The sequence below is a fragment of the Mugil cephalus genome, chromosome 11, assembly GCF_022458985.1.
Source record: "Mugil cephalus isolate CIBA_MC_2020 chromosome 11, CIBA_Mcephalus_1.1, whole genome shotgun sequence".
Classification (NCBI taxonomy): Eukaryota; Metazoa; Chordata; class Actinopteri; order Mugiliformes; family Mugilidae; genus Mugil; species Mugil cephalus.
In genome coordinates this window covers 4,141,845-4,406,367 of record NC_061780.1, presented here as the reverse complement: position 1 = coordinate 4,406,367, position 264,523 = coordinate 4,141,845, and the positions used below count along the sequence as shown (strand labels likewise).

The 264,523-nt window shown below is 41.3% G+C and overlaps 2 protein-coding genes across 4 annotated transcripts; both read right to left on the bottom strand.

The window, feature by feature from the left end:
• Window positions 1-52,474: 52,474 nt before the first annotated feature.
• Window positions 52,475-223,479, bottom strand: LOC125016770 (mannosyl-oligosaccharide 1,2-alpha-mannosidase IA). Of its 2 annotated transcripts, none has more exons than XM_047599453.1 (12): window positions 221,858-223,479; window positions 148,834-148,930; window positions 123,661-123,776; window positions 106,952-107,032; window positions 70,207-70,301; window positions 65,166-65,292; window positions 64,891-64,984; window positions 63,317-63,432; window positions 60,539-60,758; window positions 57,163-57,335; window positions 55,270-55,385; window positions 52,475-53,982 (listed from the first exon to the last, which is right to left on the bottom strand). In XM_047599453.1, exons 1-12 carry the CDS (start codon window positions 222,413-222,415, stop codon window positions 53,841-53,843), a joined length of 1,935 nt encoding a protein of 644 aa, XP_047455409.1. In that variant the 5' UTR covers window positions 222,416-223,479; the 3' UTR covers window positions 52,475-53,840. The 2 variants fall into 2 exon arrangements, with proteins under 2 accessions (XP_047455409.1, XP_047455410.1); XM_047599454.1 differs by having other exon boundaries at window positions 65,166-65,289; window positions 221,858-223,477.
• A 7,879-nt stretch (window positions 223,480-231,358) lies between these two features.
• On the bottom strand, window positions 231,359-262,460 carry slc9a1a (solute carrier family 9 member A1a). Of its 2 annotated transcripts, XM_047598427.1 has the most exons (13): window positions 261,390-262,460; window positions 250,039-250,499; window positions 248,724-248,974; window positions 246,201-246,418; window positions 245,075-245,277; window positions 241,876-241,965; window positions 239,503-239,573; window positions 238,867-239,043; window positions 238,078-238,204; window positions 237,601-237,702; window positions 236,825-236,906; window positions 236,490-236,546; window positions 231,359-236,044 (listed from the first exon to the last, which is right to left on the bottom strand). In XM_047598427.1, exons 1-13 carry the CDS (start codon window positions 261,643-261,645, stop codon window positions 235,749-235,751), a joined length of 2,391 nt encoding a protein of 796 aa, XP_047454383.1. In that variant the 5' UTR covers window positions 261,646-262,460; the 3' UTR covers window positions 231,359-235,748. The 2 variants fall into 2 exon arrangements, with proteins under 2 accessions (XP_047454383.1, XP_047454384.1); XM_047598428.1 differs by lacking the exon at window positions 236,490-236,546.
• Window positions 262,461-264,523: the final 2,063 nt, after the last annotated feature.

The window sequence follows — 264,523 nt, the reverse complement described above, 5'->3', positions numbered from 1 at the left end:
AAATAAAGTGCTAAAGATAGACAGGAAACAGACTAGCTGGCAGGTAAGCAGATCACTTCTCAGGACACTGTCTGGGAATTAAAATGAAGGTGATAATCACTAATTTGCTTCTGTTAAAATCACACAGGAGACTACATAGTCACCTTCATCCTAAACAATTCCTTAGCTTAATTGAACATACTACAGCATTTGCACCTCATGGGGGAGATTTGACAGGAACTTTACAATTTAATTACCCACAACAGGACAGTAAAGAGGTTATTATCACGAGACATGTATATGCTAAGTATCTCAGAAAATAAATTGACTCTCCAGGACAACATGCTCACTAAAGGACACATATTAGTGTTGTGAGATGTGGCCTTTTCATAAATTAATGAAGGTATTTTTTATTTTAAATGTAAAACTCATCTACAATGTCACTGGGGGTGAAGACCTTTAGTCTGATCAGTAATGTGTTTGGTGTGGTGGATGCCTGGCCTTATGCCACGACATTATCCTACGCCATCAATTAACATCAGATCATTATGGTGTTAGCAGGAGGTGGAGGTATTTGTGAGGGCGCTGAGTCAAAGAGGGAGCAACATTAATACATGGAAGAGAAAGGAAAGCACAGTATGCTTTCAGAAGATTCTTAATCCAACGCATGATTGAGTTTTTGAGCCAAATTATCATATAACATTTGCATAATGAACTGAAACTGCACCAGCATCACCAGAAGTAATGAATGACAAAAATCCGATAGACTAACACTGGCTCTGCAAATAAAGGATGATACCAGTTATACTGATGCCATGGAAAGAATAGTTTTTGGTCTGGTTAACAGTTTAAAACAATGTGTTCAAAACTATTTGACTTATTTTTATTCTTCTAAGGACAATTTAGAGTTAACGTAGTAGGAGTCCTATGACACCAGTTAGCTTGTGCACATATAATAAGAGTGGTGTTTAACATGTTAGTCACGGGGTTTAATAATGACATGATTTCATGGCAGACGTTGTGACATTCCTCCTTTGCTCTTACTTGATTGTCCAGCCAGATGCTGCATGCAGTGGAACCTGTTTGGGTGGTATCGTTAAGGTGTCAATTTTGTGAGTCAATGGGCAGAGTGATTAACAAAGCCAGATAATCTCACCGGTACAAAAATATGTTATTTAACCAGTCTCACAGCAGAAGTCAGAGCAAAGAGAGGTGAGGTCCATGTCATTTGAGTATGCCAAATAAAATGACCTGACATAACCTCATGTTGTGGTTGGCTTCTACAGGACAGCTCATGATAAGCGAAGGAGCTCTCTGCCCAGTGACATGATAAGCAGTCCTCGAGAGGAATACCTCTCATCCATCCAATCATACGATGGCACTTTGCCTGGTCTCGAATGAACTTTGGTTAAGCATGTGATGGAGAGCAGGAACAGAGTAACTCACTAGTGACGCCTGGTGGACAGGTAAGGCCTCATGCAAGCACGATTGATCATTTCTCTCTGGGTGGAGCAAATACATTCTTTCTGCACATGTTTGCCCCACATGGGTAAATCTAGAGAAGGGCCTGATGTTTCCAGCTCAGCTGAAAACATCAGTCCCACTTGGTTGTCTTTTCTATTACATTAATTCAGTGTTATCAGTGAAGATGGTGAAACAAACTCCTTCTTCATCTGTTGCTGTCAGGGTCAGTGCCTCGCAGTGGGCAGAACCGCTTTGCTAAGGCTAGTATGTATATTCTGCTTGAGGCATTTAAATCATAGATTCATTCTTAACCATAGATTAAATCATAAATTTTCCTGTAACCTGCTTGTCGTCTAGAGGGTCATAGATTTTGTTAAGTCATTTAATAGTGAATATATTGAAGAATGCTGGGATTAGCCTTCCCAGGCAGGAGGTCTAGAGGAAGACCAAAGAGGAGGTTTGAGGGATGTGATGAAGGAGGACATGAAGGTAGAAGGTGTGAGAGAAGAGGATACAGAGGATAGGGCGAGATGGAAGCAGATGATTTGCTGTGGTGACCCCTGAAGGGAACAGTTGAAAGGGGAAAAAAGTAACAAGTTAAAGTGGAATCTCTAATCAGGATGATTTCCATAATGTTGGAGAAATACTGATCACGTAAATGTGGACAGAGCAGGGAGGGTAAGATGGTGTAGCAGTATCCATGACAAGCTAACTTATCTTATAATGAAACACATTAATGAAATTGAATGATCCATGTTGTAGTCCACAGCTTTTCCATCTTAAACCACACTGAAGCATCAGTCATTGTCTTTATCTTGTCTGAGTGCCACTGGGTCTCATGTATGCTATCTGTGACCCACAACAAAACATTATTCATTTGTTTACGTACACGGCCACCACAAGTTTGACATGAAATAGAGATTTTGATCGAAAATGCTCAAATGACTGTAAGAAATTAGATTCCGTTTTAGATGATGCCGTTGAGTCACTCATCTTCTCTGTCCCCGTTTGAAGAGCGAGTAATGCGATCTCAGAGTTTTCTCTGTGGCTCGGCTAAATGTAAATGTGCTGCAGATCCATGCCTCACTTCATGTATGTTCTGGCACTGGATATATTATTGATTATTAGAGCACAGACATCCAATCTTCAGCAGTCCCAGGTGTGAAACTTTAATGGCAGCTTTGTCATTTTTAGCTCAGCATTAGTGAAAGCTGTGGATGTGAAGCAGCCACCCTGGGAAGGTGAGTCTGATGCATGCTAGAGACAGAGTTCACCGCAGGCCCCATCCGTCATTCTGGGTTGACGGCCGCCATCCATCTTTCTTCCCAGGGAAGCTAGTATATTGGACGTGGATAAAAGACAAAATACATCACAACCGAATAATGCGTAAATGAACGCGAGTCCCCGTTGGGCTTTTCTGAGGATTCACAAATCAAAATATGACAATTCAAAGGCACAAACTTCCCCTAGCTCCTAGCCTGTATAATATTTTACTGATCTGCTCTCTGCCCTGGGAATTGAATTATAAAGGAATCAAAAAATGTGTCCTCCAAAACCAATCAGGTGTCCTCCAAGTCACAAGTCTATTTGTCCGTATTACTGCATTTTCAGAAAGGGCAGCTGATTCATGTGGTTGGCCTTTTCGCTTTCTCAAAAGTCAAAAGTTGTCTATTGTTGTGTCCACACATAGCTATTTGTCTGGATTTGCAGTAAACAGAGACCTGTCTCTAAAAACATCTGGGAGGGGTATAAATAATAATATGACCCACTTTTTATAGACACTGGCCCTTGTGATTTCTCCTGAGCAGATATAGAAAACTTGGAACTATGGCAGCTCTTTGATATGCAAGGACGGATGATTTATTTAATATAATTCTTGTTCAGAAAGAAAGGCCTTTTGTAATCCTTCTGTATTCTGCAGTTAAGAAAAAAACATGTTAATCATGTTTTGCTGGCAGCAAAGAAGAAAGTAGTCAAAGGACAAAGTGAGTCCTCTAAAGTGAATGTTCAAAGTCTGGTATAAATCTGATTTCACGACTTAAGAATTAGATCTGCAAGACAAGGTGAAACCCTCATCAGGTGAAAATAACTATATCAGTGGTTTATTCAAACTACTGTTTTTTTCTGACTTCTGTGTATATTAAAGTACACAGTAAAAGGAAACGCGTAGGGATAAAAGCAAAATCCAAACGCAACAGTCAAAGCAGTTTCAACAAATTCATTATGATGTAGGTTAAAGTTTGTTTAAACGAACTTAAGTTGAAAACAGATACACAGCAGGAAAAGTGGAGATGAATGATGAATGAGAAGACCTCTTGGGATTCATATGTCAAACAAACATAAGCTATGTTTGCATCATGTTTTGCCACGTTGCCGTCAATCATGCGAGCTCTGACTGTAACTGCACCAGATGTTTATTGCAGTGCGCTCTACTCACATGGATTTTTTCCCCCCTGTGATTCAATCAACGTTTATTTTAAATGTTGATTGATTGATCTGAAAAAAGAAAAGAAAAAAATCTAACCTGCTTATTTACTGTGAATCAGTGTGAATTAAAGCATCTGTGGCAACATAACGTCATCTAAAATAAGTTTAGCCTTGAGTAAACCTTTGACAAACCTTTGATCGTTTTTTTTTTTTTATTGTTATTTATTTATTTATTTACTTTTTTACCAAGTCAGTACCGTGGAAGGTCAATTGCCTGTTACATCGTCCCCTGTTTCCATTTTCCTGCTCCAAGGCAGGCCCACCACTGTGACCAAAAATTGTACAAATTGTACAAGGCTGAGGCTGAGTCGTGCTACACTGTGTTTTTCCACAATGTCAGCTTCATGGTTGTGGGTAGTTTGTTAGATTTCCAGCTGTTAAGTCGACTCTTTCAGGTTTTCGCGTCAGGTAGATGCGGTTTGTTTCCTCCCAACAGCCATGTGCGTCCTCATTTCGACGTTTTGTTTTTTTTTTCTCGAAGAGAGCTTCCACGTTCTTATTCACACAGGGCATCGTATCCTCAATTTAGGTGCGCGCACTAAGCCGTTCAGCACCGGGATTATTTTGCACGGGTGTGACATTTTGTGTGTGGCTATACTCCCGTGGGTTTCTTTCACATTTAGAAAGCTGCTTACCCATTCTGACAGCATGGGCAGCTTTAAGCCAAAGCACATAACGCCACCCTTCAAAATCAGTCAACGCTGAAATGAAATTAAACAAAAGATACAGAGGAGCACAAAAGGTTCCAACTGGCTGGTGAGAGACGGTGGTTAAATGAAACTATTCCCTCTTTGAACCAGTGAAAAATTGACTCTCTTTTAAAGTCGGATTACGAAAGATAGACTGAATGAAGCGCACAGTCATCGAATATTAATGAAGAGTGGTGGAACTTAGGGGCAAACACGACAACAAGGGAAACAGCAGTTGGTGACACACAAAGACAGAAAATGGCTCAACACACAGAAGAAACTAATACATTTAATAAAATGATGGCACAGGGGCATTTTCAAAATAAATCAGCAGAAACAGTTCTGAATAAAATCAGCAACTTTTCAACGCTGGCAACATTCCTCGTGTGCTGAATGTTGGATCGGCTAATCATCCTGTGTTTTTGATGTCTTAATCATAATGAGGGGGTCAGATGATTTTACAGCTACATACCTTAATTCAAGGTGCTATTGAAAGGTGCTACATGATGAAAGTTCAGAGCATCCTGGACTGTGAGAGCCACCCCCTTCACCCCAACCTGACAGGACAGGAAAGCAGCCAACTGTCACTGAGCTGTAGGACGGAGCGCTTCAGGAGGTCCTTCATCCCCACAGCCACCACAACACACAACGCTAACTGTTAGCAGGCTAAAGGTTAATGGCTTGTGTGATTGCACTGTCTGTTGCGCATCTGCATCTGCATAAGAGACACTTTATAGAAACTTCATTTAACACTGAGACACTTTGGATGTAAATTTGGACTGAGACACTTTAAAATGTACATATATGTCATGTCTGTGATTGTAGATCGGACTGTATATTTTCAGAATATTTCTTGTAACTTACTACCTCACTCTTACACTATTTTAAGATTTTTTTATTTTTACCTTCTTCTATTTTTTCTCCTTGACTTGTACTCTTATGTCTATGTCTGGTCACATTTATGTCCTCTGTTAGTTTTGAGCCTCTTGGACAAAACAATGTCCCTGCAGGGATCAATAAAGTGATCTTGAATCTTGAATGTTGAACAGCTAATACCATTAAACTCCTTCTGCAGGTTAAAAATCAAGCTTGCCCCAACCATAAATGGGAACTAAGAAGGTACGAAAAAGATGTTTTCAAGTGCTGCTGGTGTTTCATTATCAATATTTTTTAAGTCTCTAAACCCCATTTTATTTTCATTGTGTGCATCAAATTAGAATCAGGAAAAGTGCCTTGTCGACAGTTTTAGATTGAGGTGATGTTTATTACCCACCTCTTTGTAAATAGAGTGTCCTATATATTTCATGAAATGCATTTATTAATTAGATAAATTAATACACGTTAAATAAAATATTGTAAAATCAGGCACAAATATGCTCAAATAAGAACTACACAAAGACAATAATTTGTTCAAAATTGCTGGTAAGTGATTTTATAATATGAGTTGGTGGTGGTTACTCAATACTTAACCAAAGTGGTTAAGTATTAACACAGTTCAAATATCAGAGTTACTATGCCAGAGCTGATGTAATCTACTGCATAATAATGGGCGTGCAGTACAGTCACACCCAGTGCATGTATTCAACATCATGAACAACAGGTGAACACCACTGACAGGCTGACGCCCTGCTGCAGCAAGAACCTACAGGTCGAATGTGAATGTGAAAAACATGCAGAACTTAATCCGCAAATTTTATTTGTGATTAGGACGTTTCCCAAGAATCCTCATGATGATGCCTTGGTCATAAAAAATAGAAATATTGAATGTAACATCTGTGTTGTTGCAGTTACCGATGCTCCCTATTTGCTGCCATAGGATATAAAATATCATTGTGACCTAATTCAGTTCACTAAGTCAGTTCACAGTAAAAGGCATCGTCTTTAAAACTGTTTACTCCATTAAATCTACATCATCATCAGTAAGTTGTTGAGACAAATGATCATATCAAACTCTTTCTTTTGTTGCAGTTTTTTTTGTTAAAAAATGCTCAACATTGGTATTTGAATAATATCTTTTTTAGGAAAAAGAGCACCTTCGTTGAGAAATGACAGATCATTATTCCCACTAAAATGTTACTAATAGCAGTTGCAGCTCATTATTGAGTAACTGCCTCACACAAAGGTCGCCGTCCTTCTGTGGTAATTCTGGTAATGTTTTACAAAATGGCACAAGGTCTCACTCAGTGCCAAGTAAATTTACTTAGACCATTTTTTATAAATGCTCAAACATAAACGCCGTACCCATGTTCGCTTTGCTTAAATTACGCGCTTACTTTTTTTCCCCCCACCACAGATCGATACAATCTATCTTATTTTAATGCTTCTTGGCTTAGTTTAGTTATTATTATAAAAAGGGACATTCTGATGAACGGTTTCCAGAACAGTAACTCAATAGTAACTCAGTAACTCAAAAGTTAAGTTTACATTTTTATTTTAAATTAAATCATTTTTCACACGAATCTGTGCATTCATTCCAATAATTGGGATTGAAGTATTGATGGAGCACTATGTGATGTTTGAGTCATTGTTTGGATCCTCTCTCCAGGTGTTCTTCTTTTTAATTAGATTTTTTTTTCTCTGCTTTGCACACACCACCCATATAATCTCACCCACAAACTGACACGCAAACTCCTCTGTTTTTCGAATTTAGTCCCCGTTGGCTTCTTGCCTTCTTTCCCTTTTCTCACCCCTGCTCTGTTTTGTCCTTCCAGAGGTTTTGATTAATTCATGGAAAGGAGCTAGAGAGAGGCTCAGGGTCACCAGAAGTTGAAGAGAAGAATATGCAAATCCATGACCTCTGGTGATGATCAGTGGCTGCTCTGACTTGACCCAATCTGTAAATAAGTTCCTTTAGGATTTAATTTTTTATGTGTGTTAAATTTTGGTGGGAAAAATATATGAAGGAATTAAACTGCACATGCAATTGCCCGCGAGGAGTGTGAACTCAAGCGTTTAGGTGCGCTGTCTCAAAGTGGCCATTATGGGAGCTTGTCTTCTGTAGGTCATTCCGTGACCCAGCTTTATTCATGTTTAATGTTTAAAAATAGCAATATAAATGTGCATTACAATAAAAAAAAAGCATGCTTTCATTTAGAAATTAAAAAGCATTTTTACAAGATAATCCGCCTTTTATTATCATTTATTGAAATGAGTTCACTAACCCGAGGCAAATTTCAAAAACCTGCTTCAAAATAAATAAAGATATGAGAGAGAAAAATCTCTAGCAAAAACAAAAAGACAAAATCCCTCCTGAGTGTTACACTTCTTAATCCCCTCTGTTTCTTAATCTTGGATAATCACACTCTTATCACAAAGAGGAAAGCAGTGCAAGGCAAGGTGGCCGTAAACATTTAATCAGTCTTTGCCTCGCTGTTTGACTTCTCAGAATATTGTGAGGCCTTCAGGCTCACAGAGACGTAATACATTTACATAAATTAATTTCTTGATTATAAATTTAGTCTCCAACTGTGGTCTCATTAACTGGAAATCAACATTTTAGGCAGCTTATGCAGCTTTGTATCTATACAAAAGTGACGTTTACATGCCACTCTGTGCCCTGTTTCAGTGGAGCTCTCTCAGTTACATTGTGCAAAATGAATAGTGTCCTGGAGTGTGGTACGTATGGTAGTGTGAATGTGACAATGGTGTGGTTGGGGTGGATGGTGGCCATACAAAGCAAAAGACATAGCAGACCTGTGTTCATATTCCAGGTCCCATGTGGGTACATGCAGGAAAAGATGGTAATTTCAATTTTTATTGCTTGCATTTTTTTTGTTGTGCTTGTATTAAAGTAAACCACAATCCTCAACAACCTCAAGCAAATGCCACACGCTCCTTCGGCATAACCTAACAATGGGAAGTTGGTGGACAAAGCCGAATGAACTCAAACTTGCTTGAATGAAATCTGGGATCCACATCACATAACCCCGCGTCACATCACATAATGTACATGTCATAGCCTTGGTTGCTAAGTGTATCTTCAGAAACTTTTGTTGCATATCACCTCCGTCCGCGTGCGCCACGTCTTAAGTAGTGATTATGAGCTACTAAAAGAGTCTTGCAAGCCAAGGACGATGTGTTTTTGTTAAAGAAAGTTTCACTAAATGTTTTTAGAGATATAAATGAATCCACATATGAAGTGACCAAGGGGGAACTAAGTGAGCTCTGGGGAAATAAATGAGACTTTAGAAGATTTACAGCGTCTGTCTCCATTTGCCCCCCGTGTTCTGATTAAAAGATTCTAAGTAAAGCCCGGTTCCATTAACCTTCTGGATAAAGGAAAGGGCAGAAATTTTCAAGCTGACATTTGATTTACGAACTAAGTTTAAATTTTAGCACCAGTTTACTGTCAAGGTTTTCTGTTTTAAGCATAGATTAAATGACTTCACAAATGCTTTTAGGAAAGGATGTGAATATTCATTTCTTCAGGGTCTTTGACCTTTGTACAAATAGATCTTATAAGTGATTTTTCACTAAGGATATAAAGATTTCTCTCTTAATTATAAGTGTTTCAGTATACAGTAGCTTTGTCAGATAAATTTCAACTTCTTTTATCATTGAGGTCATACAAAAGGACTTGCTCAAGGTCTGCTGCTTTTCACACAGCCATTCCCACCACATTTTTGTTCTTAAATATTTATCTTGTCTCAGAAGCTGCCAACGACGTATGTTCTCATTTCTGAATGTCACTGTAATCTTTGTCATATCTTTCCTTTAAAACCAGAAACCAGAGTTTCAGGCAGATAAAGCATGATGGACTGACTGTCACATACATATTTCCATTAACTTTAACACTCTTCAGATAAAGGCGTTTATTTCCCACAAACAAAACATCTTTCCATCAGATTGTAGGACAGCGCTTTGTAAAGGTAAAGCTACATGGACACACAAAACCTGCATCAAAGATCTACCAGTGATTGTAGTATTGCCTTATGTCTCCTGGTTCTGGGCTGCACTGATGCACTTGAACACACCACAAGGACATTCCTCTGTCCGATAAGTTGGTCTTATGTTTATTGTCGAGAAAATCTTTGTGTATTTGAATGTTTGAATGAGGGGAATTTGTGAAACTAGAAAAGCCTTCTGCGCCCTTTATACTTTGCCGTGTTGTTGAATTTTGTCTCTTCCATTTCTCCATTTTTAGAGTTACACTGGCACATGGCCGACCGTCGCCCCTTAGGCAGATAACTTGTTCTCTTAAATTGAACCAACTGCAGTTTTAATCCAACCTTACCCAAAGTCTCTGGTGTGTAGGTATGTACCTTGCACGCCTATGGCAAGCCATTTTAACATTTAAAAGCCAGACTGGATATGTGTTGTAGATATCTGTAATTCAGTTTTGCCTGGTCAAAAAGAGCATTTCAGATACCCACAACTACATTCCTCCTAGGACAAATGACGTCAGTTTTGCCATTCACGTGTATGGGGTTCGTCAATACAAATATCTACAATTGAGATTGCAGATATCCGCTATGTGAATTGCAGATATCTGTAACTGAATTATAACTATTAGTTTGAGATATCTACAATTTGATTCTGACTAGTCATAATTTCAATTCAACATATTTTTAATTCACCTCAGTTAAAGATATAGTCAAACTTTGCTTTTTAAATGTTGCCATATGCGCTCACCATCCACCCCCGCCTCCTCTTGGTTGTTACTGGTCATTTTAGGTCATAAATGTGGTGTTTTGTGCTTATATGTGAACATAATCCAGCCAAAGATCCTGGTGCAACCAGACATTTTTGGAAAACAGTTTAATAACCATATAATAACCATGGGTTGCCATATGCAGTTTGTTTCTTTTTAGAATAAATCACAACATTATCCTGACATGAATGCATTCAAAGGCACAGCACAAGAAAATCAAATGTTATTTATTATATTTATATTAACACATCAAGAAGCACAAACGCTGGTCTAACATCCACACGTTTAATACAGATTTAGATGCAGCAGGCAAAAAGCCTCCAGCAGAACATTCAACGTGGAAAAATAAATGAAACATACGATTACAATCAGCTTTTCATTAAGATCTGTCTGAATAAGGGTTGCTATAAAACTGCAAACTGCATTCTGATTAATGTCCCTGCATGACCCACAAAAACCTGACAATCCAAAACCTGTGAATGACAAAAGCAAGTCAATGGCAGAACTTGCCAGACTTTTTCTTTTTAAAGAAAGATTCTTATTACTATTTAATGGTTGAGAAACTACCAGGCTACGGTTCCACTGGAGCTCTGTCTCTTCTACCTGGAAAGAAAATTCTGGTATCAGTTTGCTGTGGCTGCTTTGGAGAGAAGGACAGGCTGAGTTTGTCTGATGAGAAATGCTCTGGAGGAAGCCAGAAAGGGAAAAAAAAAAGAGAGAGAGAGAAAGGGGTGGTACTAAATGGAAATGAAAGTGTTGGACTGTCGTTTGTGACCTTTTGCAAATAGATTTTTGTAAGCTCAGTACTTTTTTTTCTGGAGAAATGAAAGTAATGACCGTGGCATTTTGATTACGTTGTTTTTTTTTTTATTTGTGGAGATTGAGTATGCTCATATACACGCCTGTAAATGGACACCGAGACACACAATCACACACGCTCTAACAATACATGCTAGTGTGTGGGGGCCAATTTTCAAAGGAAAGGTCAGGGCTGACAATGATTTGAAACCCTTTTGCCATCTGCCAACTGTGAGAAATAAATGACATTACCGGGGGGATGCAGAAATAAAGGAAGCAGGGAATTTACGCAACAGGTGATGAATATGAACCAAAATCTACAGTCTTCAAATGTGTTCTTCCTGTCAATTGTGCGGCCATGTCAGTCATAATTTCTCATACTTATTTATGGTGACCTTCAGTAGAGGAAGTAAGTGGCCAACAGAGAGTGATAATTTTAGGAAAATGAGGGGAAATGACAGAGGCAAGGGAAGGCAGAGTGGATGCATGTGGTAGTGAGACTGCAAAGCAGAATGGAAAAGAGGCAGTGCACTTGAGAGGCTGGGGAATCTAGCTGACAAGAGATAGACAGCTGTTGGCTAAAGGCAGCACCGAGGCCGCAGGGAGATGCAAATAGACCTGACACCACACAGGAGACAGCTGCCAATCCATCCAACGCGTCCTCCAGCCGCCGTCGACATGACAGACGTTCCATAATTACCACTCGCTGCATTTACTGGAGCTTTTATAAATTAATCCATAAGGCTCCACGATATCGTTGGCAGGCGGTGCCCGCAGGTATTCACTTGTCACTTTTTTGCCAGGTCTCATTGACGGTGCCACGTACGGGATGAAGCAGTATGGATTAAGAGATGCACACGTTTGACACCTAAAAAGTAGCCCAGATAGATGTCAGTGTGCCACATGGGTCTTAAGCCCAGCTGCCGTAATTAATGCAGTAAATTGAACACTTTAATAATTCTGGCTCTTGCTTGACAAGGATATAGCTGGCAGTTAAGGGAGTTCATTTCCCAGCATCCTATAAGCTGCACCAGAGAAGCTTTCCAAGCATCTGCCAATCACTCTGAGGCTGGAACCAACAAGATTGGCGTCTTGTTTCATCTGCGTTCCAGTTCTTCCTTCTCTGGGTGTCTGTTCACCTGTGGAAGTGATGTATGTTTTACTCAGATGGATAAATCTGCACAATTAATCAAATGTTTCATACTTAAAATGGAAAGAAAATGACAGGCATGACAGAAATACAAATGTTACTGCTGCTCAGGACCACCAAATAGAAAGATTTGACTTGAGTGAGTGAGTGAATTTGACTTTGGAAACTACCTGAGGATTCACTTTAGAAACTATTATTATCTCATCACAAGGTAAGCTTTCCATCCTATCACATATGTGTAAAAATATGACAATAACAGTTACTAAATGGAACAAGTGGGGAAGTGGTGGTAATTGTGGTGGTAAAGAGATTTGGAAGATGGAAGCAGGCAACTCTGGTCAATGATGTCAATACAGAGGCCACCTCAACAAGATACACTGTTTGTCACAAGGACCTTTACATCTTAGTATTTGGTTGACATGTTTATCATACAGTGTGTCAGACAAGCGGAGCTGTGTTGATGTGCTGTCTGAGACTTTTAGTGCTCTTCCCTCTGTGACACAGATATCAAAGGCAGTGTTGGAGCTAGGACCCCCGACTGTTACATATCTGAGAGGCACTGAGTCATCCTGACACGGTCAAATGTACCATTTGTTTCACTTTTCCGGGTAGATAAGGCGCTGAAACATCCAAATTTTTCAACTTGAGGAAAATTCAGATGACAGCATTTGCTTCAGTTGCTGTGTGAGCATGTCCGTGTGTGTTTCCATGCCAGATTTAACGTGAAAGAACAGGGAATGTGACGAGCTCCGACTGCTTACGAATCCCTTCCATCTGTAGGTTGGATTCCCATTCTCTTCCTTGTATGCCATGCTCCAGTTTTGCCAAATGCATCATCAGGATCGGGGTGAATAATTCACTTGAGGGGCGGTTTGGTGTGCGTCCCAGTTAGCATTTGCTTTGCTGACACCTGCTGGTGCATCCATAATAAAAGCAATTAGACACGTGGTCCTCTAAGGAGACTCTGGCACTCTTTCATCCCCGAAGACATTGGCTGTGTATTCGCTGCGGCTTTTTGCGCCTCTCATGGAGCTTCAAGACCGTAACTTCCCGCTGACAGATTCCCCCATGCTCTGCTGCCTTTTGTTGTTATCTGATTAACTGGAGCGGGAGACCAACCAGGATTCATTTCACTGCTGTCTCTCCTAATTTCATTCCAGGCTGTTTCCCAAACAATGCCCAGAATCTTAAGCTTTCCCCCCGTACCTTTTGCCACTAACAACAACCAGAAGCAGGAATTTGTAGAAGCTAGAGTACCAGTGCGTACAATTTATTATCCGTGTCAGACTTCCAAGTAAATTTTGATTTAATGTTGTGGTCAGTTGTGCAAAACAAGAAATGTGAAATGTTGACTTGTTGATGAATGCGGTTGCAATTCTCTTTGAAGAACAGCTGAAGAGCACATGTTGTGTTGGGATACACTGTTTTCGTGTGATTCAGCTTCAGTAATATGATCCACAGGGTGGAAGGGTGGTAATGACACTGAAAAGGATTTAAAACGTAATGTGTGACGTTATGTCAGACCGTCAGTGCTGCAAGGACACATTACTGAGTGGACTCAATGTTACGGCACATCGCCTTTGGTGTGTAATAAAAAAAACATGCTGTAGCTTGTTGCTGTGACCTGTCTGTAACCTTCTGCACGCATGGTTTATGTGTGGACTTTAGATAACCCCGGTGATGTGGGGACGTTTCGCATTTGCACCTGTTAGAGCTGTTTTCTGATTGCTTTGACGACGTCTTGTCTAAGGGCAGAGAGTTGACACAAAAGCATGTGTGCTATTTAATATGAAAGAAAGCTTATTCCATTCAGATTTTGTCACATTTTGACACTGACTGCATTGCGCTCGGTGTGACAATTCGACTTTCTCTGTGATGAATAAAACTCACAAAGACATTTTGGTCCATTGGGTCTGATCTGTAAAAATCTGTCTTTCAGATTTTTTTGTCAGTGATGTAAAATATTCAGTTACCCTGGTGAGCTAACCGGTTCCAACAGAGTCCTATGTGAAACATTTTTAAATTGTTCAGAATCACTTTCGCTTCTTTAATTTATAGAATAACTTTGGTGAAATACAGTGACGTTGTAAGTAGCCTCTTAATGACAAAACTGGCATTTCAGATATCTAAATAACACAAAGTTGATTTCTCAGACAGTCCTGATAAGATCATCTTCCAGAGCGCTGCCTCTCTGAAAGGGTTAAACCAGTGTGACCGAGCTAATAAAAAACTGTCAGAATCTGTCAAGTGCCTCTGAACTACTGAAATCAAATGGATGATAAGAGCAGCGAAATACAGTTTAGTCCCTGCAGGCCGATACACATGGTTTATCTTCTCTGCATAATTGGTCCAGAAACAATTCCCATCTGACACCAGACAAACCCCCATGCCTGGAAATGAGTATTTGCGGGTTCTAGGAGTAAGTCACAAAAGGCCTTTGAAGAGTCTCTAATGATGTGGGCCAACAGGGAGGCCTGTGGGGTGGAGCCACAAGGCTTTAGAGAGATATCTAAATTATTATTAATACATTTCTGGATTAAACCGTGGATTCTGTGAGTGTTTGTGTCAACGAGCCCTCGTCCATCTCCTGATGTGTTCCGATTTATTAACCTCCGGTCTTATTTGCATGAACTTGTCGAGACAGATGGCCGACTGCCTGAAAGAGAAACAACAGTATAAGATGACAGAAAGACGAAAACAATCATCATCAACTAAACAGCGGCGCGCCTTGTGTTCCTATGTTGATCCATCCATGGGAGTCAGATGAAGGGGAACACACGTCGACTGCACTTGATGGTTCAATCAGTGCAAGTTAATTACAGTCTCAGCTGGGGAGAGGCACAGACACAGAAGATCACTTTGGTGCATTTCGTGGGGCACAGTTGTAGGGTTTCCTGTCGGGCTCGCTAGGTGACTGGAGAGAAGGAGGTGAATGAGGCTGTGCGGCAGTGACAGCGTGCGAGAAGGCAGCAGGGAGAGCTCCTCATTAGCTATTTGCGAGTGTGGGGCATAACTGGCAAGCTTCACAAGGCGAAAAAACAGAATCAAAGGCACATAAAATGGGTAACATCAATAAACAAGGCCTTTGTGTGACCAATGAAGAAGTAATTAAATTGTGTTGACAAAGTCTGCTCGGTCAAAGGGACGGCTGAGGAGCCAGCAAAGTGACTTTTATGTTTTTGCACGGTGTCAGTTAAGAGGAGCACAGAAAAAGAAAAAGCTTAATTAGTTCCTCCTCCTCGGCTGTGCCATTGTGCTGCTCATTTTTTAGCTCTTTGATTCTCCTCTCCTGTTTGTGCTCTAGGCTTCCTTGTGGCTCAAGTAAGTAGAAACCTTCTCATGAGAGCAAATAAAAGCTTTAAATAACAAGAAAAAGTGTGAGATCAACTGCGTGAAAATAATGTCTGGAACCATAACACAGCAGGTACCAGTCAGACTCCTACTGGGCTGTTTAAAAAAAAAATTACCAGCAAGTTAACATTAAGGTTTTCAAATGTGAGCTGCTTTTAATTGGCTGCTCTGCTACACTACACATCAGAGTATGTGGTGTTTCTCCCTTCACTGACGACAAGCCCCAGTGTGATGTTTTGGATGGGACTCAGAACGTCTGGCGTTAATATCAGTTTTATGATATTGGATAAAACCAGTGTTGGCCTCAATTAAGGCAACAGCATATAGAAATTAATAGGAGAGCACCAGATGGTCTCAGGGTTTGATTAAGAGCCAGTCAGAGCTCCCCTCTGCCTGTGATTTGATGGGTATTTTGTTAAGCTGTACTGGCACCAGTGTTTTGTATGGTTTATTTTCTAAGCATAGAGATAAGATAATGTGCCTCAAAATGTGTTAGCAAATGCATAGAATACTATAAGGTCATGTCAGCGCTGTGTACGCCAATGACAAGTTAGCTACGACGATATGTGCTCATACACGGCAAATTCGACTCATCTCCTGTCACCTGGGGTCAAAGTTTATTATCATTTTTCTGCAGCAACTTGCGATTGAGTAATTTGAATCAGTTATTTTGCCAGGAAGAAAAATGATTACTATTGAATCTGATCAAGATCAAGAATGTCATATCTGGCCTGACCTGGTACACACCTGGTTCAACAAATACCAGTAGATTAAGGGCCTTTCTTTTTTGAGACCATTTAAAAAAACGGATGTTTTGCAAAGTTTCCTCTGAAAACTAGATAGATAGATAGATATTTTAATATATATGTATATAAATTTACAAGTTTGTACTTTTCAAAACTCAAGTTTCAAGGCTTTACAACTTTTTCGGTGCAGAATTTTTAAGGCCTTCATTTACTAGGTTTCAAACCTTGAATTGATAAAAACCTGTTGGAGAAATTTATCATCAAAAAATATTTTGATATATTTTGATTTTGAAGCCTTCACAAGTTTCGACCTTGCAAAACTCTTTGTGGAATCAGAACTTTTTTTTTTTTTTTGCAAGTTCTCAACCTGTGGCTCCGGAGGTGAATGTGGCTTTCGCAAAAGCCTCCCTTAGTTACCGTTGCTATAACGTCAGCCAAAATAAAACTTCAGTTTTTTGTTTAAGCATCTTGGAGGTCGAACTGACAGATGTTGCCCAGAGAACAGAAGACTGTTCTTGCTCAGAATCACAAATGGAACGAAAATGAAAAGCTCCCTAAACTGGATGAAAGATGCGTTCGAAACAGTGGAACGTTATCCCCGACGTTTATGTGAACATGAAGAAGTATGCGCTTGGAGTCCTGTGCGTCTTTGGAACCACATTAAAAACATTTATTTTGTATATATTTATATTTTTTCATTGTTCGGTGTTTATTGTTCAGGTCGACAGCTGACTGTACGCTCCAGTAAAAGGATGACGGCACACAGAAGAGGACAGCATTTCTGGTTTGCTGCGGGTGGGTAACTGAAATTTGCCTTTTTTTTCCATAAATACAAGGACTCTAATAGACATTGAGTATTTTATTAGAAAGTAGCATAAAGGTTTATGTATACAATCACGTGATCATTGGCTACTATTTGAGACCAAATTAGTTAATCAATTAATCAATTAAGCATGGAGTCCTTGCAGTTAAACTACACTCTAATGTTGCTAAAGGTATTTATGATCTGCTGAATATAACACGTACGAAAAGGTCATCAAGGCCTGCCATTAAATAAGAAGCAACCAAAAGACTATTAGGGGCTTCCTTTGCTCTATTATGTTTTTCTATAACTAAATGCACACTGCTTCAAATCCCAGTTGGCTCTCGCCTCTCAAGCCTGAAGCACTGCATCAGAGTGTTTTTGCCGGAGCCACTCAGGCCTTCTGGGAGAGCTCTGTCGCTTTAAAGTCCTCGATCACAGGGAGGATTTCAGCACCATCAATGCCCCCTGTATCAGCAGGTGCCGTGGCTGGTGCTACTGTGTCAAGACGACGCCACTCAAAGAACTTCAGGGCAAAACATGAGCAACACGCAGTATTGATTTTTTTAGCCTCATGCTGCGGTGAGAAAAGTGTTTCAACCAGTCTTGGAGCTATAAACTGGCTTCACCTTCTCCCACTGCTTGGAGTCTTATCAGACGTCCTTGTGTGGAAACAGGAATGTTGAGAACTTTGAGCAATTATGCAGCGTTGAGAATGAGACCAGACAATTTCTATGGGTTAATGAAAAGTCAACTGGTGTGACTTGCTAATTATAAATTTTTAACTAAGATAATGCAAAGCTATTAAATCTGCTACTCAGTCATGTATGAGCTTTTCCTACAGCATTTCTGAGGCAATTATGGTTATAGCTAATAATTTACAGCACGCCAACACACACAGACAAGATCCCAGATATTGCATCCAAGACTCCACCAATATGCGTGTTATGTTACGTGGGGCCTCGCTTGAACTCGCTGTATGGGACATGTATCTGTGCTCCCATGAAGCCTCTGACTCACGCTGGAGTTTGACTAACTGGGGGGACTGAGAGCGAGCTCTGCAATTGGTTGGCATCAACTGGGCCGTTCTGGGCTCATTAAATCCCCAGATGGTGAGGGCACAGGAGCAGCAGAGTGAATAGACTTATTACCCAGCAGGGTGAGCCATGGAACCAAATGGTGTCCTGGTCTGGCTCCGGACCACCAAACCACATCGAACCGACTCTAGCTGTGAGCTCATCTGCTAAATATTTCATTTCTCTGGATAAGCTGCTACGAACCTACGCAACGTTTATTTGTTTGGTTGTGTGAAATACAATGAAAAACAGGTTTGGGGCTGGGAATAGTTTTGCACTTTCAGAATAGATGCAACCAAAAAAAAAAAAAAATGCAGAACACCACTTAACAAAACAACTATATCCTCAGGAGCGGGTTCAGAGGAGAATGGGAATTAAGAGCTCAAGTGTTGTTTTGCTGCACAACAGAACTGAAATTAAACTAAAAATTTGTATTTTCTGATTATTATTCTGTAGCTCTAATTGAGCTCTGGAGACAAAATGAAGCAAGTTTATAAAAGGTTCAGGAGTCAGAGAGCCTCTCACACTTGCTATGATCACAGCCACCACTGAATGACAATGTAAGCACCAAAATGACATTATTCTTACAAAGTTATTTAGTTCTAATCCAGTGATATATACAATCAGTGTACAACTGTAAACTCATCCGCAATACTTTGATTATGATAGTTAAACCATGGTACGGCCTGATCATGTTCCATATGTCCCTCTTGTGTTGCCATAGTACTGTTGACAGGGGCTGCTTTAACCAGTGACATGTATACGTAGATGCTGCATTGAGCCCTGAATAAAAAGTGTACCAACCGGTTCTCATGGCATTACCTTTCACAGGTAAAAATGAAAAGGAGTTTAATGGGTGGAACTGTTGGTGGCTGTAGTTGATTTTGTTTAAATATGCCAATTTGTGATTTTATGCGTTGTTGTTTGGGCGGTTGTGCAAATCTAGCGGCTGTTAACGGCAGCTGTCACTTGTTACTAATATGTATGTATATTATCCGGGTAACTGTGTATGTAAATGTGGTGTTTGTATGCATGAGATACGTGCAGTTACCATAGCGATACCTCATTCAATGATGATAACCAGACATTTATTTCTAGGACAATCTTCATGATTTATGCGATCGATAAATGAAAGAAAAGTGAAATGCATCAACAGAATGATGCACCGCCAGTTCCAATCGACCATATCCACATCTTTTGACAAAATAATGCATAAAAAAATACTAAATACTGTAAACTGATTGAAACTGTAAATTAATTAAAAGTATATAAATTAAAGTAAATGATTTCATAAATATTCACCCCTTTCTGCTCAGTATTTAGTCTATAGATGAAGTCTATAGTCTAAAGTCTGTATAGTCTGTAGTCTGTGTGGATATGTTTCAGTCAGGCTGGCATATCTGGATACTGCAAAGTGTGGTGTTTGCATGTGTTTTAGGGGGCTGGAATAACGCTCCTTCAGCCAGACAGTTCCAGGCCATCTTCTGCCATCTGATGGTGCGGTGCAGGGTGTCTCCAAGCACATCAGGAAATGTGGGAGCATGAGACCGTGTCTCTGTCTGCTTTTGAGATGTCCTCTTGTCCAGCAGCAGTACAAACTTAAATATACTATAATGTTCATCAATGCCACCCGTGTAGATACGTATAGATATGGGTCATTCCTACTATTCAGTGCCATTTGAGTCCCCATGGCATACTACAGCATAGGGTATTTTGGGTAAAAATATTTATTTCTAAAAGCTCGGCTCATGTGGTTAACTGTTCTCTACCGTCTAATACAATGATATGTATGCAGGACTAGTTGAAATAAAAATAATTTAGTTTAATGATAATTAAAAAAATAATAATAATTAAATAAAATCTAAATAATGTCATTGCTATTTGTTTCCCAAATATATTAGTGTGTGTGTGTGTGTGTGTGTGTGTGAATGGGTGAATAAGGGCATTAATGTAAAACACTTTGTAGAAAGGCGCTTTATGAAGTTCAGTCTATTGCCTTTTATTAGTTTATGGGGCAGATTTGCCAACATGTGTCAGACTTTAGCAGAAAAAAAGAAGGTGCTGAAGTGGGAACATTTTGGTCCTGGTTGTTTCGGTGGCACTGGTTTAATACGACACATCACAGAAGACTTGACAAAACCCGGCAGCCAGATTTTAGTTTGTCAGAAGCAGGGCACAGTGACAGGACTTTGTTACCTCAGTGAAAGCCTCTCATCCACAGATATTCATCTAAAAGATCAAACTTATTAGCAAAATAGTCAAAAGTAGCTGCTGTCTTATTTTGTAGATTCATTTTGAGTGAACACATGGGGACATTGGAAAAAAACAACAACAAACATTGGAAATTGTGTGCCCCCTTATTTCTTGTGGATATTTCATGATAATAGCCAACTCAGGTACTTTTAATGTGAAGTATTTGCATTTGCAAATTTTCTGTTTGCAACAGTCTCTGAACCCGTGGGCTATCATCAGCCGAGAAATGTGTTTATAGATGATATTTTTTCTCACTGTCGCCACTGACACCCAGTTCACAAACTAGCTGCTGTGCTATATATATATATATATATATATAAATACACACAACAGTGTAACAGTAATGGAGCACATTAGTTCTCATTAGTGGGCCATACGTGCAGTTACCATAGCGATACCTTATTTAGTGATAATAACCAGACATTTATTTATAGGACAATCTTCAAGATTTATGCGATCGATAAATGAAAGAAAAGTGAAATGCATCAACAGAAAGATGCACTGCCAGTTCCAATCGACCATATCCATATCTCTTTTGACAAAAAAATGCATAAAAAATACTAAATACTGTAAACTGATTTTGCAATTTTTCTTATACAAAATAATGTAAATGAATTAATAGGATATAAATTAAAGTAAATGATTTCATAAATATTCACCCTTTCTGCTCAGTATTTATTCTATAGATGAACCTGTAGTCTGTGTGGATATGTTTCAGTCAGGCTGGCATATCTGGATACTGCAATTTTTCTGCATTTTTCAATTTCAAACAGCTCAAACTCTGTCAGGATCGGGTGTGAACAGCTCTTTTCAAGTCCAACCACAAATTCTTCATTTGATTGAGATCTGGATCTTTGTCCATAACATACACCTTGTAGTCTCTGAACTATTTCTATGTTGCTTTTGCTGCTGGGGTCATTGTCTTGCTTGAAAATAACTCTTCTCCCATGTTGTAGTTCTGCTGCCGAGAAGCATCCTCAGAGCATGATGGTGCCACCTCCATGCTTCACAGTGGAGATGGTGTGTTCACCAAACATAATGTCTAGTCTGATGGCCAAAAAACTAATGTTTTGTCTCATCAGACCAAAGAAAACCTTCTTCCTGTTGATCTCGGAGTCTTTCCTTTTGGAATATTCTAGGCAACATTTCATATGAGCTTTTTTAAACAGTGTCTTTCTCTTTGACACTCTCCCATACAGCTTCGACTGGCAAAAACCCGAGCAACAGTTGTTATATGTAAAGTCTCTCCCATTTGAGGCACTGAAGATTTTCCTCCCTCACCATTTTTCGTCTTGCCTGGCCACACAATTTACGAGGACAGCCAGCTCTAGGCAGATTTAAACAAGTGCTATGCTCCTTCCATTTCATGATGATGGATTTAACTAAGTACTATAGATGCAAAATACCTGTACAAATAATTTATAGGAACTTACAAATTGATTAGAGATTGTGAACCACTGGCACTTCTAGTACATTTCAGTTGTAATAAGTGTTCCTTGAATATGGACTAAGACGCTGTCTCAGCACTTTATTTATTATAGATAATATGATACCCATGTCTTAACTTCATGGTGAGCCTCGCCATATTGGCCTCATATGTTGCACAGACGTCCTCAACTTTAAAGTGCAAAATTCTAAATGGTCGTTGCAGAGATAGAAAAGCTTACATGGCACGTGTTGTGTCAACAGTGTGAGAGAATTCACAAACAGATGTAGAGACCAAACCGACAGCTTATTACAGAGGACTGTTCCAACAGTACAGATGGCCCTGGCAGGGACAAAATATCATCCAGAAACCCTGCTGTTTCTCACAGCCTAGTTCACCACCCACTTAACACCACCCTCACACGGAACAAATAATAGAAGTTGTTCTCAATCAGCGTCGAAGTGACTGCATGCACAACAGCCTGATTTTAGATTTGTGATAAAAACATTGTCAAGTCAGTCACCCATCCCTGACATTTGTCTCCATCGCTCAGATGGTACAATCAGCATATTAAAGCTCCACCAAAGAGTTTTGCATGTTTGGTTCAGAGCAGAAGCTCGTTAGCAAGGTCCTGTTTATTTAAATGTATCTAGCTCATCACAGTTCAAAGAAAACCATACTTCTTTTTAAAGCAGAACATGAAGGTGCCTGAAAAGCAGCAGCAGCATCTATTCTGTACAGGAGAGACTCATAAAGCAAGGAGAAAAAAAGTTTGGCTTCCTTATTATCTGTGGCAAGCAGACAGCTGTGGGAAACTGAGAGGTTTATGAGTAATAGGATGACGGAGAGAGCTGTGGACCGTAGGTTTTGTGATTAGTTATATTTGCCAGACTTTAGATGTGTCAGTGGGCCCAATTTTTATAACATCTCACTATAAACCCATTCCTCATGGGCTCTGCATACGTTTTTAATGGACTCGGATACCTGATGGAAATTTGTTTCTTTCAGACAATCTTAATCAATCACATGAAAATACAGTTAGTTCTCATATCCATATCCATGAGTCCTCTAGGAGGCAGATAAAAGCCTGATTGAAAAAAATCTTCCTGCTCATTTATCCAAAATCCTAAACGACATTATAGTTATTGTTGCAGTGGAGTCAACTGAATCTAACTAGCTATGACTAAAATTATTGATTATTTGACTGATTACATCTCAGTGGAGTTGGAAATCTGAAATGAATCCAAACTTTCACTGGGAGTTAACACAACAGGGAGAACATTTCTTTTCTTGGCAGGAGGCACAAGACAGAGCTTCCACACAATTACAGCTGACACCCATTTAAGAGTAGAAAACACATGCACGCATGAACATGATATGAACACATCATACACACAAACTCCAAATACTATCTACTGCATGTAATCATAGAAACATCTTCATTAATCATGCCTTGGATCTCATTTCACTTTTATACAGTTGCAACTGCATCTGCATAGTAACTGTAGTGATAACATCATGAGTCATATTCCTAAACGTTACTGCACATACCGACAGTCTAAAAGCTTTAGCAAAGATGCACCCCCTTCTTAAAATAACTATATTCTTGTCCCTGTCATCTCTTTGTGTTGCTGGTCACCTCTGGTAAAATCACCCACATCCTCATTCAGACAGGTCCTGTGATTCCACCCTTAGGTTAGATATCATATATTTAATATTTGATTTTGACATATGCTGTTATTTTAGGAAGGTGGCAGATGGAAAATGTAGCTTGCTGTTGGTTATTCTTTGCCTCTTCTCTGTATAACTTCATAATTTCAGACAGTAACTACAAAAGAAGAGACAGTTGAAACCTTCAGATGTTGTCTCATGAGGTGACGTTGCTTCTGAATGAGTGAAATTTACTGAAAATGGAAATCAGACTGAAATGAGGTTTAACAAAATCATTTAAAAAAATGGTGGTATCCCAAAGTTAATTTTGTGTTGCACAGCCTTTTTGAGGCATTCACTGCAATCAAGCGATTTCTATAACTCTCAATGAAGCTTCTGCACCTGTCAGATATTTTGGCCCACGCCTTGTGGAGTGTGCTCGGGTTTGAAGTGTACCTTTTCCAGACTGCATGTTTAATCTTTGTCCACAGACGTTCAATAAGACTGAGACAAGGGCTCATAGACGGGCACTTTTGAATAATACAGTTTTATACTCAGCCTGTTCTTGGGTGTTTTTAGCTGCATGTTTTGTGTCATTATCCTGTTGGACGACCCATGACTTATGAATGAAACCCAGCTTTATGACTTTGGGCAGCACAATTCCCTCCATGTTTCACAGTATGTATGGCGGGGGCGGGGCTTCACTTCATTTTTGACATTCCTTTTTTAAACAGTTTGATATTTCTATTTTTCTGCCTCTATGCGTGTGATAAGGTCGAGTTCTTTCAGAGTTGTTATTAAAAACAAACAGACCAGTTGAGGAAACGTCACTCGAACGTCACTGCACATTTACATCAGGGCAGAACATGATGAGACAGAACAGAGCCTGAGTTCATCACCGTTTACATGACTTCTGATCGGTCTGGGAAAAGGAGTATTCTACCCCTGTGAAACCGAATGAATTTTCATTCGGTTTGGGCCTGTTATTGAGGTGTTCGGTTTGGGCTTCTACACTAATCGGAATATATGGCTCCATGTAAACACAGCTACTGTTTATGTTTCTGGAAGGTGTCAGATAAAAACCTGTTAAATCTTGATGTTCTGCTGATATCCCATGTCTGTGTGTGAGCCCTTCCCTGACTGGTATGTGGTATGATTCATCTACATGTATGAAGGAGTCCTAATTTTGATTCTAGTATTATTTTGGTTTTATTTAAATTCAGAAATGCATAAATGACCAAAAAATACCTCTAATTTGATCAGAGAATGCATAGAAAGTTGTTTTGTTTTAGTCTGAAAACACTTACATTTTCTTGAGGCCAAGAGGCTTTTCGACAGTCTGTTATTTTGTTGCCATCAGAAACCCCCTATAAACAAGCTTCTGTTGCGTGAGCTCCTATGGAAGAGTGTGAGCAGCCTTTGAAGCTGCGGATAATGGAAAAAAACTTACCCACGAGCTCTGCAGGAAAGACTGGCAACATTTGCTTTCTCTTCAATTTCTGAGGTGGAAAAAAAACAAAAAGGTGGTTATTTGAAAAACTTTTTTTTCTCCAGAGGCAGACCAGAGGCGTGATTATTTTTCTGTGTGTGTACATGAATGTGCATAGGGATAGTGTGTTCATGTGTGAATCTTTCATGGAAGAATCGGTAGGCCGTTCACGTGAGAGGAGAAACAAACGTCTTGTTTTACCCGATGAAGCCCCTGAATGAATAATGAAGTCACCTTTGACAGGCAGGCTCTGTTCCATTATTCAGAATTATGTCTGATATCATTTAATAACAGTTATAATGAATGCCTCTTCATTGATACATTTAGTAAAATATAGATTGCGACATTCACTTTGCTATCGTTGCGGATCCAGAGTCTGCTTCCCTTTTATTAATATCTCTGTATTGATTTCATCCATATTACTCAGCTCTACTTATTTACGTCCTTCCCCCCCTCACTTGAATCTCTGCCTTGTTGCTCCAAGCAGCTCTCAGAACTGAAATGACCTTAATGATGGGAGACCTCAATTGATTTCCAGGTCACATGAGACCGGAGGTTGCGAGAGAAATGAAATGAGAGAAATGAGATGCAGCTATGATGTATCCCTCTCTGTGGACTGGTGAAAGTCGTTCCGTGAGATGCACTTAATCATGAACTCAGGATGATGCGGCAAAGCAGACTGAGAGAAGATGGGTTCACTAGAAAAATAGAAATGACGGCACTTCATTATGACCTGGAAGGATTTGATCTGATTTTCTTCAGCCATGATAAAGTGCAAGAAGTAAGGCTGGTAAGCTTTATTAGAGCTGCAGCGATTAGTTAACCTAAATGTATGTAATGCAACTTTTTTGATAATCACTTCATAGTTTTTTTTAATTCTTTGAAGTAACTTTACTAAAAAACTCACACTCCAGCCTCTCAAATTGGCATATTTTCTGTTTTCATTTCATGGTGAGTAAACTGAGTTCTGACCTTTTAGACAAATTAGACATTTGAACACGGCACACAGCCAGAGGGCTGTGGAGTGATCTATGAACTGCCCACTTGTGTTCTTCATTTTATGTGTGAAATGTTTCAATACTTCGCTAAATGAAAACAGAGACTTTAATTGGTCATAAAAGATTCAGTTGTTGTAACTCCACTTCAAAGACGAGTACGATTCTAGAGAGTATAGCAAACATAATAATAACATACACAGATGAGCCACATCATTAAAACCGCTGACAGCAGCCATCCCCAGCAGGATGCAGTCTGTCACCGACACACACGACAACGGTTTAGGAGGAACTCCAAAAAAAAAAAAACAAAAAAACAGCACAAGGTGTTGACCAGACAACACAGGACACCCTCAGAAGACCCATGTCCATTCTTTAATGAGTTACAACTTTTTAGGAGACACAAGGAAGACCTACACAATATTAGGAAGGCGGTCATAATGTTAGCATAGTCAAAGTTCAGATTCAGATTTATTTCAAACTAAACAGACAAGTACAAAACAAGGACATTACAACACAAACAAAATATAACCATTTGGTTTGAAATGCAGATGGAAGAAGCAGAGCTTAAAGTGATAATCAAGTCCTGGGTCATGTTCAAACTGATGTCAGGGCTTCACTCAGTCACACTTTTTTTTTTTTTTTTTTTTTTGCCTCTCAAATGCGAGGAATGCATTTCTTTAATCCTGCAGGCTGTCGCTTGTTGAGATGTTGCTGCTGACTGTGTTTGACACTGTGACTACCTGGTGACGTGGGCTGTGTAATGGAAGCTGGCAGCTCATTTGCTGCTTCCAACCACTCGCTGCTAGCTCCTGCACTTCTGTCATAGAACAGATGAAACAGCGTGATTAGCAGAAACCGATGAATGACCCTGACCAAGTATAGAAATACTTGCAGTCACCTTGTTTAATAATGTCAGTGGTGTAGTGACACAGTTGCAAATGTTGTTACTGTCAAATATCCAAAGGTTTGTCATACAAATCCTTAATATTGTCAGTCAAACAACAGATATGTGATGCAAGTAGGGACCCCCTACCTACTATATGTGTTCTCAATTAAACTTGGCCTAGTGCTATTTATAAACAGACATTATTGTCATTTTGCATTCAGTATTAAACTATTCATATAATACACAGGTCCAAATATTAATGTTTTTATTGAAACCATGTGTAACAGTAGGGTTGCCATGCTGGACAATTGTGGGGGAAAATTTAAAAAAGTGTATAAAAAATGTCCAATCAACTAAAGACCCCCTAGAGGTTGTGAACCCCCTGTTGGAGATAGGTGTGTTCTGTAGTTTGTTGAGGGAAACAAAAATCGCAGAAATCTAAGAAAACAACTTCTTAAACAGAAGCCAAAGCAAAGACTAATTATCAATTACCAAACTTCTAAATCCCCAAGCAACAGTGAAAACACAAGTTTTTGGGACCCATGTTTAGAAAACTTACCATAGAAGCATCTTCACCACAAACTTGCTTGAGTTGCTTACATCCCCATTTAAGAACAGCGGGCTTCAAATCTGGTGCTGAGACCTCACCAAGCAGCAGTCTGAGCTTTTACTCTTCTTGTTCTTATGGGCTGTCTTGAAGCCATGAGGCTGTTTTCACAAAGCAAACAAACATTAACCAACACCGGAGCAGATTCATTAATCAGCAGTACATGGTCTTGCAGAGGTATTCCCACTCCATCTGTTCTAACGGGTTACGTCGCTAATTACGCCAGAAGACGAGCTGCTGGATCGTCAGCTGTAAAAAGGCTTTCTTGGTTTTTCACAAACCTATTTACCCAGTATGACGTTATGCATGCACTCGCATGGACTCCAAATTAGTGTACTTGTGCTTGTGTGATAACAAATAGAACCAAACTATTTCCTTTTATTTCCTTTTTGGTCCTAGTTTTAACCACTTTTTTCACATACCACCTTATGAAACGTGTCTCATTTTACATCAATGTGATGAGCCAGCATCATAGACAGAAAGCCTGCACAGCTTGGTGAAAATCATGCACTTACGATCTAACATGGGCGCGTGTGTTTGGAATTAATCCTTATGTCACGACTCCCTTTGTGGGTTTGATTTGCATTCTGTCGTTACACAAATACTGGAACTAGATCTCTATGCACTGTTTGGGAGCTCGGATCAAAATAATACAACACAGTCTCGTTTGTAGCATCTGCAGCTTAAAAGCAGATGAACTCGCAAAATCTGAAAAGCAACTTCCTGCCTTGGGAAATCCAAGGAGCATGTGAATGCAGCATGAATTTAAAAGTAGTGAAACTGCTGTAGTTAAACTTTCTTGGCGCAGGAAGAGGAATGATCGTCTAGGAAGAAAATTTAAATACAGCAATGCATCACTTTGCGTAGCATGTAATTTTGTCTTTAAGCATCCAATTTCTAAACCATTTAAATTCAAAGTAATCTGCTGTTTAGCCAGTAATGATACTAGCACTGGTTTGTTGCAGACTCAGTGAGCGTTTGTCTAATCCAATATCTAATGTTTTATCAACCCTACCTCCACCCGACCTCCTCCTCCTTACACAGACTTTGTGGATCTGTAAATAAGTCAGATAATTACTTGACAGAAACATGGACTTTTACCACTGTTTAAAATGCAAATGCATGCTGCCTTTCTCAGTTTTGTATCATTTCAAATCTAATATTTTTACTGCTGCACAACACATTTTAATTTTATCACCTTGAGCTGTAGGAAGTTGTGCTGGATTTTGTTTTTATTTTATTTAGTTATGTATGCTAGTAATCAGTGAATACCCATCTGAGTAATTTTAATTAAACCATTCCTAGTTTCAGCCCTGATGTTTTTCAGCATGTGAAGTCTCTATGACACAAAGAGGACAGCACATTGATTAAAAGAAGACCCCAACGTATAATTATGGGGGAAAAAACAGGTAGACGATGAAAAGAAAGAGGAGAAACAGGAGATGGAGGCAAAAATCAGAAGGCAGCTTTTATCTCATCATCAGAATCTCTTGATGGAAAAGTTTTGGTGTTGGCAAACTCTCTGGGCTCCTTCTGCTTCATGTATTCATGGGCGTCACACATCCAGACGAGATTGAAGTCTTTGTAACAAGTACCTGATTGCAGATTACCCCTGTGTTGCTCACCTTTTTTTGATTTGACAGTATGGACGTGCATGACAAGTCTTTTAGCAGGCTAAATATTTATATTCAAAAAGCTCTCTTGATTACAAATTGCTACCTACTGTTGTAATTGTAGTTTTGACCTTAAGCCTGTTATTGTTTATGTTGTATTTCTATCACATTTTTCAAAAAAAAAGGCCTCACATGCGTAGATGAAGGAGGAACAAATCAAAGCAAAGGTTGAAACGAACCTTTCCACAAACAAAAATAACAACTGTAGTTGAGCAAAAATATTCAATACTTTCATGAATCTCAAATGTGACGGCTTGTTGCCTTTCCTCGGCTTACGATACAGTAAATATACACTTACTTGCCATTTTATTAGGTACTTGTTCAATTGCTTGTTAACACAAATAACTAATCAGCCAATCACATGGCTGCAATTCAATGCATTTGATCATGTAGAAGTGATCAAGACAACTTGCTGAAGTTCAAACTGAGCATCAGAATGAGGAAAAAAAGGGATTTAAGTGACTCTGAATGTGGTATGGTTGTTGGTGCCAGATGGGCTGGTCTGAGTATTTGAGAAACTACTGATCTACTGGGATTTTCACTCACAACCATCTCTAGGGTTCACAGAGCACGATCCGAAAAAGAGAAAATATCCAGTGAGCAGCAGTTATGTGGATGTTGCCTTTGTTGCCTTGTTGATGTGAGAGGTCAGAGGAGAATGGGCAGACTGGTTGGAGATGACAGAAAGGCAACAAACTCAAATAACCACTGGTTACAACCAAGGAAGCAGAATACCATCTCTGAACGCACAACACGTTAAACTTTGAAGAAGATGGGCTACAGCAGCAGAAGACCACACCAGGTGCCATTCTTGTCAGCTAAGAACAGGAAACTGAGACTACAGTTCACACAGACTCAAAAAAACTGGACAATAGAAGATTGGAAAAATGTTGAGTGGTCTGACGAGTCTCAATTTCTGAAGGCAAAAGGGGGTCTAACCTTCTACTAGCAAGGTGTACTGAATAAAATGGCCAATGAGTGTATATTTAATCAGACTCCAAAATCTGGAGACTCCAAACAACATCACGTGGAGCTCTGGTCTCTGTTGCTCCATACAACAAATACAAACGTTTTTTCACTTCCTGCAATTTATTTTATGCTGGTTGCTGCAGATAAAGCCCTCCTCTGTCGTGAAGGCTTGAACAACAACTCATATTCACCATGGAAATGTTGTCACGCATGACTACGTGCGAAGGAGGATCAGGAAGTCCACCTTCACTGGATGTAGTAATGTTTTTAAATGACACCATTTATCATTCCTTCATCATCAGGACCTGAGGAGATTGAAACATTGATTCCTGTGTTAAGGGTAAACAGAGCTTGGAATCATTCCATCTGAGTTTAGACTCAATCCTTCATCCCTGATTGTTTTTGCAATCTTCGTAAGTTAGAGCTCTGTCATTATTGTGATGAAGAAGTGTTGCTTTCACTTCAGTCCTTCTGCTGAAACAATACTCGGACAGACTGATGAAATACCAAGGTCAGAACTGCCATCAGTCTGGTGAGAAGCCAACAAGTACACACTATCATGAAGAACGTTAACTTTCAACACAACAACCCAATCACACCCTTTTGTCTTCTAGATGATTGAAGTGCCACACTGTTCCTCCACAAGTTCAGGCAGGACTGGCTAGAATGATACGTCCTTATCGACTCGTTTTTGTGTCTGCATTATTCTATTCACACTGATCTCAGACCATGATACCGTTTTTTGACACCCGAGGCTGGATGAGGTGATTGCAAAGTGAGGTGATTGGGGGTGATTACAAATTGACCATGTCCTACACAGTTACACGATTGAGAACATTTACTATAGGTTGACAGTAACCGATTTCTTTCAGTTGCCACATTACACACTACACTGTACATCTGCAACTGTAATTCATGCAAGAATTAGAAAATGGTTATCCACAAAGAAGTTTTAAGAGCTTCTTACTCTGTGTCAAACATGTGGTGCGGGGGCCAAAACCGGCCTGCCACAGAGTCCAATCTGAACTGCAGGATGAGATTGCAAAGTGTGAAAATTATTTTAAAGACGTTAATTACATTTTACTCAAAAGTGATAACTAGTGCTGTTCCCAGTTTGCCCACTTGGGGCTGAACAGTTTTCATAAGGGTTTCGGACAACCCGAACCCAACACTGAGACCTTGAATTTCACAGTGGGTGGCAACAATGTGCCAAAATTGCACTTATTTTTCATAAAATGTTTAAGGATAGTTCATTAAATAATACATAAAATGTTTGTACTCCTTTGCAGTGAAACATTTGGAGTTGTTGTTATTTTTGGGTTATTACTGAGATCAAATTGGGCCGATATGTGGTTGCTTACCTGATGGTAGACTACAAGTCTCTTCAGTGGTTAAATTGCTAATTTGTAATCAGGGAACAGCATTAGAATTTAATTTGTTTATTGAGATGTAATTAAGCGTCTCTCCACCCGGCATGTCGTCAAAAGCAAACCTCACATCTAACATCTTTGACTCCATTAAGCAGCTAACAGCGTCATGAAACCCAAGACACTCTTCTATGGCTCCTACCATGTAAGTGATGAGTCATATTTCCAGGGATTCAAGGAGCCTCAGAGCCTGTTCATCAAGTTCACTGACTTCAAGAAACACTGAAAATAATGATGTACTCAAACCAAAGTCCAGTTCATTTAACTATTGTGGTTCCTCTGTTGTGTAGTCTGTCACCATGTCCTTATGATCATGATATTTTAGTTGGTGATTGAATTGTCTTCGTCAAACTTTTGCACCTTTTTTGAAATACTTGATTTTCATCTGCATTGGCCTTAAGTCAAACAGCAAATGGTGAAAAACATTGTTGACATAGTATCTGTAAAGGTCAATGGCAATGTTTTTTAATAGTTATACAAAATGTTCACAGACAATTCAAACTATGATGATAGACCAGGATTCCTTAAGCTGGCCATGGTACAGTTCAGCATCTGCTGTGATCTATAACCCCGCTCAAACACATTGGACTATACAATTTATGTTCAACGCAACAAGTTGAATTGTGACGATGGAAGCATACGCACACAGAGCAGCATGAGTGCAGGCCAAGAGGAATGATTGGGGAGATGGTTGGACTTAGGTATGATACAAATTTAAGTAAAAAAAAAAAAAAGAAAGAAATGAAAAAGCATGATTCTCTATTTTTACCCATAGACAGCAAATGTGAATAACAGAAGAAAATACAGAACTGTCACAATACTCATCTAGAGCTGACATGGCATTTGTAAAACCATTATTCCTGACAACAGGTCAACATACTGTCCTGAAAACATTTTAATTTTTCATTTTTGTTTTCCGTTTTTTGCACAAACGATACAAAAATTACTAAATTAAACTATATGAAGCATGCTAAAATCTACTAGTTCACCTATTCTGTGGAATCCACAGCTCAACTGAGTGTATGCACTTAAGAAAATGCAAAGTATTGAGGGTCTGGGATCAAACCTCAGACCACTGAAGCTCAGCTAAACTCTTAAGATATATCCAAACTGTGCAGGCAGAGTAGCTGATATGTAAGGTTCTGCTTTAGTCGGTGAACCAAAATCCACTGCAACAATTGCATGTGAGTTCTGTTGAATTTGAATGCAATCGTGTTTCATTCTGGTTCACTTGAGTGTAAAAATCAAGGACCATTGTGAAGAGAAGAGCAAATTAAAATGTGATCACATTTGAAATGTAATTACCTTTCTTAATTATGTTTCCAGACACACTTAAGACTTTCTGAAACTTCAGTCACTTTTAAGTGTTTTGCTCAGTCTGAAGTTCAAATAAGTCAGTATCTCAACTTAAAAACTGATAGCTTTCAGGCTGCCGCTTGCCAGTGCAACCAATACTAAATTAAATACGCCATGAAGATTAGAGAGACACAGCGGGTAGTGAAGCAGAAAACGGGAGGGACATTATGGTCAGCAGTCAAATGGAGCATATAATTGCTTAATTGACTCTACCGAATATTTCTGAGTGTATCCAGATGACGTTAAATTGATGCAGAATGTTGAATAACACAGTGCTAATGCTAAGTGGCAGAGAAGTATGTAGAAATTCAACTTCTCAGCAACGGACTGAATATTTCGAGGATATGTAACCTGACATTGGACATTTTTTGAAATGCTATTAAATTTGCGGGTCTTAATTATTTAGTTATTGTTCTCCGAATGCCACAAAGTCTGGTCAGGGAGGAGCAGTTCAGGGTGGATAGATGGGTTGGCAGAACATTGGACAGTGGACTCAAGATATATTCTGCCCATTTGAGTTGTATTTAGACAGCAGGGACAGAAGAGAATAAATAATTATGCGGCATCCTCTGGAAACCATGAATAATCTGTTTAACTCACTGCAATATACCGATTCTCAAAACACTCATATTCTCTACCTTGATGTCTGATCTGAGCCTAATCTGTTGTGAACATCTCACCTGCTGAAATGAAAGGGCTGTTATGAGCTGTAAAATTTTACTTCGGTGGCTTTGTGGTGGAGTATTCCAATATAGGCCTGCAAGCGCCATTACTCAAAGTCACTGTGCTCCTTTGATTACTCCTGTGTGGCAGATGGGCCTTCTGTAATAAACAGCAGCAATTATTTATGGAAATGACTTCATGGGCAATTAGCAAGACACGAGCATGGCTTGATAGTCATCAAAATAATTATATTTTTGGATTCAGAGCAAACAATAATATTTTTCCCTTTCAAAAGATGAACTTGGAGTGTCATTGCAGGTTACAGCTGGATAATTAGGCTTCCATATTTCAAAAATGATATTGATCTGATTTCTCTATTTTCCATTTCTGGTCTGCAGTTGATCACCCACAGCTCACTAGGCTAATGGGTGGAAAATTCAATAGATAAGACAAGATGATGATCCAGTGACTGACTATATAAAGATAGTCTTCATTCCCTCTTTTCCTCTGTAACACCAGCTCAAAGTCCAGCTGACATATTCTCTGGATATGCAGTCAATATGGAAATTCTCTAGTTGAGGGAAAACATTATGCAGACTGTGCATCCAGCCTTAAAAACTCTATTTAAATGTATGTTTTGCAGCCCAAACCATAAAAATCGTTGAGGAAAACACAATGACTCATAGAGTATCGGCCGACTGTGGTTTAGATTCTGTCTCTGAATCCAACACGACATTATTGTTCCTGTGATACAGTAGATAAGAACTGCGATTTGCACAGCAGTAATATCAGCAGTAGAACATCAGTAACCTTACAGTGATGTAATGTGGCAGGATGGGTCATCACAAGTCAGTGAGGCATGCGGGTATTATAGCAGTATAGATCATCCTCCACCCCTCCCTCCTTTGTCGTTTAATTTCTAAATGTGCTTTAGTTCCAGTGGTCGCAAAGATGATCATTCTTCAGCTTGTTATGGGTAAATCGATGATTAAATCTCTTTATAATATGGGTAGAGTCAAAAGGCTTGTTTGTGAGAAGGAGATTTGTTTTTATGGCCAGCTGGCTGCCAGTGTCTTCGCTAACATGTTTTAAACATGTACTACATGTTTGGAAAGTTTGGAAAAAACACAGGCACAGGAGCATCTACCTGCAGTTTGCTGTCTGCTCTGAGCAGTTGTTAATTATTTATTTTCTGTGAATAAATGTGTTGATCCTCTTTTGAAAATAAAACACTCATCCGTTGTAGACTTCATTTGCAACAGCTGTTCTCTCTGTAGGTTGCAGTGTGCTGTGCAAGCAGACATTACCGCCATTATATACATTTCACTTTGACAGCACTCTCTAGAGATGTGTTATCATGAGAGCAAAGGTGGAAGGAAGCTGATGTTATCCAAGAGCCACACAGTCTGCGTAGGGAGGAGGAGGTCAGGGTGGAGGTAGGGGTTATTATTGCTTTACAGTAAGTTTTACTTCAATCAGTTTTACAACCATCATCTAATTCATTCCAATTCTAAGTGGTTTATGCAAAAACTGAGTCTGCAGCAAACCAGTACTAGTATCATTATTGACCAAGCTGCGATAGAGTGGTCATGCTTCCACTGGAGAAGTTGGAACAAGAGTGGGTTTGGTTTCCTTGCTTGAAAAATTCTGCTCCACTGAGACATCTGATGCAGCTGGTGCAGCATAACACATCTATCACAGTACATGGTCTTTTTTCTCTATACATGAGTTTGTTGGATAGTATAGAGTGTCTCTCTGAGGATCACACCATTTCCCCGTGAAATGGAATCACACCCCAGTCATTTGGTAGCTTTAATTAATAAATGACATTTCACTGCCTAAGCAGACCAGCAGCCAGTCCAAATAGAGCTATTGCTCCACTGATAATACAGTACATCCCTCACCAAGCATATTGTTTACAGCTGGAGTGTAAAAAGGAAGCAATTACAGCAAACAAACATATATAATGCAGCTCTGTCAACATCTTTGCAGTACTGCACATCACAGTTGTTTAAAGATGGGGCGGTGTTTAGCTCACTGAGTTCAGCACTTTCCTGCGTGTCATCTCCCCCTCTTTCTGCCTCCCATTTCCTGTCTGTCTTCTCTGTGCTGTCCATTGAATAATTATTATTGTTTATATACTACTTTATTTGACAGTGTCTTTGTACTGCTCTTACACAAAACCACACAGGAGACGACTTTAAACATTCATTGTACTGTGTGCACAAATACATTAAAGGAGTTCTGATCCTGATATGTGAAACTAATACAGAATCACCATATATCACAGGAAACCCAAGCGCTGTTGGAGGAGGCACGAGATCCCCGTCAGTCTGTATGTGAGGTGATCCATCCTCCATGTTCCCTTTTAATCTATACCTCTATAAACTCAGAGGATGATGTCTCTATCACTGCATCAAGCCAGTCTTTTAAACGGTTTATTTTTTTGTACCATGTCAACTGCTTAGGACTTTATTCCAAAAATGTGAAACTAGAGAACATTCCCACATACAATAGAGTAAAGTTCTCACTTCTGTTTTACATTTCCAACAAAAGTTAATGTTCATCTATGACATTCAGGGAAGTTTTGATATGGTGTGTTAGTGCCTGCGTGTGATCTTATAGTGTATAAACCTCTTTCTTTCTCTGCTTTCTGACAGCATATTCAACCATCTCTCCTGTGTGAGGCCTCATCCTAATTCTCCCTGAACCTAAATGTTTATTTTTCTTTTTGATCAATGCATTCTCATATTCCGAGCCTAAAAAGTAATTTCATGAGTATTTACATAAGTCAAACTTATACATTCTTGTACTCCTATCTATCTTAACAGAATAATAACAATGCGTTGGTTTTATATAGCACTATATGCATTTTACAACTGAATACACACACAGACAATCCACATCTATGACCTCGCTGACCACCACCAAACATCACTCACTCGCCATCAGTCACCAGTGGAGTTTACACTGGGAGCAAAGTGGATTAAGTGTCTTGCCCAAGGACACAATGGACAACTGCTCTACCTCCTGAGCTACTGCCACATTTTATTCCCACACCTGGTAAAAGTATTTATTTATTCTGCCTGTTGACAGTTTTCTGGTGTATGCAGTGGTAAAAAGAAATATTCAAAAGATTTCAGTTGTGGAAGTGCATGCACATTTAAGCAGATATTTCCACTATGTTTTCAGAAAACTTCTCATTCTCATCTTCCATTAGCGCTTGTCCTCCAGAGGGCTGGGTGGGGGGATTGCTGGAGACTATCCCAGTTTTCATCAGGGGAGAGGCATTGTGCACCCTGGACAAGTCTCCAGTCTATCACAGGGCACAGAGAGACAGACAACCGTTCACACTCACACTCACACCTAGTGCCAGTTTAGAATCACCAGTTAACCTACGGAGCATGTCTTTGGACAGTGGGAGGAAGTCGGAGTACCACTCAGACACAGGGAGGACATGCAAACTGCACACAGGAAGGCCCCAGATCCAAACCAGGCATCATTGCCCAGAAAACTCTCTTTCTATATATATATCTACACCTAGTTATAGTAGGTCCGACAATATTCACCTGTGAATTTGCATTTAGTCATCTATTTGTAAACTGGATAGTTTAGCGGATGGATGGAAAGAAAAACTTAAAGAAAACTTAAAGAAAACCAAACCTATACACAAACCTATACAGGAGCACTGCTGCACTGCAGCCACTACCATCACAGCTGTATCTGACTACTAGTTGTAAGAGTCCTTGTGTGACTGACAGTAATAAGTTCTAGCTGTTTTCCTGTGGGGAGCAGGCTAAAATCAGAAACCATCTTTAAAAAGCTATTGTTAAATTTGTTCACTGGTTAAAAAAATGTCTGCCTTATTGGCAGTATTATATCCTAGCTTTCAATTTATTTTTATACAGACAAGGACAAAAGGAACGGAGAATCCTTGAAGGAGCATGGCAACGTGATTAATGTAAATGTATTTCTCTCATCATGTGCAGGCTCAGTGTGTGGGCTGGCACCCGGCCCAGCGCCTCTGTCCCTCACTGTGCACACCCAGTGTGATCCTGGTACTGCCAAGCAGGTCTAACACTTCCTGGAGGAATCTGGGCCTCTTGTGGCGGTGAAGACGCACCAGAGGAACAAAGGCAAACATGATGCTAATGTTAATGTCCAAGAAATCAAGAAATATGTCTGAAAATTTAGAGACAACCTCTCTGGGCTTTCATGAACCAGTGCAGGGTAATTGCTGTTGCAGTTTCCCTAAGTGAGACACTATGATTTTGAACAGTGCCCAGAGGCGAATGTATTTAACTCCCAAATAATACAAGACTATTTAAAGAAAGATAAAATATAGGCAAAGTAGACAAAGAAACAACATTTGGAGGTTTCTGAAATCACATTGCTGTATTTGTTTGTGGTGGAGGGGGGCTGCCCAGTTTTTAGAGCATGACAGAGTTGTTTTGGGAGCTTTAATGTTTATGTTCTGATTTATTGCCCGGGTAGATTCACATTTGAGATGGACTGTGGGTTTTTTATAGCCTTGCTGCAGTCTCTGTGTATATTTTCAAAGTTTAGACTCTCCAGCATTTTAATGAGTTTATACAGTATTTTTCATTCACAGAACAACAGTCAGTGGTTTCCATTGTTTAAATGTGTGCATAAAAAAGCGAGGGAAATATTCGGTCAATTTGCTCGCATTTTGATTGACGGATAATTCCAGACTAACTGAGAACACGGCTGAAAACCTCAATTTTGTCAACAGTGTCACGTAAACCACTACTTGTCTCAGTTTGAATAAAATATCTTGTAAAGATCTTTTGTATTCAAGGTGTCAGATTGAGAGGATCTCTGCCTCTAGGGAATCAAGACACATGATCAAAATGCAGCAAAAATCCTGAACACGAGCTTGTGAAAAACAGACTGGGCCGGCTTCAAAAACAGAACAAGCAAACAAACATCCCTCCGCCTTTAGATCACAGGGATTAACGCTGGAACAATAGATGAACACCTGTGATTGTAATGTAGCACCAGCAAGAATTCCTCCATATGTGCTATATATATAATCATGGTTGCTTTTAAACTTTACAAACTGAAACTTTTTCTGTAGAAATCTGTGTGACAGGAACTAAAGTACCATTAAAGAAGAAACCCTAGATTAACAGTTTGAATGTACACATGTGCGACAGACATTGTGTCTACTGTAGTTTACTGTATAGACAGGTTAGATGTAAAGAAAAAAAAAACCCTTTAAGCACCTTTCCCAATATTCTCTTTGCAATGTGTAAAGACGGCATGTATAAATGTGGCTTTGTATAAATACCAGGGTATGTAGAAGAATGCTGAAGTTAATTTCAATACCTTTTTAAGACTTTTTCAATACCTTCTCAACATTTTTAATGCCTCACTGCAACAAATTGTAACCTCCCAGTAGATGAACAGTTTCTGAAGTCCAGCCCTTCTGGCAACAACAACCAGACCACGTTCAAAGTCACTTAAACCCATTTCTTCCTCATCCTGATGCTCGGCTTGAACTTCAGCAAGTTGTCTTGATCACCTCTACATGAATAAATGCATTGAACTGCAGCCATGTGATTGGTTGATCAGCTACTTGCTATTTATTTGGCGAGTGAGTGTATAGTAGTCCAGTTGTTATGTTACCGGTTAATCTTTGTTTTTTAATAAACAAATAAGTTCACACACTTTTTCAGTGTTTTCAGATTCAACCTCAAATTTTACCTTTAAAATACCTTGAAATTCTTTTAATACTTTTTAAGAGTCTTAATTTCCCCAAAACTGAATTATCAGCTTTTAATACTTTTCAACACAGATACCCTAGACAGTCATCACAGCATTATTAGATTGGAAATACTGCCCCAATGCATCAGCAGCTAACAGAACAGAGCTTATATATACAATAAAAATAAAACAAATAAAAAATTATAATTGGTATTGTATTGATCCCCACAGGGAAATTATGTCCCTGCAGTTTGTCCCATCCATTTAAATATTTAAATATATGTGTATTTTAAAAAAAAAAAAAACAATAGAAATGATAGATAGATAGATACTTGCTGAAATAAAATATATAACAGTAAATACATACAAAAACATATTTACCAATGATGGTGTAGATGTTGAGCTTTAAGACACCAGTACTGTGGGGCCGACTGTAGGTTTGTGGAAAGCTCTGCCTATAACTGCGAAGAACGTTCTGATGGCTCCAGGTTCCTCAAATTGTCTCTTCAGGTGCTTTTTAAACGACGTCACGATGGTGTCTTCAGTTGGTGGATATTCTGAAACCATACGAATCCACAGTGATGATTTGGAGTTGCAACATTGCAATGTTTTACAGGTACCCTTGAAAATGACTTTGTCCTTGTTCTTCAACTTCTTCGTATCCATGTTTAAGACCCCGGTTCTTGACTTCAACACAGATTTTGGTGAACAGCCGCTGGTAGATGGCATGTAGGGAATCTGTAGCAGAGGTCATCTTGGACTTTTTAAGGGCCCGTGAAATGAGCTTCTCACTGCTCACAAATATTTTTTCCTTTACTCTCAGATCCTGTTTGTCCTCAAAGGCAAAGGTGGACACCAAAGCTGTGTCTGGAGGCACAGAGACGTCCACAGGGGTGACCTCTGTAACATCGGGCGTCTGGCTCAGGTCTCACTAACAAACTCTCTGGAACGTTACTTTGAAGAACAAGAAGTTTGAAGTTTATTTCAAATATGAAGACAAAAATATATAATATATAATAAGACAAAACATTTAAGCATAAGATATATAATACATATCTGAATGTGAAGAACAAATACACACATATAACAACACATATACATGTATATACATACATATACACATATACTCATAATATATGCGTGATATAAACATACACCTTCACATACGTGCCGTACTTTACACATACAAAAAACATAGGAAAAAAAAAAAGAAGAAGAGCCATTGTAAATAAAATAAATGCAATATCCAACACCTTGCTCATCCCTGTACTTTTTGAAAATAGTGTCTTTTTCATTTTTAACTGTTTCAGGTTTGGACTTTGCTTTAACTCCGTGTTGAACCTGTTCCATAATCTCAAACCGCTGAACGAAACAAAAACTTTTCCTGTTGTACGTATTAATTGAATGTTGAAGTTAATTTTTCCTCTTAAATTATGACTCCCCTTATGAATACTGAATCATTTCTGTATATTTATTGGTAATAAGTTATTGTCCTTCTGTAATTTTTGTAAATTATCCCCAGAATGGAAAATATTTGTCATCTGCAAAGAATACAAAATGCAATACCTTAGTAATTCTATATATATCATTAATATACAGAATGAAAAACTTTGTCCTACTTGTTGTAGACTCCAGATCTTCTTAACTCCAGGTCTTCTTGGTCTTCTTCAGTGAGTCTTGGTTTGGAAATGACCAGGTTGAGTTTCAGATGGAGGCGATGATGTTCACACATCAGTCTTTTCTTCTCAGAGCACAACATTTTAATGGTGTGATTCACCATTTTCTCAACCAGTGTGAGGAGTGCGGTACTGTACTGTCCATATGGCTTTGGGTGAGTGCTAGCAAAGAGCATGGACTTGACACATGCTGCTGCCGCTACTCTGATCATGATTCTCCTCAAGGAGTCTAAGATCTCACGAGAGACCTCATCTGGGAGAACCAGAACTTGAGGAAAAGCTTGAGGTAGTGCCTCTCCAAACTGGACGACAGGTTCTCCCAGTGGTTAACTCCTCTCCTCCTCTGCCAGTGTTGGTTGGGTAATGGGCATCAAGTCCATCAAGTCCATTTGCAGCTCCTTCAGCATGTACCTAGATAGATACTTTATTCATCCCAAACTGGGAAACTTCACAGTTGCAGCAGCAATGAACAGGCACTCAACACCATACATACTATATAACAAGAAAACATGATAATACTATATAGAAAATATTTACAAGAATTATAAAAATAAGTGAAGTATCTGGTGTTGTCTTCAGGGTTTCCTGTGAGTAAAAAGGCCCACCGCTTGGATTCAATAATCCCAACTACAGTTGGATCACATCAGCTGTAGTTGGAGTCTCCTCTTCCGGTGGACTGTTTGTTTGGTCCATGCCGGTGGATGCCTTCGTTGCCATCACTCAAACATGGATTGCGTTTTGAAAATATCTTTTCAGAACAAGGTTTAGTTATTCTTCTCAGTGTAATGAATACAAACTGAATGTGAAATGAATCTGTGAGCTATTTATACCCCTCCAGAATGCTCAGGTACCATAGGACTGTGACATCATCAGGGACTCACTAATGGAATGTGACATCATCAGTGAGGGCTGGGAGGACTTCACTCCATTCTATCTTGAGATCTAGCTATCTACAGTGCCTATAAAATAAACAAATAAATAAATACTTTACAAGGCTTTGCTGCTAAGAAGCTTCCCCTCAACGTAAGACAACAAGAGAACCAAGTTCTGTGGTCACTGAAAGTGATGACCATGCTATCTTCAGTAAGGTTTGAGACTTCAAACTGCTTCTTGATTTTTGATTATTACTACTACTTTATAACATCCTAGTACCACATAAGCTGACAGTGCGCCTTATATATGGACCAATATTGAGCCACAACAGGTCTCGCAACTACGGTAAGCAGCCGCCGACTTCATTTTCCCCCGTAGAAGAAGAAGCGCGCGGTGCATGCTGGGATATATGACTGCGCGAGTCGTGCCGTGTCATTTCCATTTGTGTGTTTATGTAAAGACGCCAAAATGGCTCCTATTAAGAGACACGCTTACGACGCAGAGTTTAAACTCAAGGCGATCAGTCACGCAGTAGAACACGGGAATGGAGCAGCAGCGAGAGAATTTAACATTAACGAATCAATGGTGCGGAAGTGGAGGAAGCAACAAGATGACCTGCGCCAAGTAAAGAAGACTAAACAGAGTTTCCGAGGGAACAAAGCGAGATGAGTGAACGGAGTTGTCAGAACGCTGGTTTGTAATTTATTAATAAAGTTTGACTGGCCTATCTGACTGTTTTGTCGACATTCTCTTTAGCGCAGCTCCATCTAATGCAGGGGTCGGCAACCCGCGGCTCCGGAGCCGCATGCGGCTCTTTCGTTCATCTGCTGCGGCTCTCTGTGGCGAGCGGTGCGGAGCAAGGACGTTCACTTTTTCACGCTAACTAACTGCCTCAGAATAGCGGCAACTAGTCACTCATCAGTAAACGAGCGAGAGCTACACAATAACTGAATGACACTGAATGCCACACCACGCTCGTGGTTGTAACATCAACCAAAAAAACCCCACTGAACTCCCACAGTGCATTGCAGCTCATTTACTAGTTGCTGTAGAGTATTTAATTCAAATGTATTTTTATTTTAGTGCGTTATATATATATATAATTCTAAATTTGAATTGATGATCATCTTGTAACATTAAAATAAAATGTATTTATTTTTTTGTCGCTCAAAATATACGTCACAACCGCCGACGTGCGACACCCGCCGGCAGGTCCAGCCCGCTGTTTTCGACCTCAGGTAAAACAACCGTGGATTAATCCGTGTTATGTATACATCAATGCAATTTCGTTTTCTCTGTAGCAGTTCTTTCATTTCCTAAATGTAACCCACTATAGGCCTAGCATAGAGGTAAAAACGATATATGCAGTGTTATCTTCATTTTAGATGTCAAAGGGGTCTTTTGGCTCCCAGTGTTTTCTTTTCTGTGGGAAACGGGTCCAAATGGCTCTTTGAGTGTTGAGGGTTGCCGACCCCTGATCTAATGGATGCATAACGTAACCCCAGCCTCTACTGTAGCGTCTATTCTATGCGCCTTATAATGCGGTGCGCCTTATATATGAACAAAGTTTTCAAATAGGCCATTGATTGAAGGTGCGCCTTATAATCCGGTGCGCTTTATATTGCGGAAAATACGGTATTTGTTGATTCCTTGACACACAACAGGTAAGGACGCAATGACCAGCCGAGAATCCGACCCACAGTTGACTGCTCAAACAATGCTGATGCTGTCTGATCATTTTGAAGTTGGAAAGCCGACGGACACTCTCTGATGAGATGTTGTGTGCGTAGATGTCGTTGCCCTTACAACGAGATGCTCATATAACAATTTCATTTTAAGAAGGTTTTGATTTTATTAGGTCAAAAATAAATAATTAAATAAAACAAACAAAAACAAAATTATGTTTTTGGAAAATTTAACTAAAAAATACATTCAAATTTCAAGACCCCAGAAAGTCAGGATAAGACTTTAGGGGTCTTAATTTCCCCAAAATCGAATTATCAACATTTAATACATTTCATGACCCTGCCGATACTCTGAACATGTGTATCTCAATATGTCCCCTTAAAAAATCTTTTTCCTGAAATCTCCCAAATTTCATTTCCCACTTATTCCCTAGTGGCATCAACCCAAGCACATGATGTTTACTGTCAGATGTCTGGAGCTTTGTGCCACTGAGACTTTTTCTGTCACCTCAGTACAATTGAGAAGAATGGCGTTTCATTCGCAGGGCTCAAAGGATCAAGAAATGAAATTGGAAAAACCCAAAAGTGCCAGCTTTTGACAGTTCAATGTGCCTTTCCGAAAACAATAACTCCGATACTCATAATCTCTTCAATACTATTTTTAACCTTCACTGCAATACTAACATATGTGATGATAACCACATCTACCACTGCCTGTCGCTTCTGAAAGGTGTCATGGACGAAAACAATTTGGCTGGAGCTCCCCTACCGCCAGTAAGTATGTTTTTCTCTTTTGCTGTTATTCACCTAGGACCTTGCAACGTTAAATTTATCTTATTGTTTATGAGGACCGACATGGTCAGGTTACCTAAGCTAAGCTAGCTAAAATGAAGCAGTTGCAACATTTACTTTAGAATTTCCCGGTCTGTCTACCACTTTCTGCCGTCAATCATGGCTCCGTCTCCCTCGTCACGTGATAATTCTGTCTGCAAAGGGTCCGTTGTTACTCAAAGCTCTATGTTTATAGATATAGATATAGATATAGATATAGCTAGCACTGCACTGATGATTAGTATAACAACTGAGTTAAGATAAAGCAGCATCTTGGAGAAACATTTCTCTCAGTATTTCACCTACATTACTGGAGAAGTAGGGCTCCTAACAAACCCTTGCATCTTCAAAGCTGTAAATCTCTGCAGAGTGAAGCAAGTGGTGTGTCACAGACACTACACTATGTTGACATATAAATATTTATGATGTAGAGAGCCATAACAATTAGCTTTAGCTTTCATCGGGATTCTGGGCTAAATTACTCCTCTCACAAGGCTCCTCAAAACCTTTGAACATTAAAATACTTAACTGACAAGGAGGATGGCCCACTACAAGGCAATCACTCTTTAGAGACAAAAAATCAGCATGGGTGTATTAAAGGAGAGTAATTCAGCACTGGATCTTAAGTATTATAAAATATTAATGTCACGTCCATCCCACACTTACTTTAATTGATAACAACTTTCAAAACACATCAACACACCGTATAGACACAACATTGACACAACATCTTGTGACAATTCAGTGCTGGAAACCCCAAATTCCAAACCTGCAGATTCACTAGATCCCAAACTGATCAAGTATGTGTGGGATGAACCACACACACGCACATTCACACATCAGGCCCATGTCCATTGTCTGATGAGTCACATCTGTTTTGATAGATATGAGGCGTTGTATAGTCTTATGTCCTGAGGGACAAACAACCTCCTCACCCTTTCCATGGAGCAAGGACGGAGACAGGTGTCGTGATAGGTGTCACGTAGAGGGTGGTGGATATTGTTCGTGATGGACCAGAGTCTGTTTGAGCTCCTTACATCTGCCACCGATGTCAGGGACTCCAGCTCTGCCCCTACCGCGGGGTATTAGGGAGGTGGTCATAATATTATGCCTGATCAGTGTACTTACAAATAATGAGCATACCAATAGCATAGACTGTACCAAAAATCAAAAATCATCCTGTGTTTCCACAAGATTATTTTGTATTTTCTGTTTTTATTTAAACTGGAAGTTTTTTAGGTATGGATTGAGCTACAAACATGACTTTGGAAAAGTACTGCAAATTAAATGTGACGGATTAAGAAAAATGTTTTCTCACAAAATGTTTATTTCTCAGTTTCTCAAGAACAGTTAGCTGAATAGCCACCATCTGCTGTTTGTCTTTACCTTTCCCAGCTGTAAGTCTCTCCCCTGTCTCCTTTGTGCATAGCATGTTATTTATCAAGTCGCTTTCGTCTGCATACTAAAAGGTTTGACTGGCGGAGATGTAAATTTGGATACTCAGTCTTGCTTTGTCGTCATTACATGGGATCAGAAATTAATTTCAGAGGGACAGAAAATTTGTAAGTTTACTGTTGCAACATTAATGTGAGGCTCACCAGTTTACCCACACTAACCACAGCTACTTATAAGGTTGACTTGAATAGTTTGGTGATGACCTAATATTTAGTCTAGCTTCACCTGCAGGCCGTATGGTTTATTTTGTTCAAAACACATTTGTTCATGACCAAAAGTTTCAATACTAATTAGAAAGTCCTAGCATGGTAGCGCACTTCATGACAATGGCTGTCTACTTGTTGTGTGCTTGGACCCAAACGACACCACGGTAACCTCTGTCTCTCATTGATCAGGGGCTTTTGACGGCCTTGTAGGACCATTTTAGTCTCTGAAGAACTTTCAAATGTACTGGCTTTATATAAACACGAAGGACAGCAACAGAAAAATGTGTCTTTTAATAAAAAGCGTGGCCTTCATTAGTGGATCACTGGAACCAAAATGACCCAATGCTCAAAATATCTTATGTATTTTTATGGAACCAATCCATTTTATTTTTTTAATGTTTGTTTTAGGATTTGTTTAGTATTTTGTCTGTGACTGTACCCAAAGAAATTGCACTTGAAAACCTAAGAGTGATTCTTAATGCAATATTTTTTTCCACCACTGTAGTATCACCAGTCAAACAAGACTTAACCAAAATGAAAACATGTATATTTTCCTCCACCTGTCATACGTCTACTACCCACTAACCCATTAAATTTACAGCTCAGCCGAGAGCACTGTGATATGACGTCTCTGGCTCATTTTACCAGAGCATTTGAACAAAGGCAGAACTTACTGAACATATGCAATAATACAAGGAAAACATTAAGTACGCTTAAACTAACTTCTCAGTGCTTGTCTCCACCTGCTCCTGCCACCACGCATCAAGCAGATGATTGGCTTTTTGAGGACAGGGACATGAAATGTGTGAAAAACTGCCATCTGTGACGATGTGACATTTTCAAACAGTTTTTTTGTTTAGGATTTGTAATGAGTGGTTTGCCTTTCCCTGGCAATGTATCTGGCACAGCTTCAGACATGTTTCAGACTACGTCCTAGCCAATGATAGGAGAATTATTTGTTAACAGTAAAATAATCAGTACTGTTTCAGTCATTTTTCAGGCATAAGCTGAACAACAAACAAGCTGAACAACATCACTGTGGTTATGTAATTGTGAACTGGCTATAGTTGGCTTTTTTGTATTAATGAAGGATGAAAAGAATTTCTAGCTGTAGCTCTGCTAAAAAGCATCTTGTTGAACTTCACAATATTCAGAAACCTCTGATGTGACCTTGAAGAAAAAAGGAAGCCTGGTGTAATGAAGTTTACCGTAAACCAGTGCTACAGTATGATTTCCTTATGGAGGTGTTCACGCCGTCTACCTGTCAACTGTCAACCCTCTTATTTCTGACCCCTGAGCTGGATGTGTTATTTTTAGAAGTATTAGCAGCTGATTATGCAGCTGCGTTCCCTTCCGGGCACTAACAAGGTGTTGGGGCAGCAGATGAGGCCGGCCTGGCAGACCTTCAAGTGTTGGCAGTGCAGAGCAGCACAGGGTGTTCTGACGAGCCCAGACTGGAGCTACGTAGTACTCTGTCTGAGAGCTGAGGCATCTGTTCAGTGCACACATGGGTGAATCTATATACAGAAAAACACACTATGCGCACAGTTTCACACAGCCAGTCGCGCCAAAAACACAGACTCACGCAGTCACTTAGTCATTCAACATTTAAAGTATGGTTTGATGGGGAAAAAAAAAAAGATTCATGACTAGAAAGATTAGTATTAGTAATCTAATTAGAATCTATAATTGAATATGAATATTAAATGACAGCACGGCTACACTGAGGAATATAATTTCCATAAATCAGAATCTAGTTAATAATCACATACGTTTTAATAATAGTAAAAGCTGATAATGGCAGTGGACAGGGGTTTCCATATTGCCTGATTTAGTGCTGTTCAATCATCAGTCTTAATGAAATACTTCTTAATGAAATACTACTTCCACAAAAAACGGCATCTAAGAAACAGGGCTATATTACTGTCTCAGACACAGTAATTCACTTTCTGAGTACAAACTTTTCAGTCAAGGTTGTTATGGGAACTTGGACTCTGATAGTATCTCCCCTCGAACAAATCCATCGTCTGTTCAGCTTTTCAGTTTCCACTAACAGATACTCTGCGTGAGTGTTTTTTTTTTTTTTTGAAGCTCATTTCAAGGAATCCTTCTCATTTCTGCAAAACATAAAAAATGCATTTCACGGAGGAATCTTTGAGTGGGGATTATTAATAAATAAATTATAAAAATCAGTGTTCTGTTCATTGTGCAGTAGAAATTCATTTGTATCTCCCTGTCCCTGACACGTGGTAGATAGTTCAATGTAAAGCTCCAAGAGTGCAAAGCGTGAACACTACTGAACTCCTTATGCTTCTGCATCTTTTTTCCCCCAGTGTTGACATAGGGTTTTAACATTAATATTAATGTCATTATTTGTTGGTTTTATTTAATTATATTCGAACATCATGATCTGCCTTGTTTATACTGTAGTACTGGTTAATCCTAATGGTTTATACAGTGAAAGATGAAGAAAGGATTTGTCACATCTCATGCTAAAATTTTATAGAACGATAGATTTCTGTATTACTGTGGACTACTGCGCTGGTATATAACATCTTTGGAAATGATTTTACCCAAAGTTAGCCTGTACACTTTGCAGATGCAAATTAGTTTAGCCATCTTAGCATCAAAATCTATATACCAGCTACTGTACTGCTTACTAATTGATGCTGCACTAATTAGTACAAGAACCGCGATGTAAAAGAATCTTCTTTTTAGCGTTATGTACTGTCTAATTTTTGATACGTGTGAATTCATTTCCTATGAAAAAATATCGTATTCCTTATTGCTCTCCAGCTCTTCATTTGTCTTAGAAAGATGTGCGTTTAATATATATACAGTTATGTGCACAAGTTTTATGCAGGAGTGGGGGGAAAAAATGTAAAAATGCTGTAAACTAAAAATGCTTTCAACAATATAAATATTGCTTTTTTTTTATCAGTTTAGAAAATACAAAGTGAGCAAACAAAAGAAAATCCAAGTCACATAAATATTTGGTGTTACTACCCTTTGCTTTCAAACCAGCATCAATCCTATAGGTACACAAGCACAATGTCAGGGATTTTGTAGGATCATAGATGCAGTGGTCAGCCGAGGAAACTGAGTGCATGAAAACACAGATCAAGCTTATTTGCTTAAAAGACGCTCAGCAGTGACATCAGCTCAGTACTGGCAGAAACCAGTGGGACCCAGGTACACCCATCTACTGTCTGGCCAGAACTGGTCTTCACGGAAGAGTTGCAGCCAAGAATCCATCCCTCTGACATGGAAACAAGGCCAAATATTTGTCTGGAGCAGAAGGCAGTTTGTTGATGGAAGAGCTGGAGATCGCTACAATAATGAGTGTCCGCCGGCAACAGTGAAGCATGGTGGAGGTCACCTGACATTTTGGGGCTGCATTTCTACAAATGGAGCTGGAGATTTGGTCAGGATTAATGGTCCTTAGGCTGATACTTATCCATTATCAATAACATCAGGGAGGCGTATGATTGGCCTCAAATTTATTCTGCAGCATAACAAAGACATACAGCCAAGGTCATCAAGAACTATCTTCAGAGTAAAGAAGAACAAGAAGTCCTGGAAGTGATGGCATGGCCCCCACAGAGCCCTGATCTCAACACACATCACAGTGTGTTTGGGATTACATGAAGAGACCTTAGGATTTGAGGAAGTCTACATCCACAGAAGATCTGTGGTTAGTTCTGTAAGATGTTTGGAACAACCTACCAGCTGAGTTCCTTCAGAAACTGTGTGCAAGTACCTAGAAGTACCGATGGTGTCTTGAAGGCAAATGGTGATTGATTTACATTTCTCTTCTGTTTCTGTTTCATTCTCTGGATTTTGTTCATTGGTGAAAATAAACTATTAACACTTATTATTGTTAGCGTTTTGAGTTTACGCCATTTTTTCACACCTGCCTAAAATGCTTGCACCGTGCTGTGTATACACACTCTCACACAATGAAAGTATGGTACTTCATTAGTCACAGACAGTAAGAAGGCAAGAACCATCCAGCAAATCCTGCCGTATTGATTCCTTCTCCTCCCCCTTTTACCGGCAACACTGAGAGAAAACAACTGTTAAACAAACCATGAAAGTGTGCAGACGAGACCTGAAAGTACCGAAGGAGGGGCTTAAAATAAATTCTAATATGGACGTCTTTATTCAGGAGTAAATAAGAACTTCAATAACCGCAACAATAAAACAAAATGGCAGCAGGGACGAGATGTCCAAGTCACTGCGTTATTTGTGAAGAAGCTCACTGAAAACTTTTCTGTCAGATGGTGACATTTGAGGTGAGACGTGTTTTGTTTTGAAAGCTGCGTGAGATGACATTGTTGTCCCAGAATACATCTAAGGGATTTTGAAGGGAACTCTTTGATAACAAGCAAAGGTGGCGGTAGGTGAGTGGAGGATAGGGGATGAGGAGACTGAACCTGTCACTTCACTGTTTTTGTTACAGAGGAAGACAAAGCTAAAGCCAGCGCCGGGCTTTATTGTTTTTTGCACTCTGGCATTTCATTCTCTGACATCAGACAAGTTGCGTGTCACAGAAAGTCCATGTTTTTAACAAATATTTGTCTTCATCTAATTAAGCCTGTAACTTCAGGCTACACTATCAGATATCTAATAGTTTAAATGTATGTTGCTTGTGGAACAATATTTTTTTGTGAGATGCTGCATAAGAGACAATACGTTGGCACACAGAATAAATAGAATAGAATAGAATAAATAATTGCCACACTTTGTGCATTTAAAAATAAATATGATCATATGTTATGACAACCTTTTCAGCAGGTGAGTCTGTCTTCTCAGGACTATTCTCCTTGTTCTAATTTCAAGATGTGAGAGCAACGCTAAAACATCCTCACTGGTTGACAAGTCTCTGTTGTCTTGTATTGCAACTACACTGCAAATTAATAGAATAACAAAATGCAACAGACTGACTGTGCAAGGTTTTTGTGCACATTGATGGACTTGGTGTGGCAAAAAGCAGTAGAAGCTGTAGAACTGTGTTAGGCTCCAAAGTTTTCAAAGCAATGGGAAAGTAGTAAGAGTGAAATTTTAGTTCAGCGTGCAGCTGTAAATGCAAAGTAAAGTAAATGCAAATACAACAGTAGCCTCTAATTAATGCAAATCATTGTCACCTTTTCCCTGGATGCTATGTAATTAGCATCTACGCAAGGTCAAGTGGAGAGACGATCTTAGCTTGGCTTTCATTGGTTGTTTGGAGAACAAAACATTTTGTGTTTGTTCCCTCTTTTGCCTCAGTTGCCAGACTTGTAAATATAGACTGCAGGTTGAATTGTTTCATATGGTAGCACTGGCAAAAAAAAGTACTCGAACCAGATACCCGTGATATATCAGTTCTTCCCTATAAAAGGAGCTGGAGGACGACTGTGACAGCGGGATAAGCACCTGTCTCCCCACCTATCTTCCCCCTTTCGTTACACACCTCTTCCCTTTGCATTCATATGCACATGTGATAATTGTGCCCTTCATTTTTTGCCTTTATTTTCACTGAGGTGAGGATTGTTTTTGAACTGTAGCTGCAGGCTGTAACTCGCATAACATTTACAACAGTTCTTTATAAGTTACAGTTCTTTATAAGGTGTCGTAAAGATTAATGTCATATGATATATGGCATTCAAGGTAGCATTTTCTAAAATTACCACTGAATGTCAAACATGCTAATAATGCACACTGCTTCTGTTAAAAGCAAATGTAAAATCACTTGCAGCTATCAGCTTTCAGGCTGAAATTAGGATTCAGACGACTGCAGGTGGAATCATTTGAGGGGGAGGATATTTAGTATTGCTTTGTTGGCCTGGCACACAAGTGCTAAACCCCATTAGTCATTTTCTGGTTACGATTGCTGGAACTTTCCACAACCCTGGCACCTGAAACACCTAAACAAATGGAAGCAGTTTTTGTTTTTCACTGCAACCTTGAAAATGAAGCCCCAAGTGCACAGAGCCTGCGGTCGCCATGTTAGGTGAACTTTATCCGCACACACTGAGGTACTCCAAATACTAATACCACCCCAGTTGTGTTGGGGTGGAGCTAAAGCAGCCTGGACGTTGAGACCCGCCCACCTAACTCTCCGCTACCTGTTAGCTAAGGCTACCTCCTGTCACTGCAGTTAGCAAACAGTTCACCTTCTGTACAGTTTTCATGAATAGTGAAATAAACTATTGAAACCAAAATCGTTTTTGTTTTTTTGTTTTGGTTGTTTGTTTTTTTTTTTTTTGTACCAGGCTGTAAACATGTTCCATATTGCTGTAAATTTGGTCTGTTTAACATGGGAATATGGGGATTTTCTCCCTTTTGGAGCCAGCCTCATCTGACCACTCAATGAACTGTAGATTTTTGCTATTGTCAGAGGCTGCTGCATGGTGTGTAAACAGGCCAATAATAAGGACACGACAACAGTTTAAATGTACAAAGTTGCACAGTTTTTTATAAGTATTTGAAAATATTTAACAATGAAAGTTAAATCAAACAGTAAGAATAAGTAATAACAATAATTAATATCTGCAATAACTAGACTTAAAATCAGAACATTTTAGTTTTTTTTTTTTTTTTTTTTACTCAAACACCTGAGGGAAGCAAATCAAAAGAGAACCCAGAAAAAATAACCACTGAAGTTTAGAAAAAAGAAAGAAAAAGAGACAGAAAATAAAAGTCAAGACAAGCTCATACAGGGGTCACTCAGTTCATCTGTATGTACAGCACACTCACTCCACAACTGTGCAGAACAGCAGTGATGAAAAGAACAGCGGTGAAAATGAATGCTCGTCTCTTCAGTCTGACAGCCTTTAACGGTGGTACTGGTAGTCAAATGGATTCACATGTAAAGGCAGGGTGAAGTGTGAAAACTCCAACAGAAATGGGAAAACCAGAGCTGGAGCTGGTTAGCAATCTTTTTCCTTTATGCTTGTATTACTGACACGGGAGTTAAAGTACTCTGTTAATTCAATTTGAGAGGCTGCGAGAACTGAGAAAGCACTGCCCTGTTGAAAAAAATAATCCAAGCACAACCCAACACAACTTTTAAAAAACATGGTCCCTGGATGCATAAGACACAGCCACTTTCTTCTCACCTCCGAACTTTAAAAAATTCATTCAAACTTGTTTCAGTAAGAAACATGACATCAACATTAGTTCGGAGGTGGATTTGAGAGTCACATTTTGTTTCTTTTGTCTGTACATAATATTGAAATCCTTATGGTTATATTTTAACCTTCCATCAAATCTCACCAAAAACACTTTACTTCAAAGAAGGGAAACAGAAATGCAAAGAAACCTTTGGTCAAAGAGTGTACTCACAAAGGAAAATATGCAATGACAAGGTCAAAGGAAATCATTCATCACTCAAGATTAACGAAACAACAAAATCAACGAGCAAAACTCAAGTGGTTTTCTATACGTGTTTCTCTCTTTCTAACAATATGGCCCATAGTTCACCCCTCCTCCCATACATTTGGGTCTGCAAGTTTTACTGGTTTCCTCACAGAGGAAAGAAGGAAAGAAAAAAGGTGCTCTTTTCATGAAAGTCATGTTTGTCTTGATTGTCCACAAAAAAGAAGTGCCAGCAGGAAGTAACCCCCGGCGAAAGGATATACAATCACAGCATAAAACAACAATATCCTTTACTGGAAAGGAATCGAGAGTCCGTAACGCGCTCCTGAAAAGACTCTGAACCTGCACTGAACTGGTGTTTGCAATATTTGTGTGACTCTGTGTGCACATGAGCTGTGCAGATGTGACTGTCTCAGTTGTTGGTCGGCGTTCAGTCCTAGTTGGAGACCTTCTTATCCTGTGTTGCGTCGTCCTGCAGGCAGCTCTTGCGGACGATGGGCAGCGGGTGGGCCTCCGTGTTAAAGACCCAGTCCTCCAGGGGGAGAAGGTCATCATCAGAGAAGAGCAGGTACAGATACCTGAGCAAACAGGAAAAACAGCCATTTCATTCAGTCAGAAATTAGACTCAGAGGAATACATTTGACTTGCTCTGTAAGGCTTTGTTTGCATACACATGAAAGAATACTTCCAATAGGAGACTGATGCTGCTCCTAGACTGGAGACAAATAGGTCGGCTCTGTTTATGGTTTTAAAATTCACCCTCCAGCCTAAAGCTCAGTGGTTATCAACACTGTTTAATTGTTTGTAGTTTATTTCTGAGTCATGCTTTTAGCATTTTTAGTGAGCAGGTTGGCAGAACAGCCAGGACAGCTGATTACCCGTTTCCAGCCTTTATGCAAATGTGTCTTGATATTGGCCTCATACACACGCAACTTGTCGAGAAAGTGAAAAGCTGTGCACGTATTTTCCAAAATGCTGCTCTGTTTCTTCAGGATGAAAGTCAGCTTTTTTTTAATTTGTATGTATATAACCAGATACCTATTCTTCTTCTTTTTTAAAAAAATTTTTTCAAATGTCGACCATGTATAATATTGACATTTGTGCTCGAGTAGATACACAAATCCGTACTGGTTCACTAACAACTGACCGCACTCTATCTTGTTTCTGACAGGCCACGTCAACAAGGACAAAGTCATCCTCCAACCAAGACATTTTCTTCAAGGTGTAATCTTCTAAAGGTAAGGTCGTCCTTTTTCCCCCATCACAGCTGCCATCTTCCATTAGTCATTTCACCTGGACATTTTCGTGGCATTTACCACGTTGGAAAATCCCTGCAACAGCCGTCACGCAACATTGCCTCGTTGCATCACTCTAGAGCATGTGAATTATTCACCAGCGGAGATTTTTAGTCGTGATTAGTCACTTCAAATTTGAAGTAGCACATCACTGAGGGTGCAGTCTCGTGCTAAAACATGCCTGGTTACTGCTGATCTTGACTTCAGAAAAGCACACCTTTATCATCCACTAGGAGCAATACGACAACATGGGAGCCTGAAAGGTTTGCTTTGCTTAATGACCCAGGTAGGGTAAGGGGAGGTTAAATTGAAGCGTGTAGCAGTACACTATCTATTCGCCATCCTTTTGTCTTTACAATGAAAGGAATCATGCTCAAAGAGTGATTGGAGTCACCTAGGTAGCAGAGATACTGTCTGTGTTTCATTCACAGCATGAATGTACTTCATAGACAAAACATAATGGGGAGAGATGAATCTTCAATGCTCACTATTGAACCCTGTATTACTTTCATGTCAGTGATGGTTCATGCATTGTGGAATACCATTTCACAGAGGGGAAATTGGACTTACTTTAGAGTCTCTGAGAGGAAGAAGCTCTGCTGCATGTTATCATGGCTGGCCGTCATGGTGTAAACATCCCGGATGCCAGAGAAGCCAGACTCCACTCTGCAGTGCTGCTCCAGAGCCTGACAGGAGGCAGAGATTGAGAGTTTATGAGTGGACAAAGTAAAGACCACTTTCAGTTTTTCTGTGCAAACTGAATGAATAATACCTCATTTATTCAAACATCATCATGTACTGAGCTCTCGCAGAGTGGCTTTTTAACATCAGCGGCGACAGAGCCAAAAACTTTACAAAGCACACTTTAGAAATCACATAGCATAGGAGAAAGGCACGGTTAGGTATTCTTCAAATACACTTTTGGTGCAGTTCTTTACTTGACAGTGCGCCTGTGTGTGTACACCTGGAGAAAGCAATAATGGGAGCTGTCCAGACAGCTACACAACTGAAGCCCAAGCAATGCTGAATCTGACAAGAGCTAATGGAGAGTGGCTGAGCTAGCCAAGCGGATTAGCTCATTATTACCCCTGCTACAAAGGGCTGCCTTATACGTGCTAATTAACAAAGACCCTGACGTGTTAATGCTTGATGTTCATGAAAAGAAGCGCTGTGCACCTCTGTCAACCTTTGTGCCCGATAATTAAAGGCACGTCAAACTCGTCAGCCTGATCTCTCCACTTCTGTGCGCACTAAATTAATGTTAAATCTATCACGCTGGCCCTCCGCAGTTTACTATCATTAATGTCCTGTCTGTTGCCACATTAATAACGGTCATCCCTGCACAACCTTCACCTCCTTCTATTGGGACTACTTGATCTACAAGCTAATGTATAGTGCCACACAATATCAAGCAAGCTGGTCGAGGGTAATTGAGGGTGTTAAAGGGGCCTGACATAATAGGTAAGTGCGATTTATAAAACGCCACTACTGAGAAGTACAGGGTAGAAAAATTACACTGTAGAATATGTCCCATTTAAACGTAGCTTGAAATTATTTTTATGCTCTGCTGGCCTGAATTAAAGACTTTGTTTTTGTAAAAGTGGAGGCCATAATAGCCACTTTGTGTGCGTGCTGACTTTTTAAGAAATGAACCCAGAGTTGCTAAATGAAGGTAGGCAGGTAACTCATTATTTGAACAGCAAGCCATGCGATATATTGCTGTGGCCTATGTGTTTATTACTGGGGCTGGGGCTGCACGGAGCTCTCAAAGCTCTCAAAGAGAATGTCAAGGAAATTATGAGCATTATCAGTCACAAGACAATGGAGGCCTTTTGTTGTGATTTTTTTTTTTCCTCTAGAAAAAATGTACAGCGCAACCTTTGTCTGACTTCCCGAGTGATTGGGCACATACAGTATGTGTTACCATGTTTATAAAATCAGGGTGTATGAATACATACATGTAGCTTCTAGAAAGATCTTTGTTGGATTAAAAAAAAAAAAGTATGTAAATCTGTGAGCTTTGAGGCGCTGGTTAGTGGATTTTGTGTGACAGAGCTAGACTAGAAGTCTCTCAGTGTGTTAAGTCTTTATGTTAAGCTATGTTAAGTGCCTGCTTCTGTTGCTTCAGATTTAACAGACTTTTAAGAGAGCCCTATTGATCTTCTCCTCTGACTCTATGCCAGAAGGTGAGTTGTGCTATTTTCACAAATACCTCAAAACCCGTGCACATGGAAACCAAGGTGTGTGCACCTACAAAGAGAATCCTGGAACAGAAAGCCATCCTTGGTCTCCTATCACATGCACACTCAGGTTTTTTTATGTGCACGGACTTTAAGACTACATGAAGACAGTTTTTTTCCTAATAGTACCAGTCCGATAAAGTGCTATATAAGGTATAATCAGGGTCATCTTGTTTTCAGTTTTTTTCACTAAGGTAAGTAATAATACTGTGAGTAATAATACCTCAACAGCCTCCCAACCCCACTCTCTGTATTTGGGGTCATGAGTCAGTCTCCACATGTACATGTAGCTCTCAATGACTTCTGGTCGTAGGATGTAATATCTGTCACTCAGTCTGGTCGCTGTGGCTTCAGCTCCGCCGTCAAATCTGAATGCCTCGGGTCCCAGTTTGGTGGCTGACAGAGACAAAAGTAAATAAAGGTTGAAGCGTGAATTGCAGACATAAAAACATATTCAATGGATATGACTTCAGTTTTTAATTTCAAAACTCAAAGAAACTTGGCTTCACCTTTATATGGAGGGCATGCACTTACAGTTAGTTTAGAAAAGGCTTGAGGCACACATTCAACAAAATCTCCACAGCTGCACAGATGGTCTGTGGACTTTCCAATTTCTTTGATTTTTCTCCCTGCTTCCATTATATTTCTACCACAATTCAAGACTAGATGGAAAAGAGATTCTATTCAAGGTGCAGCACAAAGGAATCCGTTCATGCCAAGGTCAGGACAGCAGCATCAGCACAGCAACATCATACATTTATAATCATGCTTAAACGTGGTGATTATGCTCTATTTGCTAAAACTTCTTTTCTCCTTCTGCTTATAATCTGGATTTTTAGTAGCCATTTGGAAAGCAGGGGATGGTTTGAGCTTGCACGTTCTTTGAGGTCACTGAGGGTTTTTGAGAAGCTGCTTTCACTCCCACCCCATAGTAATGATGATGGCAGCAGCCATCCCCAGCAGGATGCAGCCTGATACAGACACACAAAACGGTTTAGGAACAACTAAAAAACATGAAGAACAGCACAAGCCTTTGACCTGGCCTCTAAATTCACTGGATCCCAAACTGATCAAGTATCTGTGGGATGATCCACAGAGGCCCAACTAAAAGCCCCCCACTAACAACATTCTGTTTCCAGACAGGGACCATGTCTATTCTCTGATGGAACATTTTCTGTGTTCTTTTCCTGAAATGAAGCCTTTGATAAAAACAGACTGATTTCAAAGAAAATTCCTTCTATGTTATTTGTCTCTAGTTTTCTACCCCCATTGGACACTGAGTTCTTCTGGTAAGTTGCTAAAATCAGACAATGAGCCTTTGGAATCAGAACCTGCCAGAGGTAATCAGGCAAGCTAGCCCTTAATCTTCTTTTAAATCCCCTCCCAAAAGTCATTGGGCCCTGCTTTAACTGTACAAGTGCAACACGACAGATGTGGTTCTGAGACGTCTATTCTCAACGCACCGTGCAAAACCACCAGACTACCAACAGCTTGCATTGTGCTGCCATTTCAATAAACCTCCCACTTGCTCACGCCTCTCTTCCAGCTGTGCACCATTCACTTGGCACCAAATACTAAAGAGAGAGATGAGAAATCTGAAGTCAGAACAAAAGTGCTGCCTTTTATTATGGTAAGGTTTATTTCATCACTTGAATACCAGAGATTCACAAACACTATTTCAAAGTTAGTTGTATGATTTATTTTGCTCACTATTATACAGCACCGAAATTTCATTTGGATGGAAATCTAAATGACAAACACAGTCTAAGTAAATTTTGGTTTTGACTACATTCTTTTCTTGAATAACTCTCCAAATCAAAGAGGCGTCAGGAGAATCGTTTCTTACATCTCACAGAGGTGTTATTAAGAAAGCAGATGATAAGGACTTGGACACCCTCAGACAGGTTTTTAATTGGCTCTAAGTCTGAAATGACAATTTTTTCAAACTGACTTCTGCCAACTTTTTTGTTCTGACTAAAAAGACTTTTTAGGACTTCATTTGAGACATCTAAGATAGATAGATGGATACTTTATTTACCCAGAGGGACAAACAAAGTCATAATGACAGTGCTTGCCTTAGTGTCAGGAGATAAATATACACAGATCAGCATTATAACATTATGACCACCTTCCTAATATTGTGTAGGTCTCCTTTGTGCCTCCAAAACCATAGTGACTGTGAATGGACATGGGTCTTCAGAAGGTGACCTGCGGTGTCTGAAAACTGAATGTTGTTAGTGGGGGTATTTGGGTCCTATGGGTTGAGGGGAGGGTCCTCTGTGGATCCCACAGATACTTGTTCAGTTGATCAGGATCTAAAGAATTTGGAGGACAGGTCAACACCTGCATTCTTGGAGCATTAGGTGAAGAACCCAGATAGAGCGGCAATGCTGATAATATTTTCTTTTCAAACGAAGAGCTAGCTCCATACAATATTTGTATGTTCTGCTTCTTTCATTTGGAAACATTTGGGGTGGGAAATACGCAAGAATGTCACCTCGACCTCCAGTGTCTGGAACATTCACTAATGGCCAACCATCGGATACAAAGTGATGGCCGTCAAGAAAATCGTTTCATATGTGATATGACAATCAGTCTCTCTTGTTCAGCCAAACTTTAATACGATATTTTCTGTAAAATCAATAACAACATCCTGTTACTGCTGATTCCAATGAGGTTCAGTTTCTCTGCATCAGTCTGTTGATGCCGAGATGGCAGAGATCCCAAGCAGCAGCAGCAGAAGGAGAGTCTTTACCGTATAAGTATCTAAGACACTGCCAGACAGCAGCCACTCTTCGCACATTCAGGAGCAAATCTCACTTCCCTGCAGATAGTTAATCCACAAGCTACTAAGCACCATGCAGTCCCTGTAATGAGTAAAGAGAAATCTGGTGGAAGACTATGAAAGGGAACGCCACATATGCCTTTTGGGTCTGTAGATCAAAAGTATTCAAAGCGTATCAAGGAACCAGTTATGTGATGAGTCACATTAGCCTACTGGTGAAGCGAAGGCGAAGGAACACTTCAGGATGAATCCCTCCAGCCCACCATGGGAGGAGGGGCAAAAAAGATCTTGAAATTAGCAGAAGAGATTACTGTAAGGACTGAGGCAGATGCTGGGAAAGAGATCAAAAAAGGGTCTTTCCAAACATAAGGACGGGCTCTATCTCACTCTGTTTTTTCATGTATATTCTCCTGGGTGCAATTTTGGTTTCTGAGTGCAGCTATGCTCCTTCTCTTGTCTTTGACTTCTATTCTTGATCTCCTTTACCTCCTTCATTCACCTTTTTTGCTCTTCCCACTAAATTACAACAAACTAAATATCCCTATGAAGCACTCTGAAAGGCTCCTTGTCTTGAGCCCAGGGCTGAGAGACATTAGAGAATATCCGCAAAATTTAATTTTTTGCTGCTCCTTTTTATACCAGTGATCTTTCTGTGGAGGTGAAGCCACCAGGGATGCTTCTCTTTGCTAGGCAAAACTGCAAAAGGTATTTTAACCTAGAGTACTGTTCTTTAGCCTTAGTGAGCTTCCTAAGCAGCCTAAGAGCCGTCGCTCAACAGTGTGCGACTCCTGAACTGAACTAATGTGCGGCTCACCTGTGCGAGTGTAACTCTCGTGGCATGTATGTGTGATCTCAGCCGCAAGGTCCAGGTAGTGCTGCCTCTTCTCTGGTGCGCCGTCGTCGGCCCCGATGCCGATCATTCCTCCGGAGAAACAGGCCAGGTGGCCCATCTTGTGGTCGAGGATCCCTCCCCTCCACTCAGCCATGTAGGTGAGGCCACCAGGTGACTTCTGTACCAGGTTAGCTTCGATCGCCTGCAGCAACACACGCACAGTCAGGGATATTTAAACCTGCCCACTGCCAAATAATTCCATGCGAGCAAACACTATTAAGGCAGTGGATCTAAATTTTTGCATTCATGTTTACAGCTTGAAGGGAGCTGATGTAAATCAATGAAGCAGATTACATAAAGGGGCTTAGAGCAAAGAAGAATACCTCCTTCACCGGCAGATTATTAATCTGAGGAAGAAAATGTGCTGCCCTCTGAGTTTAGCGTGAGTTCATCAAAGACAGGCTCCCTGTTATTTGAGGAGGCAGCAGAGGGCCTTCATGATACAGACGAGTAACTCAGATAATTAGGTGTTTTGCTTGCAGTATCTACACTGGTGCTTCGGCAGTACTGTACATTTAGACCAATCAGATAACCCTGTGTGTAAATGTTGAGCAATTAGTAACACTGTGCCCTTCCAGGAGGAGCGTGAAGTTAGAGGTTTAAAAGAATATGGAAAGAGGTGCACACCCGGAGCACTCCATACTTCCTACTATTTGAAGGAATAAAATGTAATGTCACCAATAATCTAGAGGTGGACGGTTTGAAAAAGACGGGAAACTAATCCACAACATACTATTAACAAATTAGCATTCTTGTACTTGAACTGCAGCAGTAAACCAGTGTGCTCCTGTTCAATAATCTGCTGAGTCTCAAACACAAAGAGAAAGAATAGATTAATCAAATATATATAACAAAGACAGTTCCCTGTCAAGACTGTTACCTAGCATTTGATGTCTTCTTCCTCTTTGTGCTAAAGTGCAATTACAAATTTAATCACCACAAAATTTATCTTGAACAAATTAAAATGTGGCGCTTGTTCAGGGTGGTCAAATATCATATCCTGTGTACGTCAGTAATTTTACTAATTTACTGTTCAGAGATTTTGTTTTATTTGATTGTACTGAGTGTACTCAATTGTGCACAATTACTCCTGCAGAACCACTTGAGTTCTTGAAAATTGAAATGACTGTAACAACACAGTGTTTGTGAGGGTTGCATTTTTCATGAGTGCCGCAGGATGTCGATTGTGTACTGATTGAATATGTATGTCGCAGCTTCCGCCCACCATCAGTATGAAAGTAACAGAAAGAGGAGCTCCATCAAAGAAGAGGTGCGACTACAATAGCTTCGATCAGCTTCGGCAGCTTCAGCCCTGATTCATTCAGGCAGAAAAACAATTTTAAGAAGCAAAGATGAATATTCCCATTAGTGGTAAAGGTGCCTCTATATATGAACAATCACCACATACGTAAAGAGAAGATTTCAGCAGCCTAGTAAATAGCTGCCTTCACTACACATTTCTCACAAATACCCCACTTGGATTTCATTATGGGGCGTATTTCAGCTGGGTCACTGTTACTCTTCTGTCCATCACGGCACAAAGCCCGCCTAAACTATTTGATTGACAATTTCTGCCACAAAAATATTGGGAAGTTGGGCTGGCTTCCAGGCTACGCAAGGACACCTCATTTCATTTCTGAGTGACTCATCATTCTCTCTTTCAGTCTTCTTCTCATCTCCCTCTCACTCATTCTGTGTGGCTCGCTGCTAAATTTAATTTTAAATACTGGTCTGCAGCATTAAGCGGCAACCCCACACGAAGTGCTGATAATTAGAATTGTAAACGACCTCTTGAACCTCAGGTCCAGTCATTCTGTAGTGAGCGGGCTTGGAAGTGAATACATCATTCAGAATGATTGTCAAGCCGTATATTTCAATCGCCAATAACTTGGCCGAGGTTTCTGTCGGGGTTTTCAATTGTTTACTCATTTCACTTCTATGCAGAGCATGGGGACTATGCAACAACAAAGTAATGTGTATAACATGCAACCCTATAAATACCACATTCATGAAAAAAACATTTTTCTTCAGGGGTTAAGACAGATGATTTTCCCACTAATTAGCTGGTGTAAGCAGCAATCACGGCGAAGCATAATTGGAAAATGTCCTCTCATTCAACACTGTGCACTAATTAGTCATCTACTTTTATTCGAATGCCGAAGATAATGAGTTGTATGTACCTTCACCTTAGATCCCTAAATAAGCAAGCCGCATATAACTTAATCTGATAGCATGGGGGTCCTTGGCTATTTAAACACCAAGTCCCAGGGGAGATTGAAGGGCTGTAATTACTAGTTGTGCCTCTGGCTTGACCCTCTGATGCCAACTGATGAAATCTCAACGTTAACTTAGGTTATTGTCTGTGATATCGTAATTGTAGCTGAAGGGGGTGTGATTTACTTTGGCATTATCTCCATTAACCGTTAAAGAGGGAAGCAGACGACTCCTGATATACACCGTGCAGCAGATTCACATGCACAGAGAGAATATTTCAGATTTTACATCCTTCAACAACCTTTCAATTATCCCCTCATAACAACATACCTGCTGCCTTTTTATTGTTTGTCATAGGTGTAAATCACTATGTGCACTTCATTTGATCAGAAACTTATGCAAATGACTGTAATCACTGTTATTTTATTTAACTGAGCTCCGCCTGAGCGAACACATCTCCTTGTGTGCACTGAAAGATTTCTATACCTCCAGAGCCCCGTAGTACATCTTCTTCGCGTCTTCGTCCGTCTTGTCTGACATCAGATATGATTTGATCAGATACTCGTAGAAACTATCCCCAAGGCCACCGATGGAAACATGATCTAAAAAAGTGAAAATGAAGGCATTCAGCAGCTGTCTCACACAAACCAGTCTGTGTGAATGTCTTAAAAAGCATCAAATTCCTTGAATAAGGTTTTAAATGTTTTTTTTTTTTTCGTCATATAGTCATAAAATGTTTGATTGCAGGAAGACGGGGTTGGAAGATGTAACACACATTCAAACTAGAAGTGGGATTGTTTTGACAGGAGTGCTGCAGAATGTTGTTTTCTTTTATCACATTTTTATCAAAAGAATTCTTAATTTAGGTATATATTTCAGAAGTATATATAGTATTGGGTGCTATGGGTTGAGGGGAGGGGCCTCTGTGGATCATCCCAAAGATACTTTTTCAGTTTGGGATCTAGTGAATTTAGAGGCCAGGTCAACACCTTGTGCTGTTCTTCATGTTTTCTGAGTTGTTCCTAACGTGTTCTTGTGTGTGTCTGTGTCAGGCTGCATCCTGCTGGGGATGGCTGCTGCCATCAAGGAGTGTCATTGCTCTGGGGTGGGGGTGTCTGGTCTGGTCTAGAAGTGAGGTGTATTGTCACAAGATGCTCAATGTTAATTACTATTTACTTCACCTGTCAGTGATTTTAATGTTGTGGCTGATGGGAATAAAAAGTTAGAAATTTTTTTTTGTCAAAGTCAACCCTTAAACTACCTGACACAGCTTGTCAGCGGAAACAGAAACAAGTGTCTGTGTGTGTTTTAATTTCCCTTTTGCCCACTACATTGGGAAGAAAGAAGAAAATTATATTACAGAGGAGACTATCCACTCATATTTATTGCACATACACCTCTGTTGACTCCTCAGCAAGGTTATCATGCTGTGTTTGTCCTTGACTAAGACAAATGAGGGAAAGCTGTGAAGCCAAAGCATCTTCTTCTCCCTGTGCTGATATTTATGTACACTTTTACTTCCCTATGCACTCATCCGCAACAATTAGCAGCTGTAATCATCCAGATTACGACTTTTTTGGCCCGAGCATCGTCTTATCACCTTTTCACCTCCTTTCAAGTAAATTGGAAAGATCCAATTTACCTGAAGTAATTGAATCATTATCATTTTAATAACCAAGAGCAATGGGAGCCATATAGCTACTGTATGAGTCTGATATTAAATATGAAACCCAGTAGACAGATGGGTGGATGGCACAGACAAGCATCTAAAAGAGCTTTGACACGTGAGGTGAAGGAATGTCTGTCAGTGCTGGAAAACCAAAAACAAGACGGCAAAAAATGAAGAAAATAGCATTAAATTGGGGAAATGGTTCCTGAAATATGTATAAGGTAGCATGAGTAACCATGAGTAACCTTCCCAGACATGCTTGTCTTTAAGAAAAAAAAAAAAAATCCAAAACAAAAAAACAGTTCGATATCATTCTCTAGAAATAATGTCATAGATTTGGAACTACAATAAATATCTATAGAATACCATATAATATAAACACAATACTTACGCTGGACCCAGTTGCCACTGACTGGACTGAGGAAGTTGGGGTACAGTCCATGTGGTTTCTCAATCTTGTTCAGAAGTTTCCTGATGTTCATCACCTTCAAAGACACATAATCAGAATGAAGCAGCGCCATGGTTTCACAAACTAAAACCCATTCACAAAGAGAAGAATAATTTTTGCAGAAAAACAGAAATCAGGTGTCTTAACAAAGAAATGCCAACACTTTCACATCTCATTCCTGCAATAGTAAAACTAGGCATGTGAATTATATATTGAACCTTCTCTGTGTAGATGGGATTGTTGGACAACTCGGTCAGATGCACAAATTCGAGGTGAAGGGTCCCAAACTCAGCCAGGATGCTGCTCCCGGCTGAAGCCCAGCCCCAGCTCCAACTGGTGCCACTGCAACAAAGACGACATTCAGACAGGCTGACTAAGTCTCATGGATTTTACACACAGACATATGCAGGTACATACTACAGCTCAGTGTCCCCGACAGAACCAGTGTTCATGTGTTACATCAGCCTGGCAACTGAATAATTGTCAAGCTGACCTGGAAGTAGTTTTCAGTTTACTAGTGTCGCTCATCAGGCTGACACCAGAAATACTTAATTGACTCTTTTGTGAGACAGTTCATTACTATGAGAGGCTGCCATTTTGAATATTGCCACTAAAATTTTGGTTTTATGGTGTCTCAGTCCGTCTGCCAATTGGCCACCATGGTGGTACTTTGTTTGGTTATTTCCAGTGTACATAAAGGATATTTGCTCTCAGAAAGCCTTAGGTCTGGTCCTTAACAGTTGGCCTCTAAAACACAAGTACTGGTTACATTCTGCATATCTAATTTAATTATAAAATGTCAAAGGAAACAAACAATAGAATTTAGGCTTTAGTGGCTGACTGGGAAAGTAATACATTTTATCCTTGTCTCTTAACGCTGTTGACGTAATTGACCCAGGATTTGTATTCATACTGTCAAAACCACTCAGTAAATAAACAGATGTATATCCATTTGGTGTAAAGATGTGAAGTAGAACTTAATCAATGGTGATGTCCACAGCTTAACTTTTGACTCTTGTTAGTCTCTATATGCTTTCTTGTAGCCCAGTACATTGTTGCTGCCTTTACCGTCAAAGCTCCATATATTATTAGGAACATTCAGTTCAACTAAAGTGTATATTAAGAAATCCATTAGTCTACTGTTGTAAATTAGAAAATCCACCAGAGACTAAAAGTGTAGAGCAGGCATGTCAAACTCAGTTTGGCTCTGCGGCCGGATCCAGACTTTCTGTTCTCAGGTGGGCCGGATCAGTAAAAGAATGTCAACTCCAAATATTTAGCTTTGTTTTTCAGTACTATGCTTTATCATTCAGCCTACATTTGTAGCCTACCCTACATATTATAATCACGGATGACAAGGGATCTTTTCTAAGCACAACACATTTATTCAAAAACAATGGGAAAAAAAATGATTTTTCATGTTTGGCCGTGAATGTGTTCACAACTGGTTTATTTTAACAGTTGAGTGAATGCAGTTTTACACCTGAACCAACTCACCACACTAAACAAACTCAAGTGGGAGCTATAAAAAATATATAAAAATATTTTCGCCTTAATTGTCATACTTTGACTTGAAATAACTTGCTTTGAAATAAATGAAAAAAGAAATACAAAATAAAATAAAATAAATAAATAAAAAAGTTATAGCAGTGCATGGGCAATAGGATTAGACTACATCAGATCAAACTACTATGCTGGGCCTACTGAAGTTGAGAATATACTGCACAATATTAATTGTCTTTAATATGACATACTTGTCTTTATGATGAGTGGCGCCGAATATTAAACTCTTTGAACACTGCAACTTGCTGATTACATACCAAGCACACTGGTTTTGCATTCACTTCTGTGAATAAATACTTCTCGGTCCATTTCTCCTGGAAAACTCTGCACTCCGTGTCCACTCTTCTTTTTTTTTGACAGTGCCATTTTGGGAAGGGTGTGTTGACCGATAACTTGTTTAGTAGTGGTGAATGGTGAAGCAAGACTGCCGGTTTATTTTTACTTGGACACATCACGTTGCGAATGTTTATTTCCTGTGACTAATTCGTGTCAGTGCCGCATGCTTGACGTAAGCGCTTTTACACATTTACTGCCCTCTAGCGGCCGGAGGGAGCATTTGGTTTGTATTTATTTTAAAAAATAACAACTTTTAATAGAAATTAGCTAGAGACTCGCTTCTTTTTTTGACATACTCAGAAATTTATGCCGGGCCGGATTAAATGACCCAACGGGCCGGGTCCGGCCCGCGGGCCGTATGTTTGACATGCCTGGTGTAGAGCAAAAGTAACTGACTACACTATTTTACATTAGACACAAAGGAAAATAAAAAGTTTTAGAGGCAGTTCCAGCTTTATGTGACCCTATAGTAGTTGCAATATAAAGCCAAGCTACGGTTACACATTCACAACACACTGCAACAGAGCAAAGATAAAGAGGGTTACTCTGAGTTCCTGTCCATACTCAGACTCTGCTTAATGCATGGTGAACCTTGAGTCTCAGCATTTCATTTTCTTTTTAGATGGGCATTAGTAACCACAGAAAAGGAATATTGATGAGATGAACATTTAGCTATATTCATGTTTCCCACCATTTTGTATCACCATCCATAACTCTGGAGCTTAAATGGTGAGTTGATATTTTCAATTTCCAGTTTCTCAGATTTGATATGAAAGTTAAATTATAACACCCATTGTGTTAAGATTTTTGGATCAATATTTCTTGCGGTTAAGCCTTCCGGGCAGCCTTATGCTAAATCTCTGCGTGCAATGCTGGTAGGAATCTTGGATAATAAATTGGGAGCTGGCAGCGAGACACAAGAGCGCGCATGTTTTGATCTTTTCTGATATTCCCGGCAGTTAAAATATATAAAATTATCTTGGCAGCTGATGTTGGCTCTCACACCGAAAACATTAATTGCATGATGTCAAGCAAATTGAATATCTGTCTGGCTAAAAATAAACTAATCACAAATGCATCAAATAACCTTTACCATCATCTGCCCTAAAGACAATTTATTGTCGCCCCTTTTGATGGATGTTTTTGTTAAGTTTCATTAGCGTCAGCTTAAAATTTGCCGCCAATGCCAAGTAATGTGTATTAGTAACAGCTTTAAAAACTACAAACTATTATCTACAAGGGCAGTGAATCAGACACTGATTCTGAAATCTGATTTCCATGAATGTATTGTGCAGTGACACTTTCCTACTTTGGTTAAAGCAGAGTTTACTGCTGTGATGATTGAGTTTACCAGCTATTAGTTAAAAATGAAGAGAACAGGGGAATAGAAAAGGTTGGTGGTGACTTGGTATGTGGGAGCACAGGGGTATCAAAGAGCTTTCCACTCTGATGAGTCCACCATTAAAGCTTTTTCTTTTTGGCACATCATTAGAAGCTCTGGCTCGACTCATGTGTGATTCCGCCTTAACTAAAGATCTAAGCGGAGGTGCAGGGCAGCAGATGGTGCATTTGTTTGCAGAGTGAAGAGGATGGAGGGTTAGTCCCTGCATCACTGCTGCCACCTCACTAGCCCACATTCTTTACTCTTTTCACATTTATAATGACATGTTTTCCACAGTTGCCAGAAATATAATCAGGTGTACAAAGATAAAAAGATGAAAGAAAAAGCATCATAACACATCATAAGTAATGTGTTGAGGAAAAAAACTAGGTCTTTCTTAATTAATCGACTGATTACTTTCTTAATTCATTGATTATTCAGGTCTTAAAAATATCCAAAAAGGTTGGAAAAATTCCATGATGATGTCTTTACTTTGTATTTTTTGTCTAACCAAACTCCAGATATTCAGTTTCCTGTCACAATGAGGAAAAGACTTAAATTTGTGGATAAAACGACATTAATATACGTTGTCATAGATATTACTGCACACAATATGACACTAAATGTACCATAAAGAAGTCGTAACTCCAGGTTACATCACTTACAGCTAACCTTTAAGCTTGGCATTGACCGTCTGTTTATGTTCTCTTACATTTTGTGATATGCGTGTCCATGTATGGGTTTGTTTCTATGTGTTACTGTATGCTTCCTCCTGCCCATCTCTACCAACGGCACATGTTGGTGATGTCGCAGGAGCTGACTGTAGAATAAGGTAATTAAATCTCCCAGCAGCTGTCCTTGGCTGGTGGGTTAATTGGTAGCAGGTGGATGACAGAGGTGCCAGGAAGTATCTTATAAAAAGATAAGATTAGGAAATGAGAGGAAAAGGACAGAGTAATGAAGGGGTTACCAAAATCTTAACAGATAAAAGATGAGCCAGAAAGCTAACATTTGAAAAAAAACAAAAAAAAAACTTCAACAATCCTCACGGGAGACGTCATAATGGACCCTTTTCACTTTGTTGGTCATGAATCGTACTTTATGCTGGCAAGACAAAACGACTGAACGTTTCTCACACTGCATGAATGTAGCCTAGTGATTCCTGTCAGGGTCACCGACACAGGTCTGTTATCAGCATTCATCACTTTGTCAGGATTTCTTTCTTGTAAGCTTTTCAGCTCCGATTTCTCATTATAAAATTGTTAAATCGTCACATTTATTATCCCAGTCGCTGCTTAAAAAGGGTCAAAATCCAATTCAAACTCGTAGAAAAATCCACGGTCGGATTGCTCCGCAAATGAAAACAGCTCCAAGAAGCCTTGCATGACCATGACATTAACGAGATCATCTCAATAAAGATTTTTAGATTAGGAAGGCAATGGTTTGGAACAGATTAAAAACAACACTACTCCTTTAAAGACATGCAAATTCTATTCATATGATCCTCCGAAGTGTTTATGAGCGCAGATTAATTCTTATCCAAATGTCATCGTTGGTCGTCATTATAAAGCTCAGCCTGCAGACGATCCATCGTCAATAAATGGAGATTATATAAATGATTGTTGAGACTTTTTAGAAACTGTTTTCTTTTCTTACTTGACTTCTTGTTCAAAGAGTGTTGCTAAGAAAGCTAAGATTCTTCTTTCTGACCTTTTAAGAAAACCTAAAGATTTATTTTACGTGCCGAACTGTCTTAAAGCATCATTACAGTGCGATGAAACAGAGGAGGGTCGAACATTTGCCTTAATATTAGCTTTTCTTTGACTTTTTGACAGCTTCAACATCAAATCTGGCTCTGTTTTAGTTTTTAACCTACTTCTGGATGGTCCAAAACGTACACTGATAATGCTAGACAACCTGACAGCTCTTTTGTCAGGGATGGAGGACAGCTGGAGGTGAAGACCAGCGCTGAGACTCACCTCCCCAAGTTGATGACTCCTCTGGGGATTCCTGTTGGCGTGTTGAATGCAGGCAGCAGCTTTTCTCCCAGCTCCAGTACTTTATTCTTGAACAACTGAGGGGGAAAAGAAAAGAAAAGTGGCTTGGTGAACAGACAAAAGACATATGTGCGAGGGTTTTATTGCAGCTTCTCAGACGCAAATAATTAAAAATTTGCTCCTCATCTCCAAGCTTAAGCAAACCACCGTGGCAGACTGAGAATCAAACGCTCTGCACACATTTTCCCTTCTAAAGCTAATTATGTGAAACATACACTGTAAGGCTGGCTTCAGCAGAACTCCAGCAGGATTAAAAGCCATCTCGACGATGTGATCTACAATAGTCCATTTAAAACCGCACTTCCCCCACTGGCCAGGCTCTCAGAGGCCAGGGCCGAGCCACAAATCATGTATCAACTTATGAGCTGGATTATGAGTCACAGAATCTCCATCAGCCAGTGGCAACAATGAAAGACAAAAAAAAAAAGACGACTACGACATAAGAAAGTGAGACGTCCATGGAGATATAAAGGAAGGGTGGGATTCATATGGATTCACACAGTAAAAGCCTTGGAGACGAGACTGAGAAGACGTGGTATACGAGGAGAGGAGAAGAAAAGAGAAAGTGAAGAGCAGTGACTCAGCAGAAACGCTGAAGAAGATGAGGGGAAAACTGCAGCCAGATAGCTAGAACCGCTGGCCTTCACTATGAGGACTGGTATTATTGTACAATAAATCTCTTCAGTGTCAGCTTCGTGGTCTGCAGCCGTTTCACTGGAGCTTCAGTTAGTGTTCGCTACTACAACGAGGCTAATGTAAATGGCCTCTGTTCTCATATGATACTTTATTCTATAAGTGTTTGGGGATGTTTAATGCTGCCATACAGTCAGCAAATTATCCTGCAGGCTACAATTTGAACCTCCTTGTTTTAGTCTATAATTACTATCAACTAGAAACATTATGGTGAACTTAGAATAGCCAGTTTTCCAATTACCCTGAAATGTGCAGGCAAGTGTAACAGCATTATTTTATACTTGAACAAAAACATGAAAAATGCCCCTCTTTTTGTTTCTTTTTTTTTTTTTAAGCCAATTTATGGGCATTTATACAGTACATGACAGACATCTTCCATGTGTCCTTGGTACAGGACTAAACTCTAACTAATTTCCACAAATTTTAAAATACACATGCAGCTATCACTTAACTGTAAGTGAATCTTTGCCCTTTATCCAATTTGAAAACCCGTGGAAGACATTTATAGCACAGGTGTTTTGGGAATACATGCTACAGCCATGCATACAATTGCCTACGCATACTGTATAATTATGCACACCCACTCCTACATGACAGCTTCACCGCCAGTTACTGCCGTGCTCTTTTAAAATCTAATCCGTATGCTTTTGCATGAGACCCTCATAGAAGTGTTATTTAATACTTTACTGTATAACTTGTATATAATTTTGTAAATACTCTAGCTACATATATGGATGAACAAGTGAACGAAAAAGAAGTCAGGTCAAATGAATTGGCTGCCTGTTATTTGTCCCTTTCCTGAACGTGTCAGTGTTTGTAGGAGGCTTGTAATAAGGTTTTCCTTTTAGCCACAAAGCACCATGTAGGCTAAGATCCTTTTACATTCAAACAGCCGACATGGAAGGCTGGGTACTGAATCTCACCACATTTTGAGGAAGGACTAAGATGTTTCGTCAGAAATAAATTGAATATTCTTATTTTATTTTTTCGCAATTTTAAATTCACTGATGAAACTAGACATTTGATGATAATATCTTGGAAAATTTTGAATTATTTATTTATTTATTTATTTTTGCTGAACATGAAACAACCTGTTTCTTTCTTAAAACTCAGCTTTGTGGAAGTGGTGAACGCGGTAAGGATGAAACCAGGGTGGCATTATGGTGACTTGCTACTTCTGGCAGAGATCGGCTCCAGCCTTGATGTGTGTGTGTGTGTGTGTGTGTGTGTGTGTGTGTGTGTGTGTGTGTGTGTGTGTGCACTACACTCGCCCTCCAGTTCCCTGGATCACTATTTTATCAAAGAGAGCACTAATGACCCTACGCCTGGTCTCATCTCTCTTCATCGGCCCTTTCTACCACCAGCGGTGCAACCCCCCCCCCCAAACACACACACACACACACACACACACACACAAACTTACTCTCATTTGCATGGTGTACTACTTGCATCATTTTGAACCTCACTACAGAAATGTACTTTGGTTCATGTAATCATTCACATTCAAATGAACTCCCTCTCCTGCATTAAGTAACGGACAAGACACAAAGCTGGCTCTGCTGCCCGTATTCCCTTCATTTATTCTCATTAGCTTGTTTATAAATGACTAGATTAATTACAGTAAAGCCCCCTTTGGCTGACATCTGCTCTGTGATTTACTGTACGCAGCACACGAGTTAAATTAGCGTCCGTGTTCGCGTATCTGTCTTCGCTGACATTCCACTGAACGCCTCCTCCTGCATGTTACCTTCATTACTGAAGTGCCACAGTAATTGGACTTTGTGTGTTTACACCAACTACACATCCGTTCAATACGTGGGGCTTTCAATGAATTTGAGACTCAGGTTGCGCTCACATTTTGTATTTGAAACATTTTCTGCAATAAGGAAAGAGCGATGGAACTCGGGACAAGAACTACATCGATTGAACGTGACAGCCGACAGCCGCTTTCTTCTCTTTCAGTCGAAATCCTCTGCTGGTTGGTGGATAGGAGGCTGAACACAAATGGCTTTTCTATCAGTTCTTAACTGCTCAAGACACACATCAGGCAGCAAGTCATCTCTCCCAGAGCAAACATCATCAGAGCCCAGCGGAGAGAAACTTTCTTGGTCTGCCACTTCTGCTTACCAGCAAAACCTCTCAGTCTTCTCCTCAGGGAACAAGGGCCTCAAGAAAATGGACCGATGAGCTGTTCCACACGGCCAACAGTCACTGTGCTGTTGTAAAGCACTGCCATTGTTTTAAGTATTTTTAGGGTAAACACTGCAGTTTTGATTTAAAGGTTAAGGCTGGGGATCGTTTATATTTCTCTCAATATATGCAAATGACATGAAGATCCAAAAGTGCTTTATTTTCCAGCTTTTGTCTCCCGTGAGTATCTCTCAGCCCCAAACCCATTTGTTTCAACTCAGAATGTACATAAATCTTCATAAAGCTGGGCAACGCAGTTTGCAGGCCAGTTGGGATGTGAGTGTCTCAGGTTTTCATGACACAGTAGCTGAGGCACAGTAGACAGTTTGACCACAACAATGCTTCTCAAGAGCTGACACTTAAGGTGGTGCAGACATGAGGAAGAGGCTAGCAGCGATGTGGTGACAAAAGACCATGGTACGTTCATGAAATGAGGCAAGATGTGGCAATAGATAGGCAAAAAGAAAAAAAAATACTTTGGTAATGTAAAAGTGATATTTACAACTTTGTTTCCCTACCAAACAAATGCTGATTGTGGACTTGGAGCACCGGGAGAACACAGATGGAGCAGCCGCATTAACCAAATTGTCTTTTTAAACAGAGAACAGCTCTGTCCATAAACTGTCAACAGTTTTTATGGCCTGCTTCTTTCACTTGGAAATATTGGAGTCAACAGTTAGAAAGCAATAGGATATGGGCAAATCAGTATATGTGGATGCTGCTTGAACATTTGCACCAACATTTACACAAGCAACACCAGGACCACGAGAAAATGGATTTGTTAAAAGGACGTGAGAGCTCACTATAAATTAAAGCCCATTTCATCATAGTATAGCATGTTCCTAAAGGGACATGCCACCCACCAGTTTAATGGTAATAATAGACTGTGGAAAAACACTGATGCTCTGTGTCACTATATAAATAGGACAGGAGGATTTTGCTACTCTTGTTATTTTCTTCAGCCTTGTTTAGAGAAAGAAAAGTATGGTAAACCACCTGCGTTGTTAAAGATGAATCCCAGCTAAATGTTTTTGTCATAAGAGTCTTTTCCGTCTCCTCTTAATGTGTTGTGGCTTGACAACCAACTTATCCAGGCAGCTTGTCTCACCTGTTTTCTCTTTCACATTTGGAACCCACTCTCAAGTGTGATTCGACAGCTGACGGGCATGGTGGAAATATAACTTGGCAATGGAATGACTGTGTGACTGGTTGCTGATGTGTTTTAAAAGCCAGCAAAGAGCTGCATCGGCTGCTTGTATCCCCCACTATCAGCGTCACTGCTTTTGAGTGGAAAATATGAGCTTTGAATGCCAGAACAAAGCCCGTTTCTTTTATATCTGCCATCCCCTCCTCTTTATTCGCATTACAGAGATGTAGGCGAGGGAGCGAACCGAAAACCTGATCTGCTAAAGATGAGGAACGGGTGGTAAGCTGAGGTGTCGTGGAAAACATCTCCCGTTTAAAGGCGTATTTCATCTCAGTTTCACACCGACTGCTTGTGTTCTCCTTGATTCTGTCCTCTGGTTCTGAGACCAAAGTAGGGCGCCTGCACAATGTTTTCATGACACGAGTCCGGCTCAGACACAGTTATTTTAAGTCAACCAGTTGCTTCTGTAAGAAGAGTTCATCTGAAGCCGCTTCATGTTCCTGAGTACCACAAGAAACAAATCTAAAAACTCAGTGGGTAACATTTTGCAAATCTTCTCATGTTGCCTGGCTGAGAAAAAAAGGCAATTTTGTCTTTAGAGCACACATAAATAATTGCAGTTTTGGCACCGTATGGAACACAGATCTCTCACCAACAACTACATTTTTCCCCCTTTGTTCTGAGGATCAGAGGATGGCTCTTTGTCGCGGTCGAAACGCGCCTGCTCTGTCAACAAACTAAAATCAGAATGACATTAAAGGAGAGAAGAACTTGATGTGATGGCATCAGAAGACATTGAAGGAAACAATAGAGCAGGATTGATAATCATTTCTATTACAATTTAATCAGTGATGAAAAAGGTGTCATTCAAAACTTACAAAGGCCAAAGGTGACATTGTTTGGATCAGCTAGCATAAAAATACTTTAATCTCATGTCTAACAAAGAAAAAAAGCAAAGCCTTGAAAACTCACATTTGAAATTACGACTGAAGCCACAGCTCACATGTCTATATGCATGTGTGTGATAGAAAGTGTCATTACTGTCATGTCTGTGATCGGAGTTAAAAATCTGACACACAACCAGGAAAGCACTGAAAACATGATTTAACTACTGCTGCTGGCAGAAAATAAACTGAGATTTAATTCTGCTGAGGTCATAATCAGACACTTATTTCCTCCCCACAAGGTGACTGGAACAAAAAGTTGATCTTTTAGGAGCAGCTGCTGCACCTGGTTTGTTCGGTTTATCTGCCGGCATCATGGATCATTATTAGGATCCTTTACTTCTTCATGGTGCCGATGAGCAAACACAGGATTATTAGAACTGAAACGGATACTGTACAGGTATCTGAGAAACTAGCTGCAGCCATTACTGACTGAAAGGCATATTACAAGTCTCAGCTTCCATCACCATCCCCAATATAGCTACCCTTTCAGCTGGATCTGACAGGACTGACAGGAGAGGACCCTTTGTTGCACATTGATTTTGTTCTCCATTTCACAAGCTGCTGGTGTGAGCTGACTAAGAAGCAGTGGAAGTCACATCACCTTCACTCAACTATGGTCGAACAGGTGGAAATCTCACTACATCAACGTGCCTGCCCTTGAGCAAGCTGCAGCACTGCTTTGAAGCTTGAGCTACAGATGCCGGCTATACCAAGCAGCATTTGTGGAACGTAACGTCCATATTAAATATTTAAGGGTGACATGAGCGAGAAAGCAGCTCTGTCCCGGCTTTCTGCAAAACCTTAAGTAATGTCAAAGGAGGTCAAATTATATAAACCTAAACTGCCAATGCCAGAGATTTTTACTGCAAGATTCTGTTGCATTTTTATACCTGAAACTCATGTTTCAACATCTCAGGTGGCACAGTTGGCGGCGTGACATCGATGTCTTTCAGCTGATGTCGGAAATGAAAAGTACTCTGCATAATTTATGCAGCATACCATCGCCTGCGAGCGAAAAGGCGAACACGCTAAGACAGATCCAATAAATTAGACATGAGGACTTCTCAGAAAACAAACGCAGCGGTAAAATGGAAGTGCCCACCAAAGCCCAAATTGGAAAACAAGCAAGTGGTGGCTGCTCAGTCAGTTCCCCGCTGAATCTGAGCAGCTCTAAATTAGTTCACATTACAGCCATATTGTAGAGCAATGTTCATCAGTTTAAACATTCTTCTCTCAAATACATGAGCTGCACACAGACTTCCTGCCCCTCCTTTTGACCCATTAAAGCAGGCTCATACAAATCAGTTCAGTTTGCAGACTGCTGCCACTGTTTAATAATGCTGCCACAGCTGCAGTTATTTGTCCCAGTTCAGTGATGCAGTTGTCATCGCCCTTCTTTAATTACTGTGACAGCAAAAAAAAAGGCGCGGTTGACTCTTGTAAACATAACTGGTCATTATTGGAAAGCTTCAGCTTTGATATAATCTTTCCATGTTACAGCGCAGCCACCGAGTGGCAGTGTATGTCAGTCAGTCAGTTTTTCATCAGGAAGTGAGATGATGCCGTTCGTCATCTGAAGCTGACTGTTTCGTAGCTTTGTTGCAACACCAGCGTGAAATGATAAACGAGGAAATCCAGAGGGAGGACTGAACCCCACCCATGTTCCCTTGATAAGAAGGAAAATGGGAGACTCAACATGTCAGATATATGGAGATATCTCTGAGCTGCCCGTCACAGCAAATCACTGTGAGTCATTGTCTTTGCACGTTGAGAGATAATAATTTTGGCACACTGGACCTCATCAGCTGACACCAGAAAAATAAAAGAGCTTGTCTTGTCCCACAGCCTCACTCGGATACCTGTTTACTCACTGAAGGATGTAATACATGATCAGACCTCCCCGTAGCAACGGCCCAGACAGGCCCAGTGACCCAGCAATAATTCAACCTATGATTTGCCCAGTGCCATAACGTCTCTGCCATAAAAGAAACGCAGGAAGAGGCGGCAGCTGTTGGGAAGCAGAGAGGAGCGGCGTTTGAAGAGGATGTCAGGTCCACTTCTCATTAGGACAATGATGGAGTCTCAACAACAGGCAACTTCTTGCCCACTGAGGCAGACAGAAGAGCTAACAGGTACCTTCCTGTGTGGGCATAGACAGACAACACTCCCAGAGAAACTGCAAGAAATCTGAGAGATCTTGTTAAGAGTAAGAGAGAAAAAGTCTCTGAGACTGCCTGTCAGTCCCATGCAAATAGCTGAGACACTGCAAGTCTGCGTGGGAGAAGGATTAAAGTTTTCACACATTCTTTTTTTAGAAGCTGTCAGCAACTTGCAATCAGCATCCAACTGGACTAGTAGAGTTTTGCCCCTAATCCGAGCATCTTCTTCAGTTCTTCAGCAACACAATGAACAATGTTAAAATCCTGGTAAGTTCATGCAGAGTCTGTGATGTTCATTATACCACCAAAGTGTACTAGTACTCCATTAATAAAGTATCCTGGGACAGGGTGAGGTTAGGAATATTTGATAGATCCCTTTAAGGCAACACTGGTGCAACATAAAAGAAGTTTACAGAAGGAGCTAGCCTGCTTTAAACAGCAGACCACAAAAAAATGAAACACTGTAAATGATACAATGTTTCATCAAAGATAACAACCTCAATGACTCAATGACAGTTTTCTTCAATTCTGCTCCTTTTCATTTTGTTCTTTTTGATTTAGAGATGTGTGAGTTCTGTTTAACTCGTCTGACTGAACAGCTGTATCTAGAAGCTGTTTGCTTCTAGATAAGAAGAGTAATCTCTCCAATGTGTATAGCACTCATCTTTGTTATGTGGCCCTTTCTGCATGTGTGAACATCAAGTTTATTCACTTGAGACTGCAAGTCAAAGAAGTCATTACAAGAAATGAATGTCTCATCCAGTTCCACATACTTGACTAGGAAGCAAATTTCATCCTGCAGATACGTTAGCAGCTCTGTCAGGCTTCATCGTGGTGGTACTGGAAGCTAAAGGTAAAGTCAGGATGCTTATGTGTGCTAATGATGTTTGACAGGTATGATTACTGTGTTTACCATCTTTGTTTAGCATACTAGCATAGTTCTGGACACTTCTATTTAGAACTAAACACAAAGTACATCTGTGGCAGATGACCTGAGGAGATTGTCAGAGGCTCAAAGCTATTACAGGTCAACTAAAAGGCAAATACACCGATCAGACGCAACATTATGACCAGCTTCCTAATACTGTGTAGGTCTCCCTTGTGCCTCCAAAACAATTGTGACTCATCAGAGAATGGGCATGGGTCATCTGAGTGTGTCCTGTGGTGTCTAAGAGGAGGAGTATCTGTGGATCATCCCACAGATACTTGATCAGTTTGGGATCTAGTGAATTTGGAGGCCAGGCCAACACCTTGTATGTCTGTGTGAGGCTGCATCCTGCTGGGGATGGCTGCTACCATCAAGGAGTGTCATTACTATGAGGTGGGGGTGTCTGGTCTGGTCTAGGTGGGTGCTACATGTCTAAGTAACATCCACATTACCTAATTTCCATTTGGGGATGAATAAAGTAATCTATCTATCCATCTATCTAGGTTCAAAGTTTCAATGGCTCAATGGTCTCAACAAATGTAGAGAATACGTATCTCATTTTATACATTTTTTACTCGTAATTTTGAACTATAAACTACACTCCAATAATACCTGTTGCTTATTCTTCAAAGACGTAATCTTTAAAGAAAAACGCCAGCAGACTTCACAAGAGTGGTGATGAACACAATGCGATGATGGCGGTAAGGATAAAGCGTAAAAGATAAAGCAGTCACAGCCTCAGTAATAGAGCCAACGAGGGAGCGGGAGTCGGGGAAGTTAGCGTCTGTATCTTTGACTGGGATGAGAAGAGGCAACGGCGAGATGAGGAAGATCAGATTTGGGTTATCAGCGTGGCCTAGCGAGGATCTGCAGTTCAGCTGCCAATATGAGCCAGTTGTTTGCGGAGTGAAAGGGAAAAAGAAAGAGAGGTAGGGGCTTTAAGAGCTCGTCATGGCAGAGCCAGGCTTCAAAGTGACGGCTGCTTCATCAAAGACGGGACTCAGTAAAGGATATGGCCACTGTGATGCCATGCGTGTGGGAGAGCGAGTGTGAGTGCGTTTGTTTGGAAGCCAGAGAGTGAGACAGATGGTTGCCTGTTTGAGCGTTTATTTCCGCTGTAAATTAAGGCATCATATAAAAGTCTTTCAGAGATTAACGCTCATACCATAAGTCCTTCATGCCGGGGGTCATTGTGTTGTCAGTGTGCAACAATAAATAGGAAGCAAGTGACGTCCTCACATGAATATGAGCCAATGAAGCTCATGTAGTGTCTGCATACCGTATGTCTTTGGAATAAAAGTTGCTCTCTGTAAAGTCTATGTAATCTATCCTCCTTAAAAAAACAAAAGCCTACATAATCGCTGAGCCTTCATATAGTGAGAAAAGAAAAGGCAATTCAGCTTAACACAGTTCACAAGCTGTGCGGCGCAGATAACTGCAATTCAGACCCTCAAAATTTAACTGCTTTTCCACACAAATTGAAACATGTAAGACACTCCACAAACTCAATTTCACAAGTTCTTCAAAAAAGGTGAGAGACAAAGGCAGCAACTCACTTTTTATAATAACAGACATTTCACCAGAAAGCTGTAATGTCGTATGTTTTAAAAGCCAGAGCAAACAAGGTCAAACTGGATTCTTCTCTGTTAAAAGCGAGGATCTGGTGAAGGTGTAAAACGTTAGTGAAAACTGTTTTAGATGGTAATATATGCAGTTATACTACACCTTTGTCAATAAAGGTTTTATCCGCCTCATGCCCTGTGAAAGCAAAGCTTACAGTCCTGCATCGTCTTGATAGCATTCTTACAGCGTGACATACACCTCCCCAGAAATGTACTACGCATTGCGTCTGTGATTGGGCCAAAATGCATTTCCTTGTTCACGTGACTCAGTGACCAGACGTATGAAGTGAAACTCAATGCACCTGGCCAGTCGCTGTGTTTTAGTGGCGTAATTACAGAATGATACGCACACATCAGCCCACAGGTATGAATGCTTTCAGCAGCATAAGCCCTATGAGTTAGACGGGTGGCAGGAGCATAAATCACACTTTAATCTGAGATCTCATATCCAAGGTGTGATAGCGCTGATGTGGAAATACAGACATGGTAGTTTGCCTGTTTTGTTTTTTTGGCACACCTAAATTAAACTCAGCTTTTTGTCTCTTGCATGGGTGGAGAAAATGTGCCAGGCAGCATTGATCTGACTCCGAGAAGTGAAGAATGGGGCCACGCAAAGGCCAAGATCTGTTTCAGTGTTGGACAAGTGGACCTTGAATATAATGGGGGAAACTGATGCCTTTTCAGTTCACACAAACTTAATTAAAAATAAGGACAGAAAAAGAGAAAGTTGGCGAGACCTTCTCTACTAAATGTGCTGCAGTTTTACTTTCTGTGAAGTGAGAAGACTTTCATGACATTTGACTCCCCACATTACATTTGCACCATTTATACCTTAAACTCTGAGCAGTGGTTTACGCATTCAGTTTTCACCCCAGGAGAGAAGATAAAGTGTCTGCAAGCACATACATTCTTTAGGCTGACAAGGTTGTATATCGGTACACTGACCGTGTCAATCTTTTAGTGAATTAAAATTCATTCTTTACTGAAAAAACACCCTGTTGCACTTTGTCAACAAAGTGCTTTACTGTGTGCCGGGAACTCAAGACTTTCATTCACTTACAGAGCCTGAGGTTAAACATTCTAAAATGTTCTTGAGCGAGACACTCTCCATCAGCTGTACGGCTGCTGCTGTGCTGCCGATCGTCGGCTGGCTAGCAATGTGAAATGACAAAGTGTCTGTGGGGATCGGTGCAGATTTACAATAACTGAAGCGAAAATGAGGTGAATTGAGATTCTGGAGAGGCATCCCTTTGACACAACACATCATTTAAACTCTCCAAAAACACATCAACCACAGACATGCCTCCGGGCTTTAGTTAGCTTCTGTTTAACATCACCACAGAGGCTTGGCTGATGACATGCCATTTTCCATGTGATCTAACATGCTAGTTGCTGCAGCCCAGATCACAGCATCCCCTCAGGGTACGAAGCATATGGTGGTGAATTCCTCTCGATCTACGATGAGCGCTATGATGGATCCTCCTCATTCTTCCAGTATCAACCTCCATCCATTAGGCAATCATCTTCTCTGAGTCCACCTCGGGGACCTGCTTAGATGGCACTGAGTTCTTCTCTGCGATTGGCCTGGCAGGATTCCTGTTGCCTCACTGTTGCCATGGTTTCGGCTGGGGCTGCGCTGCAGTGTTTGCTAGCTCCATCTGTCTTGGGTGTCAGCTGGGTGGAAAATGCTGTGATTTCCACTCATTTTCTCACTGGGGGGTGGCATCCATCCTGCTGCCACTCCTCTGTCTCCGTGCTGGCACGCATCAACGCAATTCCTGAGTCAAGTTCAGACACACAGCTCAACAGTAAAGAGGATTGTTTGGGGTTCGACATGCTTCATCAATTTGAAGGCACAATAATGTTGGGGAAGGCTGAACAGATTTGCTCGACTCCAGCCAAAAGACCCAGGTGCAGGATTCAGGCACCGGGGGCGAGGGAAACAAATAAATACAGTAGAGCTATTCTTGGTGCAAAGAGAAAGGAGGTCAGTCATATCAGCAAAATGTTAAACCGGCTTATATTTCATAATTAAAATACCACTCCAAGCCAATGCGTACTCCTGCACACTCCAGGATTCTTCATACCACACAGAATAATCATTTTTCATCAAGCTTGTAGCTTTTCCACTCAAGATTATCAACAGTAAAACCGTGGTCACTGGCGTTTGTCCATTTCTCCTGGAAAATGCCAGCGTGGTTCCCAGTTCCTCCTCAGGGGGCTGTTTATTTTGTAGAAACTCGCCTTGAATAGGAATTCACATTTAAATATACCATGAAAAAATTAAGTTGCAGTCAGATCACTGACTCGAAAAAGGAACTGCACATAACCAGCTGATAAAAGACAGCTACAGGCACGAGCAGCAACATAAATAAACATGAATCACTCTGACACTCCTCATCGTCAAGAGGAGTACTTGAAGATTTGACCTACAGTATCAAAGAAACAAGAATGTCTTTAGGCTGAAGATGCTAGGGTGTATGTTTTTTTTTTTTTTTTTTTTTATTTTTATTTTACAAGATAGTGAGTCATGGTGTCTGATATTCGCACAGACCCCTCCATGTGCGAGGCCCTACGGTCATCTCAGGAAGCCCTGTCCTGCCACAAATGTCACAGCTCATAGATATTGCATGAGTCTTGGTCTTTTGATGCTAATTAGATGTAACTGCACGAAAGTGCCGAGATACAGAGGAAGTGTAAGAGAAGAGGGAAAGTGTGAGAAAGATGGAGGAGGGTGTGTAAAGTAGTAGCATGGGTCGAGGGGGATGTTGGCTATATTAGAAAATAGCAATTTTATTTTTAATGTTTAAAAAGGGTGAGTGAGGTAACAGCACACACACTATAAATAAACAGAGTCGTGTGTAATGACAGCTGCACTGATGTTGCTGGGGAACTTCAATGATGTTGCACAACTGGTAAACTTCCTCACTGTATAAATGACAGGCCTAATAGGTGTTGTACAGCAGAAGGTTCTGCAATAACTGAGATTTACTAAAGAACTATTCATGCTTAGACACACAGTCGTACCGAGTTTTACATCTCTGACCCAAAGTTTGACAAAGACAGAACAAGAGGAGGGATAGAAGAAGAGAAGAGATGAGTGGCTGGACACACACAAAGCCCTAATCAATATCCTCTCTGGAACTGAACATCTTCCTGTTTCTTTTTTTCTTTTTTCTTTTTAGTTCAATATCTTCTTCAGGGAAGCTGAATAATAACCTCTGATGACGGAGGTCTGTGTCCAGCAATTTCAGACTCACATGGTGGCTGGCCAGCTGCGCTGGGGTGAGAAAGTGCACTGGGTTTGACATTCTCTCCTTGGCATGCTACAATTATTTCTTTTTTATGATGCGCAAATGTCCGCTGAGAGAGACGGAGAGAGACAAAACCATATTCCTCCTCTTTACGACAGCTTGGATTCGCACTCTGTGGGTGCGAGCCGTGCAGATATAGGCATAAATTGCAGGTTATTTTCTAGTAAAACCTGAACATTAGAGTCCACAAACTGAAGTCAGTGTGAGAGGGACTGACAGGCCTGGGACAACTTACCAGCTAATGCCCCTCCCCAGCATATTACCGTTCATGGGCAGCATGCTATTACTCAGCTCTGAGCAGAAATGTGGCCACAAAGACAGACTGTGATGGGGGGCCTGACCTTGACGGGCAACACTGAGGCGGAACCACACCAGGCTGCCATCAGATGGCCACTCGGCTGAGAGACAGCTGTTGATCGCATCAGGAGGTCCACAATCGATGAGCCAGCAGAACAAGGCTGAGCTGCAAAAAGGGCCTTCATAAGGGTGTGGGCTTGAGAGTGTCGTGCTTGTGTGTGTGTGTTTGTGTGTGTGTGTGTGTGTGTGTGCGTGCACTGGTTGGATTTGTCACATGTGAGTACCAGTTCTGTTGTGTGGATCAGTGGTTGGCCCCGGGTTAGGGTTGTTCGAATGTTATTTATTGGCGCGTGGAAAACAATCAGCTTACAAATGATTTGCTTTTCTTGCTTTTCACAGAAGACTGTGTTGTTGGTCGGTGAAGCTGCACTTAGGGTGCACTCACACGAGGGCCAGTTGTCCCGTACCCCGCTCCCCGCTGTCCCGCACTCATATTACCCCAAACCAAGTGGGCCGAGGCACGGTTGCCTCCGACACTATGACACTCTGACGAACCCTTTGCCGCTGCCATTGTTGCTATTATGGAGGTGACAGACGCTTGATTTGTACGTCATGGTTACGTGGTTGTGTCATGGTTTCGCACATTGCGTACTTAGCAGCAGTTTAGTGGGTAGCGTTCCATATCCGGAGGCATGGTACACTTGTACTAACACTACCCGGACTTCAGGGGGAAAAGCACGGCACAGTCGCCTAGTGTGAGTGAGCCCTGAGAGAAATCTGTGATTATATTCTTTGTAAAGACAGTGATGTGGACAAAGTCTGTGTTTTGTGGGTCACCTTGTTGTGATGATCCCATTTTCCAAAGTCACATGTAATCAGGAAAGGTCTTCAGGCAGAGTGGCATTTGTGTGTGTCCCAGCCCAGTCAGGACACCCGGGCTTCGTTGGGACAAGTCACAGGTTCTGTCACTCCGAATAAGTCTGCAGTCCGCCACCGAGGCTGAGAGAGCAGGCTGCCGGTCAGCTTGTATTAATTTCAGAGGGCTGCAGAGAGTTGCTGTGTCCGTTGTGGTGACTATAACAGAGCCAAGGTGTCTCCCGGGAAGGCATGCTGTCACTCCTGCCACAGCACTGTCCACACAGGAGGCTTTACATTACTTTTCTTCTATTTCTTTCTTTTTCTTCAGCAGCACCTGGAACTGCTGCTGCTTATTTCAAACAGTAGAAGCATGTGAGAAGAGCTAGCCTGTTTTTGTAGGAGTATGTGTATGAGAAAAAAAAAAAGAAAAAAAAGGAGCTGGATCGGTGGTAGTTGGCAGCTCCTGTGTGCACCCAGTTTGAGGTGGCAGATGTGTCACGTTGTGGGGGCAGCTACCTGCCAGGTAGATGCGAACCGTCTCACAGTGGCTCCGTTTGTCATTTGCCTTCTTTTTTCTCTCTTTGTTATTGCTTCTCGCCGCGTCTTCTCTTCTCAGACCACTGGTCCACCAATTTGCCATCGTCGCAAACATCCCAATTAGTAGACGCAAGCAGAAGAAACTTAAGTGCTCGCTCAAACCTTAAAAGCCAGAGCATAACAACACTGAGGGGACCATTAGATGTTTGTGTTCAGTTGAGTGTGCAGAAAAGAGAGATTGTTTTTACTGATGGATGGCAATTAATGTGACCTCGTAGCACCTATATGTGAGTGCAGTGCTCCACAGTTACAGCTTAATTATTTACTATCCCAGTCATCTTCCAAATTTTGACCGGCAATTTCCATCATCTTTTTCTCACCATTGCATATTACATACTCAGACATTACTACTTTTCCACATATTAGATGTTGTCTTTTTCTTTCTCAATTGGATTCAGTGACTCACAGATCAACTGGGATTTCTTCAGATAGAGGCTTCAGATTTAAAAGCCTCTTTGACATTTACTTTGACATATATTTATTTGTATTCACTGTTGGATCCTCAAGTCATATTATCTTAAAACAAATGTTTGACATGGATTATTCTAACAAGTCAAATCAACTTGTTTTAAGGTGATAGATTTCTTGTGCTTGCCCTACAATGTGTCTTCAACAGTTAATGATGCCCCCCCAAAAAAGAAGTGTTTATGCCTTGAAATGATTTATTCAACAACACACATACACAATGCAGCGCTGACCTTCCTCCACAGGCCCTTTACCCATTATTCGCACCTTGATTCATGGGGTCCATAACGAGCCTTTGGTCATGAGGGTTTCAGGTGAATAACCACCATATACTCTATAAAGATGAACAGCAGAACAGCTCCTCTAAAGTGAAGCCAAAGCAAGCAGAGCTCCCCCTGGTGTCTGGCTGCAGTATAAGTCATAAGCTCCACCCTCTCCATGTCAGTGGATGGGACGTGGGCCAAACTGAAACACTAAAATATACGTCATATAAATTTCAGCGTGGCTTCTCTCTCGGACCGTAAAGCACAGTCTCTAAAGGTGCAAGATGGTGCCGTCTGCATCCCTGGGAAACTAGCGTCAGTTTGGCAAATGCAAGAAAGTGGTTTTGTGCATATATATATATATATATATGATATATATGACCTGGATGACTGAGATTCTTCATACATACATAATGATCTAACCAAAATTACGGACATTTTTATTTTAAAGAAGCAACATCTACTCATCTAATATAAGCAGATCATCCACCTTGTCCAGCCAAAAACAATGTGCATATGTTGATGCACAGGTACCAGCAGGATAAGATGATAATAAAGGGGTCCTCCTTCTTCTTCTATCTTATTTTAATACTTGAGAGGACATGCGCGTAAAAGAGTATTTTTAGTCTGTGGCCCCGCTACTTCTACTTCAGAGAAAACTGTGTGAATATATCTTCTACCACTGTTGCCAGCTCACCATATTCCATGTCACACCTGAGAAAGCTACTAAAGAAGTGAGGGGTGGGGGTCAAAAGTTTGGGAATTGGAGAAACATGAGTGCAAGCTTCTTTTCTCCCTCACTGCAACACCTTGAGCGAGTGCCAGATTGTGTGTCCGTTCTCTGAAGGCTGAATGTGAGGATATGGACGGTGCCAAAACACTGTTTGGCACAAAAAGAAAGCACTTCCCAGCCCCACTATACTGGCACTCTGCCCAGTCACTGCTAGCCCTTTCCAGTTTAAGCCAGCTCCTCCACTTTGAAGCTGCGAGGCCATTTTCTCCCCATGATTGTCTGACAGGCAAATCAAGACATGTTCCCCCCACTGAGTTACAACGCAGGTTAACTTGATCAATGCAATCACGGGGCTGCCGATGAAATCATACTAAGATGAGGTTCATTAAGGCCCAAATTAGAATTCAGCTTCAAAGGGGAGAGCCATAATTGGCTTGGATTGACATCATTATAGGCACAGAGATTGTACAGCCACAGCTTTTAGAAAGTTGACTGCAAAAGAAGAAAAAAAAAGTTTTTTTCTCAGGAAGAGAAAGAAAGCTTTGACCTGATGCGGGAGCAGGGAACTGAGTGGAGGTCACCATGTGTTCAATTCTTGGCTGTAATGAAATGTCGTGCTAGTGAGAATTGGCCCAATCTCAGCCACCAAAAACTGTTTGGATGATAGAGGAGGAATTGGTGGCAAATGAGCTCAAGGGAGGCAGAAACAGTGGAGGAACTGGCGGAGAACTGACGTGCTCTGGATTCACTTTGAGGCGATGATGTGGAGAAAGCAGGTGAAGTCAGGCAGAATTCCTCCTGTCTCTTGGGATGTAATTACAGGTAAATGATATGATCATGTCTTTTCATGTCATTTCTAATTCAACTTCCAATTTGGAGCACGACTGTACATCCTTTATACATCTGCTCATCTAGAGACTAGGAGTACTTGTGGGGTTAGGAAACCACAGGGAGCGCCAAGAGAAAGGTACCTTCTATAAGTTTGGCTTCACAGTCAGAAAATCTTTTCCAAGAAACCACGTGTGCAAAATGAAAACAAACCTCTGCAAACCTTCAAACTGAGAATTTCTTATTGCTTTATATATATATAAAAAAATAGATACTCACTTGATGTCATCACTCTGTTTTTATTTACATTTTACACAGACTGCCAACATCTTTTGGAAACAGGATTGTAACAAAATCATTTGACAGGAAAAGATCGATATCAGTCCACAAACCATGCTCCCCACAAATGCTGATCAGTTAAAGGCCGTCTCTACTCAAAAATCTGACTCCCTCAGTTTGACTTATTGCCTGTTGCATGTGCAATGTGCACAAAGAGTTTTTCATCAGCAACTCATTTTTACAGTCTATCCAGTCAGAATACGAATATGAATTGACTCAGGCAAAAACCAGGCTGGTGTGATATACAAACTAAAATCTCAAACTTATTTTGCAAAATAGGTGATTGTGCCGTTGCTATTTCCCAAACATCTGTTGCTATATATACCCCAGTATGACATGCAATTGTCATCTTAGGAGTCATTTTCCTCATTTTTGCAGTCTGTAAGCCAAATAGAACTATTCAAGGGTTTCAAACTGTTTTTGGACCTTGCAATAGTATCACAGTTGCACATGAACTAAGAATTATTTAAATACTGTAGTCGATATTTGAGATTTGCGAATACTTTAAAGTTTAAGCTATTCAGTGGGACTTTTAAAAATTAATGAATGTCTTTTACAATCATGCCATTGGAAAAGATGTTCATTGATTAAGCCAATCATGTAATCAGTAATAAAGCTGTTTGCCATATCTGATAAGATAGGAGCAAGAGCAGCAGAGACAGTATGATGTAGCTCAAGACAGATAACTCTGAATGGATCTTGGATTCTGTGAACCTCATGAAATATAAACTAGAAGGTGTCCAGCCACAGTTTCCAGTGCTCTGGATAAAAAAGAAACTGAGTTCAAATGGATTACTGTCTTAACAGAAAGCATCTGACAGTGAGGACAAAAACAGATTAGGGTTGGTGTGGCTTTGCTCACTGGAGCGCGTTGAAAGAAGAGGCTGAGGGACTGTACACAGTAGGCACATGTCAGAAGCATGCAGCAGTGTTCTTAATCTCACTGTTAAAAAAGGAAGATAAAAGCCCCCCAGTGTAGTTTTAAGGTTAGTGATTTAAGCTTTGCTTTAAAAAAAGAAAAGAAACAATGGTATGGAAGTCAAATGTTCTTCCTCCAGCCACCCAAAGTTTACTGCCTACATGGTTTGTACAGCAGCTCAGAGGCATTTCTAACAGTCAGTCTACGTCAGTTTTGTAATTTTGCTGCTTCCTTACATTACAGACATGCAGATCATCCTCAAAGAAACAAGCTAGTTTCATACTTAAAGGATAACAAACAAAGCATGCCATCAAGGGCTCCAAGGACCTGATCTTGAATGAGGAAACACAGAGGAAGCGCATGAATTCTGGTCTGTGATCTTTGAAGGCTTTTGAAATGTCACAATGCTGGGAGAAAGAACGGACAGTGAAGTGGCTGCTGGCACTGAGCTGTCCCTAAGCATTATGGGTAGACGCATTTAATGGCTGCCACATTCTTTTATGCATCGTGAAGACATCAAAACAAATATGCCTCATCTCTCGCCTTCTAGTTCCCTTCATCTTGTATAATGCTCTGCCTTCAGGGTTGCCATGGATACAGGTAGACCATAGGCTACACGGAATGAGTAAGACGAGGACGAGGGATCATCACTTTCCAACACTTTGATTATCCGGCAATGTAAATTTCCATAACCCTTTTGGAAATGACCGTTATCAAAGCCGGAGATAGAAATTCACATTCTGCTGGAGGATTAATGAAAAAGTCGCAATGGCTGCACCTGCAATTATTTTTTACTAACAGCTGCACAAACAAATTGTCTAAATATGGCTTGAAAGCAGACAGAATACATTAATTATTGTACTGGTTTTTACTGCGCTGTACAGAATATCAAGGCAAAAGATGCAGCGAAAAGATCGGAGCCATTTACTGAATGAAAATATCAGTGCTGAAGAGTTTAGCGCCTGTTCCAGCCCCTACCATGTCAAACACTTCTTCCTGCTCTATAATTTCATGATTTTCATCTTAATGGGTACAGCTGACTGACAAGTTGCAGGCTCATATCAAGAATCCTCACAGTATTTGGTACAAGAGAACGTGTGTAAGAGGTAGAGAGAGAAAATGAGTGGTGGAAAAACAGAAGTCACAGAAGTCTGAGATACCTGTATATTTTGTACGTCACTCAACATACAGCAGTCGTCTGACTGGTCCCAAAACAACGCTGCGACATGGCCGCAACTCCAGTACAACTGCCAGAGTCATAAAGAATCATGTTCAGTGACAAGAAGAACAAAGAGTCCTGCAACAGATGGTATGGTACCCAGAGTCCTAATCTCAACATCAACGTCAGTCAGTTAGAGATTTGATGAAGAGGCAGAAACAGTTGAAACAGCTGAAATCCACAGAAAAACTATGGCAAGTTCTCCAATACACTCAAACACCCTACCTGTCGAAAACTGAGAAGTGATGCTGTTTTAAAGGCGAAGGGTGAATAATGAAAAGATTTATTTATCTGCTTCAGACGCTCGGTATGGTCTGCAAAAAGCTTTTAAATGGATGAAGCTGATGAGGAAAGTTCAAAGCAAGTATAAGTGATGACTCATCTGTTCATTATCTCTGTTCTAAGTTTACTTATCCTCATTTTGCATTCACCATTAGTTAATCTGCAGCTTATTTTCTTGAAATAGATTGTTGGTGCAATTCATTACGCAGGTTTCCTTAAAAGATGCCGGCAATGACGTGTGTTGGCTGCAAGCGTTTGAGCTGCCAGCTTTTTAAGATGTTGATTTCCAAGTCACACATCAAGTCATAATGTCTGAGCTCCTAACATCATACATTTGCATTGTTTAGAAGGTTAAGTCTTCCAATGAAGTGGCACAGAGATGTAGCCCCTGAGCACTGCTGGTGCTAGAGCTGGCAACGCTTTAACCTTAATTCTGACTGATTTATTATAGTTTGCCTTGCATACAGATGTTTACTTTGGTTTATTAATTTACCTTTTATAAATCTGAATAGATTTTAAGAAATAATTAGTAGTTTATGTTAATAAGATATCTTAATGATAGAATAAAGTATATGAACTCGGGGCACTCTCCTATTGTTAATGGTAACAGCAGCGCTAAAACACTTTGAGGTCCTTTCTAAATTAGAGTTTGTATAGTAGCTATACATACTGCAAACTGCTTGGTATGTGTAGTACATTTTTGGGGTTTGCTACCCACTCAAGTTTCAAAAGAAAGGAAAACAATGACGAAACCTTTAACCGCTCAAGGTTAGCAACCCTATTCTATTTTTTTATTTGGGTGGAAAAGCTCTTTAATTGTAAAGTTTTGTGGAGTAGCCACAAAAGCATGAAGGTGAAGGGAAACGTAGTATGTCCAATTCTGAGCAGGTTTCTTATCAATAACCCAGTTCTTATAGACGGAGAGTAAAAGCAGACAGGTAGATGCAATAAAATAGATTGGAAATCTAGACACGTCCAAAATAATTCCCTCTCTCTTCCTTCATATCGAGTCATTTCCTGAGTGGGATTGTGTGAATCCTTTCTGTCTGTCTTCCAGTGTGTATATACTTTATATATGGACAGGTCAACATGCCCAAATCTGGGCCCTCACACATTGGAGGTTTCATACGTTTGTACCATATTTGTACCCACTAAATGTGACATGTACCACCTGGCTACTGTCACCCAGTGATAAAATACCTTTCTCCAAAGATGGCAGTTGTCCTACTTTCCAGAAAGGACCAGTTCTGGCTTTTTTTCAGCAGAGTTAATACCTGATGTACACACCCGTCCACGCAGGAATAGGCCCAGAACTGTGGGCTTAAGCCTGTATGCATATTAGCCAATATATCAAGCTCTTTTCCACCCCGACTGTCAGAATGCACTATAATCCTATTTCTAACAGACTCAGAGTAATGGGTTCACTACACTCGAGCCACCAGAGAGGGTGAATACAACATCTTTTTATGTAAAGTCAGCATTCATCTTCACCTGTACATTACAGCGGACAGAAGGAAGCAGAATACAGGCTGATATGAAAGTCATGCATGCCCAGCAACACTTCTTCTACAATGCTTAGGAGAAGGTTTAAAATAGTGGCTTTTCTGAACAGGGAAATTAAGTAAGTAAAACACCCTAATTTACCTGAAAAAGCTCCCATGAAAATGTTCATATGCATGGTTCAAAACTCCCAGATGGAGAATGTAGGTTATACTGGGAGGCTCTAGATCAAACTAATGATACATGTGGGAATATTAGGCAGAAAACAAATAAGAGACTCAGCAGAGGGAAGCAAGAAAAGGACAAATGAGGGCTGTAGAGAAATCCAACAAGCAATTTTCAAATGAGAACTGAATAAACATTGGAAAACTACGAACCCTGAGCATGATCAATGTTCGTATTAGCACATGATGATGATATGCAAAGAGCTGGACTTATAGTGGAGGGCCATAAAAACACACAATAGGGATACCAAATGGAGGGACAGAGTATTATTTGTACAGGCCTGAATCTAATTAGGGATCTGAATGTCTCACATTATTTAACTTTGGTCTAGACTGTGTTTTTCAAGTGAAAGTGTTATTTGCTGGTTTCAGTTTCTACCTTTATCCAATAGTAATAATAATGTCGGCAGGTGTCATTGTTCACTGTTGGTTGGAGAACAGTGAAGATGTTGCCTTGTAAACATCAAACAATCCAAAGTAAAAAAAAAAACTTGTGAGTTCAGGGATTGTTGGCCTTTTTACAAAATAATAATACTTGAACAATTAACTGAAAGTGTTAAATTTGAATTCCCATTGTTCAACTAATTCCTTCATCGGCCCCAAAAATGGCTTCAGAATGTTAAATTAACACCGCTCTGACATTACAAGCAAAACACAGGTGTTTGTGTTGTGAAACACAAAGAGCTGTGAGTGTACGAGGACGTGTAAATATAGAGCTGCAAATTGCTTAAAAAAATTTTGAACTCCACACTACAAGCTTTCCCTGGATTTATAAAGTGCAGTGTGACCACACAGAGATTGTATTTCCTGCATGACTAGGCAGGCAGACTGCTCAGACCTTGGGTTGTGACTGATAGGTGAATTTCTTTCAAAACCCGCGCAGTGACTGTTGCAAGTCACAGTTGTAAAACACTCAGGATTGATTTTCTGAGCTTGTGTTTTCCAAGGGAGACCCTTTTTGTTTCCTTCAAAGCATGATCTGTGCCTGCCATAACTAAATGTGCTTTCTGACTTCAATCAGGCCACCCAGAGAGATGATACACTCTGCTGCAAACAGTTACACAGGATGGTCCTGACACAAGCTGCATGTCGGCAGCAGCAGCAGCAGTAGTGAGCTGTCAGTCAACTATTGGCCGTACCTACAAAAACACCAACTGCGGCATGAGATTGTGGGGTTCAAAAGCATTCTATGCAGAGAATCCAATCAAGTGGACAAATTCACAATAGAAATCATAATTGTAACTGCCAAAAGCGTGAGAGCAATCTATCAGGAGAGATCGCTGTGGAAAAGTCTATGCTTTAATCTCACTTCTTCATCCAGACGGACCGCAGCACTGCAACAGATAACTCATGGAAGAAATACCAGGGAGATTTGTATTAGCAGATAACAAGAGTTGGGAAGGAACAAGATTAAGTGTACTGAAGCATTCTTTGATAAAAAGTTTCTATTTGAACTGCTCTGCTCTTAGCCACAAGGGACAGTGAACTCAGATTATGTTGTAGATACTGCAACTGAAACAATCACTGAAGGGGGGCAAAAATCTACAGGAGGTCACACCGTAGTCCTGGGCAGTATATCACTGTGTTTTGTTTGGTGTGAGACCATGTATGATGGTCAATTAGCCAGAGAAGCAGAGAAAACACAGGGAGAAGTCCAAACACCGAGATGTATGGACGTGCGCTAGCCAAAGGCGCGCTGTGAACACAGGGTCCCTCACAGGTCCAAGGGGACCTTCTGTTTGCGTCCCGTCTTTCTTCAGACGCACAGTGAAGCGTAACTACCTCAGGTAGAGTTTGTGAGCTGACTCCTGTATCCCGGGGCAATCTCATTTTGTGTGCAGCTAAGAGTTGCACCAGGCGAATACAAAGGGAGGGGAGAGGAGAGAAGCCATGCATTCAACTGGCAGGGACATGGAGTGTTGCCTCAACCGAGATATAAAAGATAAAGCCGAGGGAGGAAAACAGAGGGAGGAGTAAATTAGATCACAACAGAAGGAAAAGAGGGAAATAAGGAGGTAAAAAGGGAGCCAGCGCAAAACATAAGGTCTTCAGTCATGGCCACAACTTTGATAGAAATTCAATTTCATTTTTTTTTTTTTTTTATCTTAGGCAGTATATCATCATTGCACCTCTCAGGAACCAGTATTTGGACACGTCCTTTTGACTGACGGCTGAAGGACGTCTCAGCTGCAGCGAGACCCGGCTCCATTACCCACACAGCAAGCAAAAGGATGCGCACTGCAGCCATAATGATACATTTAAGTCAGGAAGGAGCTATTTGTTGGTGAGGAGGATCGAGGCTCAGCAGACTCGACCCTGACGCCCATTCATCCTCCCCAATCATCCGCTCCGAGGGGAGTGCTTCCAAATCTCCGCTCGCAGTTCAGAGAGCTCCAATCCATTAGCTAATTGTGTTACGCTAAATATGAAGAAACAGATCAATTGCCACCTCCGCCTGGGATAAAGATAAACTGCGGGTGCATGTGCATCAGCCTACATGCATCTACGTATGCATTCATGTGGGGTGTCTGGCTGAAGGCTTGCCGCTCCACAGACAAACCAACAGGCGTCAAACGGTGAAGACGTTAAGCCAATAATTTACCTGAGCTGTTACACAGACGAGAAGGTTCCTCCAGGGAAGAAGTGAGGATGATAAATAATTGAATTTCCCCCGGCTGCGTATGGTGAGATTTTATTCATTATTTATCATATAATTGATTACTGCATGAAGGCTTTCTACCCCGCCCCGCCATTAATGCGTTGCCTTTTATGTGTTTAATTAATGGCCGGCGCGGCTTCATGAAAAACACACATTGAATTACATCTGAAATTGAAAAGCTGAGGCAGCTTGCGGTACAGAGCAACAGTGGAGATGGCAAAGAGACATTAATCAGCAAAAATGAAATTCCGTAAGACGGACTTAGTCCTCAAGACCAAATTGGACGATTTTTCATGCTGTTGTCATGCTGCCTCTGTGGCAATATTGCAGCTTTTCCTCTAGTCTCAACTCAGCTGTCAACAATGTTTGCTGTTCTACTCTGGCTCATTTGTTGTGAGGCTGCGGCCGTCCTGTCCCCTGTTCGGGCAGACTCCTTGGGCCATTATATTCAATGTGCTTAGCAAAGGCTTACTGTGTTGTGCACACACACACACACACACACACACACACGCGCGCACACACACACACACACACACACACACACAAAGATGTACAAATTCACAATGGCACGCACGTTTATCTTTTGAGCTCGTGTTTTGAGAGGCCGCCACCCAAACCAATTCCATGGGGTTGTTTTGAATAAAAAGCATTTATGGTCAACACTGTCTGAATTCCAAACACCTTCTGACAGTAGGTACCACAGCGTCAGTTGGAGGGCTGGAAAAACAAACATTATCAATTTAAATTCCAATTTAAACCTCCCTCCCCCTCCCCCCTTCCAGACACACACTTTTGCTTCAACAAAACAATAAGCAAGACCCTGGGCAAAACTCAGTTTGGCTCCCGGCTCTCTTTTTAATATCGCAACTTCTGATTTGATATTACAGCTGCATCTGCACACCTTGACAACTCACTACGAATGATGGTAGGACATAATGATGAAACAAAAGAAACGCTGTGCAAGGCTCAACACAGTCAGACGCCACCAGCTTCAGCTCGCACTAGACTTCAGTAGCTTTTTTATTTTTCTGGATTTATTTTACTGTGTGGCTGGAAAACTACAGGTTCTGTATGCATCACAGTGACAAATCAGCCACCAGTCCCACCACACACAGATTTCTATTTCCAGGAAGCCATTGATTTCTGCCAAAGCCACCAGGATCAATAGTTTCACTGTTAAAAGCCAGCTTGTTGACCTCTTAAATAATGCTGCACAATGTAGTGAGGCTGTAATGAGGCCTCTGTTACTAAATCAGATTCTTTTGTGTTTCAGGAATAAGAACCATTCAAAAGTTACGCTTGCACCAAGCTGAACTTAGACTACAGGAGTTAGACCGATTTTTAGACAGATATTTAGATATTCTTCTTTATGATTTCACAATAGCAGAAAACAAACTGAGATGTTATTTAGATCAATGTGCCAGATCATGTAACACTTGAATGCACCACCATGTGTGATGTCGGTAACTGTGGTAGGACTGATCCACGGTCCAGTCCTGTAGGTGGCCATAAAGCATCTATCTGCAAGCCGGTTTGTGAAAACAACAATGCAGCAGCTAAACAAGTGCGTTAGAGAAACCGGCTGGAATGACTCAGCATGGGGTGTCTGTTCTTCAAGGAGAAACGGAGATGAGATTTTATGCTCGCTAACATTAGCCTAGAGGGCTAGAATGTTTCCCACGGCTTGACAACACCACCAGCTGCTCTGTATCCTTGCAGACTAATCTGTCTGCAAGATTATTATTATTATGTTATTAGTAAACTAGTTATAACTTATGTAATCATCCAGACTTAAAATGTTAAATTAATGTGACCCGGATCGGTCTGTGAGCAGTTCAGTGTGCCCCGTCCCGTAAGCATTAGGTGAAATTAAAAGTTCATTCTGAATACTTTTGTTGAAATGTTTTCAGTTTATCCTCAGAGGACACAAATAGCCCCGTCTTTTAATTGCTGATGGACAGAGAGGAGCACTGAAGCCTGTAAGGACGGGCCCAAGGCTGTGAGCTATGCAAAGATTGAATGAAAAGGCCTGGATGCCACAAGGCTGACATCATTAAGAACAGCCTAATGATCCCCTGGATTTGATTTGTTTGCCCTGTGTCACAAACTCTCTGGCTTCTAAGTCTTCAGAAAAAAAAGAAAGCTCACAAAAAAAGAAGAAGCGCGGAAATTTCATCAATCTCTCATCAGGGCTTCTACTGAGGTTTGGGCTCATTTGGGCCTGTGCCAATCCTCTCCCAGGCTGAGTCCAATTAGAACAGCATGAATGTTATGCAGGGCTACAAAAGACTAATTGAAGGTCTTATACTAGCAAAAACTAACAGACTGTCTGAGAAAAAGTGCGGACATATCAAGGGCGACGACACAAAAAGCAAAGAACCGTGTTTTTTTCCTGCAGCCTTAAGAACACTATTTGTGTTCTTAATCATATTATAATTCAAGCACAGAATCCTTAGAAACTCAGCTTGGCTGCGGGCCTGGAAAACAAGCTGGTCGCTTATTGTTGAGTGACAGATTCATTCAGTGAGTGAGTTATTATTAGCTGACTGTATGCAACCCTAACAAATATTAAATAAGCTGCATGCTCTGATGCATATAACATTTCAACAAGCTATAATGCAAAACGCGTGAGCTGTTGGTTGTGAGATGTTGTTCTTACCTAGTGCCTCTTAATTCCATAATAAAACTGAAAGGTGTAAGAGTGGAGCTGAGCACAGTTATTTTAACTCTGCACAAATGGGATTAGGTGTTTGTACACGGAAAAGAAAAGGGGTTTGGATAGGGAGCTTTCCTTTCACCGCTAAGCCTGCGGCGGGGAATACGGAGCGCGGCAGGTTACTGTGCGATTACGATGATCCACTTTGATCTGAGGAAATGAAATTTCTTCCGAAACCACTTTTCAGCTCCTCAGCAGAAGGAGACAAACAGATAAAATGCACAAGCACTTTCACAGCATACACATCAACATGATACAAGCATGGCTCATTTACATTTACTGTACTACTGTTCTCCAGACTTTGGTGTAATGCAAGAATAATGAACTACCAGGCTTTGTGTTAAAGGACTACAGACAATTCCATAATTAGGTAATGAGTACTGAACATCAGTTATTATTATGGTGAGAATTAAACTGTAATTATATAGAACCTTTCTTAGTTTGAGTCCTACAGTGCAGTATTTGAAGGAAAATTATGATATTCATATGTGGCTATAGCACAACAATTTATTCACACATTGAACACTGACAGACCACAGATCAGCTGCATCCAGCTCTGAATGATAATAGTTGTCTACATGATTGTTGGCAGCTTTATGAGACAGTAATTGGGCACATTAGTGCTTTGAGCTAAATGCATGAGCACAATGACAATGCTAACATGCTAACAGCAGGCATCATGCTCTCTATGTTCACCATCTTAGTGTAGCATGGTAACACTGCTAATTAGCACAGAGGCTAAAGCTGGGCTAAGACTATCAGGACTGTGTCATACGCTTCAGAAGAAACTACTCAGATATCCTTCTCTCAATCTCAAATCTCAATATTTAAAAATGAACCGTGTGATACACTCTACTGGTTAGCATTTATATTAGCTTTCAAGATCAGGGAACACTGAATGCATCACCTCATGTGATTTTTTTTTTTTTATAACAATTTTCTACCTAGTGGTACTCAAAGCACTTAACAGTCACAGTGATTCATCTATCCATTCACGCACTCAAGCACTGGGACGGCACTGGGAGCAACTGGGGATTCAGTTGCTCAAGGACGCTTCAGCATATGGCAGGATTGAACTGCTAACCCTCTAGTTCACCGAAAACCCACTCTTCCAACCGAGCTACACCTGATAGCTCCACCTAATACCATGCCATTAGCTGCTCCACGTGCTTGTGGGCTATTTTTTTCCCATATTGCTTGTTGTAGAAGTACTGACGCACATTATCCACATTTTAAATCCTAAATGTCAAACATGTTTGATATTAATTGAGGTGAGTGACCCTTCATGAGTCTGCTTGCAGGCTGGGACATCAAGGCAAGGCCCGTAAACCAGATCATCTGGGCCAAACCTCGGTACTGAGCAAAGCACAGACCAGGATAATTGGGGGACAGTACAGTAAGTAAGGAAATCACCAAAGTAATTCATGTTCTTTCTATGGACCTCTGTGTACATTTTCAGGGCAGTCCTTGCTGAGTTAGTATAGCCTGAAAAAAGTGGTTACATTGTCTTTCCCTAAAATTGCAATGCATACACATAAATAATCCCAATCACTTCTCCCATCTCTGTTTCAAATACATTTATGGTCACCTGGCTTCAAATATCTGTAGCTACACTTATCCCACACATTCATCATGGAAAGCACTAGTCTTCTACGTAATCACTATGCAGATATACTCATTGCAGTCTGCACAATATATAAGCTCCATCTACATCCCCCCACCTCCACTGGCTAACCATATAGCTCCCATTTCAACTACACTTCATTTTTTTCGTTGCTTCTCAGCTCAGCTTATGTAAGAGCCAGTCAGTGCAATGGGGGATGTGGTGTCAGAAAAGGCAATGTACCCTTCAACTGGCAGGAGACTATATCCATGTCTGTCCCTAAAGGATGGCTGAAAAGTGATCCTCTCCACGCACATTCTGATGAATATCGGCTCTGTCTGGATCTCTGAGGCTCAGATTTATTCCAGCCGCTGCCCATATACAGTAACTAACTGTACTGTGGGGGAAAAAAAAAATCACCTAGCATGGCTCATAATTTAGCTCCAGTGCAACTAAAGCCTTTACACGGGGATGCATGGCCACAGCAGGGAGGTGATGGGAGAGAGATGAAAACAGCAGACAGACACAAAGGGCCGTGATTGGCTGCTTAAGCTCAAACAGAGGAAAGGTCTTCTACAATCAGACTTGAGCAGCATGAGAGCTGAACTTGATTTGTGGGCGACGAATCTGGAGAAAAAAATGCAGCTTTGATCATTTTGAACAGTCAAATCACGTCAGAACTGAAATGCTATCAAGGATCTGCTGCAAGAATCAGACAAAATAAAGGCAACGAATCTCATGAGGTAACCTCAAAGTAAACAATACACAACTTTTCCATTTGTCTAAGCTACAGATCTGAAAGAAACAATGGGCAAAATAACTAACACACAATCGCTCCAAGCAGATAAAAACAGCATCAAAGCACGTCTACAAAAGATAAATTCAGATCACAGTTCAAAACACACAGTCTCTGCAGCATTGTACAGGTGCATATGGCCTGGCAGCTGACATTTGGGTAATACTGTGGCCAAAAGCAAACAGTGCAACTGCAGCATACTTAGAAATGAGGTCAAATTAGGAGGAAACATTACCAGGAGGTATTGTGGGGCCTGGCATCAGTGGGTGGGACAAAATCACCACTGAGCTTCATAAATTACACTAGCTTAAAGGACATGCTTGATGTTGTTCTGGTATTAAGTGAAGTGTTTAATGTAAGAAATAAGGCTTCGTCCAGAGGCGAAGCAAGCCTGCTGGCCAAAATCTGATTCATCGATGATGATATAATAGGAAACGTAATTACACCCTAGATTGTGCTCAGAGGAAATGTTTTCACAATTAAAGGCAATACTATACCTTGTACCGCCTACAGGTTATAGGAAGGAGATCAATATGCACCCGAGACAAGAAAATGACTTTAGGATATTGTTTAAATGTTAAATGAAATTAGGTATCTTGTGCTTCTTGTCACTGTCACCATGTTTCTTGAATAAACCAAGTCATATTTAGCCTTACCCACATACAATATAAACCTGCTTATGATACCTCTTATATTCTATCATCATACCAGCTAACCCAACTGTAATGGCCTTTGTAATGGAGTTTGGTGCCCCGTGCACTCGTTTATACTTCTAACAGTAACCTTATGAGCAGTCTGTATATCCATTAAGCATTTCAACAATTAGTATTTTGAGTGTCAACTCTATCGATTCTTTATTCATTCATTGTCATTTTCTTATGGAACATAAGTACGCTCTCTTGTATCATGGTTAGATTCTATATGTATGCTTTAGTTAGATGCATGTATATTTGTATATCAAAGCCACTTTTCATTACTGCACACATGTTGTTAGACACATGCATGTTTGCAGACTATGATTCACACCAGGACAACATGTGCACATAATGAGGGACTTATCTCTAAGTCAAAATGGCCAACAGCAAACACTCTGCAAGCTCTTGAACAACACGTGTTTGTTTAATCTAGGAAAGATAAAGCCTGAACATGCCTGAGCAGGTGGGCAGCAAAAGCACAAATCCCAATAATCCTCGACACCAACACATCACAGACACCTCTGCTGTGCCGCTCCTCCCACTTCAGTGAAGCCAGGTTTGAAATTTCAAGCAGGCATGGGCAATACATTAGATGGGCGTGCCCCATGAAAATGGGCCTTTACTGAGAAACAGGCTCCATTGTGGACTACAAATGAAATTAGAGCCCACAGGGTTGAATATACATTCAAAGCTTCAATATATCCGTTTCATATGGTCTTAACATCAAGACTTTATCATGATAGAAACATATCTATTATAGAAAAAAGAAAGCATTTAAATTCAGCTGTATCACTGCAGAGAATATCTGGGGAGCTGGGAAATTTCTGGAGGTGTTGTAAGAATGAGATGCAGAGAGAAATCGAGAGAAATACGCAAGAGAGTACGCTTTCATATTCTTTCTGCATATAAGATGGTGATTGAGTTTAAAGACACTGGTTCACATTAGGTATGTTATGAATATAAATTTTGTCTGCATGAGCTTCTCCAGCAGGCGAGCCGAGGTCATGTTATTGGGTCCGAGAGCCAATTCCGTTCGTCTGTTCATGCATGCGGCAGTCACTGATGTGACTTTATAACGTTGAGACAGTAAAAGACTAACATAAATAGAGAAAAGCAATGAAGAAAACATCATCAAGCGTGCAGTTTATTTCTCAGTGCGGTGTGTGTGATAGTGATATTGTCTGTGAGTGAGCCCTCCCTCCTGTTATGACCTAAAATAAAACCATATTTGGAGACAGAAGTGGGTCACCCAAATTAGAAGGAAAACAACTTGGACTGGTGCAAACACCATACCACCCCCCCCACCACCCAACCACCCCCCACTCCCACCCACCCAAAACAAACTCACAAAAAAAAAGAAAACATCTAAAATTATCATATTCTTAAGAACCCATTCCACATGGCCATGAATAAAGACTGAAGTCTATGCTGCGGAGAAAAAGCCAAGGCTGAAATGTAATTCAGTGTTCAGCTCTGCTGCTCCACTCTAGTTCAACACAATGTTCTCGTGTTCCCAACATTCACAAACAGTCCCTCCCACATTTTAAAAGCTGGTAGATTGAAAAATCTTGGCTGGTTGCCCGTGTGAATGTTTTTAATGCAGAATAAAAAATAAGCAGGGAACAAGATAAGAAAAACATTTATTTCCTTAGAGGGAGGACCACAGGTGCATTTCAGCTCTAAGGAAATGTACACCTTGATATCGGTAGCTGTCTATAGTTTTGCCGAAAGCGAATTATTTTTAGAACGGGTGCTCTGACCTTTATTTGTCAGCTCAACAAGAGTAAAATGAGATTCATATTGTGGCTGCTACCAGTGATTGTAATGTCTGACTCCTAATTCTTACTTCATGGACAGGATGTCTCTCTGTCTAGCTTCTTCTTTTTTTTCTTGCGTGATTTCTGTTTCTCCCTTTGCCTCTTTTTTTTTTCTCTTCCACTGATCGTCCACCCCATCTGTCTTCCTTTTTTTTTTTTTTTTTTGCCTCTGTGTATATTGTGTGGACAGTAAGAAGTCCACCACGCACACAGAGGAGAGGATACATTTGAGATGAGACTTTGAAAAATTAAATATATTCCTCCAATCTCACCAAGAAACATTTAAAGCAATTCATTTAGCTCTATAGCTCCTGTTTATTTAGCAACAAACTAACTTTCGTCCACATTTTGTGTACAGCTTCAACTGCAGTCAGTTGCGAGCTGTATATGTGTATAAATAAAAGATGTGGATGAGCACCCAGCTGTCCATCACGTACAAAGGGTCTGACAGCTGTCTGTCACGGCCTGCTGCAGGTTCCTCTCTGAACAACGGGAGAACTGCCCTGGACTCTCACTAGTCAAACAAACAGCAGCCTGCACCAGCACAGTGCCCTCACAAAGTTTGGTATAAATCCAGAGAATATTTTTAAGTTTTAAAGTGCTTTACATTTTACTTTGCTGACAGACAGTGACAATGGTCAAGCCTGGAAAGAAAAGTAACCAACCTGAGACCAGATTTCCAATTGAGCTGCATCACCGTGGCGACATCTTACAGACAAGATGAGTCTGTGGAGGATCCTGACTCACAGGGCGACTATGAGTCCAAGTGGTCAAAGGCAGGCACGAGTTATCAAAAAGACTTTTATTACTGAGCTCCAAGTATGTATATAATATGGGTTATTTCTCTTCGTAGTGCATTTGATGACAAATAAAAATGTAAATCAAAAACAGAAAACACGGTCATATTAAAGCTAGACGTTTTGTTAGACGTCTGAACATATTTTGTTTGTGTAATAAAACTTTCAATCCCCTTAATCTCTATGCAGTCTTATAAAATATTAGCTGTGCAATGTCATACTGATTGTGTACAGTTGCATTAGTGAATACTGAAGAGGATATATTTCTTTTCTCTAAAAGACTCAGTCTCTTGTCACCTCCACGAACACCTCTCTTTCTTGTATACTCCCTCACCTCCTCCTGCACTCTCAAACTGATCACTGTCGCTGATCAGCATATGAATACCCTTCCCGTGTCTTCCTCACCTCCCCTGCTCACCCTTGCCTCCGTCTCCTCCTTCCTCTCGCTGATGAGCACGCGAGCACGCGTCTTTCTTCTCTGCCAGCTGCTGCCTCCCTCTCTCCCTGCTGTTTCAGCTCAGCCCACGGGCAATTTTCACACAAGGCTGATTGAATTCATTCCCTTTCCCTTCGCTTTTTTCCCCTTCACTGTTCTGTGTTCTCGCTGAGGGAAGGGGATGAGGCAACAAGGTCTCGTAACCACACACGTTTCCATGCTTATAAATGGGCACTGACAAATGAAACGCACACCGCACACAGATGATTGCATGCAGGCATGCAGCGCTCCAGCAGGCAGGCCGTGGAGAAATTGGGGTCGAGTTAACATACAAACACGGAGCATTGAATATGCGCAAGCACCTGGAAAGACGTGCATGCTACTAAATATGTACTGTATGTATGGAGACAAATGAAGACATCCAGACCCTTGAATGTCCACTAGTAAAAAAAAAAAAAGATCACTTCATCTGGACCTTTCCTTACAATTTACAGTACAGCGCACTACATTTAGAGTCTACCAGTTAATAGCTGTCCAAATGCTTAAACTGTATTAAAAAGCGCAAAAAACATGACTGTGCACAACTTTCGGTTTTATGGCAAAACTGTCACGCAATCACTATGATGAGCTATGAAGTGTCAGAAATGTCACATTGTTGTTTAGTGGGAGTAGTAAACTAAATATACTCACCAGCAATCAGTAATGACGACAAATGTTGCATCCCTAACTACAAGGCCAAAACAGACGTAGAGGTAGATGCACACACAAGTCTAACACCTGCAGCAATTGCCATTTCTGTCAGAGCCATTTGGCTTGGTTAGGAGCGCGTGATGGTGAATGATGAAAGAGCCGGGTGGCAAAGGCAAATCCCGTCTGAACAAGACATTTAATGTGGGGACCGCTTCCATAAAGACTTAAACGCAAGCCTTCTGGGGCTCCAAGAAAACACACACATAAACAGCACAGCCCAACCGGTCAAAACAACAGGAGGTTATTAATGGTCAAGTGTTGCTCCCGTTCAGCTCCAAGCACTTCTCCAGCAAACTGTGTTCCACGAGGAGCCATAATCATCACCTGCTCCCCGGCAGTCATTTACAGCGACACCAGCTGCCCAATGTCCCCTGGTCAAACTGGATCCACAATCTCGTAATAGTCTCCTGGACTGTATTTCAGTTGATTTACGTCTCTGCAGTGGTGACACACCTTCAATCTGTTGATTTTATCATTCGAATGGAAGACCAAACTCCTAGGAAAAGTCCCTAATGGGTGGATGAGTCGGACCAGGGGATCTGGTAACTATAAATCTCACTGTCAGGGACCCTTCACAGGAAGCACACGGCCCAGCCATGTGATGGATATCTGTGCCAGGGTAAAGCGTATTGATACGTTCGTCAGGAAACTGAGACGGTGTGCTCCATCTTGCAAGAAAGATTGTGCACTGTAAACAATACAAATGAATATGGACGGTAATAGCTTTAATAAAACTAAAAAGGATGGATAGCGACACCAAACCGAAAGACTGAGGTTAAAAAGGAGAAAGATTAAATGTTATAAAGAGGTAGTAAGGTGTCTCTTTTATAGATCGCCTTCGCCCAAACTAGTTAGCGCTCATGTCCTTGTGACACGACGAGACAAAAGCTTCACAGGGAATGTAGTCTGTTCACATTAGAAAACTGCCATTACCAGAGCCATATATAGACATTTCCATGGACCAGTGAATAAAGTGGAAGAATATTTTCTGCATGGCACGGCATTAATGGCACGCAAATGTGAAATAATGGATTCAACAATATATTCTGCTTCAGTAATGTATTCATATTTCACTCATCTAGCAGTGGCGGACAATTTTATGCTGCTCTCCCCTAAACTCTCTTGGCCTGCAAATCAATGTCCATTAAAGCCACTGAGTGTTCATATGTCACTGGATCCTCTCTCCATTAATTCTGCTTCTGCACAGATTTCACTAGCTGGTGCCCAGAGGCGTACAACTTCACTGTATGGTATGTGTGCACGCTCCAGAGGGCTGCTACGAGCAGATGCTCGTTACAGTGACACAATGACCTCTGGTGACTTCGCAATGCACTGATAATGAACTGGACCATTTGTGGTGTGTGTGGTTGTCACAGGCAATTTTTAAGCCTTTATTTATCCTGCCAAGGTTTATGGAGCGTTCGTACTCATTTTCTGGCAAGGCGAAGATTCACACTCATAAAGAGTCACGGCTTCGCACCTGGGCGCTGTCCATCGTGACGGCAGGCCTTTACACTCTGAGCAGCTTCTCTGGCTTCTTCAAGGACACAGATTCATCATAATCAATCCCAAATGTGCACGAAGTGTTTCAGCTTCAAAGCTTCCACACTCACCGCTTCTGTATCTAAGACTTAAGACACTACTGTGGTTTAACAAGCAGCCAACAATGATTAAGGAAGGACCCACCAACCATATACAGCTAGAGTCGAGCTTCCTTTAATGTGGACAGATGCTCTGCCTGTAAAGTCGATTCTGATTATTATGTTGGCCCCACTGACTGAAAGTGAACTGTTCACAAGCCACCCAGCACTGACCTGAACCCTGTAACACTAAAATGATGGCAGTAATAATACCAGCAGGGAGCAAGTCAGTCAAAACACAAACCATGCAAATGAGGCACACTGGGAGTCACAAGGAAGCACGATTCTCCTCCTTTCGTAGATGATAATCAACTTTCCACACCTCCAACATCTATAGTCAAATCAACACAGACATAAAACTGGTAGGAAGCCTTCATCAAACTATAATGTGACATGAAGTAAGTTTCGACCAAATGCAGCTGTAACATCTAGCACTTCTTTATCCGATCATAGACACAAACACCGATCAGGCATAACACTATGACCACCTTCCTAATATTGTATCCCTTGTGCCCCCAAAACAGTTGTGACTCATCAGAGAATGGACATGGGCCTTCTGAGGGAACAGGATGTTGTTAGTGGGGGCCTTTGGGTGCTATTAGTTGAGGGGAGGGGCCTCTGTGGATCATCCCACACATACCTGGTCAGTTTGGGATCTAGTGAATTTGGAGGCCAGGTCACTGTTGAACACATGCGTTCATGTTTGTCACCTTCTCCTATTGAATGAATTCAGTGTTGCCAGTAAAGTTAAGGAAAAAAGTTTTATCTGATAAGTTTTCAGCAGATTTGTTGCTCTACAGTGGGTGGAGCCTATTCTGATTGGCTTTCTAACATTTTAATTTTCATATTAACAATTATGTCAATGTGGCACAGTTACAGCGGGGTTGAAGACATACTGTCCATGTAAACAGTTAAACTGAGGCAGCCTATTTTTAAAAGAGCTGGCTCAGCCGTTACAACAGGCCTTGACGTGTGGCAATATTAAAATACATGTATACTGTATATTTGCATACCTTTTAGACCAACAGCATTGTTTTGGGTCAAAAAACCCACAACATAAAAATACTTAAATGGTATGAGATCATTTTACGTGGGCACAGTGGCGACACACTAATACACACCAACACACTGCTCTCACATTCACGGGCAGCCTGTTCATCATTCAAACTGCAGGGCTGGTTGGAGATAAAGGAAGCAGCAGACTAGAGGCCTAACAGACATCTATTAATCTTACCTCCTCTCCTGTCAGGTAGTACGCCGACAGCAACCCGCCGACATAACGGATGTTCACCTCAAAGAGTGATGCCTCGCCGTTCTGTTGAACCAAGAGAGAGAGATCAAATTGTCAAATTTCAGCCAAGGCCTCAGTCAGGGGTAAAGCAGTACAGCTGCATTTATGAAAAAAAAATGAACACACTGTAGACACCGTCGGTTATTTTTCTGTCTCCCATCGTGGTTTTATTTAATTTATAATTCTAAGATATCCGGTGGATTAATTGCCCTTGGGTAAGCTATAGTCCAGATGTCTACATAAATATTTCCTATCATGCACCGTAAACCATGAAGTGTCTGAGAAGCATGATTATGTAAACAATATTTATCACCTCCAGCTGTGACCATTTGCATTGCAAGTTGAATAAATTTTATAGATGTGTCAGGTGGCGTAATACATCTGCATGTCTCCTGGAAGTGGCCTCACACATAGAAAGTAAACAGAGTGCACTCTCTCTTTCTGTCAGATGTTACAGCTCAATACCTTTCAGTTTTAAGGACATAAAATCCAAACTTTTGTTCACAATAGACAAGAGAGGAGGGGACGTGGCCCACACACTTTTTGGAGATGTGTAAGAGAAGTAAACACAAAGATTAAATCAACAAGAAAAGGTGCTAATGATAAATTGCACCTTTGATTAGGCCTGTGGAGAAAACGAACAACAACAACAACAACAAAAAAAGTCTGATTTCTAACACCCCTGGTGTTGTCCTTATTTTTTAATGATATGAGGAACTCGTATAAGAGCACTCAGGATTGCTCAGGATTATCTTAAATGAAGGATTTGGTTGAGCAGTTACTAAAGCAGCAGGATGGAGTGCACTATGAAGGACCAGTGCAAAATTAATTGCAGTCCCCATGTTCAATGAGTGGATAACAGTAGACACCAGACACTGAAAAAAGCAGCACCTCTTAGTAGAATGAGCCAACAGCTTGTCATTTTATATTATTTGTATATAGTAACTGAATGGTGTGTACACAAAGGTGGACAGTGCATCACCGATTCCTTCTGATGTACACAACTTTATGCAGCCCAGCAACCACAATGTTACTTGTCTTGCGACGTGTCGGATGTAAAGAATTGCATCTCATTAGAATGAAATTATCAGTAAGAGCTAGTTGTGGAGCTAACTGCATGTCAACACCCTTATCCCCCACTGACTTGTTGTACTTTTAGCTTGAAATCGAGGTCCAGGTAGGAGGAGGGGATGTGGTACCATGTCTCCACGATGCAGCAGCCTCTAGTTCTGATGATGAAATAAACATGTTTACGGTGTGTAGTACAAAAAGACTTTCTTGACCTTTAGATCTAACTTTCCCATTAATGGCAACAGCGTGGAGGTGAAGTTTGACATATCTCATGTTTTGAATTAAATCTAGGCTTAAAGGTATGCATTATTGTGTAAGTGTATGGCTGCTTTGACAGTGGCAGGTGGCTGGTCTCACAGGTTGCTAACTGCCTGCCTATGGGTCAACAACTCTTCTCACACTCTATTATTAAAAGAGCCAAAAGATTTGCAAAGAAATTGTTAATTGAGTATGTGGGCATTATTTTTGCAGTTTTATAATGGATCACCACAGCAACACTGAAACTGATTGATTAACCTCATTATTCATCATTAGGACATTGTGTTCTTTAACAATATAATATGCGGATGAAAAATAAGCCAGTATATTCTATGAGCATTAACTGCTCACATCAAAGCGTCAGTACCGGTACTGGTTAGTTTGAGTGAAAAGTTTGAGTGATGTACCCAACACAGTTTCAGGCAGCGGTTCAATATCGTGCCTAAGGCTATTCAGGGACAGGTAGTCTGGTGTTTGATGGACACGTTTGTCACTGTGGGAATAGAACCAGTGACCCTCTGCTTATGAGAGAGTCTCCCCACTCACTGTCTTTGTAAACTTGTTGTAATGGAAATTCCCCCCTCCAAAGAAATCAACTACATGGCCCTGCCTCTTAAAGTCAAGCCAGAAGTCAAAGCCATGTAATCATGTCGCCCGTTGTGTTGTCTGAGAGCCTCTCTCAACTGCAGGGCGGCATCGATTAATGGAGAATACGCTTACTGGTTCACGGTGAGTTTTATTCAAGCATCTCTGCTGTATTATTTTGAAAATTCTATCGCTCCTCTTGTTTTTTTTTTCTTATTTAGTTTCTAAAGGGAACACCATTGAACACCATTTAGACAAAACATATCCAAGTTATATAATGGTACCTTTATAATGGAAGTCAGCTTGATTACAGGCCTGGCAGGAGCAACTCATTCTTCGGCCAATAAAAGTATCAAAAATGAAATTTTAATTTATGTTTTTGTTGTTTGTCCAATAAATAACTGGCTATGTATAGACATGGTTCCTTCCATGTGACCGTGTGCCATCAAACTAAATCTGGGAACATCTGAAATGTCAGCAAAATGTCGAAGGGACACTTTGTGGTCTGAAAAAAACGTTTCTAACCCTTCACTCTCCAAACCTCACTTCTTGCCATGGGTGTAGATATAAAAAGTCAAATTCTAAAGCAACCTCTATTCACTGAGGTAAGTTACACATGCAACATGCCTCAACACATTAGTATCATAGAACATTAGCTTGAGAGGAACATTTCAATTACAACACAGAATGTATTTTCCCAAGTGAAACGTGAAATAAGAGGTAACACTGCATGCGTCTCAATATGTCACCATAATTACTGCCTCTCGTGCCGGTTGAAGGTGGAAGCAGAATCATACTCATTGACTTAGAGACCTATTGAGAAGGAAATTGCTATCTCAAGTGTGGATGATAAGGAAACTGTAATTGGGTGCCAAAAAGGGCAATTTGCTCCTCTTTGAGCATCAAGATGGGGAGTCATTGGCGCCTGTTTAGTGATTTCATTTATCTCCATATACATCTCCTCTTTGAAATATTTATGCACTTAATCACATTTTATATGATGACACTTAGCATAAATCACTAACCCTCAAATGTGTTTGTATATTCATCTACATATCTGATGCTGCCAGTGAAATAGTGCACGGTTTATTCAAGGTGCCAACTTGGCACTACTTTGAAGTTCTGCACCTTGTTTCCAACAGACAGAGTACAAGTCTTGTGCTTTTACAGGAAATATTAAGCTGCAGGCGTTAGCTAAGATTAGCATAAGGACCATTGTTTCCGCACTTTGTCAAGTTTGATTAACCCAAACAAAATTGTGTGTGGTAATTATAGGGCTTCAGAGATGCTGCTAGGCAGAATGTGGTATCTTTAGACAGAGTCAGCTGAGGTGTTTTCTGTCTTCTGCTAAGTTAAGCTAACGGGATCCAGCTTCACATTTACCATATAAATGCATCAACAGATACTAATCTTCATCATTCCAACCTCTGGCATAAAAAAAGCACTTATTTATGACTAGCCAAAGTAAATTGAATGTTGTTCGATAACATTTTGTTGTTTGAATCCTATAATGACTTTTATCAGTGAAATCAGAAGAAAATTATGCAGGATTTCCTCAAACACGACTCATGTACACACCTCTGATGTGTTCAAAAACCTACTGCTCTCCCACAATACGAGCCAGTGGAATGTTTAACTCTTAACAAGTAAATGAAGAAGAAACTTTTTCCAGATGCTGAACTGTTTTTGTGATAGCATGCACTGTCCCTGTCATGTTTTATGTGAAGCTGAACAAGCAAGGTACAGGTTTCACTCTATGAAGTCAGCATGCTGCAGACGTTTCCAGTGACAAAGCACCGCTGACTGTGGTGGGGCAGCCAAGCTGAGCTGACTTTCCAATCCTGAAATAGGTATCCCATTCAGTAATGGCACAACAATGGCAGTGATTAGGAATGGAGTGTCTATTTATCACCAGCGACCGTGGCTCTCAGTGGCAGAAGGTACATTAAGAGAATGGAATCCATCCTCACAAAGATGTGCCAATTAAGAATTTTACTTCAGTACAGACTCAATAAATCACTCGGCATGCTTTATGGAAAACTTCCACTCATACCGATTTGAAGATGTACTGTATCCTGGGAGCACAACTCAAATGGTTTCCGTTTACGTTTGCATTTAAATCTATTTCTCAGCAACGGCTTATGTAATTTTCTTCTTTTTTTTTTGCAAATAGGACAACTGTTCAGATTTGCCTCTCCATCACATCAACTCAAAAAAGAAAAGCAAAGCCCTACGGCTCAGAGAACACACACTGAACAGTGAAACGCTGGCGTAAATCAATCCAATCATCTGACAGCAAACACAATATCAAGAATGAAGATTAAAAAGTCCTCTGAAAGGCTGTTTTCATATAAATACAAGTGCTGCATTTATTGTGCAGAAAGTCAAGATAAATAACTGCTTGAATTTGACTCTGGCTGAAACTCAAGGTAAAACTGGTTGGATTTTAAAAGGTCTGTCAATGTATGACAAATATTAAATAAAATTTTTGCAATGGCACTTATTCTCTTGACATCTCTCTATGTTCATCTGGTCAAGTGCCTTGTGATCCTATCTTTTAATGTATTTTTTCCAACCTCGAGGCTATCCTAATCCCATGTATCCATTTCTGTATCAGTGATAAAATAACATTGTCAACATTTATGGAAAAACAGATATCTTCACTTGGATCCAGGAGGAAAGAAATCATAAATATAGGCGTATGTTTAATTGTCTTGGAAAAAAAAAAGAACAAAACATGAAAGGAATACTGAATTCCATCATTCCCACATCATTCCCAAAATAACTAAATTCCCCTTAAGACACTAAGAGTTGCACACCAGAGTTGGGTTTATCTGTGCTGCTTCTCCTGGAGGGCTGCTAATGCCCGCCGCAGTGAGCGTAAGTGCTCTCCTGCAAGCGTGACAAAGAAATCTGGTGAAGTGAATAACACTTGCTTTTACTTTTTTCTTCTCACCCTTCTTCACGGAGCTGATGCTGAGGACCTAATTAGGAGACAGCACCAGGCAGAGAAGAAACAAAATCTTGCACCGACACCACAAACACCACCACCTAGATGAAACCTAACCCTGCAGTTTCTCTTCTCAACCTGCTGTAGAGGAAGCCGAAAGACCATCTGCATAATAATCACTCAGCAGTCGCACTGAGTGTGGACTGCAGCCTTAAAGTACAAGAAGAAAGAAACACAAATTGGCATTTGACTTTAAATCTGTTTGTCTGTTATCTGCCAGCTTTCTGGAAGCTGGTAGAACACTGCTTGTTGAAAATACTGTACGCAAGCATGTAAACACTGCCTTAATAATACGTGAAATATTTAATTATGCACATTACTGGAAGAAACATTATCATTTTAATTGTTCTACATAATGTAAATTCACTGTAGGAGAAAGCAGTCAGAAAAGAAAGTTCATTAACAAGGGTAATGACTTGCTGGTTACATTGCTGTGGAACCTTGTAGGCGTTCTGCTTCATCAGCACCATGCAAGGTTGCTGACAGCATTTGCTACTGGTTTCTTTGCTGATGAGTATTCCACATGCGTGGCAAAGATTGCTGTCATACTCAGCCCAGATTTGCTTGGGACATGCGCCTGATTGGCATGGCCGCCATGTTGCTGTGCGCCAAGGAGCTGAAGAGACTGTTGCCCAGTGGTGTGTCCTGCTCAGGCGTTAATGTAATGATTTACTGCTAATAAAGAGGCATCATTGTCACTGGGCAGATGACTCTCAGCATTGCTGCCATCCAAGCTTCGACTGGCTTCCACATTTCAAAGCCAAATTAGTCGGGTGTGACAGAAAAAAAATGACTCGATGAGCCAAGGATAAAAATTAAGCAGATGATTGCCTCTCCTAGCAGAGCTGGTGATTCACACTTACTGGCTGTGATTTAACTTAACATTGCTAATTAACACGGAGAAATCATGAAAGGGACCAATTTGATGCTGCTAATCCAATCCATGTCCGTCTACCGTACTGCACGGTCAAAGCTACTGCCTCTGCTGGACAACAGCTGCTTCTCTCCCTGCAGCTCCTTTCAGAACAGAAAGTTGCAGCTGTTCCTGTTTTTTTTTTTTTTTTTTTTTTTCATTCTTATTGTGCATTAATTATGGTCTTGACCAGCGTCCAAGCTATGAGAGCACTACATGACATTAGCGTTAATGACCACTAACCTCTGGAGCATGACAAACAGCCTTCTTAGATGCAAATGGAGCTCTTAATTTCATACCAATAAAAAGAGAAGGCCTCACAAATAATGAGCTCGATAACATGCGTGGAGGAGTGAAGAGAGAGTGAGAAGAAATCTGTTTTTTAAAGTGTCACCCTTATGAATTAAAATTGAAGAGTTAAAAATTGTTTAGATGAATGTATTTTCATCACTATCTATAAATCACTGAAGTAATGATGACCCACTGATGAAAGTGCTGCAGTATTTATATAATTTAATTATTTGAAACTGGGTGTCTTTCAGGAAATAACACAGTTATAAACACTAATGAACTAACTTTGAACAAATTAACACCAGGATACGGATGAGGAATGCAAAACCATGGTGGTTTCAGAGGATGCTAAGGAAAACCAAACTTTTCCTACTGCTGAGGCTTCACATTAAAACTTTTATTACGAGAGAGTCACAGGAAATGGAATGCATGAGCTGAGCATTTAACCCCACCAAACAATGTGTCCACAGACTAGACGGCCACATTTAGGAGAAGATCAGCTGAGTTATTGCAGGAGGGTAATTGAATAAGAATGAAAGTGAGCTGTTAGATGAAGAGCTGCAGTCGGCGGCCACATCCCTTCAACTGCCAGATTTAACTGCAGTTCTCAGAGCAGTTGTACAGTTGTTAACAAAATTACAACAAAAGGCTGTTGATTGTCTGGCTTCTTTAACAATAGCTTGTTTTACTGGCCCCATTATTCTTAAACTGCATGTCCAGATTATCGTGGTTTGTCAAAAAACAATCGAACTATAACTAAAAGAGGACTGCATAATCAAGTTAATGAGGGTTTGTCAAGCGGACATTGATCATTACCGCATGTTAGCATATTCCAAGAGACTGACGTCCCCATTTCAATTCATTACTCAGAGCAGTGTTGTTATTTGGAGCCACCCTAATGACACATAAAATAAGTGATTAAACTAATCAAAAAGGGCTTATGCTGCATTGAGTGAGCTCCTTTTAATTTCTCAGCCGCAATCAAAAACACAAGGGAACTTTTTTTTTGTATCATGGTAATCTGAACTGTGATTGTTGCAGTTATTTATTTTATTTTAACCGACAGTGTCTTTTTGACTTTACTGCTGCAACTCTTGTTACATTCCAGGGATGACGTTTTACAAACCGTCACTGACCGTTCAGAGTGAGGGATTAATGAATGGCCTATTGGCTGATACTTTGAATCTGGTCAGGTCTGATTTACACTTTATGTCTTAGATAACACTTATCCTTTAAACCCCAGTAATTAATCAGCGTCGAGCATCTCCTTAAAAATCATCAGGCACATACTGACAAAAGAGTATCATAAACGTCTCATCTAAATGCACTGACTTGTGAATTACCAGTCTGGTGAATAATTAATCAAATACTGCCAGGGTGATAAATTATAGCTGAAGTACAACCCAGCCCATCAACCCTCCATCTCTTTTACTCAACATCCCATCTTTTGAGCTGCAACTGAGAGAATATTTGTCTCTCTGCATCTTCCTATTTTCAGAGCTTGTCTTTTTGATGCGATACATAGACACACACGTCGTCACGAGCAGCATTGTGTGCACTGGTCTCCGCTCGCCGTCTCGTGGGGGATGCAGCTGCAGCCCTCCACCAAGCCTTCTATGATAATGCTTGGGTCTCGTGGGACGTTGCTACGCTCTCACCCTGCGGTTATTATGCACCCCGCTAAGGTCCACCTTCCCTCCTCCTGACTTTGTGATAACAGTCTGCCTCTGCGTCTCTTCACACGCCTCCCACTATTTGGCCTTGCAGACTGAGCCACATCCTTCACGTTGTCTCAGAGGCACTGGAGGCTGCCTGCTCCCAAAGTGCCGAGAAGAAAAAAGAGGCACTTGAGCTCCTAATGCTACGCTGTATTCACGATAACATATGGAACGTCCAGTTATGAAAATGAGATCATTAACCAATCTAACTGATGCATCCATTATAAACACGTTTCAGTATGCTTGCTTCACATAACTTCAGTAGCAGGAAAATTAAACTAAAACCTCCATGACACAGTTGTTTCAAAGGCATCATTCTGTGCTAAATTAATTTATGCAGAAAGACAGTTTCTCATCTTTGGTTTGCTCTCCAGCCTCTGGAACATGTGTCTACTATATGTGTTACTATAATCCCAAGTTAGTCGCTACTAGTTTTGCTTGTGTGCAGTTTGTTGCTTGTAGGAATCGTTCAGTGAGTTTATCAGAGCTGCTGTGGCTGGAAACACTGGTGAAAAATCTTTAGTTCAGGGGTCTTCAACGCTTTTCTGACCAGGACCCCCAACCTGGTGGAGAGATGTAGTAGGGACCCCCGACCTTCCATCTTAAGCTCAGCCAAGTGCCATTTCTTTTTTTGCATTCAATATTAAACTATTGAAATAATACATAGGTTTAAATATTCTTTATTTATTTATTTATTTTTTACTTCAATCATGTTCCACAGTAGGGTGGCCGTGGCAACTGCTGTATACCTACCTGACAAAAACATACCGAACTGGTGTGTGTATAACATATAAAGAAAATAAAACATAAATCAAAAATGTATGAGTCCTTCTCTTCTGCTAATATTGTAGCCTGCTTCTGGATATCACATGGGGACTGAATAGACTCTCGGCCAATTGTGGGGAACCTGACAGAGTCAGCATGTAATATGCGGCCTTGTGATGCGATGGGGGCGGGGCCTACTGTGTACAGGAGGCTTAGGTTGACAGGTCTCGGCAAGTGTGGCGCTCTGTGTGAAACGGTGCGCTGTTGAGACAGCTCCTGTGATGCTGAATGAGTGAAGTGCCGACTGATAGATGGCGTATTCTGCCTCCATTTATCCCTTTGCTAAAATATGTTGGATTCATGTTAATGTGTATTTAAAGAAATTGAAATTTGTGGGGGAAAACTGTGGGGCAAAATTCAAAAAACATATAATAATGTCTAATCAACCAAAGATTTTACGATTAACATCAGCATCTGAAGCTATTAATTTTTTGAAAAAATGTCTGAAAGTACCCCGCCCTAACTTTTGACCAAGTTCAAGTTACTTTATCGTCCCCCAGTGGGGGGCGATGACCAATGACCAGAACCGAGTGCCTGCATTTGCTTGTGCGAAAACAAAAAAATGTGCAAGAATGATGCAAAGCGTGCTGATAAATATCCATAATGATGAACTACCCCCGCAAAATGCCCTTTGCCCACCACATCCTGAGACAGAATGTCAGCTCAGCTTGACCTCAGCTCAGAGGCACCGAGTTTCCACAGAACCATCTACCCGCACCGTAGATGACATTGTTTTTCCTCAGACGCCTCTGTGGCTGGGAGCAAGTTAGGTCTCATTTAGAGCCGACAGGAGTTCACTAAGGGTCAAAAAACAGCTCTGGTGAGGTAAACAACAACCTTGCTCCAGATCTCCTCGTTACCAACTAATGTCAATTTATCTTGCCCTCAACTGGTAGCGAACATTTAGAGAACAACTAATTAACAGCTGATTAAAAACAAAGTTAGTATCTATGTGTGTGTGGTGGCATATTCAAGTTAAGAACCTCCATAATGAATCTACACAAAATTTTCCCCACATGTCTGGCTGCTTAAAATATTTTAGCATAAGAATCTACACATGCACTCTATATTGGCCCGAGGCGTTTATATCTGCAAAGTTGAACTCAGTCAACAACTTTTTTTCTTTGGCAATTATGCTGGAAATAGTTACCAGTGCATCACTCTCTATTTCTCTCTGTGTTGAGGTTCAGCACATACATTGTACTGTTCAGTAGTTGGAGAGATGCTGCCGGCAAATCTCCGAGACGATTTGATGAAGTTTTTCACCCTCGTCTGCTCTCACCAAACTTTCTCTTCTTTGTGAAAAGAGTGCGCGCTGTGTGAGATACACAAAAACTGTGTGAGATACACAAAAACGGTGTGTCTGTGGACTGGAAGCACCAGCTCCTTCCTGCTTCTGGGCCCAGGATCCATTTAAGGCAGCCTTTTTGACAGACAGCAACAACAATAAACAACGTATCTGCGCTCATTCTACAAAAAAGACAATTACATCTTGATTGTAACAACACCGATACAAATGCACTTAGGTTATTTTCTGTATGTTGTGCTTTATGCTGCTGCGAAGTTGATTTTAAATGGAATGAAATTGAGTCCTCAAGCTAATGTAGATATATCCAGCTGACAGACGGGGCTTTATTTAAGGGATTGATTTTCATGCTCTGAGATGTTTCCAGAAGAAGGAGGCTTTTGTGATCGCAACAAACTTCCACTACAGTTAAAAAAAAAAAAAAAACATTTGGGCTTCTCTTCATATTTCAGAATCCAGCTCATAGCAAGTTTCCACAACAGTTAAAAAGGGCAGGACAAAACATAACCACAAATAATCTAGGCTAAAAGCTGATTTACAATTGTGTGTAGACTCCCCACATAGTACACTACACTGTTGTGTGTCTTCTTGCGCTCTGTTATTACCAAAGCAATGGATAGAGGTCCGTTGACACTATGTTGTTTTTCTTTGTGTACTTCAAACAATCGCAAATGAAACCGGGAGGATCATACTGACCTAATAAATGTGGAAATTCTTGCAGCGTAGAAATAAGAGAGGATGTCAGAGCATAGTGCGTGGGACCATTTAAACTGACTGAAGCAAAGTCAGCAGACCCTTTGGGCTAAATGCTGACGTCCCCATACTTACAAAGGCGAATATGTTATTGACAGGTGTGTTACTGATCATGTTAACCATCTTAGTTCAGCAAATTAGCATGTAGCATGTTAGTTATGCAGATATATGGACAATAAAGTAAAAGACAAAGCACAAAAACATGGCGCAACAATATATTAGGAGAAATTCTTTGGGGACCACAAATGTCTCGACTAAACCACCTCCAATGTTACTAGTGGGGCTAAGAATGAATGTTTTTAGATATGACCTGGATGACCGAGAACCTCCACGGACATCAACAACAGATGAGTCTTTTTCATGAATTAGATGGAATATCTCGACGCGGTTTGGTGACAGTATTGCTCAATCTTAACTGAAAGCATATTTGTAGTGAAAGCACCTCCCATGCCACTCACATGTCATTTCACATTACTGTCACTGTAACCTTCGGGAATAGCTGAGGTCCATCCACACCCACTCTGCTGTCTCTCATACCTTCATGCGCCCTGTCCTATTTAGTAGCGCCAACATCTGTACCGCTGAATTGTTCACGGCAGGAAAATGCAGCACGTGCGACGGCAGAAAAACACAGCGCTTCCTTTCAGCCTCTCCCAATGACACCCACGAGATTTCACACTCACTTCATCTGAGATGTGAAATTATGGGGCTGAATGTGCAAATTATCCAGTCACTTTGCCATCATGGTTTGGCTGAAGAGATTTTTCACTGTGCTGTATCAGAAGTTATTGCAAGTGGATGTTGCTAGTTACGCTCAAGAGGCTTCAAGGGAATCATCTAGTAACGCGCACAGGGACCCTTTAATTTATTAACAGCAAAACTGTAAAATCACAATAGGTGCACACTTCACTTTCTGTTCAGTGACAGTGCTTCCACATTTTGTACATATTAGCATAAATTTAAAGCCTGAAAGCTAATATCACATGACAGACTCATGCATAAATAATATGCATGATTAAGATTATTTTGGGGGGTATTCCTGCCATTAAGTTATTTGTGAGACAGAAAGGAAACAAGTGGGGGGAGGAACACAAGCGCGTGTGTGGTTACATTCGGCTGTAACCTTTTTTCCACAGGAGAGTTCTATTTTTACACTGTGCTAAAGGAACAAAGACATTAAGTTGGATGTTGCACCTGTACTGCAGCCTATCACGCAGAAAACACTAGTAGGAGTAGGAGTAAGAGTAGAACTTCAAAAGTAACGTAATGCCAGACAGGGGCTGCGAATACCAGTTCTTCTTCATTGTTTATAGTTTATCAAAGAGCCCAAACAGATTCAGATAATTCTTTTGTCTGATCAACAGTCCAAGCCTATGGAAGAGTATTAGGGCCACCCATGAAAAAAAAAATTAAAGGAGGTAACAGTGTGTGACAACATCCACGCCACTGTTGACGTACAACAGTCCAATATAATATATGAGCAATATAACTGAAAAAATAATCACAATACAATTTTAAATTCTTAATATTAATTATTAATTAAGCCCCAATACTCTTCCGTGGAGTATTGGCGGTACAGTACTGACAATTTATAGGTCTACTTTCTACTTTGGACTTGAAATTTTTGTCAAAGTGCAAGATGAAAAACACATCTTCCTCCTCTATTTTTTTTTCTCATGGGTGACCCAAACTCTGACCATAGACTGTCTATAAATATGTACAACACGTCACCACTTTCTTGCTTTGGCCAAACTGACGCTAGTTTCCTGGGGGTGCCTGTGATGCCATCTTAATACTGCGCTCTGCTCCATCTCCACCATTCACAAAAATTAATTTCATTTAATACTTATTAATTTATTTTTTCCTACTCCTACAGTCCTATGACATCGTTTCATGAAGCACAGCAATTTGTAGTTCATGATGAAAATAAAAGTCCCATCCACCAACACAGTGTGGGGTGCAGTTTATGCAGTTTTTACTGTATCCAGTCACCAGGGGGAGCTCTACTTGCTTTGGCTTCACTGTAGCTGTTGTGTCTGTATTGTACCGTTATTTCCCATATTTTCCTTGTACATACAACATGAGGTTGGATTAAACCCACATGACACCTTGAGAGTGAGTCATCTCAAAAGGTCCATGACCTGTAACAATGCAGATTGTGTGTTCTCTGCACCCGTCTGTGCATGTCTTCTTCTGACTGTACTACTTTAAACTAATTTTTCCCTTATAACCTTCACACAGTACTCAGTAGTAAAGTTCTGATAATAACCATGCAAAATAACCATGTCTACACCGGGCTCACAACCATCAATAAAGCAGTTACTTCTTTATTATTTTTACACACTGACAGCAGACTCGGAGATGCAGATATGTGTGCATATTCACTGGATGAGTCCCAAAAGAGAGTATAACGTGATCAGACTGATCTGTTCCCACTGTGAGGTTTAATCACACCTTGATCTAGTAAATTTCCTGATGACGGTGAGTGAAAAGAGCTGAGCGAGACAGAACTGGTGTAGAGAGATTAGAAATAACCAAGAAATAGAGGAGGGTAGGTTCTGGAAGAGTAATAAAATTTACAAGGCGGCAAGAGAGAATACAATCCAGTCTTAAAGACTTCATTAATCACTCCTCATTACTGACTCTCAAATGAGGGTAGGTCTGGTGAGCTATGCTGCTGTAGTTGACCAAAACTGTTTACGTGCACTTCATTACACACTGATCAGCCACAACATTAAAACCACTGGAAGGAGAAGTGAATAACACTGATCATCTTGTGACAATTCAGTATTTTGCTGGGAAACCTTAGGACCTGGCATTCACGTGGACATGATATAAGAAAGGTGGTTATAATGTTCCGCCTCATCAGTGTATGGCCCTTGATTTCACAAATGCAAACGCCTTCAAGAACCATGTGATGAAAATCTGAGGTGATGTCGCCAAGTACTGATTCAGGCTTCATGAAACAACAGCTTGTGGAGAAATATGGCGAATGCTCACACTGGCAGAAACATTCTGGGGCTTCCATTGTCTACGATAATTGGCTCAGCCGGCTGAAGTCTGTCTGCTGGGCTGCTCATCCAGATCTGCATCAGGAGCTTGTTGTCCGCTTCAAAGTCATATGGTCAAGATGCATTTCAGAAAATTTAATTTGTGCATTTGGCACACGCTGTTAAAATCTGTTCTTCCTGGCTAACCACGTTTGTTAACATTATAAATAAAAAGTGAAGAACCTGGCAATCGTGTTTGGTTTCATTCCCACACAGATCTTGTGAAGACTGATCGTGATGAGCAGTGTCTAACGTCCGTGCGTGTTGGTGGGGGGAGGCAGGCTTAAACCTGCCGCAAATACTGTCAAATCTGCACCAGTGTAACGCCGTCCTTGTCGGTCTGTCCTTGTTTCACTGCTAACAAGTTATAGAGCGGCTGTCAGTGACTGTCAGGCGCTGGATGACAGACAGGCCTGAACAGATGAATCTAACAAAGTGCTTTGCAGTGTGGCTGACTGCATCTGGTGACACTGTAATGTAATTAAAAACAATGTGTGCATGAAATTCCCTGATTGTGCAAGTGTCTCAGCTCCTGTCTCATTCTTTATGCGAAGGCAAAAATATACGTAATAAAACATTGTTCTGTAATAAGGAGTTTGGAGAACAGGAAAAAAAATAATAGACTGTCACAGATGTGATTTATTGTGCTCAACTAAGTACTGCGTTCAAGATAAAATACATTGCAACAGTCCACCTACAGACATTAAGGAGGCAAAATGCATGAACTTTGCTATATGAATCTACTGTAATTTTAAGAAAAATAAATGATCTGCAATAAATTGAAAATTAATCTCAGCTGGTGGAGTAGTTTTAACAAACCACGCTGGCTGCGTGCACATTTTAATCATCTAATTATACTTCACAGCACCGATATGAAATTAACAAATAAAATGCCTCGCTGAGGCCTCTTCTCATTGGAAGAGAAAAGACATCGCTTGTCATTAAATGCGAACAGAATTGGCTTCAGTTCGCCGCATTTTCCCAGAAGTTGCTTTTATGCTGCACGTATTTCCCTAAGCGATAAAATTGGGACATCAGAAAATTTCCGTAGGCTCTTGGCAAGCTTGGAGAGCCGTTCTGACAATTCGCATCTTGAGCCATGTGTGTGTCATCTTTTTATTTTTTTATTTTTGTGTGTGTGTTGAAGGTAGTTCAGAATGAAAATGATTATCTCTGTCAGAATACTCTCTGGGGTGTTGCAGCTATTTAACATACATGCAGCACACCACTTCTCTGTGTATAGTAGACGTGCAGATGAGTCTGTGTTGTCATAGCCTGACATAAAAAAACAGCCTTGTGGAAATCATAAATGTGTACATATTAACTATACAGTAGAACTTTCATTTTCAGAAGCCACAAGACTCAGCCAGTGCCAGAGGAAGTCATTACATTCGAAACATTCTGACATCAAATCATGTCTCACAGGACACAAAACCTCCCCTCGAGCAGGAAATTTAAATTATTTGCCCTTAAAATATTAAATATTTTCAAAATGAATCTTAGTTGTCGTTAATAAATCATGCCTAAGTTCCTGGAGGAAATGAAACGGGAGTCTCACACCTCTCCGGTCAAAGCTGGCGGACTGTGTTAGATGACACCGGTGATGACGTGCACTGATATGTGTAAACTCGTGTTTGTCTCCTCTATGGCTTGTGACACTGTGGCTGTTTGTCAGCGTCTGCCATTACTGTGTGTCTCCACTCAGGCTGTGAGGGCCAGCAGTTACAGCTGCTCTCAAACTTAATAGTTATCTGCATTCACAGCCCAAACCCAGCGTGTGTGCGTATCATGTCTCATGTGTCTGTGGACGTGTGCGTGCTCCATGAGTGAGAAATATAGCAGCAGAATATGGATGCTTCCCCTTTGATATGTGATTTTAACACTCACCGCACATTTCATTATGGCCTTAAAACTGGCAGTGATCAAGATTGTGTTGAGCTCCTCGGGATAAAAACACATCACAAACCCACTGCAAGTGAGTTCGAGCCCTGACTGTAAACTGCTTCCTAGTGGAATAAATATGTGTGCAGAGCTGTGGCTAACACGTGTCAAATTTAATCAGGACTTCTTTTCTTTGCAAGATACTTGAAATAAAAAAGTCTTTATAATCCTGGGGGATATTTTGTCAGCAACGACGTTTGAGAAGCTGTCACAACAGTCGTAGATTAGTATAATTACGGCCGAGCGCCTACTTTGCCACGTCGACAGTCATAATGATACAGCTTTGTTTTGCGAGCATTGTGTAATTACACTCAAACCACGTTTTATTACAGTTGGTGGAAAACGTGGCCAAGAAATGACCTCTGTCATTTGCAAAACCACCAACAAATTGGCTCGTACACTTGACTGTTAGCAGGAAACCACATACAAACCTGGCACTTCCACCAGCCTGAGCTCAGTCCATGCTATCAGAACTGGTTACCCTCAGCTGCTCTCGACCTACTTTTCAAAGACTTGCTCAATCAAAGGGTCATGGCCTCTTTTTGCCCCACAATTTTTTCTGCCTAAAACATCCTTTAGACCCCTCCTCTTCACTCTCCCTTTCATTTATCACATTTTCTGCCCCACAAAGACCTTTTAGAGAGGCAGAGAATCCCATCAGTGAGTACCACGGTGTGGCTGGTGGCCACACAGGAAGCTTTTATTCCTGTTGCAATGTCCTCAGCTTTGGAAAACTGTCAAATTCAGTGGACACAGTCTTCCTGTTAAAGCACAAAAGCTGAGCCTAAAATCAATCCAGCACGCAAGGGCACTGCTAAAAACTTCATTATGTTCCTGAAGTAGGGGTGCGGTGGTGCACATGGTGGAGCAGTGGTTGGCTCCTGAGTTTAGTTACAATCAAGAATGTAAAGGATAAAATTGAATATCTCACCGAGTTCAGATCCAGACTGGTCTGTACCCACTCCTTGGCATCGTTATATTCTTCCATCAATCCCATAATATACAGTGTGTCCAGCGAGTCGATGATGGATGCTCCCCTGAGGCCACCTGCAAAACAAATGAGAAACGAGTTCTGCATTCATTCAGGTAAAAACTGATTTTTTATTTTTATTTTTTTCACGGTAATTACTTGCAACTCTTTGATTTTAACCAGCACACAGATACTTTTGTGTTGAATGGGTCTTAAAAAGATATGTTCCGGGTTTCAGGACATCCTAGAGGCAATTCTCCCCAACTGCAAGTACCATCAAAGAGTTATTGATCTCAGTTATCATGCCTTCTCTTCATACTGGTGAGACTATAGTGTAAGAGTGTTAGTCTTTCAGGTTTTAGCCTCCTTGCACTTATTCAGAAAAACAAGACACGGAAATTCTGCATTTGAAAGTGTGTAACTTTACTATTATCAGACAGAAAGGTCACAAAAATGAACTACTGTTACTGTCAACAAAAAAGTAATGACCGTAAACATGGTTGACTCAACGACACTTGGTCAGTTAAGAATAAAACACCACTTTAATTTAAGAAATATAAGAACACATCATTGTTGTAGATTTTCCATTTAACATATTGTGTACAATTTATAGAAAAAAATAAAAATAAATTGTGAGCCTGAACTTTTGGGGTCAAGCTAATTAATTTGAGGAAGTATTCAACCATTTAATTCAGTTTTAATTTATACGAAAAATAACTTTAGATCGTATTCTAACTCTAACTCATACTCTAATTCTAACTAAGAGTTATTTTTTTTCCAAGTTGTTGCAATCACTGATAAAAGAAAAAAAAAATTAAAACAACCAGCACGGCACTTTTTTTCACGTTTTGCCACTTCGTTTTCAGACGTTTCCATCTTTACCTCACTTACATCACTGCAGTGACGCAGTCTCACCTTGTGTATTTAGAAACGCTACACTGAAAATGATCCGGTCTGAAACAGTGTCTCGCAGCACATTCGTTTCAAACGCTGTGCAATCAAACACACCGCTATATTAATAATTCATATCATAACAACAACAAAAAACAAAAATACCAGTATTCAGTATGAACCTGTATACTGCCCAGCCCTATTACAAGTTGTCTAATATTTGTTTAATATTAATAGTAGGGAAACCCACAAAGACGGTGTTTCCTTTGTAGAATTCCTTTAAAAAAAAATGTTTAATATGATTAAAAAAAAAAAAGAAAGCTGTGAAAAACTGAAGAATCCCTACTTCCTCTGCTGTTACATAAGTCGTGTTCTTAGAAGGTAGGTAAGTGCTGAAATTTAACCCCGAACCTTTAATGCTCTGATAAGCAACAGTGACTTGACAGCGCGCTGTGATAAAAAGTAAAACATGAAAGTCCCACACATGCCAAGCTTCTGTAATTACTGCGGCGACGCTGAATGATAGCACAAAAACAGCTTCGTATGGCCCACATGAAAAGAACATTCTCTGAGAGATTAAAAGCATCACGCTAAAAAGCATCAGTCACTGTAACATGAAAGTCAAGTCATTTAGGAGGCAACCGCCAGAGGGGAGAAAAAAGAACTGATCCACTGACTACTGCAAATATTTAGCAGCTGCTCCTGGATCACTGAGCACTTCCTCCATTAGCTCGAAGTGTAAAATCTGCGTGCGTCTACAGCTACTGCCAACGTGTGTCTGTCTTTAGGAATCTCATTTTAAGCTATTCATTTCTTTTCACAAGATAAATGAGAAATGCTACGGGCTGTTTATTCCGTCCTGGTGGCCTTATGAGAGATTGCATGGCCTATTTCCATTCTCATATAACCGAAATTTATGCAAATGAAGAAGCGACTCAGCACAAAGGGAAAATAAACATTACCCTTAATGAATTATTGTAAAAGAGTTAAAGGGCATATTACGTATTGGAAGTTTAATAACAAGAAAGTGTGACTAAATGGACTGAACCAAGCTGCTCAGGGGCTCCCAGTGTAGATTACTGAGGGAAAAGAAATACAGCAGCAGTGTGGAAGCTGACCTGGTTAAATAATAGAATGAAAAACCTCTAAGTACATCTCTGAGAATGACTTACAGTCCTGGATTGATCTGATGCAACCGTTCTGCAAGCTGGCATATCAAAGGCTTCGGCTTTCATCGAGACCTATTTTTAAAGCTCACAGAATATGCAGATTGTGATACCATACCTTTGGAACCAAAACACCAAATCTGGGAAATCTGCTGTGTTAATATTATTTGCAGATTCTACTTCATCATCAACAGTTCTGAATCTGTAACTACTGTCTGACTGTCTGAAAACATTAAGAGCATTTCTATGCAAAGAAAATGAAAAACCTTCACTTAACCACAATAAATGTTGCATGAAATGTGTAAAAAGACTTTGCCTGCGAAGCCATTTATTATTAGCTTACTATTTAGTCAAATAAGATGGACATACAGTATCTAAAAAGCAGTGAATTATGAAGGTTGAGAGGATTATTTAAGTGAGCTGAATTATCTAACTTATATCTTTCTGCTGTCCTCATGCCAAGAAACCAACTGATATATCGAGAAATAATGAAGCTGTACCGAATAAATATCTGTTCATTAACGGATTAGTTCATTCTTATAGTAAAAAGTCCCTTCTATAATCAGCCTATGCAATCTGCTGGCGGCTAAAATGCGTCTTGTCCAATCTAAACAACACAACAAACTCACAAACACCATCGCTGTCAGCACGTTTGTTTAACTGCGCTTCAGTCAACAGTTCCGCTCTTTAATGATTTTCACTCCGTCTACGCCCTGCAGGTCACGCCGTCCATACAGAATCTGTGGCTGCACTTAACATTATTACCACGCGAGCCAAAGTCTCCGCTTCACCACTGATCTGTCACCTAATCTACATGGCTGTATAGATCATCAGATGAGGTCGGGAGGGGGTGGCAGATGGCACAGGGATCAATGACTTCACTGGATGATGGGTGCCATCAACTAGATCTCTGAGTCTTGTGAAGCACCACTGCGATACTGCTGCTTTTGTTACAGAAACATATTGGTCTCATAAGGTCGTTGCACCATTTCTGCAGCTATTATATGCCACACATTTCCACTCTTTGAACCCTCAGTCTGCTGCGCTTTGCCTGATGGCAGCCAGGCACCGTATACCGTCAGCAGGAGGGAGAGTAGTGCTAGCCTCGAGCTATACTTGTACAGTCCACATATCTCTAGTGGACCATCTGCTGAGGTTTTCTAATCATGACCTCGTACGTTTGTAGAGTTAGACGTCCAAATACTGCTTTTAATAATGCTTTTACCAATAATATAGACACACAAAAAGCTTATACTGTTTTTATTTTGCTCACTAAGCAACCTCATCTCTGTTTGACGACAAATAGTGATAGCGACAGCTGAATGGAGGGTTGTAATCAGATATTTAATGCCCTCTGGTTATCCAAATCCAGAAGTAGCTCTCTGTGGCTGCAGGGCAAGAAAGCAGTGTGGAAAATTCCTATTGCTAACAGCACCAAAGCTGCGATGATTGATTGACTCTCAGGATAGACAGAGCAGATCAATCCATCATGGTGTACTCCTTGGGCTTCCATGGTCTAAGACCCTATTTATTTCTGCGGCCCCGTACTGCAAATGGAAGGAGCCCTGAGGGATCCTCTAATGACAGGGCCAATAGGTGTGCTCTATTGTGTATTTACAAAGACTGGCGTATATGCACACATTGACGTTCATGATAGCAGGGCCTCAATTTATATTGCATGCAAGTATAGCTTAGTAAACACATTTTTTTTTGCAGGCAGTGTGTGTATCAGATAATACCAATTATCCAGTAATAGAAAATGCAAATAAAGACCCACACATAAAGTAGGACACAGAACACCTCAATGTTAAATCCATGTCTATTTGCTTTGGGTAATTGGGTAATGGATCAAATAAGGTAGGTTTGAATTTCTCAGCTAATCTTACAGTTGGATCTAAGAGTGGGACACTGTGTATAAGCATAACCCTACTGCATGCATTCGCCTTGATGGGAAAGAGCGGAGGACAGTTTTCAGTATGAATTGTTTAGACTATGAAAATGTCAACCCAAGCCAATAAAAAATGTCAATCACAAGTGCCCATAAACCAAAGTGACGTGCTCGTCGACTTGCTTGTTTTTAACAATGAGCAGGTCAAAGGCCAGGTGTTGTGTGGCAATTTAAATGAGAACCTTAAGTGGGAACCTTAACAGTCGGCTGTGGCCCTAGAGGATTAGTCCATGAGAGAAATCATTCAGACTGGCTGTTGAGCTGAATAGAGCAGTAGTGCACAAGAAGAAAAGTTAAAGAGAGAAAAAGTTTTATATTTTGAGTGGATCTGAACATTTGAATACATTAGCATTTATTCACTAGAATAAATGAACCGATCAGCGTGGTTTAGGAGAGATCACCTCTTCCTTCCCTCCAAACTAGTGATGAGCAGATCAATACTGAAATATTGATATCTTCGATACCAGATCTTTATGCTCTGAAATCAATTTCAGAGCACAAATTCGCTCAGTGATGAGCCAGCTTCATCAAACCTACTGACAGATCCACCATCTACTGCTCTGGTACTGATAATAATAACTGGGTGTGGAATGATTCCAACATTTTTATAATTGTAATGATGAATAACAATGCATCACGTAAAAAATGTTATCAGAGTAAAAGTATTAAACTCATCGGAAATATGTAGTGGAAGTAAAAGTGGAAGAAAAATTAGAGTACAGATACAGTATTTTAGTACTTAAGTACAGTAGTGAAGTAGTTCTACTTCGTTACTATACATCTCTGTAGTTGTTCAAGGTAATGTAGTAACCCAGTGGACAGTAACTATTGAGTTGTGGCAACTCAACAAACCTTGTGAAACACCTCAGGTTACAGAGTACGAGGCATTTATGATGAGGAGGACAGAAGAGGAGAGCACAGGGTCAGAATTAAGATGCAAGTTTTCATTTGATAGTGGTTCTTAATAGTTAACAATAATTTAATTTATTATTTTAATTTTCAATATTTTCACATATGACTGTGTATCCTCTGTTTGGTGTGTCGTATTCCTTATGGAGCTATGATTTGATTTACCAGACACATTAGGGTCTATTCACACAAAGTATCGGTATTGGATCGGTATCATTGATACCAGCCTGAATTTTGGATCCGAAAGGAAATCACTGGTATCGAACATCCCTCCTCCCAACTAATACTAGCTCTTACGCTTTCCTATTTTAAACGATCAGTACCACCTGCTGGTATGAACAGTAATTTACTTATATAGATGCAGAACGTACATGCCAGCTGGCACACACATTGTTTTTTTGTTTTTTTTGTCCAGGCACAGATGCCACAGAGAGTCTGTGTTTCCAGCGGTTCTTTCACGTCAGTTTGATGTGTCCATACATAAAGAGGTTAGAATGAACATGTTTGACTGTGTTGACTAATAAGTGAAGTGTCAAAAGATGATTTCTCATGAGTCGATGAATGCATTATTAGTTTCACTGCTGGGTTAGATGCGTCATACAAAATGATACATTCTCACAGGACATAGTGAGACAAACTAAGAATTGTTATTCGTAATTTTTAAGAAGAAGGAGAGAATACTACATACTCACACATACTCAGTTCTGCCTGAAACATAAGTAATCCTTGTTAAACACATACTTGTCACTTTAATTCGATTTAATTATACACTGTGTTCATGAATACACCAACGACACTAGAAGGCCTTATCTTGATACATATATATATCATTAGCGTGTGTGTGAGTAGGCATGTAGAGCACATGGAAAGTCGTTAGTAAGACATTGGCCAATGGATGTTCATTCATCACGGCTGTCACAGGCCAGTCAGCAGGGTTGATCTGATTACTGGCTTCCTACATATACACACACATACATGTACATGATATATGTAATGATATATATATGTCAAGATAAACTGCTTCTGTATTTAATCCCTAAGGTGATCCTTCAGAAGCAACATTTTTGCTCCAACTTCTTTTGACCAGCACGTATTTTACAATAGAAATGCCGAAGATATTCTTCAAATGAAATCTACCGCTCGTTGTAAAATCCGTCAAATAAGTGCCATAGAAAGTGCAATATATCTACACAGACACAAATAATCTGATATCAAAGATGGAGTACTTTCATACACCCATGTGAAAACAGAAGTCAGATTAATTCTACGTTTCTCATTTTAGCTGGCTGCTCAAGTCGAAGGAATAAAATATTAAAGATGTTGTCAACACTATAAGCCGTCCGGGTAATGTCACCAAAATGAGTCTCATTGATGTAGACGCCAGAATTCACATGAATTATACTGCCCTGTTACCAGTGGTTGCCAGTGTCCAATTATCAATCGCACGTTCAATGAGCATCTTGTTAGCGCTAATGCTACGTGGCACTGGAGCGACAGGGTTAGTGAGTCAGTGTGTCAATGTGATGTTCTAGCTGTTTGAGGCTGTTCAGTATTCGAGGCATGCGGTTAGCACTGCAGATAAGAGAAGGAGATGACTCTGTAGGTGATGGAGAGCCCAAACACAGGGATAGTGGAGGAGACGAATGGGACTTAACAAGGAGCAGGATTAAGAAGGGTTACTGAGCAGAACGTGAAAAATGTAGCGAAAAGGACTGACAAATGCCATGTCCATCAGTCAAGACGGACTTTCTCTGGAGGGCTGGAATACCAACAGCGTATATTAGTCTCCTTGAGGAGGACATGTCAGATCAGACAAGAATTATCAATAATTAAGGACTGAAATCAACTGGGGACACTCTCGCTGACGATGCATATTATAGTAAGTTAAGATGCATCCTTACTTTGTACATGAGCCAAGGTTTTACTGCAGTGGCGGAGTACAACCTGATGGTAAAAATAGATGTTCAGCTTCTGCACAGCCAAAAACTACAACAATAATGTGACTACACTGATTCACAAACCTGACAATCACTTGCTGCGTTTCAATTACCCCTAGAAATGCGCAAAACCTAAATATCGCAATTAAAAAATGGAAACGCCTCCATTTCCAAAAAAACCCTAAATATCGTTAAAACATTTTCACGCTCTCATGACATGGCTTTTCAGACACATTGATATAAATCATGTGTATCGCAAAAGTGCAATGGAAACGCTTTTTTCACATTTTCACCTGCGTCACCGAAGATGACGCTGGGGGGTCATGTGACCAGTTCACTTAAAGTCTTCCTCAAAGTGAAGTCGCTCTGGTGTGACGAGAATTTAAGACAACTATGGGATATAGTGAGACAAGACTTTATGAGAGTAACACCACATACACAAAACACAAAGGGCAATTGTATTGAAATTTCAGAAATATCACTTGTCTTTTGTGAACGCAGCTATTAACATGACTGTGATCAGTGCTATGTTCAATGATGGACTTAAACAAAGATGTCACCTTGAAAAGTAGCTTTTTTAAAATAAAGTTGTGGACTTTCTCTATCCAAGTCATGTTTGTGCCTTGACCTACAGCAATCTGCATTTCAGCAAGATTCATTTTATATGTGTGACATTTTGCAAGAATCCATCCATAGCTTTGAGCTACATGCTTGTGAAAGAATCACAGTAGATCCAGTCAACTAATCAATATCTTAGGCAGAATTAGTGAAAGGTACGAACTTGACAGCAGCGAGAAACAACTGTTAGTTTGCTACTCTATTTTTAGCTTTATCTTTTTGATTCATAGAGTGCCTTTTATGCTCAGTGTTTTCTCACAAAGTTGTCAGGAACCGTCTACTGGCAGGCTAACTTGAGTTTGTTAGCTTCCACAGCTCCTCAAACTGTATTTTTTTTTTTGTGTGTGTGTGTTGTCTTTTTGTTGCTCATCTGCTACATTCTACAGTTCTTTGATTGGCTGATGTATGACGTATGTATGATGAGCAGACAATGACATACATATGATTTATCCAATCATCTGCCAGTGGAAGTGCCTGCCCTGCTCCAAACTGTTTCCAAGGACGATTGCTTTCTGTGTAACTGGTCATTTGACATGGGTTAAAAGCAGCCTTAACAACAGCAGTAGTGAGTGAGGATAAGTGGTAGTAGAAGATGAGATGAGACACTGTTGCCTATTGCACAGGTTAATTAGTAATTACTTGCTTACATTGACTTAAACCCTAAATTGTTGATTTTCACTCACAGCTTTTGTGTTGCAGACATCCTAACAAACTTGAAAGTATTTCTGACTGCTAGTCCTAAAGACGTTGGCGACTGTCCAGAGATAAGCCACAGTCAGAGGGAGCACCCGTCTGCAGTAGCTAATATAAGATCCTTACTTTCAGATCTTATCCTATCCTTGCTTGAAGATGTAAGTCAAGGCAACTAATCCCAGTGATTACAGCTGTAAAGATGGTGGTACCCGTTACTTCACAGAACAAGGGTGGATACATAGGGCTCATTAGACATGTTCAATTGAATTCTCACTTGCAGTCAAGTCAGTACAACTTGTTCTCTTTATGCTGGACAAACTGTGCCTCCATTCAAACTTTGACAAGATACACATGTAGTCTCAATTGTGCAGCAAACACTTCGCAACTTCACACAGTTAACATGACTTGCACTAAATTCTGTGGCTTTGGATTCCAGAAATCTTTGTTTACCAGTTTTGTTTTTCTTTAGACAAGAATAAGAGGCGTATTTAACGAGAACCTAAAAAAGCAGGTGACAGCCAGAGACACAGAGCTGTTTGGAGAAGTTTGTTTACTGAGACGCATTGCTTAAATCATAAGGCTAAGGAAAGCTGACCCTGCTTCAAGTAATATGCATAGCTGTGTTGTCTGTGAGACATTGATGTAGCACCCTTGTCCAGACAAGTGCAGTGGAAGATGAAGAAGGGAGGTTGGAGGCACAGAAAACAGCCTAGCTCCCAGTGAAGTGACAAAAAATACACCAGACACAGGCTGCCGCACCACTGACTTCATTTACTGAACTCATCTACAATGTAGGAGTGCCAGTGAAAGACTGTATATGTAAAAACTATCCTCAAATGCATAAAGATGTATGCTTCAAAACTCAATTTACTACTTCCGTCTTGGCTCACTGTCCTTTTAAAATCAATACTCTTTGAAGCTTTCCATCCAATCAGCAGATGGATTTGTCATAGACATGTCCGCAACCATATGACTAAAAAGCTCAGTTGTGTGTTTTTATTTATTTTTTATATCTAGTCTCTTTTGTGAGCGTCCGATGCATCCTTTAAACAAGTATTGAACATCATTTATTTGACTGCTGACTTTTATTTGAAAAAGAACATTACAAACCGCGGTTGGTCCACATTGTCGGCATTGTGTTTCCACAAGAAGAAGTACATACATCTGTATGACTGCTTTGCTGCCATGGCTACCAGCACCATGAATACAAATCTCCAGCTTAGAATTTCTGCACTACAGCACAACAAGAGATCACAGTACACAGACTACACAAGCAGTTAGGAGCCAGAATTGACCACATGGACAAAATTAAAGGCATTAATCCTGATTGCACCTCATCTGACCCGCCCCCCCACAGCCTCCACTCTGCCCCGCCCCCGTCAGTGTCTCCCATTTTCACCGTCACATTAATCACACAGTCAAACTGCCCTGCAAAAAGACCAGCGTCTAATGGTGCTTTGTGCCTTCCAGGGCGACAGCGTTTTCTTGCCGAGACAGAGCAAGGGACAGAGAATTGATAGATCAGGGGATATTAGACTCAGAGCCAAAATAAATTTGTTCCATTATGAGGCCTGCTGAGGATGAGACGACTGAGCCAGGGGCTTCGGCATGATTCGTGAACAGCAGGAATCCTTTATTTTAAAGCATATCAATGTTTAGTCTGCAAGTTGCAGCAGGCAGCTGCAGAAGACTTGTCAGAAGGAGATGGTGTCAAGCTCTCAGTGACTTTTGATGCGTTTTGATATATTTTGAGGCTGTAAGCTCAGTGGGGAGCTGAATTTAGTTCAAGGCATGTCTGCATTTGTGGCAGTATATTTTAACAATCTACTAATGAGTAACTTCTCTTTGATTTATGAATTAAGCACAGTTTTATTTTTGTATCTATTGTGATTTGTTAGACGACCAGGATTAATTCATGCAGGGACAGTATTTATTTAGCAAGCATTTAGCAAATGTCTGTCTCTGAATTCAAGGCATGAGCCAAAATGAAGGCAACCATATACGCAACTGTGGTTTCTCTGTCACATACAGCACAGCCCCCATAATGACAAGGTCACCACATATTCTGACAGTTTAGAAATGGTTTTAAATGCGAGCTATTAATAAAAAATACAAGGAGACCACGAATGGGAAGCCAATCGGCACACCTTTACACAGATTAATCTAATTATAAACAAATGCAAAATGCATACTGTCCAGACATGATTAGAGAGGCTCCAGACTTTAAGCAGTACACACGTCAGTCTAATTGCAGCAATCTAATTTGCCACTCTGTGAGAGCGTGGCGTGTCAGTGCAGCAGCCCTGTCTGATATGACAGCTTCTCAGATGAGATTACACACCGCACACAGTGTTATCGAACCCCTCAACCTCCTCTCTCTCCAAAATGCCTGTCTTGCATTGATCAACAGACACGGCGGCTCAGTTGGAGAAGGGGGATCACACATTTGGTGCACTGTCAGCCCGCAAATCTGATTGGAGGTGACAGCTAAAGCTACAGGCGCCGATTAGGCAGTTGATAAAGACACTCAGCAGTAACAATTCAGCCACTCATAAGGTCATTCCAGTTATGAATGTAGAATGTAAACACACGGGAAGAAATCTGATTATTCCCAGTCATTAAAAAGACCTTAAAATGCAGCAGGGGTCGGCAGGTTTGAGGCTTCATCAGCAACCTTGATGAATCTACCTCGTAAGCTCTGGATATAAACCAGGGCGGTGCTTCGCATTCAGGCATTATCTAGTCTGAATGGAGTTGCGTGTTGAAAAATGTGCGTCTCAACCTATTTAGGAGAGCTGTAATAAACTGTTGACAAAGAGCACCCATCACCTGAACAAATTAAACTAGCCATCTTAAAGGAGCAGCTGCTCTGCTTCATTCGCGCTGTACTGTGGCCTTGGAAAGGTAGGGAACTACTATGGTAACATTTAAATATATGTCCTTTTAAGGCATGCTACTTCACATCTAGTTACAACTGAACTACGACTATTATTCAGACAGCAAAGTAAAGAATGTAAGTGTTTGTTGTTATATGAAATTGTGTGATTATATTAAAAAGAATTTAATTAAAGGATAAGGAGTGAACTACTCCACATTTCTTATCGATCCGTACAAAGTCCATTTAGAGACTGTTTATACATCGAAAGGCGCTGCTGCTTGCTCACCTGCAATTTCACACTCAGTTACAAACTTTCTAACTAAATTTCCTAAAGGAATGTGAAATGAAACACTACTCCACATTAATCATTATTCTCTGAAAGTGCTTCACCCATTCCTCTGTTTACTTCTGTGCCACCCTCTTCTGTACCCTCAGATGGAAGAGGCTGTGAGCCGCCCCACCTATGAAGCGTGGCCCAGACTGCCAGGCTCAGTCTGAGAGTTAAAAGTTGTCCCAACCCCTGCGGCAGGCTACACAGTCAGAGGGAATAATTTCATGCAATTTTATTATTTCATTCCGCCAACACTGTCCTCCTTCCCTGCGCTCACCGCTCTGTCAAGAGTAATCGCAGAAAAAACCCAAACCCCGGAGTGGCGACGAAAGTATGTGTGCATGAGCTTGAAAGACATTAGAGGCGGCAGAGTTTGACCTGTGCTGATTGTGCTGTGCCGGAGCTTGTTCTACTGCTTCAAGGTACGACGCCCACTGTGTCAGTGTGTGAAGGAGTGAGACAAAAACTCACTCCAGAAACCAGAAAACCAGAATAGCCTTAAATGTAAACATGACTGTGTGTTTTCCTAGAACAGAAAACCCGATATCTGAAGACTTGAATGATGAATGACCATAGAAACAAATGCAAAATGATCCTATGCATGTGACAAAAAGGGATCGTAGAGAATTTAAATTGGGGATGGAAAGTTTCTAAGATCGGGAGGCGATAAAGTAGACTTACTGTGTGATTTGGTGAAATATTCAAGTCGATAATAGAACCAGGCAAAGCTAAAAAAAAAAAAAAAAAAAAAAAAAAGTACTGTGTATTAATAGTGCCTAAAATAAGTGAATGAAGCTAAATCTGCTCCCTAATATAACCCCAAGATTAAATGCTTGGCATGAAGGGCTTGTGATTAAAACCACCAAACACTGATTGCTACACACCAAACAGCATGTTTCAAGTTGCGGAGACGTCATCAGTGTCTCCGGATCCGCGTCATCGTGGGCCGATCACTGATCGCTGCTTACATAAGCACATGGGTTTAAGCATCCCAACAGCGCCAAACGTCAAGAGGAAACAACATAAAGGGTTTGAGGATTCATCTGGGTGTGGAAAATCTGACCCTCGCCCTTGTATCCATCAGCCTCCGATTGAATCATTACAGTTGCATAGTACAATCCCTTATAATCCTCCTGCTTCGTCATACATTTTGCAACCAGTTTTTCATCATCTTGACTATAATCCCCACGCAGAAGCTTGATGATGTGCTCATGCCCACTGAGAGGGACTTGTTCTAATCCGAGAAGGGAAGAGCAGAAATTTGGTGGTGGTGGCTGGTGGCAATAACAAAAGATAGCTTTGCTTTCATCTTCCTCGTTCCTCCCCTGTATGCTGAAAATGTGCTTTCTGTCAGATGAAGGAGATCGGCGTCAATGCCTCGAATATATATAACCTTTCTATGCATCATGGAAAGCCCCACAGCAGATCACTGTCACAGGAGCAATCACATGTCACGCCCTCTGCATTCTTAATTTGTCATCTCAGACTGCATCTCCCTCCGTTCTTTCTTTTATTTCTTCTGGTTTCTACAGTAGCCATCTCTCTTTACAAACCCCAATGATCCCAACACAACCACGCTTCTAAATCCCTGTCACTTTCCTTGGTGCCAGTAAAGCACTGAGCCCACTTTGGGAGTGCTGCGAGGCAGTTGCCGTTGCTTTAGTTGGAGACGCAGAGCTAGCCAGGGCCGTCATTACATGCAGCGGGACGAAACCCGCTCTGACAGCAGTTCACCCCAAGAGTGCATTATCAGAGACTTGCTGTCAAGTTTCTCATCCGCCTGCACCTTAAATGCATGCACCTGCACTTAGGGTGTACAATATTCACTGGTTTTCCCAGGATATGTTTTCATAAGAGAGGAGCTAAGTTCTTCCAAAGGCTAACTAATTTAGAGTGAATGAATCTTACTTTAAACTGTATAATGGTTTTGGCTGGACCCGCGAAAGAAGACAAACGATGCTAGCTAGACCTAATACAGAATGTGGAATCAACCGAGTGGGAAGGAGTTGTTGGTGAATCATGGAATCAGAACGCTTTCATGAATTAGCAAGCTAGGCTGACTACATCCCAGGTGGTGCTATAAAGGAGAAAAAAACTTCCTTGTATCCACTGCTGCAGTTGTGTGTGTGCACCATGAAAGTTGACAGAATGTTTCTTACGAGTTGGCTCTCAGCTGTCAGTCATGGGAATGGGTGGAAGATGCCCACTCAGGCAAATGCAGCTTAGAAGTGTCCACAAACATTATACAGATATTGAAAAGCATGCACGGTAGCTGCAGAATACAAAAGTTAGATTTTCTCCCAGTAAAAAAAAAAAAATTCATAATTCAGTTTGAATTTAAAAACACCATCTTACTGAAATGGGATGCTCTTTGTGGATATATATGGAAGATGGAGGAGCTTCTTCCTTGTGAAAACTGTAAATCATCGATATCGGAAAACTGTACAGAACAGTTAATTTTAAACAGCAAACTAGTTCACACAACTAAACACAGCTTCTCCATGCAGAGTCTGCCTGAAAATACTGACTGGCCAGTATTGTGAACTTATACCGGGGTTTCAGATACATCATTCTAAGCGTGTAAGTACACAAAATACTGTTTACTGTCTCAGACATTGTTTTTGAATCTTTACTGGTTCCAAGTAATGAGTACCTCATGTCTTTTCCCTTAAAGGATTATCTTATTGTATCTTATCTTATCTTATCTTATCTTATCTGAACGAAATTGTAAATATTTTGAAAACCTGTGTTGCCATTCTATATAATCAGGATGAACATGTTTTAGCTCGTACCATTACTATAACATGCGACGTGTCCAGCCAGCAGTTTGAGGCCTTTGATGCCAGAACAAATAGGCCATATTGAATAGAGGGTTGGGATGTGCTCTCAGGAGGAGTGAGGAACAAGATTCTGATTTGTCACCTGGCACTGGTCGCTATGGTGACAGATGATTTCTACCAGATCATGATGGAGCCCAAGGGACTGAGCAATGGATGGGGCAAAAATGGAAAGTGGGCGGACGGTTGCAACCCTTCACTCTGCGTGCCTCTCTGATGTGACAGGTGGTGATAGGAACCATTTGCATAGCCCTCCGTTTAACCCTAAAGACAAGTGAGGCTGCCACTCCCTCCTCTGCTCTCGCTCTAACCTTCGTAGTGCCCCCTTCAAGACCTGGCACAAAGCCTGCAGGGAGGTAATTGCGGGGGAGGGGAAAAGCTATCTGCTCTGCTAAATATGTGGGTGGGTGAAAGAGTAGGCAGTGAAGTGTGCACCGGCTGAACGCTTTTAATAAAAAATGTTTCTTAGATAGCAAAACTAGGAGGAGTTTGCAAATCAAATCAGTGCATATGGTTGAGTCTTGCTCGGTCTGCACATTGTCTATGATCAGTATGCAGTGCTCGCGTCTGAGTCCCTTATGCGTCTCTTCTAAGCAGCACTGTCTTGCAAATGTGGCTTTGTTTGCTGTGGATTGGATTAATAATGATGTAAGACAGTGAAAATTGGTGAAAATCCCATATCACTGCGAGGGATTCCAGAGGCCCAGAGGACCCGAAATTGCTCTATGAAAAATGGATTTCACCTTTCAATTGCCCTCCAGGCAGAGATGACTAAATAATAAATACCCAGGGCTTCATCATTTGGGCCATTGATTCAAGTTTTCAAACCTACTTCCTCTTCCTCGCTTCTCTATCATTTAAGAGCATCTGGCAGCGCTCATCTGAAGAGCGCTTGGGATTTCGTAATAAACTGCCGGTTTTAAATGGTCCCCAGGCCTGCCACAGAAGAAAAGGTGAGGGGTTTGGTCCGTGTCACTAGAAGCGGCTCATTCTGCATGCCAGGACAACCAGCAGCAGAAAGCGGTGACCTTATGCTCTTTAATTGCACCTCTTGGGATGAAGAGGGGAAAGTAAAAAAATAAAATAAAAAATGAGGGCAAAGCTGGGTGATGGAACAAAATGAAAAAAGAAAGGATTAAATAATAATAAGATAGAGGCTGAAAAATATATATATATAAAAAAAAGCATTTCAGCACGCACAAAAGGGGTCTTTACTCTTTCATTTGTTGCAGGGAGAGTTGGATAGCCACATTGTGAATAGCAGCATGTGGCCAATCCCCTTAACAGCCATAGGACATCTATTGTTGATGAAAAATCTCCAGGGTTGAGGGAGGGGGGGCGGCGGTGACACCTAATGTAATGTTCTCCCTTTCCCAGCATAATCACAAACCCTGTCCCTAGCATCTGTTGGACCGTGGTTCTGGTATTTAATGCGCCACGTGCTTCAGTTAGTGACCCACATATGCAGACACAGGGGTAATGACGTCGTTCACAGAGGGATGAACATCTCTTTAATCCTCCATTTAGTCCGTGGGATTGTTTGGCTTCTCACTTCGGACCAAATGGAGTGATAGTAGGACATGAGAACTCTAATAAGAAGGGTAAGTGGTGACAAAATAAGGAAGGAGGGAAAATGTAAACAGGACGTCATGGAAGCAAGATTCTTGAGAGCTTCTACACTGTGTGAAATGACAAAGACAACAGTAGCTGCTAATGATAGTAATCGATGGTCATAGGTCATCCAAGAGTTCATACATTATCTGAATTTTCACACAAATGTTGAATAAGAGTCGACCCTCTTTGTGTCTTCTGCCCAGGGGCCTTGTGTTCCTCTGGTAGGCCCCCCACAAGCTCAGTGTTTTTGATGATATTGAGCCTCAGGTGATTTTGGTTTTGTGACAAAGTTCTCTGCCTTCAAGTAAAGACAGCATGTTCTTCTCTCGGAATTATTCATTTATTCACTAAACATGTGTGTCAAAATATTGTGAACGTGCATTTTATCACAATAAATAGTCTTTATATAATACTGTGTATGATTTATGATGTGTGGACAGACATGGACGTAAACTTCAGCTTTGACTAGTTGATGGAGGCATACAGCCACAAGTTAGAAATTTGAGCTACATTCTTTATATTTTATATATTCTTTTGCACAATTAAGATATAATGTGTAAATTAGAAGCACGAATAGTTTATTGTTACAAGTATTTGTGCTATATATTGACAGTACAGACACGTACATTGAATCAATTTTCTCATTTAACTCTTAAATGAACCCATTTCCCCAAATTCCTTAGTGGCGAGAAAATGACCAGTGTTTCTACAGTGTTACAGCTGTCGTGTTATTGATCAAAAATATATCAGACTAAAAGCTCATTTCTGAGTTTTCGAGTCAGAATACCTCTCTAAAATATCATAATGGCTACTTCTGCAATAAAAGAGGACCTAAATTGGGACATTTGTCAGCATTCCACCTTATTTTTCTCAAGTGCACTCTTTTGCGAAGAGATGGCACCGCTACAAGAGGTTAGCACTAGGGGACAATTTATCTCCCTCACACATCTTTGTCGTAGGGAACGAAAAATAAGGAAGGCTTCAAGTACACTAAATGGATAGACAGACCAGACGTGGCTTTTTTTCACAGACAAAAGCACTGGAAGAAAAACCCATTCTGGAGTCTTGCCAAGATGCAAGGGCCTTCACAACTAAGTTCTCGTAAAGAGAACTTAATCAGAGATAACAGCCTTGCTTACAGGACCCCAGTGATAAAAGATTAATAACATAAACAAGCTGTCTACCCTGATTTGCTTCCAGTTGGGTGATGCTGAAAAGATTTACTGTAATACGCCCAAGAAACTCTCACACTGTTCCTAAGGTGATCCCTCCAGAAGTGTTCACTTCAATTTAGGCAAAATGGCTACAACACATGTAACACATCAGACATGTAATTATCAAGTATAATAATGATTAAGAATACAGGAAACCAACCAAAAAAGAAGTGAAGACATTTTGTTTGGTTTTGCTCATCCTCATTTGGTGGACCAGGACTCACGGTTTCAGGATCATGCTCAGCGTCTTTGAGCATAAAGGTTTTCCACATAGTATATATTACCTCTTCAGCATAATGCCCAGTTTGTGTTTAACAGCGTCATTTAAATGCAAGGCTGAGGTCTCCTGGTTTTCCTTCTCCATATGAGATAAGCTAGAAATATAGAACCGCCGCTCCTGATACTTTAAGTTAATGCCCTCCGCCATAAAAGTAGGGCACGAGAGCTCTGGGAGTCAAACAGTGAAAATAATTCACTGCGCTGAGGGCTTTGCCTTGCAAGTCTTGCGGTGAACAAGAGTCCCAAAATGACTTTGCATTACTTTCCCACACTCTTTCAAATCATTTCATATCTACAAATGGGTAGTAAAGTCTTTACCATTAGCTTGAAATCTTATCTCATATCCTTGCGCCTTCCTTTGCTGCAAGCCATCTGACTTTCCTCACACTTACACTCCCTTACTCCCTGCTCACCATCTATTGCCATATGCACTGACCCATGAGGGCTTCTACTGGCATGTCAGTCAGACGACGTTGTAGCAGAGGAACGAAAAAGATAAGACAAAGAAAAGAAGAGGTATAAAACCAAAGTAAGTGATATAAGGCAGTAAGATGAGATACATGAGATGAGATTTTTTTTTTTGTATGGGGTGTATGAGGTACTTATCCACAGTCAGTATATTACTTAGGGTAAATGGTGCCCCATTGGAGAAGCAGACAGTAGAACTTGTACGGAAGCCAAGCAATGAACCGATGTGCACAGGGTTAGCACTTAAATGTTTTTAGCCACGTAAAACAAGGCCCACCTAAAAAAAATCAATATCAGTTTAAGGGTACACTATATTTAGAATATATCACACTTCTTGAGACAGCATTTTCCAATAACTAAAGCTGCAACATTACGACATTTTCCCATACAAATCAGACGTATGGTTCTAGTGATTTAATGTGTTCATTCAGATCCACACTAACATGTTAATACACCAAATAAAAAACAAACTAACACATCGAGATAAAAGTAGACAGCAATCATGTGTCTTATTCAAGCTAACATAGCTTTTGTAAATTGGAATCTGGTGGCTCTGAATTACACGTAGCTCAAAATAAGGAGTTTAGGAGGCCATCAGAAATGACTGGTATGGCCAGGTACAGCGGTTATAATATTATAAATATAACATACTCTTTATCTGATGTACTTTTTTTTTTTTTTTAGGCTTTGTTTGAGCTTTATCTTTAAAATATTTTTAGCACAACTTTATGACCACCTTCCTCACATTGTGTAGGTCTCCCTTGTGCCTCCAAAACAGTGGTGAATCACCAGAGAATGGACATGGGCTTTCTGAGGGTGTCCTGTGGTGTCTGGTAACACAATGTTGTTAGTGGGGGTCTTTGGGTCCTATGGGTTGAGGGGAGGGGCCTCTGTGGATCATCCCACAGATCAGTTTAGGATCTAGTGAATTTGGAGGCCAGATCAACACCTTGTGCTGTTCTTTGTGTGTGCGTGTGTGTGTGTGTGTGTGTGTCAGGCTGCACCATAGCAATGAGTGTCATTGCTATGGGGTGGGGGTGTCTGGTCTGGTCTGGTGTAGGTGGCTGATCAGTATCATAAGATGGTCAGTGTTACTGTTCGTCTCCTCTCAGAACAGTTATTGCAGGTTTAAATGCCAAAAATGAAAACCTAAGTTTCGCAGTTAACAGGTGTCTCTAAATTTTTTCCATCAAAACTGAAGCTGCTTCAGACCAATATATCTGCAGCGATTCGACAAAACCATTTCAGTTCTAATATTGGTAAGCACGCCCTTTAAGATTTATTATTGTGGAAAGTCAATAGCAGCATTCAAGACATTCTGCACATCATCCTATTGACCTTCTGCGCTGATTTGTGTCAGCCGGGGCAGAAACTGCTGATAAAATCAGCACCAAGGCTTGAAGCTGATTGTTGAAGTTATTAACGCATGTAAATTTATAATAGTAAAAGCTGAACTATACAAAGAGGAAGTCTTGCTGGTTCACGGCTGTTTTCACCTCTAAGACTGACTATGAATATATCAATAGAATTACTAATGCAAAACAAAACCCTGCATGAACCTGGGAAACTAACGGCCTTTTGTAACCCTCACAGTTTTACTTTTCAAAATAGAGGTCAGAATGTCATAAATGTCTGAGCTTCAGTCAGACCTTCAGTGTTGTTCTCAAATTAAGAACATTTAATGTTTTTTCAATGTCACATTTCACTTCATGCAGCCGTTATCCTCCAGTACAGATAATAAACTAGTGACAGCCTATTCCTCTCTGGCATGAAGTGAATGTCACACTTTAGCAAAACTAATAACGACTTTTGAAGCAAAAGCTGTCATCGCCACGCACAGCTAGAATGTGACCTCGACCTCATACCTTTCATTTCCTTTCATGAGGCTCTAGGAGATTTAACATTGAACATGACATGAAGTAATCTGGTCAAATCAAACGGGGGCAGGAAACGAAGCAGAGCCAATATTCATGCTACATTTTAACCATATTCCTATATGATGCTTGTTGATAAAAATACAGTTGAGGTACAAGCACCTGAGCTTTTCTGCCTGAATTTCAACACTTGAGGATGAACTGTGAGAACTCCCACACAGTCTCCCAATGGCTGAAAGCACTCTAAATAGATTTCTAATTGCCTTAAGCAACAAAAAAGGTTTTATTAGGCTCCACAGAGAGTGTGGAGTGTATTTTTAAAATGACAAAAGCGATAAGAGAGGAAAAGTATTTCTGAACCAACTCTGGTTAGGAGGAAAGAATTAAGAGAGAGACACTTTCAGGCCCGAGGATCATGACAATGGAGAGAAGGGAGGGATTATAGTAAAAAATAGAAAGACGTGCAGGATTGAAAGAAAGACTTAAAGGAAGATTATAGTAAAAATAAAAGTGCGACAGAGAGGGGTAGAAAACGTCTCCTCGTGACTCTCTGTGGTTTGTCCTTATTTGAGTGTTGAGGGACAGGGATGTTCTGTGAATCTCAGGCATATTGACAAGAGCCTGACGCTAACCGCACTGTAGAACCAATCTTCCAGCATCTCTGTTTACTCGGGGGATTATATTAAGAACACAGTATCCAATTTCATACCTGGCTTCCTGCACCCCCCACCCTCACAATGTGACATTTACTCACTAGCATGATGCCCTTTCTCTCTACCTCTCACTCTGTCACTCTCTCTATAGTTAATACACTGTGTAGCAAACAAGGATAGCTGAGGGCAGGAAAATGAGTCCAGCTTTTAACTGGCTGAAAATATGGTTTCTTACAGGATTAACCATATTGAGTTGAATGAAGTCATCCCCCTTCCCCCAGACTTGGAGTCCGAGACATTTCTTATGCATGCAGCCAGAGATAAATAGCTTATTCTAGTCCAGCTTTTATTGTTTGCATATCGGATGGATCTGCATTAAGGTACGCCGCTTAGTGGATAGCTGTGCTGCACAGATAAAGATGGCAATTAGCTGCTCAAAGCTGAGAATTGCACCGTCCGTTATGAGAAACCTTTGGCTCCAACAGCAGAATTATTAAAAAAAAAAAAAGAAAGAAAGAAAAAGTGCTCTCCAAGATACGTATTTGCTGCAGGAAAAGAAACAACACTTTCTATAGCAAACTGATATGTCACACATATGCAGGAGAAAAAAACATCAATGGAAAGTCAGTCTGAGGCCGAGCTGCATCCAGGAGACGTCCAGCGTCTTTGCTGCTGCAAAACCTTGTACAATAAGTGGAGGAACCAATCAGCAGTTCCTATTTTTAACAGAGCCGTTCTGTTCATGCATGTAAATTAAATAAAAATGATCATTTAAGGGGAATCACCAAAACTATAGATATAATTCCATAAAATTCCCTTCTGAAGTTTAAACATCCCACTGGTATTTAGTTCAGCTTTTATCTACTTTCCCTTCATCGCTTTGTCAGTTTAAGCTTCGCACAACCACACAACACACAACCGGCACCAGACCATAAACGTCTACTAGCGCAACACTCAAAACAAGAAAATGATTTTTTTAATAAAAAAAAAAAATCTAGCTATACGTCAGGGTTATGATCTCTAATAACTTGGAAGAATGTTTCTGTTAACTCACAGAGACAGTGTCTCTGCTGATGAAGCCCAGAGATATCACATAGTCTGCCAGAACTGTGCTCTGACTGAATTAGTTTTCTCCTGCAAGTGATGTACTGATGCCTCTGGAGATATTTAGAAGTTAATAGGACAAGGCAGAGCAGAAGACAACCCCAGTTATTTAATAATTTTCAGTAACCAAAATCTAGGAAAAACTTTAAGCGAGGGACAGAGGAAAATCTTTCTGTCTGTCGATGCACATAAGATAAAATCAGATAACGTAATCCTTTATTTATCCCACAGAGGGGAAATTTGCAGTGTTGCAGCAGCGCACAGTCCAAAGGATAGTGCACACAAAAGATAAAAAAGCAAACATCAAATAAATGCAAAAAAGTAGAAAACCAAATAGAACAGTAGTTCTGTGTGTGTGGTCCACTGGGAGCAGGCTGGGCTGTACAGCCTCAGCAGGAAGGAAGGTTCTGCAGTAACGCTCCTTCACACAGCGCTGGTGAAGCAGTCGGTTACTGAAGGTGCTGCCCTGTGGTGTTACAGCACCATGGAGGACGTGGGACTGGTGTTCCATCAGCTATGATAGCTTTGCTTCCACCCTCCAATCACCCACCACCCTACAAGGGCTCTAGAGGGCAGCCCAGAGCAGACCACTCCATAGACGTACAGGATGACGTACAATGCATCCATCTACTGTTCAAGTCAGAGGTTAACCTGACCCTGAACTATAAGTGATGTGTTTACAGTAGGACTGATACCAACCTACTATAATTCCTCAAAAAGGCTGTTTATGCTGGACCTCCAAGCATTTTAAATGGACTGTTAATATCCTAGGAATGAAACTTAATTTAATAAGCTCATATCGAGGTTCACTTCTTTGCGTATGTTATCAAAAACAAATCACTGCAACCGATCATCTTCTCTATTATCCCTTAGCTTTCAGTATTGACAGCACTACAGTCCATTAGCTCTCAGTGTCCTTGACTGTTATTCTCTCCTAATGATGCCTTACATCACAAGTGAAGTAGATTAAGCTTTCATAACTCATCTTGTAACCATCTTCAATCTGAAACCTTCAGCATAACGAACACATCTCTGTCCTCTGCTGCATATTAAACGACCATTTAACAAAAAAGGCCCAAAATAACGGCCCAATTAAAAAGAGAGAAAAAAAAAAAAGTCAATCACATAAATATATTACTTTAAATAAACAGTGAGTGGGAAAATCAATTTGGCTTTATTGTATTTTGGGCACTTGGTATTTAATTTTCTTCTCAGGTTATTATTTTCCCTCTCATTCAGAGACCGGTGCTGGCAGTATCCTGTGTTTGTTGGTGAAAGCAGTAGATAATTGAATGTCAATAAAAAATGTCCCGACAGAAATTTAATAGGCTGTGCTACTCTTATTAAATAAATTCAACATCATAAGGTAAGTAAAATATAAGATACACATACATTAGCTCTATGTTAAGTGCATACAATGACACACACAGACTGATATGGCTTTTAATGTTTATCTTTCATTTCTGTGGCCCTGCATGAGCAACTTCGACGCCGCGTGCTTCATCCTTCATTGCTTCACACATTTTTACTGGCATTTGTGCAAAGATTCTCACAATTTATTCTTTGTTTATCTACCTAGTTATTTGCTTTGGGAGCAAAGATAGACTCACTTGTGTTTTTATTAACACTGAGCCCAGAGCCAGCTCTCGTTGCCGTCGCCACTCTCTATTTGAAAAGAAAATACTGATATCATCACCATTCCACCTGGATCCACCTGGCGCTCCAAGCCATGTGGCTAATTTGGTGGTAGGAAACAACGTGTTTTATTGCAGTAAACACGTTCGTGTCACATGTCATATCAACTGCATGAATTGGTTGAAGATGAGATTTCTGCAGTTTTATGTGGTACCGGACATTTTTTGTTTGTTTTGCTAATTATTCCTTGAACCCATTGACCCTCACTAAAATTCCTTGTCTCCACATCACTGCCAGTCTTCCAGTGTGTAATGGAGGATAGATCCAGATGCTCCAAACTTCCTTCAAAACCAGGACTGCAATTAATCTCATCCCATCTTCTCCTACCGTTCATCCTCACTGGGGTCGCGGGGGTTGCTGGAGCCTATCCCAGATTTCAATAAATGTTTGATAGTTTTCATCAGAAAGTGATCCTGGACCGGTCGCCTCGAAACATAACTCATCACCTCATTTAAGGCTTCAAACAGACTCCGGCCTCGGGAGAGAGAACACAAACTGTGTTTTCAAAAGAGCTTGCATCATTTCTTTAATAATCGGAATCCCTACACATGTGGAGCAGGGAGACCTCAGGTATGGAAGACAGTACCCGTCCAAAGTCTTATTAAGAGCTGATCCGTCTTTTATTAAGGGCTCTCTTGTGGGATTTCCCTCTGGCGCAGCAGAGCGAACTGTCTGATATGCTCCACTGCAGAGGACTTGAAGACCCCTGCGGATCAGGCTCCAATTAGAGGCAGTTGGAGACAGTGACACCCCTGGCAGGTTGTGAGGTTTCCTGTGCTGAGTGAAAGCTAAGGAGGATGTGGTGTTAAGGGCTGACTGAGGTGGAAACAGGTGATACATGTAATCCTTCATATGACTCAACCACTTTTTTTTTTTCCTTTTAGAACATTTCATTCATTAGAGAAAATTACAATGTATGCAGTTCATTAAAACAAAGTGTTTACTGCTCATCATTGTCCATACAGACTCATTTAGTATCCTATATTATATATTACGTATATTATATAGTAAAATTATATTTCTGGAGTTCACGGTGTCCTTTCTTGACCTGTCATTGTACTCAAGGCAACGTTTGAAGTGAATATTAATAAATTCACATGAGACGACTGTGAAGATTCCAAGTCATTCAAGTGGCTACTTCAGTTCTAACTAAAACCTGTTTGAGTGTAGTTTTTATTTGGATCATTAATATCACAATTAGTAATTCCCTAACAATCCATTAACAGCCAGACACTCTCCATGTTGCTCTATGAATGAATGGGTGTGAAACTGTTTGGGGAGAGATGTTAATGGGCTGACAAATGACATCTCAGCTGTTCAGCGAAGGTTAATGCGATAAGTTGCCTTTGTTATAGATAAATTAACACACAGTGCGCCATTGTGTCACAAAAAACAAACATATCACACTGAAAATGCCATGATACGTGTGACATGTGACAATAGTGAAAAAAAGAAAAGAAAAAAACAGTTTTAGAAGCTAGAACCTGTATTTCAGTATTCATTTGTTTTTTGTAAAAAGGCATCGCTTGAAATGTATTCAAATTATTCCCGAGGCAAAGACAATTGAACATATAGAGCTCACTGATTAGATGTATACCACGGTGCTCTCTTTTACTCTTCTCTGGATGAAAACATTTTATGCACAGTCATGTTAAGAATGTTACCGGTTCAAAAAGCAGCCGTCCTGCCCGTTCACATTTGTTGCCATAATATTAGGGCTGTCTGCTGAAGGAAATATGTATTGTGATTTAAAAACCCAGAAAACCTTTCACAGAACAGCAAAATTATAAATCACAAATGAATATGTATTACATGAGTTGCATGGTTTCATTTTCCAGCACAGAAATCTCCTTCATAATTAGGTTTAAGACTAATATTTCCATTAATCATAAGGAAAAGGTTGCCCCTCTGGTCTTGGTCTGTCTCAGTTCTGATTTGTGTATGAAAAAAATTTCAGGAAAATAAGTCAATAGAAAGGAGGACCTTTCTGGCCTTTAGAGCCCCCAGCAAAACGCTGACACTCACCAAACATGTTGCCAATATGCCCGTTCCTTGTCAAAGGCCGCAGCTCGTTCTTGCCCCAGGCATAGCGCTTGTAGTTGTCCCAGGCAAACTTCATCATCTGCAAAATAAACAGAAGGGAGACGTACCTGTTACTGGACTGATAGTGAGACAACACACCTCTAAACCCAACTGTAATTAAATTGGTGTAGCCCAAGGCGAGGAGAATGATAGATATTGATCAGGACTGGATTAAGGACAAGCACACAATTACAACACATGAAACCATGGTTGACATTTCCTTGCAGCTACACCTCAAAATTAAAGACTGACTCCTGTCAATACATGAAAAGCAGCTCTACGAGGTGAAAACACACCTTTGAGGAGAATGTATTGTTGAAATCGACAGACGTTATCTGAGAGAGACTTGAACAGCACAAGGACACTCTGACAGAACAAAACATGCAAATAGGATGAAAAAAAGCAAGAAAATAATCTGTCATACAGTTGCAAAGTGAATTTTAATCACATTCGAGGCTCGACTCCATTTTTTTGGTTCCCTGTAATCATTGATCAACAGTTAATAGTGACCTGGCCTTCAACAACCAACTTCAGAGCCTGTCAGTTAGGAAACAGAGACGTGCAGTGTGCTCTTCTCACCTAACTGTATCAGTTCACACCATATATGGAGACACAGTCATCACAGCTCTCCATGGCATCGGAAAAAAACATGTGATACCTCGACAGATGTGTCAGTGAGTGATGTCTAAGCCTGGCCTTCACATTGTCCCCTATGGCCTGAAGTATAAATAGAAATACAGGTGTTGCTTGCGATGAACACGTTTAACTGTCAAGTTAAAATCTAATTAAAACAATTAAAACTTGGTGCTCATAGATTTTTCTTCTGAAACCCGTACTGGCTGATTAAACATCTGGCAAAGGGACAACGGTTGAAAATTAGCCAGTTGGCAAACACTGACACATTTACAGTGAAGGTGATTAATGTGTATTCGCCATTTTGGTTTAGCACGCGAGCCCTGTTTATCTAACATTCAACTGTTCATGGGTGAACTAATGAATATATGGTAATTATGCTAATTAGGTGACAAATCTGGGAACCATGACCACGTACAACATGTCTTCCATCTATAAGCAGCTGGGACGCTTCATGTTGTCAATTCTTCTGGACAGATTAACCAACACTGGAGTCATGTCGCATGGTGACGACGACTAAAAAAAAGAAATGACTGAGATGACATGTCTCCCAGCATCTGACTACACTGCGCTTATCATGTTTGTATGTGTGCCATTTTCCATTTGTGACAATACAGCAGCAGTTCTTAACGCGTTGCTCTGATACAGTGGGTTCAGTTATAATTTTCCACTAAATTCATTCTTTTCTTCATGTCATCATCAAAGAGACGCCACAATGTGTGCGCCCTGTGCAGAATCCAGAAATTCAAAATTGAAAACTAATTCCAGTTCAGAGGGTGCCTCGCTCAACAAAGACCAGTTCATTAAATCCCACAGCTCAGAACAACGTAACAAACATGAGGAGAGAAAGAGAGCAGCCTCTGCACAGTCTGTCCTAAGATGGACCAGGATCTGACCCCCCCACCTCCCACCGCCACCTCTGTAACAAATACAATGTGAGCGTCCCTGTTCTCCAGAGGTGGGCTCTTATAAGCCTGTGGGAAATGAATCCGATTACGTCCGACAAGGCCTCCAGCTCGGAATCCTCTCACCCTAAAAAAGCTCATTACAGATACCTCAAAGCAGAGAGAGCTCCAGCCATCTCCCACACCACATACATATTCAAATAAATGTCTTTAATGTTTAAAAAAAAAAAAAAACAGGTGCTAAAGGTCGGGAGCTAAGATTTGATTAGAGATTAATTATGAGCCCTTTCCACTGGCAGTTTAATTTGCAATTTGGCATTTGGGTTGCACCACATGTTAAATCACCGTGGACTGAAGGCGTTCACAGATCAGAAGAAGCAACACAGCCTGCATTATTGTCTCACTGCTTTTTTCACCTGTTATTTTCCTCATCTATACTGACGTAACAGCTGACAAAGCAGTCACTACTTTTTCCTTTTGCACTAATAAATACTGACAGTGTGCGCAGCAGCAGTCGCAAGGAAAATGCAAAACAAGCATATCATATGATTAAGGGAAATACTGTAGAAGTGATGAATCTTAAGAAGGAAATGTGTTCACAAGTAATCACTTTCTTGGGAGAGTGTTGAAAGAACAAAAACAGCCAGAGCCAGCCTCATTGTGTCCCGACAGAACGCTCTGCCTCACAGAATGAAACCCCGCAAATGTCTCAACTTTTATTTGAAACTCACTCCATCTTTTATAATGCCAGCCTGTCTCGCTCCTCCGGCGGCTTTAAAAGCCGGAGAACAAAAGCAATAGGAAACAGCGTTTGCACAAATCGTGGGATTTGGTGAACGTTAGGACGCCGTGTCCCTCTCCATTTCATCTGAAGGATGTTCCGGATGTGAGAGCGTCTCTGCAAAGGAAAACGTTTCGAATGAACCTGCAAGGGAAGCAGAACTTTACAACCATCAAATAAATGTTGGAGATGGTGAAAACAGGCAGATGGTGTACTCGGGCTGTATGGCTGGAGGCACATATGATGTGAAATGGCAGCATTAATCAGGAGTGGCTTGACTTTAAAATAAAAGACGAAATGCTTGTCATCTGCAACTGATTTTTACAATCCTTGAAATGTCAAAGACATTTCTAGCTCTGCTACTTAGCACCCTAAGTGGTAGCCTCAAAGCTAACAACATGATTTCTAATTATTGCTATACAACCACAATCTGAAAAATAATGAACTGAAAACATTATTCTGAGAGCTCATAATCACTGGTCTTGGTCAAATGATTTCACCACCTCAAATGTGACAACTGGCTTTTATGTAATTATACGGTCTTGTATTTAGTCTTTAGTATTTAGTATTTAGTCTAGTGGTTTTACCTTGGTCTAAACCATCACAGCCGTTTCCCACCATTTCTATAATAACCAAAACCAAAAAATGCAGCAGATTAATGGCTAAAGTCATCATCAGTTGCAGCCCTGGACTGTTATAACACGCTGTCACAGAGTGATTTTGATGGCCTTAGTATGTATGAAAGCTTTGCTTTAATGTAGAAATATCATAAGCACGAAGAGTTTGGCTCAGCTTCCCACTGTGACACACTAAAGCCGTTTCATTCCACTGGAGGGAAACAGATATTATCCATCAGGCTTCACATCTCAGCTGTTGCGCACTGCAGAGGGTCAAAGTGTGGGAGGGCTGAGGTCGCACAGCCGTAGGATTGTTGATGTAAGAACCTATCATCACAACACACAGTTCTAATCAATAGCTGCAGCAAAGCATGCCTCCCCCCAAAGCCGCTTCTCCAAGAGAGCAAAAGGGTGAATCATTTTTTTCCAGGGGCCCACAAAGCAGATACAGGCATGATCTGACAGGACTCTGACTGCTCTTTGGTTGAACTAATTGGGCGGTTGTTGGGCGGAGGTGGTCGATAACTGAACACTAAGCCTATGATTGAAATGAATCAGGGATACAGCGACCCAGTGCAGAGACCGTAGGGTCAGATGTCATGAGCTGCTGAGCAAACACATGAGAATGGTTACGCAACATGAACCAGATCATAAAAGATGTTGTACAGGTGATTACATACATACGTTGCACTGTGCTGTCCCTGAGGAAAGAGTGAAAAAGGAGCAGCTATGTCCGTCATGTTCTTCTCAACGTAACAACACAGACACCAACCTGGTCTGCGGATTTTAATGTTTCAGAGCAATAGTAAGGCTCTGTCTAGACAATAAACGAGGATCGGTGGCAGAGAAGACCTTCATCTGTTTTATTGACTACATGTGGATGAAGTTTACAGCTTGAATATTAAAGCTGCAAAAACATTTTATCCCCACATGTACTTCAAAATCATAATATCAGTAGCACAGTCTGTACACTCACTGCAGGGTTATGCATCAGCCTTGCACACAAGACGAATGGTTACTTTTAATCTGTGTGAGTTTTAGAGATTGTGTAGAGTCAACACAAACTTCAAAATTCCAGGCTATAATTTACCATCCTTTTGTTTTTCTGTTCACATCTGCAACTAACGCTATAAATAACACATATTTACACCAACAGGAATCTTGTAAAGTGTGAATAATCACATATTGGCAGTGACTGCAAGAGGGCAGATATGTAAATGTGTGAGTCATGTGTGAGAAGTCATGAAAGTGGGAAGTGGGAAGAACATTGCTGTTTGCAAGCGGCCGAGGAACCAGTCGGTCACTTTCTGAGAGTTCAAGCCGTTTTGTTAAATTCAGGCATACAGATGGCGCCATCCACTCCACAAGGGCTTTAAAAGCCAATTTTATCCTTCGTTGCAAAAGTGAGACTCACCCAACGAGGGCCACGTTTAACAGCTTCAAAAGATGATGCAGTAAAAGAAGCATCTGGCGCGCAGTGGAGGCGATCGGAGCTGAGGTTCCTCCGAGGCAATGATGTAAAAAAACAGAGATAACAAGCAACTTCTAGACCAAAAGCAATGTTACAGAGAGACAGACGGAATAATGAGAAGATGCCACAGGGGTATGTCTGAACCTGAAGATCAGATGAAGTGATAAGTCCTCTGAATGACGAGGCAGAGCTAATACTTTAACACTGTATCCATTGAGCATTCCTCTCATGACATGAGGCATAATTTGGATTTGATGGTGTCTATCTGCCATTTCCATTTCCTCCTTGCTTTTTGATCTCAGACAGAAACCATCCAGTGGAAACCCATGCCACTGCGTACTTCATTTGGGTTGAATTCCCAGGGTTACAGTCCCTGCTTTTTTAGACGTTGCACTAGCTGCTTTGCAAACAAAAAGAAATGATCTTTCACAGAAATAAAGTTGAAAATTATCATTAATTAACAGTGTGGGCAGCAGCAGGGCTCGGATTCAGTGGCACCCTGCACGGCCCAGAAGAGCGAGACATACAAAGTTCACTGGTGGGCTGAACAGTTTGAAGCTTTTTCTGGACACCTAATTAGAACAGATTTTCTGCTTAAGGCACAGAAACAGAGCTCATCCCCTTGATATCTCCCTGTTCTGTAGCTGTGTGGGTTTCTTCAAAGAACTCTGCCATAAAAGGACATTAGAAACGTGACAAAATGATGTTTCACAAAAAGGAAGCATAATTAAGTCCAGAAAACATAACACAGAAGACAGACAATTCAGATTTGGATTTCTTTAGCTCAGATGCGTGGGTTCTATGTTTAACTTGCCGCACTCTAGGCCTTTGGTGGAACACAATTTGAATCCTGTGTATTTGCTGCACATATGGCAGAGCTGACAATAAAGTCGACTTTGACTTTGAAAAAGAGGTTCAAACTGTTAAAGCGCCTGAGTGTGTTGACAGAAAATCACTAAGCTCACAAATTCTAAACGTTAAGAAACCCTACACATTTACAACCATTGCAACAGAAAACAGGAGCTGAGCTGCAGTGAACTCATGCCAGCGCATGTTTCTTAGGAAAAACTGCACCAGACAACAGCAAGCGGGGGAAACAAATAAGCCCACAACATCTAGCTAATAGGTTAAGATTTGTCTTCAAGCAGGATTTTTTGAGAGAGAGAAAATATTGTGACGTATTTACGAAAATAGAGAAGCCTCTGGGAAATACTCCGTAGCCAGTTTCTTCTTAAAAAAGAGCCTCCTCTTAAAAAAGGTGCTGTCTGTCACCTTGAACGAAAGCACCCATCAGACAGAGTGCGGTATGAGACTTTTAAAGTTGTTAATGTGTGAACGTAAGTATCGTGGACTGTGTTGTATATAAAGATGGACAAACCCTTCGTGACGTCCGTTGAGTAGGCTTACTGAAGCATTATTTTGGCACACAGTTTGGCGGCTCTTGGCCGTGCCTGACTCAGTCTAACACCTGGTGAATCGCGAAGTAGAGGAGTGACACCTTGGCAGACAGTTAGTGCCCATGGACGGGTGGCTCCCACCCATCTACAATACACAGCTGCCATGAAACAATGGCACAGTGTCACGTGAGGCAGCTTCAAGACCAAATTGAGTGGACGCAAAGGAAGGAATAGGAACATGCTTATGCTGACTGTAAATGAGCCACAGCTTCAACCAGTCAGTGAAATAACTATTTCCTTTACTTTGTATTTTTCTGCACAGTTTTGGAAATTCCAAAAGTCACTCTAAAACTAAAAAAAAAAAGAAAAATACTTTCTTCAGTGCACAATGCGCTGGCCACTTCATATCTTTCTTAGATAAAATGGATTGAATAGACTAGAGTATATAAACCACAGTCTTATTTCATAAATATGCATCAAGGGTTCAACACCTTCCCAACGTAATGCAGTTGCTATATACTGCCTCTACTTTCCAGATATTCTTTTTATCTGAGCAGGCCTTTGGTGGTTCCTGGATAATAAATCACCCCAGCACCCTGGCATGTCAGCCCCAAGTCACTGCCGCGTTAACGAGGTGCTGTGTCATCACCTGAAACCAACAGGACCTTTGGCTGTGAAAACACAGAATCAGCTTTACCCCATTGCATCCCTTGAACTTCCCACCTTAACCTGCACGTCTTCCACGCTCATGCTTCCTGCTGGTTCCAGCATTAGACCTGCACCGGGGCGCAGCTATTTCCTCCATATTAAGGCCACATTCACAGTGAGGGATGACAGAGCCCTTTAGGTCTCTGAAGGCCAATAAGGCCATCCTGAGTCAGCGCAACACTTTGGTCAATTACAAGCAGGTCCCAAAACAAAAGTTGGACAACGAGACGGCACTAATCCGCAGATCATTCATGCGTGGAATTAATGAAGATCTGGGATCAACATCAGCCAACTGTAAGCAGAGCAAAAAAGATCCTGAAAACTCTTACAGTTCCAAAACAAATGCAGTTAAGTCATGCGAAAAAATATTGACAGAGGCTCCAAAATATGGAAAGTAGCTAAACCAAAATCATAACAGTTTCCTGACTGGAATATGTCCATGCAGTGTTTGTAATTAACAATAATTGAGTCAGCAAGCCTTGGTACACTCCAAAATGCTTATATCCAGCTGCCAGACACATAATTTAAGCAAATCGTTGGTACAACTGATGAGGACACCTGGATCTGAGCTGCAAGCTTTAAAGCTGTTTTTGCAGATAATAATCAGATTTAGCTTCTGTGTTATCTTTTCAATGAGGAATTGTTTGAAGTCACCTGTATAAATGCTGTAACTACATAATATTGTCAATTATGTGTAAAATTCTTTGTCTAATTTACTTAATCATTTTAAATCAAAATTCACTTTCTTGCTGGCCTAATATGTGCATCTATGCATTTCATTCCTCTGTTTCCCTCTTTCTCTGGCAGGTGTCCTCACCACTCTATCCAAAACAGATCATTAGGAGAGATATGTGGCCTGTGCCAAGTCCTCTCCTGAGCGTGTCCCACTGGTGGATTGAGAGTTTCAACGTGGCATGAAAAATTCATGCCAAAAAAGATAAAATTGCCACAAGGAGCCTATTAGAACGTCTGGACTCAGGTCTTGGAATTGTTGGGGAGGTAAACCTGGAGCATTAACGTGCATAAATGGCCCCAGTGGAGAATACTGATGATGAGTAACGAGGTGAAGGAAGGAGAGACATGACAAAAGAGTTAGACCCAGATATGCCTACAAAACCACATTCAATGTCAATATAAAGATTGGATTAATGACTTGTACTCTGAGGTGAGCTTCAAGCCCTCTACGTCAGCTTCAGCAGTCAGCAACGGCAACAGATGTGGAAAGGTATCGACAGTCATCTGGTGGCCATAATAGCAGCCTTGTCTTTTAGATTCTCTAACAGAGAATCTAAAGGAGGGATTGTGCACAGGGGTAACCGTGTGTGGACAATCAACAGCTTGAACTGAAACTTGAGTGAAAATGGCCAATGGGCATAAAGACAAGCATGTTTCGTCAACAAATGTTGATAATCACCAAGGAACACATGATTCCTTTCAATGAAGCAAGTAAAGAAACTAAACCAATTAATACTCTATATATATATATATATATATATATATATATATATATATATATATATATATATATATATTATATATATAATATAATATATATATATACTATAATATATATATATATTATATATATATATATATATATATAATATATATCATATATAAAATATATATAATATATATATATATATATACATATATATATATATATATATACATATATATATATATATATATATATAATATATTATATATATATATATATATACATAATATATATATATATATATATATATATATATATATATTATATAATATATATTATAATATATATATATATATATATAATATATATATATATATATATAATAATATATATATATATATATATATATATATATATATATATATATAATATATATGAAACTGAGGGCATTGCAGAACAATTAAACATTTTCCGACCATCAAAGGAATTTCTGTGGAGCTCTATGGTCTTTCAGCTCCTTGCTAACAGTTTTTGGTCACTCTCACTTTCTGGATTCTACAGGATCTTGTTTCCAGCTTAATGGCTTACAAAAAACAACTAGATCCCACCTGTCGAGCTCTCTGGTGGCAATAAACTGAATATAATAGAACGATGAACACAGTCACTCAACTCAAATGAATCCAGTGTTGTACTGTATGTTACACAATTGTTCAAAAACAATACCATACACCGATCAAGCATAACATAATGTATATCTTTACTAGGTTAGGATCTAGTGGATTTGGAGGTCAGGTCAACACCTTGTGCTGTTCTGTTTTTTGAGTTGTTCCTAAACTGTTTTTGTGTGTGTGTGTCTTTTCAGGCTGCATCCTGCTGTGGATGGTAGCTGCCATCAAGGAGTGTCATTACTATGGGGTCTGGTCTAGGTGGGTGCTACATGTCTAATGTAACATCCACATGAATGAATACCAGGTCCAAATGTTTCCCAGCAGATCACTGAATTGTCAGAAAAAGATCAATGTTATTTACTTCTCCTGCCAGTGGTTTTAATGTTGTGGCTGATCTCTGCATGATGTAAGTTCATGTACTACAGTATTTATGTTTTAACCACTAATGCAAATCTAACCACAGAGAAGTGGTGGTTTCAAAAAAAAAAAGAAAAGAGTTGGTTTCAAAGAAAGCACCATACAAAGTCTGTAGGAAAGTTAGTGAAGGTGAAGAAATAATGCAGAAATCGCACGGGAATCAACTGTGATCCGACGGCAGCCACGGTTTAGATTGGCTGAAACACTGGATTAACACTTGCTTTTGACCGAGCTGCTCCTTCTTCACACATGCACTGCTTAACTTTCCAATGCAGTGACTGTCTGCATAAGAGCTCTCAAGCGGATCGAGTCAAACAGTTTCCCTTCCTTTCAGTTTCCACGGATCACTGAGCTGCGCCGATCAATAGACCTTGCCAGAAAAGTTGATGGAAACTGAAGGAGTGGAGAGCTGACTGGTTTCTAAAGTTTGTTGAGTAACAGGAAGTTTTACAAGAAGTACCGCACACCACACAGTTCTTCAGAATCCCCTAACCGACTGTCCTCCAATCTCACTTTTCTTGCTGACAGCAGGTCTCCCCTCAGAAACAAGCTAGCAACGAAATTGCAGGGGAGGCGTAGAAAATGAAGGGTTTGTGAAAGCAAATCTATTACAGGGGTTTTACAGCATCATTATAAGGAGTAAGGTAGAAGATAAGGGAGCAAGGGGAAGGGAGAGTGAAGGCAAGACATAAAGAGAAGAGGGAAGTAATTTGTCTGCATGACATTGCCTATTTGAGTGGACTGCCTGGGGATTCCTCTTTGGGACTTACACTGTGGGATCACGGCGGTGATCTTATCACGCTTATTAGAAACAAATTTACAATATCCCCCTGTAGAAAACGTCAAGCAATGCCACTGTGAATCATGGGCAACTACTGGAACAGTTTCAGAAGAAGTTATTTTGAGAGGAAGACACAAGTAGATCAGCTCAAATGCACCAGGGAGAGAAAAGGGGAGCAGCATTAATAGATTTATCAAGGTAACATGAGGAAAGATGGATTTTTGCAGAAGGAGATAAAATGAGACAGAAGGCCTGTTTTCATAACCCGTCGACTGCCTGGTGTCATTTTCAGAATAATTTCAGTCTGTGCCCTGATAGGAAACAGCAACCAACCATCAGTGTCTAGAAATCACAATCTTTGTCGCTCAACTCAACAGAGCAGAGTTAGCCTGAGGTAACATCGGACAAAATCACATTTTTTGCTCAAAAATAACTGGAAATGGCGAAGTGTGTCAGGCATCAACGAGTGTTTCCTGAGCCAAGTTGACCATCGTGGCATATTTTGCAGCACCGACGCACGAGGTGAGAGAGGCCTCTTCAGACAGAAGGGAACACCTTCACAACGCTGTCTGTAAATGATTAAAATGTGACAAAGAGAACTCAACTGAGAAGCACTGTTAGTTTCTCTTTTAGAAAATAAATCACACAGAAAGCTAATTTTCTCTTTTTCTTTGGCAAGGGTTGTAATAATTAGCTGATATGATTATCATTTCAAAGTATAATAATTTGCAACTATTTCCCTTGTTTTCACTGAGCTGAAAGCAGCAAAGCTTCTCAAATGAGAGGATTCCTGGCGACTCTTTGCTTTTGTTGGGTTTTGAGCAAGTGTCAAACTACAGACTTGAAAAATGTCAATCAATCAGCAAAGACCGCCATTAAAATGTGCAAGTTTAAACAAGAAATAAACATGTTCACAGCCTAGTAAAAAGAAATGTTTGGTTTCTAGAGCTAATTTCTTTGTCTGTGGCAACTCACCCATTTAATTAAAAAAAAGGTTTAAATCCATGAATAATTAAATGAGAGGTTGCTTTGAGTGTCAGCAGACTGCCCTCACAGGTTGCTAGCTGTCTGCCTCCACATCACCCACCTCAACTCCACTCAGGCTTCAACCTCTATGCCCATTTGTGAAATGGTGTAAGCCAGAACCACCCCCTTTTTTAAGCCTTTTATTCATTCAAAATATAATAAATGAAGTCAGTTCAAACGTATCATAAACTATTAACTCTCTGCACAGGCTATTATTACAGTGCATTTAATCTTGTTGCACATTACCTTCAATCTACAGCATTACCCTTTCAATAAATTTGCATTAAGAATTTCAACTTCAAAAGACTGACTCTCAACTATTATAGACATCCAAATGACTTTTTTTCCCCGTTTACAGTAAAGAAAAAGTAACTTTTTGTTATTGACGCCAATTCAAAAAAAATAATCAGAATCTTCTTCCAGACTTTTGCAGCAAACTTTGAGCAGCATGTATTTTACTTTTAATTGCCTCTGTTCACACTCTCTGACAGGACTGCGACCAGTTTATTCACAGTGTAAAGCAGTAATAATGTGTCAGAAATGTGAAAATACTTGCTAACAAACTGAAAAAAAAACACATCCACTAATGGCTATTCACACTGGCAGGGCCACGTTTTGAATTCTACCGATCCCTCACTGTATGGGCTGGCAGCTTTCTCTGTATGTTTCTTCAAACACAAGGCAAGCCTTTGAACTCAAAGATGTCACGAGTATTACGAGCCTCGCCGCCGCTTTCATCTCACATTTGCAACTTCTCAGGAGCGAAAAAATAATTTAGATTCCAAACGTTGTCAGGGGCGAATTAGTCCTGCATGCTTTCCCTTGAAATTGGCATTTCCTCAGCAAGGCACAATGAAACCAATTCATTTATTACATTGCCGCTGATAAGACTAAATTTGCATAGAAGACATGTGCGCTGTTGCTTAATTTGATTAAGGTGATGCTGCCTTATAAGATAAAATGAATGACAAATGAGACTGTTTATTACGCGCTTTAGGTTTTCTAGACAGAAACAACCACAGATGCCTCACTGGCCTCACACAAATCATGAATCATGAATGAAGCACTTAATAAAATGGTACAACTGCAGAGCTCTCCCTTCCATTAGCAGGACTGGAAACCAACAGACCTCCTAAATTCTAAATTAATAACTCGGCCTGCAGACGCCACATGTAGAGATAAGCAGAATAACCTCTTGGAGGGAACGTTCTTTAATTCATTATCACTTTCAGACACCAGCAAATTAAAATGCAAGAAGCATTTCTGCTATGGACGCAGGTTGAGGAAAGTTTTGCCTTTAAGGTAGCGGGGAGACATCAGTCACCTTGCCAGAACAGTGTGACAGCCCCATTCTCTCACTTTAATGAAATCCCAACCCAGAAAAGAGCCAATCTCAATGCTCAGACAATAAACCCTCCACTTCCTTATCCTCTGCCACATTTGCACACAGAGGAGCATCCCGCCGCCTACACCCACATCCAGTAAATCCCCAAAATATCATCTTCAATTAAAAACAATGGGAGCCTAAGCTTTTGAGCGGATCATGACTATATTAACACATCAGTGGTTCTCTTGGAATTTTGGGGCAGCACACAGTGATGTCTGGCCTTCTGACGTCAAACTATAGAAACACATAATCATCCAGTGGACATGTCAGCAGTGGAGATTAAAGTCGGGGCTTGATATGTTATAACACACATGGGTGTGTTCAGCATCGCTAATAACATTAACCCTTTGACATCTGTTCAAATCCTCTGTTGAATCTCATCAATGTAAGTAAAGTTATAGATAACTACTGATAGTACATTCAGATTCAGTTGTGTGGATATTGTAGTTTTGTGTGTAGCCACCGGGTCTGAAGCAAGTGGCTTTAAGTTCAAAAATCTCTAGCACCATTAGACTACCATTGGATTACTGTCAAGATCTCTTAAGAAATGCTGAGTCAACTAAGTTTAATCACAGGTCATTATAATATTTAAGCTAAATTCAATTCTTTAGATCAATGTGGCGGTGGCTCTTTCAGAAAGTCATTGCATAATCACATAATTACATAGATATTAGCGCTAGAAGATAGGTCTGTTTTAGGGAATGTCTGGCTTAATCCACAGGGCCTCCCTCTCATCCTAATACAGGTGCTCCTATATCTTCAATATCCAAGATTATGTCCTCGTTAATTATAGAGTCAATATTTAATCTACAAAAATATATATAGTAGTTCACTGGTGTTTTCTCCTCTCAAGCTTTGTACGTGAGATGAAAACTACAGCTTGAAAATAAAAGTTATATTTCTTTTAAATACAGATGACATAAACAACTTTCTTTCAGAAAATCACTAATGCTGAATGTCTAAGCCTTAGCTTCGCTTTACATCCAAGACAGAATCCTGTGTTACTGACGCAAAGCAGCACACAGCGCTACGTCTGCAAACTGCATCGCTGGCCTGATGTTAAAGCCGTAAGCCTCTGTAAAGCACATGGGGGATTCCTGATCACTTACATCTGTCCCACATTTTTTAAAACACAAAACTGGATGGTGGAAAATCAGACATTATTGTACTGGAACAATATGTAATCTGTTGTACGAGGCCAAGAGGCATTTGAGGCCCTCTGAAGCTGCGAGCCAAAGGCAATGTAATTGGTGTGACATGAAGTCTTGCGAGCTTTGCTATCGATCTGCTCCAAAACGCAGTAACAAAGCAGGCTTTTACTATTCTTCCACAAAATATCATTTCCAGAAGTATTGCATGGAGTAACCTTGTAACCAGCGTCAAAAAGCAGGTCAGATGGAGAACAATCTGGAGTTTGAAACAGTAACGGTGAACACAGCAGCTAAAGGTGACCCTGTAGTATATTATACAGTAAACACAGCTTTGGAGGATGAGGATAAGTTGGTCTTCTTGAGAGTGAAACCTCAGAAGCACCAACAGTATCACCTCCTTGCCCCTCGGATAATGGCTATTACACAGCCGCAGAGGATGCTGGGATGGTATTGAGAGATGAAGTGACAAAGGTTGCGAGGAACAAGTTTCTTATGAGTGCTGGCTGATTCTTGAGTGCAGCGTTCTGGTCATCTCTTGATATAGCAGTGTTTGTACACGGGAGATAAGTAAATAAGTGCAGTGGTTTCATTTCAGAGCCATGAGAGGCAAAAGCTCACACCCTGACGCAGACACAGAGGGAAACAACAAAGTGAAAACAGAAATGAAATCCATAAAGGCCAGTTATGACATGTGTGGATGGTGTACGGGTATTTCAAAAGGACATGCAGGCATAAAGGGAAGTTGACGACGGAAACTGGAGAACATGGGCTCCTCTTTAGTTGCTCTTTGAGTGAAATGACTAATATTTCACTGGGAGGTGGGTTTGCAGTGTCACAATTCTTGGCACACACAAGCGCGTAAGGGTGGATTCCCCAGCACAAATGGTTTAAACAGGCTGTCTTTCAAATGAGGTCATGCTAAACGAGACTCTAGAGGGCGAGGGGGCTCTTTTCAACAGATACCATGACAGGATCCATTTATCACAATATACTCTAAGATTACAAAGTAGAACACACGGGAAACATAACCAGTGTTAATGAAGATCAAATAACATCAAAAACCATGTTGAAGCCTGTTACAGCTAAAGAGAGAGGAGAGCTTTTAAGGGATTGGAGGAGAAAAGTTGAAAAGCCCCAAATAAATGCAATTTTTACATCATTACAAGAGAACGAGGCAATTTTAATGTCAGGAATAGAAAAGCTATTCCATTAGGATTTCTCCTGGCATAGCTGGATGTCTGTTTGAATTGCAGTCACATGCAACTTCTCTTTCTTCTCTTTCAGGTGTTTCGGCACTTGACTGGAAAGGGGCAAAATGTTAATAGAAACCCAAGCCTTATTGACATGTGGTCTAAAAGAATCGGCTTCAAAGATATGTTTGTACTCAGATATGGCAAACATATAGGTAGACTGAGCCTGTGCACAACAGTAATGTGTGGAGTATTCTGCCTTTAGCTGTCAGACTTTGGACAGAATTATGATAAACCTGCATTCTTGATACACTGCATTTAAATTTAGAGACCCACTTTCAGTTCTGATCCACCGCCAGCTTATGAAGCCATCAAAAATATGCTTAGGGTAATAACAAGGCTGAAAGTATCTTGCTGTGTTACTTACACCTCCTTATTCCCTGCGGGGTTGCAGTTGTGGAGTTGTCTCAACCTGACACTACTGTTGTTTATACAGCTCTATGGCACAGAAACGAGAAGCTCCAGCCCTGCTACAGCAAAATAAAAAATTGAAAAATGTATGCAGCTGTGGCAGAGCAAGGGCCTTGGGTTAAAGCTTGTCAAATCAGGCAAATGTTTCTGCACAAAAACGGCTTTAGTACACTTAATGTGATTTAAATGATTACGTACATTTCCATTCAGGAATCAACTACAATCAGCTTCGTCCCAGCTTTAGTAAAGCTACAGCAGGGAGAGTTTTCTTCATATTTGGACGTTCCCCTGAGTTCTTCAACCGCCGCAGACCAGGAACACGGTGTTAAAGCAGTTCTCTGTCTAAGAAAAGCTTTCTGTACCCCAGTTTCAATCCATTTTACCCCTTAAAATGTGTCCTGGGAGCAGAGGAAAATAAGTTAAGAGTCCCTGCAACGCCTTCCTTTTCTGGGCACATTACAGAAGATCCGCAGAGACGGCGCGAGAAAGTCCAAGCGGAGTGGTCCGTCTGGGCTGCTTCGTGCGAGAATATTGTTTCACCTTTTGATCCTTTCTATTTTTATTGCTTTCACTTCTTTCCCCTCGCCCTGTCCACGCTTACCTTTGCTGTGTTGTCTAATTTTTTCTCGGTTTAATGTTTTCTTTTCTCTTTGATTCCCTCTTCCATTTTCTGCCTTAGCCCCTTATTCGCATCTCCGCCGGGGGAAGCTGCTATTTTCAGTTTATCCGATTGGGAAGTGGGAGCAAAATGGACAATAAACTTTCATTCTAGAAGGTAATATTTGCCTATGTAAAGATGCCGGCAGAGACCTGTAACTTTCCATCTGTCGTCTGTGTGAACCACATATGGGCATCCATTCTGATTTTGGAAGCACAACAAGGCCCTATAACCACGTAGGACTTTCACTGGTTGAAGCCTTGAGAGCATGGGATAAATAAATCTATCAAATCTAATCCAAAGATGCACTTTTGTTTAAATAACTACCTTCTCTAATTAATAGATACTGTTTATTTAGACATTTGACAAACGTTGTGCGGGGTTTAAAATGCTTCCTTACTCCCGTGGCTGTGTCTCTGCAAAATGCTGATAAGTCCCAGAAAAGCTCATATTACACCCCTCTTTCTCTCTTCCCCCTTTGTGGCGGTACCCCGGGGCTTTTAGTTATTACTATAGTGAGAGTGTATGTTTGTGTTTGTCTGGGAGAATGCCTGTGGTAGGGGAAGAAAGTACAATTCTGATTGGAAATGTGAGAAAAAGCACGAAGGCAAACAGAAGAGAGGAAGAGGGAAGCGTTTGTTATTAATCTGCTCAGCAGTGGTTCGAGGCAGGTGTCTGCGTCTCCTCACGCATTATTTACTCGGCAGGGTGGGAGAGGCGGTGGAACCTGCAGGTAGCTGACTCTAAAGAAACACAGTTTATCAGAGATGGTAAATAAGAGTCTGATAAACATGTACTCCGTCATGTCCCTTGTCTCGTGCTGGTAACGTATGTGACAGAAATGATAAACTGTGATCTGCATCAGCTGCTGACTATTAGAAAAACGGGGGAGACATGAGCAGTAATAAATGTCCGAAAGTCAGTTCCTTAAACGGCTTTCAGGCTGATGATACTAAAGTGCGATGCTGCAAGCAGAGACAGAAACATACAAGATGTTCACTTCTTGGCTGAATCCACAGATATTCCTCCCTTGGGTTTCCCCAATTCTGCCACAGTCATGTCCTGTCCCGGTCAATGATCACTTCTAAACTGATGCTTTTCACTGACCATCTATTGATCACAGATGAAAATTTAGGCCTGATCCAGACCCAGTCAATATGTGGCTTTAGCCTGAAGGCCACAATAGTACAAGCTCTTCCCAATACGGCGGAAAGCATTTGACCTTCTGTCACCTCTACTGCTGCTACGCAGAGAAATTCCCCCTCAGCCCTGCACCTCTCGATTAAGAAAAAATGGATCATAGGAAATGCTTCTTTGATGTAGGAAGTGTTCCTAATAAAAATGTGCTCATTTGTCTTGTTGCTGAGACTCAGGAAATAAGAGAAACACAGGAAAGAACAACTGGATCTAAGTTCCTATTTACTGCACAGACTCAAGAGTTTGTCAGTCTTCTCAAAGAGTATATTTCACAGTCAAATTCTTACTTCTAATTATCCCTATTATTCCGTGCATATCAAATTAGTGCACTATTTGAAACATGATAACACTGGCACCTTCAGAAGTCTGGAGCCTGAGAGCAGTTGCCTTCTTTGGTAATGCTGCATTGTTTGTTGATACGTAGCAGTAGCCTTTACTCTTTAGCTGGCCGAAACATCTCACTTCAGACTACCCTGGTCACGGCCGATGAAAGGGGTGAGTTGTGGTACCACTTTTTTCCTACCAAGATTTTTTCCAGCCAGTAAAAGGATCCATAACATCTGAAGCCCATTTTAACCTCGGGCTGCAGCTTCTCTCCCTGCTCAGAGGAGAGGGGAGCATCAGGATTCCCATCAGGCCCTCTTTGGTAGAGAAGCCAGATGAAGTCAGCATTGATCTCACCCTGTGAAAACATACCGACAAAAGGCCTGAGACAAGACCATCCAGGTTTCCTTGTGCGGGTACAAAGTTGTAGCCTGTTTTTCTTAAAGTGTCCATGAGAGCCTGAGAGGGGGAGGAAAACTGAGCAGCACAATTATTCAAGTTCCTGGCTGATTTTAGATCTTAAATAAAGGGATCACCTCCACTCAAAACAAAGGATGGGGAGACACAGAAGAAAGAGAGAGATAAGAGATGTATATCAAAGGAAACTAGAGGAGAGGGGGGAGTAATAGAAAGAGGACAAAAGAGGAAATAAGAGGAGTAGAAGAGAGTGAGTCTGAAAAGCCCTCGGGTCCTAGTTGCTTTGAATGTGAATGCCTCATGAATGCAAACTTACACAGAGAGGAGTGTTTATCACTGTTAGCTTCTGGCATAAAGACTTACAGTAAAAAGCGCTACCAAGGGAGTGAGGTTTGGAGCTTCCCTGCTTTTTACGAGCCTAAACTTTTACTTTTCTACGCCGCTCGTCCTGTGGAGAGACATTGGAGAGAGGACTACAAAAAGCAACACGGTTAAAGTCAAGAAACTGTCACAAACGCAACCTAAAAACCACCACAATGCAGGAAACAGGTTTGAACTTGGTTCACCCTGTTTTACTTATGGGAGAAAACTGTGCTCAAGAACGAGCAACAAACACTGAAATTGCTGGTGGGTAAATGGAAACAGATGATGGAAAAGTGGCATGAAGGTGTAAAGTGGGGTCGCACATAATACAGTCTCTGGAAGCCAGCAACAACAGGACTGACTATTAAGGGAAAATGGTAGAAAGCCCAGAGCAAAATAAGGAAACGTTGTGAGGTTACAGTTAATATGGAGATAAGAGATGAGAGAAAGAAAGTGTGCTGAGAACACAGGCTGACTTCAAAATGAATCACTTTGGCTCAAATATGGCTCAGTTGTGGAACAGTTCACACAGAAATATACAGTATCCACACACACACACACACACACACACACACACACACACACACACACACACACACACACACACACACACACACACACACACCTACAACTGTCTCATGAGTGCGCATTCCCATTTTATGACTGCGATGCAAATCTTTCTAATGCAAAGTCCAATCAAATTAGCTACACCTGTATGGGGATGAACAGTTTGAAGTGATGGATAAAGCCAGTGGAGAAAAAAAAGAGAGAGGGCCTCCAAGACGACAGAGTTTGATTCAGCAGCAGTTTAATGGGACAGCGATTAGGTAGTCGGAAAAAAGTTATACGGCAAAACAGTATGTAGGGCAGCGCATTGCACCAACATGGAGCTTGTCATACCTGTCTGCTTCCCGGACACTAATTTAGAGAAGGGAGGAGCAAAATTGTGGGGGAGGCAAAATTAAACTGTGCCTCAGGGATTTGGGTCTATTAAAGAGTAGAAGATGTCAGAGAAAGGCACATTTAATGGACAATGGATAGATTTAATAGGCTGCAGTGTGCAGACACCAACCGGCACTGGAAGAAGAAAAATACTACAGCAGGCAACACAACTGAACTTTCTGAATTATTTTTGTATCATAACTACAAATGTGGCATGATAAAAATAATATGTTGTTTCTGCCTGCCAGAGAAAGAACCATAAAACTCAGTATATGCATGTAATAAATTATGTAGTATAAGCAGGATTATTTGCAGACAACTGCCCAATGCGACAGCTAAAGAGAAGCTATCTGCTTCAGGACTGTCGAGGGTAAGTGCATTGGCATGGCATGACCCATAAATACTCACACACACACCCCTACACTTTCACCCTGAGGCTGATTAGCAAGCACCCCAGGCGGAGAGCAGCAGTCTCCGTGGCCTTGTAAAAGCTGCAAAATAAATACCTGCATCTGCAACACAATTCATCTTTACTGCTTAAGATGGTCAGAGCTCTGCCCTCTTGCACTCCTCCACCTAATCATGGCCTCTCTGCCATGACTTACAGCCCAGTGAGTGAGGGGGGAGTGCCTATGTGCAAGTATGTGTGCTCGTTAAGGCTGGCAAGGGACTGCAGGCGGAGGGTTTCTGAAGGTATAAAGAGACCCCTAACACACTGGGGTCACCTAAGCCACTTTACATTGCCTGGAGGGGGAACATAAACTGACACGCAGTGAAAAGGCCTGAGTGGCTTTACTGGTTGCTAAAGGGAGGAAAAAACATTCCTTCACGAAGGCCAAAAGCAGAAGCATAGCCACCAACATACTGTATTTAAACTTGTGTTTGCACGAGAAAACTGAAACCCAAAAAACAGTTTATACAATATACAATATAATTCATTCCTGAACGCTTGAGTCAGTCAGTCTGCCTACTAGTCCAATAGTCTAAAAAAGACACACTGATAGCGAAGTATAAAAAAAGAAATCATGTAACAGGGCTGTGACGCACCAAGCCAGCGATTGGCCATTTGCGGTGGTCTGGTTCCTTTGGGGAGCGTCTGCAGCCCTAGTTTTTCCAGAGTGTCGCTAGTCAGACGCTCGTTGGCAGCTTTTCAGACAATTCAGCATGTTATACTGGTGGCAGAGCAAGTCGGTCAGAGAGATCAATACGATTGGCTGATCTGCTTAGCAACCAGTGCATGTGAACAGAAACAGATGTGACGGAAGTTAAGGGCAGTTGATTCAGGAGAAACAGAACAGAGTTCTTTTTAGTTTCCTAGCTGCTTAGCAAGCCGTTGCCCTTCCGGTTTTGACTGACTACAACAGAGTACTGCCATCTGCTGGAAGAAGATTGAGCGCAAAATGCAAACGGCTGCTGGTTGTAGTCATACCAGCGTTGTTGGTTGCCAGTAGTTCTTTAACGACAGTTTCGTGTCTCTGCACCGACCTAACAGAAAATCATCCCTACTTTGATGGCGGAAGTCCTTTCTGATGTTTCGTAATTTGCCTTTTCCTGTCTGCACGCCTTTATTCTAACTACACATTTAGACAACAGTGAAAACACAAAGAACAACGCAATATATTGGTGTTGTTGCACTGTAAACAAAGATGACAGTGATCATTTTGAGAGATTCATTTGATGTTCAAAGGATGTGAAAAAAAAGTTAGTATCATCCCACCAAAGTAGCAACTCCTTTTGGGTTTTAGTCCCTGGTGTCTCATTTCATTCCTATGCATTCTATACAAGTTGTGCTTTTCCCCACTCCCCAAAGACACGCCCAGTGTCCCTTCAGGCCCAGTCCACATGAGCCTCAGATGACCCCGGGAATTGACATGAGAGAACATCAGAGAACATCACGCCTGTCTGAGCAATAAACCCACACATGCCTGCTGCTGCCCTTTACCCATCTAACAGGACACGCAGGCTCTGACCGACAGGGATCACACTTGTCAGATATGCAATAACTATGATCAGTCATGTAATTCCCGCTCAGTGTCAGTATGTGAGCATATCTGTCAAGTTTTCAATAAGGTTCTATGAGAAAATAATTACTTTTTCCTGTGCTCAATCACTTCTTGATAACACTGCAAGACTTTGCATCCAGCTACTTTCTTTGCACCAAGCAAAAAGGCCTGAGATCCTATTGATTCCGCTTCTCCATCCATCTCTCAGTAAAATGCATTAGCTTCATCTGTCATTCCACTCAGGCCCCACCGTGATAGTGCACTATGAATAAATATGCAGTAATGTAATGTAAATGTAAATGTGATGGCTGTAGGTTTAGTATCAGGCCGGCAACAGAATCAGATCGTCCTCTGATTATCAGAGTGACTCCAACTTAATTCAAAGTCAAGAGGAACAAGAGGGCTTTACTCTCCAGACAAGCATTGGCCATCTTTAAAGAAGCCGCGGGGAGAAATAAGGGGACTGGTCGTCAAGAGAGGACGCGGTGAAAGGTTAAACTGTGTCACTTACGCTAATGTAGAACAAGAATGATTTGTCTTTTAAGAATGATATACAGGAGTGAACATGCAGGTGGGCGAAAAAGTCTCCTTACTAGTATACACTGATAAGGCATAACATTATGACCACCTTTCTAATATTGTGCAGGTCTCACTTGTGCCTCTAAAACAGTTGTGACTCACCAGAGAATGGACATGGACATGTGTCTCCTGTGGTGTCGGGAAATAGAATGTTGTTAGTGGGCATCTTTGGGTCCTATGGCTTGAGGGGAGGGGCCCCTGTGGATCATCCCATAGATCAGTTTAGGATCTGGTGAATTTGGAGGCAAGGTCAACACCTGGTGCTGTTTTTTTGAGTTGTTTCTTACCCATTTTTTTGTGTGTGTGTCAGGCTGCATCCTGCTGGGGATGGCTGCTACCATCAAGGACTGTCATTGCTATGGGGTGAGAGTGTCTGGTCTGGTCTAGTTGGGTGGTACAATTATAAGTAACATCCATATAAATACCAGGTCCAAAATTTCCCAGCAGAACATTGAATTATCAGAAAATTATCAATGTTTTTTACTTCACCTGTCAGTGGTCATAATGTTACGCCTGATCAATGTATGTGTACACCATTGAAGAAATAGATTTTAATTGATTTTAATTGTTGCAAAAGACAGACCAGTACACATCTTCAAAAAACAGTGCATGTCTTAAAAAAAAAAAAGACTTTTGCTTGATTTTCTTGACATGTTTTTTTTTAGAGTTTCTCCATCTTGTTTACAGCCCTTTTGAAGGTCATAATTTAATAGCAACCACATGGTTCTTTTTTGTGACAATGCAGCATTCAGATTTTAAAAGTGGCGTACAATCACCTTTCGTGTTCTTGAATAACAACCAAGGACATCTGGTAAAGTGATTTTTACTCCACTTAAAAAAAGGACAGACCAAAAATCCCCTATCTATGAGGAAATAAAGACATTTTTTACTGCACAACATATGAGTATAGTTAGTGAAGCTCCTCAAACAGTAAAACAGAAGTAAAACAGTTCAAAGTGTACAGGATTAGGTTAGCAATAGCCGCAGACGTAGGATAGGTTTAGATAAAGTTATTAGGATGGAACAAATCCATATGCACAAACAAAATATCTCTACAAATATTCAAAACGTTTTCATATGCCTCTGTGTCAACAAGGTAGACAGGACAGACCAACTGACAGTTCAAAGTAATGGTGTGTAGGTTGGAATCATTTTCACTACTTCAAAGAGGCAGTCTTGAACGTTTCAGACCTGGATGATTTGGTGAAGCCTGTAGTCACTGGTGGTAACAGCTGACACAGTTTTGAACTACAGGTCACAGAATTCTGGGGACGTCAAAACGTCTGTGATCTGGGGCTGCGACTAACTACTATTTCGACAGTCAACTAGTCATCAGCTACTACGCCCAGTCGACTAGACAGATTATGAATTCCACAAAAAAGTTGCACAGCATTACTGTCATTACCCTTCACACAAACACTATAGATGACTATAACTCTGTCTGCATAAAGAGTAACATGCCAGTAATGTGTGTCCTCATGAAATGTTCATGCATAGCTGAGGTGGGAGCGTGAGGTTCAGTTTAAAAATCTTGTATGTGACAGTTTCCTTGGTTGTTTCCAGCACGAAATGTCCCAAGACCTTTTGTTTTTCAGTCACTTCCATGTTGCTGCTCATAATCATCAACAGATAATAACTTACACTCTTGCAGAATGTAAAGCGAGGAACAGAGATGAAGAACGGCATAGGTGTTGCACACCTACCTACACATGCAGCGAAACGTCCACATTTATTAGGTGAGGGGATATGAGTCACAAAGGTTGACTTTTTAACCACAGTGAGCACAGAGGCAGCCTATGACCTATCGCCTGCTCCAGCTGCTGAATGCTGATCACACACGTGAGGAGGAGAGGAGGAGGGCAGGAGGATGCGGGGAGGAGAATTAAATGTATACAGGATAAGGAGAGGACACGAGTGAGCTTAAGGATTATAGTATAGAGGATCACTTCTTCACACCTGCCCACTCATACACATGCGGCACAAAGGGAGCGCAGACACACAGCGATTTAAATACACTTGAGAAAATATACAACAAATCCTGGGGACAGGACTCGGTAAGGACAGACGCCTCAACAAAGTGAAAAAAATAAATATATGTATATATATCCTCTCCGATATCAGTGTATCGGCAGAGAAGGAAGGGAAAGAATCACTAAATGCAAATCCAGACTCTAACCTCACCACACACCAGCATGCATCTGCTCCATGCTTGTCTGATTCCTACCATCATTTTTTATGCATGAGAGAGCAAGACACGGTACAGTCTCTCTGTTATTCAGGACTCTGGAGGCTGAGGCTGCTGATACTGCTTAACCATACTTTCTTTGACCACTGCATTCTGTGAAACAAACAAACAAACAAACACACACAAAAAAAACAAAAAAAAAAAACAGCACAACACAAATGAAGGCTGGCTTATATGGAAGGAGCCCCTTGCACACTAATAACTTTGGAGACAGTGAGAAGAAAAGTTTGCACAGTGAAAAAACTGGTTCACACGGAACAAAAAAAAAAAAAAAAAATGCACCAGTCATGGTAAAAGGAACCTCTCTGTTCAGCAGAAGACAGAAATAGAAGAGGTCGTTCTTAACTGATCCCACATGGAAAATGAAAGTACAAATATTAAATAAGTAGCATGTAGTAATAAGAAAACAAATATCTTATTGGAAATAAGAGATTCATTTTGTTGCGAATGTAAGGCAGACACTGCTCAGTGCAGGTGTTACTGAACATTTACATATATAGGCTGTGTCACTGCACATTGTGTGTGTTGTCTACACGGTGCAGACTTGCTTAGACAACAGTCTCCTGATAAACAGTTTGAGAACATTTTACAGTGAATACTTAACTGCATCTGAATACCTTGACTTCTGATGTGATAATATGGATTACATATCATCGTCAGAAATAATCTTTTTAAATGCCTCGTGGCATTACGATGTAAACGGAGCATCAGAATCAGAGGCGAGAGCACTCAGTGCCTCTGGAAATTAAATGAATTACATTATACAGTCTTTCAGCTGACTCACCCGTTTCATCCACACCAGCTCACAGCACTGATCGCAGTTACAGAAGACTCTCTGCTCGAGCTCCTTTTACAACAGCTGCATGATAAAGCCACGCCGATTACAGGCTGTAACGCTTTAAATCGATCAAACATGAGACGTAAACATAAACCTGAAATAGTTCAGGATTTCATTTGAACCTTTGAAAAGTTGGGCCTAAACTGTAGCTCCATCCTAGCGGACATCCTCCACTGCTCTTGGTCACCATCACTGTCACCGGGTAGTGAGATTGGGATTTATGACCTGTAGAAACATAGCTATTCCACCTCAGTAATTACACCTCTGGAGGGACAGGCAGAGATGACAGCCAGTCATTCAATCACTGCATTGATTCTTCTCCAGCAAACCGCAGTGTGCATGTCACGGCCTTCACTGCCGCCATCCCTCATCGTGACACGAGCACCAGAACCACATCACTCTGCTTCTTCAATCACTTCTGTGACGCGCGTGACGTAATGTATGTGGCGGCACACACATGCCTGCTCTCAGCCCACCCTCCAGGCCAATCCCATTACCCGAAGGAGCTCATTGGCTCTTAACCCCAGATGTAGACTTCACTCTGCAGCATCCTTTCCTCCTCCATCACTCAGGCTGATGCTATGGCAGGACCACAAACCAAGAGCGATAACTACTTTAAGAAAATCGCTTCTCTGCTTTTGAGGAGAGCAAGAAAGAGGAGAGCAAAAAAGCTCAAAAAGGCTCTGACTTACTGCTGCAGAGACCTACGTTTTGCTCTTGAGCTTTGTGTTGACATTTCCTGTGGGAATAGAACTTGATTCTGTTGATAACTGAAGTGTAAATCTTATAAGCACTACACTGTAGGATAGTTTCATTATTTGAAATCTTTGCCTCACTCATAGACATATTTTAGAGTGAACTCCAGTGTCTCATCCGTAGTGCACATGTTCTCCACATTAAAAGACATTCATTTCCTTGATGTTTGTCAAGAATCCAAAAGAATCGACTGTGCTGGCAGCAACTGTGCAGATAATTTGGTGAAAGCTTCATCGGAAGCCGGAGGCGCAATGATCGCCGCATTTAAAGGAGGTGATTTGGCTATTGCAGCTCCACCCATCTCAGCACGAAAGATACTAGTGTTGCACAGATCAGCTGACCTCGTTCACACATGTAAATCATCACAAGCCAGTAGATCACACACCATCATTATTCCTAACTCGGACATATGAATGTGAGATGATACTGCGACATGGTTTATAGGCTGGTTTTAAATGAATTACACATTAATGACATAAATTAAGATAGACATTGAAGCGCCACATGTTACATACTACCAAATTTAACAGGAACCAGAGAACAGATAATAGACAACTGATATATTGCTGATATACTGCATTTCAATTTGAGAATGAAGCTTCAGACAAAGATCTGTGGCAGAAAGCGAAGCACTGGTCAAACCACGGGGAGAGATTTGGTGTTAAATGACAACCCACTGAGCCACAAATGGCTCTAAGTAACAAATACTACAACACTCAGAAAACAAAAGACAAACAGGAAAATGTTAATGTGTAAATTGTGCTTAGGGCTGTGATTTCCTACTTTTTACCTCTGCTGAGGCAGCAAGAAAATACTCCACATGGGATTTCACCCATATCACACACACACACACTCAGATAACCCTCACAGGTTATTAAATTTGTCTCAAAATCCCACTTTCTACTAATCTACCACTGTCGAGGACAGTCACAGTGTGCAAAGTTCCCTCCCACCTCCAAGTACAATTTTTTTTGGAGGAAAATGATCTGTGGAGAAGGAAAAAAAGTTAAGCGAAAGCTGGTACTATTCTTGGAGAGAGGGCAGCCTCGAGATAAAACCGTTATCAGATCAACGAGGGAGATGAGGAGGCAGGGCCGAGGCGGAGGGATATGATCCCCTCCATTGTTCCTGGAAACTATATTGAGACTCATTAAGGAAGAAGGATATTTTGAAGGTCCTCACACTGGAGCACAGGCTCAAAGGAGGGTAATTAAAGAGGGGAACTTTGCGAAGGGATTATTGGAGAACTTAAGCCCATAAAGGGTTTCTTTGGAGAAGAGCGTTTAGATAATAGCTGCTAAAGTCAGACTCAAAAAGATCTGTTTACTTTCAGAGATGATTTTATGAAGTGGAAACTGCTGCTTACCTGTTAATATCATACATGCAGTCGTTTCACAGTACGGTGGCGTAAAAGTGGCGGGCTTGCAAAAAAAACATTTGACTAACAAGCTACGTAAAGAAAAGTGCAACAAAGAAAATCACAGACTAAAATAATTGCAAGTGGGCAGCGAAAGAGAGAGAAGCAGCGTGCTGACAGAACAGGTCGCTATGTGTGGAAACAGAGAGACACCTGGGAAATTTAGTCCGCACCATCCTCCCCAAACAGCTGTTAGGTGTTCTCAGTTTCTCTGGGAGAAAAAAAAAGAAAATGCTGAGCTCCATGATCGTGTGCCACTATATCCTCTTGACCCTCTCTCTCTCTCTGTATGCAATGCATACATTTGATACGATACGTGCTGAGGCCGAGGCGCAAAGAGGGTGTAAGGTGTTTGAGATGTGCAGTAATTGAGCGACGCAGCTCACAGCCTCTCTTCACCTAAGAAACCCAAGGTCACATAAGGAGCGTTTGCTGCATTTTTCCAGCTAGAAAGTGGACAGATGAACGCCTTGTTGTGCCTTAGGGGTATTCATCCCTATCTCATAGAAGCAAAGAGTATAGTAAATATCATAAATCTTTCAATGGTGGACATACAAGGGCATGCACTATGGATTTCAAGGACTCCAGGCATGAAAATGTCAGATGGCTTTGAAATCTTTGGCCCCAAGGGTGCACATGCACGGGGCAGATGTAGAGTGCTGCACTTCACACGGCGCACGCTTTTTATTTTTGGTGCACACACATGCACACTGCTGCAAAAACCTAAATAAAGCATGCACACACAAACACATGGATACACGCGGACACAAATTAAACCACCCACAGGCGTCTAAAAAACACATGCAAGCATCTTAACACAAACCACCCACCTACTGCTTACGTCCTGTATCCCAAAGATGCACACACACATGCACACATGCACACACACACACACACACACACACACACACACACACACACACACACACACACACATGCCACAGCAGGCAGCGCTATGAGGGAATCATGTGAAACCATTAGGCCTCATTTAGTTTGATAGTGTTAGGTCTGCAGAGGATGAGGTCAGCAGTCTGCTTTTGCTTATTAACACTCATCAATCTAAAGAGTTCATTCATCAAGCAGCCTTCCTGGTGTATAATCAACCTTGCAAGCTCAAAGTCAGGACAGCACACAGGACAGCCCCGTGACTCTTTAGATTGATGACAGTGAAGGGTTCCTGGAGTTTAGACGCACACGACACAAGCCTTGCGGGAGAATCTGTTCGCTTCGCCCAAAAAAACAACAAACAAAAAAAAACATGTGGCTTTACAAAAGAACTTTGATGCTTTAATTTCAAGTTTTATACGACTGTGGAAACATAGCAAGCTGAGTTTAACAGTTGCACAAATCACCTTTATATAGACTCATAACTTTGTTTATATTCTAGTCTGGTCTTAAACCATACAAAACTTTCCACTTTTCTATTCTACAGGATTTTTAGTAGGTAATCAAAGATGACGGAGACAGTACTTTTTGATGCTGCCTACAAAAATATCCCATTTTTATGCCCCTCTCTGTAGTCATGACTGCCGTTCTCCTTTGATCACTCCTCTACTGAACGCTACTCCCTCACAAAAAACAGTCTTACCCATAAAAGTTTGGACAGTAAAACTTGCAGGACCTGGTTACGTCTGAAATCGTAGCCCCTCGCCACATCTCCCTGCGACCGAGGTGTTTTGTTTCTGAATATCACACTGCCAAGACACTGCCATCTAGTGACCTGCCTCTGAGGCCTCTGCTGCAGACGCGGTTTCCTGCGGCGCGACATCACATGTCAACGTGACGGAAATCCGCCTGGATGGAGCGCGGATTGCCACCCGTAGGCCGCTTTATTCCCTCCATTAAGTCCGGATAATCCCAGACGCTTAGCTCAATGCCACCGCCTCTCCTTGCCCCCCCCAACATCCCCCCCTCGACATCTTCCCCTGCAAATTAATCAGTTCATAATCTCCACTGTCCTTCAAAACACTTGGTGGAGACAGAGACAAGCTACGACAGTTGCATCTTGTGTGAAGACCGGACCTCGGTCCAGACGGCGCTTGTTGATGACATGAGCCTGACATCCCGGGACGTATATGTGACGTATTAACACATCAGACAACGGAAACGGGGTTCGTCACATTATGACCATTTGCAGTGCATTAAGGGTCTCTAGACAGACGTGAGAGCAGACATGATGGAAACATGACAGATACGTGTGGAGTAAAGAAACATAGACGCTCTTGGGATGGAAATGTGCATCACCTGCTCAAAAATGTGACCTCTAAACCCGCAGTGGTAGAGTCAGTCCGTAGTTGAAAGACAAAAACACAAACTAAAGAGGATTCTAAAAATCACCTATCTGCCACTACCTGAGATAGCATCTGCCATCATGTCACGCTCTGACCTTTAATGCAGCTAGCAAACACCACCTGACAGACAGACAAAAAGGCATCGAATAATCTTTTCAATTATTTATCGTGCGACGATGGGAATGCAGGAGAGTCGGGGGGTGAGGCGCAGCAAGAACAGCAGGGAGAGGGAGAGGGTGAGGAAGGCACGGAATGGTGAAAGGGGAAAACGGGGTCAAGAGGAGCAACGTAACAGGGCGAGGTCGATTTACATTACTGTCGGATTAAGACAATGAGATGGGTGGATTGTAAAATGCAAGGAGGAGTAGGAGAGAGGTCAAAATGGAAGGTGGAAAGCATGAGTGCGGTGGGAGTAAGCTGGGGCAAAAGGCTGCCAGAGGATTTGAAATATGGACAGTTGTGAATGAGGTTAGTGTGGCAAACTCCAGCACAAACACATGCACACTTACAGATGCGCACACCAGATGGGCCTCAAGGGATTAAAACGAGGTTGTTTGTCGTGACCGAGCGCCCTCTCCAGCGCAGTCTCCCATGGTTTTTTATTTTTATTGTTTTGGCGCAACTGCCGTGCAACTCCGAAATTATCAAGGCCTCAATAGCGCACGAATTTCCTGCTGCAAAGCGTGCACCACTCGAATGTCACTTTAACCCCACCCTGACCCACGCAGTATTGCAAGATTTATTTAAAAATAAAATAAAAAAAAGGAGCACCACAGCTTCTTTTCTGCTTACACCGTGAAAGCGGGAGACAATTGAAGTGCAGCTCTACAGCCAGAGGTTATGTGGAAATAATATATGTATTTTTACGAGCGCTGGTGAGGTCATATCTAATAAATAACTGCCATTACTGCTGTCTTTGACACTGTTATTTGCAGGCCAGAACCTTGCAGAATAACACAGATAAGATTGATAGAAAGAGAGAGAGAAAGGAGAAAAGGAAAAAAAAATCACATTACCTGTTGAAAAGGCACCGCAGAGGCAGCAATCATGGCAGCAGCGAATTCGGAGAAACATAGAAAAAAGAAAAAAAAAAAACTTGGTTAGCATTTTTACTCACACTCAAAAGCAAGTGGCACTTGAATCCAAAAATTGCACATTTCCATTTGTGCTGAGAAGCATTAGTGTTAGTGGATGGCTCAACCTCTCCAGTAACTGGGAGATATACATCATAGGTCATATTTATACAGAAGGCCACCGAAGATTTGCTGATATAGCCCTAATCAGCAAATCACTGATTACTCAGCCTGTGGTGTTTTATTTTGTCGTTGGCTGCCATGAGTCTTGTGGAGGTGTGAAATCATATTGACTTGGATTAACATGGGATCCCTATCTCGATTAAGGCGGCCGACGAGCTGTAAAACACACAGTTCCTCTCTCAATAGTTCCCATTGTAAAATGTTATATATTACTCCATTTTATGCATGTAAAGGTTCTTTGACCACACACTCCTTTAGCTGTGACTACACACACCATTGTATCTGCTATGAAATCCGTGCTCGCATGATTAAAAAGCGTCAACTGCAGTTTTTCTGTCCCTTCTTTCCCTTCACTCTCCATCCTGATCAAACACACGCAGGCACACAAGTCTTCTTTGCTTTCAGCACTGTCTTCATTTGACCCATATTAAAGCTGTTTGTGTTGAAAGAATATACAGAGCAGAAGGGCGTGGAGTAAATACACGGGCCGAGTCGGGCTGTTTGTAAAGTCAACACAAACCCGGATCACAAGCAAATAACCGCAGAGTCGTGGCGGGATGGATTTGAATGCATTTTCTGTGTTTCTGCTCTAAAAGGCTCCACTGATTCACACACAGCACATTAATGTCCCACTCACTCAGAGACGCGACACATCAAATAGATTCCCTACAGTACCTACAAAAACGCAAGTGGGCGTGATTATGTGTAAGCAGAGCCTGGACATTTAGAAGATATATCAAAGATATACAATTGCACACACACCCAATAAAACATATGCACAGTGTGTGCATGAATAAATGAAACACAAATTCAATTGAGCTTGGCGGCCTCTCCGCGGCCCGTCTCTGGCTCATGCTGGATGTTTGTTTGTGCTGGATTGCAGGGCCTGAAGACGGACCTGATGAGAGATGAGCATGCATGAGCGCTCTTCGCTTCTACTTGGCTGCTCTCCCTTGTTAGTCAAAATGTCAGAGCGCTGGTGCCTTCGCAGTGGGCCCGAACATCCACTCTCGCATCACGAAGCTCCTGCCTGGTTGCCCCGTCAAACTAAGAAACTATAAACGGCCTTCAACCGTTCGCCTTTGATTCTTTACCATGTTTTTTTTTATTTTTCTCTGTCCATTGCTGGCTGATTTGGCTGGAGGTAAACGGCGTGGGATGCAAGGTTTCTGAATCAGAGGCCGACATTTGGAGAACAAGAAGGAAGGGGAGGGCCAAAAGCGAGGAGCTGCGGCGGACTGGGACTCACTAGGAATGCAGGAAATAATCAAACGCTCTGACGTTAGCGTCTAACCCTGCTGCGCTGTGCTTCCATGCTGCCATGCTATTTCCGCGCCTCACTGCACAGACAGCATCGTCGCTCACTTAATCACCTCCTCTAAGAGTCGGAAGTGGCAAAAATAAATACGCAACCTATTCCTGAGCCTCTTGTGAATTCTACAACCATTATTTCACTTTAAATAGAAAAGCACGGAAAAGATTCCAGAAAATGTGGATTTTATGCGATAAATCTTTTCTTTCTCCTTGTTTTTTTGTTTTTTTTTCTTGTAATGGATATGAAAAGCCTCCATTCCAGTGACAAGCGAAGGTGGTGGGTGGGAGTTTACACACACACACACACACACACACACACACACACACTCAGAAAAAGAGCTCTCTTTGAAATTGGCTTAATCTCATTTGGCCTACTAATGCGTAGTGTGTACACCACACACATCAGCCTTTAAAAAAAAAACAACTCAGAAGACACAGAAACTGAGCTTCTACAGTACAGGCATGGGATTATCGGCGTTCCTGGTGTTTCACTCACTCATGCCCACCGCCCCCTGGTCTGAGTTTACCTTGGATGAACTGGAGACTTATTGACACAGGCCAGTTCATTTCATTGACATTGTGTCTGGCGAAGGGGTCCTATGTGAAATACCCAAGCCTGTCAAAAATGTTCCATCATCTCACGGAGCGCGACGGCCACAGGAGCACTTATCATTTTGGTGAATCTTTGATGTCGGCTGCACTATAAAAGATTCAGAGGAAACCCGGTGAGCGAGTGCAAGATGTGATTGACACAGGGGGCCGGGCAGCCTGCATGGTTTCTTACTGATGCATCAGCGTCCAAGTACAGAAAGTATCCAGGATTTCTTCACAGCAGGAGCAGAAGGTTTGAGGCTGATAATGCCCCTTTCGTCTGAGATCTGGCAAATTCCAGCTAACCTTTTTAAAAAAAAATTAGATAAACACGGCTCAAAGGCGTGACAGTCGCTGCTGTGAAGTACTGTAGTGATGTAGAGGGAAAACCTTATCGAGGTGTCTAAGCTGATTAATCTTTTACTAGGCAGCAGTTTTTAACAAAGGCATTAAAACATTACAAATACACTTCTTTGTGACGGAATCGGTTTTGCATTGCTTCTATCTGCCCATTCACAAGCAGCGAAGGCCTGATCCTGACTAAGGAGAAGTGAACACGCACACAGTCGTGGAACAAATAGTATTCAGGGAACAATCGGATGTCTGCTGTTTGCAGGACCATTACCAGGCAGTTTATTTACTTGATGTTTGTGTGAGAACAATACACACTAACCTCAAAGGCACTTTTAGAACAATGATTGTTGTTCATAAATATTTACAGGTTTATACAATAAAGACATGGGGAAATTTGTCACATCCCATCAGCCCAACACAGTGACGGAAACAATCTGTATTTAGCTTAACCCCCCACACACGGCAGAGGGAGGAACACGTCATTGTGGTAGCCAAGACAATGGAGGAGAAGCTTGCTGCAGGGTTCAGATGTGGATTTGAGTTTAGGCAACATGGACATGGGGCCTCCCAGTGTGATTTACTTCCACCAACTCCTTTTCAAGTACGTAAATTAAATTCTAAATTGTTAGAATATTTAGTTTGCATTTTGCTCATTATTTGCTACAACTGTGTATGCTCGTATAATAGTCTTATTTAAATTTTGATATATTTGCATGTTCTATTACTTCTTGATGAATGTTTATTTTACTTATTTACATATTCAAAATAAACTTCTCATTCATTCATTCATTCACTGGATCCTGTCGGGTCTGATGCCTACGAAGCTGGCCTGAGTTGGTGATGCAGGGGACAGCGGGCATCTGTCAAATCCATTAGACTACTATGTATGTAAAACGGCACTACAAAAACTGTCAGACAAAACACTAATGAATTCATTAATTCTACTGTTAATATAGACCCATCACTTCACAGATGGAAGTTTCTAGTTTGCCTTAAATAATAAAGTTCATACAAAAGTAATTTGGACACCATCAAGGTGAACTGGTTTAGTCCTGACTTGACTGATGGCTAATGTAGTTGTGCCCATTTTAGAAAAAAAAAGAGGACAAAAAACGTTGACAGGCATAAAGGTATGATGATAACATTGAAATGGGATTGATAACCATGTTACCTTGTTGCTTGTCTTAAACTCACTATACTTTTACATAGGGGGCCAATTTAAAACTGGATATAATTTCACTTGTTTTATCTTGATAACATGAAGCCTGAGACAGGTGTACAACATAAAACATGATTTATTACTTTACCTTGTGATATGACACCACCATAGAATGTTGCATTCAATTGATTAAGTCCAGAGTTTATCAGAGGTAAGGGTTGTCGGTTACTGAAGTTTGTCCAGGGCACCAAACAGACTAGAACAGCCCTTCCCAGGGAGTATAATGAGTTTAACGTTATGAAAGTGTCTCTTCATTTAGTAACATTCTAAGGGTTTAAGAGATTATTCCTAACCCACCAGCAACTTAAAAAAAGCATAATAATGCAAAAGTGAAAGTCAACTATGGTCCAACAGGGGGCACAAACCCTTGTCTTTTGGCTGAAATGCCAACCTTTGACCCTTAAACATTCTGCTGGGTCATATATGGGACAGCAGCAGCTTCTTGAACCAGTCAGGTGTGTACACAAGTTGTGTGTGAGTAAATGCTGCATGTAATATGTCGTTTTCTTTTGATTTCATTAATAAAAGTCACTATAGGATTCAACCAGCACAACCAACACATTTTTTCAAAAACAAACAAACAAAAAATTTAACTGTGTGGTAACTTTGATTACTCAAGAACAAAACCACTTAGTCATTCTGACTTTTGTGATAGAAACTTCAGAGTGTTGGCTGTTAAGAGATCAAGGCCATGCATGCAGAACGGCTGGAATGATAAGAGGTTTAGTAACACCATCAACCATTCCTCCTCCTTTAAAGCAGACCTTGTCACTGTTGAAACAAACTCTCATCCCCACAAATGAGTTAGGTGTCACACATTCTCTCATTTTCTATGTCGACTTACTCTATCGTTTACTCTATGTACAGAACAAACAGCAAAGAAATGTGTTAACACAAGCTGCTGATCATAGAGAATTGGACAAAAAAACAGATAAAACTAATTATTCTCTGCACTCCTCTGCAGATGTATTCTAATATCTATGTAACGTCAAAAATGTGTGTAACGTCACTACATTTTCAGTTTTCCTCAATGACAAGTCAACATGGCGCCTAAGGCATGGCACGGCAGTAAAGTCGACTAGTCGCTACAATCCCTAGCGTGAACCAAAACATAACATATAAGGCACCAATGTTGGAGTGGATGAGGTTCATACCACAATCCTAATTTAAAATTCCTTCTGATCATGGAAGCCTTTAATGATTGATATCAATATGATTCTTAGAGAGAATACTCACGACCATATAAACACGGTAAGTGTCTGATTGAAGAATTAGTTTAACATTTAGTACATCGTATTTAACTCTGATGTGGCAGGAGTTTTGGTTAAGGGAGGCTGGGCATCATGTGTTGCTAATTAACCAACAGAAGACCGTGCTGCACGTGAGGGCACAGAGGAGATCGCTTCACACTCCATTTCTTTTGCGTGTTTGTCAATGTGTCTCCCAGCGTCTTTCGTGGACGTTCGTGGCTAGATGTGTGCTGCGTACATCTGAGCCCTCGTGAGCAGCAGGTGGGAGGCCCTTCATAGTACAGTAGGTGAGTGACTCACCATCTACTCTCACATCCAAGAAGCCTTACAGATAGTTTACCGAATGCATCTGTGTGTCTATCATCCTACGTCGTTGCACTCGTCTGGCTGAATGGCAATTATCGACACATTTCCACACTTCCATCACAGAGTTTGGAAGGAAATGTTTACCCACTTATCCTGTCTTTAAGTGTGAGTCGATCCCACAGACCCAAAATGTCAATAAGATAAGCAGAAAGGATAAAAAATGTCGCACTTAATCCAAACAAGCGCACGCACACACACACAGACTAAACCTATTTACGAGCCCAACGAGCTAATGAAGGCTGGCTAAATTGTGAATTACTGAGGACCTTTATATAAGGGGCTCTAATTGATCCAATAAGGCCATTAAGAGTTTGTGTGAGATGAGAAAACAAAAGCTAAGGCCATTCCACTCGGAGACTGCAGCTACTTACTCTGCCTCCATCAATAACCTTTAAAAAGGAGACACAATGGAATTCAGACAAATGCAAAGTCAGTAGCTAATATTAAAAGCCTTAGCCAGCACCAGAGTTTTAAAAAAGGGCCAATGAGTGAAATTTTTAGCGAAGATGGGCTGAAAACAACGGTGTAAGCTAAAACTGAGCAAAATGGATTTTGAGAAAGTTCAAGAACTATAAAAGTGAGGATATTTTTGGAAGCAGTGCAGCTGAAAAAACAATCCAGCTTTTATTTCACAGAACCCCTAGAAGTCAAAACTCATCATAATGCCATTTCTAGGTGTGCCAGGCTTACACAACATTAACTTTTAAACAAATCCTCAGACGTTTAGGTTTTTAAACTGTGACCATCACACCACAATTTCTAATTGATGACAGGAAAAAAAAGGCAATGGCAGAAAATATGCAGACCAGCACGCATTACTTGATCAGCTGCCCAAGGATAAGTTTCATCTCGTCTAATCTCTTTTCCACAGGCATACGCAAAAGCCAGAAGATGTGGAAAAACAAGCCAACAAGATGAGTGACTTGTTTCCAGTTCATTCTCCAACTCCAAAGCATGCTCATCATCCTCCACTGAAATATAAAACGTCTCCAATTGACAGAGGCCAGGATTTTATGCTAGCTTCTCTCCTCCCTAACCTCAGCACCCCGTCTTGCTGCTGACATAAAACACCCACCTACAGACAAGAAGAGAGTTATCGATACAAATGTCAATCCATATGGCTCAGCTAACTCCATCCGAACGCAGGAAACCAACCATGTCAGCCCCTTGCAGATAGAGCAAGAGCCCATAAAGTCAATAGCATATCCATCAGCTAAATAGGCTGCCAGAGTCATCACTGTTTATGGTGTTCGGTGGAGACCTTGTGTGAATGTGTGTGTTTTTGGTCTGCACGGTTTAGCTGAAGAAGACTCGAGTTGTGCAAAAGTGCTCTCCAAATGTCAGAGAGAGTCAATACGCGGTGCAAGGACAATAAAGATAATGCCTGGGAGAGAAGCTCTCTTATAGCTTCACGGTTCATCACTTGGGCTCAGTGCTGGCAAAGGTTAAATAGGTAAAGACTTCCATAGTACGCTCAGCTGGCTATAAAGGCCAACTCACTTCCATTAACAAAAACAGTTCATGAGGTGCCCAAAGATAATAACTCCTCCGAGCGTATCTTAAAAAAAAGGAGTGGGGGGGGGATCTTTGTGTGCGTGCCAGAGCAGAGCAATCATCGTCATTTTAGCCGATAACCTCGGATTGGCCCTCTCCCCATCCTCTCTCCTCCTCTGCCTCCCCCATACAACAGGCAAAAGTGACACCTCTAACCCACATCGTCTCTGGCTGACAGGCCAGCTCTCAAGAGAGGAGACCCTAAGGAGGAAGTGGCAGCCATGTGACAGAGTGAGTGGCAGAGTGGAAGGCTACATCCATCCTCAGCCAGGAGGGTGCTCCAGAAAGTAGACACTTCCCGTACAGTTGGAAAACGAGTGCGATTGTAATTCCCGTCCCACTCTTAATTTCATATCCTCAGTACAGGCCCACGCACTACACAGAACCCTGTAGACGACTCAGAGAAGTAAGTCTCCCACAGTGAAATGCACTCGGAGCGCCTTAAGATTCAATACCACTCAAGGGAGGTTGAGCAGGGATTGTAAGCACCACTGATGCAATAACAGCAAACATTTGTACAAGACAACTTCCTCCTGTTATTGACCTGGTTCTCTTCTTTTAAACCAACCAGCTGCTGGAGCAAACATAGGCAGAGATTTCCGATTCTAAAATTAGACATCACTTCAGCCGTCACTACTCAAGCACATCGAAGCTACATGTAATGATAAACTAGGATTCCACGTCTGTTGGATTCGTCAGTAAAATATCAAAATGTTAGACTAAAATTGTAGTAATGGTCAACTGATCTTAAAATCTGTTTACATTGGACAATATGCAAACACACAAACACAAACACACACACACACACAAATATGACTGTCCCTTTTCAGCTCATGTGCTTCCACAACAATATGCCTCGACACACACCAAATTACCCCCAACCATGACCTCCGTTACGCTATTAATGTAGCAGCATGAGAGAGAGGTCTTCTGGCCCTCTAAAGCTAATGGGTGAACAGCAACAGAGTGCGTCATAGACTTGGCACAGCAGGGCACGCCACTGCCCCGGGGTCAGACTGAGGCTGGTCACACAGGCAGCAGCACTCCCACTGTCCTCTCTGAGTCATCACTGAGAGTCATCTGACCACCAGCCTCGGCACAGCAGCCTCGTATAGCACAGCGAACAGATGACTAGCTGTCCTCACGCACACACAGATTACTGTATGTCTCATTTTACGCTTGCCAGAAGGGCAAGCTTGATCCTATCTTTGTATAAAAAGGCTTTTCATTTACATTCTCATTAATGACCTTTTTTTTTCCATTCACTTCATTCTATAATGGGTTTGTTTGTTTTTCAGAAAATTCCACCAAGGTATGCAGAAGATGCCGTGATTTAGCTAGCTCAAATACAAACCTGCACCCCCATCGGCCCTGACCATCTTCCTCAGCTCGGCTGCCTGCCCGTCCGCTGAACCAGTTGCCTCTGTCATGACTGACGTCGGGGGACGCCAGCTGTGTGCTACGATCTCAGATTAGTCGACGCTGCCACTTATAAGTAGTGCCATTATTGACTTTGTAGAAGTGATTCAAAAAACATCTTTTCTAGCGGAGAGAACGACGTGGAGATCGATACAGCTCTCACATAGTGTCCATGAAATATACTTTAGGACTGCACCTGGCAGAAGCTATGATCAGCCCATCATAAAGGCTGCAAACAAAGGGAGACATGTAAACATAAAGCCAAGCATAAAGCAACCTGATGCTGCTCATCATGATACTTCACAAATACCAGTGGAGTTTGCATGCTCTCTATAGTCTGTATAGATTTCTCAGGAATTAAAAGAAGTCTGTTATGTCATGCAGCGCAGAGCATGAGGTATGCACCCTAAAAATATCTATGTAAATCTTTGACTTGGACTTGGATGCAAGTCTGGTCAAAAGGAGCTTGAAGCATCCATAATCATGTGATCAGAATGTGTTTAGAGATGCTGGAGCGCATCTCCCTTCGGTTTTTATGTCATGGCAAAGTACACAGGTCATCACAAGCTTCAGCCATACAGACTCAGGACTGGTACTGATCTCATCTAAGCTAAGAGGAACTGTTTCCAAACGTCAAAAGGTTACTTTGAGATCCTCGGTTAGATTTTTTTTCTTACAGTTTTTTCTTCAGGCAGACTTTGGGAGGCAACCATTTCCTTGTAAGTCTACATGTCAAAATACAACAGGCTTTTTCACTTTACTGGAGACTTACACACACACATACGTGCAATCCTGGCCCTCTGGAGAACAGAGGAGAGGGAGAGGAGTGAAAGGCAGAGTCACGCGGCCAAACACACACAGGCTTTCAGAGGTAGCGAAATACTGATGTAAAGTCAGGGGTAGAGACAGAAATACACTCAGGCTCATTCAAATGTGTACAAATCTATTTCGACGCACGCACGGACACATTGTATTTCTGTGCTCAACAATCTGTCTCTATGTGTCTGACGGATGTCACAACGCAGGGACACACCTCAGGACCTCTGACCTGGCGTGGCCCATTCAAGGCGTCTAGTATTACCACAGAGGTCCAGAGGTGAGGGGTCAGAGCTCATGCTCATGCCCCTCGAGGAAAGACAACTGTTTTTCTGTTTACTTATCCACCTTCTCTCCCACATGACCTGTAACTCTACCGTCAGTGTTGTTTGGACAGTTTGAATGTTTGGTGACCCTGAGCTAAAAGGATAAGGTACTGTAAGGATTATATACTACAGGTGACTGTGTTATTGTGCATATAAGCAGAGGCTTAGAAGGAAAAACTACATGAATTAAAATACATTAGGGGGGCTGAAGGGGTTTCCGTATGTTAAGACAGTTGAAACGCTTTGGTTTGTTCAGAAGTGTGTGTCAAAGCTCCTCTGTAGACCTCACATCGTCACTTAACAATCTGATCCAGACACAATCTTCGTCCAAACAGGCCTCAGGCATGCAGCAGAGAAGAAATCTGATTTGTTTCCAAGGCACGGAAAACTGTTGTCTTAAAACGGCCAATGTGAAGTCTCCACCTATGTTTCGCTTTAAATGACATTTGACCTCTGAGTTTGCCCTCACCCACCAGGTTAGCTGCTGAGGAGGTTTAATAGCTGCTTTTTTCTTTGCAGTGTTAACTATATGTCTGTGGAGGTGACAGCGGATCAGTGGACACCTCAAGGACAGAGACGAGCTACGAGGTCGGCCTAACAAATACCTGACAGAAATGATAATGATTACCTCAGGAGAGGTTGCTCCGTGCGGCCTCAGATTTTCCCACAGGAAACAAATTTGTAGCTATATGGCAGTAATTTGAATCTCAGTGGAGGACACAGCTCATTTATTCCGACCTGAAAACTAGAGTTCGCATTTGTTTATCTTCCATCCAGAGAGGCTGGGCTCTTAGCTGAAGAGGCACTGAAGTAAATGGTAGGGTTTCTTTCCACATCCTGCGTGAGCCAACGAGCCATATGTTATTGGTCAATCCATCCAGGTTTGTGGCACTGGGATGTGAAGTAAGGATAGCAGGTGGGTAATGTGTATCAGCCGCAGCCACTATTAATTGATGGCCAACTCCTCAGGCGTATGGCCAATATAAAAGAATGATTAAAACAGCGCTGGTGTGTTCACTGGACCGAGTCTCCAGTTTAAGTTTGTTTACAGAACGGTCGGTGGGTCCTTCATCTTCTAGACTGGCTTTTGTCGTCCAGGAAGAGGTTTGCTCCCTTGTTCTTTTTGTGCTCTGTGAAACGCCCTCTTTGTCTTTGTCTCCTTAACTTATTTTTAAATCCATTTTTAATGCATGCTTTATATTTCTGTCCTTTATGCCTTCAGCGACTAATTGTCCCAGTGTCTAGAGGGCCGCTTCTTCTGTGACAGATTAAAAGGGATGCTGACCAGCCATGTAGTGAGCGTACAAATCAATTCACAATTAAAATTTGGTCATAACAAGCATACAGGAAGAGGGCTACACCAGTGTGTACCTTGAAAATATAAAACAAGTAGGTCAAATAAAAGGCAGAACTAACAAGGGAATTGCATATCGGTGCAGATATGCAAATGTTCTTCCTTCCTAAGGATTTGTCTATTAAATATTCACAATGCAAACATTCAAGCAATAAACTAAGAAATCCTGCGCAGGGTTAAATTATAGACAGACGAGACGAAGAATGTAGCGGGGTTATGGTTCCAACATGTGAACGGTGAATTGGGCGGTGGTACATAATCTGCAATTAAAAGTGACTACGCTTCATTTCGGTAAGCACCAGAACATGAACAGACAATGTGTGTGAACAAAGTCAATGACTTCGTCTCTGCATTCGAACTGTGTTTAATCAGTTGTTGACATTCACGCTCCCCTGCCTGTTGCTCCTGTCAGGCACATTTAGTTTCACAAGAAGGGGAGAAGAAAGAAAAGCAGCTTTTAAAGCAGTGAAAGGGGAAGGAGAGGCAGAAAAGAACTACAATGTCAAAGTTCCGTCTGTTGCTGAAAAATAGAAATGAAAATATTCCTCCAGCTTTTTTGCCCCGTTTTGAACCTATGGTCATCTTTTTCTTCTATTTCTCAAACTCTGTGTTGTTCAATTTTTGACAAGCACCATGTATCACCACCAGAGTGTGCGAGATAGAGGGAAGGAGCTAGAAAATAACAAAACAAGCCCAGACAGGGTTTCTGAAAACACAAGAACATGATAAGACTCAGGAGGAAATGAAGTAGCCAAACAGTATGCAGGCTGTTCTGAACACTTCTCCAGATGAGATTGCAAGATCCAGGCAGGTATACGACTCTGTCTGAGGCCATTTTTACGTGAATCGCCTGAGCTGAAATCAAAGGAAACACAACAGTCGCGGGGGATCAGGGGAGAAACGGCTTCCAGCTGAGCATCTGGCTGCAAATTGTCCACCTACATCTGGGCCAAATTACACAATGTGGCCTGCTGACCACCAACCGTATGACTAATCACTGCGAGAGGGCAAAACTCCAGCCGACACAGCTCATACCTATGTACGGGGGCAAACACACTTCCAGTATATGACACAAAATCACGCATTCTTCTCTAATGACTGCCTTGGATATAGTTACCAGGAACTGCCACATCACAAGAGGTCGTTTTAAAGCCAAGAATCTATTTTTATGCTGACATCCAGTGAGAGAGCTTTTAATGGCAAATGCCTTCAATGTTAACTCCGCCATCTTCAGGCAATACGGCGGGAGTCATTGGCCATTTGATGATCAACACGAGCAGTCATGGTAGCATGAAGTCAATTCTTCCTAATCAGGGTTCTCCTTCTGCCCTATCGTGTTGAGCTTTGTTCAGCTAACTGAAGCTGCTCAAACAGAAAAGCAGGGGGAGCACAGAGGACGAGCCAACAACAGACGCAGCCAAGCCCCGAACAGCTTCCTCGGTGGTGCTCTTATCTCACTCTATCAGGAGGCGTCCTTTGGGATCCGGGCTGGGAGGGAAGGCCAGACCCCTCACTCTGAACTGACGCAGTTGACTTTAAAGTCACTTGGCACGTATTTGATAGACGACTACAGTGTGCATGCGTACACGAAGATATCTGAATTGTATGAGTGAGGCCCTTGTCTCTGCGTGCATCTGTGTTGTGTACCTGATAAGAGCATCTTTCAGAAACCCACCTCTGCCAACAAATCCAGTATGTTTCACGCAATAGATCAAAAATCACCGAAAGGTCATGGGTGCGGCAATCGATTCCATTTGCCATTTGTTCTGTTTCACCACACCTTTACAGATAGCAAACTGCTCGGGGTTCAATAACTGAGCATGCAGTGTGACAGTTATCTTATCGGGCGACACAGTGATTACAGTTCAGGTAATGAGGGAGAGGTCTTTTTCATTTGTCATGCTTTTGCGTGTGGAGCCGCAGCCAAGCAAGACTGATAGAGCCGTCTCGCCGACACAATACCACTGAAGCTGCAGGCCACAGTTAATTGGGATAATGGAAAGATAAAGGACGGGCCGGGCTTGTGAGCAGCTCTGTGTGGATGGAAGTGATTACAACATGCAAACATGTTTGAGTACGAGCAGGATTCAAGAACAGGGTTTCACAGCAAATAAATAACAGTTTGTGGTAATATTCCCTGATCTTAAATTTCATACAAAGGACGGTCTGTTTTGCTTCTCTCTAAGTTGTAATAATCCAGTTTGGATAAAACATTTCTTCTCCTTCATGGTTCTATTTGATCTGTTGCCCTAAAACATCTTTGCAAGACTGCACAATTCAACGAACTCTGCAAAGCCCAAGATATCCATGTAAGCTAAAAGGCACAGTCGCAGCCAAACTGCCATCCAAGAATAACATCCAACCAAGGCTGACTTTAGCGTTGCCTCACGTCCCCTGTGTATGAGGCCCCATAGACTGTATAAATATGGACAACGTGTCCCCACTTCCTGGCACTGGCCAAACTGACAGTATATTCCCAGGGATAAGGGTGGCGCCATCTTGCGAGCCAGTCACCAGTGAGAGTTTCACTTCCTTAACAGTGGCAGATGCCTTTTGTTTGTTTTCAAAACTAGAAACTCAAACAGCCGGCACAAGCCACGAATCAAGGAAGAGGTACAAACAAAGATTTGTGTTTTGGAAATTTCAGATGAGATGAGGCTGAGGATTTGGATGAAAAGATACTTGTGTGTGTTTTGTCATGACTTGTCGCGCTGACAGAATCTAGGGCCCTAGGACGCTCTCTGATGGCCAACAGCTGACAACAAAGAAAGCAAGAAAAGCACCACATATTCCGAGGTCGTCAATCCTTGCAGTAAAAAAGTCAAGAGCTTAACAGTGACCATAATCATGATTAAAAACATGATCAACAGCGAAACTTACTGCACTGACTGAGGCTGACGTGGTCTAGACACTGCAACAGAAGAACAGCGATGGCTGAGCCACAAATATATGTACATAAATAAAAAAAAAAAAAAATCATTGCAGAGGTTGCTTGCAGCAGGTCAGTGTTTACATTATCATGCATTGGAAAATCGATAATGGCTAAGAGGCAGGGAGAGGCTTTTTTTTCTACCCAGTTTATCTGGAAGCTATGGTTAGCTTGTGGTTTTATCTATGTTTGGAATTTCATATACACATTGAGGCTGGCATATTTCATACCTAACAAAGGACAGATGGAAAGTAGAGGAGCGTAAGTTATATTTAAACCTCTGCCGCTAGACAGCTTCCATATCTGGTTCACTAGCACAGAGAACGCCTGCTTTCTCAGAAACCCTATAATACATACATTCACACACACACACACACACACACACACACACACACGCATTCATCCTCTGGAGGAAACCATCCACTTCTTAATTAGGGCCTACACTTGAGGAGACATGCTGGGAGAGTTAAAAGAAGCTGAATTTCACAGATGTAAGAGAAACGGGGAGAGCGGTTAGACCACAAAACAACTATTACCACATCCCGCAGAATAAGCAGCGTGACCATAGAACAGAAGATTGTTGATGTTCTGTAGGTCCTTCATAGGTTTGAGGAGCTTTATGGTTGTGAATGCAAAACACGCCATCATTTCTAATTTTCTCTTCCACAGCATGCTAAACAATGACTTGGTTTCCATCTGCCGATGATACACCTCTGAATTCCTTTTGAACTGGCCAGTTTGAACTTTCGAGTCCCCACACACCAAACCCAATCTCAACATCCAGTACAGATGCTTTGTGCGTCAGTAACAGTGAAAGATGTAGTTAACTGGTCAAAGCTAGTCCATCGATCTCTGTCAGTGCTCCAATTAAATACTGTCCAACTTCTATTTGTGGACATGTTGCTAAGGTCTGATAACAAGCTAACCGCGCTAGTGAGCAAACTATGGTTGGTGTAGATGTAAGGTCATACCTAGACGCAACTTCTAGATTCTGGGGCAGAGCTGTCTGCCGTGACAAAGCTCCCTCTCCAACCATAACAGCAGTTGAAAGCCGTTGTAAGTAATGTCGCCACAGGGCTTTGAAGGAAAAACAGTATCTGTGGCTCTGCTACATCAGTATTGATCCTTCTTCAACTGTCCAAAAGCCTGACAATATCCCATTTAAAAAATGTTGTGGTATTACGTGCCATTTCAAGACATCACAATCTGCTGTGTAATGTCAGGCGCAGTCCTTTATTTTTTTTACTCCAAACACCTTGACTCCACACAGCACACACCAAAGGATGTCATATGGAGTGATAATGTGTCCAACATAAAAAAGTAATCCTGTGGCAGTGCGGGAACCGTATCATATAATCACCTTCTCAATCCCCTGATAGGTTTGTCAAAGAGAAGCGAGTCCCTATAATAAGATGTCAATCAGCAGCGCTCCACTAAGAGAGGAAGAAGTATCTGCCCAGGAGACACAGCACTCAGCAGGACAAGCACAGCACAGCGTACAAGCTAAATGCTACTGCATGAAATGAAACATGTGGAGAGGAGTTAAGTGAAAATGAAGAGTCTAAGCAGAGGCGGGATCTAGGACGGAACGGGTAACATGCGATAATAAATTAAACCACTTAAATTTCATTGACACGGGCGACAACGTTTTTAGAGGAGTAAGGCCTTCTACGTAATTTCATATTCTTTTCCTCCAGGGAGTGTTTAAAAGAGACATTCGTCTTGGTACAGTCTCATCTAAGCCTCTATTATGTATTAGACAGCAGTATAGAATGTATCTATAGCTCCATTATACTGCAAACAATAGGTTACTGTATGCAACCGCAGCGTGAAACAATGGCAATAGTGGAGTAGTATGAGAATGGATTTAATACATATGTGCTTAGCAGGGCAGACAAGTTGTTGTTGTTTTTGGTATCAGTATTTATCACCAAAACATGTACTTTATTATTGATATTATCACAAACGATTTTACGGTTAGACACAGAGATAATAAATGATAATTTATAGATAATAAATGTTGCTAAAACAAGATGAGAATTAATGGACAGACATGTGAAAGCTCAGTTGGTCTTAGTTAAAACTAATATCTGACTAATGCACTCAGAGTAAAAGAAGATTACTGGAAAAAATCCAACATTGGATTTCTTTTGACCTTTAGTCCGGCCATATAGTTGACATAATATGGCAACTCTGATCATCACTCTGTGGACAAGGTTTACTTTAAAGCCTGTCAATGGTTTACGATTGCCTAGGGTGGGAGCACCCTAAGGCCACAAAACCTCAATTTCAGTGCGGTCATCAAGTCTGCCGAGGGAGGAGCTGGCCAATTACAACGCTAGAGAATGAGGCGGTCACTCAGCTAAATGGCCTTCTCTTCGTCCACCGTAGGGAGCACATCCTACGGTAATAGAATAGAGGTGAGAGGAGGAGATGAAAAAAGAAGAAAAAAAAAAGGAAAGCGAAATACAGTGTTGTTTTTGAGACTGAAGGGAAACAGGTGTCACAGTCCACCAGGGACAAAGGCCAGGGAGGACAGCCTGTATCGCTAAACAAACACAAGTACATCCAGCTCCAGAACGCAGCGTGACTGACAGCGATCAGAGTCACCGAAAGGCTAAAGAAGTGAGCTGGATCAGCGTCGCCAGCAGACCTCATTCATCCGTGCCCTCTCACATCCTTCATAATCCTGCCAAGAGCTGCCATTTTAAGAGTCCGTGAAAGAGCCGCCAGCAATCCCCAGATTAGCCAAAGCCAGGTGTGACAAGAAACCACAATGAAAACTGTTCTCTAAGAAGTTACTTGTTCACCGGCTCATGGTGGACCCTACCTGCCCCCTTACATCTCCTTATTACTTCTGAATGTTATGCTTTAAAATAGCTTTTAAAAAATACAGTAAGCTTAGTTTGAACACATTGCTTCCAGGATTAGCATTTAGTTTGGTTAAGTGTGTGGACTGAGTGTCACTCTTTCTTAACACTTGTTTCTGGGGTTTAAATGAATTTGTAAACTGCCTTTTGAATCAAGTAAAGGCATCAAGGAATTCTACCTGCAAAACATAATTTCCAGGCTTGTTGGAGAGCAACACACTCAACTTAAACTCATCTTGTTTAATCATGTCTGTGAGTGTACACACACGCACACGTCACAGCTTGTAAATCTAAGCTTGTGAGTATGAAACTGAACTCAGCTGCATTACATAACATACTGTTCTAACATGAAAATTAAGCCTGCGAGCTCTCAAAAGACAGTTTCCGGGTACTTAAAAAAAAAGCTCTCACTATAGTTCTCGTTCTTTTCAGCCCAAACTTTCTGTAAGTTCTCCATAAAACATTTAATCCTTCGTGAACTGTCTCCCAACCAAACAGAAATTTATGTGATGTAATATAAACATAAAATGACTCAACGTGGCACGGAGGCAGTAAAAGAGAACTGCACAGCATGTGGGTGTTTAAGCATGCTATCGCTTACTACCACAGCATCCTTCTTCCTGGCTGTAGTAAACCACAAAGCAATGAGAAAAACACGGCTGCTGCTCGGCCACGGAGCCCCTCATCACAAAAAAAAACCCTCGTCTCCAGTAGCAGGCAGCGACAGGCTAATTGATGCACAGCAGGGGTTGAAACAAAAGCAGCGGTGACGTCGCTCTGGGGGCCGTAGGGGACTCTGAGGGGGGATGCCTCCGCCAGCCTGTACGCCCGCCCCTCCTACACCCCTTCCACTCATTCAACAACAACTCCTCGCCTAGCACAATGTGTCGGCGGCAGTTGAAGCACTGAATGCGTCTACGAGCTTCAGCTACGACAAAGAATGATACTGTTTCCCACTGAAGAGGTTCCCTGGTCAAGGCTGCGTGTGAATAGCTCCCCATTCCCACTTCCCTCAAAGCATCCCAGAATCCCTTTCTATAATAACCGGGTTGTCACTCACCCAGTTAGGTGTCAGGCCTGTTCAGAGGCCCCTCGCTACGAGTCTTGTTTTTGAGGTATATGCCATGTTAACCCCCCCCCTCTGAGCAGACGCTAAAACAATGCCTGTCTTTGTTCATTTCATCAGCACGAGGTTGGGCGCCGGGATGTGAGCAGGGGGGAGGAGAGGATTCTGTCTCGGACAGAAACAAGTGCAGCCAGCAGTCTGTGCCAGCTCGAGATATCTTTGGAGTAGCACAAAGAAAGCAGTGCTGTCTTTTGTGAAAGACAGAGACAGGCTGGATGCCACTGCCTGTTTTCACTCCCCTAACCAGTGAAGACTTTTGTTGACTCACAAATGTTGGTTCTTTTGCCCTACTCCTCTTTACAACCACATTTGTCAAAATGCCATATGTCCGAGTATTGTTTTGCCCATTGTATAGTGGGAATTTGAATTGTGTCTTTCCCTGTCAACCGGGTCATGTAGCTTGACAAATACCTCACACAAATAATACATCGGTGTCTGCGGATAGTGAAAATGTGTATGTTGTATTCAGAGCAGTGACACTAAGTCGTTATGAGGCCAAGCAGATCTTGGAAGCTCAAAGTGACCCTGGTATCGTTCACAATAATTATTTCTTTACTGGTTCTGTAATGTCAAGACAAATCCATATAAAGACAGAACTATCCGGAGCAGAACAAATAGATTCTGTAACAGCTTCATCCCATAAGGGAACTCAAAATATATCCAACAGTGCTGTCCCCCAGACCGTGGTGTGACTGCAGAATGTCTGCAGGACATGTATTACCAAGATATCTGTAAATACTTCTGAAGTTACATCATTTTTTTTTTCTCCCTATGTTTTCTCTTTTGCATCTTTGTATGGTTGCTGTTGTGAGTCAATGTACAACACCAGTCTAAGAAAAAGGCCGCAGACCCAAAGCTGCAGCAGTATAACAGGCAATCATTTCTACTGGCAGAAAGTATAGAAAACAGAGAATTTCAATCAACACTTCCATCGCTTATTACAAAATAACACACTCAGATGGAAAATTGAAACAGCACATACAAGTATGAGAGAGCTTTAAATTGCTGGTTGATGGGCTGATCATGTAATTTCCTACCCCGTGGTCTGAGCTAAGCTTTCAGCATTTATAAAAATGCATTTGACTGTTTACTTGTAGGAGTTTTGTTTTTCTGCTGGGTCAAAATTTTACAAAGTCGTTCAGAAGGCAACATGTCGACAGAAACTAGGCAGCTCATAAGCTTGTGTTCATACAGGCGGACCGTTGAAATGTTTTATTTATGAAACATGTATCGCATATATCTAACTGCTGCAGGTCTTTTTAAGAGGGACATTACAATGTGAAAACATACACTGAAGATGCATATGACACCTTCAGTCTGTAGTTCTTCAGTCAATGACAGCGTTTTCCAAAGAAATAAAGACAACTTTAGGCCATGTTTGTCCCACTCTGTAGCTTTAAACTGATGGAATGACAATAGATGAAAGGTAAAAAGCCGAATAAAGCCTTACCACTAACTACAGACAAGGGTTCCAGCATTCTGTGCTGGGACACATAAACAACACTAGGCAATGCTCCTATCCTACAAATAAACAACAAAGACACACATAAAAAGCAAACACTAAAAATCCCAGTAAATCTTTTTTGACAGATGTGTGCAATTAAATCCACCAAAAGATGTGCTACTCTTGTTAGAGCAATACAAGGTCTAGCTAAAAAACACATCAAAGTGAATCGGCCGGCATTATTAAACCCTATTCATCAGGCATCCTAATTACACTTGGAAACGTGACATAACTCATTGTGCCTTTTAATGCAGGAACAGAGGAAAAAACAAGAAACTGAAAGACATTTGGATTCGTAGACGCGGAAAAGGACAAACTCGACAGCGAAAAGAAAAACTGAAAACATATATAAATATATAAATCATTTTCAGTGCATTTATCCTTTTTGTAAAATTGCCATTCTTGCCCACTATTTTTAGACAGGTCCGTATGAAGAAAACCTCTGCAGTGGTAAAAACCGTGTGATGCACACTGGCAGGAACACAACTTAATTGTTTTCATCGTGTTACCTGACATCCGTGGACACCCCGGCTTCTTTATCCCCGTCCTTACTGCCAGTCATCCCGGCGAGCCGAGCATGCCCTGTGTGCCTCAGCAAGCAAATAGGCCACTTCACCTGCACTGCCGCTGTAATTGGAAAGAAGCAGAAGCCTCTGCTCTGAGACGATTTCTCCCGAGCGCCGCATTAAAACCGGATGGCTCAAGGACATGCTCAGTGTACAAGACACACCCAGATCATGTCCCATTCCATGTATAATGTTACATACATATATATAACCCAAACCTCTGTGAGATGACTTGAATTCACCTGATATTGGCTCAGAGGGACAACTAGACTGACACTTGGCAGGCTGAACAGTTCCTGTGATTACCATGGCATGTTATCTCTATGAGACATTAAATCAAAAATAAATAAAATGCAGTCAGCAAGGTCAAAGAATGAAGAACGGTTACTGTAACGAACCACATAAACAGATTAGAATCAGATAAATGGTCACGTAAATGTCTGAATGTTCTATAAGTCATCCAATAAAACAGTCTAATTGCGTAAACCAACATGAGAGAAGCGTAAATGGTCCTCTGTTCTCATACTGACAAAACGTCCACTGACGCCAGTGGAAGGACTGATCGTGTTCATTAGTTTGATTGATCATCTCAGGTTCCCTTTCACCTTTAATATATATCATCTCAACATGCAATGCAGCATAAATCATCTTATGAGCCCGAAAGCATATAAAGGGCACTAATGCATCTAATTTGCATGAGAGACCAATTTGTGCAGATTCGGATTTCGTTGCTCGAGAAAACCAGCCGTCTTCCAGAGCTGCTGAGGCTCAAAGAACTCAACCTGCAAAGATAGCCCGCATGTGTATAAATGTTTTGAACCTGCACCTCCCCGGGGATCTGTTACTCTACAGGCAACAAGAGCAGGGATATCTGAGCGTGATCCGCGGCACAACGCCGGCTCATTAGTAAAATCCAGGAGGTGAAAACAGAACAGGTTTCCTCAGAAGCTGAAGGCACTTGTGAAATGTCAGACCCCGACGCAGATGGGGCTGGTCACACAGTTGCCCAAATTCTTCAGCTAATCCTTGGAGAATAGGAAACATCTACATTTTCTGTTTTAGCCACAGCTTATTTGTGTTGTTAAGATTTCCCCCGAGGTCTGTCTTTAACCAGGAATCTCTCACTGCTTGAATCCTGTAACACCATATGATACATGTGCAGGCTGTGCTCATTAGAATGGAAAACAAATAGAGCAGAAATCTTCTATCCAATCTAACTAATAAATAAAAGGATCTCGAAAAGCTTAAAATTCTGGACGCTATTATGGCACGACTAATTATTTTATCATAAATAAACAGGCAGGGTATTTACTTGATTAATCATTTGGTCTATAAAGTGTCCCCCACAATTTTAGTGAGCCTAAGATTTTAATAACCAAATTGCTTGCGTTCGCTTTCTACACTGAGGCAGGAGCAGCTCTGGGGCTCTCTTCAAGCTACACTAGCTTTACTCACATCTGGCACTCCACACAATTCCTTCAGTGTCACAAGTAGTCGTAAAGTCGCTCTCCAAGTCTGGATCACCGAAGTGACACAAGCCATCTGCTAGGGTATAGTTATGTCCCTTCATGACGGGACTCGGCAAAAAACCTCATAATCTATAAATATACAAATCTATTATATTTACTGTTCTCTGACACTGCAGACGCTGTCATGATATGATCACAGGCTTGAGAAAGAGATTAGGTAAGCAAGGCAATATGTCTGCCAACTTACGCAACCCACCACTGCCTATCCACCCCCTAACTCCACCGGCCCAGCCCCCTCAGAGTAAATAACCTGTGTGTCAGCCGCTGACCCGACAGAAAATTGCCTTATTGATCCCCGCAGCGATTTTCCAGAGTGGCCTTTTCTCCACAGGAGCCAGATCCAAGTTTTGTCAGAGGTACTGTAGGGAGGGGGGCAAAAAAAAGGTTTATTGGGAATCTGGAGATTAGATGGGCCTGCTGAGTCATTCCTTTTTCTCGGACTGTGGTGAAGCACATGGGAAATCGCTTTTTCACATAGTCAGTTCACATGAAAATGAAAATGGAGAAAGCGCACGCATGACTTACGGGGCTGTCTCAGGGAAATTTGTACATTCCTCTACCAAATGAAACGGCAAACAAAAGCAGCTGTGCACCTTCTGTATTTTCCATTTTTGTATACTTATGCTGTAATCTACAGAAGACCCCTGGGGTGAGACTCTGTCTTAGAAAAAGAAGCAAAGTAAATACCTGTCAGTGGTGTCTCAGTGTATTCAGCCCTGGGGCACAACTCAGAGGAAAGTGTCATAAAATACACACAAAAACACAGATACATGTTTGAAATGCTTTGCTTTGCTGCCTCATGAAACTCTGTTCCTCATTTAAAAATCTTTTCTTCCTGTCAGATTATTATTTTTTTCCTTTATATTCTGGCTACATAAGCTGTTGTTTATGAGCCGTCAGCACCGCTGTGGTTTTAAAGGAGATGACTGGTAGGAGGGGGGGCTGGATGCAAGCAACCAGTCCTCCCAAAAATAAACTCCATCAGTAAAGCCTAGTGCTCCTTCCTCACTCTAAATGTTTGAAGCAAAAGTAGACTGGTGCGCAATTCCATGCCTTTTTAATGACACTTCTCACCGACAAGCTCAAGTGGGTTTGAGGTTGGCAGGGAGGAAAAGGCGTCCTTTCAAACAAAGAATAGAGGATTAGTATTAAAGGCTGTGACCCACTAAGCTGATAGTTGCCAATTTGCTGGTGTTGCACACTCAATAAACACCTGTGACCCGAATTTTGGCAACGTGTCCTGCACCGTTGCCAGTAGTCAGAACCCTGACTGCTGCTTTACAGATGGTTCAGCATGAATCAGTGGGGGAACGCATCGGTGTGAGAGAGATCGATCTGATTGGCTGTTCAGTTTAGAGAACCAGTGTATGTGTGAAGCAAATTTTGAAGACCACACACACACACTATCTGAACATTTCCATGCACAAATATTTTAACAACAGTGTGACCACCTGGACTGTTGGAAGCTCTTCCTAGCTTACCAGGTAATCCTCGTGCATGTCATTTCTCCTTCTAAATGACGAGCACAGACTACCAGCACCCGTAGTTATGCAGAATTACTTCTTTTAACACAGGCACAGTCATCTTACTGCCAGTAGATCTTTGATGTCAGTTTGGCCCTTACAGGTTTGCTTGAGGATTATTTACACCATCACAAAATCATCACAAGGAATTATTTGTTAACTTTTACTCAAAGTAAGACCTTCTTGCCTGACATGATGTAACCTTCAATGGAAAGACTTGGAACTTTTTGAGAAATCTGGCCCGGGCTGGTCTAGGTGGGTGCTACATGTCTAAGTAGATGTAGAATTCTCCCGTCAGTGGTTTTAATGTTGTGGCTGACCGGCGTATAACGTAACTAAGAAAGCGGTGTAGGTCTCAACCTGATGTTTTCCCTTGCATGTCCTTTGAGTGACATAGCCTAAATTAAAACCAGACACTATTTTGGATTATCAGACCCCAAATGACCCCCAGGGACCCATAAGACCTCCAACACTATTCAAACACTCTACAGAAAGAGAAGAGGAGGCCCATCTGGGGTGGTGAAAGCAGAGCATTAATGCACACGGTGACATCACTCATAAATCTCAATTGTTTTTTCTCGCGTTGTCTAATAAAATGAGGCAGAAGGACTGGGGGTGGGTGACTGTGAAGTGCTGAAAATGCACTTTCTTAGAGCAGCCCTCCCAGACCTTTGAAGTGTCAATAACAGGCTGGGGGAAATTCCTGCCCCTGATCGCCACACTGTTGTCGTTTGGATGGAAGAGTGCGAGCTGACCTCTGACTGTGATATGACAGTAACGGTTAACTGGCACTGATAACGTTGATGTCAGGATGGAAAAACTCTGCTGATTCCACTTCCTGTTTCCTGTGTTAGATCTGGGAAAAAACCACAAACGTTGTTTCCAGCTGTTTCACTGTTCCGCTTTATCGGTCACTCTGGAATAGTTTAAGGGCACCGGGGCACACCACAGTCTCCATGAGTGACTGCTGAAAACAGCACTACCTCCAATAACAGTACTATTAATATAATGTTTGAGCAAGAAAATGTGACAGACTGCAAAATTACAAAGGTCAGAGAAAGAAGAGAAACGTAGGTATAGATACATACATCAATGTGGAAGTGAGAACGTTAAAGAACTTCACACCATGAACGCATATCTTTGCTGCATACCAAAGACAATACACCACAGACCACATGTGAAGTGAACTTGGGGAAGAACTTCAGTAAAGCCACACTGGTTAAAAACATTAACAAGCAGCACTGCTTATGCAGATGCATGTCAAGAGACCTCAGGCTCCCCTCGCCACTGCACCATTAACACCCATGTTCAAATGTTGAGTTAATTGAAAAGAGGGCTGACTCAGCACTACGCTGAGGAGAGCTCTACGGCAGCAGGGAAAACACGGGACCGAAACATCAAACATCTAAGAGCAATTAGAAAAGGAAATGGGGATAGAGTTACTGGAAGGCTGTGATAATTTGGCAACAGAGATCAGTGTGAAATGAGTTCATCTTTAAGTCACAAAGCTTTACTACAAAATATAAATGTTTCTCCTCTGCCACCAGCTGTTCCATCCTCCTCTCTTGCACTTCAGGTCCATCTGGTTAATGTCTATGTTGTGCACACAGTCCACACCTCCTGACATGCTGATTCACACCTGCCCACCAGTTGTACAGTAACTATTACATTTCCCACATTTACGCATCTTCTGACCCAGTCTTCTGCTCCTTGTGTACACATGTGTGACGTACAGTAAATAAAGAGGACATGTCTCAGCTACACTGAGATCGCCTTCCTGTTTTAGTGTTCAGCCTGTTCTGCCGGCCTGTACTGTTCTTATGTTAGTATTGGAGTCTTCCCAGGCTGTAGCTTGGTCCTTCCAGTCCTGATTATCCAGCTTGCAGCGGCAGTCCCTCCATGCCGATTACCAGCCAAATATTTGATCAAAGCCATTGTTGCCAAACTTATACAATCGTCTGTCCTCTGTTTTCTCAAACAAGCTTATAATCGTAAAGCTAGCTTGGTCATGACCTTGGTAAAGTTAATCTGGAATGATGCATGAGGCAACACCAGTCTTTGGGACTAGTATGACTAGTGATGTGGCCGCTGGGTTTAAATGTACATTAGATGTGCCTATTTTTATTAGGAAAACAAGACTGCCTGCAAAATCCATGGCAACAACAACTACTACTCCTCAGTGTGGGCTTTTGCTTGGATTTCATCCAGTGATTTTCAGTCTATGTTTCGGTGTCCAACGGTGTGGGACTGCTTATTAATCAGCAGCCAGCAACTCTCTCTGAGGCAGAATCCAACATGTTGGAGCAGGATAAGAGCTGGAGGTTAAATTTATGAATCTGGGGTTGAGGATGTTTCCGTATAGACTCCGCTCACCGTTCTGCCGGACTCAGACGGGAGAGTCGAAAAATGTTGCCAGGAGCAACAGGCACAAATTAAGTCGAACACATGTCTGTGGTTTTCTGCTCTTTGCTTCCATTGTCTAGTGTACTGTAAATGTGGAAATATCCGATTTGCCTTACACTGTAAATGGTATTTACCATTTACTGGTATTTACTGGCATTCGCTTTAGATTGCTCTCTTTGCTCTGTTCTGCAGAATTAACCAACCCAAGTACAACATCAGTAACATTAACAGGTACAGCAAAGTTGGACCCACAGCAGACGGTCCACTTTAATTCCCTCCTCACTGCAATATTAAAAAGACACTCAGACCACCACACATCTATCGTACGGTTTAAAATTCCTTTGAACTCAGGCTCCAGAAGTGCGTTCGTGATTTCAGCTTCCACAGCTAATTAAACCCAATGACTTCATGCGCAATACTTGAGCTCTTCATTTAGTGAAGCTGCTTATTTTGATCACCTCCTGTGAACATGAGCTTATTCTCACAGAAACTGGATGCTACATTTTTTCCCTCTGTATGAAGTGGGCAAGACCAGCAGACTCCACCAAAATCAGAATCACATCCTAAGACTAAATGGCAGCAAGAAGTTAAACAACCAGTTTTAGTCATTATCATCATGCCCAAGCTTGCTACAATGCACATGTAAAAACGGTGATCTGTCCTACAATATACACCAGTGTTACCCAACATGAGCACCGTTTGGTCCACTGTGAAGATGTGCAGAAAACTCTCAGAATCAGCTTCATTGGCCAGGTTTGTGAACACATACGAGGAATTTGACTCCGGGCACTTTGCTCAGTGGTACAAGAAAAATAAGAACGACACTAAACATAAAAATGCACTAAAAAACAGAAAAGTTGTACAACATAAATAAGACTTTCAGAATAAAACAGTATATACATCTACACATCTGTATGTAGTGTATACAGTGAAGGATCTCAACGTACAAAGTACCGTAGCACAGCAGCACAGGGTTTCCAAAAAAAAGCATGAGCAACTGAGTGAAGTGACAGATGACGAGAGGAAGGAAGTGGTAGAGGCGGAGAAAAAATGATGCGAAATTAATCTGAAGCAGGAAACACAAATAAAAGGCCGGAGAAGGAAACTGAAGAAGAGGCTCACAAACACAAAGCAGAGTCTCCCCTCAGTTCACACTTGGCATAAATTCTTAATGCGACCGCGGGACAAATGAGTTCAGCATGCAGGGAGGGGCAGATGCATGGCCCAGTGTGAGTTCCCTCATGATAACCTCTGAAAATGGACTACTCCCAAGTGGTCAGAAATGACAGAGCCCACAAATGCACGAACGGAAGGAGTCAGCCACAGGTCACGGTTTATCAAAAGCGATGAATTCTTTCGAGCACATTTTTACAGACTCTTTTCAGAAGCACTTGCTAAATCTGCAAATGTATTCAGCCTGACAAGTCCCTGCAAACTAATTGAAGTTGTCGTATTAAAGAGCACGCTGTGTACTATGAAACTGAAGAAGCTAAAGAGGGAAAGGAACAGTTCAACACACACACACACACACACACACACACACACACACACACACACACACACACACACACACTTTAAAGATGTATGACCCCCACTCCAACTCTCAACCTTAATAATAACAGCAAGTCAGTGAAATAGTTATGAATAATCAATTATTGTAATTTCCAAAAAGTAAAATTAAAAAAAGTCATTTGCAGTCAGACTAATTAATAATAAAGATTAGTGTGCGTCACTGTCATCACCTTCATATAACCTCACTGCTATCTCACAGCTGCTCCTACTTTAGTAAAACCCTTCAGAAAGTTTCAAAGCAACATACATCCTTTCATATGTGCAGATGGGACACGGCTGCCGTGCTGGGAAATGATAATGCCAAATCTGGAAAGAAACACATTAATATGAATGGTACATTTTGTCACAGCGCCAACTCCTCCGCCGTCAGCTCGGTCTGCCCATGGCAGCCTGTGCCCAACATGAGCCCGTTGTTTGTTTTAGTTTGGGCTTTTCTGCTCTGTTAGCTCGTTTAGCTCTGTTAGCATTGGGAGTTCACTCATGTGTCAACTTCCCTGCTAAAATAAGTCAGATCCCCCCCTGGCCATCAGACCCCTGCGTGTGTGATAGCGCTTCTTGTTTTAGAACCAGAGCAAATACAAACACACCCAACTCTTGTCCAGATGCTGGAGCGCACACGAGCCGCCTGCACACGACGAGGAGCTCCTCTCATGATACATTAATTCATTACTACTTATGAATATAACAAGACCACATCTTTTCATCTCAGCGCTAATCACTAGACATGTGATGGTGAGCCCCGAGGCCGACATTCCACATTAAAGCCTACATTTTTAAACACATAAATTCATGGATTCACTTTAGTTTTGTTCCTGGTAAACAGTCACAGAACTGTGACACTAAAAAATTTAAATAAATATGAGGCACAGTAATTTCCTCTGCTTTTTGTTTTGTGGCTGTGCATTATCAGCTAATACTGAAAACGTATTAGTTGGGTCTACAGTGGTCATACAAAAGACACGTGATAAGAGACAAGACATTGCGTTACAGGTCACAATCAGATATGAAGCTTTAAATTACAGCACTAATTAAAACACTGATGCCAGGCTCATTTGTAATTAAAAACCTATTAAATTGTCATTTTGCCTCCTCTTCCTGTAGCAGCTCGTGAACACACCTTTGCCTCGAATGTCCATTAGTTACCATTATTTCTGCACACTTTGCTCCAACAGCCAATATCTCCTTACACGATTCAGGGGGTCGAACGCAAATCCATTTGCATTACTGCTTCCCAGTTATTTAAGATGTGCATACATTACAGTGCCATTCATCTAGATGGACAGGATTAGAAAAAAAAACATTAGCGGATGATGGTGGTGTGGGTAGAAGCTCATGGAGATTACAGTAATGTTTTTTATTCTTAACACGCAAAACTATTTAGAAAAGTAAAAAGCTGCCTCGAAGTGGGCTCATACATAACGACATACAAGAGCAGCCATAACGAACACTAGCTCGGCACACATTTCTGTTTTTGCAGCGCTGAATAGTCAGACTTAACAGAAGATTAGTTTTATATTTAATGCATGATGAAATGAAATGTCTTCCCCGGGAAAATGCCTCCAGAACCGTTTTTCAGAGGTTGACACCGCTGTGGAAAAAATCTCAAAATCTCCTGTCATAAATTCGCCCGTACGGCTTAATGGTTTGCTTCTTATAGGCTGGCATGTCTGAAAGTACACAAAACATGCAGAAGCTGGAGCAGATGTTAACAAGACCTGCTGGGTTTCATTCACACTAGTCATCATAGAACACACACACACACACACACACACACACACACACACACACACACACACACACACACACACACACACACACACAGAGGCTTTCTTGCTTGTTCCAGTTTCCTGCTGCTGAATCTGCTGGGCTCGGCTCTTCAGCTAATGGTCACTGCAGAATTAATTGCAAGCATCCATCTCATTTTACTTGGAAAAAACAACGGCAATGGCGCTGTCAGCCTCCCACACACACACACTCACAGACACACACATCTTGTGCTCTATACCCCCTGGCGATGGATCTGTTTTTCATTTACGTTCTGTAAACTTTATCCATAAGCCTTAGTCTTTTTGTAGGGGAACACTATGTGGACTTGTGTAAGAACGAAGGCACACAAATGTTTCACATCCCAGCATACAGGCTGACTGCATCGCACTGACAGCTGTTACAATAGCTTCCAGATCTAAGAATATGGCCTTTAACATCTGTGACTGGTTAAGGGAAACTCTTGCTCCAGTCGCTGCATTTCTATCTTGCAGAATTGAGTTTTGCAAATGCCACACTGATCCGTGCATCCTGATGGGGATGGCTGCCGCCATAAAGGGTGGATGGTACATGTATAAGTAACCTCCACGTGAATGTCTCAGCAATTAGACTGGTATGTATGCATGTCCTAACTGATGCAAACTGCTAATATGGTGTTCCTATACAGTATCTTACCACCAAACCGATTCACTGACCTCTGGTTTAGAGCTTCAACTTAGTTAAACATCTGAACACACATTTAGCACACTTGTACACAAACTGACAACCTCAAATATTTGAGTAAAGCAATCTGAGGTTTACAGCTGACTTGGGAAAACCCATTTGGGAAATCTGAACAGTGCACGCCAAGTGTTTTCATTTTAAAACGCGCCGCATTTATATTCTGACCGCGGACTGTATATATAAAAGATGAATGTAGCCACGGTGAGGTCATCCATTGGTTTGTGGACCATTCTGGCCGTCACCATGGCCACCGTGGCCATATTTGGATACCCTGGTAGATTTAGTGGCGACTAAGGTCACGCTAACATGATAGCTCCTCCCCAGTCACAAGGTAGCCTCGCTCAAAAATCACACCATGCTTTATTACCTACTTCACATTAAACAACACCATAATTTAATAAATGTTTATTGTGGTATCATAAAGAAGATACTAGAGGCTGAGACACGTAATGTAGTTATGTTAAAAGTTGAGTGAGAAGTAGGTTCGGTTTCTTAAAGATTAGTGTCTGACAGACTTTTTTCTGCAACCACTAAGTCACCAACAACTGACCATTAGAAAGAATCCAGGCTTAATACACTTGCAAGTCTGCTTTACTGTTTAGACTCTGAGGCTACGAGAATGCACCCACTTCTTTTATATGGAGTCCATAATTCTGACATGCTACTTTCGAACACTGCTGAAATAAAGCCTCAATTTCTATTCACGCGAGAAAGGTGCATTTCATTTTAAGATATCAATTTTATTTTACATGCAGCCTGCACTCACTACTTTTACATCAGTGTTTAATCCTGACACTCCAATAAATACGAGCATCTAATTAGCCCCAAGGCTAATGCAGTGGGAAAACCGATTAATCTCCTTATTGTGGTGTCTGTAACACTCGGGGGTTGAAAAGCTAAAGCTTTTCCTGAAAAATAAACTCAACTGTTGCTAAGCCACATGTCTGTGTTTGGCTGTAGAACTTGTGAGATCCTGGAACTAATCCAGTGCTTTTCTGACTCTGATATTATTCAGTAAATTCAGGTTGGAGGTCAGTTTATTGCATCTCCATCCAGAGGAGCATTCTTTTTACAGCCTCACAGCTCAGGCATGCTGCACTTTGACATAATCCTACCACATGATTTCAACAAATTGGCAATTAGTATCATATTGTTGGAGCTAGTGACACTGATTTGTCCTTATCAAGTTAACTGTCCTTTTTTTTTTTTTTTAATTTGCAGGCTGACTTATGGTAAATTAAAAGTGACATGTTCTCAGCGTCTGACACAGTCGTTCCTCCACTGCAGGTAGGAGCTGCAATCTTTGACCTCCGTCTTGCAGAGACGCCATCTTTATTTCTCTCGCTGGGCGTGAAAGGCCGTGGCAGACATCATTACGCAGGAGCGGATGAGCGGGCTCATCAGCCCATCTGCTGGGGGAGATTTGGTTAGCAGCGGGTTTCCATTCTAATGGGGACCAAATTAAGTCAGATGGATTGCAGTTTCAATCCAGTATGCACATAAAACGTCTAATTAGTTCATTTGCATAACTCAGAAGCACTCTCGTTGGAACACAAGGGATGAAGGTAGATATGGACTTGTTAGAATTTTTTTAAATTCACGTTTTTATGTGTGGTTATTAGCTAAGATTTATTTTAGATTCTTATTTAGAAGTGTGTATGTCAGCATTGCTAGCTTATATAAGCAGAATAGAGGATGGTGTCCGAGATAATGAGAAGATTTAAAGCTTCGACCCCAAGTATTACTTGCTGATAAATGTCGAGAAAGTAGCAATCAGCTGACTAGGACAGAGCAGAGTGGAATGATACAGTGAGCCTGCCTGCATAATAGAGTACAATAAGGAGCTGTTCTAAAGAGATAAAACAGTAGCAAAGGAGGGAGTCACACAGCTGTAAGGAGATGGAGAAGTTTGGCGTGGGAAGCAGGTGATAGGGAGAGGAAGAATGAGAAAGGCATATGAATCCCAAGACAGGGAGGATGGGTTTTCTCTTTTCTTTTTAGGGTGCTGTCCCAGGGGATTGGAGGACCAGAGTGGCTACGGACGGGGACCGGACCGTCCACCAGCGACGAGAGAGTTAAGAGTGGAGTTCCTCTCCACCTGTAGCCAACCAATCACATAGACTGTGTTGAGACTAATATAAAGCTCTGAAACAAGGTCCATGCATGCAGGATTATACCTATATATTCCAATAAATAGTTGAATCAACAGCAAGAATTCGTCTTAGTTTTTCTTCCTGATTCTTCTTGATTCATTACTTAGTCTATGAAATATCCCATGAAAAATCAAAGTGGTTATCACAAGGTCAAGAAATATCTTTAAATTTGGTCCGCATTCACAGCAGTATAGACCATGGGCAACTTTTAATACATTTTGTACAACGTGCTAACTCACACACTATGGGCTTTAATTGGGCCTCCTGCAAGGAGAGAACCTGCAGGTCTCACTGCTCAGATCAATCAGCTGACTACCGCGAGGATCTCACACTGAACTTCATCACCAAGCGCCTGCAGAAAAATCAAATAGAGTTTATACTGTGTCTTCAGTGTTGACCAAATAGACTTACTCTGGATAGTTCTGAAGGTGGATTTGCACCGCTGCCTCAGAGGTTTATTTAAGTGAATTATTAATGCACTGCACTTGTCTAAATGATTTTTATCGATTTATTTCAAGCTTGAGCGTATAGGTCTGGGTGCTATTTATATTTTCTTAGTGGTACTAAAAGTGTCATAACTGTTACAAGAAGCATTATGACTAATCAGACACCCGAAGGCTTAGTTTAAGCACCTTTTTTGCCTCTGCAGCTGTACAGAAAATCTACTCAACCGTGACCCTGAAACTGAGATACAAACTCTAGTTGTGTTTTTCCATCAATGACTTTGCCACAAATGCTCTTGAAACTGCTATTCATTTTATTGTAAGTTTCTGTTCTATTCTTTTCCATTCTATGTTAATGATGTGTTAATGTTTCCACAGATATACAACCGTCATATACACATACAAATACATATATTGTTTTTCAAAGCTGTCTACAGTTTATTCAACCATTCGTCAGGAAAATTAAACTTAAGAGGTTTTAATTGAGAATAAGAAGCTGTAAAGCCCCTTCCCAGCTCTTGGTCTCAATATGCTGCATGTGGGTTTTCACATTGTTGAAAATAGGAGACCTTCTTGCATCACTACCCTATTTTAGTCCCATTATAGTACATGAGTATCTGTTCAGTATTAGCTGGAAATGGTTTTACTTCTAGTCTACTGGTTATTTAACTGAAAATGAAGCAGACAGGAAACAGCAGAGTGCATTTATCCCTGGAGCTGGTCACAAGTTCAACAGAAGTTTTGGATGACGCTCTGCATATGGGCTTCTATATTAAAAAAAAAAAAAAGGTTAACTGTTGTCACTACTGAAACTGGGCAGTGTTACACCCACTTCCTGTTGTTGAGGCCCTCTGCATTACCCTTCATTTTCCTCTGGATGAGACAACTAAAGCGAAGAACTAACACAAAGAAACCCCCTGGCTGTCTCACAAGTAGATTTGTTTTATAAGGAAAGCAGATAACAGATTACTTTACAAGCAATATATATGTTTTTCAGGATATTAAATGTTTGGAAAGATTATATTCTCAAAGAGTATAATCATTCAGAGTTGTTTTTTTACAAGAAGGGCTTAGCTGTGTTTTTCAAGCAAATGATTTCTGTCAATGGCATTTTAAGGAAGCTCTTAAAGTTCACTTTGTGACAGCTGCTTTACAGAATAGGATGATTCTGAGTGATATTTTGCAGAGGACTGACAGTTCACTATTTTTAACAAGATACACTTTGAAGGCTCTATTTCTTCGAAATAGGCCTCTCTTCCACGTACAGCTGTCTCCGTCCACCGTAACATTAAAGTGCAAGAAATATTCTTAAGAACCCGTTGCCTACACTTCTCATCCAATTAATGATCAGCACACTGGCGGCCCTCACACACATGTGTAGTCATTAACGGACTATTCTTTCAGTTTATTTGTCGTTTCAGTGCCTTCCCACCGACTTGTGGAGGGGTGAAAATTGCAGTTATCTAGCTTGCCCATCATCCTACTTTGACGGAAACAAAGAAATCTATATGGCTCCCTAATGAGCACTGAACACCACTGCTGCCATTTGATTAGGGCTTAATTGCGATAATAATGAACAAATACACCCGGCTCTGGCTAAAACGGTCTTGTAAGCATTCAGCTAATTAATGGCAATTCGCCCACTGATGCTGGTGAAGGAGAAAATCACTAGGGAGACACATTTTTCCTCTCTACCCACAGAAAACTAGACAGCCCTGGGCTGGCGTAGTGAGCTTCCCGCACGAGAGAGACCATTGTCCTCTCTCTAGTAGAAAAGCCTGATCCTTGAAAATAAATGCTCCTACATAAAAGATGATGTTGTCCTCCGGGGATGTGCCTAAATTGTGGGTCAAAGGCTTCATACTGTTATTCAGCCATCTTAAAAGTAGGCTGAAATCATGTCACAACACAAGAGCAACAATGCAGAGAAGCCGATGTGCGACGACAGCAGACGTGCAGCTGGCACGTAGAGCTGGCTGGTAGAGCAAGGGCAGCAAACATGCCTGGGGCCATACACTGCCAGGAAACAGGAAGACCGACAGAAAGAGAAGAAGGAATAGCAGATAGAGTGAGTGACAGTGCTCTCTAAAATAATCACAAGCCAGGGTAAATAAAAGAAAACCACAACGCTGAGAACACATTATAGACAAGCCAGGTCCCCTAGGCCTCTCTAATGCGTAGCTGTTACCCTATGAACACGGACACGCATGTTGTTTCTGACCAATTAGGCAGGCATAAAGGCAGGGGGCTGGAACTCTGCTAGAGGCTCAGATAGAGCGCCGGTTACATGTAGGACAGTCCCACACACACACACACACACACACACACACACACACACACACACACACACACACACACACACACTCTTTCCTATTTGTTGAATCTGCCTGAGCAGTGACGCCGCGCAGGGATGGTGGGGGGTAGAAGTGGTCGTAGCGATTTTCATTCAGCACCTTGCAAAGGATGTCAAGCAGAGCCTGCAGCAAACAAGGCCATCCCTGGACCTTTCATCTGCTGCATTTTCATCATCTGTAGCAAGCACACATACACAAACATACGCACGCAGACCCTCACTCCATCATGCACTGGCTGAAGCTGTGAAAAATCAGAAAGGCTGAAAGCATGCATGCCGCAAGCCAAGACTTAAAGGAAAAGCAGACAGTCCAAATATATTCATATACAGCAGCACAGTGAGTTCCAAGGGTTGCTGTCTATCCTTGGAGTTATTATGGAGATAATAAGACCAACTAAAGAATATAGTCCTAAGAATGCGTGATTATAACTAGGTTGGATTGGAATTCAGCACCGCTTCAGTACTTTGTTGTATCTGAGAAAATGTTTAATTTCAGTTAAATATTCACTTCATTGTTTCATTGTTGTCATCACTGCAACCAAGCTTGTATTCTATAAACAGCTTTTTTTTTTTGGCCAATAATTAGTGTAGGTAAGGAATTTCCGACACACAGAGAACACAGTGGTTGCTATGGCAGGTAAAAATGGTAAGCTAAAGTCAAAATTAAGACTGCCCAAAGCAGAACTCATTTAAAAAGATTTAAAGGTTCTCCTTCTTTTCTGTGTACAGGTGTTGCCACTAAGGTCAACTGCAGCCGCTGCAGGGGACTTGGATATTGGGCTCAGGTATGGTACGCTTTTCAGCCTTTAGTTAAAGGGGACCTATTATGCTTTTCCTGCTTTTCAGACTTATAAATATGTTTAAAATGTTGGGTACTTGTTCTAGAGGATGTGCAAGTGTCATATCATGAGGTAGGTGTGTGTTGAAATAAACCTGGGTGGCAGTTCCATTCAGCTGTGCACCACTGAAAACACTCGAGTTTGGAGAGTCTGAAGTTGTGACATCACAACTTCACAAATTCAGGTCCCCCCCCCTCCCGGCCCCTCCGCTCTGCCACGGAAGTATATGGTGCAGACTACAGAGCTATCGCAACGCTTGGTACGGTGTTGTGGTACAAAGTGTTTTCTTCCCAAAGAGGACGGATTAAGGCAGCGATGGAAATATGTGTTTTCAGGGGAGCAAGTAACTCTTTCTCGCTCGTGTGCTCTTGGCACTTCAGGAAAAGTAGGTCCCTAAACAAACTCCAGTTCGACACTGCAGTTGTGAAAAAGCTAATCCTGAAAGCAACTGCTGTCCCGTCTTTAAATGGTGGTGGGGAGGACACCGAACCAAGTAACATCCTGTCAGTGTCGTATCTGTTTTTTTTTCTGAACTGCGGTGAGAGAATTGCTCTCAGTATAAATACAAGCAGACGTTTCCCACTTCTGTTGGCATTTTACTGCATTTCCCACATGTGCACCTGATAACCAAAAAATACTTTGCAGACTTTTAGGAAGGGTTGACCTTACATTTAACCATACAATGATAATATGAGATGTGGTTGAGTATAGCGTTGATCATTCAGAGGCATCTTGCCAAAGTCGTTGGTGCAACGGAAGATGCCGGTTGATTACTGTCGTTGTCTCGATCAGATTCAGGCTCCAAGACTCGTGGTTGTGCGGATGAAGTCGTCATTTTTCCTAAGCTAAAATTCTAAACCAGCCGGTCACCGGGTAGTGGAGTATCACAGGAGTACCCAGACAGGAATGATGCGATAATTATGGAGTTTTTAATTGATCAAATCTTTCAACAGCGCCCCACTGGGTTCCAGCACCACACTAAAAGCCCCTGGCATGAGCATAATAGGTCCTCTTTAAGTACTTTGTGCTTGGCCACATGTTTGCTCAGGTTAAATATGTTCCTGTCCAGCTTTGCATTTCACATTTACAAATGCACCCATGATGTCTGCGTCACATTTTGGAAAGTACACTGACTGTAGACTGTTTACTTGCCATTGCCATGCGTGTGCTGGATGCAAGGGTAATGTAGTCTCACTGGCTTTCTTTCTTTCACTAATGTGTACATCCCGCTCTCACCCTGGTGCGTTCTCAAATACCAAAATTGGACACAAACAGATTTAAATTAGGTGCAGGCACCCTTAAAAGTACAGGGCTTTTATTATTATCTGAACCGGAGAGACAAGCAAGCTGTTTAAAAGACTGCACATAGTCACAATAAAGGCACCAACTATGAAAACTTAATGCCCAATAAAAGAAACGGTATGCAACTCGAAAGCATCCAGCCAGAAATGGCTGTGTGTTTTTGCCAGGAATCACAGACCTTCAGAAGTCAAGATTAGGAGGTGTACGCACAATGACCCCATTATGTCAGCAGTGAACCCAAGATAAATGGGATTCCCTGGAAGTTATTGCAACATCACAGTGGAAGAACTGATAGTGTAAAAAAAAGTGTCTGAATGTCTGGGTGATAAAATGTGAGGACAGCGAGAAATCTACTTCCAAGAAAAAAATGGATACGACCACGGCCGAAATCGTTGCCCACTCATAGCTCTTAGAGCTCCTGTGTTTGAGCAGGGGGTCAAAATGTGTCAAATGTGGCTCGAGACGTGACCTGCTGCTTTTACTGGCAACTGACGCAATACCTGCAGGCGAGAGTAAACAGAACCACGGGGGCCTTGGACAAGTACAGCTAGCAAATAGAAAATAGTGAAAAGCCTGAATTAAGGTAGGCAAATATGGAAGTGGGGAAGCAAACAGGACAGAGTTCCAGGGAAGAACTGGATTTTTTTTTTTTTTTTTTTTTTTTTGTAGCCAGTGAACACATCTGCAAACTCTTCAGCAGGTCACGTCATCAGGAAAAGAAAACGCTATGAGCCATGTGTGACTTTTACAACGTTCACACAGACAACCCTTAACACACACGCGCACACAAGACACAGCTTATGTGCATAAACCCCATGGTTGTTAAATACTGGTCGGACTGTGGGACCCTGGTGGCCTCTCAAGAGAAGGGGGGCACTGAAGGCCTTTTTTATTCATTCAAGATGCGATATAATCCCCAACCTCTGCCTGTAACCTACACCGACACACACACTAACACAAAGAACACAGAAAACCACACACCCAAATAAACAAATATGTCTGAACAAAGCATGAGAGCATCCGGTAACCACCTACAAAGAGTTGTGAACGAATATCCATGCACAAGAGATATGCACACACACACACACACACACACACACACACACACACACACACACACACACACACACACACACACACACACACACACACCTCTTGAAAGGCGTGCCTGGACAGAGAAACTTTCCCTGCAGCTACTGCCCCCACCACAATGGGAATGTAAGGAGAAAACTGCAGCGAATGCAAAAGGATGTTAGCTAATATCTCACCCCCTTTTTGTTCACATCCTTCCTTTTCCTCTCTCCATTTCACCCGATCACTTACTTCCTGCAGTGATTGAGAGGAAAAGACCTGACACTGTTTAGCTTAATCAGCTTTTATCACCCCCAGAAACACAAGCTTCTCCGCATTTCCCTCTGAGCCCTCTTTATCTTACTATGCTGTTGTGCAGAGCCCACGTTTCCTGGAGGGTTCTTCGGACCATCAGGTTCATCTCTTATGTGTTAAGTCACCTGAACCCGTACTCTTCCTACCTGTTTAAAATTCTGCCTATTCTCCCCATATCAAAGGTTCTGGGTAGCAAGATTTCTCATCGGACATCACCAACGTCAGCATGTAATCACTCATGTGTAGCAGCAAGATCGGGGATGTAGAAGTGCAGCGACCGGCACACACATATTTCCTGCTTCACACAACATCACGTCAAAGCTAACCTGTAGGGTTTTTGATCACGTGTAGCGCGACTGGGCAGCGACTTTGACAAGTGTTATAAGTATTGACAATGGTGTGTATTTTGATGACACAAAAAGATAATATGATTCCTAGAAAGAAAAAATGGTACCAGAGTCCAATGCTTGAACACTGTGCACTCAATACGGATGTTCATGGAAATAATATTGCTGCTAGGGATGGGTACTGATAACTCACCATAATGACACCGGTGCTGACGCAATCGTTAGAAACCAGACGGTACAGATTTTGGTGCTTCATTTTGGTGCCGCTGAATTTTCAATTACCGCGTTCTTGGCTCCATTTCTGCGCCGGCGCTACATGTGCCGACATCACGTCGGTTTTGCACCCGCATGGCTGAAGTGAATCTTCAAAGTGCCTAAGGCCAAACAGTCACTGTGCTTCACCTCAATAGGTGCCGATTCGCCAACACGCAACAAGTGCTTGAAAGAGATATTGTGAAAGGGAGGTAAAACCTCGAATTTGATTAAATCTCTGACGACGCGCAGCATTTTTTTAAAAGCTGAGAAATGGCCCATCCTTGCTTGGCTTCCTGTACATTAGTGGCTACTTCTGGTGTTAACCACCTAGGATGTTACTCTGCTAAAACAGTTACTGTATGTAGCCAAATGGAAACCTCTCTGAATGTCAACATGTGAATTTATCACAAAGAAAGTTTCAGCGCAGGATCAGTTCTTTTCGACGTGGCAGAGAAAGCCTCCACTGACGGCCAGCAGAACTGACAGGTTGATAATATCGGCCTCGGCTGCCATTGACTTGCACAATATATCAATATCCAGTGGACCCGGCGGCTCGCCCTCCCACATAAACAGACCAAAGACAACGATGGGCTCACATTCCAAACACCAGCCGCTGACATTTGCACAGCATCCACAGAGGAGAGGGAAAGCACAAATGTTCCAGCTCTGCGGGAACTCAAGGAAAGTGTAAGCCCTTTCTCGAAACTCTGTTCATCGTCCATCCTTTTCTTCTCGCTCAGCTGGTGGCCATTTTCTTGGCTCAGGCTGAAGGTTGTTTGGCACACCTGATTCGTGGCGGGAGACAGCGGGGGGAACCGGGGGGTGGAGGGAGGTCAGGGCTCTCGGATGTGGCCAGGAGGTGGCAGCTTAACGGCAGCATTTTATTCAGACAGACACTCAGCTCACTGGTCATTACTGCTATAAGGGGATTTCAGGTTCAGGTACAAGCTTACCTATTTCTGAGGCTTTGCGCTGGGTTTATGGGACTGTCAGTGAGTGTAAATTATAACGCGCCATAAAATGAACACTATGTACACTGCTTTTAACGTCCAGAACTGTGTTTGTCTCCATAGCAAATTACATGTGAATTTCAACTTCACTACATTAAAATGTATGAGTGTATTTCAGTTACATTACATTCTATGTAAACCTGACCTCTGACCTCCCCCAGAAATAAACCTAGGTAAAATGTCAGAAATATCCACATAAAATCTTATTTCTTTGGAAGTTCTTAATGAATGACTTTAATCTAATTCAGATCATAGTATGTAGTTTCCCTTTCATCAAAGATATAATCTCCAAAGAAAAAGGAAATTGCTCCCGTTCTTGCATCTGAAAGTTGTTGTATGAAATGTGCGATGCTGCAGTTAGTCTGTCAGAGGGGTGACGACGGTTTAATCAAACCGTCTTATCACATTTTTTTTAATTTTTTTTTTTTTTACAGTCTTACTTTGTAGATTAAACCATTTCTGACTCTTAAGCCTCCGTTTATAAATCCTTTTTTCGAATAGCTCAAGGGGTTTTCCATTTTGCTAAAATACTGCTTATTGTAGATTACAAGCACGCACAAGTGCACACACAAATTCACACACGCACACCCAGCTGACCATTAAATAGACTGGATACCGAAACAGAAACAGATGTACCTCATTTGATTGTTATTAGTCGACACAGCGATGCAGGTGGGCTTGGAGCTGGATGAATAAACACACTGACAACACCTGCAACTGTCGAACACCACATTTATCTCCAAGCTCTTGATCGACGAGATAATCCACCAAGTTCACACACACATGTGCCACATTCACAGACACACCCAGTTAGCTGACACAAACACAGTTACCCACGCGGGACAAAGAGACCCGTAAGACTCCACCTCTTCACTGAGTTAGCGTCTCTCATTTCAAATGCTAGAGGCCACATTATGGAATGTATTTCTATTTCCTCAAGAAAATACCATTTTGACTACAGTGGTATGCTACACACTCAATTGACAAAGAAGAGCAAATCTCTAGCTTTATAGACTTTATGAAGCCTGCCTCCTCTGATGTATGGGATGTTGTGGATCCCAGCAGAGCAGAGAGATATGGAGGCTTCGGCCTGAAAATGAGCCTCAGCCCCTCGAGCTACATGGCTCTCCACCAGCCTCTGAAGTCCCCTTCTCTCTGCAGTGGTGTTTGTTTGGATGTGCTCCTTCTGCTCTCCGCATCTGTTTTTCTTTTTTTTTTTTTTACGACAGGTTTCCAACTTCTAACCTCAGTGAACGTAAAGGAAGTCTGCAAGCAGATGCGGACACCTTCCTGTTGCTGCAAGCACTCACTCTGAGTACTGCGATGCCTCGCCTTCCAACTTCTTATGCCGGAGCGAAATGATGCAGCAACGAGGCAATGCAGGCGACTCAGTGAGACATAACATCGCAGAATTACAAACAGGAGGATGAATGGAAATTACTCTCATCCCCATCCTACTCAGAACTTCTGCAGAGTCAACTATCTATTAGCAGAGTGTTGGAACCGGTTTAACAGCACCGTGGTGACTTTGGCAGGATTTGCTGGTATGCTGAGAGCCACAGCTAGCAGTGGGCTGCCTTTAAACGTTTGTGATGTGTGATCAGGCAGTCATTGTCCCTTGTTTCACCGTCCCTTGGCAGAGGATGCACACACAGAGGAAGAAGGTGGGGAGTCTGCTTTCTAGTTGTTGGCAGTTGAGAAAAACGATGCCCATTCACAGTTAGGGCATTGAGGCACTCAGTGGGCTGGACCAGACCCTTTCTGTTGGCGTTGGGAGGGGGTACCCTCTCTCTGCATTCCATTACAGTGAAAAAAGAGACTGCTTCTTTTACAGAGCTGCTCTGTCTGTAGACAACAACACAAGCCGCGACACTAAGCACACAAAAAAATTCTGTATGACTGGTGTAATACAAACATCAAAACATGGCAGAATGTTCTGTGTTATGGTTTGGTTTGATTTTACATCAGTAAATCTGGATAAAGCATAGGTTTGCACATTGTAAGTGCGCCCTGGCAGTGCTGGGAGTGTCAGCGTGAACCTCCGAAAAAGGGTGGCGGCTAGTGTTACAACAAGACCAAACCACAAAAAAAAACACCCAGTAGGAAACAGACACGGACACATAAGCCTAGTATGAACTTGCCTGCAACGCCTCAATAAAAGATCCTCGTTGAAGGAAGCGCAATTAATATTCTGCAACTACAAATGGGTGTGGTGGAAAATATATCTCCCTCAGACGACTATGACCTGAGGCAACAATTTTGCAGAGCTCAGCTGAACAGACCGGGCAAGCAAAGTCACACTGACATTCACTTGAACGAGCATCAAAACCGAGAAGCTGTGAGTCAGTGAGAGCTCGGTGCACGAGGGCAAACCGCTCTCCCTCCTCTGACGTGTCACTCGTCATGTTGCACATCACCTCTGGGTATGAAAGGCAGCGCGAGAGGGTGACACCAGGCTGGAAGTGAGAGCGGCCACATGGCTTGGCCGTGTCACATGCCGGGGCTGAAACCCATCTGCACACGTTGCCCGATGACCGCCCTACTACACTCCCCCATCCCTCAGCAGGCTCACTTGCCTTGAGTGGGTACAGATGTGTGATCCACAGACGCTCCCACTCTGGAGCCCTTATTGGACCCGCAGGGCACACAAAACAAAGGCCGGCACACAGCTTGAAGAGCTCCTGGCCAGAGAGCGGCAGCGCGCAGTCACATCATTGTAGGGGATTGTGGAAGGCAGACAGAGGTGATGCAGCTAAACTCGGGACATCTTATCATTCAGACTGAACTGACGGAGAGTGATGCAACGGGTCTAAAAAAACTACTATTTCAGAGTTTCAACTTTCACATCAAAAAGGGCACATATAGGCAGCCTGCCTCTGCTTTTCTGATTGAATTACAGACTCAAATGAAGAGCAGAAACGTTCAGGCTACGTCTAGTCCTGACCTCGTTCTCGTTAATAGAAACCCAAGAGGAACTTGTCGAGGAGAGAGGCGCTGGGTAAAATTAGACAACTGATATGACTGAGAGGGATTTATTTTGTCTGTTTGACAGCAGCTCCGCAAACAAGCGTCCCACCGCTTCTATGCAGACTGTCTGCACAAATTCAGACAAATCAAATCCAACAAGGAAAACATTAATTACTTCTTTCAAGTGTGCGTGCCCGATTTATTTTATTTTATTTATGTTGGAATAAGGCAGACTGCCATTTATCTGCTGTGTTTGCCTCATGTGTTTTGACAGCTCGAACAGTTCCCATTCAAAAGGCTGACTGTGCAACTGAAACTTATATTAAGACAGGGGGAACTGCTCAGATGCTGCTTATTTTGCTATTTTAGGACAGATTACACACCTGAATTCACCACCTTTCTGTTTTTTTTCTCTTCAGTCTTTATAGTTGTGCTTCACCTAACCCTTACAGGGACGTTGACCCCCATGACCCCCTCCTCTCCTGCAGACGGGTCACGGTCATACCTTACCTCTTTGACTTTCTCCCGGCGCTCGTCGGTCTTGGGGTCGCTCGGTTTGCCGTTGTCCTTCCCCAGCGGGGGCTTGAGCATGCACCCCACGAACTTCTTGTAATTGAAAGTATCCGTGTTGGCACCGTGGTCTGAGGAGGTCACCCTCTCCGAGGCGGACTCCGTCCTCGACCTGTGCAGAGTGAGGTCCTCCTGCGCTTTGCCCCCGGCGAGCCGCTCCTCGGTGGCCTCATGAGAAACGGTGGCTTTGCGGCTCAGACTTTTCGGTTTGGCGCCGCTCTCCCCCTTGGCAGAGGTCATGCCCCGGGGATGCTCCTGCTCCCTGGGTCTTTTTAAGTGCTCCCTGACATCGTTCTCGGACCCGGAGCCCACGGTGACCGGCTGGATCTCCGTCTTGGACAGAAAAATGCGCTTTAGCCGGACAGAGTCGGGCAGAAAGAAAAGGGCCCCGAAGCAGAGCGTCACCAAACCCGAGAGAAAGAGAAGAAAGACGAACTTCTGGGACAGGCGCAGACCCATGCCCGATGCCGACACACCGGGCAACTTTCGGAAAACCATTGAAAGTTTTTTGTCGTTGAGACGCTTCCTAACGGACTGCGCAGTGTTTTGACAGCCTCCTCTCAATGCCGAGCAGCTGCTCTGCTGCTGCTGTGAGGCTCGTGTAGAAACTAGACTTCAAACACACCCCCGTGACACTATCGATTGGATCTGCATAAGGTTAGGGGCCTGCCTCCATGCACAGTTTAGGAATCATTTGCCAGGGCGCTCAGATATCTCCTCCATAAAACGCAATCAGCTGATTTGTTTTGGTTTATCTAAAAGCAAAAACAAACGCTAAACCATGAAGCAGAGCAGGGCATAGGGGCTGACGGATAAATGCCACTGGCGTTCACTAGAGCTGTATCCAACAACAACTGGGTATCGCAACGCACTTTTAAAGGAGATGGTCAAACGTGAGGCACTGGTCTGTCTGGCCTTTGGACAAACTTGTGACTCGAGGCATCGTTGCGCTCCACGCCGTGTAAATGGTCAATAACACGCTGCCCTACGGTGCGAAGAGCTCAAGCGAGCAGCAGAGCATCTCCTCCTCGCCTCCGTTCCAGAGCCGCGGAGCCACGTTGCTGCATCACAAGCCCCTGGAATCGCGTTTCAGATCACACGCCGCTCCGTTTGCGTCTATCCCGGCAGGCTGGTGGACGGAAACGCGTGCATTCATGTCGCCTATCTGTCAAATGGTGTTCCTCCGGCAGCCTCCGATCTCTCTCTCTCTCTCACTCCCTATCTCTATCTCCCTCCCTCTCCACTGGCGTCAACACGCCGGCTGAAACAAATCGCCGGATGACATGAAAGAAGGCGGGTTTTGTCCCGTGTGAAGTTATCCTAGCGGCCCGATCCGCTAAATAAACAGATCCGCCGTCCAGTCCGTCGGTTTCCAACAAAGACAGACAGACTCGCTGCGTGTCGTCGCTCCGGTTCTCGCCGTCGTCTGCCCGCTGTGTCTCTCTCTCCCCCTCTCTCTCTCTCTCTCTATCTCTCTCTCTGGTAGTGCGCACTTGTGTCGCTGTGCCTGCGTAAAAAAAGAAAGCGAGAGGAGAGGGCTGGAAATGTAACATACAGCCTAGTGCGGGCAGGGTGAGGAAGAGGAAGAAAAAAGCGGAGGAGAAGGAGGAGGGGGGAAAAACAAAACGGCCCCGCAGCTCCACAATCCAGTGGGCTGGTCGGATTTCTTGACGGATATTCACAGCGGCTTATCATAACACGGTTAAGCCTTTTGGACAAAAGGGAGAGAGGTCTGAGCGCCTCCGAACGCCAGGAAGCCATCCACACCCCCCCGAGGAAACGTTTCAATCCTGGAAGAAATGGAGAGGATGATGGGTGCATCTGCTGCAGATGCCTGAGCAGCAGTGTGGCAGAAATAAACCAAGTTTTCATGTTGTGCTCTCTTATTGAAAGCAGTGTAGAGGAATTCAAACTGTTTCCGTTTATCCATTCACTATATTCATTTGGTCCAATCGGTTATATCCAATTTGGGGTAAAAGTTTGCAGAACCAGCTCATGAAATGCTCGTCTGTTGTATTTGAAACCGAAACCAAAATGTGAGGTGGCCACTGGAAGAAGGTTTCAATTCCTATGACTTGCTCTTGACATTCCAGGGCGTGTATATTGTCAACAATATGCATTTCCTGCTGCATGCGAATGTCACCATAATCCAGGCCGACATGTTCAGGCGGAGCACGAGCAGGGTTTAAAAATCCTCTCTTTTGTGTCCGTTTTTTTTTTTTTTTTTTTGTCTTACTCCACTTAGCAGTCAAAACAGCTGCTGGAAGTTTGCAGTTCTGCAGTTAGCTCTGCAGACTCACCAGTGCAGACGTCTGGGCTGTAAACACTGGGACTGATCAGTGGGACACAGATGTCCACAGACGGCACCTTTATGAGCACTAGTACGACCATGACACATGTTCATTGAGCCTCTCTGCTGGCATCACACTTATTTGACTAAACCCTTTTTCCTCGTGACACCAAAGTAGAAACCATATTTATTTCTTAGTACTTCAAAATTACTCTAAAAAGGTAGGAGCATAAGGAGGAAGGGTAATGATTGTTCCCCCGTCAAAGCAACTTCCACAGTAAGGTCAGTTTGCTCGTTGTTTTTCTGGAGCTTTTAACCACAGTAGATAGTATTTATTAGCAGATGGAGCTTCATGGAAGGAGTGAAAAGCTGGTTTGTTGACAACCTTAATGCCTAATTTCAAATTGATTTATGGCATTGATTTATGGTCTGGACTATAAGGAGCGAGGTGTGCAAAGTTCAGAAAAGTGCGTTTGCATTATGTTTGCATAAGCAGGATGGAAGCTGAACTGTAAACAGCATTTTCTTGAATTTAAATAAGATAGATGAGCAAATGAGTCGGCCCTTCACAAAGAGCCTGCACAGCACTATTCTACAAATGCCCCTGAAAGCAGAAGCAGGAACAAACAATGCTCTTAACGGTTTCAATATCTGGCATTAATTGGAAATCAATTGAAGCTCCAGGCCTCCAGGTGGGTTGTTGTCATCCTGCTGTCTAAAAGTTGCCTCAGGATATCCCCTCAGATCAATGTATTTAGTGTGGCCCATCAGCAACATTGACATTCCTGACAATGCTAGTGAAGTCTGATGAACTCTTGATGAACCTTAACCGCAGATCTTCATTTCTTTTTTTCTTTTTTTTGCCCCTGTGTCATCTTCTGCAGTTGGAATAATAATTTCATCATAAAAGCGGCCGTTCTTCTTCCTCCCAGGCAAAAAGAAGAAAGTTGACTACATTTATAACATTTACTCGCAACCTCCTACAGCACAAGCACCGAGCACTTATTAAAAACGACACATGAAGCTCCTCGGGCTCTTCTGTTGTCACTTTCAGGTCCACGAGGTGGGACAAGCTAATTTTAAGGTAATTTGAATTGGATTTGACCCCACGTTTTCACTGCTGTGCCGTCACTCCCTGCAGGCCTAATTGAGTCAGACTGTTGGGTTGTCTGTAAAACTGAACTGTTGAATTAGAGGCTTTTTCAGTTTTTGATCCGAGAGTATTTCCTCATCAACGACAAAGGGACAGTTTTTAGTCGAAGAGAGGGGCTTTGTCACGGCTCAGTGTCTGCGTATAATGCGGCTCGAATCTGAGGCGCTTTTGCAGAATAATCTGTGTACTGGCTACACATGTGCCACTTAATGCCGTGCAGTTAGCGGTTTTGGCTGCTTTGTCACTCATAGTTGAGATAGTTATCTGAAACCAAGTGTTTTACTGGAGTGCATAATGCTAAGAGGTGTTTCTACCTTTTATTTAAATATGGACAATAAAGTCTAGTCCAACACTACCTCAATATAATCTCAACAGTAAATGTGCAGTTTAATTATACCATAAGTTAAATAAAGGTTTTGTAAATAGCATTGGATCATGCATGTGTACCTAATAAAATGGCCACCGCTCATTAAAGTGCGAGGGACACTGGGACATTTTCGGTGCGTTTCGTTTTATGGATGAGCCTGCTTCCCACGAAATGAACTACTAGCTGCTTCCTTTTTAAAGCAGCTTAATAGACACATCAAGTTAGTGTTTCTCAAAAGGCCAAGCTAGACATGAGTCCAGACACTGAGCTCGCATGAAGCCACGCCGGCCAGTGACAGCGCTAGTTTATCACCAGAATAGATGAGGCAAGGCGAGCAGGCTGCTACCAACAGGCGAGGGTGGGGAAGGCAAAGACGCGCATTTTTGTCCACAAAAAAAAAAAAATAGATGGTAAACTGTCCCCACAAAGGTCATTCTTTGTGTGCTTTGCATTCGCTTCTGAGACTGCCTGGATGGTGTTCTCATTTTTTTTTTATCTCACAGTGGGTCAGTTGGGAGACATTTGCACACACAGAATGTTTTTTTACGCTCTAAACTGGCGTATGACAATGATCAGAGCACACATGTACAGTAAGAAAGTATTTTGCAAAGAATATGCATCTTTCATTGCTGTCTCATCCCACTGTATCGTCACTCCTCACAATCACATAACGATCATTCTGGAGATGCATGCAGGACGTGGCTAAAACAGCTGTCTCAAGCACATTTTCTGCAGCGGGTCACACTGTTATATGGCCCGCGTGCCATAATCGCTTCTGCTCTTGTTTTCAAAAATTCAATTCAAACCCACCCCGATGTTTTATTCATCAGAGGAGACGGCAATGAAAAAGTCCGTCTCCGTGTTCTGCTCATTCCAATACAGTCAAACAGGCCGAGGTGCATCAGCCTGGGCCAATGTCACCACGTCCGCTGCTATTTGTTTCTGTAAGCACCGCTGCAAAGCATTCCCTGACACCAGGGATCATAGCCCCCGCAGGACTCTTGATGTCGAGCCATAAATATCAGGGGCAGCTTTTTGGGACAGGGTGCTGACCTGGTGCATCATGCTGGAGATCTATCGACTACAGCAGGCTGTGGATAGAGACCACACTGTAGTCTTCCATCAAGTCTGGGTCACTGGACAAGATGCAACACTGGCACCTGAAAAGATTTTGATTCATTTCATCTCAGTTGGAGTTCGTTTGAGCTTTGTACTTCATGCAGTATTGGAAGAAGCATTCAGATATTTGTGTCACCGCTGTGTGAAACATTACGAGCCCTGTACTTAATAGTGTAAGTAAAGAAGCATCAGAAGTCAAATGTGCCTTAACATGTAAGTAATTTATCAAGTTTTAACAATCTAAAAGGTTGTGGACTAAATATGTACATTAATTACAATAGGCATTTTCAAGTAAAGGACAAGTAGCTTTCCTCTAAAGTTCAATAAAAAATGTCTTGAATAAATGAACCTACCAACACGGCAAACATTGCCAGTGCTGCACATGTACAGCTTTTCTTACTGTGTTCACACTTCTTCTCATGTGAAGAGGTCCAAACCGTAACAATGCGCATGAACTGTCCAACATAACTGGAACAGCAGCGCTCGGCCTTATTGCCTTGCTGTGGTTATACTTGTCGGTTCCTTTTTTAGACCGAACAAACTGCAAACTGTCGTGTGCACTTGGTCCTCAAGAGACCACTCTCCACCAGATTCATAATCAAAACAGCTCTTATTGTGTAACAAAATATTTCCAGCGCACAGCAGCCGATGCAGAAAATCTGAAAATTCACTTGCGGGGAAAATCAGTGTGGCGGCTGAGGCTTTTTATTGCCTAAACACAACAATTAGCCATACATTAGATAGGGTATATGGAGCATGTAAATGAGAGGGAATGCGATAGAAAACACGCCATTAAGCTGATGGTATGAGGCCGCGGAAAGCCTCACTCCTCCCAAACAACATTAAAACATAGCAGTATGCTTTTAGCGTAGGAGCCATTCCTAAAGTGAAATTGCAAGTGAAAGAGAAAAAGCTTGAAGGAAGCACTTTGAGGGAGCTTTGTATTTTCATAGTTACATAGTGCCATCTGCTGGTGGATTTAAATAAAGCAGGCACAATCCTGAAATGAGACTGTGGCTACATTTCAATAAACAGTTTTTGGACTTTTTTTTCCCTTTATTTTTTTTTTATTGGCATAAAATCAAGCCAAATGTCCAAACATTACAGCTGAGCTTACATTAGGCAGATTATACAGGTATTTATATTACTAAAATAATTCCCTGTCACTCACAAAAGTAGGCAAATAACCACTAAACTCTCGGATCCTCTGTGTATTCAGAGGTGACTGAGGGTCGCTCTCATACTCAAAACAAGCCGTGTCAATACATGTAAAGGGCAGACACTCTAAACATTAAAGAGAGACGAGGAGGAAATAAATGGGAGAGCTCTCGTGCGAGCGGGGCCAATTTAAGCAGCTCCACGATGATGGGGATGGCGGTTGACAGACAAATTAGACACAGTGATTTAACTAGAGCCAAACAGAAATACATGAACACTCGGACCGATCCATTTGAAAAGCTTTCAGGCTTATTTCACATTCTACATGTAAATTTGTAGCAGAGTGGAGGGGTGTTAAATACCTGACATTTGGTTGTTCAGCGCGTGTCTGTTCTGATGCACTCAATCAGAGCATGGGCTTGTTTTTCCCCAATTTGTTTTTGTGATAGTTTGGAGCTTTAGATGAATTGTTTTTACGGATTTAATATAAAAAGAAGATACATTAAAAAAAAAAATATATATATATATATATATATATATATATATATATATATAAGAAAACTTGCCATAAACACACCATATGTGTGGTACGTTTTTAACAGGCTTGTTGTCTTGGACTCAGTTTCAGTTTCGTATTCTTTGAAGCAGCAGTTCCCAGATTAGGGACACAATAAACTGTTGCATTTCCATTTTGCTGGGTGATAGGGATATGAATGAACATTACATTAAATCAGAGACTTTCTAGCCTTTTCTCACAAGTGGCAAAAGTATAAACATGACTAGGATGTTGTTAAATAGCAAATCAGAATCCGTTGCTTTAAAGAGTAGTTTTAGCATTATTGTTATCACAAACAATAACTATAGGAAACAGCTGGCCTGCCTTTGTCTGGGGGTAAGTTTATTTTTAGAATTTCTTCATAGCTAGCATTGTGGAAAACATCATGGCCTATGTCAGAGGCCTGGTTGGTTCTTTGGGCAGCTGAAGACAGGATGCATTTCTGAACCCTTGCTGAACAAACATTTGTATCAAAATGAGTTTTGGTCAATTTTACCATTCATGAAGACTGCACAGTGGTGAATGTGTACATACCTCAACGTTTTAATCATATTAATGAGAAAGAGTCAGCCCACTATGCGTCAGGTTCCTTATGCTTTAGATATTTTCTATGAAAAACAAAAGGTGTGGGGAACTCATTATTTAACTTTATATGTATGTATATCAAGGAAGCACAGTCACTGCACAGCAAGAAGGTTAAAAAAAACAACTTACGACAATCCTTTATGTTAGCATTTCACTTAATGGAGCATTTATACTAGAAAATTCCACCACTATCAGCCGTCTCTGGGTGCCCCCTTCCAGGTCGGAAGGGCTCTAGGCAGTAGTTTGTTTTTACTCCCTGTGCCTGCCTTGGTTTTCTCCAGGTCCTCCAACATCCTCCCACAATCCAAAGACATGCTCATTAGGTTCATTGCTTATTCTAAATTAGCTGTGCACCCCGCACCTCACCCCCGCCTCTCACCCTATGACCGCCAAGAGAGCGCGACCTTCCAGAGGACAAGCGGTTATAGAAGGAGAGAATGAGAATGAGATTTTAATTTGGCTGTAGGGGGGCATGTGGGTGGTGGTGTGGTTGTTTGTCTCTCTGTACTAGACTGTGATGCAAATGAAGCCCACTCTCTTCAACATCATTTAATAAAGACCAATCTTGGCAATGTGCCACTGAAAGTGGAACCTGAGAGACACTGGTAGCTTATACATGTGGTTTTGAGGACTTATAAAATAGAGTTCTCTAAAATAAAAGTGAGGCCTGTTTGTTGAGCTGTCCATAGATTTATGGACGGCTCAACTTAAATATTGTTTGAAATGGTGATCGGGCAATTAAAGCCTATTTTACTGTTTACTTAGTGTTAATTCCTCTGGATGAGTGTCAGCTAAATGCCTCCGAATTTAAATATAAAGAGGATTTTTCAGCTGACAACAATTCCAGCAAATGGAGCCTCAAATTAGACTCGTGAGATGTTAAATTAACTTGGCGACCCAGTAGCTCTGCTACAAAATGACAGAATGCTGCAAATGCCAACAATTGAAATGAGTGCACATTATAAATAGTGCGCATCCATTCCAAAAGTATTACACAGACTTAATGCGTTTGTGAGGCCAAGCTGGTTAAGGAGCACACGAGTCATTGTGATTTTCCATTTAGCAGAAATAGAAGCGGGATAAACAATCTCTCTGGGCCAGAGCGGCCACTGCTTTCTCTCTGGATGTCTCACATTCCCTCCATGCACACTGCACTACTGCCAAACCCAGCAAGGCCATTACATTTTAACCAGGCGGGCAGTTCATACCGAGTTTATTACACACAACCAAGTATCCAATTCTAGAATGTCTCCCGGATATAGAAGTCCAACTCATACATCTACATTTTGCTTTTGGGAGTGTCCAAATTTTCAGAATGCTGGTGATTGTATTTTAATTGGAATGTGCGGTGCACTTTACCCAGCTGACCAGAAAATGTTATTATAAGCTCTAACATCTGTGATGATGTGCAGGGAGAGCTGTGTTGACGCCATGTTAGCCAGCTACATTACATATGTTTGACAGCTCCTACTAGCTAGATTAGCTACATAATTACTTATAAAACTCATCAACGATTGTAATACAATTAATCAGAGGTGATGAATGCTAATGCACAAGTCTTTTCCACTAAAATATTCAAGGTAAGCCTAACTTGCAGCTGGAATTTTTACAAAATAAAGCGATGACACTCACTTCAATGAAACGTCCAGCAGTTTTGGAACTACGTCCATTTGTCTTTTAACATTTATGCCAGTCACTGCGTATGCTAAGTGCTGAGCTACAGCCACCAAAACTGAAGCTGAGAAAGCAAAAACAAGTCCACCCTCACAGACCTGTGTTAAAACGTCGCAGCCTTACAATCTCATTAGCTAATTTCCTCATTTACAGCAGTTGACAACAGTAAGGGTTTGCCTATGCTGTCAATGGCTACAGCCAGCAGCTACTATCTTAGATTAGCATTAGCGCTGGAAGCAATGGTGAACTGTTAAAATTGTCAAAAATGGTACATTTGGATTTTTATAAACACTCTTACAAAAACAAAAAAAGAAAAATCAGTGAATGAGAGGTGGTGGTAGGGTAATTTATTCACATGTATGTTACACAGACCAAGGCCAATGGTCTCTGAGCTAAGCTAACCTACAACCAATGGTTATCTTAGCACAAAACTTCAACTTGCTCTCTTTAAAACTGGCTAATGTGTGAATGTTGGTTTTTCTTCACTTTTCGGTGAAACAAAAACACAAAAAGTCAATCATAAAACACGGACACAGGTATGTTATAAAGTATATCTTTAATCTAGTATATAGTTTCAGATGTAGTTTCATCAGTGGTTAGTTTTACTGGTCATTACAATGGAATGCTGAAGGCTAAAGATGAATCATCAAAAAGTGCACATTTTATATCTTTACTTATATGTTATTATATATATGTATATTCCATTCATGTGTATATAAAATTAAAAAATAACTTTTAACCATTGCAAAATTTCAGTTTGCAAACAGCAAATCATTAACTGACAAATAAATGAAGATAAACAAGACAAGATATGAATAAAAGGGAAATATAATCCACTCTGTCGACATGAAACTCACCAGGATTTTTAAATTCCTAGCTTCTTCGCCTTAAAAACACCAACCTAGTTCCTGGAAATAAGGCCCATCGTAAAGTACATTCCTTTTCCCTGTGATGTGTGACCTGATAGCCATGCACATTGTGTACACTACATTAAAGCCTTTTATTGCTCTCTCATCAGTGTATTGAGATAAAGGTACTGCTTTGTTAAAGTGCTCGGTGTGGTGCACAATGGCGTACAACAGAAGTCGGATGAGGCAAACTGGAGAAGGATGAGGTAAACAAGGGAGTGAAAACAGTCTTTGGGTGGAGTAATGACACTGCACGGCCATTATGGTGAGGATGGCGAGCGTGCGTCACGCTGCTGTTACTGTCCTTTATAACTGACAGTCTCTAATGTTCATCTGCACTGCTAGCATAGCACTGCCAAGCCACTCAAATGTTACACTCAAGTTTTTGCATGTTTTAGCCCATGTAGTACAAATCATGTAGCAACCAGTTGTTTTTATTATTATTATTATTATGTCTACACATCCAATATCCATCCATTCATCTATAAGATACATACTGTAGTTGATCCATGACAAAAAGGAATCAGATGTAAATAGACCTGATGTTTATAGTGATGGAGCTTTACACAGATTTTCTATCTTGAAGGGAATTAATGAAAACTACTGGCTGCAACACACGCTAAAACATGCTTAAAAAAAACATTGTGGCCTAATGTATAGATTTATTTGTTAGCTCGAGGGGCTGAAATGTAATTGATGCATTAACATTTCTTTGCCGAGTGGAACAATTTTAACTTCAGGGGCATTGAGTTCAAGAGTAAAGCTTAAAAGTGGCACTGATTATAGCTTAAAGCAGTAAACTCAGCCTGTTTGAAGCACAGCCTGCACTCCACCGCTTAAAGTTTGCTTTCAGGGTCCTGTTACAAGCAAACATGAGATGGAAAAAACCCACAGTGAAGGCTTCTTCAAAGAACAAACGCCATGCACAACTCCAGATACTTGGATGTAAAAGCAAGAGACGATGAAAACAATATTTTACACAACAGAGCAGTTGAACAATTAAAGCACACAAAGTAGTTTATATTACATGGAAATATTATTACACAACTATTAGGCAACAGGGCTGTGATCCTGAACCTCACCAACTTGATGCATTTCAACACTACAGATGAACATCCAGTGTGGAAATACAAAACAACAACATTCATTTGAGAAAAAAAAAAAAAAAGAAAGAAGAAGACAATCTGACTGTAAAGGGATTCGTTTGATTTGTGTGTAAAGCAAAATAAAAGCAAAAATGATGGAAAGATGACATCAAATATTGTACAAGAGTACCATAATATAGGTTCTTCTATAGGCTCTATGGCTTCAGATTAAGGTTTTCTGCACCAAACATTACTCTCCGAGGACTGTGAGTATGTTTGCCCAAAGGATGCATTTGGTATGAAAAAAAATAAAATAATAATGTATGAAAATAGTGTTTCTTTTCTTTCTTTGGAATACAAATAAGCAATCAAACATATAGTGCCTCATCTTAAGGATTGTTATAATCTAAATGTGAAGCTTTTGGTTTCCCCATTTGATCCCCAAGTTACATTAATTATTATTTCGAAGCAAAATGTACTCTCAATAGTTGGTATATTCTCAGACAGATATAAGAGTTGCTGTGTAAAGCTTTGCATTCACACTCAGTTAGACACATTCACAAGCACAAGTGCGTTTAGAGATGTCTTTCCTGAAATCTGTTTCAGCATCTGCAGATCCGTTGATTAGGAGTTGAACAAACTGACCAAATTATGAAGCATCTGCCAATTCAGAAGCTCATATATAGCTCAAACATTCATCACACTCATTGCTCATACACATGCTGCATCAACAGGCAACTGTGCAAAGAGGATTTGAGGATGGAGATCCGGCAATTTGGCCTGTCAGTTCAGTGTTCTGAAAATATGCTTTTTTGACCACATTCTTGTTTATATTTTCAGGACACTTCTCTCTATTAGTCTGACACCTATGCTGACGTTTCAGAACAAAAGTAAATTCAACTTGATTGAGAAATAAGAAGACGTTTTAAGGTTTGACCCTGCGGCTGAGAGATGGGAGGGTCTAACCTCAAAAGGATCCCACACACTCTGCTGGTCAGATCAGATGCTTCACCTGACGTCCATCACAAAATGTCCTGCATTACCATAACTAGAGTCACCAAACAATCCATTTACAGGTTCTTAAGAAAAGAGGAGTGGAAGAAGTGAACATACCTGTGGGGTGCTTCTGCTCTTTGCCCTCAGCTGTAACGTGAACATTCTGTGTGTAAGCGGATCAGGCAAGATTCAGTCGTCGGTAATACCAAGAAAACAGCCTGAAAACTGGAGCAGACACTAGAGCTACTTCAGTCAGACTGGATTTCAAAGCCCAGAAAGATTTCCTTCCACACTAATGTCTGTGGATGGCTGGTAACCTGGGGAAACCTAGTTTCTTTTTGTAATGAAGCCCAGTGACATGAATGCTTGTGGGTTTAAAATCCAAGATAAAAAAGATTAACGCCACAGTGTCTTTTCTATTAAAATGTCCAAATGACTATAAATGAATGTCATTACTTCAATAAATTAAATACAATATGTCATATTCCAATTCACCGAGGACCTGCGTTAAGAAGACGTGCGCTGAAACAATAGACTATGTTGTCATCACCGCTGTCAAGTTTTCAGTCTTGCTCAGATGTGCAAAGAAGAGTTTGTATTAATGCCCTAGTTTGATTTTAACTTTGCCTTTAGCAGTGATTTGGCTCAACATTTTGCAAGTTTAGAAGATTAAATGACTTTTAAAGGGTTTTCTTAGATATAATTTATTTACATATGTTACACATCTATACTGCATAGAATTAGTTCTTTTTTTTGCCATGACACACCCACAATGTCAGATATTGAGCAAGGCTGGGAGGCATGGATGGATTCAAACAAACCTTCACTTTCCATGCTCATGTGTAGGGCACTAACGCTTCTTTTAAAGGCCGGTTAATACATAGGAATGCAACAGGCATGTATAAGACAGTGCACGTTAAGGATTTGATCTGATCTATGGGCAGACACTAAACGACCACACCCATACAACAGTGAGTTTGAAAGGGATTAAGGAAAATGACATGATAACATGTGATTTTAACTTGGATGGGAAAACAAGTATGTTGGCAGAAGAAAATGTACGAGCTGCATCACAGTTTCCCAAAAACTCAGCTTTACTCCTCGTTTGTAGGCGAAAACTCCCCGACCACCTACAACACTGGGACATTTTTCAAGTCCACATTACCTCCCTCCACAGCAGGAACAAGAACAAGGCCGCAAGTCTGACGAGAAGCAACTGTGGTACCTTAACACAGTGGCTTGCACAGTGACTAAATACATCCAGCTTTTAACCTACAGCTCACCAATACTGGAGCCAACTCTGATTACAACCAGATGTTAGTGTCTCCCAAATGAAAATAGAAAGCATTTAAGAAGACACGGATAAAAATGCACCAAGTGAAAACGTTTGACATCAAATAAGGCCAAATATTTTAAAATAGCTACAATCTAAATGTTTGGATATCCAGCGATTTCAAGAGACAGGATGAAACTCAAGTGTGGTGTTTGAAAGTGAACTGAGACTGAACTGGCTCATTACATGTAGGACCAGCGTGTCTCAGAGAACAACAGAAACGTTTTAAAAATGAACTGCGCTACCACCAGGAACGAAAACCATTCTGACACTAAAGAAGAAATAACATTGTCTGACACTAAAACAGTTCAAACCTTTGGTAATGCATAGATCAACTATTACCCATCTCCCCTGACAGCAGTCCCAGCAGTTGCTGTTCCACTCCTGCTGAAAAAATAAAGAGCAATGATAACAAATAGGTAATTTCTCTTTCTTTTCTTCTCAGGTAATCTCCTTTTGCATTTTGTCTCTGGTTCATACAGCAGTAGCAGTTTTGGCAAGTTTGGTTTCTGAACCAATGTGATAATTTAGAGCAGAGCAGTGAAGCAGGCCTCTCCACTCTAACCGGTCAATGTGTGCCTGACCCCTCCACATCTGATCTGGCATCTCAGGGCAGGAAGGGTTCGTCCTCGTCCTCATCCGCACTGGGACCGGGGTCGCTCAGACACCTCATGAGCTTCTGCTGATCTCTTCCCGTGTCTGCCTCACCCGGCTTGTCGGATGCACCTGTCCTCGATGGAGGTTTCATCATCAGACCATCCTCCTCCTCCTCCGGCTTCTGCTTTCCAGCCTGTCTGAACTCATCCAGCAGGGTTACAGAGTCTGGAGACTGGGGGGACGCCAGGTCCACTTGGATGGTGGGGACACTGTCTGACGCCTGCTTTGTGCTGTAGGCCTGGGGGTCTACGGACAGGATAAAGGCACATCATTAGGGCTTTTAACAACTAATAGCTAATGTCATTCTGCCATCAGAGAGCACGAACAGACTGTGCACAAGGGGGGGAAAAATGTTATCAACAAATATTAAGGTCAACAAAGTCATATCTGAAAAGTTCACAATGCAAAAAATAAAAAATACAACAAAGACAGCAACAATAATTTACAGTGCAACACATGCTGAAAGAATTCCACTTATTATTTTGAAGAAAAACACAAACGGGAGCTCCCTGCTTGTAACATGCTGAACTCTAGCCTAAGATTTTGTTAATAAAGGATCATATATGTTATATTACCTTATTAGTAATGAATGCTCAATGAATGTGGGCAAGCAGGATACTTAGCATGCATGTTAGGGTTGTTGTCGGGTTATGGGGACTTAAAATGAATCGTCTCTACACTGACTACATACCTGGGAAGATTTTGTTTCCTTTCTGCTGCTGAGCAGGTTTGAAATCAGTATCTCTCCCTAAAATAAAACCAAAGACTGGTTTACATGCCGGCCGGCACATGCAATCATGATCTCTGTCAGTGGGGAAAATATCTATCGCAGCAGCTGTGAAGAGAAGCGTCTCTAAAGTCTACGTGATTGCTGCCTTGTGAACCTAACAAAACACAATGTCCGACTCTTCTTGATCCCATTACTGACCTAAAGAGTTTTGTGCAGCCGCTTCAGGAGGTGCCTGACAGTAAAGTGGTAGTGGGTACAAATCTGTATTTGGTTGTAGCCACAACGAATATGTTTACCTGAGGCCAGTCTGGCTCGGCACATGGTCGGGGAGTCAGGAGGAGCAGCAGGCACCGTCAGGTAGTTATTCATCTCTTTAATCTAGAAGACAGAAAATAATTTGCGTTTAATGGTGTGATCACCTTGTGAATAGTAGTGAAAACGTATCATTGCATAGATGTGAGAAGCAACACACTGAGTGCCTTATTTAATTATTCTGGAAAGCAGAAATGAAACAGCTCAGTGAGTCAACGTGACTCAGTATCTTTAGGAAACTTCATTAAAATTATGTGTTGCTTCATTAGCGTGTGTGGAGTCTACAGTAGGTTCTAGTATATTGGATTTACACTAAGCAGGAGGCCATTTTCATTATGTAATTACAGGTTGGTGAAATGGAAGACAGTGGTAGGACCACTCAACTGAGCCAATAAATCAGCTCCTGTTTGTGTCGGGAAAATGAGTTTAGGGGGTTGAATGTGCTCTGTAATTAGAAGCCAAATCGTATATTTGGCTGAATCATTTGATTGCCGGTGGCCCAGTATGAATTGAGCAGAGCTGCTCCTTTGTTCTTTGGAGTGGACTGTGCTGCTCATGTTTTACCACAAGTTGTCAGCTGCACAACAGTTTCTGTTATATTATGCTGAAAAGCTATATTTGATTACACTTGTGGTGTAACGTGATAGTTAAGTTTAGTCACAAAGCTGTTGACTAACAGACAAAATGTGCTTGAGTCGATCAATATTTGACAGCACGCTTGATTCAGGAGGTGATTCTTAATCTCAGAAGTGTTGCTTACCTTCTTCTCCAACTCAATCATCCGTTGCTTCTTGATAAGTAAGTCGCTAAATCCGTCCTCAAAAGGATCTGCCACCAGAGTATGTCTGTTGTAAGAGCGCAGCTGAAAAATAGGCACACAAAAATTTTATCAGAAGAGGTTGGACTCCTACCACAGTGACATCATTGCTCATTTTCTCAGGCCGCGGTCACCATGGGAACCAATATTCTAAACCAGTGCAAAGCAACGAGCAGCGCTGTTCTGTGTCCTTAAAAAGTCACGCTTCGTTAATATACGAGTAGTGCCACTGATTTAATCCCAACTCACAAACAATCGATACATTAGAAACTAGCAGGGCTGCTGTGTTTTCTTTGGCAGCGCAGATCAATCTTAATAATGGTGTGTTCAACTCCAAGTGATGCAAGACAATATGACTGGCTAATACAAATCAGAATAGACTATGTAATCATCTAATTACTCATGAATCAGCAGCGTTACCCTCTGCCGTGTCCTCTGAAGGTTACTCCTGAGGATTTTTCTGATCTCCTCCTCTCGGCCTTTGGGCAGCTGAGGAAGAGCTCTCTCTGCAACTTTGGGAGGACGAGGCTTCTTGGGCTGGATGTTCCTGACAAATACAGAGGTGATGAGATTTCTCATGAGATGAGAAAATTAGAATTAGCTTTGTAGACTGACAGAGACTGTGAGAAGCATCCAAACACATCCAGTCCTGTTTGCATCTGTGGCAGCATAGCACCGTCTCTAACAACCAAACCACTCACATAGCACTTCCCTTAATATTTTGTCTGAGTAGCTAAACATCAGAAATTTCAGCTCATTCCCTTTGTATTGTATATGTTTGTAGTGAATTCACTTATCTGACCTTGTCCATCTCTGATGTGAGATTCTAGTTTTGAACAAACAAATTCTGAAAACTATAAAACCCCTGCTTTAAATTCATTAAAAGTAATTCATTTAGTAACTTATCATCGTCTTCCTCTTATTATAGATGTGAAACTAGTGAGGGCTGTGCAGTTGCTTACAATACTTCCCTTATGTAACTGTATTATAATATATATTACTGTAATAAACCAGTGTTCATTGCAGAAGCAGCATGCGTGAGAAGGAAAGTAACTAATTTTAACTCATTAAAGCCATTTTAGTTTTAAATGTGACATCTCAGCCTTAACATATAGAATCTGAACCATTCCTCCTGTTGGCTAATTTCATGAAAGCATAAGTGTCAATAGCAAAAAATCCTTAAAGCACTTTGAGCGTGAGACAACTCACTGCATGGAAACGGTGGAAGGCATGGCAGAAGGCAGCTTGACTCCTCCTCCGCTCTCCACCAGCTCAATGGCTTGTTTCATTTCCATCTTGTGGTAGAAGGCGATGAGCTGTGGCTCCTTGGAGCGCTCGCCCGCAATCAGGCACTTCTTCACATACTTCTTGTTGAAGCGGTTCAGTCTGCGAGGAGGCGAAGAGTGACAGATGAAAACAAAGACCAGCAACGTGAAAAGAAAGAAAGGTGAGAGGTTGGGCATATTGTATGAGAAAGAAGAGAAGAGGTTTAAAGATGAAAAGAATCACTGAAAGCAATAATAATAATGATAATAATAATAATAATAGTAATAATAATAATAATAATAATTCAACATTAAAGCCACATCTGTAATATAATACACATATACACACACACACAGAGAGAGAGAGAGAGAGAGAGAGAGAGAGAGAGAGAGAGAGAGAGAGAGAGAGAGAGAGAGAGAGGAAATTTTTCAGTTTCTCCAAGTAAAATATTTGATAGAAAAACATTTAGCAAAGACATTTAGGCTTTTTTTAATATGGAGGATCTTCAGTACTTAATGCACAATATAAATAATGTATCCCGTGTCAAGTTATTATGTCAGTTCTCTCAGAAATCCATACTTGTCTTTCCAGTGGTGATGTCCATAGTGTCCACAGATATCCTCAATTCCAGTCAGCAAATGGTCAAGAAACTGGGGATCAAAGAGCAGAAAAGTTGGATGCATTATTCATTGCTCACACAGTCACCCCCTAGTGGTGATAAACTACCTCAGTAGTCATAGCTGCCCTGGGGCAGACTGATGGAAACGTGGCTGCCTATCTGCGCCTATGACCTCTTCGACCACCACCGACATCACTCACTCCCACTCATACACCAGTGGAGTTCACACTGGGAGCAAGGTGGATTGCGTGCCTTGCTCAAGGTCAGGATGGACAGACTAGGGACAGCGCGGAACCAAACCGCCGACCTTTCAGTTGTTGGACAACGGCTCTACCTTCTGAGCTACTGCCGCCCCCAGACTGAGCCAGTCTGATAGAAAGCTGGTAGAGAAATGACATATCGGAGACTCAAACTCCCCAGGGTGATTCTTTTGTGTCATGTTTCTTTGGTGCGCGGTTTGTGATAAAGGGTGTGACAGTGATTACAGGTCCTCTGGTAGCATCAGACATTACTCAGCTGCATCTTACAGCGTTTGCTTGACAGCGTTAACCATTCCTCACAGTGAAAACTCCTTCTCAGGTAAGACTGCCAACATCATTATCGACAACAGCAGGTGATGAGCTATAAAGTGGAATCTGTGAGAGAAACCCAGGAGCAGCAGCGGCAGGTAATTGATTGGACAGAGTTTATTAACAGTGGAAGCACGTCTGCCCTAAGAAATATAGCATCGCATTTGTTGTTCAGACTGCAGCCGGCCTCCAGATCACTCTGGTGCTCTGACTAAGCTTGCAGATGACAGCCTGACAGGCAGCGTTGCTATGGGAACATGTCATTAAGCGGAGCTTCTGCTTTGTCAGAGACTGATTTATATAAAGACTGCCCCCATACTGCGAGGAGTGAAAAGTCTCATCCTTCAAAGTGGGAAATGCTATAAGTGACAAGTGAGACCTGATGTACCAGTGAATATTAATACATTCAGAGCTGGTCACCGATTTACTCTGTGTACATGTTTCTATTGTGTTCTGAAAAGCTTGATTTCTTCAATTATTCATACAATTGTGCAATCTCAACAGGTCCTCATCATGTACTGGAAAGAATTTCCTTTTACACTTCACATATGATTTTGACACACTGATTGGCCATAACATTATGACCACTGACAGGTGAAGTGACAGTCTTCTTGTTTTGTTACCATGGCATCAAGTGAACATTTTGTCCTCAAAGTTCATGTGTTACTGGAAAATTGGGGGAGGATTGGAGCGACTTTGACAAGGACCAAATTATGACGACTGGATGAGTGGGTGAAATCTCCAGCAGTATATCATCCGTAGTATACTCTGATAACAATGGAATCATATCTTAATAGAATTGTATTGTGAGTTGTCAAGTAATTCCCACCCGAACCACAAATTCAACAAGTAAACTCACTTTGCAGCAACGTTTGTGACAGGTTGGACATGTGTGGCACCTAATCTTTTGCAAAAATAGACAACAATAACATGGCAGAAGTGAGGTTGGCACTCTATTGAATTCTTTGTCACACGGCAGCCCAGTGCGACTCTGTCCTGAGTCAGCTCTGTTGACACTAATCACTGGCGTTTTACAGTGGAGGAGAAGCCATTAGGACAGCCTGCTCATGTAGCCTCAAGCATTGGTGACTCACCGCCAGGCCCTAGAGAAGACTCTGTGTGTGTGTCTGTGTGTGCCTGCATGTGTGTACTTATCTGAGCTGTATTATTTATAGCTTTAAAACACTTGGGGATTGTGCACCACTGTGGTTACATACAGATTTGTTTGAGCGCCAAAAAATACAGATGCTGGGAACTTTTGATATTATAAAATTGGACAGGAAACATTTTATAACCAAAAATGTCTGGATTGATATTGCTTTGCCACCAACACACTGAGGTGAAGTAACACTGCACAACCAGCAGGTGGAAGCAATGATCTAAACTTGATAAACTAAAACAAGAGGCTTGCTTGAGGTCTTGTTTTATATAACCACAACTTAAAAGGAATTCAAAATTATCCACATTGTGTCAAATTATTCGTACAACTCATTTAATCGTTGGTAATACATGCACTGTCTATCTGAATTTGTCTGTGTGTATTTAAACTAAATCAGGAAGTGAGAATAAACGACACCATGTTAATATGTTAGTGTGATGAAATGAAGTGAAAGGGTCACTATTTTTGTCATGTTTCATGTTTGTCACATTTCAAAACATTGGGACATTTCTTGTGGTCAACTGCTAACCAAAAAAATCATCTATATGTGTAAAGTGATTGTTAGACAGATTAGACTGTGGCTGGCTGAAGGGAAAAGACCATACCTGGGTATGGATCTCCTCATTAATCGAGCGTTTGGCCTCCTGTTTCTTCTTCACTGCCAAAAGGTCCACCAGGGGTTTGATGGTCATGCCCTTCAAGGAGAAGATGAGGAACAAACCATTATTCACTGTAAACACACTGGTTAAAGATCTATTCGGTACAAGTTCTCTCATCTATTTGGTCTGATCTTCTGTCACAGTCATCTAAGCTGGCACATTTTCCAAACAAAATCTTAATCCAAATCTTTCACTGCATTGAAGGACAATTTGCAGACAATTTTAAGCTTTACTAATCAAAATCTAAAACAAAACTGCAGCCTCATCCAATAGAAACGAACCCAGTGGAGCCGCTCTGGATGTATATAAGAAAAATCAATTTTAATTTGTCATCCAATAGCTGCTTCCTGGAAAAGAAAGAGTGAGATACTTAAAGCAGTAGTTGGTCTCTTTTTTTAAAGCCAGTCATGCTTATCAAACCATTAAACTGGGTTATAAAAATAAGTTAAAAAAGTTCTCTTTACGTTTTACTAAAGGTAACAACTGTATATCATTGCTATACTACAAACTTAGAATGATGTTGATAAGGCAGCAACATGATTTAGAAAATGCACCATTAAATAACCATGCGGGTCCAGGAATATAAATTCTGAAGGGAGGTCTCCTTGCTGGCCAAAGCAGCTTTAGAGCAGTTTAAGAGGAGTGACGTGTGTGTTTGTGTATGCTCATTCCTGTCTGCACCTAAATGCTTGAGTGTATCATTTGGCCTCTTAAGGAGATTAAGTCGGCCATCTGGTTAACTGTAATGACATCATCTGGATGACAGGAGAGTCCTGCTCTTTAATAATAGCCATTTTTCTATGAGGCCTGTACATATGCAAAGGATCCTGCACTTGTATCACCTCATACTTACTCTACACCAGTGGTTCTCAAGTTTTTTTCTGTCATGCAACCCTCCCTCCAGGGGATAGAATTTTTTTCACGTAAAAAACTTATTAAACAACTTAAAATTTAAGTTCATACACCGGCGCAGTGGAGCATGGCATGTGCGTTGTCTAGTTTAACTCTGGTTCAGGCGCATACATACCGGGGAAAATCGATTTCCAATCGCATTATCTGGCTGTCTTAGTTGGATAAGAAGAAGTCTGATATTAGTCAGACTAACGTGTTTACATCCGCTTAAGTTGTCCAGGTTTAAAGGCCTTAAGGCAATAATTCATTTTTTTTTTCATGTTCACATAAAGTTACTGAAAGCCTATGCACTGTCACTTCTGTCCCTGTGTACTTCTACTACTGGGATGAACAGGCAGCCTGTAGTTTAGTTTGAGCACTGTTGCCACCTAGTGACTGGAGGCTTATTTAGACCAATGTTGTTTACGCCAATGCTGAAAAGTTCTCCCTGCACCTCACGCCACCCCCCGCACCTCACCGCACCACTGTTTGAGAAGTGCACAAAACATGACGCTATCTCACAGAATGGACTGTATACAAGAAGATACCAAGACAGCATTTCATTCTTCACCACAGACTAGGAACATTTATTATGCTGCCCTAAATCAAACGACAAGCCGTCTGGTGCTAAAAAAATAAATAAATAAATAAATAAAACACGTCAGACTGGAGTCATGAGATTCATATTATGGATTATAATGGTTAACTAAATTGGTATAATTCAAGATAACAGCCACTATCCCTGCTTCAAGATCAGACTTTTGGCTGAACCAACAGCATCGGGGACGTCTCAAGCGGTATCAGGGCCAACGGAGGCATTTTCAAGATGACTGCATCAGAGTGGATCGAGGAACGGAGCCAAGCCCAATTTATTTGTATTTGTTTTACAGCTGCCTTAACCAACATCAGAATGTAACTTAATACGTCTGCTGTGTGGGAGAACTTTCCAGAACTGAGAATTAATGTCAGTCGCCTACTTTTAAAATGCTGGTGATGTAGTATTTGTTGAGGTAGAGTGAATGTTCAAGTTAAACTATACCTCCACAGTATTTATTAAGTTTGTCAGTTGGTTATTTATTTTACCAAAACCACACAGCTCTAGGTGGTTTTGTAACACGTATCAACGTACTTTTAGTTGCTTTACTGTTATTTAGGACCAAGAACAAACATGGCCGTAGTGTTATTAGTGTAAGGAATAGTTCTGGGGGAAGGTATTTATTTCTTAATGCGCTGCAGCTATTCAGCTGTCTAGCATATAGGCCTACATTGGACTCATTTTGAAATGTATTGTACTTTATTCAGCTGTACATAACACACATGATCCAGGAGAATACGTAAAAAGTAGAAAAGTAAGATAAGAAATCAACTTTCTGTCATCAGTCACAACTTCACATTCTACAACTAAATGTTACTGTTTTATTGTGAAACAAATCTGTAACACAAACACTTTCAACCAATCATAACTCCACATTGCAGGTAAAAGAGGCCTCTGCCTTCCACGCCCTTTACTGAAGTGGATGAGCTGAATCCAGCAGTATGAATAAAATATGTTTCTAATGTAGCCTCTGAGAAGAGACAGCATGTTCTTGGCGTTTTATTTTAGTTATTGCTGTTCTGGGTTCAGTTCACGTCCATCCGGAGACTGGTTTATATGTCACGACCAAGAGGTGCAATGCACTGATGAAAATTAATGAAATAAGTGCACAATCAACGTATGTGTGTATTTGTCACCCTTTCATCTGCTACTTTATTATCTCAAGGTTCACTCAGTGAGAAAATTCAGCATTGCTTCCGCACAGTTTTCACATTTGATGGATGAATTAGTGCCTATCTATGCCTAACTGTGAACTTTGAAGTGACACCATGAAATTGGATTTTCTAAACCAGGAGCTGAGAGAAAAAGACAATAGGGTCACATGAGACTGAGCTGCAGCTGATGTGAAATCAAATAGGCAAGTAAATCAGCCCCTTTCCGTAATGATATTTTCATTACATCCGTTTGATGTTGAATTCTGTGCACTGCCAGGTCCAGGTATCCTTGTAAGTGCAACAATTTATCTGACTTAGACAAAATTAAGCACTGTGATAGGGATCAGGATACAAACAGTGGTGCAAGGAAATATTCAAACTACATGTATTAGATGCAAATATACTTCACCAAAAGGGGCTCGTTAGCAGCAACAGTGTAAGTGGCAGTCAAAACAATCTGCTTTTCTCCTGCTAAAGTTGATATAATTAGCTACTGTGCTCATACCTGGACAAAGACAGTGAAGAAGATGACCGTGATGATAGCAGTGAGGAACATGTTCCTCAAGGGAAAGTGTTCCTCTTTGAGCAAGAAGCCGAGGGAGAAGGCGATGGCACCTCGCAGGCCACCGTACGCCACAATGAATTGATCCTTGGTGGTTAGCTTGACAATGCGGAACTTGTTGATTATGTAAGTCAGACCGACCACACCTGGAAAAGCAAAGGACAAAACAGTGAATTCAGCTTTGTTTCACTGACTCGTTTGTGTGACCTTGTCAGTGTATGACACATCTAGGTGTGGACATAATAGTAGTAACTGTAGTCATTTTTTTTTTTTTTTTTATTGCATCAATATTTATGTCCATGTTGCTTTCTTTTCATCCCATAAAAACTTATTAACAGTACATCATAATTGATATCAGCCATTTCAGTCAATTATACATTATGTAGTATGGTAACGCACAGTAGATATTTTTAAATCCTTCTTTACTGGCTAATTTTAGGGTTTTTCATGCATCATCATCAACAAAACACCATCAAGGGGGTTACTGCCTAGTAAATAACTCTCAGCAATGTCAACAATTATTGTTTAATTTACAAAAACAAGAGCAATCACTGTCCATCACAAGTTCTTGCATCCTGTAAGATATGTTTATGAACCACAATTATAGGTAGAATCTTCATGATTCTGTTTAGATCTCTCTGCAGCAGCACCAGCCTGGGGTATGACAAAGCATCAACAAAAGGACTTGTGACATCTTGAAGTCACAAGGAAATTCTCAACGGCGCTTCCCCTCACACAGCTGTGTGATGAAACATGGAGGCAACATTGACTCATTAAGTATATTACTATATGTGTCCTCCTCTTCCTCCTCCAATACTAAATATACTGTATTTTTGAGCTTCTGAGTTCGTCATGGGAAATCTGTTAAATTAACAGCACTTAAGATTAAATCTGCAGTGACTGTCTTATTTATCAATTAAACCCAAACACAGAATAACTTCCATGAATAACTCTCAAAAGCAGAAGATACTATGCATACATTCATAACACTGCCTCTGTTGATTGATATCATTTAAGATCTGAACACATCTGGCACTATTGCAATTTTTGAAAAAAAAAGTGACCTGACCTATGACCCGTGCAACCAGACACAGAATGACAGTGACCGGGACGAAGGTCCAGTCCCAGTGGTGTTTTCCGTCCACTGTAGCCACTCCCAGAAAAATGAAGATCAGTGTCTCACTGACGCTGCTCCACATTTTCAGGAAGTACTTGATTGTGGTGTGGGACTTGTGGGATATGTTGGCCTCTACATACGGTCGCATGACTGCTCCACACGCTATCAAGCTGAAAAGAGAAGAAGACCGAAAGCGGAATGACTTTAGTTTTGCATGTTCCTCATCATTCAGATTAAATCATTAAAAGGAAATTATGAAACACAGATGTACAAATTTGAATGGAAAATTCAGTTTAGAAGTGGCAGTTTAACTTGAACCGTCTACAACAGTGACATCAGAGGATTGCTCCAGTTACCAACTTTGAGTTTCGCACTGATAAAAAACGTAACCATGTCTGGTGTCCACTTCTCTATTTCATTCTAGAGTCATGAACTGTTTCAATGTTCAATGTGAAAAATGTGAAAGCCAGAAACAAAAAGTCAACAAAAAGTGCCAAAAGTCAAAATTCAGCTTCATTCCTCCTCCAAGCCTAGCTACTGTAGGTCTTAGAGCTTAGAGAAATGATGAAAGGAATTGGCATTAGTGTGTGTGTGTGTGTGTGTGTATTTAACATGTATAACACCAAGTCCATTTTGATGTGAGTGCAGTAAGACAGTAAGACAGCTACAGCCATCAGAAGGGATTGTCCTTGAAGCTACACATCCTTTGGCCCTGACGCAGGGGAGAAACTCAGTATATCAGCACCACCTGTCGACAACATCAATAACGCCTGCTGCCGTAACCAGAAAACGAATTGCTACGTAGTGGAAGAGGAGATGAAATAGCACCTCAGACAATGTTGAGGTGCCAATAAATCAAGTCTGGGTTTAGGTGCCATCAGGTCAGATTAATTCATTATACCACTGGTTATATGGAGTGTAATCTGCCAGGATAGAACTTCCATGCTGTGGCAAGGTTATATATGTAGACCATGACATCTAATCACTGCGCACAGATCCATATGTCAAAAACACTATATACAAGACACAACTGGAGTATCGTAGATACCAGAGAGCAGACATGGTACACCACATAGTCAACAGTGAAATCTGAACCTGCATACCTCAGCTACGAGGGAAGAGAATGACAACAAAGCTGCCCAATTAAAGATTCTCTAAATAAGCACCCTTAAAAGCACATAATGTAACTATATTGTTCTAATTATACTGTATCTTAAGACTTTGAGGTGCTGAACACACCTATATCTAAAAGAAAATAAATAGGAAGTCACATCCTTGAATCCACAACCAAGTAAACACCAACATACTGTGAGGTCCTTATTCACAGCTATAATGTTGCCATGATTTGATAGTCTGGACTGTCACATACAGTATGTTGGTTATAATAAAGATAATTTAATGGAATGAAATGTAATTTCAAGGGGTAAATAACAGTCAGGTAATGCTGGGTTTACAGGTTTCAGATCCAGTGTACATGACTATGTAATGCTAGAAATGTTGATTGATGACCCTGTGAGAACGTCTTTAGGCATGGCAGCGCTTTCACCTACATGCTGAGCAAATATTAAACAGGCGTGGCCTGATTCTTATGGTTACATACATGGGAGTTAGGAATTAACTAAGGAAAATAAAGATTAGTTCAGCATGGCCGCATGGTACAACGTACCGTAAATGAAAACTATAGCACCGAACAGAGCAAATATTTGTACCAAACAGTCATTCTCTCTAAAACAAAAATGTAAAACTCACGGTCACTTCAAGGCTTATAATAGTTGTTGAGATACACTAAGCTGGCATGAAATTAAAAAGTCCTGGTCAAACTCTGGTGAAAAATAAAACCATGTGAAAATTATTTTTATTTTCACATGCCAGTTACTTTGGCATTAATAATGCCAAAGTAACTGGCATGTGAAAATAAAAATAATTTGGCACATATGGCACAAATGGCACATATATATAAATCCATTCATGACAGTGGACTTTCCTCAACGTTCTACATTTCTGTTTACGCTGAATTTCTTAAGCCAATCAATCCTCCTTTACTGTCTTTTATTTTTTTTAAGTCTTATCCTTGTTTTCAATAAAAGGACAATAAATTGTCCAACCATTAGTCATAATGTGGTTCCTTACTTGTTTAGGCAATCTCTTACCGTGTCGAGTCATGTTGCATCAGATGCAACAACATCGCAACATCGAGAAAATTGAAGTGTGTGACTGTTATTTCTTAACACTGTACATCCAGTTGGGTATAACTGGAATTTATGTGTGCAATCCATGAAGCTGATGTAGTGATTGATGTACTCACCCTTGTTGAACTTGTATATACCAGACATCTCAATTTAACATTATTCCAATTGTTGCAAATCTTATAATTTAACATTCAGTGAGCTGGTCATTGTGTATTGTTCATTGTGATAGCATGTCACGCTGATTGGCTCTCTCCAAGTCAGCCTAAATAATCACTGTCAAACTTACGCCATGATGCCGGAGAGGTGGAACATCTCTGCTGACAGGTAGGCCATGTAGCTGTATACAAAAACAAAGAGCGGTTCGATGACACGGGTGTGAGAGGTGAAGCGTGAGGTGAAGGCGGCCAGGATCCCGTAGACAGCGCCCACTAGAATGCCACCCAACGCCACTATAAAGAAGGAGATGACTCCCAGGAAGCCGTCCAACACCGTCACTGTGTCAGCACTGGAAAACTCCTCAAAAAGATGGTAGAGGACCTAGGAGAGGTGGGAGTGTTAGACAGGGCTGAGGGAAAAAAGGAACAAACAATGCAGATTATGACATCTGATGAAAAAAAAAAAAACATGTCTGTTGAGAAATTCTAATGAAAACCGTATTCGTACTGAACATATCGCAAACACTGTGGCTGTATTTACTTGTATTGGACGGCTGCATTCAAAAGAGGAACATGAAATACAGCGGTAAGGATAGAAGTGATGCAAAGTCGGCTTGAGGAAAAGTAAAGTGAAATATTGTTAATTTTCACATCATATGATACAACTGATGTTATACAGTAAGTATTCTGTACTGCAGTATTTTACTGGTGTCGACTGGATGAAAGGTATCCCACGATGAGATATACCAACTCCTGTAATGCTAAGCAGGCTAATATGCAGAATGACTGCCCACTTTCATAGGCTGATGAGCCCTGGCTCTACAAAGCCTGTGCTCTGACCAACTATTATAAATATGCATGGGTGCCTGGCTTGTAGCAGGCAGTATGCACATGACAATGGCCCTTGAGGATTGAGAATGCCAAGTATGTAAGGGGCATTCTGAGAAAGAGTTGTGCAAATATTTAGCTTGTTGTTCACAGAAGTATTGAAAAAAAAAAAATCAAACTACAGATATGCATCGAATAGCTATGGCACAAGCATTTACAGCAACTTTAAACTATAGGTTGTCTATGTGGTAACAGCTGTCATGTCTTGAGCCACGAATGACAGTGTGGTGACAGGTCGGTCAGCAGTTCACACAAACAAATTCAGATTTCTAAGTCTGGAAATAAGCACTTTTGCCATCACAGCCTGTTGTGTGACACACCAAGATTTTCATTTGTGTCTTGATGAATTTCAGGGTAAAAGGAAATGTAATGCCTTTATTTATTTCTAGATGGACAGTCACAACTTTAACTGTGTTGTGTCATATGTATTCTTGACAGTGTACCTCAATGGACACACCGGTGAAATAATAATGCCTTCTCTCATGGAAAAGGGAGTCAAAAGTCTGCCATCCGTCACATTATGTTTGATTATGATTATTTCTAGTTTTGGCCACTTACCACAGTTACAGCATCATTGAGCAATGATTCACCAAACACCAGGATATGCAACAACTCATTGATGTGGATCTCCTCAAACACAGCGAGCACAGCGACGGGATCCACCGCTGAGATTATGGAGCCAAACAGCAGGCAAGGCAGAAGCCCTAGTCCAAGGAGATGTGGCTGCAACTGACAAACGGCATACAGCAGGCCGCCGATGAAGAAGGCATTCCACAAAGTCCCAACGACAGCAAACATCAGGATTGTGCCCAGGTTCTCCATGAAGGGACGAATGGGCAGGAAGTAGCCAGCATCCAGGATGATGGGGGGTAGCAGGCAGAGGAAGAACAACTGAGAGTCTAGCACTGGTGGGACTTTCTCTCCAGCTAATTTGATGAGCCCCCCAACCAGCAGGCCCACCGTGATCAACAGGCAGCTCTCTGGCACAATGCCCGACAGGCGAGGAATCAGATGGAACCCTGCGAAGTTGGATGGAAACAAGACAAGATGCAGTGACATGTAGGAAGACATTCTGAGTTTAGGGACAGATTTACTGGAGATCAATAGTGTCAATGTCTCTGTCTGAGTGGTATAACACAGGGTTAACACGGCTACAGTAGAGGGTCTGTATTTGTATGCATGGAGGGTAAGTGGGCACAATATTGACTGATATACCAGCCACTTATCGTCCAATAATCAACTACCGTGGTTCTATGTGTAGGCTAAATGCAGGAAAAGTGTATGGTGCAAATAAATCACATCTCCTTGAGCAGTATTTGTTGGGAACTGGATTTATTGAAGTAGACATAGGAATCTGGCTCATTAGACTGAAAAATGGAACTGGACCTCTGCGCTTTAGATCAACTGCAATTGTTCCCATCAGTTTCATCACTTTATAAAAGGCAACACTAAAGAAGCAAACTCCAGTGTAGTGAAACAAGCATTACTAGAGCAATCAACTGTGACACTTCCGTAGTAAGACAACACCCAGACAACAAACTCTAACTTCTGCTTTGGAATCGGGCAGAGTGCCAACTGTGCAGATCATGCACACAGTAAAGTTAAGTGCAACAAAAAGAGATTGCTTTTCACACTGATAAAGTTTAGAGGAAACACACATCATCATTTGATTTGTGTACAGGCTGTGCAGACATGTCAGGGCTTCCCCGTCTTAACAGACTCATTTGAAGAACTACCGTTAAATAACAGAGTGGTTACCACAAAAAAACAAAAGTACTTTCACTGGTTAAGTAGTCAATGTTGCATTTTAACATAAATTTGCCATAATCCTGTATTCAGGAGATAGGGGAAAAACAAGCACTAAAATGAAAAAAAAAAACTTTCAACTTTCATTTGTCATTTGGCTACGTGTAAATCCAAGTTTAGTGGAGTTCCACGTAACTGAATTAACCTTTTACAATTACATGCAATGGCTTAAGGCTGTATGGCTCATATCCAAGCACAAGCAGCTCCGCATTGAGTCTTCAGGGACTGTTAATGTGAAAGCTTTCACAAGTACTTATGCTTTAATACTGCCTGACAAATGGCAAAACCTGTTTGACTTTAAAGTCTGTGTATCTATAAAAGTGAACTCAAGCAGGGCAACAAGTTTCACCTAAAACCATAAATAGAGACGTGACTACATGCAGTACGCACGGCGAGCTGATGGGACAACTGCAGGCTTTTAAAGTACAGTAAGCAAAAGGGATGACGATTTCAAAGGGACCGCAGCGTATATCCCATAGTGTGAAGTCTTAGCCCGGCTATATTTACTGTACACTATGAAGCACAGGCACATGTCATTTTCTAGCCTCCACTATACTAAATAACCCAATGAGGCATGACACTGAAGCACAATACAAACAGAGAAATATGAACCAGGTATGGCTACAAGCTCAGATGCGGGCAAAATAATCTCACCCCAATCTCATGCGAGCTTGCAAGTCTAGCATGATTGAAAATAATGATATGACTTCAACAACACGCTATGCAGTTTAAAAATAGGGGTAACCCCTGGTGTAGCTAGACTCAATTATTATCAGAATGTGAGTCTGGTAACCCGTCATCAGGATTTCATTATGGGCCGTGTCTCAACTGATACAGAGAAAAAAATAACTCAACTGGATTGTCCTACAACCAATCAGAGCCAATTTGTTGTAAACATTCAGCACATTGCTAAGATTGTGTGTGTGACTGCATAAAGCCTGGACAATAGGCCCTCAGCTCCCACAGAGGCTACTCCAGACCAACTTGTCTACCTACAAGTTGGTCTGGCTTCCTGGCTATGTTGCAATTCCGGATTTTGGAAGAACCATGCGAAAAATTGCACCTGCCTCATATTACAAAGGATTCCCTGCAGAGCCCGTGAGTGACACAAAATGTCTGAATATACTGTCTGAGTACAGATTAAGAGACAGAAATGTGGTAAATGAGCTATGTCAAGTTGTTTTTCACACCCACGGCTATTACATGGAAATATGTGGTCCACCCACATGTACAATTTTAGATTTAAATGGCAACATTCACACAGACTTAACAGATTTTCAGTCCAGGGTGCTATAAGAATTCTGGATAAACACATCCAAAGCAAAACATGCTTAACTATTAATTACCACAGCTCCAAAGTTCAAGCTCTTTAGGACAAAAAAAGGATGGTGCTGTGACAGAATCACCATCTGGCACCATGGCCACAGGGTGTGTGCTCCCTCCTGAGAATGAGAGGATGGAAAGGCAGGTAAATGACTCAGGCCTGCTCCCATTTGCCTACATTTACTTAAAGTGGATGGCGGAGAAGGTAATTAATGTGCCCTCATTAGCACATCCCAGTTTATTATGTTATTGCCTGGCCTTGTACACATTCTGCCAATTTAGCCCTGAAGTATATACAAAAGTTTATAGGACTACATTTAAAGTTCCCCTCCCATTAATTAAACCAATAAAACTCATCTCTAATTAACAAAATAGTTTCCCCTGAAATGAATTCCATCACGTTTCAAATGGATTAAATGTAATCCTACCATTGCCTAATGTAGAATGAATATGCAAATTTGTTTCCCCTGCCATCTCCTGCCCACCCCTCTGCTGCTTGCCTGCGGCTGAACCAAACCTGGTCACCTCCAACTCTGCTCATACACTGTAATACGACTCTACGCCACACAATGCAAAGTTGTAATATTAGAGTTATTCAGCCATGCATGCTCAAAACAGAGAGGGATTCTGAAGAGGAAGAGCAACTTGCAAAGAGGCAACAACAAGCTGATGTTGAAGTGTCTACAATGTCAGAAACATGACATTAACAACAAAAGACATGAAACATGAGCTTTCTCCCCGATTAAGCTGACAGAAATCCAGTAACATGGAGATGACGTCAGACAAACCTAGTTCCTGATCACAGGGCATAAGCAATAGCACTATGTGAAAGCCCAGCATGCTCTTTGTGAATACAGTACATCTGTGCTGGTGGTATTCGATGCTTGAGTAGCCTGAGAACAGCACTGTTAGTGTTTCAGAATAGAAGCTCACCAATGTGTGTCTGTGGATTGTACAGCTGCACAGTTTTGGAGCTCTGAGGAAAGATATTGAGTGAGCTTTATTTTCAATGGTCTAAGGAGACCTTTTATTTTTTATCAATGAGATGTAAGAACACTGGTGTTCTTCTTTCAGAGACGTTTAAAGGAAAACAGCAGTAGGAAGGTGGGTTAACAAAGATGCTCTGTGATGAAATGTTTAAACACAGTAAACACAAACCTTCTCCTGCAACTTCCCCTTAAGGCGTGTGTGGCCAGCAGGATGTAAATTCCACAGCTAGTGCTGAGACTATCCAAACAGGCTTCTTCACGAGAAAGCAGCAGTCTGTTCATGTTTTTTTTTTTTTTTTTTTTTTTCCAAAGATTGAGCTAAATTAGCACTATAAATGTGCACCTTAATGTAGGATTCGATTTTGGCTTCTCACGATCATAAAAACACTGTAATCGTAGAAAAACTTTGCAAGTTCAAGAATCGAAAGGTAGGACAGCTACAGTCATTTGGAGACATTTTGGATTCAAACTGTAAGGCGTGGAGCGGAAGGAGATTGTTTGCAAAGTTTGTCGTGCCGTCATGTCTGCAACACGACAAATTCATTTAACCATTTAAAGTTGTGCCATAAAGCGGAGCAAAAGTCCCAAAAAAGCATGTGAACTTCAGCCACTGCCAACACAACACAGTCCTCCATTGAGGACACTCTTTACTTTATCCCACCGGCTCCCGACAACAGCGAGAGATAACGGAGGCTGTTACATTTATGCTATAAAAAGTTATATTTAAAGTTGAGATTTGGTGGTTCAATAAATACTTTTTTTGAAATCAATGAATAATCATGTTTATTAATCATGATTTCAATATCAATCAAAGTAATCATGATTATTACTTTTCCCCATAATCATGTAGCCCTACTTTAATGGCCCAAACATATCAACACCAACATAAATATCTACCTACCTACAGTGTGGACACCTGATTGCACAAATGGGCTTGCACACTACTAGCTAAGCTGATTGGGTCTCAGGCGAATAGAACAGAGAAATGCCTTACCACGATAGTGTTTTAAAGAATCATTCCAGCAGAGTTAGTATCAATTTGTTTTTCATCAATTCTAGCTTTAAACAGTAATTAAAACACTTTGCTAGCAATTTGATAGCACATTAGGTAGAAGTTAAGATAAATATCTTATGTATTTGGTATTCTTCTTAATAGCAAGATAAGTTTGTTCAGTTTGTTGCAAGTTGAAAGACAGCCAACAAGGTGTTAGGAACCCTAACAAGACCAAGGCCCATTAAGATAAAGAATTTACTTTCACCAGTCACACCTTGAAGGAACTTCTGCACTACATTTTCATTCATTGTCTGTTATTGCTCATCCTCTAGAGGGGTCAAGGGGAGGGCTGGAGGCTCAGCTGTAACTGGGTGAGTGGTGGGGTTTCACCCTAGACTGGTCGCAAGATTATCACACAGAAAGGCCAACAACCATTCACACCCACCTACAGCAAATCATTGGACTGTGGGAGGAAGAAACCTGTGATAAATAAAATCAATAAAACTCATGCAGGCACAGAAACCTGACTGATATGTCTTAATACTTAAAGAAACGGTTGTAAATATAGAAGTTACTGAATATCATCCATCTTCTCTTCAAAATTACACAGATAAATAAGCCAAACTGCTGACAGTGTTAAAAATGTGTTTAAATGGAAGTAAATGCAGTAATCAAAACAAATTCTCCAGTATCTGGTTGTTAGACCCTAGTCAAATGCGCAGGAAAAACCACACACTTGGAAAACCAAGAAGAGATGCTGCCCCATGAATAAATAATTCTGTATTATTGATTATCATCATCTCATGTCACACTGTCAGGCATTGCCTCACAGGCCAGTACATTTTACAAATTTGTGAGTATTTTATTCAACTAAAACATTAGCCTATTTTAATCAATGGGAAAACATGAATTAATCCATGAGCAGACACTAGAATAAAACTCAAAACGCAAAACAAAATGATGTTGTTTGATTCTGGAGGCAAAAAATACCTCCACATTTCCAAACTGCTCATCTGACTAAGCTCTGTTACAGAAGATATTTACACAAATCCCTTGATAAACCATTGCATTGCGTAGTCCTTGAGGAAAGGGCAAACAGTTCACGACTGGATGGTACAAATGCATTATTGCTGGTGCCTTGAGCAGTGGCACATCCAATACTGGATCCAAGAATGGAAGTCTAAATGACCCATTAACATTCATGTATGACCAAGAGGGACAAGTGAAGGCTGTGCATGCTGGACAATCAGGATGAGACAAAAAGCCAAAGAAGCCTGAAGCATGCAATCCAGGCTAAGTTGTGAAACTTAACACGTTCTTAAATCTCTCCTGTGTGACTCCAATTATGGCCTTTAGCACTCACCAACTGAAGAGCTATAACACACAAGATAAGATAGTAAAAGGGAGGGAAGAATACTTCAGTGAATAGCTCACCCCACATAAGTGCAATGCGGTCAAGAAGTGTGTATGAGGGGTCACCAATGATAGACAGAAAACCATGCAGTATTGACCCTTTATACGTGACGTCACGATCCACTTGAGCGATATATGAACACCATGACAGACGGCGGAAAAACACGTCAAAATTTTAAACACGGACGTCAAATTAAAAAAATGCAGGCGCATTATAGTTCAGGACATTTCATGTGGGAGCAGACGTCTCCAAGGCCTGTTTTACATGTACATGTACACAACGGTTCCATCCTTCTTCAGAGACACCAATGGTTTCAGTTGGGTCGCAGACAGAGCCTGATGTGATGGACCTGAAATTACAGATCCGTTTTACTGGATATCTGTAGCACCACCAAATGCTAGCTAAAGGGCAAGACTGTAGACAATTTGATTTTCATGGCATCCTCGGGCAAACAGGTTAAACAGCTTGCTAGCTCTTCGCAGGGCTGGTTATGCATTATCTAGCTAACTATGGCAGCAGCAGCTAGCTAATGCATAGCTATAACGCTAACATTGTAGGTGTGTCTTACCTTTGCCATTATGATAAGGTAACCCAATTTCTGAAAATGAAATCCAGGGACATTTACAGCTCAGTTATTAAGATGAAATGAAGAAACGGGCACAATTATGGTTTCATTTATTTTGAGATAATTATTCGTATCTAAATATATCTTAACTACTATGTCTGTTATATCAATAGCAGTGCGACCAGCTACCAAAAATGTTTTTTCACATTCATAAAATGCTCATATTGGGGACATTTTTGGGGAGAGCTTTAGCTGGGGGAAAAGGTCTCCCAAAACTGGGACTGTCCCCAGAAATTGGGGACATCTGGTCACTCTACATTATGAGGTACATCCAGTGCCATTAGTATAGCACCAATTCGGTAACCCAACCACCTAAAAAGAACTTATCAGTATCCAAAATTTTATATGTGAGGACTGAACTCGGACTGGATGACCGCAAACAAGTCCACTGGAAGAAGGTATGGGTCAGTACCTAACCCTGATATCGCCATCTTCTCCAAATATCATTCTTTGTGCCATCCTACAAGGTGACTAACAACTGCACGACATTATTCTAACGACCGGTAGCCATCTCTTAAATTTGCAATAGAATAGCTACTCATCTGTCACAATATTTTGTTTGTTTTTGCTCTTGGCTTTCGAATTTCCCGGTCTAACTAATACTTCCTGCCGTCCATCATGGAACCATCTCCTTCGGCATGTGATAATTGTGGCGTGTCACAATGGAACATTTGTTTAAAAAAAAAAAAAAAAAGTAAGCCACATTCTAGAAGATCAGACTGTTGGTTGTTGTGACGTGTCAATAGGAGCAGCCCCTACATCCTTGTCACATTTCACATTCCCTCCTAACAGCCTTTATGCAGCAAGGTTGTTGAAAATCACCAATGGTTGGCAGCTCTATCACTTCTGCATGTGTACCCAGCGTCAGCACACCTTCTACACATTATCATTCCCAAACCCAGGAAGTGTTCACTGTTGCCAGGTGACTAATTGTACAGCACTGGCAACCAGATCAGTAGGACTAAGCCAGCACAAAAGAGAGAAAAATTATAAACAATCTCTTTGTTCAAGATGGTGATGGATAACACTATTTTCCGCGACGCTGTGACATTGAACTGGTTGGGCAGCTGTTCAACGCTGTAACACTTTGGTGTTCACAGAGAGGTCAAGAAACATATTTATTTTACAGTGATGTCAGCTTTGTTCCTGGCAAACCAGGCTGTCTAAATGATAAGCTATTGTGAGTCATTTTGTTTGACACAGGCCATTGTGATTCTCCAGTTGGTTGTGCAGGATCAGTGCTGTTTTAAATTATTTATTATGAGCTTGTGTTGGTATATTTAGGCATGATCCCTCGCGTCGTATTTGTGCAAAAAACACTGCTGGGTCAACACACTGAAACCTCTGTTGGACCCTTACTACATAAAGATACTTCTCCCACATACAACACAGTGACAGTATCAAACAGCCGTTAGAAATAAGAAATAAGGCTGAAGATTCAGCTTTAGAAAGAATTCAAAGGACACAGTTTTAAGCACAGTCCCATGTTACCACTAATTCCACCTTTACGGTTGTCTTGTGACTGACAAGTGTTAACTTTGCTTCATTTTGTGAGGGCAAAGAGTCTGCTGTATTGAGCTAGCCATTAGGCGATTTTTAAAATCAAACAGAAAAAGGCCACTTAGTTAGGTTAATCGTTCAAGTGCCCTTAACCTATCATAGCTAAAATGTCAATTTCATCTCAGTGTTGTGGTGCAAACACAGGGTTACCAACCATCCAACAAATCAATATTCATCACAATTGCTGGTTTAAGGGCTGTTTGCATCACTGCCTTTGATACAAACTACACATGGAGTCATCTGACTACAAATGCCAGGCGATATCGTAGCCTGGGACCATATCAACATTTGATAAGTCTTAAGGTAAATATTACAATACAGATAAGTAGAGTTTGATTTGCGACACAGTGACTCAGACTTTGCCATGGGTGTGGTTTCTAATGGTGTACTACAAATCTTGTAGGCGGTATAGATTAATACAATGGCCAGACATTTGTACACATTACAAGGCATTCCTTGGTTTATTCTGTCAGACTGAATAAATTCCAACAAAATGTAGTGTGAGTGAATAAAGAAAATACAGTATCTCACAAAGTACAAGGAGACACACGTATTGATCAAGCATGAACACACAGTGATGTCTCCCATTATCAGAAACCAGAGCAGTTATCGTGAACTGTTTACTATAGATAAAGCAATCCTTTAAGATATGTGCAGGTCTCTTTGGGAATCATTTACTCAACGAACAAATGGTAATAAAGAGGTGTCTAGTCTTCATATTCAACCTATGCAGTTACAAAATGAGCTGCAGGCTATGCAGTGATAACTAATAAAAATATTATTTGCAATACCCAAACATTTTCACAATACAAATGCGTTGAGAGCAAGACAATAACTGTATGCAAGCCTAGCATGGTCTGGTTGTAGCAAAGTTTTGCTATTTCTCTTGCAAAATCTGCCGTGTAACATACATAACTTAAGAATTGTGCTTGAGCATAGTTATGATGCATAATCTCTCTAAACTATTCTGAAAAATCTGCTAAACAACTATTAGAAAATACCAAGTTTACTCCCTTTTCTTCAGTCCTACGCATGGAAAACAAGTTCAGCATGCAGTCCAATTCTCACTACAACACTAACCATACTCATGTAACAGCAACTATGCATATAATTATGGGTGGCTTTCCTCGAGTGGCACACTGCAGTAACAGACACCTTCGCTTGAAATTGTTTGGCCACTTGTGAATTATAAATGGAAGGCGAGACTAGCTGGACTTGTCAAACGTGTTAGAAGGATCTTTGCTGGAAGGAGGGCAATGTTGAAATGAAGCTGCTGCACAGCCTTTGAGGTAATTATCAAAAGGTGTGTCCACTCACGCATTACTAGTGAACGTTATCAGATCCCACCTCTCTGGAAGTTCTGTCAAAAGGTCGGTTCCTGGTAGATGTTTGATAAATCTACACCCCCTGCTACAATCTGCAGGTCAAGTTGTATTTATGTTATGCTACCTCATGTTACACATTACAGTCACAAACTGAATGTGGAACAAGGTCATTTAGATAATACCATTTCTGTCCATCTGATAACACAAACTCGGCCGAAAATAGCGTCTCAATTACTTTACGCCATAAAGTGATTCAGACGTAAAAGCTGAAACTGGTACAAGATGCACAATACAGTCCCCATAAAGTTTATGGGGAGTTTAATGTACATCCTGTACCAGATACAGCTTTTGAGTCATAGGTTGCTAAAGAATTGGCCAGGAGATACAGGAGTTGGGGCACATTTTCAGTGAAGTTACATCCCCAGTTTAGAGAGATATGAAACACTTCGGCACTGAGAGTGATTAATTCAAGCAAAGTACTTGTGTGAGAAGAGCATCATACGCAGGCAGGGTTGTTTAAGAGATAAATGGGTTGTGGATGTGCTTTTAGGCTTGTAGGATCGAAGCCTATGAACATGAATCACAGACATGGCGAAGACTGAGCAGTGTAGAAGCCACATCGAATTACCCACAACCCATTTTCAGGGCTTCTGGGATAATCAGAGGCTTAAGGTCACCACTGTCTGCTGCTGCTGTCAACCCACATGTTCAGTCTCATTTCTTTTCCACTTCCTATTATCACTACTTCACCTCACACTCTCGGCTAATGTTCATCTCTCAATATGTTCTTAACGTCCTTGAGCCGTGTCCTACAAGTGAGCCACCCGAGCCAGGTGGTCGCTCACCGCCTGTCCTCTCCCCTAAGACTCTGGGCTTCTCGCCCAGACAGCGAGGCAGTGTCCTCCCTGAGTACAAGCTGCTCCTCACTCAGGCCCCTGATGTCACAAGCAAGTGACAAGCTGCTGGCTCTCAGGAAAAAAAAGGTAGCGGAGGACAATGCAGCGTTGTGTGAAAAGCACAACGCGAGGAGGGACGGGTGTTTGAGGGGAACCCAGGATAGCATATAAAATTAAAGAGGACAGAAACGAGAGGGCCTACAAGTTGAGATGGGAGGAAACAGAAGAAAGTGAAGAGGAAAGAAAAGAGCCTATTTAAAGAGCCTATAGAGTGTATTTAATGTTGAGAACAGATGTTTTGAAATGGCTCATCTCTCCTGGATTAGAAAATAACAACATCCACCTCATGGCAGTCTAACAGAAGGCCTCCGGACTTGTAAACTTGCCAAATAGCTGCTTTCCAACATCCTGACCGCTGCATCAAGCTGCTTAGTCATGATAAATCCGGCCCCTAAACCTGTCCACACAAATCTGACAGATCTGATGAGTAATCTGCCGAACCAGCAACGCATAGTTACACTTGAACCAATGAACTCAGCTTTTGTGGTCAGTCTTGTGATGACAGTGTGTCTGTGCTATCTTTGAAAAGGAATTCAGGACACAAGACACAGGCAGGGTGGTCTGGTGGTCGAGATTATCCACAAACTGTATAATGATTGGTTTGATCTTTCTTGTCAATTAGTATGAGACAGTCAAGACAAGTTTGTGAATGTTTGTATACTGAATCACAACTTGCAATAGCTCCCATCATTTATATTCTGTAGTCCAGTCTAGCAAACCAGACTCTAGTGTGTTTTGGTATGTTAACTGTGTATCTGATCAACTTGCTAATAGGCTAAAGAACTCACCTCTAACAAACACAACTGTGGCCAGAGACAGATAACTTGAGCATTTCCTGGAAAGGCTGAACCGACGTGCTTCCTTGCATGCTGCTTTAACATAACACAGGCACTACGTAACATCCACATCATACTCACCTAATTTCATCAAAGAAGCCAGGAGAACCCATAATGAAATTTCAAAGGGGACATGTATGTGCTCGTAGTCGAGGCTGAGCACGGGGAATAGCTTTTTAGTCTCGTTGCCCGGTTCATGGCTGTGCTCATGTTCCTGGTTGGTGACGCCTGGAGAACCGCTGGCACCGACGGAAAGAAGGGGGCAATGCAGAAACACCAGAACCATCAGCAGGAGCAGCCCCCGTTCCGGGAGGCGCGACCCTGTCCTCGAAGGCATGTTATCGGAAAATTAACACAAGAAAAAAAATAAGAAATGAAGGCGACGTTAGTTGAAATGAAATGGGTAAAAAAAAAGTTCAAGGAAGTTGAGTCGTTAACAACTTCGTAGTGTGATCAAGTCGTTAACCGTGGACTGGCATTACTAACGGTCAGTCCGGCGAGTTTAAACCGAAAAAAACCGCCGTTCTCCCAGTTAACGTCAGCTAGCTGTAGGTCGGCGGCGCCGCTTGTAGCCAGGTAAACAGTACCCCCGTCACAGGCCGGTGTTTTGAGAAAGCAGGAAACGCCAGGATGCTTGGGAGAGTTGCAACAGCTCCGGCACCGATGTTGTAAACGACGGCCCGGCTGCTCTTCACGACTTTGTCCGTCTCAGAGCCAGTGACTGTGGATGTCCTGGGTGTCGGAAGATGTCAATGTTGATGCTGGAGGCAAGTGAGACACCGCGGCATCCCCTTCCCCGCGCCTCCACTTCTCCTCCTACTGCACAAATAAGTCGTCCGCGAGGCGGCGGAGCTCAGATACTGACCTTGAGGAGAAGCCTCACAGCTGCCGCATGACATTTTGCCATCTAACTGGCGAATTTAAACTTTCTTGAGATCAATGCCCGCGTTTGCGGCATCTCCTCCGTGCGCCTGCAGGACAGCACCTTGATCGGGGCGGTGGGCTGAGCTCAGAGGAAGGCTGAATGCTGCAGGCTTGGGGTACGCTCCGCCCCGTCTTCGGAGGTTTGTCCCGGGGTTGTCAAACCAAGTGGCGGCTCGGTTAGTCCGCAGCCGTGTTATAGCTCCACACAACCTTCAAAACGCACACCCTTTCGCGGAGGTTTATGGATGGTTGGAGGACGGGGAGGAGGAGTGGAAGGGGAGGGGGAAGTCCAACTATAGTGACACCTATAGGAATGGAGGTTTAAGGTGTCACGGGTATCCTCACATCTGCTCTGTTTCCCCTTGATATCACAAAATGCAATCTGCGTTCAGTCTGTGGTGTTAATTACAGTAATGTGATCTCACATAGCTTCTGCAGGGGGGCTAAACGGATAACTACAAACTATAGTCAATTTTTCCTTATTGGCCCTAATCATAATTAGACGTCCACACCATTCTGCTGCCTTTGCCTTAGTCTAAAGGCATGAGACCATTTCTTGGACACTGATCCAGTTTGAGGTGATACGGTATTATTAAGACTGATATTGACAAGGGATGGGTGAGTTGCGTGCATTTGCAGGCAGCTGTAAACGAAAGTAGATTGAGCTAAGAGGTCAGTGGTCAGTTTCAGTCACAGCCCCTAGAGCGGGTATTATTGGTGTATTGTCGAAAGGATTTAACTGGAGCACATGCGTATTATGATAATGGAATTAGCCAAGATAAAAGACAGTCAATCTTAGTCTGTGGGCGTGGCTTTGACAACCACTTGTATTGTAGGTTCAAAAGTATGACTCAGAGTTTCTTATTTACTTCTAACTATACTTTCCAGTTTTAGCTCCATATAATTTCCCTAATAACAAAACAAGGAATCCAAGAAAAATCAGTTGTTTGTGTTTGTGTTATGGCCCTTTCAAATGAACTTTAAGGACACACAAAAAAGTGTGCTTAAAGTTGAGGGTGATACAAGTTGGGGAGTATAAAGAAAAAAAAGCTGCTATAGTTCATTTATTTTGATCAAATGAACTAATCATAAATTATTGCTTAAATGCTGCTGCTCCCTCCCGTCAAAAGGGACCAGTAGGGTTGTTGGTGAGGGTGCCTCTTGTGTGCCTCACTTTTGATCATGGGGTAGACCCAGAACTCACTGAAGGGAATAAGTATCTCGACTTGGCTGGATCCCTCATGAGGAATTAGAATACGCTGCTATGGAGAGAGACATCATGCTTAGTCTGCTCCCACCGTGATCTGACTTCTGATAAACAGACAAAAATGGATGGAGAATATTTTCATCAGTTTGCTTTTCCACTGTGATGTGCCACAAATTACGGTTATAAATGCTGAGAAGTGTTTCCACCTTTGCATTGTAACTTGCAAAGGGACCCCTCTAATTGTGCCACTAATCAATAAATGAAACGAGGCATGGTTTGATTATAGTTTTGTGCTAATATTTGTGGACTTTTAGAGAGGGAACCTGGCAGTAAAGGGTAGATATTATTTCTGTCGCAAACCTACTAAACAAAGCTAGATTAGCTAATGTCTCGTCTGTCAGAATCACCCAGGGTGCACCATTAATAATGTATGGTCAATGCTGATAACAGTGTGCACACTTAAACACTGTTACAGTTCAAGCGACAAAGTGTCTGTGCAGTTAGTCATTTCTGTCTCTATATCTTTATGAGTGGAAGATGTTTTATTCTTTTACAGCCCCCTGTTGCTGTGGAGTTTTGGAATTTCCCCACTACACTGATCAGAGATCTATAACACACTAAACAGTGATCCTGTCATTAGTATGCATTAGTATATCAGTAATGCTCATAGATAAATATCATTTCCTGTTTTAGCTTCAGGATTGTGATAATGTGCACGTAAACACTTGAACAGTAGCCACTCGTCAGAGACACCTTTGGTTTTTCTCCTAAGTCAACAAAGGGTATTTTTATCCCCTGCTACTGATATTATCACTTTTACTTTCCCAGTTTGTCATGTATCATGTATCTTTTGGAGGTATATGTACTGAATGTCTCTTGTGCTGGTGTTTCTTGTTCCTTTTAAGGGTTAAATACTTAATGAGTGCTGGTCCAAATGCAGGAACAAACCTCGGTTCATTTTTAAGTAGGAATACTATTGTGGTTATGTGTGTCACGCTATGCAACAGAACGTGTAAACCATAAAGAGCACGGCTATCCAAAGCAATTTGTAAATGAGCCTCCAATCAAATAAAGCAGGGACCTT

Excerpts from the sequence above, each read along its gene's own strand:
- LOC125016770 (XM_047599453.1), bottom strand. The coding sequence starts at position 222,415 with ATGGTTTTCCGAAAGTTGCCCGGTGTGTCGGCATCGGGCATGGGTCTG. Across the intron at positions 148,931-221,857 it reads GCCGGGAGAAAGTCAAAGAG|ATGATGAAGTTTGCCTGGGA; the intron begins GTAAGGTATGAC and ends TTTATTTTGCAG. Across the intron at positions 55,386-57,162 it reads GGGGTTGGGAGGCTGTTGAG|GCTCTGGAGCAGCACTGCAG; the intron begins GTATTATTACTC and ends GCCTCCTGTCAG.
- slc9a1a (XM_047598427.1), bottom strand. The coding sequence starts at position 261,645 with ATGCCTTCGAGGACAGGGTCGCGCCTCCCGGAACGGGGGCTGCTCCTG. Across the intron at positions 246,419-248,723 it reads CACCTCTCCGGCATCATGGC|CTTGATAGCGTGTGGAGCAG; the intron begins GTAAGTTTGACA and ends TTCTCTTTTCAG. Across the intron at positions 238,205-238,866 it reads CCTTCCACCGTTTCCATGCA|GAACATCCAGCCCAAGAAGC; the intron begins GTGAGTTGTCTC and ends TGTATTTGTCAG.